At 40.6% G+C, this 226610-nt stretch overlaps 2 protein-coding genes across 6 annotated transcripts; one reads left to right on the forward strand and one right to left on the reverse strand.

Annotated features, from left to right (window-relative positions):
* The first annotated feature begins 21876 nt into the window (after nucleotides 1-21876).
* On the forward strand, nucleotides 21877-174424 carry EML5 (EMAP like 5). Of its 4 annotated transcripts, XM_068965460.1 has the most exons (44): nucleotides 21877-22073; nucleotides 44843-45002; nucleotides 56532-56630; nucleotides 58438-58506; nucleotides 59385-59570; nucleotides 62348-62483; nucleotides 64157-64358; nucleotides 75683-75820; nucleotides 81684-81940; nucleotides 83028-83240; nucleotides 90533-90700; nucleotides 91364-91470; nucleotides 94172-94290; nucleotides 96252-96438; nucleotides 99437-99542; nucleotides 103444-103537; nucleotides 104471-104571; nucleotides 108756-108958; nucleotides 109572-109683; nucleotides 110975-111102; nucleotides 115058-115199; nucleotides 126618-126770; nucleotides 127473-127604; nucleotides 129941-130029; nucleotides 130814-130990; nucleotides 133424-133625; nucleotides 134336-134462; nucleotides 137181-137195; nucleotides 138836-138844; nucleotides 140646-140724; nucleotides 142045-142174; nucleotides 144834-144932; nucleotides 148506-148526; nucleotides 158205-158378; nucleotides 160132-160340; nucleotides 165279-165436; nucleotides 166911-167025; nucleotides 169208-169396; nucleotides 169552-169724; nucleotides 171407-171569; nucleotides 171861-171964; nucleotides 172706-172859; nucleotides 173324-173424; nucleotides 173687-174424. In XM_068965460.1, exons 1-44 carry the CDS (start codon nucleotides 21877-21879, stop codon nucleotides 173721-173723), a joined length of 5934 nt encoding a protein of 1977 aa, XP_068821561.1. In that variant the 3' UTR covers nucleotides 173724-174424. The 4 variants fall into 4 exon arrangements, with proteins under 4 accessions (XP_068821561.1, XP_068821560.1, XP_068821558.1 ...); XM_068965459.1 differs by lacking the exon at nucleotides 138836-138844; XM_068965457.1 differs by lacking the exons at nucleotides 137181-137195; nucleotides 138836-138844.
* Nucleotides 174425-177391: 2967 nt separating this feature from the next.
* ZC3H14 (zinc finger CCCH-type containing 14) lies at nucleotides 177392-216969 on the reverse strand. Of its 2 annotated transcripts, XM_068966147.1 has the most exons (17): nucleotides 216853-216969; nucleotides 216470-216512; nucleotides 211297-211411; nucleotides 208974-209014; nucleotides 208347-208542; nucleotides 207480-207909; nucleotides 206787-206947; nucleotides 206215-206315; nucleotides 204702-204857; nucleotides 190748-190822; nucleotides 184288-184447; nucleotides 183314-183546; nucleotides 180327-180447; nucleotides 179545-179681; nucleotides 179200-179288; nucleotides 178138-178244; nucleotides 177392-177641 (listed from the first exon to the last, which is right to left on the reverse strand). In XM_068966147.1, exons 1-17 carry the CDS (start codon nucleotides 216886-216888, stop codon nucleotides 177635-177637), a joined length of 2208 nt encoding a protein of 735 aa, XP_068822248.1. In that variant the 5' UTR covers nucleotides 216889-216969; the 3' UTR covers nucleotides 177392-177634. The 2 variants fall into 2 exon arrangements, with proteins under 2 accessions (XP_068822248.1, XP_068822249.1); XM_068966148.1 differs by lacking the exons at nucleotides 183314-183546; nucleotides 184288-184447.
* Nucleotides 216970-226610: the final 9641 nt, after the last annotated feature.

A 226610-nucleotide genomic window follows, 5' to 3' on the forward strand; every position in this document is an offset into this window, starting at 1 on the left:
TCCAATTAGAAAAAACAACAACATGAAAAAGTTTCCTCTTCACAGACCTGCTCAGGAAAGAAAGGGAAAAACAAAAAAGAACTCACTGAATGATGGATTCAATGAGCCTGTTTACCCTGTCGACGTCTAAAACTCCTGTGACTCTACAGCTTCTGCTGTGTGAACCCTGTTGAAATATTTGTCAACAGAAATGATCAGATATTCTTAATGGTTACTTTTTATAGCCAAATTTTTATTTACAGTCCTGCATGTTGCCTGATTTTTAAAAATTAATACAGAAGGATAAAAAAACCAACCTCTCAGCAACAAAAATGAATTTGCAAGAATGAATGTCTTTTAAGATGTGCAGGTATTCAAAATACTTCATTGTGACCTTTTAAAAAATTTTTCAACCTGTAACAGATTAGCTGATTGTCCTTTGAACAAAGTTGATTACTATGAATGAGATTTTTATTCTGAGCATTCATAGAGAATGCTCTACAGAATTTAATAAACGTCATAAACAGACTAAAGATATTGCCACAAGCATTTGTTAATCAAAGATTAAAATAACATTCTAAGGCAATAGTGTGTAATCTTTTTATTATCCCCCCAATCACCCCTCATCAAAGGCATGCCTTGAGAAATTATATGTACCAAACTATAGTTATTAATTTTCTATTTATTTGTCAATGCTTATGAATAAACATTTTATGTTAAAATTTCTTTAGTATTCCCAAGATACTAATATCTTGGGAATTAATTAATTGTAACTTTAAAGAGGAGAAACCCAGCAGGCACCACCTTAACCAAGCCATCAAAGTTAACCAGTCATGGAACACATAGCATTTTTCCTCTGCATTCTATGTACTGAGATGGATACAACATTGTTTTTTGTTTTACTCCCAAAAATGTATAACCTGAATCTAGTAAAGAGAAAACATCAGATAAAACCAACGGAGCAAAATAAATGATCTGTATTCTTCACAGTGTCAAGATGATGGAAAAATAAAGATTCAGAAATTTTTTCCAGATTTGAAGAGACTTGAAAATTTAATACAGCATGTAAATAGAATCCTGGGTCAGATGCTAAAAATTTTCCTATAAAGGCTATTAATTGGACAAGCAAAATTCAAATAAGATTCATAGTTTAAACAATAGTATTGTATCAATGTTTATTTGGTGATTTTAATAATTATCCTATAATTATGGAAGAGAATGTCATTTTGGAAAACAATACACACTAAAAAAGGGAATTATGTCTGCAAATTACTCTGAGAGAGTTTACACACACACATGTGCATGTATATATACCTGTATGTGTATACACATATTTCCTTACACACATATGGGGAGAGAGAATGGTAAGGAAAAATATAAGTGCTAATATTCAGGGCATCAGGAATATGGATAAAGATTAAAATGTACAGAAATTCTTTCATCATTTCTAACTGTCTAAAATTATGTCAAGGTTAAAATTAAAAATCAGAAGGACACAAAAACTTCAGATTGAAATTAAGTGACTATTGTATCCAAGGTGAGGTTTAGTTCAAAATGAGTTGATATTTTAGCTTGTGCTGGAAAGTATACAATTGCCTTTCTATAATTGAAATTGTATTAGTTTCACAGGCTTCTCATGATCCAAAGGCCCCAGAATGAGAAATACTGCTTTAAATCATTATTATTGTCATCCAGATTTCAAGTTGGTTTTAGAAAAGGCAGAGGAACCAGAGATCAAATTGCCAACATCCACTGGATCATGGAAAAAGCAAGAGAGTTCCAGAAAAACATCTATTTCTGCTTTATTAACTATGCCAAAGCCTTTGACTGTGTGGATCACAAGAAACTGTGGAAAATTCTGAAAGAGATGGGAATACCAGACCACCTGACCTGCCTCTTGAGAAATCTGTATGCAGGTCAGGAAGCAACAGTTGGAACTGGACATGGAACAACAGACTGGTTCCAAATAGGAAAAGGAGTACGTCAAGGCTGTATATTGTCACCCTGCTAATTTAACTTCTTGCAGAGTACATCATGAGAAACGCTGGACTGGAAGAAACAAAAGCTGGAATCAAGATTGCCGGGAGAAATATCAATCACCTCAGATATGTAGATGACACCACCCTTATGGCAGAAAGTGAAGAGGAATTAAAAAGCCTCTTGATGAAAGTGAAAGAAGAGAGTGAAACAGTTGGCTTAAAGCTCAACATTCAGAAAATGAATATCATGGCATCCGGTCCCATCACTTCATGGGAAATAGATGGGGAAACAGTGGAAACAGTGTCAGACTTTATTTTTGGGGGCTCCAAAATCACTGCAGATGGTGACTGCAGCCATGAAATTAAAAGACGCTTACTCCTTGGAAGAAAAGTTATGACCAACCTAGATAGTATATTCAAAAGCAGAGATATTACTTTGCCGACTAAGTTCCATCTAGTCAAGGCTATAGGTTTTTCCAGTGTTCATGTATGGATGTGAGAGTTGGACTGTGAAGAAGGCTGAGCACCGAAGAATTGATGCTTTTGAACTGTGGTATTGGAGAAGACTCTTGAGAGTCCCTTGGACTGCAAGGAGATCCAACCAGTCCATTCTGAAGGAGATCAACCCTGGGATTTCTTTGGAAGGAATGATGCTAAAGCTGAAACTCCAGTACTTTGGTCACCTCATGCGAAGAGTTGACTCATTGGCAAAGACTCTGATGCTGGGAGGGATTGGGGGCAGGAGGAGAAGGGGACGACCGAGGATGAGATGGCTGGATGGCATCACGGACTCGATGGACGTGAGTCTGAGTGAACTCCGGGAGTTGATAACGGACAGGGAGGCCTGGCGTGCTGCGATTCATGGAGTTGCAGAGTCGGACACGACTGAGCGACTGAACTGAACTGAACTGAACTGAACTGAAAACTTTTATAGTGTCTTAGAGGAATTATGCCTCTGCAAAGTTGACTATTTGCTTGCACATTGCTTTTAATGTTTCATCAAAGAAGTTTAACAAACCCTTTTTGCATTGCAATGCTGCTGCTGCTGCTAAGCCACTTCAGTCGAGTCCGACTCTGTGCGATCCCATAGACAGTAGCCCACCAGACTCCCCCGTCCCTGGGATTCTCCAGGCAAGAACACTGGAGTGGGTTGCCATTTCCTTCTCCAATGCATGAAAGCGAAAGGTGAAAGGGAAGTCACTCAGTCGTGTCCGACTCTTAGCCACCCCATGGACTGCAGCCCACCAGGGATCCTACTATTCGAAAGCTATTCTACTATTCTACTATTCTACTATTTGAATAGTAGAATCTTCCGTCCATGGGATTTTCCAGGCAAGAGTACTGGAGTGGGGTGCCATCGCCTTCTCCCTTTTCCCTTATGAGACTCCAATTTCATGTGTGCCGACAATTCGATATTGCCTCACAGCCCTTGCATGCTCCATTCTCTTTTCTCTACTGTTCTCTCTCTTCATGCTTCATTTCGGACACTTTCTAATGCTTCAATTTCAAGATCACTAATCCTTGAAGTGGAGGTGCAGTGTTGAGGTTTTACTCATACACGGTGTCGCATTTGTTGACCAACATATTTTTCCCAGTAAAGTTTCTAACTTTAAAATATATATGGCATTTTATTACTGTCCTGTCCGTTATACGTCCTAGTTTTATCTTCTCTTAGCTTCCATGATCATATCTACTGTTTCTAAAACTGATGTATCTATAACTGGCTGTATTTACCTAAGAAATGTCCTCCTATATTAAAATTAGCTGAAGACTGAATACTTTGCACCTAAGTTTGCTTTTTTGAACAACCTATGATAAATCTGCTTTTCTTTATCTTCCCTACATCCATCTGTTAAATGTAGTCGTTGTTAATGAAGGGTAGAATTTAAGAAAGTCTCATTTGATGAGTATGTTTATCCTATAATTCTTTTGTAATTTTTTAGATATGGCACTTAATTATATTAAAATATGCATCTATAATTCACTTGTTTTTATTTTTTAAAATATTTCTTTTAAAAATTATTTTGTTATTCTTATCGCTATTTTATATTTTATTTTGGAGCTGTGTTGTGTGGCATGGTAGCTCCCCAAGCAGGAATCAAACCCTCTTGTATTAAAAGCAGAAAATCCTAACCACTGGACTACCGAGGAAGTTCCTCTTTTTACTTGTTGTTAAAGGTCCTTATGGCTTTATCTTGTTTTCTTCTCTTGAACGTAAATTCTCCAAAGCACAGACTGTGAGTTCATTTTCGTTGATTACTCCTTCAGATAACCAAGCCCAGTATTCACACGTGGGTGCTCTATTTATGTTTGAGATGATTGTGGTGGTGGTTCTTAAGCTTTTTCTTTCTTTGGCATGCTTTCGAATAGTAGAATTTTTGGTGATGTATTAGAAGGCATTAGGAACATGAAGCAACTTGAGACAAGTCAACAGTAATTACAGAGTAATTGCTACTACGGTATCTACGAAGGTCTTCAGTATCTGTGCAAGCATTTACAATTACCTCTCCGAATAGAAGTATTTATCGTCCTGAAAGTGTTTTGTTAAAAGTTCATCAAACAAAAAATTCTCGTGTTTTCTTTTGTTAGACTGATGTCGAGATATGCTTCGTACTTCTTACTGGTAGCTAGCTATACAACTGCTGTACTGAAAACTGCAGAATCCTCGGCTTTTAGTAATTCCATCCAAACCCACGCATTCACAGACCTGACAAACTCTAGGAGGATTTCCCTGGTGGTCCAGCACAGTTTTGATCCCTGATCAGAGAACTAAGGTCCTGCCTACCTCGAGGTGCCGCCAACAAAGCAGGACAAACTAGCTTGTCTCTAGCAGCTGAGGCCATATGAATAAAGGGGCCCCGGAATGTGCGTTCATGGTCACCTGTGTCTCTGTGGCCCCATGGACTATAGCCCATCAGACTCCTCTGATGAGTTTCCAGGCAAGTGTATTGGAGTGGGATGCCACTCCCTGCTCCAGGGGATCTTCTGGACCCAGGGATCAAACCCATGCCTCTGCGTCCCCTGCATTGGCAGGCAGATTCTTTACCACTAGCACCACCTGACCCAGGAGAAGAGAGCAGTGCCCCCACCAGAGACTGACCCTGACTTGCCCGGGAGTGTCCAGCATTCTCCGGCAGAGGCAGGGGTCGGGGGTGGCTGCTGCAGGGCTGGGGGTACTGAGTGTGCCAGGGCGTGCAAGTGACCTGTTAAAGGAGGTCGCCGTCATCCTCATCGCCTCCACCACAGTTTGGTCTCAGTTCAAACAACGGGGAGGGAACACAGCCCCACCCATCAACAGAAAGTTGGATTAAAGATTTACTGAGCATGGCCCCACCCTTCAGAACAAGACCCCGTTTTTCCCACAGTGGTCTCTCCCATCAGGAAGCTTCCAGTAGCCTCTTATCCTTATCTGTCAGAGGGCAGAAAGAATGAAAACCACAATCACAGAAAACTAATCAAACTGATCACATGGACCACAGCCTTGTCTAACTCACTGAAACTATAAGCCATGCCATGTAGGAACACCCAAGATGGACGGATCATGGTGGAGAGTTCTGACAAAATGTGGTCCACTGGAGAAAAGAAAGTGAAAGTGAAGTTGCTCAGTCATGTCTGACTCTTTGTGACCCCATGGACTGTAGCCCACCAGGCTCCTCCGTTCTTGAGATTCTCCAAGCAAGAGTACTGGAGTGGGTTGCCATTTCCTTCTCCAGGGGATCTTCCTGACCCAGGGATCAAACTCAGGTCTCCTGTACTGCAGGCAGATGCTTTACCCTCTGAACCATAAGTTCCACTGGGGAAGGGAATGGCAAACACTTCAGTATTATTGCCCTGAGAACCCCATGAACAGTATGAAAAGACAAAAAGATAGGACACTGGAAGATGAACTCCCCAGGTCGGTAGGTGCCCAATATGCTACTGGAGAAGAGCGGAGAAATAGCTCCAGAAAGAATGAAGCCAAAGCGAAAACAGTGCCCAGCGGTGGACGTGACTGGTGACGGAATTAAAGTCCGGTGCTGTAAAGAACAATATTGCATAGGAACCTGGAATGTTAGGTCCATGAATCAAGGCAAATTGGAAGTGGTCAAACAGGAGATGACAAGACTAAACGTTGACATTTTAGAAATGTGAACTAAAATGGACTGAAATGGATGAATTTAAGTCAGATGACCATTACATCTACTACTGTGGGCAAGAATCCCTTAGAAGAAGTGGAGTAGTCCTCATAGTCAACAAAAGAGTCCGAAATGCAGTACTTGGATGCAGTCTCAAAAACGACAGAATGATCTCTGTTCAATTCCAAGGCAAACCATTCAATATCACAGTAATCCACGTCTATGCCCCAACCAATAACGCTGAAGAAGCTGAAGTTGAAGGGTTCTATGAAGACCTTGTAGAACTAACACCCCCAAAAGATGTCCTTTTCATTATAGGGGAAGGGAATGCAAAAGTAGGAAGTCAGGAAACACCTTGAATAACAGGTAAATTTGGCCTTGGAGTACAGAATGAAGCAGGGCAAAGGCTAATAGAGTCTGGTTAAAAGAATGCACTGGTCACAGCAAACACCCTCTTCTAACAACACAAGAGAAGACTCTACACATGGATATATCACCAGATGGTCAACACCGAAATCAAATTGATTATATTCTTTGCAGCCAAAGATGGAGAAGCTCTATACAGTTAGCAAAAACAAGACCAGGAGCTGACTGTGGCTCAGATCATGAACTCCTTATTGCCAAATTCAGACTGAAATTAAAGAAAGTAGGGAATACCACCCGACCATTCCGGTATGATCTAAATTAAATCCCTTACCATTATATAATGGAAGTGACAAATTCAAGGGATTAGATCTGACAGAGTACCTGAAGAACTAGGGACAAGGCTCGTGACATTCTACAGGAGACAGGAATCTAGGCCATCCCCAAGAAAAAAAATGCAAAAAGGCTTAATGGCTGTCTGAGGAGGCCTTACAAATAGCTGAGGAAAGAAGAGAAGCTAAAGGCAAAGGAGAAAAGGAAAGATATATCCATCTGAATGCAGAGTTCTAAATAGCAAGGAGACATAAGAAAGCCTTCCTCAGTGATCAATGCAAAGAAATAGAGGCAAACAATAGAATGGGACAGACTAGAGATCTCTTCAAGAAAATTAGAGATACCAAGGGAATATTTCATACAAAGACAGGCTCAATAAAGGACAGAAATGGTATGGATCTAAGCAGAAGATATTAAGAAGACATGGCAAGAATACACAGAAGAACTGTACAAAAAAGATCTTCATGACTCAAGTAATCATGATGGTCTGATCACTCATCTAGAGCCAGACATCCTGGAATGTGAAGTCAAGTGGGCCTTAGAAACCATCACTACAAACAAAGCTAGTGGAGGTGATGGAATCCCAGTGGAGCTGTTTCAAATCCTGAAAGATGATGCTGTGAAAGTGCTGCACTCAATATGCCAGTAAATTTGGAAAACTCAGCAGTGGCCACAGGACTGGAAAAGGTCAGTTTTCATTCCAATCCCAAAGAAAGGCAATGCCAAAGAATGTTCAAAGTACCGAACAATTACACTCATCTCACACGCTAGCAAAGTAATGCTCAACATTCTCCAAGCCAGGCTTCAGCAATACATGAACCATGAACTTCCAGATGTTCAAGCTGGTTTTAGAAAAGGCAGAAGAACCAGAGATCAAATTGCCAACATCCGTTGGATCATAGAGAAAGCAAGAGAGTTTCAGAAAAACATCTATTTCCACTTTACTGACTATGCGAAAGCCTTTGACTGTGTGGATCACAATAAACTCTGTCTGAAAGAGATGGGAATACCAGACCACCTGACCGGCCTCCTGAGAAGTCTATATGCAGGTCAGGAAGCAGCAGTTAGAACTGGACGTGGAACAACAGACTGGTTCCGAATAGGGACAGGAGTACATCAAGGCTGTATATTGTCATCCTGCTTATTTAACTTATATGCAGAGTACATCATGAGAAACGCTGGGCTGGATGAAGTACAAGCTGGAATCAAGATTGATGGGAGAAATATCAATAACCTCAGATATGCAGATGACACCACCCTTATGGCAGAAAATGAACTAAAGAGCCTCTTGATGAAAGTGAAAGAGGAGTGTGAAAAAGCTGACTTGAAACTCAACACTCAAAAAACTAAGATCATGGCATCTGCTCCCATCACTTCACGGCAAATAGATCGGGAAATTGTGAAAATAGTGAGAGACTTTATTTTTGGGAGGTCCAAAATCACTGCAGATGGTGACTGCAGCCATGAAATTCAAAGACACTTGCTCCTTGGAAGAAAACTTATGACCAACCTAGACAGCATATTAAAAAGCAGAGACATTACTTTGCCCACAAAGGTCCATCTAGTCAAAGCTATGGCTTTTCCAGTGGTCATGTATGGATGTGAGAGTGGACCATAAAGAAAGCCTTGTGCCAAAGAATTGATGGTTTTGAACTGAGGTGCTGGAGAAGACTCTTGAGAGTCCCTTGGACTGCAAGGAGGTCAAACCAGTCCATCCTAAAGCAAATTAGTTCTGAATATTCATCCAAAGGACTGATGCTGATGCTGAAACTCCAATACTTTGGCCACCTGATGCGAAGAACTGACTCACTAGTAAAGACCCTGATGCTGGGAAAGATCGAAGGTGGGAGGAGAAGGGGACGACAGAGGATGAGATGGCTGGATGGCATCACTGATTCGATGGACATGAGTTTGAGCAAGCTTCAGGAGTTGGTGATGGACAGGGAGGCCTGGCATGCTGCAGCCCATGGGGTCGCAAAGATTAGGACACGTCTGAGTGACTGAACTAAACTGAACTGAGCACCACCTGGGAAGGACCCCAGCCCCTCTTAAAACGCTTGCCTGAGAAAGTTCCATGCGTCCAGGAGAATTTACTGTTTGTTCTAGCCCAAAACTGGTGATAGACTCCTGAAACTCCCTTCTAGAGTTTACTAGAGAATGCCTGTGGTGATAAATCCTTTCTTTGCCCTTTGAGATGTAAATCTACCATCCGAAACTGTTTCAGCAAGAACTTGAGAGCTGTCTCTTTGAATTTCAAGCGTCCAGGGAGATAAGTCTCTCACGCTCAGTCCTTGCATATGCATGAGCAAACCATTTCCTAAAATCCAACACAATAGGAGCTAAGTGGGCAAAGACCTAACTTGCCTCAATTTGCACCGCTGCCTCCTGTCAGGAGGATAGGAGAGTTTATTTGTCCTCCAGACACACTCCCATGAGCAACTCCAGGTGTCTAAGTCGCAGAAAGGCCCCTTAATCCTCCTGCAGTGCCTTTCCCTAAACACACCCAGACGTTTGAAAGTCTCCAGCCCTTTGTTTCAGGGAAGTTGAGTTCAGCTCACAGCAGACCCTCAGCCTATTGCAATAGTATTGCTAGATAAACACTGTCCTCACAGCTCTGACTACTGAACAGCTTTGTCTTTGACAATATTGTTTTGTATCGTGATATTGCATAACTTGCAGTCGCTGCGGGAATGTATTTTACATGCTTATCCCAGTTTGGTAGCATTTCCACTCAGGAAATAAGCATCGGGCAGCTGCCTATTTGATCTGTGTTCGGAAACAATGCTCCAGGGTCTCCTGTGTTTCCAACGCATCTTGTCTACAGAGGCACTGACTTGCCTTTGTTCCAGACTGTCTTCTCAAGGATGTTAGTGTAGCGAACAACCTTGGAAGATAAAGTTAGTGTCTCCCTTTGGAGCAAAAGTCTATTTATTGTCCAGTATAATAAACATGATATCTCCCTTCAGGGCAAAAGTCAAACGGGCTTCAGTTGAGTTCAGTCGCTCAGTCGTGTCCTACTCTTTGCAACCCCATGAATCGCAGCATGCCAGGCCTCCCTGTCCATCACCAACTCCCAGAGTTCACTCAGACTCACATCCATCGAGTCAGTGATGCCATCCAGCCATCTCATCCTCTGTCGTCCCCTTCTCCTCCTGCCCCCAATCCCTCCCAGCATCAGAGTCTTTTCCAATGAGTCAACTCTTCACATGAGGTGGCCAAAGTACTGGAGTTTCAGCTTTAGCATCATTCCTTGCAAAGAAATCCCAGGGTTGATCTCCTTCAGAATGGACTGGTTGGATCTCCTTGCAGTCCAAGGGACTCTCAAGAGTCTTCCCCAACACCATAGTTCAAAAGCATCAATTCTTCGGTGCTCAGCCTTCTTCACAGTCCAACTCTCACATCCATACATGACTACTGGAAAAAGGGCTTACTGCCCCGTTATAAAAGATGTAGGTTCCCTGACTTTTGTGGAGGTTCTTCTCCTGTGATGCAGCTTACTAGGTATGCGTGTGTGAGTGTGTGTGTGGTTACTACGTGGCCCTCTGTATGAGCCTGTGGGAATCGGGGCTCCGGGAGCCAGTGGCTCAGAGATCACGGAGAAACGGGATGGTGCGCCCTGGAAGTGTGGGCATAAACTCCACCTCGCCGTAGGTTGCCTTGCACCAGTGCCAAAGAGGAGACAGGAGGGGGCCTGGACCCCTAAATTCCCCCCTCCCTTTCGCCTTCCCAGAGGTCACTCCGGGCCACGTTTTGCCCTTGCAGCCCATTAAGGGGAACTCTGTGCGCCGGGTGGGCACCTCTGCAGTGTAGCTGTAGCCAGGCACTCGTGCACCACACACCGTCTCACAGCTTTCTTACCTCACTTTCTTGTCCTCTCCCTCGCTGCCCTGGGTTTGCCTTCCCAGCTCAGACAGCCACGCCGTAGTCTTCGCCTCAGTATTTTTTGAAAATCCAGGCTAAGGGTCTGGCTAAGTAAAGAGTAAGGACTACAGACTGTAAAAGATTAAACAGGCAAAAAAATATGCTCTCGGGGACACATATTCCAGAAGCATTAATAAACGATTCCCCCAAATTCAACATGATAAGTGCTGCTATAGAAATATGTATGATTTTACAAAATGTACTAGGGACATAAACGAAAGCTGATTACTTCTGAAGAGTGGGTGGGGATGTCACAGCAAACCATAGAGAAGTGGTGTGTATTCGTTTGTCTGGTTCGCTGAAACAAAGTTACGCAAACCGAGTGGCTTAAACAATAGCAACTTATTGTCTCATAGTTCTGAAGGCAAGAAGTTCAAGATCAAAGTGTTGCTAGCCCTGGTTCTCTCTGAGGGCCATGAGGGAGGGGTGCGTTCTGCACCTTTCTCCAGGCTTCTAGTGGTTGTGGTGATCCTTCCTCGGCATGTGAATCTCTGCTTTCATCTTTACATGACATTTTCCCTGTGTGAGCGCCTGGGTCCGGGTCCCCCTGTCTAATTTTTGTTGGACTATAGTTGACTCACAAAGTTGTGTTAGTTTCTGGTGCACAGCAAAGTGAATCTGATACATACATTGGCCAAAAAAGTTCATTTGGGTTTTCTGTAAGATGTTACAGAAAAACCCGAACAAACTTTTTTTTTAGCCTATTTACCTTGTACTGACCAACACACTTTTTGGCCGATCCGCTATATCTACTATAGCTATATATCTCTCTTCTTTCTCAGATTCTTTCCCCTTATAAGTCATTACTGAACGCGGAGTAGGGTTCCCTGTGCTGTACAGTAGATCTTTATTTTATTTACAGCAGTGTGTATGTGCTAATCTGGAGAAGGCACTGGCACCCCACTCCAGCACTCTTGCCTGGAAAATCCCATGGACGGAGGAGCCTGGTAGGCTGCAGTCCATGGGGTCGCTAGGAGTCAGACACGACTGAGGCAAGTTAGCAGCAGCAGCAGCAGTGTATGTGTTGATCTCAACCTCCTCACTTATCACTTTCTCCCACATTTCCTCTTTGGTAACCATAAGTTTGATTTTCAGGCCTGCGAACCAGTTTCTATTTTACAAATAAGTTCATTTGCATCATTTCTATTAGATTCCACATTGAAGTGAGACCATGTGGTATTTGTCTTTTTTTAAACATCCTTTTTTAAACAAAGACACCAGTCATACTGGACTAGCATCCCACCCTATTCCAATATGACTTCATCTTAACTAATTACATCTGCAATGATTCTATTTCCAAATGAGGTCACATTCTTAGGTACTGGGGATTAGGACTTCAACGTATAATTTGGGGGGGGACACAGTTCAACCCATAAGAAGATGGTATATTTGAGCTGGACCTCAAACGTTCAGGAGTTTGCCAGGCCAACGAGAGCTGATATTACATACACCGTGAATGACACATGGGTGTGTGGAGTTTTGGAACTGTCTGGTTAATTTTGGGGAAGACTGGAGTCTAGTATGGCTGGATGGTAGAGCTAGGTCAAGGCAGGAAGGAAGTGACTGAAGATGGCTGTGGCAAGCAGGCTAGAGGCTTCGTGTGTCCCAGGGAGGAGGTGGTCCTTTATCCTGGAGCCCACTGGAAACTCCCAGTGTTTGTTGAACTGACTTTCGTTACTTCTTCCTAATTACAGTAGCAATTGGTGTGTGTAACTGTCATATCAGCTGGGACTTCGCTACCACTTGGAGGCTTTTAGAGGGCTGAAACCCCACGTCCACCATTTGTTGGTATCCTGGGCTCCCCTGGCTCCTGCCAGAAACTTATAATTCTCTTCATGGAGTGCTGCTTCCAACGACATCAACCTAGATAAGAAGCCCTGTTTCTCTAGCTTCCATTAAGAAGACAAACGAACACTTTCTGTATTTGGAAACTTTTAAGATCTGAGAGCCTTTGGAGAGGGTGGCACGGCAAAACCTGCAGCTTCCAGCCTCTCTGACTCCACTCCTTCGTCGTCTTCCTGGAGCAAGAAATCGTTTCTCACTCCTCACGCAGAAGAGCTCTGCAACATTCAGCTCCTCTGGGGTCTCATTTTCTGTGCCAAGCACCCATTTGAGTATCTTCTCCCAGACAAATAGCATTCTCTTCCCATGAGGAACTGAGGGGTAAAATTCTCTATTTTAAAAAAGAACTTAGAATATTGGAGTTGTATCACCAATAAATACACCAATAAATGTATACATATGAATACACCAATGAAAGTGTACAAATCACCCATCGTATCATAAACTGTTAATATTTGGTATCTTTTGTTCCAGTCTTTAATATATTTCATAACTGGGCTCATTCTATATACACACTTTTTTGTAACTAGCTTAAAAATTTTTTGATATTATATTAAGGGAAATTTCCAATGTTGCCAAAATCAATTTTGAAACCTAATTTCAATGGTTTTATATTTTCACATGAACCAAATCAATTTACTTAAAGTTTCCCTGAGGTGGAACAGTTAGGTTTCCGGATTTTTATTGTTCTAAATTAGGCCATAGTAAATGTTTCGGTGCATGAATCTTGATCTACCTTTTAAATTATTACAGTATGACAGATAACTGAAGGAGAAGTTATTGAGTCAAATGATAAGAATATATTAAGACTCAAGAGGCCTCCATTGCTTCTGGAAAATTTCTTGACACAGGAAAGTAGCATGCTCAGACATGCTCTTTACAGATTACTCGTGTTGCAGAATCTAGGGGAAAGACAAGTAGAAGCTAAACTGAACTATGGCGCAAATGGAGTTCGGGAGGGTGTGGCTACAGAGATGGGGAGGCAGTTCAGGGATATTTCTAAAAATAGTCAAAAGGACTTGCTAACTGCTTATGGGAGAAGAGAAACAGTTGAAGAACCAAAGAAAACCACCTAGCTTTCCAACTTAGCGTGGAATACTGCCAGGGAGTATATTGATGTTTCTAATAGAGAAAAAGACTCAATAGCAAGGTGTATAGATATGTAGAAGAGGATAGTTTGGCTTGCAGCTTTTTTTGTTTGAATAACATACTCATTTTTAATGGCTTTCAGTGCCCTCTAACAGACATTTGGGATGATGTTTATTGGTAGGGGGAAAAATCTGTAATTTTTCTTGCCCAAAATATGCAGCTAGCTTTAGAATTCTCATAAAGAAGGGCACTGGGGTGGCAACCTGGTTAGGAGGAGTCTTGTCTTAAAGCTGCATGTTTTTTTTAAAGCAAACATCTGTTTTGTTTTTGCTTTAATTTAGATTGCATGCAGACTTAGTTACGTAAACGGAGGTTGGAGAATATTAAAGCTTCCAAGTCAGCCCTGGATAGCTACTGCTGGCATCCACTCCTTCTCATTCTAGCGCTAGAACTCCAGTTTTCCTTGGAAGAATCACCCCTCTTCCACTCTCCCTTCCTGTGGTTTTAGCGCACCTGGCCCTGTTCTGTGGTGCCAAGGGTGGGCAGCCAATCAGTGCCAATGGTGTTGAAGTCAAGGAGTTTCCAGGAGAACTGCTGAAAAACTCTTTCCACAGGGGTGTCTTTTTTCAAAAAATGAAATTTGTCTTAATTGGAGTATAATTAGTTTACAATATTGCGATGGTTTTTGCCATACACCAACAGGAATCAGCCATGGGTGCACACATGTCCCCCATCCTGAACCCCCTCCCACCTGCCTCCCCACCCCATCCCTCTGGCTTGTCCCCAAACACAGGCTTTGAGTGCCCTGCTTCATGCATTGAACTTGCACTGGTCATCTATTTTACATATGGTAATACACAGGTTTCCACGCTGTGCTCTCAAATCTGTCCACCCTCACCTTCTCCCACAGAGTCCAAAAGTCTGTTCTTTACATCTGTGTCTCTTTTGTTGCCTTGCATAAAGGATCATTGTTACTGTCTTTCTAAATTCCATATATATGCGTTAGTATACTGTATTAGTGTTTTTCTTTCTGGCTTACTTCACTCTGTATAATAGGCTCCAGTTTCATCCACCTCATTAGAATGGATTCAAATGTATTCTTTTTTAATGGCTGAGTAATACTCCATTGTGTATATGTACCACAGCTTTCTTATCCATTCATCTGCTGATGGACATCTAGGTTGCTTCCATGTCCTGGCCATTATAAACAGTGCTGCGATGAACATTGGGGTACACGTGTCTCCTTCAATTCTGGTTTCCTCGGTGTGTATGCCCAGCAGTGGAATTGCTGTGTCGTATGGCAGTTCTATTTCCAGTTTTTTAAGGAATCTCCACACTGTTCTCCATAGTGGCTGTACAGTTTGCATTCCCACCAACAGCATAAGAGGGTTCCCTTTTCTCCACACCCTCTCCAGCATTTATAGTGCGTAGACTTTTTGATGACTGCCATTCTGACCAGTGTGAGATGATAACCTTCTTGTGGTTTTGATTTGCATTTCTCTAATAATGAGTGATCTTGAGCATTTTTCATGAGTGTATTAGCCATCTGCATGTCTTCTCTGGAGAAATGTCCGTTTGGTTCTTTGGTCCACTTTTTGACTGGGTCGTTTTTCTGGTATTGAGCTGTATGAACTCCCACAGGGATTTCTGAGAGAAGATGGTAGAACTGAACCTGCTGGCCCCTCTCTTGCCTTCTGGCAATGGCGTCAACTCAAAAGACATTTGAACTGGGTTTATTCTGATGACCTGGTTCTGATGGCATCTTGAGCCCCTAAGATCCAAGTGCTTTGATGCCAGTTCTAGTCTCAGTCCTTTTTGACATTAAAATTCCATTTTTATCTAAAGCCATTTTGAGTAGGTTTCAGTCACATCTAACCGAAAAAGTTCTTACTAATACAGTATTGGAGATCAGAAGAAGGTTCGAGTTTTCAAAAGCTTCAGCTATTTGAGATAAAACTAAAAGGAATTCTATTGTGACTACACAAATATTCTTTTTAATATTTAATGGTTGACAAATATGTATGAAACACCTATTGTAGTGCCAGACACTATGTTAGGCTCTGTACATAAAACAGGTTAAAGCTATGGTTAGAGAAACACTTTATGCACAGCATATTAAAAATCAAATCATCATAATCCATAAGTTGGCTGAATGAGCTAGCTAGAATTAGTAGTATAAATTTTGCCTTCCAAGCTTTATATACTTTGTCTTCTATTTCTTTTTGTAAAGACCTGAGGGTAACTAAAATTGGTAGGGAGCAAAAAAAAAAAAAATTTATTTGCTTGCATTTTAATATTTCAAATGTCTGGAATATACCACACTAGGAACTCAAGTTTCAAGATATAGATTACCAAAAGGTGTTGTAGCTTCTATTTAAAATGCCTAACAAACGTGCAGCTGTTGACGTGTAGAATTTAGGGGTCTTTCTCCTGCATCCTTATTTGCATTCTTTCGAAACGTACAGATATGAAAGCATACCTAGCAATAAAAGGTTGATTAAGCTTTCTGATGTGGCACTGGTAAAAACATTATATAAAAAGTAAGGGTAAGAACTAATCGGGGTTTTTCTCTCTGTCATTCAGGAATGTTTACTCTTTAGCCACCCTTCTGCCTCAGCTGTCTCTTTCAGTCTTGAGTTGTCAGTTGAGGATTGTTTAATCAAGAATGTTTTCGCTTCACACTCCACCCTTGGGTCATTAAAGATTGCAATGGAAAATATAATAATGGAAAGATTATTTAGCTCTGTTATTAATATGATGCTTAAATATATATCATGGGATCCATAAGAGAGTGTACTGAAAAAATCTGAAACATGGAAAAAAATACTTCTTATTCCTCACCATCCTACATCTCATAAAAACTACATGTAACCAGCAATGAATGTGCCACAATTATACCGTAACAAAATATTTCATCTTTTCTAAGTTCACTGCCTAAATTTAAATAGCCAACGACATTTCCTTTTTCCCACCAGGGATTTTCAAGGAACTCGGTAGTGAGTTAGCAAACATATTATTTAAAAAAAAACACACACACACACAAATACTTATGACAAAAAGAAATTGGGTATGCCCTTGTCCAGGGAACCCCACACAGGTTGTTTTATGTCTTCAGAGTGACTTCTCAAGCCTGAGTTCCTTCTTCGCAGGTGTCAGAAGCCTACTCTGCAGTCCCCTCCTCTTCATTCTTGTCATCCCAAGCCAAAGACAAGCTGTTGAGTGCGGCACATTTCCCCCAGGCTTCCTCATCTTCCCCTTCTAATTTTTGGCTACCCTCATTACAAGAGTTTTGATGGAAGATATTTTTAATATACTGAAGTATGGCAAAATTATTCTGGCTTATATATGATTAAACTTAAACCTTATGCTAACTAGAGCAGTCTGTTTTGTGCATCACTGACTCGGTGGACATGAGTTTGGGTAGGCTCCAAGAATTGGTGACGGACAGGGAAGCCTGATGTACTGCAGTCCATGGGGTCATAAAAAGTCAGACGTGACTGAACTGAAGTGAAACATGCATTGTACATCTGCTTTAACCATTAAAGGAAAGAATTTTTTATGGAGAATAAAGCGGAGGTTCTTTAAAAGGCTAAAAGTAGAACGACCATGCGTGCTTGCATGCTAAGTTGCCTACGTCATGTCTGACTCTTTGCGACCCCATGGACTGTGGCTCACCAGGCTCCTCTGTCCATGGGATTCTCCAGGCAAGAATACTGGAATGGATTGTCGTGCCCTCCTCCAGATCTTCCTGACCCAAGGGTAGAACCCATGTCTCTTATGTCTCCTGTATTTGCAAGTATGTTCTTTACCATTAGCACAACCTGGAAAGCCCAGAATGATCATATGACCCAGTAACCCTGCTCCTAGGCACGTATCTGGAGAAAACCATAATTCAAAAAGATACATGCACCCCAGTGTTCACTGCAGCACTATTTACAATAGCCAGGACATGGAAGTCACCTAATGCCGATCAACGAAGGAATGGATAAAGATGTGGCATACGTATACAACAAGTTTGATGGCAGGAGAAGAAGGGGACGACAGAGGATGAGATGGTTGGGTGGCACCACCGAATCAATGGACATGAGTTTGGGCAAACTCCTGGACATGGTGAAGAACAGGGAAGCCTGGCATGCTGCAGCCCATGGAGTCACAAAGAGTCAGACATGATTGAACAACAATACATATGCAACGGAATATTGCTGCTGCCGCTGCTGCTGCTAAGTCGCTTCAGTCGTGTCCGACTCTGTGCGACCCCATAGAAGGCAGTCCACCAGGCTCCCCCATCCCTGGGATTCTCTAGGCAAGAGAGTAGGTTGCCATTTCCTTACTTAGCCATACAAAGGAACAAAACTGTGCCATTTGCAGGGATGTGGATGGACACAGAGACTGTCCTATAAAGTATGCCAGAAAGAAAAAAAAGCAAATATTGTACATAATGCATGTGTGGAATCTAGAAAAATAGTACAGCCGAACCCATTTGCAAAACAGAAACAGACCGAGGTGTAGAGAACAAACTTATGGATACCAAGAGAAAAGCCGGGGGGATGACTGGGAGACTGGGATTGCCGGATATACACCACTCTGTATAAGATGGGTGACTAATGAATGGCACAGGGGGAAAAAAGGCACAGTCTGTTTTTAGGGCATATATTAAGTTAACCTTACGAACACATTTCAATATATGGTGGTGGTGGTTCAGTCATCTCTAAGTCTTGGCCAACTCTCTTGAAACCATGAACTGTAGCCCGAAAGGCTCCTCTGTCCATGGGATTTCCCAGGCAAGAATACTGGAGTGGGTTGCCGTTTCCTCTCTAAGGGTTCTTCCTGACCCAGGGATTGAATCTGTGTCTCCTGCATTGCAGGCGGTCTTCTGCACTGCAGGCAGATTCTTTACCACTGAGCCACCAGGGGAGCCCCTTCAGTATACAGTAGGTGCATACAAACACCATTTGACTCCACTTATATGAGGTAACTGGGATAGTCATATTCATAGAGTCAGAGGGTACAGCGATAGATGCCAGAGGCAGGGCTGGGGAGGGGGGATGGGGACTTAGTTTTAAATGGGAAAAGTTTCAGTTCAGGAGAGTAAAAAACCCCAGAGATGGATGATGGTGGGAGTCGCACAATGTGAGAGTACTTGGTGCCCCTGAACCGGACAGTTAACTGTGGTTAAAATTGTTTACGTTATGTGACTTCTATCACAATTAAAATGTTTAAAAATAAAAAGGAATAATTGTGGTTCAAGCATCCAAAGTGGAGCTGGGTGGCCATTGTGGATGTGGTTTCAGATATGTTCCTCCATCCCTGAGAACTTGAATTTTCTGAACTGTATCAGTTTCAAGGACACCGCCAATCAGTCTCAAAACAATACCTGCTAGCAACTGCCAGCTAGAACCCTACGTTCCCAAGGTCTCCCCTGGTAACCAAGCAACCATTTTGAACCCAACCAATCCATGCTTGCCAAGAACCCTTACTCCTTTCCAGCGCCAATCCTAGTCCTTGACAATTTATGTAATTTTAGTTTTTGCCCGTATAAGCCTCCTCCATTTTGTAGTAGCCCGCTTAGCTCCTCTGTCCATGGGATTATCCTGGCAAAACTATTGGAGTGGGTAGCCATCTTCTTCTCCAGGGGATCTTCCCAACCCAGGGGCGGAAGCTGCATCTTCAGCACTCCAAGCGGATTCCTTACCGCTGAGCCACCAGGGAAGCCCTCTTCTGTAGTCCAGGGAAGTACAATTCAAGTGCTTCTTGGATCTGTGTATCCCAGGCTATCGTCCTCAGTTTGGCTGAAAACTTCTCTATTTCTATTATAGATTGGTTTAGTGGCTAAGTTGTGTCTGACCCCTGAGACCCCATAGACTGTAGCCCATCAGGCTCCTCCGGCCGTGGGATTCTCCAGGCAAGAACACTGGAGTGGGTTGCCATTTCCTTCTCCAGGTATAGATTGGCATATGATTATTTCCATTGACAGTTTTATAGCTAATCACCTGGGAATAGTAAAAATAATAAGAATTTAAAATGTCTAAAAGCTGGGAAACTTTATGAAGCGCTGACAGTTTTTCCTGCATTGTAGTTCCTCACTGTTTTGTTAGATGATTATTGTGAACTAATTGGATTCCATTCCTACTTTCAGCCTTCCTGGTGGAGTCCACTAAATCTACTCACACCTTCATAGTTTACACTGACAGAAATTATTTCCTCTGAAATAGCCCTTTTTCCCTGTATGTTGACTAGAAGTCATAGCCAAAACTGAAAAGGTATCCTCTTGTCTTAAATTGGTAATTTGCATCTTTGAGGAAGCAGAAATAGGGTAACATTCAGTTCAAGGTATGGATGCCATCTAGGAATCATCACCTCTTTCTTAAAAAGATGCTAGTTTATTCTAGCCTTTTTTTTTTTTTTTAAGATTTCCAAGTTTTGGTATTTCCCAAGGAAATAAACATTGATTTTTTTTTTTTCCAGACACAGAAGATTCATACTTGTGTTTTATAAATTATTTTTTCTTGTTGTAAACCTTGGGGTTATCATTCTGGATTTAAAATCTTTTAAAACACTGACTTCAAATTATTTTTATAGGTACTGGTAAATTCCATGAGAGAGGAGGCATTCAGAAAACTGAGTAGGAGAGGAACTGACCTAGAACTCATTGCTTCTAGTATTTGTGCTTACAGGCTCATTCTCCAGCATCAGTAAGACTGAAGACATCCTCATCATCACCACCATGCGAGAAGTATCAAAACAGTCCTCTAAAAACACAAAATCATTGCTGCTGCTGCTGCTGCTAAGTCGCTTCAGTCGTGTCCGACTCTTGTGAGACCCCATGGACGGCAGCCCAGCAGGCTCCCCTGTTCACGGGATTCTCCAGGCAAGAACACTGGAGTGGGGTGCCATTTCCCTCTCCCGTACCATTGCTATTTATCAAGAAATAGGATCTGGCATGTGATTTTACGGTTTAAATTCTACTTTTAGCTTTGAAAGTACCATTGCTGTTTATCATGAAATAGGATCTGGCGTGTGATTTTACGAGTTAAACTCTACTTTTAGCTTTGAGGTCACGTATACAAATAAGAAAACGTGTATTTAGAAAGTCAGGTTTTAGTCCCACGCAATGTTTGCTACAGTGAGCACCATGAAGCTGCCAGAAAAGCATACACACGCACAAGGTAAAAGGAACAATTAAACAAGGAGGTTAACATCCTGGTGTTGATTCTTCCACGCATAAGCGTAGTCCTGGCCGAGGACGGGGGGCCTGGTGAGACCGACAGGCGCTCTGCAGCAGCAGGGGACAAGGGCGGCCGAGAGTCCGCCCGGAGCCGGAGCGGGATGCGATCAGGGCAGCCGAGGTCATCGGTCCTGGCCGAAGATAGCCGAGCTAGAACCGTGCAGCTAGAGGGGGAGCAGGAGAACCGGGCCCAGCGAAGGTCCCGGGAGCGCCCCCGCTGGGAGGGGCGGGGCGAGGCGCGCGCGGGCGGCGGGGGCCGGGGCCCGGGATCTGGGCTCCGGGGCGCGCGCACGCCGCGGGTCTGGGCTCAGGGGTCGGGGGCCGCGCGGCGCGTGTCTGGGCTCGGGGGCGCGCACGCCGCGGGTCTGGGCTCGGGGGCGCGCGCACGCCGCGGGTCTGGGCTCAGGGGTCGGGGGCCGTGCGGCGCGTGTCTGGGCTCGGGGGCGCGCACGCCGCGGGTCTGGGCTCAGGGGTCGGGGGCCGTGCGGCGCGTGTCTGGGCTCGGGGGCGCGCACGCCGCGGGTCTGGGCTCGGGGCTGGGGGGCGCGCCGCGCGGGTCTGGGCTCGGGGGCGCGCGCGGCGCGGGCCCGCCGAGCTGTGGGACGAGGCCGCGGCGGGACGCGGAGGGACGCGAACGCCGCAGGGGGACCGGGGCGGCGGCGGCTGAGGAGTGGAGACGGGAGGCGGGTCCTCGCTCGCTCGGCTCACGGCTTGGGCGCTGCGGGCTGAGGAGACCAGGCGGCCGAGGCGGCGAAGGCGGGGCGCGCGGCAGTCCCCCACCTCACCTGACGGCCGGCGGCGCCCGCGGCCCTCAGCATGCGCCGCGAGGCGAGGGCTCCCCTCCCGCCCGTGGGCTGAGGCGGCGCCGGCGGCGGCAGGGAGAGGCGGCATGCGGCTGCCGGGCGCGGCGTAGAGGACGCGGCAGGCGGCGAGTGCCGGCCGCCCGGGGAGGGCTCGCTTCGCCCGGCCGCCGCCGCCTCCCGCCGCCGGGCGCCCGAGCGGAGCGGCGCGGCGGGCTGGGCGCCCCGACATGGCGGCCAGGAGCGCCCCGAGCTGCCACCTGCGGCTCGAGTGGGTGTACGGCTACCGGGGCCACCAGTGCCGCAACAACCTCTACTACACGGCGGCCAAGGAGATCGTGTACTTCGTGGCGGGCGTCGGCGTGGTGTACAGCCCGCGCGAGCACCGGCAGAAGTTCTACCGGGGCCACAGCGACGACATCATCAGGTACGGGGCCCGGGGCGGCCGGCGTCCCCCCGCGGCCCGCTCGCGCAGGGCGTCGCTAGTCCCGACCCTGCCCTCTGGGCACCGGGAAACCAGTGCCCTTTCCCGTCTTCGAATCCCGAGTCTGCCCCTCGGGTCGCTGCGATGGCCCCAAGTCCGCGGGTCCTCCCTTCTCCCTTCCTCAGATGGGTGCAGTGTACCGAAAGCTGCTGTGGGTTGCATTTTTACCCCTTGAAATCTCGTCGGAGACTGCTTATTAAACGAATTCTTAGAGCGCCAGAGGAAAGTCCTTTACCTAGCAGAGAACGCAGAAGAGTCCCATAAGCGCTAGGCTGGTCCGGGGGAGCGCGGCCGGGCTGGCATCCTAGAGGGCACTCGGCTCTTGGCCATAATAACTCGTTGAGGTTTCACCGCCTGCTGTTATCAGCAGATAGAAATCCCGGCAACCTTCAGGCAGTTCATCGGACTTTAAAATTTGCACACCTGAAGGCACTTTGAGGGTAAGGATTGATTAGACCCATCCACACACACCCCTCCCCCACCCAGTCATTTTAGGTGCTAAAATTATTCTGATTTCCATTTCTCTTGTTTCCTTTTTGGTAAAGCACTCCTAAATAAGTTTACTTTTTTTTTTTTCACTTAAATCACAATTTTGTCTACATTTTAATTCTTCTTTGATCGTCCTCTTAAAATTGGTCCCAGTGCTTGCTTCCATTTCTTTAGTGAGCGGTGTATTTGAAATAGCATTTTCCATCAGTGTCTCAGCAGAACTTTTGTGGCAAATGAAGTTAAGAGCAGCAGAGATTATTTTAAACTTGATTATTGTCTCAAGCACAGCATATTTGTCGTTGATAAAGAGAGATGTGTTTTAAAACATTTTGAGACTCTGTGTATGTGTGTGTTTAAGAGATTCTGTGATTGGGTTTGATTACTCAGTTTTATCCCCCTATCTGTGTTCCACAGGACTTAAACTGTGCAATTAAAACCCATTTGGTATCATGTTTTGTAGGCAAAACACTCTGGTACTTAAATACCATAAATAAAGATCTGTTTTGCATGTCTGCACAGTTATGCTCTGTAAGAGAGGGAGGCCTAGGACAAACAAAAGGTAGGGCAAGATAGAATAAAGATAAAGAGAGCAGAAACAGATTGTGGAATAGGAAATGAGGCAGTGTTTGGGGTTCGGTGTGTGTGTGTGTGCTTACTCACGTCAGACTCTTTGAGACCCCATGGACTGTAGCCTGCCAGGCTCCACTGTCCATGGAATTCTCCAGGCAAGAATACCAGGTGGGTTGCCATTTCCTTCTCCAGGGGATCTTCCCCCATGCAGGGATCGAACCCTGGTCTCCTACACTGCAGGCAGATTCTTTACCATCTTGTGTGTTATTCACCCCAAGAGTAGAATTTACCCCAGTTTTTTGTCTTTTTCCCTGATCCTTTCCCGTTTCTCTCTTCTTTTCCACGTGTTAATCTCCGACAGTTCAGGGGATAGTTAAGTTTATCTAGTGGAAACAGCCTTGACTGAAGTCCTCCTCCAGATACTCAGTCTGTTAGGCTCCTTTCAGTAGGTGGGGTCGGTAGGTGCAAAGGATGCTGAGGTGCACTTCTGTTGTTTTTACTCCTTGGTAGTTGAGAGTAATATGGTATGAAGATCTTCTGAAACTGGATACAATTTTTTTTGATGGGGTAAATGATGCTTTGTTTATTCTTCCAGCAGTAATTTGAACCTGTATGTCACATGGCTTGAATTTTTAAAATTGTGTTTCAGTAAACTGCAAGGAAGAGATGCTTATGCTTTCCTTTGGTGTACATAGTTGCATAACCATAGATGTAGTGTCTCAAAATGTTTGAAAATGACAGATTAGTCTAATTTTTGTCTTAATTAGATACTTGCTTGTGACTTTATGCAAATGATTCACCCTCAAAATAATTTATAACAGTAAAAAGTTTGCTTGAAAATTGCCATGGCAATTGCATCCTGAAATCGTGACACAAATTTAATACAGTACTAAGACTAAGCAATCAAAGAGTTTGATTTCCACTCAAAAACTGGAAATTTTGTTTCAAGCAATAATGGTAGAAATCATTCTTGTTTGTGAAAGTTCAACGTTTTCAAATTTGTTTCAATTCAGTGTTTGAAATACAGGTATAGTTACTACTGTAATTTTTCAATTATGTCACAGCAGAAAATGAAATTTTTATAAATGGTAGCATGGTGGAAAACAATGTTGCTGTAATGTTAGTCTTATTAATAAAACATCATTGCTGTATTTATCATGTTTTATTTTCATATTTCTTGAAACTTAGGTAAACTTATTAAATATAACTTAGTCTGAATGTAAGACTGTACCAGAATGAGCAAGTCATTGTCTTTAGGTTTTAAAAATGCAAGTGCCATATTGGTTGGAAAGACAAAAGTAAGGATCATTTGCTTTCCAGTTCTGTCGTCTTACTACATCTAGCATTGCCAGCGGTGGTGCCACATGACTTTATCATTTTGTCTGTTACGTGTAATTATCTTACTTCTTTTTACTAGATATGTATGTATATTGTGTTCTTTCCTTTAGTTATATTTATTTCAGTATTACTGATTTATATAGAAATTTGTTTCACTGTCAGAATTTTAGTCACTTTTTTTTCTCATTTTCTATGTCCCAAGTTATATTGATAAAATTCTCTAGTTATTAAATGTCTGTTACAGGTTTAAGAGTAAGTTAGAGACTACTGGCAGTTTTACTATAAAATGCACTTCTGTAGCGTGGTCTATATTTTGAAACTTTTGCCAGCTGTCTTCCCAAAGGATACAGTAGCTTTTTAAATTAGTTTTTCTAGATACCACCCATCAACACATTTTTGACAAGTTTGTATTTGAAGTGGATGTTACTGATAGTTCTCAAAACATGTATCACCAGTGAAGAGGGTTAATGGAATGTAGTTAACTTGGTGCATTTTGTCACTACTTTTTTTTTTTTTCTTTAGACAAAATGAAAGGTAGAGTAGCTCGTCAATTGTGGCAGGTGGTGCTCTTGAGAAAAAGTACTGATCAGGCTTCACCATAGTCTAGTAAAAGTGCTTTCTAACGACTCTGTACTTACAGTATGAAAATTTCATTTATTCAACACAAGTCAGAATTGTTGTTGGAAAAGCGTTTTGGAATGTATGATGTTTCCGTGGTGGATCAGTGTGTTTTGTGTTTATGGGTTGAGGGCAGCAACTTTCTAAGGTCTGGTGGGAATCACCACAAGCCTACTGGTTGTCTACTTAATGTTTCCAGATATATGGTCAATATTTCCCAAACCTGACTGATCATCAGAATCATTTAAGGAGCTTTTTGCCATTTTTTTTAGCCTTTTCATGAGATGTACTAAGCTAGAATCCTCTAGAGCTGGATCCCAGAAATTTGTTTTTCACACAGTGCCCCCGGATGATTCTGTTTAGGAAACACATTGCCAATCTGTATCCCAAAACATGCATGTGTAGAATTATTAAATAAGCAGTTTGAGAAGTGGGTAGAACTCCTTCCTTCAAACTTGATTCCAGAATTTTCTTAAGCATTGTGTAATATTCAGAAGCTGTACTTCAGAAAGTATTAAGCAACATACAGATTTAGTAAAATGTCCCCATGTTCAAGTAACTAGAATTGGTGGTCTTAACTTTTACAGACTATATAATAATTTTTTTCTGTAAGATTTCATTTTGTGTGTTTGGATATCAAAATATTTATGGTTGTTTTTCAAATGCTACATAGTTTAAGAGGTAAAATTAACATGTTTTCAGGCAAAGGTTGGAATTATATAGAATAATAGTTCAAACTATCATAAATGTACCTTAAGTGTATATTATTAGGGTAAAAGAGAAATTTTAGATTTGTATTATAATTGTTTCCTTTTTTATTTTATGATGTCTAATATACAGATAACTAATAAAATATATTTTATATAAATTAAGGAAAACATATGGTAAATAAATTCTTAGAAACTATTAAGAAATAAGAATAGTTCCTTAGAAACGATCAACTTACTGTTCCTTCAAGGCTTTTCACTCATCCAAGAAATATTTATTGAACTCCTTTGTGCACGGGTCTAGCCTGAAGGTATTAGGAGTTAAACCCTGCCAGTCAAGTGTAAGATTCCTGTGTGTACCAGGGATAGCATTAGTGTACCTGGGGTATGGTGTGTGCAGTGTATAACAGTTACAGGGATGTGTCCCAGTGAGTGGAACACCTGAGCAGGCTGGGTCTTGAAGGACAACGGAGAGGCAGAGTCATCGGGGAAGTGAGCGAAGGCATAGCATTCTGAAGAGAGGCAGTGCCATATGCAGTGGTTTCATGTTAAGAGAAAATAACTGAAAAAGTCATCTGTACTCGCTGTCTTCAGCTCTTTTTCTCCCATTCAGTCCTGGCTTTGTTTTATTTCACCATTGCAGCTCTTGTCAAGGTCACCAGTGACCTCCACAGTGCTCTATCCAGAGGTCAGTTCTCTGTTCTCATCTTTTTTGATTTATCATCATCATTTGCCACAGTTGGTTACACCCACATTCTTAAGACACTTTCTTAAGTGGTGTCTGGGATACATATTAGTGTAAAAATAGGTATTTCTTGTTTTACTTAGTCTTTCAGCAGATATTTATTGAGCACCTATTTGTATTTGCCAGTGGCTGTTTTTAGCACTAGAATTACAGCAGTGAACCAAACAAGTGAAATTCCCAACCTTCACTGACACTTTATGTACTGGGGGGAGGTAATAAACAAGGTAAATTTCACATTTATGCACATATATTGAATTATGTATTTGGTATGTACATATATATTATTTTGTGTATATAGTGGTGTATCTGTCTGTCTGTGTGTGTAGATATATATAATATGTAAGGACTAGGGGAAAAAAGCAGGAAAGTGAGACACAGACTATTGGAAAGAGTTTAGATAGAAGTTTGGGTAGGGGAGCCAGGAAGGCCTGCTTAAAATATAAATGTAACGCTTGAGTGAAGCCGTGGAGGTGAGGGACTGTGCCGGGTGGCTGTCTGGAGGGAATGACGTTGCAGGCAAAGGGATGTCACGTTCAGAGGCCTGAAGTGGAATGCCTCATGTGTTTGAGGGGCAGTAGGAAAATTAGAGTGGCTGGAGCGCAGTGAATTCCCGTAAAAGCACAGAGACGAGGTCTGATGAAGAACGGTGGTGGCACAGATTGTTCAGGACTTCGTGGGCTATTGAGAAGATTTTTTTGCCTTCCCATCTGAGGGAGATTAGAAGCCATTGGAACAATTTAATCAAATTAGTGACCCAATTTGAGTTAATGGTTTGACAAGGTCACTCTGGATCCTGTATTGATGACGGAGGGAGAGGTGAAAGACGGAAGCAGACAGACCACTTAGGAGACTTAGAAGAGATGTTGGTGGCTTGGGCCAAAGCGGTAACAATGGGAGCAGTGAGAAACCACTCGACATACTTTGAAGGCAGAGGCAGCGTGATTTACTAGTGGACCAGGTGTAAATTGTGACAGGAAAGAAAGGTCAGTGATGATCACAGTTTGGGGCCAGAACACCTGAGAATGGGGTTGCCTGTTAGTGAATTAGCAAAGGCTGTGGGGAGGGCAGATTTTCTGCTTCGGGAGAAAGGGACAGTCATGAGCTGTTTTAGACACTAATAGACAACCAGCCCAGAGAAGGCAATGGCACCCCACTCCAGTACTCTTGCCTGGAAAATCCCATGGACGGAGGAGCCTAGTGGGCTGCAGTCCATGGGGTCACTGAGGGTTGGACATGACTGAGCGACTTCACTTTCACTTTTCATTTTCATGCATTGGAGAAGGAAATGGCAACCCACTCCAGTGTTCCTGCCTGGAGAATCCCAGGGATGGGGGAGCCTAGCGGGCTGCCGTCTATGGGGTCGCACAGTCGGACACGACTGAAGTGACTTAGCAGCAGCAGCAGACAACCAACCAAGTGGGCTTGTACATTAGGCCAGTTGAACATAAACATGTCTATAATCCAGGGAAGCAGTCTGCGCTGGGATTAATTTGAGTGTTACCAGCATGTGGGTAGTATTTAAAGTCATAACCCTGGATGAGGTCACTGAGGGAGTGAATGTAAAGAGTCTGAACAGTGGATTCCCGTGGCCCTCCAACGTTTAAATATTCAGAAGATGAAAAAGAGCGGACAAAACAGTGCCCAGAGAGACGGGAGAAAAACCGAGATATGTAGAGTCATGGAAATCAAGTTAAAAATAGTGTTTCAGGGAGAAGAAAGTGACCAGCTGTATCAAGTCAGGTGAGCAGTACTTCACCTTAGTGGAGATGTTAGCTGTTTTGCAATAATCACATTGTGATCATGACTGTTGAGGAGACCATGTATGGATGTTTATATGATCAAGGAAACAGAGGGAGCAGAAAGAAGTCATCAGGATGAGTCATGTCATCACAGGTGTACAGAACTGGCCTCCTTCAGGGTCTGCTCCTGCAGCTGCTAGTTTGGTTGATTATTTTTTAAATGGCACATGGCTGGTAGCTCTAGATAGTTGCTGTTCAAAGATACAGTCCTTAGACCATCACTTTCAGCATTACCTCGGAGCTCATTAGGAGAGCAGTTCTCAAACCTCACCCCAGGCCTGCTGAATTAGAATTTTAACAGCATTCTCAGGTAGTGTTATGGGTTTGAAATATTAAAATTGTGGGTTTTGATATTAAAGTTTGAAAAGCACACTCTAGACCAGTGGTTTTCAGTGCTGTCCTTTAACCAACACATTAGCATCACCTGGAAGACTGTTAGAAATGCAGATTGTCAAACTTCATCCCAGACCTAATCAGAAACTCTGGATGTGGGGCGCAACAATCCACTTTAATTACCTCCATGTGATATTGATGTATTCTGAAGTTTGAAAAACATTGCTTTAGATTCTTGATTTTCAATCCTGGCTGCATACTAGAATCACTTGGAGAGTTAAAGCAAAGTAAAACCACCAGTGCCTGAGTCTCATCCCTAGAAATTCCAATTTAATTTATTTAGGATGGGTCTCAGGTGTAATTTATTTGTTGCTGTTTGTGTCTGTCTTTAAGCTTCCTAGATGATTCCAGTAAGCAGCCAGGGTTGAAAACCACTGCTCTAGATATAGAAGTAATCCATGGTGGTGGGTGGGGAAGTCAAACTCAAAAAACTCTAGGCCCACCCAGATTTATTCATTTACTGTTATTACAAGATCCTTTGGATGAGGAAATGGCAGCCCACTCCAGTATTCTTGTCTGGGAAATCCCATGGACAGAGGAGCCAGCCCAAGGGTTTGCAAAGTGTTGGACACGACTTAGCAACTAAACAATGACAACAAATTATATCACAGTATTGATCATTTGCCAAGTATTAAGACCCCTTTAAAAAGTCTGGGCCTATTGCCCAAGGCATTTTTGGAGATTTTTTTTTTTTTTCTATCAAGAAAAGCAGTGATTAGTAGGGTTTTCCATTAATGGATCTGCCCAGTGTCATCAGTGGCTGAAAACATTTCATGTCTTTTCAAGACAGATATCTTGCATTGTCAGTCCAGAAAAAGGCTAACAAACTGGGGACCCGGCAGGTTCACTTAATGGGCAAATCGTGTGCATCCTGGACAGCACCAAGTGAGGCGTGACCCAGTAGTTGACTTCAACAGACTGGCGGATCAGCCGCAGTCGGTTTGGCTCAGTGGTTTGGACCATGAAAAGCCCAGGAGCGTCTGTAAATAAATTTCCAATGTGGAGCCAGAGTCTGCAGTCAGAAATAGAGCAAATATCCAATATGCTAGTACTGAAGAGGCATATAAATGATCTCACCCTCCCCCTGTGAGGTTCTGAAGTGGGCAGTTGCTGCCACACCCTGGATGCACTCCGGGAGAGGGCCCAGCAGCTAGGACGCTGTGTTCTGCAAAGCTTGAGACTGCATATTGCCACAAGCCAAGCATGGAGCAGCCACTAACAGCTGACTGACTTCTCTTCAGGCTGAGTGTCCTCCTTTGTGGATCAGTGTTCTTTGACAGCAAAGGGCTGGAAGGGGCTATACCGGGCCAGTGTAAACAAGCTGCCTTGCTACAGTGGCATCTGTTCTAATTATAAGGTGGCGCATGGTTTCACCATATTGGCCAAAGACTGCAAGAACTTATATGAAAGCCTTAACAGGTCTTGGATTTCCTGTCTGCAGTATCACCCTCTGTTGGCTAATGTAATGTAAAAATGGATTGGATTGTTAAAAGATCAAGTGAAATATAGTGCCCACCTTAAAACACTGGTATGCTTATATCCATCTAAATCAGTAAGCTTGACAGGAAAATGCTAAAAAGGTCTTGGAATGAGAGGAGAGGCAGTGGGACTGAAGCTAGACATCGCACCCAGGACCTAGCTGTGCTTGAGGCCACAGACGGGCTGAGTCCATCGTAACACCGCTTAACGCTGTATGTTTTTCCTTTTGGGATGAGTGGCTCATAAAGCTGGATTGGCAAATAAGTAGTTGTGATTGTGGGAGATGTTAACTCAGATTTCACTCTAAAAGTATCTTGTTCTTCACAATCAAGGAGAGATAACTGAGTTTACTTTAATACCGAGCTTGGGGAGCATACCGATAAAGCAAAGAGGTTGGATGTAAGGTGAGAATTCTGGATTATATCATTGCCAAATTATGGATGGTATTCAGCCTCTTATTGGAGCCCAAACAAGGGGTCTACACTTTTAGATAAAGTTGACAGTGACTAACTGAGAGCCATCATCGAAGCTGATCCTCTTACAACTGCTCCAGAAGTTGCCCCAAGAACTCAGCATTGACCATTCGACAGTCCTTCAGCATTTGAAGCAAATTGGAAAGGTGATAAAGCTTGATAAGCCTCATGAGTTGACCGAAATCAAAAAAATCAGCATTTTGAAGTGTTGTCTTCTCTTATTCTACGCAACAACAGTGAACTATTTCTCAATCAGATTGTGACATGCGATGAAAAGTGGATTTTTATATGACAACCAGTGATAACCAGCTCAGTGGTTGGACCAAGAGGAGGCTCCAAAGCGGTTCCCAAAGCTAGACTTGGCCAAAAAAGTCATGGTCACTGTTTGGTGGTCTGTTGCCCAACTGACCCACTAAAGTTTTCTGAATCCCGGTGAAACTGTAACATCTGAGAAGTATGCTCAGCAAATCACTGAGATGCACTGAAAACCACAGTGCCTGAAGCTGGCATTGGTCAATAGAAGAGGCCCAGTTCTTCTCCACAATAGCACCTTACCACACATTGCCCAACCAGCGCTTCAAAAATTGAATGAATTGGGCTACGAAATTTTGCCTTATCCACTATATTCACCTGACCTCTTGCCAACCAACTACCACTTCTTCAAGCATCTGTACAACTTTTTGCAGGGAAAACACCTCCACCACCAGCAGGAGGCAGAAAATGCTTTCCAAGAGTTCGTTGAATCCCGAAGCACCGTAGGAATAAATAAACTTATTTCTCATTGGCAAAAAAATGTTGATTTTAATTAAGAAGTGTTTGAGCCTAATTATAATGATTATAATTCCGAAACCGCAATTATGTTTGCACCAACCTAATAGTATGATATTGCTTGTGGTATTGTTTAAATTAGCCACAAGATGATGATGTAACCATATCTGATCACCTCAGTGGCCCTATCTTTACAGATACTAAGATTGATCGGGGGCAGGGCACAATTCCCAACGGGGGGTGGAAAGTGGAAGGGTATTTTAAGTGTTAAAACATAGGTGATAACTAATTACAGAATCCATAGACTGGTCATCATTACTTGGTTGCAGTGTGACTTTTCTAATAATAATTATTAGTCAACTAATATTTAATAATTAATGAATTGATTATCAATTAGCTAATAATTAGTTCACTTAGTCATGTCCGACTCTTTGCAACCCCTTGGACTGTAGCCTGCCAGGCTCCTCTGTCCATGGGATTTTCCAGGCAAGAGTACTGGAGTGGGTTGCCATTTCCTTCTCCAGGGCATCTTCCCAACCCAGGGATTGAACCTGGGTCTCCTGCATTGCAGGCAGATGCTTCATTGTCTGAGCCACCAGGGAAGCTCAATAATCAGTTAGCCCATGGACAGTGTAATAGCACGTGAAGCGCTGTAGAGGGTGGTGCTGCTAACATGGTAGGAAGTTTTACCTGGAACCTGGATGTTAGATTTAGATTCCAAGTTCACATGCTCTTACAAAGGAATTTGTGCAGGGTACAAGGAGACTATGTAGGAGTCTGAAGTTGACATAATAAAGGAGTAGGAGGGGTTTGGTAGGCCCCCTCTTAGAAGGTGGCTATTATGTTTTAAAAATTGTTAATACCTACTTATAATAGAACATTGGAAAGTGTGGAAAAAGAAAAATATTCACCCGCAATCTTATACCTAGAGATATTACCATTCTGTTTTATTTGTTTTTATTGTCTTTAATTTGCGGTTGTGCTGAGCTGCCATTGCCGTGTGGCTTTTCCTCTAGTCACGTCAAGCAGGGGCTGCCCTCTGCCTGCAGTGCGCAAGCCCCTCTCTGCAGTGGCTGCACAGCGCAGGCTCCAGGGCACGCGGGCTTCAGCAGTTGCAGCTCCTGGGCGCTAGAGCGCAGGCTCGATAGTTGTGGCACACGGCTATTAGTTGCTCGGCAGCGTGTGAGATTTTCCCAGATGAGGGATCGAACTCATGTCTCCTGCATTGGCAGGAGGCTCCTTTACCACTGAGTCACCAGGGAAGGCCCTACTGTTGTGTTTTAGATTATTTCCTTTGAAGTCTTTATTTTCTAAAGTAATTTTATTTATTTGGGGGCTTCCTTGGTGGCTCAGATGGTAAAGAATCTGCCTGCAATGCAGGAGACCTGAGTTCGATCCCTGGGCCAGGAAGATCTCCTGGAGAAGGGAATGACTACCCACTCCAGGATTCTTGCCTGGAGAATCCCATGGACAGAGGAGCCTGGTGGGCTCCTCCCGAGTCCACAGGGTCACAAAGAGTTGGACACTGAGTGACTGATCAGTGACAAATATTGTATTATCTGGTTGTGCCAAATATATTTACCCATTTGCCTGTTGAAGGACTTCTCGGTTACGTCCATGTTTTGGCGATAATGAGTGAAGCTATAAACATCCGTGTGCAGGTTTCTGTGTGGACATAGGTTTCACTCCTTTGGATAAATACCAAGGAGCACAGTTGCTGCATTGTTTGGGAAGGTTGTCGTTTTCTAAGAAACTGCCAAACTCTCTTCCAAGTGACTGTTCTGTTTTTGCTCTCTCACCGGCAGTGTGTGAGAGCCCCTGTCACTTGTCACCCTTGTCAGCCTTTGGAGATGTCGGTGTTCCTGATTTGGCCATTCTGATAGGCATGTAGTGGAGTCTTAGAGTTTTGATTTGCATTTTCCTGGTGACGTATGATATGGAGCATGTTTTTATATGCTTATTTTCCATCTGTGTATCTTCTTTGATGAGGAGTGTGTTAAGGTTTTTGGCCTACTTTTTAGTTGGTTTTTCTTATGGCTGAGTTTTTAGCTCCTTGTATATTTTGAATGTTGTTGTCCAGCCGCTCAGTCGTGTCTGACTCTTTCCGACCTAATAGACTGCAGCACGCCAGGCCTCTCTGTCCATCACCAACTCCGGAGCCTGCTCAAACTCATGTCCGTCAAGTCAGTGATGCCATCGATCGTCTCATCCTCTGTCGCACTCTTCTGCCCTCACTCTCTCCCAGCATCAGGGTCTTCTCCAGTGAATCAACTTTCACATCAGCTGGCCAAAGTAGTGGAGCTTCAGCATCTGTCCTTCCAATGAATATTCACGGTTGATTTCCTTTAGGATTGACTGGTTTGATATCCTTGCAGTCCAAGAGACTCTCCAGTCTTCTCCAGCTCCACAGTTCAAAAACATTGATCCTTCGGTGCTCAGCCTTCTTTATGGTCCAACTCCCACATCCGTATATGACTACTGGAAAAACCATAGCTTTGACTAGATGGACCTTTGTTGGCAAAGTCATGTCTCTGCTTTTTAATATACTGTCTAGGTTTGTCATAGCTTTTCTTCCAAGGAGCAAGCGTCTTTGAATTTCACAGCTGCAGTCCCCATATGCAGTGATTTTCAATTCAGTTCAGTCATTCAGTCATGTCTGACTCTGCGACCCCGTGGACTGCAGTACGCCAGGCCTCCCTGTCCATCACCAACTCCTGAAGCATGCTCAAACTCATGTCCATTGAGTCGGTGATGCCATCCAACTATCTCATCCTCTGTCATCCCCTTCTCCTGCCTTCAGTCTGTCCCAGCATCAGGGTCTTTTCCAGTGAGTTCGTTCTTCACATCAGGTGGCCAAAGTATTGGAGTTTCAGCTTCAGCGTCCGTCCTTCCAATGAATATTCAGGACTGATTTCCTTTAGGATGGACTGGTTGGATCTCCTTGCAGTACAAGGGACTCTCAAGAGTCTTCTCTAACACCACAGTTCAGAAGCATCAGTTCTTCAGCAGTGATTTTGGAGACCCCCAAAATAAAGTCTGTCATTGTTTCCCCATCTATTTCCCATGAAGTGATGGGACCAGATGCCATGATCTTCGTTTTTTGAATGTTGAATTTTAAGCCAGCTTTTTCACTCTCCTCTTTAATCAAGACGCTCTTTAGTTCCTCTTCGCTTTCTGCCGTAGGGTGGTATCATCTGTGTATCTGAGGTTATTGATATTTCTCTTGGCAATCTTGATTCCAGCTTGTGCTTCATCCAGCCTGGCATTTTGCATGAGGTACTCTGCCTGTTAGTTAAATAAGCATGGTGACAATACACAGCCTTGACATACGTACTTCTTTCCCAATTTGGAATCAGTCTGTTGCTCCATGTCCAGTTCTAACTGTTGCTTCTTGACCTGCATACAGATTTCTCAGGAGGCAGGTAAGGTAGTCTGATGTTCCCATCTCTTTAAGAGTTTTCCAGTTTGTTGGGATCCACGCAGTCAAAAAGGCTTTAGCATAGTCAGTGAAGCAGAAATAGACGTTTTTCTGGAACTCTGTTAGGAATATTTTCTCCCAGTCTGTGGCCTGTCTCCTAGTGCTCTTGCTTTTGTCTTCCACGGGGCAGAATTTTTTTTTTTTATTTTAGTGAAGTCCAGCTTGCTTGCTTTCTTTCATGGATCCTGTGCTTAATGTTGTATCTAAAAAGGCATCATCATGCCCAAGGTCATCTAGATTTTCTCCTATGCTGTCTTCCAGGAATTTTGTAGTTTTACATTTAGGTCTGTGATTCATTCTGAGTTGGTTTCTGTGAAAGGTGTAAGGTCTGTGTCTAGATTCATTTTTTACGTGTAGATGTCTGGTTGTTCCCGCACTGCTTGTTCAAGGAGCCTATCTTGGCCCCATCGTAGCGCCTTTACTCCTTCGTCAGAAATCAGTTGATTATATTTATAAGGGTCTGTTTCTGGGTCTCTGTTCTCTTCCACTGGTATTTTGTCTACTCTTTTGCAAATACCATATTGTTTTTTCTCTCTTCCAATTTTATTGAGTTTTTATCTCGTAAGTGTAAGTTTGTACCTTTTGATCATCTTAATCCGATTCCCCATTCCATCCCTTGCCTCTGATATCTGACCTCTTTTTCTGTGAGTTTGTTTTCGAAGTATAATTGACCTACAACACTATGTTAGTTCTTGTTACACAACATAGTGATTCAGTATTTCTAAACATTTGAAAACGATCGCCATGGTAAGTCTAATTAAGATATATCACCATACAAGATACTATGTAGTATGGACTGCATTCTCCACACTGTACATTGCCTTCTGTGTGTGTGTGCGTGTGTGTACGTGTGTACTTAAGTTACTGATCTCTTAAGTTCAAACCCTTTTTAACAATCCTGCATCACCCCCCACCAAGTTTACTGTTTTTAGCATATTTTACATCTTTTTGTTACTGTGGATATAGATGACTTCATGACTTTTGTCTTTTAACCTCCTTACTGTGGCTCATTTACTAATTTTACTGTATGTTTGTCGTCACTAGTGAGATTTTCCCCTTTCATAATTTTCATGTTTCTATTTCTGGCCTTTTCTTTTTCACTTAGAAATGTCCCTTTAGCGTTTCTTGTAAAGTTGGTTTAGTGGTGCTAAACTCTTTTAGTTTTTGCTTGTCTTTAAAACTTTTGATCTCTGCATAAACTCTGAACACAAACTTGACTGGGTCATAAAGCTCTACCTGCTTGGTTGTGAGTTTATCCCTTTCGTCACTTGAAGTGTATCATGCCACTCCCTCCTGGCCTGCGGAGTTTCTACTGAAAGGTCCTTTGTGGGCGTTCCCTTGTACATAACTTGCTACTTTTCCCTTGCTGCATTTGACATTCTTTCTCTAATTTTTATGTCTTGGTGTGGTCCTCTTTGGGTTGATCCTGTTCGGGACTTCCTGTGCTTCCTGGACCTGGATGTCTTTGTCCTTCCTCAGGTTAGGGAGGTTTCCAGTTGTTGTGTCTTCAAATATGTTCTCTGCTCTCTCTCTCTCTTCTCCTGGGACCCCTGTAATTCGAATGTTAATATGCTTGATGTTGTATCACAGGTCTCTTGAGCTGTCCTCATTTTTTTTATTCTTCCTTTTGTTCAGCTTGAGTGATTTCCATTACTTGTCTTCCAGCTCACTAATCTGTTCCTCTGTACCATTTAATAATACTGTTGAACCCTCTAGTGTATTTTCCATTTCAGTTCCTGTGTTCTTCATCTCTGTGTGGTTTTTGTTTATCTTTCTAAACTTTCTGTGAGAAACTTCTGTTCATCCAGTCTTCTCCCAAATTCTCTGAACACTTTTACAGTCGTTACCTAGAACTCTCTATAGCATAGCTTGCCTATTTCCCTTCACTCAGTTCTTCTTTGTCCCAACAGCATAGCCCCACTCGGTCACCAGAACTCTAGGGGTGCCTGCTACGTGGGCTGTGTGGGTCCTACTGTTATGAGCCTCTGATAGGTATGGCTGGTCCACGTTCCAATCAGTTGCCAGGCACTGACTTGTGTGGAGGATGCTGGCTACTGGTGGGCAGGGCTGAGCAGCAGCTGCTGACTGTCCTGGAGCTAGCGCTGGCCCACTGGTGGTTTGCGCTGGTTTCTGGAGTGGGTGGTTGCAGTGCTGGGGTGTCCCAGATATACTGGCCTGCAGGTGGGTGGGGCCAGTTCCAGTATAGCTAGAGTCTGGGGTGTCCCAAAAGTGGTGTTGGCTAACTAGTGAGACTGGCTAGACCCTGGGGCATTTGGCTAAGGGGCCCAGGGTGTCTTGGAGTTGTTATCAGCCAGGTGGCAGGCAGGGTTGGGTCCTGGGGTCTCTAGCTGCAAGGCCAGTGGGTCCCAGAGCTGGTGTTTGCCTGCTGGTGGGTGAGGCAGAGGCCTAAGGGATTCTAGGGCTAATGCTTGTTCCCTGGTGGGAAGTGTTAGGGGCCAAACCCCAGCTATGATAGGCTCAGCGAGATACACTAAGCCCAGGACCTGAGTCATGTTTCCTTAACAGGACATTCCTTGACCAAATTAGGAAGACTTCCCGCACACACCAACCAGAAAGAGACAGGACACGTGCTCATCCTGCCTAGCCAATTATGAAACGCCAGCTACTCCTGTAACTGAGACAAAGAGCTGCCTGTGTATAAGCCGCCATACTCCTTTGTTCGGGGCTCTTGTCGGATTCCACTGTGCTGGATGAGACTTGGGCCCTAGCGTGCTAAAAATAAACTCCCTTCTTGCTTTTGCATTACTGTGGTGGACTTGTTCCCTCGGTCTATTCGGAGATACGGGCTCGGTGTATAACAGGAAGAGCTGGGGGGTCCCAGAGTTGGTGTTTCTCCTCACTGGTAGTGGGGAGGGAAATTTACATACAAGGCATGTCTTGGGCAGCTGAGTGACAAGGAGATCTCCGTACACCTGCCTGCTAGAATCTTAAGCATTTATATAGCAACCTTAACAGGGTACAGAGTCTCTAGTTGCCTGGGTTCAGTTCTTAGGTCAGTTGGTGGTCATGTCTTCTCAATAAACTTCTCCAACATTCAGATAAGTTGGGAAGAACTGACATCTTTTTTTTTACCCTAATTACTATCATCTTGATAGTACTGAGCCTTCCTATCCATGAATATAGAATATCTATTTTTTATAGTTCTTGATTTCATTCATCAGAGTTTTGTGGTTTTCCTCATATAGATTTTGTATCTATTTTGTTAGATATATGCCTAAATATTTCAGTTTGGGATGTTAATATAATGGTATTGCATTCTCAATTTCAGATCCCACTTGCTTACTGTCAGCATGCAGGGAACCAATTAATTTTTGTTTGTTAGCTTTGTATCCTGCAGCCTTACTATAGTCACATATTAGTTCCAGGATTTTTTTTTTTTTTTTTTTGCTGATTTTTTTGGATTTTCTACACAGATGATTGTGTCATCTATGCACAAAGACAGTTCTATGTCTTCCTTCCCAATCTGTATACCGTTTATTTCCTTTTCTTGTATTATTGCATTAGCAAGGCCTTCCAGTATATTATTGAAAAGGAGTGGTGAAGGGGGACATTGACGACTCGGACCTCATCTTTGTGGGAAAGCTTAGAATTTCTCACCATGAAACATGCTGTTAGCTGTGAGTTTCTGTAGATATGCTTTATAAGGTTGACAGAGAGTTCTTCTGTATTCCTAGTTTCCTGAGAGTTTTTATCGTAACTATTAGCATTTGTCTTATGCCTTTTTTGCATCTATTGATATGATCATGTGATTTTTCTTTTTTAGTCCATTGCCACGATGGACCCTCAGTTGATTTTTTAATGATATTAATACCTCAGATAGTATTCCACATAGTTGTGGTGTATAATTCTTTTTATACTCCTTTAGATTTGATTTGCTAAGCAAGTTACATTTGACCTGAAGCGTCAATTATTTGAATGAAGCAAGATTTGGAAGATCATTCTAGAGACAAAGACCTTTGAGAACATAATAAGTTTGGCCTTTTCAAGAGACAGAAAGGCCAGTATGTCTGAAATGTGGTGAACAAAAGGGAGAATTGTGGAAGTTGAGGTTTGAGAAGTAGATGAAGGTATGTATTGTAGAGCCTTATAAGTGCCGTGTTAAATACTTTGGACTTTATTCTGGTTGTAATAGGAAGCTGTTGGGGGATTTTAACTAGGTGAGCTGTGTATTGTTTTAGGAGATCACTCTGGTTATGTGGCTTCCCTTGTGGCTCAGAGGTTAAAGCATCTGCCTACAATGCAGGAGACCCGGGTTCTATCCCTGGGTCGGGAAGATCCCCTGGAGAAGGCAATGGCAACCCACTCCAGTACTCTTGCCTGGAAAATCCCATGGACTGAGAAGCCTGGTAGGCTACAGTCCATGGGGTCGCAAAGAGTCGGACACGACTGAGTGACTTTCCCTTTCTTCCTTCCTGGTTATGTTAAGAAAACCCTGAGGGATGCACTGGAGGAGGAAGGGCAGGGGGCTCAGATTCGGGCTGAGGCGGGGAAGATGGGGGTGATGATGGGGTCAGCAGGACAGGCTAATAGAATGTATGTAATAAATTTGAAAGGGAAAGAGGGGAGGGTTAAATTTAGCTTCTTGGTCTGAGCAACTGAGTGGCTAGTGACGTCATATACTAGGGTGGGGAATTGAGGAGGGAACGTTCTGGATGTGTTAAATGTGAGTTGCCCACAACACATCTTTTCCTCCTGGCTGGAAATACAATTTGGGTATCAGTCACAGTATATGTGATTTTAAAACTTGGTTGGAAAAATTTAATGTTATGTATTCTCATGCTCACAAAATTGATATATACATTTAATGCAACTCCACTAAACATCATAGCAGATTTTCTATGAGGTATGAGGATTAGATATAAAGTTATTTAAAAATTTATATGGAAGAATAAATCTGCAAGAACAGACAAGCCGAGTTAAAAACTAAAAAAGATATAATAAAAGAATAGTGAGGGGGAGGAGTGTTAATAGATACTAGAACATACTAAAAGAATCACTCTAATAAATAGAATATGATTTTTCATGGGAATAGGCAAAAAGTTCTGTGGGACATAATTGAGAATACAGATACAGGTATGACATAGAAATTTAATATATATTTAATATCTAAAAGAAATCATGTATTTAACAAATGATGCTAGTTCAACTAGAATAAAATTGGGATAAAACTGAATTGAATTCTTTCTTATGCCACATATAAAAGTAAATTCCTGATGGATTAAAGACATGAGTGAAAACAGTATTCCCTCTCAGTATCTCTTCAGTCAACAACTTAACTGTGATGGCCCTTCAAGTGTTATACCACTTTTGGCATAAATGGACTAACAGAGATAATACTTCTCATTATGGCATCAGGCAGAACACCATTTACTTGACACACTAGTTTTCAGTCAGAGAGGACATGATGTATAATAGATTTGAATCGTGCATCTTATTTGGATGAACCCAAAATATTTTGCCTTGCATACACCCATCACAGAAGGATGGAGTATTTTCTACATATTTTCATTCTGTGATACACATATATTACTTCCACATTTTGGAATGTTCTAATTTCTTTCTATGTTTATCTAAAGGTGCTTTCTGGGCTATTTGTGGGTTTCTAACTTTTTTTTGGAGATGGTTGATTAACAGTGCTATGTTAAGTTTCAGGTGTACAGCAAAGTGACTCAGTTGTTGGGTTGCCCAAAAGTTCAATGCGTGGGAAGCCCCAGACAGCTTTTTGGCCAACCCAATATATACATATATGTGTATCCATTCTTTTTCAAATTCTTTTCCCATTTAGGTTGTTACAAAATATTGAGCAGAGTTCCCTGTGTAGGTCCATTTAAAATACGTTTACAATTCCAAACTCCCTCCCTGTCCTTCCCTTCCACCCTTCCCCCCGGTTATCCTGAGTTCATTCTCTAAGCCTCTGACTCTGTGTCTTTTCTGTAAATGAGGTCATTTGTGTAATTTCTTTTTAGATTCTGCATTAGAGGTGATATTGTATGATCTTCCTCTGTTGGGCTTACTTCACTTAGTATCTCTAGGTCCATCCAGTGTGTGCTTGTGGGCTAAGTCACTTCAGTTGTGTCCAACTCTTTGTGACCCCATGGACTATACAGTCCATGAAATTCTCCAGGCCAGAATAGTGGAATGGGTGGCTGACTCAGTATATATAAATATAGATAGATACCATATCTTCTTTTGGAGAAGGCAATGGCACCCCACTCCAGTACTCTTGCCTGGAAAATCCTGTGGGCGGAGGAGCCTGCAGGTGGGCTGCCGTCTATGGGGTCACAGAGTCAGACAGGACTGAAGCAACTTAGCACAGCATTAGCATATCTTCTTTTTAAAAATTTTTTTAAATATAAGTTTATTTATTTTAATTGGAGGCTAATTACTTTACAATATTGTATTGGTTTTGCCATACATCAACATGAATCTACCACGGGTGTACACGTTCCCCATCCTGAAGCCCCCACCCTCCTCCCTCCCTGTACCATCCCTCTGGGTTGTCCCAGTGCACCAGCCCCAAGCATCCTGTATCATGCATTGAACCTGGACTGGCGAGTTGTTTCATATATGATACTATACATGTTTCAATGCCATTCTCCCAAATCATCCCACACTTTCCCTCTCCCACAGAGTCCAAAAGACTGTTCTATACATCTGTGTCTCTTTTGCTGTCTCGCATACAGGGTTATTGTTACCGTCTTTCTAAATTCCATATATATGTGTTAGTATACTGTATTGGTGTTTTTCTTTCTGGCTTACTTCACTCTGTATAATAGGCTCCAGCTTCATCCACCTCATTAGAATGGATTCAAATGTATTCTTTTTAATGGCTGAGTAATACTCCATTGTGTATATGTACCACAGCTTTCTTATCCATTCATCTGCTGATGGACATCTAGGTTGCTTCCATGTCCTGGCTATTTTAAACAGTGCTGCGATGAACATTGGGGTACACGTGTCTCTTTCAGTTCTGGTTTCCTCTGTGTGTATGCCCAGCAGTGAGATTGCTGGGTCATAAGGCAGTTCTGTTTCCAGTTTTTTAAGGAATCTCCACACTGTTCTCCATAGTGGCTGTACTAGTTTGCATTCCCATCAACAGTGTAAGAGGGTTCCCTTTTCTCCACACCCTCTCCAGCATTTATTGCTTATAGACTTTTGGATCGCAGCCATTCTGACTGGCATGAGACGGTACCTCATTGTGGTTTTGATTTGCATCTCTCTGATAATGAGTGATGCATATCTTCTTTATCCATTTCTCTGTCAGTGGACGTCTAGGTTGCTTGCATGACTTGGCTATTGTAAACAGTGCTGCAGTGAACATTTGGGTGCGTGTATCCTCTCAGACCATGCTTTCTCTGGACATATACCTGTGAGTGGGATTGCAGGATTGCTTGGTGGCTCTGGTTTTTAGTTTTTTTCAACAGTAGTGCTGTCCTCCGCAGTGGCTGTGCCAGTTAGCATTCTCACTAACAGTGGACGAGGACTCCCTTCTCCCCACACCCTCTCTAGTGTTTATTGTTTGTAGATTTTGAATGATGGCCATTTTGCCTAGTGTTAGGTGATATCTCATTGTATAAAATTTTTTATTTTCATTTCTCTAATAATTAGAGATGTTGAACGTCTTTTCATGTGCCTCTTGGCCATCTGTATGTCTGCTTGGAGAAATGTCTATTTCTAAAGGTCTTCAGCCCTTTATTTTTGATTGGGTTGTTTGTTTTGATGATATTAAGCCCCATGAGCTGTTCGTAAATTTTGGAGACTAGTCCCTTGTTGGTCACATCATTTGCAAATATTTTCTCCTATTTTGTGGGCTGTCTTTTTGTTTTCTTTATGGTTTACTTTGCTGTACAAAAGCTTTTGAGTTTAATTAGGTCCCGTTTGTTTGTTTTTATTTCCATTACTCTAGGAGATGGATTGACAAAGATAGTTCTGTGATTTATGGCAGAGAGCCTGTGTTTTCCCTCTATAAGTGTTACAACGTCCAGTCTTACATTTAGGTTGTTAATCCATTTTGAACTTATTTTTGTGATGATGTTAAAGAATGTTCCAATTTCATTTTTTTTAAATGTAGCTGTCCAGTTTTGCCAGCACCACTTATTGAAGAGACTCTCCATCATTGTACAGTCTTGCCTCCTTTGTTGATTAATTTACCATAGATGTGTAGGTTTATTTCTGGGCTTTCAATCCTGTTCCGTTCACCTGTATTCCTGTTTTTGTGCCAGTACCATACTGTTGATGACTGTAACTTTGTAGTAAAGTCTTAAGTCAGGGAGCTTGGTTCCTCCAGCTCTGTTTCTCTTTCTCAAGATTGTTTTGGCTCTTTGGGGTCTTTCATGTCTCCATATAAAGTTTAATTTTTTAAGTTCTAGTTCTGTGAAAAATACCATTGGTAATTTGATAGGGATTGCATTGAATCTATACATTGCCTTGTGTAGTACAGTCATTTTTGACATTTAGTATTTGAATCTAAGAACATGCTATCTATCTGTGTCATCTCCATTTTTTTTCCTCTACCAGAGTCTTACAGTTTTTGGAGCACAGGTCTGTTGTCTCTTTATATACATTTATTCCTGGGTACTTTATTCTTTTTCAAAAACATTTATTTATTTATTTATGGTTGTGTCGGGTCTTAGCTGTGGCATGTGAGACCTTTCATTGCAGTGTGCAGGCTTCTCTCTGATTGTGCTGCGCAGGCTCCACAGCTCCCTGGCTCCATGGTTTGTGGCGTGCAGGCTCTTGTTGACGCGCCCGGGTTTAACAGTTGTGATGCTAGCTTGTGGGATCTTAGTCCCCCACCAGAGGTCAAGCCCATGTCCTCTGCACTGGCAGGCGGATTCTTAACCACTGGGCCACCAGGGAAGTCCCAGAAGAGGTTGGATTTTTGTCAAATGTTTCTTCTGCATCTAATGAGATGAATGTGTATGGGAGTTTGGGTGTCCTTTATTTATTGATTTATTGATTTTTATTTATTGATGTACTATATTGGTTTTAATATGAATAAAACGTCCATTCCCGCTTATCTTCCCTCTCAGTAGTTTCCCACTTAGTGCTCCTTGACTCGATGCTGCTGTCCCTGACCATCCAGCTGCCCAACCAGAAACCACGCGTTCTCTTAGACTGTTCCCTTTCCCTTACTCGGTTCATCAAATCTGTTGGTTCTGTTTTTGGCCTCCTAACTTTTCTCTCTCTCAGTTCATCTTCCACCCTGATGCCGGGAGTGATTTTGTTTCTCCCAAAGGGGATGCTAATCATCTAAATACACTTGTAGAAAAATTTATGAAGTAGAAATTTATATTCATTCTCTGTCTTCTGCTGATGTATGTAAAGCACTATCAACTGTTTGGCCCTTGTCTTCTCTTTAAAGACTTATAGACTACTTTCTGTGAATTATCAGTGACTTTTCTGTTTTTTTTAAATGGGATTTGTAATTTAATGTTATCATAGGAGTTGCTTGAAGACAAAGAATTGGTCTAACTTTTATACAGTAAAAGAGTAAATGGGAGAGAGAGCTTAAAAGAAGGTTAATACCAAATGAGAAAATGGCGAGTGGTAGGGTTGATACTAATTCATTTCTGTGGTTCAGTTGGGTACTTGTGAGAATTCTTTTTTGAGGGGGGGAGGAGTTTACACACTGCATCATATAACAGAATTATAAAGCCTGTCCTAACTGCTTATCACATGTACCATTGAAGGAGTAATTCTTAGCATGCGTTTTTATGGAAGGTATTTTAAATCCAAATTATTTTAAGTAGATAAATACTGAAAGTCTTAATTTTCACGTTGATATAACAGCTCCATAAGCAGTTTTAAATCTGTTCATGATTTATTTTGCAGCCTTGCGTTGCATCCTGAACGAGCACTGGTAGCAACAGGACAAGTTGGGAAAGAGCCTTATATCTGTGTCTGGGATTCGTATACTGTGCAGACCGTATCAGTTCTGAAGGACGTTCATACACATGGTATAGCTTGCTTAGCATTCGACTTAGATGGACAGGTATGTTAAAATTTTTTCTCTTTTTCTAAGCTGTGTTTTTAAAATGTGTATTATAAATTATTGTAAACCTGTAGATATTAAATAGGAAAGCAATTGACAAAAAGCATTTGTTCAAGGTAGATGTGGGTAGATAGGGTGGGTGGTAGATATATATATATAAGAAAAATAAGAATAATGAGTTTTTATTTCATTGTATGAAGAACTTTTCAGCTGAATTAATTTGTACTATAAAGGCCTAAGTGATTCTGAGTCAGTGGAACATTACCTGGTTGTTCTAGAAAATTTTACATATGACTCTTTTCCAGGTATTATAAGATAAGAAGATATCTTAGGAAAATTAAAGTTTCTCTAAGTAGAGCTATAACCATTTTAATTTTTAGTTATTTATATATTTCTATTAAAATTAGTTGAAAACAGTGAGGTAGTTCTTATATGAGCTATTTTATATAAAGTCGATGTTCATAGCAAAAGACTAATCAGTTCCCAAATTACTGTTTACTTCTAGTCAGTGATTTTTAAAACACTAAGCCAATAGCTGTTTTGTGGTACTCATGGAACTTGTTATACCTAACACTTATTTAAGAAGTGGTAAGAAGTTATTTTTTGCAGATTTAGTTAATTTATAATCTTTAAAAGTTTTATAGTGAAATTAAACTTTAGAAATCATTTTAACTTTTGGAAGAATTTTAGTTGTCTGCTTTTTAATTCTTAAAATTAAGTTTTTAGGTTTGTATTTCACAGAAACACATTACATTTTGCTCTAGTCACTTGATAGCCAGTAGATATTTTAATATATAACTCTGAGGAATAGCTTCTTTGAGTACCATAGGTTAATATGACTTTCTGATAAGAGTCTGGTAAGAGATCTGTAAAATCTATAAAGATGTAACTTCTCATTTGCAGAAAAATGTGCTTCTAGGTTTAGAATCACTGGGTAGCGGTGACTGGCAATTCCAGAACCTTAATTCATATCCTGTTCTGCTATTATTGTCAGTTCCCTTAATGTCCTCATATGAGAATTTCATTTTCCTTCTTGAAAGGAAGAAAATAATATTCTTTCCTTACTTTTTGCAAGAGATTGTTTTATGAAACAAACCAACAAAAGTTGTTTTTAAATTATTTTCCAGAAGTATTATATCTAAGATGATTTAACTATACTTGTATACTTTAAATATAGATTTTTTTTCTTAATTTTAAAATTACCCTTTGTAAATGTATTGCAGTGCTGAGGAATTTCTCTTATATGAAATGAGAAATGATGCCAGGAGCTTTTACTAGCTGAAAGCTTTATTTAATTTTGCTTGTTTTAAGTAATTTATAAGAAACATCTTGGGTACATGAATTTTATTATCACAGATCTTCATAAGAACATGTTACTTAAAAATGTAAGCTTATAAAATCATAATAGCTAAAAGTTATTGAGCACATACTAATTGCCAGGCATTGTGCTAAGCTTACATTATCTCATTTAATCCTCACGACAACCCTATGAAATAGATATTATTATTATCTCTATTTTACAGATAAAGAAACTGAGACTTAGAGAGGGTAAATAACTTGCCCCAGGTTACACAGCTAGTAAATGGAGCCAGAGCGGGAACCCAGGTCAGTCATACTCCAGAGCTCATGTTTCTAACCCCAATACCCTACTGCCTCCCAAACATGGAATAAGGAGGTGATTATTTATTTCAGGAGGAATTCATTCATCTTAAGTACAGTTGAAACTCGTAAGGAACTGTGATCAATTCAAAATTAAGAGTATTTCTGAAATTATGCTAATGAGAAAATGCTTTAGTTAAGAAATTTGAGAACATATTATTCACTAATATCTATAACTATTTGTGAAATACCAATTAGGAAATATTATCTAATTTTTTCATTTTTTACTAGATTTGAAACTGTAAGTGATCAATTAAGATTTTTCCAGTGAATGAGTCTTCCTGTTGGTAGCATGCTGAATTTTCTTTTCCTAGTTGGTTTTTCTAAATGGATGGACTATCCACGCTAATACTGGAAGTCTGTCTTATTGGGAATAATCAGGGCATGCAAAGGCTATATAAATTCACATCAAACAGGGATAAAAATTTCATAGTAAATGAGAGAGAGGAGGTGTGAGGAAGGCATTAATGCTTTTATCTTGAAAATACAACCATAATCTATAAAAGCACATTCACACATTTAACAAAATCTAAGTTATAGTTAAAACTGTGCCAATTTATAGTATGAACTAAGAATAAAATGTTAATTTTTAACCTGATTTTGTCAGTTTTATGCTGATATAAAGTAAAATGCTTTACTGTGCCTTTTACCTTTGATTTTTAACATGTGACTGTGAAGAGAGTCATTTTTACAAAAATATTAAAGGAATTCACTGATTTTATTCCTAGGGCCTTTTAGTAATCTCTTAACATCTTAACGTATCTCAAGTGCCTATTGTATTATTTTTGAATTTTCATCTCTTTTGTTACTTTCCAGATCCTGATTTCTTGTAGCGTTTTATATGATTTGACCAATGTTTACTCTGTTGAGTCCTAGATATTTTGCATAATTTGTGATTTTTACTTTGTGACATCTGTAGCAACTAGTCCTCACTCAGTAAATATTGAAATCACAAGGACCCCCCACCCAATACTAGACTCTCAAGTTTAATTGTCTACTATTTGAATGTGTTTCACACTTGCAGAAACTCGTGGAATGCATCTAGTTGTGCCTATTGAGATGTTTTTCTCATTTGAGTATTTAGTGTGCCAGAACTTTTTAATAAATACAGCTGACCACTGAACAATGCAGGGGTTAACATACATATAACTTACAGTTGACCCTCTGTATTCACTGTTCCTCTACCTCTGTGGATTCAACCAACCATAGACGTGCAGTACTGTAGCGTTTGCTGTTGAAAAACATCCGAGTTTAAGTGCAGCCAGGAACTTCAAAGCTTTACTTCTAGTTTAACTAAAGACACAACTGAGACTTTCTTTGGAAATAGGATCAGGAAGGAATTTGGGAAGCTGGAGAGAGGCTTCTTTATCTGTTTTTTTCCCCTCCCTGTTACTTCTTTGTTGTTGTTCAGTCACTCAGTTGTGTCCGACTCTCTTGAGACCCCATGGACTGCAGTACGCCAGGCCTCGCTGTCCTTCACCATCTACCGGAACTTGCTCAAACTCATATCTGTTGAGTCGATTATGCCATCCAACCATCTCATCCTCTGTCATCCCCTTCTCCGTTTGCCTTCAGTCTTTCCTAGCATCAGGGTCTTTACCAGTGAGTCAGCTTTTCACATCACATGGCCAAAGTATTGGAGCTTTAGCTTCAGCATCAGTCCTCCCAGTGAACACTCAGGACTGATCCCCTTTAGGATGCACTGGTTGGATCTCCTTGCAGTCCAAGGGACTCTCAGGAGTCTTCTCCAACATCACAGTTCAAAGCATCCATTCTTTGGTGCTCAGCCTTCTTTTATGGTCCAACTCTCACATCCATAAATGACTAACGGAAAAACCATAGCCTTGACTAGACAGACCTTTGTTGGCAAAGTTATGTCTCTGCTTTTTAACATGCTGTCTAGGTTTGTCGTGGCTTTTCTTCCAAGTTGCAAGTGTCTTTGAATTTCATGGCTGCAGTCACCATCTGAGATAATTTTGGAGCCCATGAAAATAAAGTCTGTCGCTGTTTCCATTGGTTCCCCGTCTATTTTCCATGAAGTGATGGGACCAGATGTTATGATCTTAGCTTTTTGAATGTTGAGTTTTAAGCCAACTTTTTCACTCTCCTCTTTCATCAAGAGGCTATTTAGTTCCTCTTCGCTTTCTGCCATAAGGGTGGTGTCATCTGCATATCTGAGGTTATTGATATTTCTCCCAGCAATCTTGATTCCAGCTTGTTCCTCATCCAGCCCGGCATTTCGCATGATGTACTCTACATAGAAGTTTAATAAGCAGGGTGACAGTATACAGCCTTGACGTATTCCTTTCCCAATTTGAGACCAGTCCATTGTTCCCTCTCTGCTTCTTGACCTGCATACAGATTTCTCAGGAGATGGGAACGTTGGTCTGGTATTCCCATCTCTAAGAATTTTCCAGCTTGTTGTGATCCACATAGTTAAAGGCTTTAGTGTAGTCAGTAAAGCAGAAGTAGATGTTTTTCTGGAATTCTCTTGCTTTTTCTATGATCCAACAGATGTTGGCAGTTTGATATCTGATTCCTCTGCCTTTTCTTGAACATCTGGAAGCTCTCAGTTCACATACTGTTGAAGCCTAACTTGGAGAATATTGAGCATTACTTTGCTAGCATGTGAAATGATTGCAGTTGTGTTTGAATATTCTTTGGCTCTGCCTTTGAAATTGGAATGAAAACTGACCTTTTCCTGTCCTGTGACCACTGCTGGGTTTTCCAAATTTGCTGGCATATTGAGTGCAGCACTTTCACAGCATCATCTTTTAGGATTTGAAATAGCTCATCTGGAATTCCATCACCTCCACTAGTTTTGTTTGTAGTGATGCTTTCTAAGTCCCACTTGACTTCACATTCCAGGATGTTTGGCTCTAGGTGAGTGATCATACCATCATGATTATCTGAGTCATGAAGATCTTTTTTGTACAGTTCTGTGTATTCTTGCCACCTCTTCTTAATATCTTCTACTTCTGTTAGGTCCATACCATTTCTGTCCTTTATCGAGCCCATCTTTGCATGAAATATTCCCTTGGTATCTCTAATTTTCTTGAAGAGATCTCTAGTCTTTCCCATTCTATTGTTTTCCTCTATTTCTTGCCTTGATCACTTTGGAAGGCTTTTTTATCTCTCCTTGCTATTCTTTGGAACTCTGCATTCAGGCAAGTATATCTTTCCTTTTCTTCTTTGCCTTTCACTTCTCTTCTCTTCTCAGCTATTTGTAAGACCTCCTCAGACGACCATTTTGCCTTTTCTGCATTGCTTTTTCTTGGGGATGGTTTTGATCCCCGCCTTCTATACAGTGTTATGAACCTCTGTCCATAGTTCTTCAGGTACTCTATCAGATCTGATTCCTTGAATCTATTTGTCACTTCCACTGTATAATCATAAGGGATTTGATTTATGAATGGCCTAGTGGTTTTCCCTACTTTCTTCAATTTAAGTCTGAATTTGGCAATAAGGAATTCATGATCTGAGCCACAGTCAGCTCCTGGTCTTGTTTTGCTGACTGTATAGAGCTTCTCCATCTTTGACTGCAAAGAATATAATCAGTATGATTTTGGTGTTGACCATCTGGTGATGTCCATGTGTAGAGTCATCTCTTGTGTTGTTGGAAAAGGGTATTTGCTATGACCAGCACGTTCTCTTGGCAAAACGCTGTTAGCCTTTGCCCTGCTTCATGTTGCACTCCAAGGCCAACCTTGCCTGTTACTCCAGGTATCTTTTGACTATCTACTTTTGCATTCCAGTCCCCTACGATAAAAAGGACATCTTTTTTTGGTGTTAGTTCTGGAAGGTCTTGTAGGTCTTCATAGAACCGTTTAACTTCAGCCTCTTTGGCATTAGGGGTTGGGGCATAGACTTGGATGACTGTGATGCTGAATGGTTTGCCTTGTCATTTTTGAGATTTCACCCAAGTACTGCATTTTGAACTCTTGTTGACTATGAGGGCTATTCCATTTCTTCTAAGGGATTCTTGTCTGCAGTAGTAGATATAATGCTAAATCACTTCAGTCGTGTCTGATTCTATGCGACCCCATAGATGGTTGCCTGCCTGGCTCCCCTGTCCATGGGATTCTCCAGGCAAGAATACTGAAGTGGGTTGCCATTTCCTTCTATAAGTAGATATAATGGTCATCTGAATTAAATTTGCCCATTCCAGTCCATTTAGTTCACTGATTCCTAAAATGTCGATGTTCACCCTTGTTCTTGAGTGAGTGAAGTCGCTCAGTCGTGTCCCACTCTTTGCGACCCCATGGACTGTATAGCCTACCAGGCTCCTCCGGCAGGAGCTGTTCCTTCTGTCTGCTTCTTAAACATCAGCATTCCTATTAATACAGCTTTCTTTCCCTTCACCACCTTACTTTATTCTCTTTTGGGATTACTGCATCGTGACTTTAACTCCTGTACCAGTTAACAGTGGCCCCAGCTTCTCTCCGCAACTCCATATGATGCGGTGATTTAGTCACTAAGTCATGTCCGATTCTTGTGACCCCATGGACTGTAGCCTCCCAGGCACCTCTGTCTATGGGATTTTCCTGGCAAGAGTACTGGAGTGGGTTGCCATTTCCTTCTCCAACTCCATATAGCCTCCTTGAATGTCATATAGATAAACCATTTATTACATGTTTAAAACTGAATTCTCTTTATTCTAACTCTTTAAAAAACAAAACTTATTCTTTCTCCTGGCTCTGGCTACTTCTCTAGTCTTGTCTTCTGCCACTTCCCAGCAGGCAGCTCTTCCCCTCAGCCACATCAAAGTACTAGCTCTTTCCTGAAAGCACCATTATCTCATCTTGGTATGCTTTGGTCTGAAATACATTTTGTTTTACTTTTCTGCCCAGCTGTCTCTTACTCTGTCTTCTAAGATATGGTTCAAGCTTTACTTTCACTGGAAAACTTTATGCACACCTGTGAGAAAGGACAATAAGGTACAAAATAATAGAAATCTAAGAGGGCAGTATTTGCTTGGTTGTTTCTACCTTTTCCTCTCTGCTGTTGCTTAATCTGTGGTTGCTGCTGCTGCTGCTAAGTCTCTGCAGTCGTGTCCGACTCTGTGCGACCACAGACGGCAGCCCACCAGGCTCCCCCATCCCTGGGATTCTCCAGGCAAGAGCACTGGAGTGGGTTGCCATTCCTTCTCCAATGCATGAGAGTGAAACGTGAAAGTGAAGTCGCTCAGTCATGTCCAATTCTTCGCGACCCCATGGCTTGCGGCCCACCAGGCTCCTCCGTCCATGGGATTTTCCAGGCAAGAGTACTGGAGTGGGGTGCCCTCTGTGGTTAGGGAGGTTGATTTGGGCCATGCAGTGTTTATCAGAGCCACAGAGGAAGTGCTCCCAGGTCTACTTTGTCACTGCCTGTACAGAGCTAGATGCTCTGGGGCCCTGCTGAGGGTATGGGCGGGCTACAGTCCACGGGGTTGAAAAGAGTCAGACACGACTGGTGACTGAGCGCAAATCCCATCCATGGGATTTTCCAGGCAAGAGTAGTGGGGTGGGCTGCCACTTCCTTTCTTCTCCAGGGCATCATCCCAACCCAGAGATCGAACCCAAATCTCTGGCGTCTCCTGAGTTGGCAGGTGGATTCTTTACCGCTTAGCCACTTGGGAAGCCTGGAGTTTTAAAGTTTACGGTTGTGGTTCACTGTGTGTAGTCAGCTTAGCCAGAGGGAAGAGGCACTGATAAGATGCCCACTGCCTTGCTGACTGTTCCTTACTTTATACTTGTCTTATAAAATTTTAATCTTTACACAGTGTGCCATACAAGAGGTAGAGATTTTTGTTTTAGCTCAACATATGCAGGTACTCTCTAGTTCCCAAATACTAAGGACTCTTAAGAGAAGCAAGTTGTCTCTTCTAGTTCACTTGAAATTTCTGCTTCTGTGACTTGATGGAGAGCCAGATACAAACTGTATTCTGTATCTTTTTATGTAAGTCATTCATTCTTTCCATTTGGGGAGTTAAATAATAATTCTGCTTTGCAGAAACTTTCTAACTAGGTACTTAATTGCATTTTTCATTCAGATGGGTAGAAGGCATGGGTTCTTAAAGTTAATTATGGTTATGGTAAAAATAACGATGATGATAGCAAACATTTATATAACATTAAGCATAACTTACTTGGAGAAGGAAATGGCAACCCACTCCAGTGTTCTTGCCTGGGGAATCCCAGGGATGGGGGAGCCTGGTGGGCTGCCGTCTATGGGTTCGCACAGAGTTGGGCACGACTGAAGCAACTTAGCAGCTTAGCAGCAGCAAGCATATCCCAAGCACTCTTCTAACTTATCTATATGTGTTAATTCTCATATTAACCCTAAGGTTTTATTCTATTCTCCTCACTTAAGAGGAACCTAAGGTATAGAGAGGCTAAGTAATTGCTCAGATTACTTGCTATAGGGAATCCAGTCAGGGACAGAGATGGAACTGGCGTTTAAACCTGGGCAGACTCTGTGCTCTAAACCTGAGACCGGCAAAGCTGTCTATAACAAGTCAGTAAATATTTTAAGCTGGTGAGCATACGGTCTCTATCACAGCTACTCCAGCTCCACGTTAGAATGAAAGCTGTCATAGACAGCTTATAAAGGAATAGGTGTGGCTGTGTTCCAGTAAAACTTTGTTTATTAAAACAGGGTGCAAGTCCGAGGGTTGTAATTTTACTACCCCTGCTTTTAAACCAATGTTTTTCAAAGTATGTGTTGTGAGTTTGTCCCTGTGATTTTTTTCTTTAACCCTTCAGTTACTTAGAATTGTATTGATAGTTGCCAGATATTTGGAGAATTTTCTGTGTAACTTTCTGTTATTCTGATTGAATTTTGTCTTTGAATTATGTCAGAGAACATACTGTGTATTTTAATTATTTTAAATTTATTTAGGCTTATTTTGTAATTCAAACTTTTGCTGTCTTCCTGTGGGCTCCTGTGCACTTTAAAAGTATGTATTCTGCTGTTTCTTTTTTTCCTTCTGTGTATTATGCTATTGTTGTCATTTATTTTACAGCTTTCATTTTCATTCATTTTACATGCTCTGTAAACTCTGTAATAACTGTTATTATGTTTGCCTTAAACAGTTTTCAAAGAAAATTTAAAAAGTTTTTTATTTACCATTTGGGTACTCTTCATTCATATATGTAAATTAAGTCTCTCCTTGATATCATTTTCTTTCTGCCTGAAGAAATTTCCATTATCATATCTTATAGTGCAGCTTTGTTGATGATGGATTTTCTCAAAATAAAGTAAAAAAATATTTTGACCCAAGTTTTGAATATTTTTGGTAGGTATATAATTCTATGTTGATGTTTTTTTCCCCTTTAGCACTTTAGAGAGGCTATTAATTGTGATTTGATGTGCATAACATCAGATGAGAAGCCTAGGGTAGTTTTTAAATCTTTGTTTCTGCACACCAAAATTGTCTCTTTTTTGGCCACGGGTTCAACAGTTTGATGACCGTGTGTGTTAATGTGTTTTTTCTGTGTGTGAGATTATTCTGCTTGAATCTTGAGTATCTCAGATTTGTGGATTTGTATTTTTTTTTTAATCAAATGTAGGATGTTTTGCAGAGAAGGCAATGGCACCCCACTCCAGTACTCTTGCCTGGAAAATCCCATGGATGGAGGAGCCTGGTGGGCTGCAGTCCATGGTGTTGCAGTGAGTCGGACACGACTGAGCGACTTCCCTTTCACTTTTCATTTTCCTGCATTGGAGAAGGAAATGGCAACCCACTCCAGTGTTCTTGCCTGGAGAATCCCAGGGACGGGAGCCTGGTGGGCTGCCATCTGTGGGGTCGCACAGAGTCAGACACGACTGAAGCGACTTAGCAGCAGCAGTAGAGCAGCTTTTCTCTAGGACTCCTAGTTAAACTTCAGCACTCTGATGTGATGCTCCTGGAATCTCTGCTGAATACACACTGAATTCGAAGATGTATCTCCATTCTTGCTGTTCGGAGTCTGGAAAATCCTGACTCTTTGTAATCTCTGATAATTGTTTGGCTTTAGCTCCCCAGCAGTTGTTCTTTTTTCAGAAGTGTTCTTTGCATGGCCTCGTGAATTTCACCCTATGCACACAAAGATTGGTGTTCTCCGGGCACCTGTAAACAGATTTTCTAGAGTTCTTTCTCTGCCCGCAAACTATAGCAATCTTGGCCTCTCTGAACTCCAGGCTCCATATTCTCAAATCAGCAAATCTTCTGGGCTCTATTTGGATTCCACCTTTCTGTGCTATAGTCTGTAAATCGCCTCCTAGATGAAGGCTAGGGCAACTGCAGAATAGACCTTGTTTGCTTCGCCCTCATTCAGGGTTTATACTGCTTCACTTCCTATTAAAAATGTCCAAAAACACTTGTTTTATGTATTTTGTATGGTTTTCTAGTCGTTTATGGCGGGGGGCAAGTTCAGACCCTGATACTCTGCCATGACTGAAACGTCATCTCTCATGTTTCTTAACCTCTGTCACACTCCCATCTCACCATCCCCTTTTCAACTCTTCGTCTCTTCATCTCCCTCTCATCGCCTATGTAACTTCTACTGAGTTTAACATCTTATTTATTTTTCATTTCTAGAAATTCTGTTTGTTTCCTTAAATTTGCTGGGATGCTTTTTGTAATCTTCCATTCTTTCCCCATATGAAGATATTTGGAAGGCTTAAATTTTTATTTCTCTGCTCACATAAGTAGAGATACTCTCTAAGTTCCCAAATACCTACTCTGCACACATGAGTAGAAAAATAAAATCTAACGCTTCCAAATATCTTCATATGGGGAAAGAATGGAAGATTACAAAGAGCATCCCAGCAAATTTAAGGAAGCAAACAATTTCTAGAAATGAAAAATAAACATAATTAAAAACTTCAATGTCTGATGCTTTTCAAGGTTGATTTTGCTGTTTTTAGTAGCTTGCTGATTCTCACTTATGGTCCCTTATTTCCTCTGGTTGTCGGGTATGAGGTTGTGTGTTTTATTTTTATTGAATTACTAATTGTAGGAATTCTTTGAGGGATGGATTACAGGAACAGTCCTCCACATAGAATTTGTATTTACCTGTGCGCCATTGTTGAAAATGCTTAAGAACTCTGCAGTCTTTAGGACCACTCTGAATGAAAGTTTTCACTTGAAGGATTCACGATCAGTGTGGATTTAGACCCTCCAACCATGTGAAGGTCACTGTGGCCACACACTTTAAAGGAGGTTTTCTCCTCCATTGTGCATTGCTGCTCCGCTCTTTGAAAAGGGATGGTTTCTTGTTCTCCCTTACTCTGAAGAGTTCACTGCTTTAGCCAAAGGTCTGCGATTCAATTCCCTGCCTTGGGCAGGCCCTAAAGTTTATCTTCTATTCGTCTTCAGCCTGCAGAACAAAAATCAGGCTTCCCAGAGTTAGCTGATAACTTTAGAACTGAGTGGGCATAGGAGCTCTCCTACTTCTAGGATTCCCACAGAAAATCACTTTGGTTTTGTTCTCTCTTAATTCCTTGGCAACTCAAAAGTGCATGTAAAGAAGATGTGTTTACATTTTATCTAGCAATTTTAGCTTTTAGCAGGAGGTGTATAATAGGGTGTTTTGTCAGTCCTGCTGGCAGGCTACAGTCCATGGGGTTGCAAGAGTCAGACATGACTTAGTGACTCTACCACCACCACCACCGTTAGAAATGGAAGTCTTTCTTCTGTTTCTTAATGGGAAAAGCTACACATATATGAAAATATTAAAAAGATGAAACACATCCAGCCTTTCTGTGAGGTCTGTAAAATATGTGTATAAGTTTTGATGTTTGTAATAGCCACGAGTAGTATTTGTTTGCCGTTTATAATTTGGTTCATTTTGTATTTGTTTGCTTTTTTATTTCCCTTGCCCTCCGGACTTCTTAACCATAACTCAGCGCTTGGTTTCAGTTGGACTTGATTCAAAGAATGCAGTTTGCGTTTGGGACTGGAAAAGAGGGAAAATGTTATCTATGGCTCCAGGTCACACAGATAGAGTAAGTATTCTGCCTTGGAGTTTCTAAAGGGTACTGGGTGGGAAGAAGCCAGAGGAGGGTTAGGGGATTTTATGTTTCTGTGTTTTGTTATTGTTATTGTCGGTTGTTTGTATGTAATTAAAAATTTAAAGTATAGTTGAAAGTACTTATACAATTTTAGAATGCATATATGTGTTGTAATACTCAAAAACATAACTTGATATGTAGTTTTAGCACAAAACCTTTAATCCAGTGTTTGCTTCGGCAAAAATGATTAGTTTTAAGTTGTCCAGACCTAAATTAAAAAATTGAATGGGTCATGCCTAGGCTCTATTTATTATTTAGTTTGGTTTATCATTGATTTATTATAAAAGTATTATAGTTAGGGTAAATAATATTGTGTGTGTAAATTTGAAATTATGTTAGAGACCTAATGTTTTTCACTTTGGAAACTTGTTAAAAATGTATTCCTTATTCCATGTTGTATGAAATTAACATAATGAATATATTATAGTCAGCTTTTTAATTAAATATTATAGTACTTTTATTAAAATACATCAAAAATTTTGTCATAAACTCTTAAAAATGTCTGATTTTTTTTGGTGTGTAGTAAAATCCTAACCTGAACTAGCATAGGAGCTATAGTCATTGATTCTATTTGGGGCTAATCTATGAATCAGTAAAAGTTGTATACAAATTTTTGTATGCATTTATATTTTGGAAGATAAACTTGGTTTTGGCATATTCTCAGAGAGGTCTGTTATATGCAAACAATTCAGATAATTACTAGAGTGTTAGGTGCATTTTATTATACAGTTATGTATTCTGACTTACTTAGATCAAAGCATTTCACACATTAGTACTTTGGACTTAATAAATAGACTGATTAAAAGTATTTTTAAAGGTTCTTTAAAGGTACTTTAAAAAGTATTTTAAAGTATGTTTTTCATTTAATCTGTATTATGGTGAGTTGCTAAATGTTTATTTTTAAGATGTGTCCTTTCTTCATTGTCACTAAAAACTATCACTTTGGAAATTTTTGGAGGTGGTAGCATATTAGGTGATTATGCAGGCAGTTGTCAAAGAAACATGGTGAAGACTACCATAGAGCAGTATTGTCTTTTCTGCTATAAAATTTTTTTTCAAATATTGTTTTCTTTTATTTATTGTTAAAGTTCATATTTCTAATGCATATTTTATTTCATCTGGGTTTTTTCTTGTTTGATTTTGTAACAAAGATTTGTTTGTTTATAACTTATGGAGTCTTAGAAATTAAGTCTGGGGATTTCCAAAATTTATACAATAATGAAAATTTAAACAACATAAAAAACTGGAAACAGAATTTTTACTGTGAAATAAATATTTGGATCCTTTATATAAGTAGTTCTCTGTGATAGAAAGCTGCAAAAATGTTCTCTTATTTTTATTTCTAGCTGCAAAAGTGTTAAGTGTATGTTCTGTTCATTATCTTTCCTCTGTAGAATTTATGCAGGTACCTGCCTCATGCCCTAGTTCTGTTGAATCATTCTTGTTATTTATAGACCAAAATTTTTTTTTAATTAAAAATAGAGGTGTTAATTCTCACTCCAGTAGTTGTTTCATATGGTTCATAGAAACTAAGAAATAGTTTTGTTTTGTTTTGCTACTTTATTTCTGATAGGATTTTTTAAATTTCTGATAGAAATGTAAAATTCTGATTTTTATTTATTGAGGAATATTGTTTTCTGATATGTAGACTTTTGGGATATTTGGGCTTTTGGACAGGACTCTTAAATGATTCTCAAAATAAGTGTCTTAACAGTGAATCTGATATATATATTTTTTACAGATATTTGATATTTCTTGGGATTTATACCAGCCAAATAAACTTGTCAGCTGTGGTGTAAAACATATCAAGGTACTGGAAGAGTCTTACTTATAATTGTCATGATTACTTATTCTCTGCTACCAAGCACACATCACACTGCAATTTACACATACACACACACACACACACGCGCGTGTAAAATTAGAAGCCTCAAAGGACAAAAGATTGTGACTTATCCATTCAAATAGCTAATGAATGCTCTCATCAATGAAACTTAATGATATTTAAATTTAAAAGCTTCATGATCTCTGTGCATAAGTATAGCTTGTTCTCTTCCTTTCAGTAAGTCCCAATTTCAGTCTGTTATTTTCTTCTAAATCAGTGATTATCAACTTCAGCTGCATATTAAAATCATCTGGGGGAAATTAAAGCATAGTATACCCTAACTCCCACTGAGATGTACTGAGGGAGAATCTCTGGAGAGTGAAGCCCAGGTATTCAAATGATTCTGATGCTCAGCAGGAGTTAAGAACTGTTGTTCTAGAATCCACCTCAGTGCTCTGCTATAGAGTGACCACTGGACAGATGTGGCTCTTGAGCATTTGAAATACCAAGGTGACTAAAGAAATTAATATTAGCTTCGCTTTCATTGGTAACTTATTCTCAACTTTTTAATCTAAGTTTATGTAGTTTTTTTCTCCCAGAAAACTAAGGGAAATAGCATATTTTAAAAAATATTCCAGTTCAGCCCCCTTTATTCTTACAGTAAGGATCGAAACCAGTGGTTTATCTGCTGTGATGTAGCTAGTGATGGCACTAGGTTAAGGAAGTGAACACTGAATGCTATTGAATCATAAGGGAATTTCATTGGTGGTTTCTCGTCTCCCGTGCTGATATAGCATCAAAGTACTGGAAATATTTATATTATGAGCCTTCTGTGATAATTTGATTATACTATGTACTTTTAGTTCTGGAGTTTATGTGGAAATGCTCTAACCCCAAAACGAGGGGTCTTTGGGAAGACTGGTGACCTTCAGACCATCTTGTGCCTGGCCTGTGCAAGGGATGAATTAACATATTCTGGCGCACTCAATGGGGATATATATGTTTGGAAAGGAATCAATCTTATACGAACAATACAAGGAGCTCATACTGTAAGTATATTTAAATATTTTGAATACTTTTAGGTATTAATTACATACTTCCTTGTCTTAGAATGAAAAGTTCCATAATAGCAGACATTCTAATCAATTCAGTTACTTGAAAACTGCTATTACAATTGAATTAATTTGTCTGTTTGTTTTCAATATTTCAATGAAGAAACATTATGCAATTAAACTAGTATAATTAGTATTTTGTTCAAACCATTGTTTTATTATGGTGTCCTTTTCATTATTGGAAAAAGCTTGTTAAATTTAACCTAGAAGTATTCTAGATTAATCACATTAGAATAAAACTAGTGCTTTTGTGGCTAATTTACCAGTGGGAAATTTGGGGATAGTTCTAGAATAATATTAACTTTTCAATTTTAATATCATTGATTAAGTGGGTGACAAAAATTTTTGTACTTCATGAGATTTTCATATAATATATTACCAAACCAGGAAAAAAGATCTCTTGTTAAAACCTTTTAGTGATTTTTCAGAAAGAATCTCACAGACATAGAGAATGAACTTACAGGGGGAAGAATGAGAGAGGAGATAGTTAGGGAGTTTGGGAAGGACATGTACACACTGCTGCGTTTAAAATGGATAACCAAAAAAATAAAAAAAAATGGGTAACCACCAGGACCTGCTGTGGCACATAGAACTCTGCTTAATGCTATGTGGCAACCTGAATGGGAGGGGAGTTTGGGGGAGAATGGATGCATGTCCTTTTGCTCGTCACCTGAAACTATCACAGCATTGTTAATCAGCTATACCCCAATACAAGATAAAATTTTTTAAAAAGAAAACCTTTTAGTGTTTTTTGATTTGGTCCTTTTAGCAGTTGGGTCCCTCACATAGTGAAGGGAACTAGGGGGCATAGAGCCACCATATTGTTATCAGGAGCATCTCAAGTAGAAAAGCTATTAAACATATAAACATGAGAGCTTCCCAGGTGGCATAGTGGTAAAGAATCCACCTGCCAGTGCAGGATATACTAGAGACGTGGGTTCAGTCGCAGGGTCAGGAAGATCCCCTGGAGAAAGAAATGGCAACCTGCTCCAGTATTCTTGCCTGGGAAATCCCATGGACAGAAGAGTCTGGTGGACTACAGTCCATAGGGTTGCAAAGAGTCAGACATGACTGAGCACACACACACATATTAATATGAATCACTATTAAATATATAATACATTTCGTGTTAAGTATACTTAAGAACTGCTTAGAGCAGGTATTGCTTTCAGCAAAATGTCTGAAGACCAGAAATAGCAGATTCTAGCGAAAAGTTGTGGCATTTCACATTTTGTACCATCAGTATAAAAATACCAGTTTGTTTCTCATAGTCATTAGCCCAGGACGTGATCACTATTGTAAATTTTTGCTTATCTTCTGGGTGAAAAATATTAACTATTTAATTTTCTTTCCCAGTTTGTTCCTCATAGTCATTAGCCCAGGACATGATCACTATTACAAATTTTTGCGTATCTTCTAAGTGAAAAATATTAACTATTTGTTTTAATTTTCTTTCCCATCGATTTGTGAAATTTCTTATATTTACTGACTACAGTTGACCCTTAAACAACATAGGTTTGAACCTCAAGGGTCCACTTGTATGGGGATGATTTTCAGTGGTAAATACTGCATGTGTGCGCGTGTGCGTGCACGCTTACGCTCAGTTGTGTGTTATCTTCCAGAGTTTGCCCAAGCCTATGTCCATTGAGTTGACGGTGCCATCCAACTATCTCCTCCTCTGTCCCCCTCTTCTCCTGCCTTCAGTCTCTCCCAGCATCAGGGTCTCTTCCAGTGACTCGGCTCTTCACATATGTGACCCAAGTATTGGAGTTTCAGCTTCAGCATCAGTCCTTCCATTGAATATTCAGGATTGATTTCCTTTAGGGTTGACTGGTTTGATCTCCTTGTAGTCCAAAGGACTGTGAAGAGTCTTCTCCAACACTACAGTTCGAAAGCACCAGCTCTTTGGCTCTTAGCTTTCTTTATGGGCCAACTCTCACATCCACGCATGACTACTGGAGAAACCGTAGCTCTGTAGTACTACACAGTTTGTGGTTGGTTAGATTCACAGATACTGTGGAACTGCAGATATGGAGAAATCTTGGATGTGGAGGTTCACTTCTAAGTTATACTAGAATTTTTGACTCCACAAAACTCCTGCATTGTTCAAGGGTCAACTGTACTTGAATTTCCTTTTCTATTAATCGACTTTACTTATCCTTTGCTCTTTTTTTTTTGGTTATTGTTGTTGGATTTTATTTTGTTTATTTGTGTGTTAGTCATACACATTGACATATACATACACATTTTGACAGTCATACACAGTGCAGATATTTCCCCAGTCTGTTTGTTTTTACTTCTGATATCTTTTCTCATATGAAAAATTTAAAAATTTTCCTTTATGGCTTGTGGACAACTGCCATAAAGGTCTTTCACAGCCCAAAGTTACGTAAGTGTTCTTTTGACTCTTTTCTAACATATTTGTTTTATTTTTTAAAGTTAGAATTTTGTCTGCTTGTTTTGGTTTTGTCTGATTCATTTTTGTATATGTTATAGGTTTAACTTCATTTTCTCTTATATCATTAAATACCGCTTTGGTCATATATGAGTTCCTATATATACTTAGATCTATTTCTGGATTATCATCTGTATTTTCTGATGCATTCGACTGTTCTTTTGCCATGTCGAGAAGTTTTATGTGGATTTCTACTGTCACATGTAGTGTATTTTCTTAAAAAGCATATATTGTTAAATTATTTTATTCCCTCTTCTAGGCAGGAATTTTTAGCATGAATGCTTGTGAAGAAGGCTTTGCTACTGGTGGCAGAGATGGCTGTATTCGTCTTTGGGATTTAACTTTTAAACCAATTACTGTGATTGATCTCAGGGAAACAGACCAGGGGTACAAAGGTAATAGCAAAGCAGTTATCTCATTATTGGCAGATTCCAGCTACACCAAGGGCTGCCTCTTTCTTTTAGTAAACTTAAAGCATGTTTATAAATATAAATGAGGCTTACATTTGTTCCTTCATACTGGATACATTTAATTAAAATCCTTCTGCTAATGAGAAATTTTGCCTGAAGACTGTGTAAGTTTACTGTTATGACAAAGATTCCAGCTATAGTGGGACCCACAGAGAGATGTGATAAGTACTTACTTTGGTAACCTTAAATTTTGGAAATATTTTGCTATTTGAATGCTAAATGTAACTTTAGCAAATAAACTGTTGAAAATAGTGTGTTGAGAGTTAGAGGGACTTTTGTTTAAGATTGTTTAAGTGCATGTATGTGTGTTTTTCCTCCATCCAAATTTGTCAGCAACCAGGATATAATTTTTTCTTTGGAGGATTTTAAAAAATTGATGTAATAAAACAGTCTTTCACTACAAAAGTAAACATATTACCCACTAGTGTTGTATTATAAGAGTAGGATTGGAAGTACACAGGTATATATTTATGCCATATTTTAGTCAGTTATTAGACATGTGACCTTGGGCTGCATACCATCATCTGTAAAACGAGAAAAATAGCTCAGAGGATTAAATGAGCTAATATATGTAAAAATTTTAGAAGAGTGTCTGGTACATAATGATCATCCAGTAAATGTTAGCTGTTATATTGTTTTCATGAGTTTTGCTGAGCACTTTTGTACTGTAAAGTTTATAAAATAATTTGACACTTTTTCTTATTTGATTCTCATAACATTGTAAGTTACACAGTAGCTCATTGTTGACCATACTATCTAGATAAGGAAACTGAGGGAAATACCAGCTTTCCTGAGGTTGCAAAAAGGATTATATACAGAAAAAGTATAAATCTTTCTTCTTAAGGATTTTATGAGCACATTGAAGAAGTAAAATATAGACACATAAAAATCAGATTATTCTAAGAGAAAAATAAAACAATTCTATGGTAGTAGTTGGAGAAAGCAATGGCACCCCACTCACTGTTCTTGCCTGGCAAATCCCAGGGTCAGGGGAGCCTGGTGGGCTACCGTCTATGGGGTTGCACAGAGTCGGACATGACTGCAGCGACTTAGCAGCAGCAGCAGCAGCATGGTGGTAGTTATAGGCTTCCCTAGTGGCTCAGATGGTAAAGAATCCACCTGCAATGTGGGAGACATGGGTTCAATTCCTGGGTTGGGAAGATCCCCTGGAGGAGGGCATGGCAACCTTGTGCAATATTCTTACCTGGAGAATCCCCATGGACAAAGGAGCCTGACGCATTACAGCCCATGGGGCTGCAGAGTCGAACACGACTGAGCGACTAAGCACATGAGGGTAGCCCCATGTGGATGGCATGCACTGTGTTAGAAGACTCTGACTGAGGAAGTAGTCGGGCTATGACTGATGTTGTCTAATGAGGAAGAAGAGTGTATGTCCTGAAGGATGGGTAGAAACTGGGTATATAAAAAGAAATGTTTCACATAGAAAACAATATGGATAAATTAAGAAAATGTGTGGGTCCAAGATTCCTTCTATCTTACACCTCAGGTATAAAAGATACAAAAATTAATAGGGGTTTAGGCAGATTAGCATTCTGTTATTACAGTACTAATCTTAAGTACAATTCCATTTTGACTAGGTTTGTCTGTGAGGAGTGTGTGTTGGCGAGGAGACCACATTCTAGTTGGAACACAGGATGGCGAAATTTTTGAAATTGTGGTTCATGAAAGAAACAAGCCTTTCCTAATTATGCAAGGGCATTGTGAAGGCGAGCTGTGGGCACTTGCTGTCCATCCTACTAAACCTCTGGCCGTGACTGGAAGCGATGATCGTTCAGTCAGGTGAGCAAATCACAGGGTAATTGCATAGGCTGTACTTTGTCCTTAGAGCGGCAGAAGAAAAACTTAAAAAAAAAAACCCTTAGTTTTAAATTTTATCAGCAACAAATGAACATAACGGGTGCCAACAGGGTATAGAATTAACAACTATTTGTAAGATTTGGGTTTTTCTCTTAAAAGCCTAAGTTGGAGTTTGTTTCATATAAAAATATACAGAACTACCTCCTCTTTTAACAGCTGTATACTTTCCCCTGTGTACTGTGGTTTATTCAGCTAAACTATCGTTTGGTGGGAGTTTAGGTTCTTCCAGTTTTGCACTTCTAAATGCAGTGCTTGCAGTGAATATCATTGTACGTTTGCCATTTAGTCCATGTGTAAATAAGAATATTTCTGTGATAAATTCTTATTAGTGCCAGAGTCCAGCTCCAGCAGCCAGGGATTCAACCTGAAGGGATGGGCGGTGTCAGCGAGAAACTGAGGCAGCCTCTCAGTTTTTTTGACCTGACTGTTTATTTCAAGCTTATGATTCTCTTTTATACTTTTACAAAAGCATTAGATCAGAGGTTTGATATTTTTAGTTCCCATTCACCCAGATTTATTTTTCTCCAGAAATCATTGTTGCCCCTCAAAATGAATTCCTTCCTCAGCAATTCTCTTATCTACTTTTTCTCATGTGTCCTTGTGAATACACTGTAACTCATACTAATGTCTGGGCTGCATACCACATTCCTCAGTTTATTTGCCCCTAGTAGCCTAAGCTCACTATTTCTTAGAAAGGGCTTCTAGCTAATAATATCTCTAAAGTCCCTAATTTCTATAAGCTATAGTAGAATATTGTAACATTACAGCAATCCTTAAATCTTTAGCTTCTAACTATTTTAATTATTCCTAAGCCCTAAATTCAGCAAACTCCATTGCCATAAATACTTTTCTCACAAATGGGCTTCAGATAGCAATCCTTCCCATGGCCTCAAGCTGTGGCCTGTGTGCTCACCCTGGAACACTTTTTTTTAAAAGTTCTTGAACAAATGTCAGTGATTAACTTTATGAATTATTCTTTGAGCACAGCTGCAGAAGGCTTTATGCCTTCTCATGCTCCTCTCAAAAGCAATAAGCACCTTAATATTCTCTTCAGTCTCTTCCTTTCCTCTTCCTGAGGAAAGGAAAAAACAAGTCCGAATCACAAAACCTAACTCCTTCATTCCGGGTCCATGCCTACGGAACAAAGGGAGGGGGTTTAGGGCCGTGCCTCTATTTTGTCAGTAATGCCTAACACGGCTCCTGACATATTAGTGTTCAAAAGATACATTCATTTTAAATTTTAATGAATAGTGCCTTACACAGAGGCAATAACAGTTTACACACCTATCAGCAATGTGTGACAGAGCCTTTTCTCTCACACTCTTGCCAGCACTAATCACCCCGAACTGTGACAAATGATACCTTGTTATGTTTTAAAAATACACTTTTCTCTCATATTGAGGGATCTTGAGTATGTTTTCGTATGTTTAGAGGACGTTTATATTTCCTTTTCTTTGACTTGTTTGTTTAAGCTCTTTGCATATTTTCTCTTAGTTCATTGGTCTTTTTCTAATTATTTTAATATAGGGTCTAATACCTGTCTATATATGAAAGCAGCAATTAGCCTTTTGTCTATGACAGTAGTTTTTAAAGCGTGATTCCTAGACCAGCAGCATCAACATTACAAGGGAACTAGTAAGCAGTGCAAATTTATCATGCCTTATACAGGACCTTGTATAAGGAATCCACCAATTTAGGGTTTTCTAGACACTAAAGTTTGAGAAGCACTGATCAGCGATATCAGTTGAGATACTTTTCCTACTTTGATTTTGTCTTTTGTCCCCATTTCATCTGTATTAATATTTCCATTTGTATCTGTGAAAGATAACTCTAAACACCACCACAATACAGTTATCACTGTATTCCTTTTGCTTCTTAGAATTAGACTTATAATAAGGTCCATTTATTGCAATTGTTAATATGTCCTTTAAATCTCTTTTATTCTATAGCTTCCCTTCTTCCCTTTTTGATTTTTCTCTTTATGTTTATTTGTTGAAGAAACTTAATATTTGCCCTCTAGAGTTCTCCAGATTCTGGATTTGAATACCTATAGTATATTTTAATGCATTCCCTCTTCCCTGTATTCTGCAAACTGATAGTTAGATCTAGAGTTTGATGAGATGCAGCTAGGAATTTTCACTCAGAATATTTCCTAGGTAGTAATGTGTGTCCTTGTTTAATGGTAATATGTAGTCTCCTTTTTGCCATATTTGCAGCCATTGATGGTTGTTATCTAGATCAGTACTTCTCAAACTTTTAAAAAAATGTTGCTCTCCTAATGAGACTTTTAGGACATTGCTCCCCCTAATTGCACTCCTTCCCTATAAAATTTTAGTACCACAAAAAATTATATGTATGAATGTATTAATATGAATGTGTGTATGTATATATACATATATGTATTTGTACTGTAGCACTTAAGAGAGCCACAAACTACTGTAATATTTAAGATTTTCACCCTTAAGAACTAATTTTTAGCTTTTGAGGGGCAATATTACCCCTGTCGAGAATGTGACCTAAATCTGTTATGTTATTGAGTTTCAAGTAGTGATATTCTAACTCTGTCATTCATTATTCATTTTTTAGCTACCATGTTTGTATAAAAAGAATTTCTCCTCATTAACTGTTTGATTATCCTAGATAAAATTTGCACAGGATAAGCAGAAAAGCACATAATTCTTTAATATTTACAAGTAAAAAATACTTGGTTCCACAGAATTCTTTCTATGGCCTATGCACATTTCTTGCCTTTTTTTTTGTGCGTTGTAGATATCTTTCTCCTTTATTTTTAGCAGCTCTTTACATATTATGGATATTAAACCTTTGGAATGTAAGTTGCAAATACTTTTCACCACCTTGTTACTTGCTTCTTTATTATGCTTAGATCTTTTGTCATGAAAAAGTTTTTGTTGTTATTTTGTTTTATGCATCTGGATTTATCAACATTTTCTTTTATGACTTCTGAGTTTTCTAGCATAGAGAAATCCTCCCTAAGGTTAAAAAGTTTTCTAGTATATTCTTCTAGTGTATTAGTGGGTTTATTTTTTATGTTTAACTCCTAATCTTTGTAAAATTTACTGTAGTGTAAGAAGTGAGATGGAGATGCAACCTGATTCTTTCCAGGTAACTACTGGTATTTTAAGTGGTATGTTGATCAATCATGCCACTTACTGTCTTTGTGCTGCTTGGTTTTATATAGATAGAAGATGCCGTAGCCCTGGAAATTTGGTGTGGGGTTACACTTTACCCACACGATTTGCTAGGAGTTCCTTCCAGTTTAGGAGGACAGCTGGTACTGGCTGCTTTCATAAAAAGGGAAGGTGATCCTTTAAAAAGTAATTGTGTTACCTGAAAACTGGGTTCACCTCTTGGTGGGCGCCAAACCAAAAGACACAGTCAAGCCAAAGATCGAGAGAAGAAAGGCTGTATTACTACCTGCAACAAGTAAGAACACCAGGATCTTTCCCAAACTAGTGTCTCCCTGAATAGCAAAATTTTTAATTGGAAAGTGTTATAGGGCAAGTCAGGATTTTTAGCTTCTGTTCCTGACAGAAACTCAGAACCAACAATGGTTAAATCCACTGGAGAAAATGAAGTTCACTGTTAACATTATTGGTTCTAAAAGACACGATTCAAGATTGTGTGTGTGTGCAAAATTGTGAAAAGATAGTACAGTGAGTAATCGTAAGGCTTTAAACAGCTTGACTTTTTATAGGCTTTATAATTTGTCTATAAGCCATTCCCCCCTACATATTTTTTACCCCAGTGTGATTCCACTTGACGTTGTGCTGGATGACTGCTTTCTCACTAGTGTCTTTGAAAATATTCTAGCCTGTAGTTATTCCATGCAAACTATTCATAAAAGCTAATTCTTTATCACTTCAAACTTGGTATTGACTCCTCGAATAAACCACTTAGTAGTAACAGTAACATTTGTTGACTTATCAAAACTCTAGGAAAACCACTCAAAAGTACTTGCCTTGTTTTTAATTAACTGTTAGTGTTATTCCCAAACCCTCAGCTCTGTAAGCAACTGTTCTCACCCAAAGGCTAATTGTCTTAAACAAATTTATTTTTTCTGGACAGATTTCTTTAGCTGCAACAATCCAAAATGATTTAGTTAATCCATTACCAATAAGCAACTTTCTTTGCTTGTCTAAAAAATGAGCCACTCGTTGTTTTTTTTTTACTTTCTTAGTAGGTTTTTTTAAGCAAAACCTCATTTTAATTTTTGAATGTGTAAAGAAATTCTGTTACAGTGAGATTTTAAATTTTCTAATTTTTCTGACCATTGCTTTCATGTGAGTTGAAAATATCATGATAAGTGCTTAGTCTGGTAATGTTAATGTACCTTTGTACTCTTTTAGGATAGCTATAATATCATTGAATAATAAACATAATGCTCTACCATCTAATTCAGTAGTTGTGTAATCCACACTCCACTGTGCCTTAAAACACAACATTCAGAGTTTTCTCTTTTTTCTTTCTTGTTACAACATGATGGGTATGTATTGGAAATAAAAATAATAAAATGCCATGATGTCACAATACACATAGTTGAGATTCTGTCAGGTTTTAATAGTGTCAGTGTAATTTGTAATGCATCAAAGGAGCAGAACGAGGTGATGCGTGCCACCGTCTACCGTCTGTTCTGTAAGCATTCAACTCTGCCTCTGCCGTATGAGAGCAGCCACAGGCAGTATGAACACAGAGCAGGGTAGCTGTGTTCCCAGAAAACTTGATCTGTAGACACTGAAGTCTGAGTCTGAATTTCATATAATTTTCTCATGACTCAAAATGTGATCCTTCGATAATTTTTTTCAAACATTAAAAACAAGGGGGATCAAGATGGCACAGTAGGAAAATGTGGAGCTCACTTCCCCTCCACAAATACATCAAAAATACATCTACATATGGAAGCATTCTCACAGAAAACTAATTGGAAACTGGCAGAACTCCTGTACAACCAGAGCTGCAAGAAAGATCTTCATGTGACTTGGTAGGATGGAAATGAAAGTATCAGGTTGGAACCTGCACCCCTGGAAGGGATTTGAAAGGAGTCAGTCTGCATGGGAGGACCTAGCCCTGGAGAGCGAGCAGGCTGAGCCACAAGCTGGCCGTACCAGGTCTAGGGTCCAGTGCAGAGAAGATAAGCCCCCTTGCTTTCTGGAAGAGCCATTGGGACAGACAGAGACCTCAAGTCTAGACTTCACTTTGAAGGAGTGTGCACACGCTGACTTGCCAGTAGCCAAGATGGAGAGAGCCTTGCGCTGGTGGCTGCTACCACACCCACACTCTCCAGTCGGAGTGGAGCACACTGGCCCCGCTCACTCCACCACAGCCTGGCACAAGACCTAGGCCAGCCAGGCCCTGGGAAACGACACAGAGTCAGACCACGGGGCTTAGGGTGGTGGCGACTATTGTCTTCACACGCAGGAGCATGCAGCCGTTGGCCTCCCAGCAGCGTTCCCTGGTGCCACCCACTGCACACTGCAGATTCGTGCTCGACCTGGGGCAGACAGATCCTGGGCAAAGACTGCCACTGAGGCAGCCCAGATCTCTGGCAGCAGTGTAGCCCCTCAGTTCCTGCAGCCACAACACCCTGACACCCAGCCTCAGCCTGTTCGGCCCCACAGCCTTATACCAGATCTGGGCCGAAGGTAAGAGGCAGGGATATAATCTCAGCCTGCTTCTAAACAGAGCCATGGACTCCTGCACAGGGTGCGTGTAGGTCCTCTGAGTGCACAAGCATCGCTTGCTTCCCACTCGCTTCCTTGGGGCAGGGCACATGCTCAAGGGCAGCAGAGCCTTGTCACACCCAATCATCAGGGCTTCTACTCCAGCAGCGGAGAAGGCCGTCTTGTCCCTGACAGAGTGGCAGTAGCCGCGGAGCAGAGAGGAAGTCCTGCTATACTCCTTGAACAGGCTCTAGATCCTCCAGCACCTCTGCCTCCCTGTCAAGGGGATAATGGCTAGCATACCCTGGGAAGAGATGTGACTGGCATTCATACCAAAACCAACCCTCGCACCAAAGGCATTGGACACACATAGTCTACACAGGGACACTCACACATAAAAACAGCTCTATAAGATTATAGTAGAAAACAATTTCTTCTAAACTTATAGAGACAGAGTGGGAGGGAGGCTCTAGGGGGAGGAGAGATATATATGTATAATTATGACTGATTCACATTGTACAGCAGAAACCAGCACAGTATTATAAAGCAATTACCCTCCAATTAAAAAATAAATTTAAAAAAGAAAGTTAAGTAAAATGAAAAGGCAGAGGAACTACTCCCAATTAAAAGAACAAGAGAAATTCCCTGAAAGATTACAAATAATGAAACAGAGCTCACCAGTCTACCAGACCCCAAGTAGAAAAAGGTAAAATAAAAATGCTAAATTAATTAGAAAAGATTATTGATAGGAATGCAGATCACTGTAACAAGGAATTAAAAACCGTAAAGATGAACCAGTCAAAAATAGACAACACAAAAAATAGATAAGTCAGTTACTGAGATAAAAAGCAATCTGCTGCTGCTACTGCTACTAAGTCACGTCAGTCGTGTCCGACTCTGTGCCGTCCCATAGACGGCCACCCACCAGGCTCCCCCGTCCCTGGGATTCTACAGGCAAGAACACTGGAGTGGGTTGCCATTTTCTTCTCCAATGCATGAAAGTGAAAGTGAAGTCACTCAGTCGTGTCTGACTCTTAGCGACCCCATGGACTGTAGCTTACCAGGCTCCTGCGTCCGTGGGAGTTTCCAGGCAAGAGTACTGGAGTGGGTCGCCAGTGCCTTCTCAAAAAGCAATCTAGAAGCAACAAATAGCTGACTAAACGACACAAAAGGATGAAGAAGTGATCTGAAAGATAGAATAATGGACATCATCCAATCAGAACAGCAGACAGAAAGACAAAATGAAAAAAAGAGCAATCTATGAGACCTATAGGATAAAGAGAAATGTGCCAGCCGATGCATAATAGGAGTTCCAGAAGGAGAAATGAGAGGGAAGGAGATAAAAAATGTATTTGAAGATATTAGAGCTAAAAACTTCTCAAACCTAAAGAAAAAAACAGGTATACAGATACAGGAAGAACAGAGGGTCCCAAGTGAAATGAATTCAAACAAACCCACACCTAGACATATCATAATTAAAATGACAAAAGTTAAAGAGAGGATTCTAAATAGAGCAAGAGAAAAAAGAGTCCATTACAAGGAAAGCTCCATAAAGCTAACAGCTGATTTCTTTGTGAACACTTTTCAGGCCAGAATGGAATGACATGGATTCAAAATCCTGAAAGGGAAAAAAACCCTGCAACCTAGGATACTCTGTCCAGCAAGATTATCATTTAGAATAGGAGAGAGAAAGAATTTTAAGACAAAGAAGACTTGGGCAATACTGCACCTATCATGAAAGAAATATTGAAGGATATTCTGTAAACAGAAAAGAATCAAAAATCTGTATGAAAGGGAAAAATCACAATAAGAAAGGCAAATGTATAGTAAGGATTGAAGGTCACTTAAATAAACCACATGTAAATTTTAAAACAGTTTAAAAATTGTAGAAGTGATTATGATTATAATAAACAGTAAAAGGATAAGTATGAAGATGTAAAATAAGACATCAGATATCAAAATCTCAAAATGTCAGAGGGGAGTTATAAAAATGTAAATCTTATAGAATGTATTTGAACTTGAATGATGCTGATATAGTTATGGGTTAATATACTTGAACTCTATGGTAATGAAAAGTCAAAAATATATAATAGGTTCATAAAAACCAAAGAGAAAGGAACTCAAGGGTACTACAAAAGAAAATCATAAAGCCACAAAAGGAAAAACAAAAAGGGAAGAAATAAAGAACTACATAAATCACTGGAAAATTGATTAAAATGGCAATAAGTACATACTTACCAATAATTACTTTTAATGTCAGTTCAGTTTAGTCGTGTCTGACTCTTTGTGACTCCATGGACTGCAGCGCACCAGGCTTCCCTGTCCATCACCAACTCCCAGAGCTTGCTCAAACTCACAACCATTGAGTCGGTGATGCCATCCAACCATCTCATCATCTGTCACCCCCTTCTCCAGCCTTCACTCTTTCCCAGCATCAGGGTCTTTTCTAAGGAGTTAGTTCTTTACATCAGGTGGCCAAAATATTGGAGCTTCAGCCTCAGTCCTTACAGTGAATATTCAGGACTGATTTCCTTTAGGATGGACTGGTTGGATCTCCTTGCAGTCCAAGGGACTCTCAAGAGTCTTCTCCAACACCACAGTTCAAAAGCATCAATTCTTCGGCACTCAGCTTTCTTCACAGTCCAACTCTCACATCCATACATGACCACTGGAAAAACCATAGCTTTGACTAGATGGATCTTTGTTGGCAAAGTGATGTCTGTTTTTTAACATGCTGTCTGGGTTGGTCATAAGTTTTCTTCCAAGGAGCAAACTTCTTTTAATTTCATGGCTGCAGTCACCGTCTGTAGTGATTTTGGAGCCCCCAAAATAAAGTCTCTCACTGTTTCCGCTGTTTCCCCATCTATTTGCGATGAAGTTTTGGGACCAGATGCCATGATCTTTGTTTTTTGACTGTTGAGTTTTAAGCCAACTTTTTCACTCTCCTCTTTCACTTTCATCAAGAGGCTGTTTAGTTCTTCTTCACTTTCTGCCACAAGGGTGGTATCATCTGCGTATCTGAGGTTATTGATATTTCTCCCGGCCATCTTGATTCCTGCTTGTGCTTCATCTAGCCAGCATTCCGTATTTTTGCATAATGGCAGTGGACTAAATACTCTGATTGAAAGACAGAGTGGCAGATTGGGTTTTTAAAAAATAATCTCCAATATACTGCCTACAGAAGACTCACTTCAGGGCAAAAAACACAGAGAATGAAAAATGTGAAGGGAAGGGAAAAGATATTTCATGCAAATTGGAAACAGCCAGAAAGTGGGGATAGCAATACTCATATCAGACAAAATAAACTTTAAAACAAAGGCCATAAAGAAAGACAAAGAAGGGCACCATATAGTAATAAAGAAATCAATGTCAGAGGAGAATATTACACTTGTTAGCATATATGTGCCCAACATGTGCATGTGTGGGAAGCTCCCGACGTGTCTGACCCTTTGCGACCCTATGGACTGTAACCTGCCAGGCTCCTCTGTCCGTGGGATTTCTCCACACAAGAATACTGGAGTGGGTTGCCATGCCCTCCTCCAGGGGATTCTCCCAACCCAGAAATAGAACCCACGTCCCTTACGTCTCCTGCATCGATAGGTGGGTTCTTTACCACTAGTACCCAATATAGGAACATCTAAATATATAAAACAAATACAGGCATGAAGGGAGACATTTACAGTAATTTAGTAATAGTAGGCTTTAACACTCCACTGACATCAGTGGACAGATCATCCAGACAAAAAACTAATAAGGCAATAGAAGTTTTAAATTACACAGTAGATCAGTTGGACTTAATTGATATCCAATTAAGAAAAAAAAAAAAGGCTGGAATACCCTTCTATTTCAATTGTGCTTGAAACATTGTCTGGGATGGATCACATACTAGGTCAAAAAACAAGCCTTAGCAATTTTAAGATAATAGAAATTATTTCAAGCATCTTTTCTGACCACAACAGTATAAAACTGGGAGTCAGCCATAGAACAAAAAACTGGAAAAGAACAACCACTTGGAAACTAGTGTGAGTGAGTAAAAGTCGCTCAGTCTTGTCCGACTCTTTGTGACCCCATGGACTCTACAGCCCATGGAGTTCTTCGGGCCAGAATCCTGGGATCCTGGGATAGGATCCCTTCTCCAGGAGATCTTCCCAACCCAGGGATCGAACCCAGGTCTCCCACACTGCAGGTGGATTATATGAGCTGAGCGAGCCACCAGGGCGGCCCCAGGCTGGTAGATCCCAAGACCAAATAGCATGCTATTAAAAAATAGATGTGTTGATGGTGAAATCAAAGAAGAAATCATAGAGTGAGTTAGACACATGCAAAGGCAGAAACACTGGAGTGGGTTGCCATTTCCTTCTCCAGTGCTTAAAAGTGAAAGGGAAGTCACTCAGTCGTGTCCGACTCTTCGCGACCCCATGGATCGCAGCTTACCAGGTTCCTCCATCCATGGGATTTTCCAGGCAAGAGTGCTGGAGTGGGGTGCCATTGCTTTCTCCGAAAAGTGAAAATACAACTTAACAAATCGATGGATGCAGCAAAAACAGCTTTGGAAGGGAGATTTATAGTGAGAGAGGCCTTCCTCAAGAAACAAGAAAATGTCAAGCAACCTAACCTACTACCTAAAAGAATTAGAAAGAGAAGAACAAGCAAAACCCAGAGTAAGCAGAAGGAAGGAAACAGTAAAGACCAAATAGGAAATAGAGAATATTTTTTAAAAGAGAAAAAAATCAATAAAACCAAGAGCTGATATTTTGAAAAGATGAACAGATTGACAAACCTCTGGTCAGACTCACCAAGAAGAAAAGAGAAAGGACCCAACCAAACAAAATAAGAAATGAAAAAGAGGAAAAAATAACTGATACCACAGAAATACAAAAAAAAGTTGTTACCGCATACTATGAACAGTTATATGCCAACAAACTGGACAACCTAGAAGAAATGGATAGATTTCTAGTGGCATAACTGTGATAATTGAGTCAAGAAGAAACATAACTTGAACAGACCAATCTCTAGAAGTGATATATAATCTGTAAAAGTTTGTTATAATTTAATTCAAAATGTTACTAATTTTCATTGGTAATTTTGGTCTTTGTTCAGGTTATTTGGCAGTGTAATTCTTAACTTTCAGACAATGGGTACCTTTTACTACTTGTTACAGTTTTTTAACATTAGAGTCTGGAAAAGACTGAATTTGCATAATCTGAAGTGTCACTCTTAAGTTAAAGGACTATAAATATGGTGTATACATATATCAGTATACTATATATATATGTCCCCTTTGATCAGGGTAGAAATCATCTCTCTAAAATAACTGATTAGAAAAAATTAATGTCATTACATTGTCTTAATAATAAAGGATTCTATTAACACTTGTCATTTTAAGCATTAACAGTATTTCTAGTTTTGTAGATAAGAATTCTCTGCCACAAAGCATGCAGTTAAAAACCTAGATTTACCTTTCTTCCTTAAAGTGAAATTATTATTTTCACCAATATTTTTCATATATTCTAACATTTTAAAGCATACATCAGCTAACTACTCTTTTATTTTAATTAAATGTTACAGAATATGGAGCCTGGTTGATCATGCACTAATAGCGAGGTGTAATATGGAAGAACCGATTCGTTGTGCAGCTGTAAATGTAGATGGGATCCATCTTGCCCTTGGAATGAAGGATGGCTCGTTCACTGTACTGAGAGTAAGGTATGTGTTAGGGTAGAAACGGAAACAGCAAGTTTCTGTGAAGTGAGATAGAGTCTGTAATACTTACATTTACCCACTTTTCCCTCTCCCTTATTAACATATTTTTCAGATGTTAGTTTCATGAAATATAAAAAAAAACATGTTTATAAAAATGGCTTTGTCAGAAAATTAACTCAAACTTTAGTTTTGGAGATTAAGACTGCTTAGTAAATTAATGAATAAAGTTTTGAGACAAGTTTGGGTCTTGATTTCTATTTCTTAGTAGTATTGATTTTTAGTAATGATCTTTCGCCATGGAATAGGGAGAAGGAGACCTTGAAATGGTTAAAAATGAGTGAGTAGTTTTGTTTCTGTTTGCAGCTTTATGCTTTGGTAAAAAGTGCCTGCATCTCCTCCTTCATTTGGATAGTTAGAAAGTTTAAAGAAATTGTTAAAGCAGTTAACATCTTGTGTTGAATATCTATAGATATGGTGCAGGCAGTTGACTTCTGTACAGTCATTTAAAAATTTGCTGTAGAGCCACACGTGTTCATGAGAATAAGTATTTATGATATTTCTCATATCTAGTTTACTGAATAATGGGACCGTCCACCCAGCTGCCCAGTCCAGAAACCATTTTCTTTTGTCTCTCGTGTCTAATTAATCACAGAATTCTGACTAACCTACCTCCTTAAGTGGCTCTCAAATTAATCTGCTTACTTTCACTTTCACCATTGTACTCTTGTACAGACCTCTGCTGTCTCCTAACTTCTTTCTGGTGGATTGGTGAAATAGCATCTCATCTGATACTCCCTATCTCCTATTTCGCTTCCTCAAGTTCTTTTTCCACTTTCCATTTATAGTGATGCCTTTTAAAACATGTTTGTTTGCATTCCTCCTCTTTCTAAAGTATGATAAAAGCATTGCATTATCCCTAAGATGAGATTTATAATTCTTGACAAAGCCTATTGTACCCATCTCTCCAGCCTGTTTATTTCTACCTCAGTTTCTTTCTTTTAACATGTATAAAATATCTTTCACTTCCTCAGATATTAATTCATCAAGCTTTTATACTTCTGAGCTTCTATAGATATGACTCTTTATTCTGGGGTGGGTTTCTATAATGAGATATGCTGAGATTTTTCTCTTAATTTTTTTTATTATGATAAAATATACATAATGTATAATTTGCCATTTTAAACATTTTTATGAGTAAAATTTATTTTTTAAAAAACATTTTTATGAGTAAAATTTAGTTTCATTAAGTACGTTTGCATCGTTTCACAACCAGGAATTTACAATGCATGTAAAACACCTAAGACTTTTTATCAAAAAGATGCTGCTAAGCTGCTGCTGAGAAGTCACTTCAGTCGTGTCCGACCCTGTGCGACCCCATAGACGGCAGCCCACCAGGCCCCCCCGTCCCTGGGATTCTTCAGGCAAGAACACTGGAGTGGGTGCCATCGCCTTCTCCGCAAAAAGCTGCTACACATTGAAAATAGTGATGGTTATTTTTCCATTTATACATTTACTTACCCTTTCATTATTGTCTGGAAGAAACTAGGTGAATAATTTCTTATCTCTAATAAGTATTTTAGCAACTCAAAAATATTCTCTTTTTTTGGCCATGCCGCATGGCTTGTGCACTTTCAGTTCCCCAACCAGGGATGGAACTCCAGGCCATGGCAGTGAAAGCCTAGAATCCTAACCACTGGGCCACCAGGGAACTATTCTAGCAAAAGCCTCTCTAGTCCATGTTCTTGAATAAGTCAAAAAACTAGGCATTATCATTGATACCTCTCTCTCTAACTATCATTTCTAATTCAGTCACCATATCTTGTTGATTTTTCTTACCTTATGAGTTTTCTAGGAGCATTTTGATTAAGGTTTGTGAATAAGATTAGAATTACAATATCTTTAACATATACTATATATTATATACTATAACAGTAAGGATTAATATTATATATTTCAAATCATTTCACTTCTTTCTGAACTCTGAGCAACCACCATCTATAGTAGACTTCTAATTGGTCTTAATCCTGCTGTTTGCTACTGTTCAGTCTCTAAATTGTGTCCCAACTCTTTGTGACCCCATGGACTGCAGTGTGTTAAGGCTCCTCTGTCCTCCACTGTCTCCTGGAGTTTGCTGAGATTCATATCAATTAAGTTGGTGGTGCTATCTAACCATCTCATTCTCTTCTGCACTTTTCCTTTTGTCTTCAGTCTTTTCCATCATCAAGATCTTTTCCAGTGAGTCAGCTCTTCACATCAGGTGGCCAAAGTATTAGAGCTTCAGCTTCAGTGTCAGTCCTTCCAATGAATATTCAGGGTTGATCTCCTTTAGGATGGACTGGTTTGATCTCCTTGCAGTCCAAGAGACTCTTCAAGAATCTTCTCCAGCACCACAGTTAAAAAGCATCAATTCTTTGGTGCTCAGCCTTCTTTACAGTCTAATTTCCATCCATACATGACTATTGGAGAAACCTTAGCTTTGACTTTATGGGCCTATGTTGGCAAAATGATGTCTCTGCTTTTTAATGTGCCGTCAGGGTTTTTCATAGCTTTCTTCCAAGGAGCAATCGTCTTTTAATTTTGTTGCTGCGGTCAACATCTGTGATTTATGTAATCACGTTAACTAGTGGTAAAGGACCCACTTGCCAATGCGGGACACACAAGAAATGAGGGTTCAGTCCCTGAGTTGGGAAGATCTGCTGGAGAAGGGCTTGGCTACCCACTCCTTTATTCTTGTGTAGAGAATCCCATGGACAGAGGAGCCTGGCAGGTTCCAATCCATGGGTCACAGAGAGTCAGACATGACTGAAGTGACTTAGCACGGTCACATAATACATACTATAAAACCAGTCAGAATCTCTCTTTCCATCACTGTTGTGTGTGTGTGTGTGTCTGTGTGTGTGTCTGTGTGTGTGTGTGTCTGTGTGTGTGTGTGCTTGAGTGTTGGTGGGCAGGGGCATAGTGGTGGAAAGCAGGAGACATCCTGAGATATCCACACTTATTTCTCTCCTTAACTGGGCAAGGTAAATCTCTCGAACAAACAAAAGCTTAAAAAAAAAGACAAAATAACTCTGAAGAACTTTCCATGAGCAATTTAACTAATGTTTGTGGTTGATACTGGAATGATCTTATCTTTAATAAATAATGTACAAAAAATAGAAGCTATGAAATTGTGCTTTAGATATTTTCTTAAAAATCTTACTCCATACAGATTTAGATGAATGGATTAGTGGATGGATGGGTGGATGGAAAGTGAAAGTCACTCAGTCGTGTCTAACTCTTCGTGACCCCATGGTCTATACAGTCCATGGAATTCTCCAGGCCAGAATACTGGAGTGGGTAGCCCTTCCCTCCTCCAGGGGATCTTCCCAACCCAGGAATCAAACCTAGGTCTCCCGCATTGCAGGTGGATTCTTTACCAGCTGAGCCACAAACTGTGGTGTTGGAGAAGACTCTTGAGATTCCCTTGGACTGCAAGGATATCCAACCAGTCTGTCCTAAAGGAAATCAGTCCTGAATGTTCATTGGAAGGACTGATGCTGAAGCTGAAACTCCAATACTTTGGCCACCTGATGCGAAGAACTGACTCATTTGAAAAGATCCTGATGCTGGGAAACCCTGAAGGCAGGAGGAGAGGGGGATGACAGAGGGTGAGATGGTTGGATGGCATCACCAACTGAATGGGAATGAGTCTGAGTAGATCTGGGAGTTGGTGATGGACAGGGAGGCCTGGCATGCTGCAGTCCATGGGGTCGCAATGGATCAGACATGACTAACCAATTGAACTGAACTGGGTGGCTAGATGGATGAATGGGTATGGAGAAAGGGAGATAAGGTGCATGAATTTAATTAGAACTTAAAGGAAGAAGTCACTGGAAAGGTACAGGTAGCTAAAAACACATTAGTTTATGCTTAGGAAGAGGGCCTTGCAAGTTGCAGAGTGTAAGGCAAGACTGATGTTGACAAGGAAAGCTTCTTTAAAAAAGTTTTTTTTTCACTTCATTTGTTTTGTTTTGTTCTTATTCCCTTTTATACTTAAGAAGATGATTTAAATCTCTTTTTTTATATGATTAACACCAGGGTAAAGCCCAGGTTCCTTGGTAACATATCAGACCCGTTACACACTGTCTTCAGTGTGTCTCTAACCCATCAGGTCATTACTTCCCCACTTTCTGGTTTCCACCTTGTATTATCTGTGTGCTGTGCTAAGCTGCTTCCCGTTTGTCCTGCTCTCTGCAACCCTGTGGACTGTAGTCTGCCAGGCTCCTCTCTCCATGCAATTCTGCAGGCAGGACTGCTCAAATAGGTTGCCATGCCCTCCTCCAGGGGATCTTCCCGACCCAGGGATCAAACCTGCGTCTCTCACAGCTCCTGCATTGGCAGGGGGTTCTTTGCCACTGGCGCCACGTGGGAAGCTCTGTTCCTCATATGTGCCATGTGCTTGGCATTGCTTGTGCTGTGTGTTCTTTCTGGAAAACCTCCACTCCTCTTTTATAATTAGCCAGCCCCTCAGGGTTTAGGTTCAGATAGGAATCACTCTTCCTTACTCCCTTCCTGCCTGTAGTCTTAACCCTTTTTCAGTGTTTCTTATAGAACTTCATACATAACCTTTTGAGCACTCACTGCATTTTCTTAGTTATGAAGTTTAATTACTTTATCTCCATCTCTCACAGAAGATGAGTTCATATTCATATCCCATGAGTCTAAAACAAAGTTAAATACTTAGTGTTTCTGGAAGAAATATGAATTTTATTACTTTGAACAGTCTATTTGGAAACTGTAAAAATTGGGAAATAGCCATTTAAACTTCTATTCTTGAAATTATCTGTTGGGAGCGTTTCAGATGGATAATGCAAAATTTATTTGGAAAAACGTCTGTGGCAACAGTTGGAAATAAGACCCTCGCCTCTCCCTGCCCCTCCCTTGCCGCCCCCTCTTCTCTGCCTCTCCACCACCTCCATGTGCTTTCACACTCAGCAGTATTTAGCTGCTGATCCGTTTCTATGGCCGCTACCAGTACCTGTATCATTCTGGAAAGTCAGTTATAAGGCATCATTAAAAAATGTTTAACCCTTGTATACTATCATGTAAGAATCGAATCACCAGGCTACGTCCGATGCAGGATACAGCATGCTTGGGGCTGGTGCACGGGGATGACCCAGAGGGATGTTGTGGGGAGGGAGGTGAGAGGGGGGTTCATGTTTGGAATCGCATGTCCACCCATGGTGGACTCATGTCAATGTATGGCAAAACCAATACAGTATTGTAAAGTAAAGTAAAAATAAAAATTAAAAAAAAAATGTTTAACCTTGCTGACTGAAATGATCGCTAATTGGGAAGAATTGTGTTCTATTCAAAGAGGTCACAGAGGTTGAACTAAAAATAACGTGGTAGCTATATACAGATATATATTCAAATATATTACTGAAATAATGCAAATCAATGTCTCCTTTATTTCCTGGGTATAATTTTGTATATTTGGTTCATTATAAAAATTTAATTTGAATATCATGGTGTTTATAATTAAGCATTTTTTTAATAAGCTCAGTCTTATAAGAAGCTTCATCATAAAAATCCCATGGCTTGATATCTGTTATTGTATTACTTTGGAAATTTAATATGAATCTCTGAACTACTTAAAACTAGGTAATTTAGGAACTGAACTTTAGCATTTTCCCCTACTTCTAGCATGTATTGTCCTCATATATTTCTGTTCAGCAAAATTATTCCTGAATTGATACTACTTGTATCATTTATATTTATTTTATGATTTATAAATACTTGATATAGTCATTTTAGACACATTGGAAAACTGAAGTAATTCTGTAGTGACTTTTTCCCCCATGGTCTCTCTTCTTTTTTTTTATAGAGATATGACGGAAGTTGTGCATATTAAAGATCGGAAGGAGGCGATCCATGAGTTAAAATATTCACCAGACGGAACTTACCTTGCTGTCGGTTGCAATGACAGCTCAGTTGATATTTATGGAGTTGCTCAGCGCTATAAGAAATTTGGAGAGTGTGTTGGATCACTTAGTTTCATCACTCACCTAGACTGGTCCTCAGACAGTAGATATTTACAAACAAATGATGGGAACGGTAAAAGACTGTTCTACAGGATGCCGGGTAAGAACTTCCTATAAATTATATATAATTTGTAGATTTTTAGTTCCTTTAAAATATCCTAGATTTCGCTGGAGGCAGAGTGTCCGTTACATTTGCATGTAGGACATCAAAGAAAATATGATGGTGATCTTTGCTACAAGTTTGCCTTATCGTTTGAAATCCTTTGCTTCTCAGTTAAAACTTCTTTGTTTGGAGGATCTAAGACAGACTTATTTTATGTTGAATTCCATGCCATAGGAGTAGCATATGGTGAAGTCCTAGCATGTATTAGAAAGTCAAAATGTCGCTTTTAATGGGTGCAGCTAATTAGCTAAATATAACGGGTGTCAATATCTGACTATAAATTGTCTTCTGTTGTCATCTCAAACTTTGCAAATATTAATAATGTAGCTAACAAACTAATTTTGAAAAACAGAATTTTCATCAAAGCTTTAAAAAGAGAAGAATAAAGACAGAATCATCAAAATATCTCTCAGTACTTTAGTATGATGCTTAATGAATTAGTAACTATATTGCAGTACTTGATTTAAATTAATAAATTAAATTAATAAATAAATAATAATTTAATTATTAATTAAATTAATAAATCACTCAAACAGTTTTCGTTAACAGTCTGTAACTTACGAAGATTGACCAATCCTGAAGTCATGTTGCCTAATGTAATTGTATTACTTGTCACTCACCCTTCTTTTATGAGCCTTTCAATTATCTTTTTTTCCTCACCCATGTATCTTCTTAGGTTTCTTTTTTAATACATGATTTGCTACTTTCTTATAGTTTTTACTTTTCCTTCGAAGTTACCCCATTGTGACTAATCTATAGCCTGACTTTGATATAGTTCAGTTTCATTGTCCACATGGTGACCCTGCTAAGCTACATCATCATCAGATCTATATTTCTTTGAATCAGTATAATTTTCGTAGTGCCTTTTTAACAACTCCTTGCACTTAATTTTCTCCTTTCCTTACTATAGTCACTTACCTATTCATGTATTCTCCTTTAACTGGATTAGAAAAATACTTAAATTTTGGAATTTACCATGTTATCAGTATAACTTTCTTAAATTAATACTCTAATTTATTTTTAGGAGGAAAAGAAGTGGCAAGTAAAGAAGAAATAAAAGGTGTTCATTGGGCTTCATGGACATGCGTTTCAGGCCTTGAAGTAAATGGAATTTGGCCCAAGTATTCAGATATTAATGATATAAACTCAGTAGATGGGAATTATATTGGCCAAGTTTTAGTTACAGCTGATGACTATGGAATTGTAAAATTATTTCGATATCCTTGCCTAAGAAAAGGTATCTTTTCTTTCAAAATAGTATTAATTCACCTCTCTCTTACAAAAGACCTTTAGGTTCTTCCAGAAAATTAGTCTTAAGATAAATAAGAGGGTTTATACTTTTTAAAATATGTGTGATGACTCTTTGGTGAAAGATATCATGAAAGTGAACAGAAATAGCTACAATATTTTGGCAATTAAGAATTATTGTCATGTGTTACTTTTATCTTTGGATATGAAGTTTTTATTAGAAAGTTATTTTTTAATTCATATATTATAAATGGGCTAATACTTTACCTCTTTCTTTTTAAAGAGTTATTTTTCTCTCTACTTCCAGAATTATTTCATATAGTCAGAATATACAATGATAGTTATCTTATGACTTGTTATCTTCACTCATTTAACTTGCTGAACATGTATCTCTTATGAGACATCTTTCTTGCGTCATTTGCTTAGGTACTCTGATGGAGTAGCCAGCTGTCTAAGCTTAAGTCACAGTTTGGAGTCTATCGGTTTGTTTGTTGGTTTTTGAGAAAGTGTTTTTTGCTTAAACCCTTAACATATATTGTTTGGATATTTATTTATTTTTCATAACTGGCGGTGGAAGAAAATTAAGAGGTCTTATCACTGGTTATTTTCTATATATTTTATGTATGACCTCTTTTTCTTGGGTGTCTTTTAAAATGATGTTGTCGATCTGTTAATAGACATGAGGATAATTACATGAAATGCTCTATTAGTCATTCATTTGTTCCATGCCTTGTTCTAGAAAGTATTTGAGTCAGCTGATGGAAAGTCTGTCAGCACTAAAATAATTACGTCAGTAAAGAATTCCTACCAAGGGAAATATAAATAGATACCATGTTAAAGTCAGATAAAGAAATTAACAGTAGTCAAACATCAAAACTGAATGTGAGCTTCCTGAAACCAAAAATAAAATAAAGCACAGAATAATTTTCACTGTAGCTATTTAAGAAAAATAAAACCATGCTACTCAGAGAAGGCCAAGTTTTTTCTCAGATTTAATTTTCTAAGAGCTCTCTCCTATAGTATGGGGCCTTATATTAGGTACAGTTGAATATATTCTTAAGAGTATCAACATCTATAGCAGATGCAGTCATAATTTTCACCTGGTTGTTAATGAAAGCGGTTGGACAAATGTTAAAATGGAATTTAGAAAAAGGCAGTTTTGGAAACAGCAGAAATAGTTTTATTCAGATAGTTTAGGTAGTCCATTGATGTTAAGGTTAAGGGCCCACACTTCCCAGAAGTCTCGACTGGCATTTGTTATGCCTCTACAGTCAGGTGGTGAGTTCCAGATTCTGCCAGCTGTTTCATCTTGTCCATTCCTGCCTGCAAGGTGTCAGCTTCCTAGATGCATGTGAAAGTGCCTCCATGAATAGTGCTAAGGATGTTAAAGGCTAGCTAAATCTCTAGCAATTGAAGTAACCTATTTCTAGATTCTACCACATAGCCAGGACATGAGAGTCACCAGGCACAAGTTTTATTGTGATTCAGATGATACTTGCCTGTTTAGAAGATGTGAGATTTAGTAAGATTAATCATGATAATATTAACCTTAGAAATTGCTTCAACTCATTGTTTCTTATAGTGACCTCTATGCAGGAAAAAACAGTACTTTAATTTTCTGAATTTTCCTAATCAAACAGATGGGATTTACTCTCAAGTTTTCTTTTGCAACAGAGAAGACAGTATTTTTATTGCTTGATAATTTTGTTTCATTTATAAAATATGTAGTAGTCTTCTGAAGCTGTAGGAATATTTTACCAAAGTCTTTAAGAAAAGTTAGTCTTGTTCAGTTACTGCTTCAAGAATATAAGTATAAATTGTTTTTCTTATTTTCTCTTTTTTTAGATTTTTGTTAGACATTTGTTTTATGATAAGAGTTTTTATTTCTAAGCATTTGTGAGTCAGCTTGAGACTGTGGGTAGGCAATTGGGAGACAAGACAAAACCACTGCATATTTAAAAGATTAGTAGAAGTATTTTAAGATTGTGTATTTATTGAATTTACAAACTAGCATAAAGGAAGTGGTATCACTATAGAAAAGGTCTCTTTCTTTTAGATTAGTTATACAGTTGTACATTATTTCATTACGGTAAGTTGTACTATTGATCCAACTTAAGTTTGGGAAAAGATTGTGTCTGATGTATTAATGTATTTTAGCTAACCACTTAGGTAATATCCATTATAATCTAAGGAGTAAAGCTTTTATAAAATATGGAAAGAAGTTAAGTAATAGAAGTTGCTTATGTTATAGAACCATTGTAATTGAAACATAAAATGGAGTTAACCCAGAATTTGGTGGTGGTTTAGTCACTAAGTTGTGTCTGACTCTTGCGATCCCATGTACTATAACCTGCCAAGCTCCTCTGTCCATGGGATTTTCCAGGCAAGAATACTGGAGTGGTTTTCCATTTCCTTCTCCAGTGGATCTTCCTGATCCAGGGATCAAACCCAGGCCTCCCACACTGCAGGCGGATTCTCTACTGTCTGAGCTGATGGGAAGCCCAGCCCCCTCAAATCCCAGTCCAAAGCATTACTCTTCTCTTTTTCTTTCTTTCTTTCTGTCTGTTATTATCCTCTTCTCTCTGGATTCTCCTGCTCCTGACCATAACCCCTTTCAAATTATCAGGCGTTTTCCAGGCAGCAGCGCTGAGGCTATGGTAGAGGGTGAGGAGGCCAGGGTGGCGAAGGGTGGAGAGGTGTGGGCAGGGTGATTTAATCTGACACCTTCATCGCTGTTAATACTTGCCAAGACTCTTTTGGTACTTATTGACAAATGAAAATTTATATTGGGCAAAAACATTTTTTAGATTCCAGGAGAAACTTCTTTGGAAAAACAATATCGAACAACAAAACAGCTTTGTGATAGAGACTTACTCGACACCACTTTTCTAAGATTCTAAGATATTGTTGCCTATACTGCTATGTATTTGTTTTTCATTGCTGTAAAAACTGTTGTGAAATGTGCTACAGTTCATGTGTTTATTCTCCTGTCTGTGGACATTTGGGTTCTTTGCAGCCTTTTGTTATAATTACAAGTTTTTCAAAGATGTATGCTTAGGAGTGAAATTGCTGAGTCATAGAGAGTTTATAAGAAGATGCCAAATTGTTTTCCAAAATAGTTATACCATTTTACACAACCCTGTTGAATATATCTTCTTCCACACTTGGCATCACCACAGTTTTTATTTGTAAATCTAGTTAGTGTAAATGATGTCACATTGTCTTAATTTACATTTCTCTACTATTTATAATAAGGTTGACCATCTTTCCCAATATTTTTTAATTTTCTGCACCTCCTTGTCTATCAAACACAAGTTCATATCTTATGCCTATTTTTAGAGTTTGTTTTATTGTTTAATGGAAATACTTTTATATACTCTAGATACAAATGATCTGTAATTTTTATGGATTACAAATGTCTTTTCTGAGTTTGTGACTTGTCTTTTTATTTTCTTAATGATGTCTTATGTAGACTAGTTTTCATTTCAGTATAGTCAAGGCAGTTTCTCCTTTATTTCTGAACAGTCCTGTTTTGTGTACAAGGAATTCTATTTTTTCAGTTCAGTTCAGTCGCTCAGTCATGTCTGATTCTTTGCAACCCCATGGATTGCAGCACGCCAGGCCTCCTGTCCATCACCAACTCCCAGAGTTTACCCAGACTCATGTCCATTGAGTCGGTGATGCCATCCAGCCATCTCATTCTCTATCGTCCCCTTCTCCTTCTGCCCTCAATCTTTCCCAGCATCAGGGTCTTTTCAAATGAGTCAGCTCTTCGCATGAGGTGGCCAAAGTATTGGAGTTTCAGCTTCGACATCAGTGTTTCCAGTGAACACCCAGGGCTGATCTCCTTCAGAATGGACTGGTTGGATCTCCTTGCAGTCCAAGGGACTCTCAAGAGTCTTCTCCAACACCACAGTTCAAAGGGATCAATTCTTTGGCGCTCAGCCTTCTTCACAGCCCAACTCTCACATCCATACATGACCACAGGAAAAACCATAGCCTTGACTAGACGGACCTTTGTTGCCAAAGTAATGTCTCTGCTTTTCAATATGCTATCTAGGTTGGTCTTAAGTTTCCTTCCAAGGAGTAAACGTCTTTTAATTTCGTGGTTGCAGTCACCATCTGCGGTGATTTTGGAGCCCCCCAAAATAAAGTCTGCCACTGTTTCCCCATCTATCTGCCATGAAGTGATGGGACCTGATGCCATGATCTTAGTTTTCTGAATGGTGAGCTTTAAGCCAACTGTTTCACTCTCCTCTTTCACTTTCATCAAGAGGCTTTTTAGTTCCTCTTCACTTTCTGCCCTAAGGGTGGTGTCATCTACATCTCTGAGGTGATTGATATTTCTCTTGGCAATCTCGATTCCAGCTTGTGCTTCTTCCAGTCCAGCGTTTCTCATGATGGACTCTGCATATAAGTTAAATAAGCAGGGTGACAATATACAGCCTTGATGCACTCCTTTTCCTATTTGGAACCAGTCTGTTGTTCCATGTCCAGTTCTAAGTGTTGCTTCCTGACCTGCATATAGGTTTCTCAAGAGGCAGGTCAGGTGGTCTGGTATTCCCATCTCTTTCAGAATTTTCCACAGTTTATTGTGAACCACACAGTCAAAGGCTTTGACATAGTTAATAAAGCAGAAATAGATGTTTTTCTGGAACTCTCTTGCTTTTTCCATGATCCAGCGGATGTTGGCAATTTGATCTCTGGTTCCTCTGCCTTTTTACTAGAGCTGAAAAAGATATTCTCCTATATTTTACATCTAGAAGTTTTAAGGTCATCAAAACACTGTTAAATGGGAAAAATCTTTTGCCACATTACTGCAATTTAATGAAGAGATTTAGCTTGTGTTAACTTTGTGTTGAAATACACCCCAAAATAAATGAGACAAGAAATGAGACCACTGAAGCATAGATATTGCAGCATATTGCTTTATCCTCACCAGGAATTGTTATGCTCGCCTCATTTTGATTATGAAAGCTTCTATAGCCATTCTAGCTTTTCTTGGTAAATCTTTTCTCTGAGATGTTAGTCCTATTTGAGGACATACTGTTTAGGTCTTACCTGTTCTTTTATCATTTCTTATCATAGGTCGGTATTAATAATGAAGGGCCTTTGAGAGCTTATAATCGAATTTATACTAAAATAGAAATGTAGTCTAAGAGAGGTTAAGTGATGTATTCAAACTCCTGTCGTTTTAAGTTGTCAAGGTAATGCTCAAACTCTAGACTTTTGATTTCAACTGTAATATTCTTTACATCAGACTTTTTGTCCCCTTTAATGACTCATCATAAGGGTTGGAGTTCATGCCCTCTCAGTACTCTTTTTGCCTCCTCTAAATCTAGAGTTTCAGTTCAAGTGTATAGGAAAAGTGAGGGAAAATAGGATCTTTTTTTCCTTTTCCTTTCTTTCTCTTTTCTCAAATACCTAATGAACATTTGCTATGGGTCAGGCATTAGAGATATATGATAAATTAGATACCATCCTGTCCTCGAAGAGCTTATAGTTTATTAGAAATAAATAGACTATTGTATTTCAGTGTCATAAATGTAATCACTGGAAATTCTGGAAGCATATAAGAGGATGTGATTGGTCTTGGTGAGTCAGGGTCACTTCTTAAAAGATAGAATATCTAGGGTTTGCTTTTAAGATAAACTGTTTATCATAGTTAAACAGTATTGGTTATTGAATAGTCATTAATACAGTCACTTTGATTAGAAATAGCTGGCTTTCTTGTTGAATTGCCTTGGTTCTTCCAGAGGAATTGATCTTAGAAAAGTCACAGAGAAAACAACTTGGAAAGCCTTACAGGATTAACTGTACCTTTCTTTGAGCTGTTTACCCAATACAGTTAAATAGAATAGGTGCTCAAATAACTCTTCTTCATTTGCTCTAAACATAACAAAATTAGTACATTTTAAAAACTTGGAATTTATTTGCTAAAATTTCTGGCTTTACTGTTTAGAAAACTCTGGTGCCCGAGTACGTGAAGGGCCCTATCAAAGGAAGTAATAACCAAAGTCCTCTTGACAGGCAAATAATGTATTCTCATATAAGAAGGATGGGACTCAGTCTTAACTTACTGGACTTTGTGGAGTGAATTTTGGCAAGTTATCCATCTAGAAGGTTACTGACTTCTATTAAGCTACATAAAAAATTGATTCCTGAAATAATAGCATTTCTGTTGGGTAGAAGTAAATTGTAATTTATATAGTTTTGGGTAAAATTTTGTTCTTTGATTAAGACGGCTATCCCTAATTTCATGGCCAAGGTGAAAGTTTTTCTGAAGTTTATAATTGATGGATCTTTGTCATAGTGAAATACAGACCTTATATAACTTCATGTAAAGCTTTTAAAACATTGTCAAAATGAAGTCAAACATTACTCTGTTTACTGTACTCTCACAGGGACATAGGCATGTTGCCAAATATCCGGTTTATCTAAGCAGAATATAGAAAATATATTCCGAACTTTAGAATCACAAAAATGGTTCCCATCATCACATGGATTTTTAAAAAATTAGCCAGAAAGTTAAACAACTCCTTTACAATTGGAGAAATCTGTTTCCAAATGCTGCTACTTAATATCACTAATTATAGAACTGTGCCCCTTGAAATCATGTATCCAAAAGGACACATCATTGTCTGTGCAAATGGACAAACCCACATTGAACGACATTATACAACATATATAGGTTTAAAAAATGACTATAAAAGACAGTTGTTAGGACAACTGGACATTTTTTATTTTGGTTAGTATGGTATATTGCATTGATTTTTGTATACTAAACCAACCTTGCATTCCTGGCATAAATCCCATTTGGTTTTGTTGTATAGTCCTTTTTATGTGTATTTTGTTGATGACTTAAGCTTTAACAGGATATTCCTCAGCTAGGGCTGAGGATAGTGGGGCAAGATTAGATTGGTCAATGTCACGTAAGACTGAAGGCCTCAGGCCAAAACATTCAAATATCCTAATATGAAAACATTGTGAAATGAAAACTCTTGTTGCTACAGGCATTTCTTAAAGCAGTGAGATAATGCCTCACAACCCCTGTGATTCTTACCAAATTATATTCTGAATCAGTAGAGCAAGCATTTCTACCCCTTCATGTACACTCATTCATTTGTTCACTGAATTTTTCAATTAATATTTTTCCCCTTTGATCATAACTAAGGTAATAGAAGTAGGATGCATTGGTTCAGGTGTAGAAATTGTTGTTTATATTGGCTTTTGTGTGTATTGGCATTTGTTTATCAATTTAAAGGTATATTTTTGTTATAGGGGCCAAGTTTAAAAAATATATTGGCCATTCAGCTCATGTAACTAATGTCAGATGGTCACATGATTATCAGTGGGTTATTTCTATTGGTGGAGCAGATCACTCGGTCTTTCAGTGGAAATTTATTCCTGAAAGAAAACTAAAGGATGCTCTTCACATAGCACCTCAAGGTGAGTGGTACATACTGCCTAAACAATTTTCCTGCCAAATAACTCTTCATGTAACTCCCAAATAATAATTTTACTATTGAAATGTACACTAGCCTTAACAGTATAGATTATTATTAGTGGAAATTTTAAAATATTAAGTCTATATGTTTAAAGTCAAATGTTGCAGAGCATAGACAACAAAGTACTTTGGTTACACTTTAATCTGTCTGATGAGTGAAAAACATACATTAATAAAGCAAACATTTAATATAGTCTCTGTGAGATGGGTATCTAGGATTCATATTTGTGGGGTTTTTTTTGACAAGAAAAATGACCTAATGTCAGTTCCTCTCTTACATATAGTTTTTTCTAGCTGTTTTTCATGTTAATTATAGGTTATATTTACTTATATTTGCACAGACATTTAAATTTGATGTAGCGGTCATTGGGGACCCAGTGAAGGGATTTAAAGGAACTATTGAGTTTGCAGTGAGTGGAGAGGAAGATAATATGTAGTACAGTTTACTGACATCTGTGTCACTTGAATAGGTAATTTCATTTGATTGTTTTATGGCTTGTCTCCATGTCAGTTGGCACAGTCAGCTCGCAATCCTTAATTTTATTGTGCTGTTTTGAAAGTGAATCTTACTTAAACAAGTAATGATGCATTTTTATAAATTACAGAAAGTCTTGCAGACTCTAACAGTGATGAATCAGATTCAGACCTGTCTGATGTTCCAGAACTGGATTCTGAAATTGAGCAAGAGACCCAGCTCACTTACCGTCGGCAGGTAATTTTTATTACCACATGAGCTTTTCCTGAAAAAATTTCTTCTTTATCTTGCTCCTTGTTTACTTATCTATTGTTATCTTTCATGGTTTGTAGGTTTCCAAGAAATGTATGACTGTTTCCCTCTTTAAGAGTTAAAGTATAGTTGTATAAAATGTTATTTATATTAAGTGCTTGATATATCAACTGTGCCTGTATTGTGTTTTATTATATAATATAGGTGCTTTTTGTCACAGTACACTTACATTGATTTCCTTTAAAATGTTCTCTTACAAGTATAAAAAGAAATTAAGGAAACAATTCCATTCACCATTGCAACGAAAAGAATAAAATACTTAGGAATATATCTACCTAAAGAAACTAAAGACCTATATATAGAAAACTATAAAACACTGATGAAAGAAATCAAAGAGGACACTAATAGATGGAGATATATACCATGTTCATGGATCGGAAGAATCAATATAGTGAAAATGAGTATACTACCCAAAGCAATTTACAAATTCAGTGCAATCCCTGTCAAGCTACCAGCGATATTTTTCACAGAACTGGAACAAATAATTTCAGGATTTGTATGGAAATACAAAAAACCTCGAATAGCCAAAGCAATCTTGAGAAAGAAGAATGGAACTGGAGGAATCAACTTGCCTGACTTCAGGCTCTACTACAAAGCCACAGTCATCAAGACAGTATGGTACTGGCACAAAGACAGACATATAGATCAATGGAACAAAATAGAAAGCCCAGAGATAAATCCACACACATATGGACACCTTATCTTTGACAAAGGAGGCAAGAATATACAATGGAGTAAAGACAATCTCTTTAACAAGTGGTGCTGGGAAAACTGGTCAACCACTTGTAAAAGAATGAAACTAGATCACTTTCTAACACCGCACACAAAAATAAACTCAAAATGGATTAAAGATCTAAATGTAAGACCAGAAACTATAAAACTCCTAGAGGAGAACATAGGCAAAACACTCTCCGACATAAATCACAGCAGGATCCTCTATGATCCACCTCCCAGAATACTGGAAATAAAAGCAAAAATAAACAAATGGGATCTAATTAAAATTAAAAGCTTCTGCACAACAAAGGAAAATATAAGCAAGGTGAAAAGACAGCCTTCTGAATGGGAGAAAATAATAGCAAATGAAGCAACTGACAAACAACTAATCTCAAAAATATACAAGCAACTTACGCAGCTCAATTCCAGAAAAATAAATGACCCAATCAAAAAATGGGCCAAAGAACTAAATAGACATTTCTCCAAAGAAGACATACGGATGGCTAACAAACACATGAAAAGATGCTCAACATCACTCATTATTAGAGAAATGCAAATCAAAACCACAATGAGGTACCACTTCACACCAGTCAGAATGGCTGCGATCCAAAAATCTGCAAGCAATAAATGCTGGAGAGGGTGTGGAGAAAAGGGAACCCTCCTACACTGTTGGTGGGAATGCAAACTAGTACAGCCACTATGGAGAACAGTGTGGAGATTCCTTAAAAAATTGCAAATAGAACTACCTTATGACCCAGCAATCCCACTGCTGGGCATACACACCGAGGAAACCAGACTTGAAAGAGACACATGTACCCCAGTGTTCATCGCAGCACTGTTTATAATAGCCAGGACATGGAAACAACCTAGATGTCCATCAGCAGATGAATGGATAAGCAAGCTGTGGTACATATACACAATGGAGTATTACTCAGCCATTAAAAAGAATACATTTGAATCAGTTCTGATGAGATGGATGAAACTGGGGCCGATTATACAGAGTGAAGTAAGCCAGAAAGAAGAACACCAGTACAGTATACTAACACATATATATGGAATTTAGAAAGATGACAATGACGACCCTGTATGCAAGACAGCAAAAAAGACACAGATGTGTATAACGGACTTTTGGACTCAGAGGGAGAGGGAGGGGATGGGATGATTTGGGAGAATGGCATTGTAACATGTATACTATCATGTAAGAATAGAATCGCCAGTCTATGTCCGACGCAGGATACAGCATGCCTGGGGCTGGTGCATGGTGATGACCCAGAGAGATGTTATGGGGAGGGAGGTGGGAGGGGGGGTTCATGTTTGGAAACGCATGTACACCCGTGGTGGATTCATGTCAATGTATGGCAAAACCAATACAGTATTGTAAAGTAAAATAAAGTAAAAATAAAAATTAAAAAATAATAAATATAATGAAACAAATCACCAGTCCAGGTTCAATGCATGATACTGGATGCTTGGGGCTGGTGCACTGGGATGACCCAGAGGGATGGTACAGGAGGGAGGAGGGAAGGGGGGTTCAGGATGGGTCACACATGTATACCTGTAGTGGATTCATGTTGATGTATGGCAAAACCAATACAATATTGTAAAGTAATTAACCTCCAATTAAAATAAATAAATTTATATTAAAAAATCTAAAATAAAAATAAAATGTTCTCGTACGAAGTATAAAAACTACACAGAAACTGAATATGTATCTGTCAGTGTGATGCTTAGACAATGTAAATTAGTTTGTCTTTCCAAGGAGTATATTTCAAAAAGAACCTTCCTATTTAAGACAGTTATTAAAAGTTTAGTGATCATAGTTACCACAATGTCTGAAGTTACATTAGGAATCTACAACACCTTTATTAATTTATATTCTAAGAATATTTCTACTTATGTACATTATTTGAAGGTTTACAAAGAAGATCTACCTCAGCTTAAAGAACAATACAAAGAGAAACAAAGAAGTGGTACTTCTAAAAGAAGAGAGCGGGCTCCAGGAAATAGTGTCCGATTACACTTCGTTCACGGGTACAAACCAACTACTTTTCATTTATGTGTTTGAATTTTGGTTCACATTTACTAGCTGTGTGACTTTGAGCAAGTCACCTAACCTCTCTTTCTGTTTCACCATCTGTAAAATGGAAATAACAGTGCTTTACTTCATAGGGTTCTTGTGAGGAGTAAATAAGTCAATACTTGTAGTGACTTAGAGTATTATCTGGCACATAATAAGCACTATATAAGTGTTTGTTAAATAAAAAATTGTCTTGTGAAAATGTAGTATTTATAAGAAATTGATCTACCTTAAAACAAGAAAAAATAAGTAAAACAGATTATCATCTCCCCTGCTGCTGCTCCTGCTGCTGCTGCTGCTAAGTCGCTTCAGTCGTGTCCGACTCTGTGCGACCCCATAGTTGGCTGCTCACCAGACTCCCCCGTCCCTGGGATTCTCCAGGCAAGAACACTGGAGTGGGTTGCCATTTCCTTCTCCAATGCATGAAAGTGAAGAGTGAAAGTGAAGTCGCTCAGTCGTGTCTGACTCTTAGCGACCCCATGGAGTGCAGCCTACCAGGCTCCTCAGTCCATGGGATTTTCCAGGCAAGAGTACTGGAGTGGGGTGCCATTGCCTTCTCCGCTCCCCTAAATATGTCTAATTTGGAATGATATTGTGGCTTGTTTTAGCCTAAGCAATTTGGCTTTCATGTCTTAATTTCAATACTGTTTCTGAATTCTCTTAGAACATCTGGCAATCCAGGGTTCACATTTCATCCTGGGACACCAGAATCTTCAATCCAACTCTTTCCTTCCCTTCACCTAGTAATCATTTTACCTGGCTTATAATGTTTTTAAGAATTTGAAAACAGATTTATTTAGTAAAAGCTTCTTTACCTCCAGTAGAAGCATTTGGGGGTTTTTGTTTATTTTCTTTGGAGTGTGGTTGATTCACAATGTGGTAGTTTCAGGTGTGCAGAAAACTGACTCAGTTGTACGTATACATGTATCTACTCTTTTTTTTAGACTCCTTTCCCCTATACCATGATAGAGTATTGGCTAGTGCCCCCTGTGTTATGTGGTGTGTCCTTATTAGTTTTCTGTTTTACGTAAAGTATTGTGTGTATGTCACTCCCCATCTCTCAATTTATCCCTCCCCTCAATTCCCCCTGTCCCGTAGCATAAGTTTGTTTTCTACATCTGTGACTCTATTCTGTTTTGTAAGTAAGTTCATTTGTACCATGTTTTAAGAGTCCTCATATAAGTGATAGTGTGTGATATTTGTCTCTCTCTCTGACTTGCTTCACTCAGTGTGGCAGTCTCTAGGTGCATCCATGCTACTGCAAATGACTAAAATGGGCAGTATTTCTCTGCACTTAGGTTTTATGAATTGGGTTTCTTGAAGTTCCTATAAATGGAATTATATTGGTCATTTTTAGAGGACCTGGCTACTTTCTTCTGGACATATATATTATTTTTAAATTGTAGTTTAAACTTATTTTTGTTTATATATATATATATATATATATATAATATTTTCATGGTTCAACAATGTGTATAAAAGGATACACTCTGAAGATCTTCTCCCTACATCTGCCCTCCTAGCTATCATTCTGCCTTACCCAAAGGGAATTACTTTTACTTAATTTCAGAAATATTTATATATAATACAAGTGACTACAAATGTACATTCTTTTCTATACCCTTTCACTTGTAAAAACAACTTTTTGCTTTATAATATTTAAATTAATATTTATATTTATGCAAATAGTAATGTACAATATACACTTTTCTGTACTTTATTTCACTGAGAATTGTAGCTTGGATTTAGCTGTCTGTAATCAGAGCAGTTGACAAAAGTTTTGGGATCTGAAATATTTGTGTTTTTTTAATTATTCAGTATCTTGTAAAACTGGAAATTGAACATCCTCTGTATAGTCTGTATTTACCAGTGAAAGACCAAAGTTAATGTTATATGATATATTTTCTATATTTAGTTACAGAGGTTATGACTGTCGAAGTAATCTGTTTTATACTCAAATCGGTGAAATTGTGTACCATGTGGCAGCAGTGGGCGTCATTTATAATCGACAGCAGAACACCCAGCGCTTTTACCTGGGTCACGATGATGACATTCTCTGCCTGGCTGTTCATCCTTTGAAAGGCTACGTGGCAACAGGCCAGGTGGGTCCTTTGAAAGACTATGTGATAACAGGCTAGACAGGTTAGACCTTTGTTTGGGTTTAAAGTTAGATTAGTCCATTTTTTTCCTTTGGTATTCTTGGAAATGAATTCTTTGGAATGGGATTTTATTTTCATATAACAAATGAAAATGCTTTATTATAGTTTTCCTTAGAGTTTTATTGTTTTACTTATTATTCTAATTTGAATTTTGAACTGTGAGCTCTGGCTTCACTTCTTTCTGTCAGAATAATATTTTTTTTTAATCTGTGAGTAAACATTATAAAAAACATTAAGTTAAGAAGTCTGGTTTTTTAATTATCTAAAATAAATTATCTAAGAAATGTTCTGTAGCAAATAGGATGACTGTGTTTTTATTTTTCTATCATGATAGTAACATGTTCAGGTTGACCAAGGTAGGAAACACAGAAGAGTCATAGCTGATACACCTCTTTATATGTTTATTCTTAGAGAAGGAAAGGAAGGGGTATACCTATAAATTCTCACTGTGTTTAAGCACTTTACTCTGCGTAAGCACGTTACTAATTTCTTAATGTATATTTGCTTTATTCTCACCTCACCTATATGAGAGTGAAACCATTTTCCCCCAGCTTATAAATGAGGAATTTAGGTTTAAGGAAAATACGTGATTTTCTCAAAGATCTCTCAGCTGCTGCTGCTGCTGCTAAGTCACTTCAGCCGTGTCTGACTCTGTGCGACCCCATAGACGGCAGCCCACCAGGCTCCCCTGTCCCTGAGATTCTCCAGGCAAGAACACTGGAGTGGGTTGCCATTTCCTTCTCACATGTCTCAGCTAATACGTGGTAAAAACCCAACGTCCTTAGTCTGTCTGGCCTTGAACGCTGGGTTAGGGACACCTTCGGGGATATATTGAGGGTAGGGGCAGGCAGCTTGCACCATCCCAGGCAGCTCCTTGAAAAGTGAGAAAACGCCCTCCCTCTCCCATCTCCCCTCCCTGGGTTTGCATCTCCCCTCAGTGTTTATTTCTCCCCTTCCCTTCCCGACCTCCTTTTCTTCCCCTTTTCTTCCATTCATTCCAAAACACTCATAGAGCACGTGCTGCGTGCCAGGAAAATCTCTGGGAATATAAATAGAACATCTTCTTGCCATGGTAAGACATTCGTACTCTGTGAGGGAAGGCAAACGTGCAAGAAAATTGTGATGCGAGGTCAGAAGTATAGGTCGGGGCTTCTTACCTTGGCACTGTTGACATTTGGGGCCGGATACTTTTTTGTTGTAAACATAACTGGATTTTTGTGCACAGTGGAATCCTGTGCATTGCACAGTGTTAGCAGCATCTCTGGCCTCTGCACAGTAGATGCCAATTATACTGCCCCTCACTTGTGACAAACAAAAACATCTTCAGACAGCGTTTGGAAGGCAAAAGCCACCCCCTGCTGAGAACCACTAGGGTAGAGGTGTGTATAAAGCCCTTTCGAAATATAATAAAGGACTGATTAATCATGCCTAATGGAATGGGAACCCCTCACAGAGATGATGCCATTTGAACTTAATAGCTTACCTGACAGAAGGCAGGTTGGGGAAGGTTTTCTGTTATGTTGTAGAACGGTGGAGCAAAAAGAAAAAAAAACTGAAATAAAAGAGTTCTTGGTGGACTTTAGTGGAAGAACTAATTAAATGGGTTAGCGGGGGCCTCGGGGGCACCTTTTATCTTCACTGTTAGTTTATATCAAGGTTCCTCTTACACACAGTTATGTGCCTGTTGTGTGTAGCAAGGATCACCTGCAGTGCTGTAGGAAGGAGTTTGGACATTATTCTGATACTCCTGGAATAAGACTGTAAAAACTGGTCATTTACTTCATGATTCTGGCATTTTAGGGAATCTGGGCCAAATTAAATTAAAAGTCAGGATGCCCACAGGAGATCTCTGGATAACCAGGGTAGCGAAGGAATACCTTACCTCTTCCTATCCTAGACTTTCAGCCGGGACTCTGACAAAAAGACCAGGTTTCCCTGGTGGTTCAGATGGTAAAGAACCTGCCTGCAGTGCAGGAGACCTGGGTTTGATCCCTGGGTTGGGAAGACTCCCCTGAGAAGGGAATGGCAACCTACGCCATTAACAGTAGCAATTCATATCACCTGGGAGAAACCTAAACCAGAAGTAACTCAAAATGGTGATTTAGAATTCCAGCTTATATAGAAAATAGTAGATCTGTATAGAAATGTCAGACCAGAGGAAAGCATTTAATAGCTTAGTGAAATGTTGACTGATCACAGTGTTGGTTTTTGTTATATATTTATAGAAAACGAACCTCAAAATCCATGATAATTGATAGCCCTATTATTTCAGGAGTTGCCTTTATAGACAAAGTTATTATGTAAAATATCTTAATCTGTATAGAGAAAGTGATTACTTCAGTCCAAAGGAATAATTAAAATTTAAGTCCTGTTAACCTGCTTGGTGCTTTAACCTCTCTGCATCTTTGTTGGTACCATTATCTTAACCTGGAATGTGCTTGCTTGCTTCTCTTTTTGTCCAAGACCTACACTTTTTGAAGGCCCAGGACAAGTAACATAATTTCCATGAAGATTTTCTCTACAGCCTTTCATCCTCATTAAGCACATATTACCAGATGGTTTTATTTTAGCAGAAAAGATCTCATTTTCCCAATGAGTTTGCAAAATTTATCTAATTGTCTTAGTGCACACTAGCATACACTAGGTTGCTAACACTGCCAATAGTAGGTGCTCAGGAAGCATTATCTCTACTGATGAAGTAGAGGATACAGTTTAGGAGCTATATAGTTCTAGAACGTTCCTATAAACACTGAGCCTAGTCTTATTAGCTTTTCAGCAAACATATGGGAAAAATGTTGATCACAAAGTCTTTATTTTTTTACTTGATATCTATAGTAAATATGACAAAAGTTACAAAATATCTTGTTTTATTTCCTTTTGTAGGTATGAAAATAAATGGGTTACTTGCATAAAATGACTTTTATCATTCTTTCTATTTTAGGTGGGTAGGGATCCCTCAATTCACATATGGGACACGGAAACCATTAAACCATTGTCAATATTAAAGGGCTACCACCAGTATGGTGTCTGTGCTGTTGATTTCTCAGGTAAGGGAATTTCTGTCTCAATCAGAATGATCAAAATTCAAAGGCAGTATACAGTATTTTTGTCTTAATCAGTGTTGCCTAAACTTGTCATTTAAAAATGACTTTCATGAGAGACTGTCAAGAAGGCAGATGGATCACATTGTAAAGGACCTAGGATGTGAATTTCATTCTAAATGTATGAGAGGTCACTGGAGCTTTAAATAAGGGAATAAAGTTATCTGATTGGCATTTTTTAAAAAAAGACCGATTATCAAGTGTGTATACTGTGGTCCTAGCCTATCAAGACTATGAAAGTGTGGGTTTGCCATCTGGTTTATAATTATGATTTAATGAGTGTAATTTTAATACCCATTATTATAAAGATGTTTTTATTTAAATAAAAGATGTTTGTCTAACCTCTGGAGACATCTCAGATACCGCTAGTGGTGTATGTGTCCCACTTGGGCAAACCCTGATCTGCCTTACTGTTTTGCAGTCACAGAGTAAACTTTGAAGATGTTTAGGGGGTAAACAGGGCTTCCCTCATAGCTCAGTCAGTTAAGAGTCTGCCTGCAATGCAGGAGACCCAGGTTTGATTCCTGGGTCGGGAAGATCCCCTGGAGAAGGGAATGGCAACCCACTCCAGTATTGTTGCCTGGAGAATCCCATGGACAGAGGAGCCTGGTAGGCTACAGTCCATGGCGTTGCAAGAGTCAGACAGGACTTAGTGACTAAACCACCACTACCACCAGGGTGAAAGCTAAGAAAGAAAGAGATGAAAACTAAAATACTTGTTTTATAACATTTCTTTGAAGTGACAGTTCTAATCTGTCTTACGAGAATAAGTTTAGATCTCAAAGTTAAGTCTTTGCTACACGTATAAAAGTTTAACAACTACACCTAGATCCACAGTGAAGGCTAGGGTGTTGATTGGAAAGAGGGGCCAGTTCAGTCCCTGAGTCGTGTCCAACCTTTTGCAACTGCATGGACTGCAGCACGCCAGTAGGGAAAGAGGGGTGAAATACCTTTAATAGAGAATTTTACATGAAGAAACAGTAAATTTGTGCTTTCTGCTGCTCTGTCTGGAGAGATGGTGAATTATTCATGTAGAGTTTGGGAGGGGATGTATTTACATGTACACATATCTGCCAAAAGTTAGGAAACGGAATGATAGCTGAGTCAGTGAGAAAAATAACAGCTGTTAGTGATAACAAACCAAGTAAGGTTTGCAGAAAGTATGGCAGAGTGGCAAACATTTTGTTACAGATTGAATCTTTCCAACTTCTAAACACATGTACACCTGCCAGTGTGGCTGACTTAGCTCAATCACTTGTCTAATATCCATTACTTGTTACTTGACAGTTCAGTTCAGTTCAGTCACTCAGTGGTGTCAAACTCTTTGCAACCCCATGAATCGCAGCACGCCAGGCCTCCCTGTTCATCACCAACTCCCGGAGTTCACTCAGATTCACGTCCATCAAGTCAGTGATGCCATCCAGCCATCTTACCCTCTGTCGTCCCCTTCTCCTCCTGCCCCCAATCCCTCCCAGCATCAAAGTCTTTTCCAATGAGTCAACTCTTTGCATGAGGTGGCCAAAGTACTGGAGTTTCAGCTTTAGCATCATTCCTTCCAAAGAACACCCAGGGTTGATCTCCTTCAATATGGACTGGCTGGATCTCCTTGCAGTGCAAGGGACTCTCAAGAGTCTTCTCCAACACCACAGTTCAAAAGCATCAATTCTTCGGCACTCAGCCTCCTTCACAGTCCAACTCTCACATCCATACATGACTACTGGAAAAGCCATTGCCTTGACTAGACGGACCTTAGTCGGCAAAGTAATATCTCTGCTTTTGAATATGCTATCTAGGTTGGTCATAACTTTTCTTCCAAGGAGTAAGCGTCTTTTAATTTCATGGCTGCAGTCACCATCTGCAGTGATTTTGGAGCCCCCAAAAATAAAGTCTGACACTGTTTCCACTGTTTCCCCATCTATTTCCCATGAAGTGATGGGACCAGATGCCATGATCTTCGTTTTCTGAATGTTGAGCTTTAAGCCACCTTTTTCATTCTCCAGTTTCACTTTCATCAAGAGGCTTTTTAGTTCCTCTTCACTTTCTGCCATAAGGGTGGTGTCATCTGCATTTCTGAGGTTATTGATATTCCTCCTGGCAATCTTGATTCCAGCTTGTGTTTCTTCCAGTCCAGCGTTTCTCATGATGAACTCTGCATATAAGTTAAATAAGCAGGCTTCCCTGGTGGCTCAGAGGGTAAAGCATCTGCCTGCAGTGCCGGAGACCTGGGTTCAATCCCTGTGTTGGGAAGATCCCCTGGAGAAGGAAATGGCAACCCACTCCAGTACTCTTGCCTGAAAAATTCCATGGACAGAGGAGCCTGGTAGGATATAGTCCATGGGGTCACGAAGAGTCAGACACGACTGAGCGACTTCACTTTCACTTTCAAGCAGGGTGACAATTTACAGCCTTGACGTACTCCTTTTCCTATTTGGAACCAGTCTGTTGTTCCATGTCTGGTTCTAACGGTTGCTTCCTGACCTGCATACAGGTTTCTCAAGAGGCAGGTCAGGTGGTCTGGTATTCCCATCTCTTTCAGACTTTGCCACAGTTTATTGTGATCCACACAGTCAAAGGCTTTGGCATAGTCAATAAAGCAGAAATAGATGTTTTTCTGGAACTCTCTTGCTTTTTCCATGATCTAGCGGATGTTGGCAGTTTGATCTCTGGTTCCTCTGCCTTTTGTAAAACCAGCTTGAACATCAGGAAGTTCACAGTTCACGTATTGATGAAGCCTGGCTTGGAGAATTTTGAGCATTACTTTACTAGCATGTGAGATGAGTATAATTGTGTGGTAGTTTGAACATTCTTTGGCATTGCCTTTCTTCGGGATTGGAATGAAAACTGACCTTTTCCAGTCCTGTGGCCACTGCTGAGTTTCCCAAATTTGCCGGCATATTGAGTGCAGCACGTTCACAGTGACATCTAAAATAACTGATCTTCACTACAGCCTTTTTTTTTTTTTTTTTCCACAACAATCATATTAGTGGCATTATGTAGTTGTGGTGATGGTCTAGTCACTTAGTCGTGTCCGACTCTTGCAACCCCGTGGACTGCAGCCTGCCAGGCTCCTCCGTCCATGGGATTCGCCTGGCAAGAATACTTGAGTGGGTTGCCATTTATTTCTCCGGGGGATCTTCCCAACCCAGGGATCAAACCCGGGTCTCCTGCATCACAGGCAGATTCTTAACTGACTGAGCTATGTGAGAAGTTGTAACCTATATCTTTTTTACTTGACTAACTTTTTATAATCCCTATGACTTCTTTTATCGCAGAAGCGGTCCTCTGGTGAATTTCAATGGTGTGTATCGCTTCTTCCTTCCTTCTTAGTTTTCTCTTCCCTTCTCATCTCTAAAATATCTTTCTTCCGCTTTGCTTATCTTCCTCCTTTCCTCTATCCCAGGCTGATAGATAGATGAGGTAAATGAGGTCAGAGAAAAAGCAGATAAGTGCAGTGAGAACCTATCCTCCCCCTTATGAATTCTGCTTTTTTCAGAGCTGTGTGCATTGTTGTTGTTTAGTCGCTAAGTCATGACCAACTCTTGTGACCCCGTGGACTGCAGCCCACCAGTCTCCTCTGTCCACGGGATTTCCCAGGCAAGAATGTTGGAGGAGGTTGCCATTTCTTTCTCCAGGGGCTCTTCCCAACCTAGGGATTAAACCCAAGTCTCCTGCATTGACAGGTGGATTCTTCACTACTGAACCACCAGGAAAGCCCAGCAATATGCATGCCTACTATTTAACATTATTTTGTAAAATTTTAAATATGGCACTGTGGTGACAGAATACGTACTGTTTTTTATCTTCTGAATGTTAATGGTCAGTTTGTTTCTCTGATTAATTTTCAAAGCTGATGGGAAACGTTTGGCTTCAGTTGGAATAGATGATAGCCACACTGTTGTGCTGTGGGACTGGAAGAAAGGAGAGAAACTTTCAATAGCAAGGTAGGGAAGGAAACTTGATTATCACATTGGCAAAAGACTGAAATTCCTTTGGACTTAAATTTTTTTGAATTATAACAGTTTTGAAATCAAGTAAACATGTAACATTTTAATTGCTGCTGCCTTTATTACCATTGAATAAATAGTGTAATTGTGGTAAAAAGATGATTTCAGAATTCATTTGTAGGTTTATCCTTTGTGAACACACTTATTAATGTAACTATAATATGATATTGGAAGTAGCTATTATCTGAATTCTTACAGTGAATTTCACTGTAAGATAAGCTATTCTGTAGTCATTTGAAAACATGATAAAATGCTCATGTATTTGAGTGAAAGGAGATACATATACACGTATTACAAAGAAGCTATAGATTATTTTCTGTTGTAGTTTTCATTTCCTAAATTTCTATAGTGAGCATTATTATTTCTGTAATAGTAAAAATATTGACAATTGCTTTAAAGGAGGAAACAGTCAGCAGGGTCAGAGACTATTTTTTAACTTTGAGTTCCCTAAAAAGATACATAAAGCATTTTTAAAATATAGATAAATGCTTTTCTCATAGTATATAAACAGTACCCAGATAGAAGATAGTTTAAGAGGACTTTGTAAAGATTATATTAAGCAATAACTGAGTACTATTAAAAATTTTTTCTTTAACTCATTTATGCCACAAATGACATTGTCTTTGCACAGTACTATAGTAGATGCTATCCAAAATAAGTTCAGTTCTTACTGATCCTTTTAAGATTCTGTTGAGAAGAGTTAATAAATTACAGTAATGACAGAATGACAAATGTACAAAAGCATGATTACCTAGCCCAATGGACCAAGCATCTAGTAATGGAGTAATCAAGATAGGGTATGGACTAGGCAAAAGGTTATTACAGGAGAAATCTATCTTTAGCATTAAAGCATTTCTGTATTTATTTCAGAGGAAGTAAAGATAAGATTTTTGTTGTAAAAATGAACCCGTACGTGCCTGATAAATTAATTACAGCTGGAATTAAACACATGAAATTTTGGCGTAGAGCAGGTAAGGAAGTGCTTCTATTTTGTTCCTTTGAAATTTTAAGTAAGTGTTACTTTTGAGGCTTCCCTGGTGGCTCAGACAGTAAAGCGTCTTAAGTGCAATGTGGTATTGAAGTCTGGAATTCAGTCAGTAGTAACATATCAGACATGTTGGGTTTTCAGTTTTGACAAGTAGTCTACAGTATATTAAGATGTTAATGTTATGGGAAACTGGGTGGGTGAGAAGTATATGAGGACACTTTGTGTTATCTTTGCATCTTCTTTGAAAATCTAAAATTATCCAAAATGAAAAGTTTATTTTAAAAAACAATCCACAGTTTTCTTGATACATTTTAAACAAATATTTTATCATCATTTATTGACTGCACTGATAGTGTTCATATTTACAAAAAAAAATAAAGGAATTTATGAAATTAATCAAGTGATGTCCGGACTTCCTTCTTCTGTTAAAGACATGTTTTGTAGTCGTAACTGAAAATGAAAAATTTTCTCAAAATTGTTTATGTGCTATAAAATGATATAGAAATAGAATGTTTTATTACCTTAATAATTTAGTAAATTACTGACAGTAGAAGTTCCCATTTTAAAATTAGAAAGTCTCTTTTCCAAATCATATAGTGTACTTATAAGTTCCAGCAGTTTGACAAAGTCTCAGTACACTTAAACTTTTCGGATAAAATGTGAAGTTATAGAGAGGAGTGAAGCGTAGGTTAGGAAAGAATAGGCTTGGTGAAGATATTTCCCAGGTTGAATTAGCTTTCAATTGTTAACTACTTTGAACATGAGTCGATTTTCAGATTTGAAGTTAAGACTTTATCACAAATTCACTGTATCATTGTGTTCTATTAATACATTTGCAACGTGAAAAGTATTTTCACGTTTGTAATTTTCATTCCCATATGTTTAGACAAAACTTCTGAGTGTCTTAGTAAGTTGGAATTGCAAATACCCAGCAAAGCAAGTAATGCTTATTATTGCAGTATTGAAAAAAATTAAACTATGAATTTGTTGGACATGAGAGACTTAAAGAAAGCATATATTTAAAATGAAAAGGCTTGCAATCGATTGTGTCCTTAATTTTGGTTAGACGTGAAGTAGACCTGAGACTGAACCAGGAGAGGCCGATGTGAAGGCTCGGCGCATCTCAGCGCTTCCCACTCTCGCGGCTCTGATTCAGAGTTGGGAAATAAGTAGCCACTCTATTAATCTAATAAGTGCCGTCTGACTATCTTCTTCCCGGAGAAGGCAATGGCAGCCCACTTCAGTACTCTTGCCTGGAAAATCCCATGGACGGAGGAGCCTGGTGGGCTGCAGTCCACGGGATCGCTAAGAGTCGGACACGACTGAGCGACTTCCCTTTCACTTTTCACTTTCATGCATTGGAGAAGGAAATGGCAACCCACTCCAGTGTTCTTGCCTGGAGAATCCCAGGGACGGGGGAGCCTGGTGGGCCGCCGTCCATGGGGTCACACAGAGTCGGACACGACTGCAGCGACTTAGCAGCAGCAGCAGCCTATCTTCTACATGCATAGCTTTATGTACACGAAGCTAAAGATGACTTAGGACTGAGACTGAAAGGGCCTCTTACCTCCTGTCCCAGACCCAGTCTTAGAGAAGTTTACTCTAAGCAGCTTGAACTGTCTTCCATGGCTGGTGGGGCCGGGAGCCACTGGAAGCTTTTAAACACAGCAATGGCCTGAGCTTGTGCAGCGCAGACATTCTGTGCTGTGTGTGTCAGGAAGCTCAATAACGATCATCTAAAGCAGAGGTGGAAAACACCGTGACTGCCCAAATTAGTAAATATTTTAGGCTTTTCAGACCCAGAGACAAAAATCAAGAATACGATGTAGGAACTTACAGGACAAGAGAGAAAACTCCTACCCTACCAAGCCTATTCTTTCCTTCAAAAGCAGGTGGTGGCAGGATTTGCCCTACAGCCCATAGTTTGCTGGCCCTGCCCTGAATGGACAAGTGTGCTCTAGTGAAAGCCTTTCCCTTCCGCTTGCATGCTGGAACCTGTCTCTCACCCGTTCCGGGACATCGCTGCAGCTCTCCTTCACTCTCTCCCCCGTGCCTTCAGGTTCCCTCTCTGCTCTTTACACATGTGGTGCGACTGCTCCATCTTAGATAAGTAAAGCAGGAACCCTCTTTCAGCTCTACCCTCCAGTTGCTAAACAATTTCCTCTTCTAATCTACCTGCTAGAACATGTCCAAATAGTTACTTACACTTCATACCCTGTTTTTGTTTGTTTGTTTTTTAATTTGTGTGACTGCACCAGATCTTAGTTGCAGCTTGCGGGCTCTAGCTCCCTGACCAGGGATCGTACCCTGGCCGCCTGCGTTGGGAGCGCAGAGTCTTAACCACTGGACCACCGGGGAAGCCCCTATTTACACTTCAAATTTGCTCTTTATCTTCTCCTTCTTTTGAGAGAAGTGTAATCTGTTTTCTCCCCCTCACCACTTGACTTTAACTGCCCTTGCAAGTGCGCTCGAAATTCTGGCTGCTATGTTAAGAAAAGACAGTCTTTCAAATACATTTGAAATGATTGCTTTTCGTCATTTTCTGTGCTACCACAGGCCCATACCACCGTTATCATTTGCCCAGATGATCATATAGCCTAACTCTTCATCCTTGCCACTATTCAAATTACCCTTAACACAGAAATCTGAACAAGCCTGGTAATAAGTGATACACAGCGTCTTGTCATTCCGCTACCCAAATGTTTTTCATCTCATTTAGAGTAAAAGTTAAATCCTTACAGTGCTCACCGTGCTACTGTTGCCAAACTGTCCTCTGCAGTTGAGACAACGTAGAATCCAATAATGGTGAAAAGAGTTCCTGGGCTTTCTCCTGTGCAAGACTGGGGGATGTAAAATATCACTTAAATTTTATGGTGGTTTTAATTCGTATTTCTCTAATTATTAATGAGCTTCTATTGGTCATTTATTACCTATTGATATGTTCTGCCCATTTTTCCACATGAATTCATTATATATATATATATAGTGGTGGTGGATTAGTTGTGAAGTCACATCCAGTTCTTGTGATCTCATGGATTGTAGCCCACCAGGCTCCTTTGTCCATAGGCTTTTCCAGGCAAAAGTACTGGAGTGAGTTGCTATTTCCTTCTCCAGGGGATCCTCCTGACCCAGGGATCGAACCTAGGTCTCCTGCACTGCAGGCAGATTCTTTACTGACTGACCTACTAGGGAAGCCCATATATATTTCTTGAATAAATGATTGAATAATGAGTTCATTTGGAAAAATGGGCAAAACATATCAATAGGCAATGAATGACCAATAAGGACCAAGTGTTCTTGAAAGGTGAGAGGGCACAGGAACTCTTTTCACCATCAGTGAGACTATACATTGTTTTATCAACTTTAGAGGACAGTTTGGCGACAGAGATGATAGCTCTCATCTCTGTGCTATTTTTTTGCAGATATTCTGTGACCATTCCTAAGCAATCCTAGACAATCCCTTACACTTTTATAGAAAAGGCCCTTGCAAGAATGTTTAGAGCAGCATTGTTTTCAGTGGCCAAGTCTTGGGAACAGCTTTATTCGCCCTCATTGGTAGGAAAATGTTATCTGGGATATAAAATGCTGTGATAGAATGCTATGCAGTTATGAAAACGAGGTTTCTGGGGGTAAAACTCCATCGCAAATCATTGGTGAAAAGAGTAGGCTTCAAAAGAAGACATATAGGATGATATTTATGGGAAGTTTTAAACATGAAAAAAGATCTATTACCTAAGGATGCATAAATAAGTAGTAAAATATGTTGTAGCAGTTTTGTCTAAGTTGATGATGGACATAGAAGAGTTTGTTGTACTTTTTATGACTTTTTGTATCAACTCTGTGATATATAATTTTCTTAAAAATTAATCGAAAGATGGATTTGAACTGACTTTTAGTATATATATTTGTTTATCCAAAAGCTATGACTTCAAGCACCCGTGGGTATGGCTGCCTCAGCCAAGCAAGGTGTTGTCCAGGTCAGCGATTGAGAGACCTGTATTTTTTTTTTTTAACTCCCCTCACTGTTACGTGTCTTTCTCTCTCTCTCTCTTTTTTTTTTTTTTTGTCTTTCTCTTTAAATAAGAAAAACAGCAGAGAAGAAATTTTATGGCTTTGTATTTTACACGTTTTGAAAGTGGCGCTTTCATAATATTTTTTATGAACCAGGGGGAGGATTGATTGGAAGAAAAGGCTACGTGGGCACCCTGGGGAAAAGTGACACCATGATGTGTGCAGTATATGGATGGACTGAGGAGATGGCTTTTTCTGGAACGTCCACAGGAGATGTGTGTATCTGGCGAGACATCTTTCTTGTAAAGACAGTTAAAGCACATGATGGACCAGTGTTCAGTATGCATGCATTGGAAAAAGTAAGTCACTTAAATAAATTCTGAATTAAACATAGTTTGACCATGGAATGTAAAACACTTTCACAAGTACAAGAGCACTACCTTTCTACTTAGCTGAGCTACCCAATAATGATATGTGAGCTGGAGTCTTCCTGACCTAAAATAAGGTCTGGGTTCAAACTCCTGAACCCAGAATAGAATATGTCCGCTGTTAAAAAATTTTTTAACTTATTAATAGTATTTGTTAATCATTTACTATGTGTCGAAAACTGTTTACGTGTTTTACATGTTGTCACCATATCCTGTGAGGTAGCTATTATTACTGTCCCTTCTTTTTAAAGGATGGAATTATGAAGCCTCCAGGTGAAGGTGGTAGAGCTACGTTATGGCTCCAGATTGGAAACTGCTTTCAAAGTCCTAGTCTAAAAGTAAAATGTTTTGTGTCACTGTAAATATTTCTGCAGGTTCCATGTTGATGTTTAAAAAATGTAATGGATTCTATGTTTGTTTTTTACATGCTATAATTTTTGGCTGTAAATTTAGTTTTCTCTAGAGTTTTTCATTATAAAGAAAGATGATTATTCTAAAAATACTTAGACTTTTATTAATGTAATTAAACCTTTCACTTTCATAGGGGTTTGTAACTGGAGGGAAAGATGGGGTAGTCGCTCTTTGGGATGACTCCTTTGAAAGATGTCTCAAGACCTACGCTATAAAAAGAGCTGCTTTGGCCCCAGGATCTAAAGGTGATTTGAGATTTGCAGATTTGTAGGAAAAAAGATCAATTGCTCATTAGCATGGTGATCACTGAGGTGGAGCACATGGGGTGCAGTTTTCCTTCTTTACTAAACATGTGTCAGCATTCAGTATTAAAAAGAGAAGCTACTTATCTGGATCCCAGAATCATGGCTGTCCTTTCAAAATCTATTCTCAATGATACACATAGTAAAATGTAAACAAATACAAGACGGTTGTTTTTAACATTTGTAATTTTTCAAAGAAAGTCGCCATGTGAATGTCACATTTACCGCCAGTCAGGGATTTGTTTTCAGACTTGGCCTTTTGTTTACCGTGGAGTTTTGTTGACCCTCCTGTCTCACCCTTCCTGCATCAAGGCACTGCGGTGTTCTGTCTCTGCCCTCCAGGCCTGTCTACCTGCTATCATTTATCCTAGAATTTCCCCTTTCCCCACCCTCCCACTTCCTCCAGTTACCTGACCATATACCATTTTGGGGGCTTCCCAGGTGACACAGTGGCAAAGAATGTGCCTGCCAGTGCAGGAGACACAAGAGACACGGGTTCAATCCCTGGGTCGGGAAGATCCCCTGGAGAAGGAAATGGCCACCCACTCCAGTGTTCTTGCCTGGGGAATCCCATGGACAGAGGAGCCTGTGGTCCACAGGAGCCCGTGGGGTCGCGAAGAGTCGGAGATGACAGCACACGTGTGCACACACTCGTCATTCAAATCGCAAACACTGTTTCTTCTAGGAGGATTCCCTACACCGCCACCCCCTCCCACCTCAGGAAAGGTTCAGTTCCTGTTTTTTCCCTTTTCAGTGTGTTCTTCACACAGGGTCTGTCCTCCTCATTGAATGCTCTGTGAGGGCAGGCGCTCGGCTCTGTCTCGTCTACCAGTACATCTCTGAAGCCTGCCTGGGGCCCAGTAAACATAAATGAATTAATCTCAAGTCGAATTGAGTTAAAATTACGAACCAGAATATTGTACGTGCTCTAAGAGGGGCCGGAGGTGGGTGAGGAGCAAATATAGGAGGGAAAGAAACACTTGTCGGACTGGTAGTAGGGGGTCTGGGATAATACAGAATAATGGGATTGTAGTATGTAAGTGGTTCTCACTTTTGAGATTAGTAATTTGAATGATTGAGAAAAATATGATACACTTATTAGAATATTTAAGATATAGGAGAAAGCAACTTTGTAAGATGATTTGCATTGTCAAAATAGCATCATTGGCAGGATATACATCCTTGTATTATATTAACTTCATACCTAGAAGAACATCTCCATTTAACATTTTAGGTCTTCTCTTGGAAGATAACCCATCTATACGTGCCATATCATTAGGACATGGTCATATTTTAGTTGGCACAAAGAATGGTGAAATACTAGAAGTGGATAAAAGTGGCCCAATAACACTTCTGGTCCAGGTAATTTTAAATCATTAATGTGTTTTTTTCCCCTTTGTATACAGTCAGTTCAATACATAAAAGCCAGAAGCTGACAGTGGTGAAAAATACTGTTAAATTATTTAGGGAAATACTTGTTAATATTTGCAAAAAAATTAAATTTAATTATAGCTAAATAATGGGCTTCCCTGATGGCTCAGAGGTTAAAGCATCTGCCTGCAATGCAGGAGATCTGGGTTCAATCCCTGGGTCAGGAAGATCCCCTGGAGAAGGAAATGGCAACCCTCTCCAGTATTCTTGCCTGGAGAATCCCATGGACAGAGGAGCCTGGTGGGCTACAGTCCACGGGGTCGCAAAGAGTCGGACGCAACTGAGCGACTTCACTCACTCACTCACTCACTCATAGCTAAATGAGTAGTATCAATAAATAATATGCACATTATCATGTGGAATAATTACCAATATTTTCAGTAATTTATTACAAAACAAACCAGTAGAAAGAAAAGCTAGTTGTAGTTAATTTAACCCAGTCCATTTATTTTATATTTTATTTCTTTGAAATATATTTGTTGAACCTAAGGCAGTTATTTTTCTGTGAAACTCTTTAGTTCATTCTTTCTCAAGTTTCTAACTTAGAAAATCAAAAACTGAATGTGTGCCAAAATTTTACTCCTGAAAACATTTATGAGTGAAAATAAGTTAATAATTTTGAAAATCCAGAGGTACAAACTTTGTGTGGTAGAAATATAAAATGAAATAGCAGAATTAGCTAATCCTTAACATTTCTATCAGGAATGCTATATTAATTTTTCAGGTTACATTTCCTATATATGTTATGGGTTTTGATCCTATAAGGCATAGCAGGTGAGGTAGGATCTACACTAATGGAAAATTGCCCTCATGCAACTGTGTATAGTAACACCCTTTGAGTTTTGTTTTCTACCCTGAAAAAGAATTGTTTTCTTTCTTAATGCAGACTGATTTCTTCCAACCCCTACTTCATTCCTGTTAAGTCACCAAAGAGCACGTGTAGATGAAAGCGCTGTGCTTTAGGGTTAGCAGACTATCCTAATGTAACAAGGAGAATCTGTAAGCAAAGAGCAAAACGCTGTATGTTAGATTACCTGTGAAACCTTCATGTCTTACTCTTTAATTTCAGTCACATGATATTCCTTTAAAGTAAAAAGGTGTTGGAGTCATGGTGTTTAAATATTTATGATCTCCTGGAAAATATTTACACAGATACACTTTTACAGATGAATCCATATATGGGCTTGTTCAAAAATATAGACGGTTTCATAATTATAAGAAAAGATTTTTAGAAGTAATAAATGACATCTTATTGTTTTCTAATATTTATTATAGAGTTAAAGATTTCAAATATCTACTGTCTCCTAAATGTCAAACAAGACAAGGATACCGGGTCTCACCATTATTTTCCAACATTGTGTGTGAGGTCTGGGCCAATCCAGTAAAACAAAACATAAAAGGTATATGTATTAGAAACAAATGGATGACCCTGGATGGATACCAGTATTGTAAGATGTTATAATTTACGCCTTGAACAAGAGAATAAACTGAAAAATTATTATAACTAAGTCCTTAGGCATTTATGCAAAATCAGTATGTGAAAGTCAATAGTATTTCTACATGGTCTAGCTGATCTAGCCATGACCAGCTAAAACAAATGACACGAAAATGGTACTCACAAAGAAAACTGCATAGTAACCAGAAATAAAGATGGTTGAAAAAATGCAAGACCTGTACTAAGAAAGCTATACAGTTTTACTAACGGTATAAGAGACTTATAAGTCAATAATTCAGTATGAGCCTGATCCAAATCCTAATGACGCTTTTCACAAATGCTGGGAAGATTTTTTTTAATCATCTAGAAGAGAAACTATTTAAAAGTAGTCAAAAAGTCTTTTTGGGAAACTTTCCATGCTAGAAATAAATATAATATAAAACTATAGTAATTTAAGGTGTGGGAATATACGTACAGCACAGAAGTGCATTCCTATATGTACCGAAAACCCACATTCAACTGTGTGTGTAGCAGCAGTGTGCTGTGAATCAGTTTGTGGACTGCTGCTGCTGCTGCTAAGTCGCTTCAGTCGTGTCCAACACTGCAACCCCATAGACGGAGCCCACCAGCCTCCTCCGTCCCTGGGATTCTCCAGGCAAGAACACTGGAGTGGGTTGCCATTTCCTTCTCCAATGCATGAAAGTGAAAAGTGAAAGTGAAGTCGCTCAGTTGTGTCTGACTCTTAGTGACCCCATGGACTGCAGCCCACCAGGCTCCTCCATCCATGGGATTTTCCAGGCAAGAGTACTGGAGTGGGTTGCTAGCACCTCTTAACAGTATTAAATCTTCTGATCCGTGAACATGGATTTCTCCATTTATTTAGATCTTTTTAAACTTTTTTCAACAATGTTTTTTAGTTTTCAGTGTACATACATGTATTTTGTTTAAGTAACTTCACATATTCTTAGAGTTTTTTTGGTAACTTTTTTAGGATTTTTTGCATACTGTATAAGATTATGTCATCTGCAAATAGAGAGAGTTTTACTTCTCCCTCTCCAATCTAGATGCCTGTTATTTATTTTTCCTACCTAATTATCCTGCCTGGAACTGCCAGTACTATGTCGAACAAAAGTAATGAGAGTAAACATCATTGTCTTGTTTCTGATTTTGGGAAGAAGCATCCAGATTTGTTCTGAATTTAATCAGTCTCTTCCCATCTATCTCTGAGATTTTCCTGTTTCTCCTCGACTTCGGTTTAGCTATGTCCAGGGAGTCTTGGTTGTTTCCCAGGTTCCTTTCATCACAACCTCCATTGTTTTTAGAGCACCCTCAGTCTTCAACTTTTCCACACTGTAGTAAATGAAGTCAGTTCCTTTGAGAAGAAGCTGGATGCTGTGTTATGACTTGCTTCTCCCTTCAGGAAAAATTTCTGATCCAGGGCTCTGGAGTTGAGGGTGAAAACAATGGAATGCTTCTGTTTTTCTGAGTGTCCTTTGCTTTAGATGTGAGTGCCCACTCGTGTGGAAGAAGCAGTCGCCTCAGCCCTTCTTGGGTTGCCTTTGAGGCCCCAGTGTTCTCACCGGCCACTGCACCTGAGGTACAGCCTCCATCTCAGAACCGGGAGTGAGCGGGGAGCTCGTACCTCTCAGCGGTGATCACCGGGAGTTTAGCCTGAGTAACAGGGAGCCGGGAGCAGGTGGAGGACGTGATGCCTGCCCTGTGTGGGAGGAGGCGCCCAGCTCGAGGCTGGGGAGAGAGCGCGCCCTTGCTCTTGGTTCCATCAGTCTGGTATGGGGTGTCCGTGTCACTGAGTAGGAGGACAAGCGTGCGTCTCAGTTCAGATACAGCAGACTCTCACTGTTCTTACTGAATTTTAGCAGACTTTCTTAGGTAAATGTTTCTTCCTTTATTTTACCTCCTTGAAACCATTTCCAGAGACTTAATTTTTAAAAAACAATTTCTGTCAGTCTCACTGGTGCAGCAGTCTACAGTACTATTTACTCTGTCATGCTGGAAGCCCCTTCCCTACGGCAGCCACCAGCATTCCTGGGCAGCCAGCTCCTATTTTCTCTACCCTATGCATGTTACGTGAAACAGGAAATGGCAGCCCTCTCCAGTATTCTTGCCTGGAGAATCCCATGGACAGAGGAGCCTGGCAGGCTACCGTGCATGGGGTTGCAAGAGTCGGACATGCCTTAGCAACTAAACCACCATCATACACATTATAAGACTTTGAAGCTAGTTTCCATAGAAACTTGATATGTATTGTAACTTTGAGGATAAAGTTGTTACAAAGATATTTTAAGGTATATTCCAAAGAGAGAGAAGTTTTACTAGAGTTATCTATTAGTCATTATCCTATCATTATCATATATTATTGACTGTTTTTATTTTTCTTCTAAATACAAGTATCTTTAGGTTGAAATGGTCTTAACTGTGTTTTCTTTACAGGGACACATGGAAGGAGAGGTGTGGGGCTTGGCTACACATCCTTATCTGCCCATCTGTGCTACTGTAAGTGATGATAAGACCTTGAGGATATGGGATCTTTCTCCTAGTCATTGTATGTTGGCCGTCCGGAAACTTAAAAAAGGTAAGTGCCTCGCAGACTTGAGCATAGATTAAATTGTCAGAATTTTATAACCTCACAAATGTAAGAAAGCTATACTAAATATATAAAAAATACTATAAGTATTTATTCTGTATCTGCTTGCTCATAATGGTATATAAAGAAAATTAGTTACACCTAGTCTTTGCTTTTTGGGACCTTCTCTGCTCATGCCTATCCTGAGTCAGTTTTCCATATCATTTTGGAAACAAGAATATAGGAAGGAAACATAAACTAAGCTTTCTACCCTTTATGACTATAGATTATATGTAATTTAGAATCAGAAACTAAGCCTTAGCTTAAAAGGGGGTAGCAGAGTTGAGAGGAGGATATTTAATTTCATTTTGTTGTATTGCTATTTCTTGGCTATGTTGCACAGCATGTGGGATCTTAGGGAGCAGGGACTCCCTGACCAGGGGTCAAGCCTGGAGCCTCTGCTCTAGAAACGTGGACTCTGACCACTGGACTGCCAGGGAAGTCCTCAGAGAAGGGTATTGTAGAATGAAACAGAGTTGAGCACATTGTAGAAGACCCTGTCAATATAGAAAAACAAAGAGTTCAACTGTTGGAGCAAGATTTTTACTATTAGGCTAGATGAGCTTCACATTTCTCGGGAAAGTGGTAGAGAATATTATTTGTAGCATGGGGATATTTTAGGAGGAGCTCTAGCTGAAAAAGTTGGGAATTGTGACTAAGAAATATGATAGAGTACACAGATAAAGGAGAGAATTACTTAGCAATATAAGAACCAAGTTGAAATTAGGCAGCTTGTTATAATTCATTCAGCTGATTTATTTTCCCCTCCTTCTGTTGACTTAAAAGAGCCAGCTCTCTTTTTGTAGTGCTCCTGTCCTCTATGCCTAACTGAACATCTGAAGTTAATCACAGTCTGTGGAGCCCTAGAGCTCCAGTCACTGTCCTTCCCCTACCCCTTTTTCTGTTAATTAGTGATCTCTCGCATTTTCATTCTCTGGTGTGTGTGTGTGTGTATATGCATGTGCCTGCACATACTGTATTTCTTTATTTTTTTCTCAGAAACTAGTGAAAATTGCCAGTGGTTTTATACATGAACTTTCAATGTGAACAGTTACAGTTAGAGTCTAAAACCACAATCACATCTTTGTGCATAGAAAACCAGTGTCAAAAAATTCTTTCCTTCCCAAGTCCATTGGATGTCCTGACCAGTCAAATTCAGAACACACTTACCTATCAGATTTTCTTTCTTTTTTTAAGTTGAGATATAATTGACACAGAACTTTACCTTGGTTTCAGGTGTACAACATATTGATCCAATATTTGTAAATATTGTGAAATAATCACCATAATATCACTACACATACTTGAAATTTTTTTTATTATGATGAGCACTTTTAAGACCTGTTTTCTCAGAAAATTCCAGATATGCAATACAGTATTACTAACTATAGTTACCATGCTGTCCATGACACCTCCATGACTTATTTTCTTTATAGCTGGAAGTTTACACTGTTTGACTCCCTTTACCCGTTTTACCCAGTCCCCCAACCCCCACCACTGGCAACCTAGTCTGTTCTCTGTATCTTTGAGCTTTTTTCCTTGATTGCATGTATGAGTGGGATATAGTTTTTGTCTTTCTGTGTCTGATTTATCTCATCTAGCATAATGCCCTCCGGGTCCATCCATGTTGTTGCAGATGGCAAGAGTTTATTCTTTTTACTGGCTGAATAGTGTTAGTGTATATGTATATGTACACATGTGCATGTATATACGTGCAGACATATCTATACCACATTTCCACATTTTCTTTATCCTTTCATCCATTTATCCTTTAATCACTGGTGGCTCAGATGGTAAAGCGTCTGCCTGCAATGCGGGAGACCCAGGTTCAATCCCTGGGTTGGGAAGACCTCCTGGAGAAGGAAATGGCAACCCACTCCAGTATTCTTGCCTGGAAGATTCCATGGACGGAGGAGCCTGGTAGGCTGTACAGTCCATGGGGTTGCAAAGAGTCGGACATGACTGAGCAGCCTCACTTCTTTCACTTTAGTGTGTTCCTGGGCACCTGAGCCATTTCTGTGTCTCAGTTATTGTAAACAATGCTGCAGTGAACATAGGGGTTTAGTATCTTTTGAGTTCATGTCTTTGTTTTCTTAGATAGATACCCACGAATATAATTACTGGGTCATATGATGTTCTACTTTTAATTTTTTTGAGGATCTCTGTTTTTTTTAAACCTCCCTTCAAGTGGACATTGTTACCATTTCACGCAGTCAGTGTTACTTAGATGCATCTATGCGTGTGCATTTCTTTGTTCACCTTTTTTTCTTGTATCTCAAACATTTTCTTCTGTCATTTTCTTCTAAAATACAGTTTCAGAATTTCCATAATGAAGATTTGTTGGAAATTCTCTCATCGTCCTCTGAATGAACCAGTAGTGTATAAAAATAGGGTGGTGGGAATGGCCTATTCTAACAGAAATATTCTGTCACTGATGCTGCAGTTCTTTAAAAGCAGATCAGTTTTATTCAGCTTTTCATTGTTGTTTTTAAATTTTTGATTGGCATTATAGTACCACTCGGGGTGAACTGTTACCACTGCCCTGCCCTTGGCATACTACTAGTCTGAACATGTTTTGATTTTTTTACTCTCATTCTTGGATGCTAATTTAACTGCTTCTAGAGTTCTTAGCTCAGAATTATTATTTCAGTGGTTTTCATTGTTCTCTTTTACATTTTTCTATAGTTTTGAGGTTTAATAACATTGTGCATGTATGTGGTCTATTATTTAGGATTTGTTGTGTCTTCTGAATCTTTGGATGTATGTCATGTATTAGGCCAGAAAAATTGTCTACCAGTATTACTGGCTCCTTCTAGAAGTAGATCTTTGTATTAGGTTGTTGAGAAGAATCATAATACTGTATTTTTGTTCTTAAATATTACTATAATAACTTTTATTTTTACTTCATCATTAATTCAAGAGAAAAACAAGTGGATTTTCATAACTTTAAAGAGACATGTTGTTTTATGCTGATTGACTTAATTATAACAAAATATTGACATCATAATGGTTTAAATATTGTAAAACACAGTTATATCTTTTAAACATTCAGTAAGCAAATACTGTTTTCTTCAGAAAATGAATATGCAAATATTATGATCCTGAGGCTTAACATTATAGTTAATATAAACTAGAATTTTGCCAAATAATTCAGTTTTATGGTAACTAGTTTTAAAAATAACCAGAAGTATAAATATGCAACATGAATTAATATCTGTATTCTTAATATCTATAAAATAAATATTTGCCAGCCTTTGCAATTTTCTGTATAGGGATATATTGGGAATGTCCTATGTAAAACTTGTATCTGTGACTTTAGCTTTTAATTAGAATCAAACCTGAATGTTTTTCCACTACCCCAGCCCATCCCCCCACCCCTTTGTAGCTGCTGTCTGTTCTCTGTATCATTTCATGTACCTTTTGGCCATTTGTATATCTTCTTCAGAAAAATATCAGTCCAGTACTTGTTCATTTTTAAACCAATGTGGATTTTTTGCTATTGAGTTTTATGAGTTCTTTATTCATTTTGGATGTATAACCCCTTATCTGATATATGATTTGCAGTTATTTTTCCCATTCAGTATGTTGCTTTTTCATTTCATTGCTGACTTTCTTTCCTGTGCAGAAGCTTTATAGTTTGACGTCATCTCACTTGTTTATTTTGTTGTTGTTTTTTTTGCTTTTGTTGTCAGGATCAAAATGTTATTTCCAAGATCTATGTCAAGGAGCTTACCACCTAAGTTTTCCTCTAAGAATTCTTTGGTTTCACATCTTATATTTCGAGTCTTCAGTCCTTTTAGAGTTAACTTTTGTTTGTGTGTAAGATAGTGATCCGGTTTCATTCTTTTCCATGTGGCCATTCTAGTTTCCCAGCACAGTTTATTGAAGAGGCTCTCCTTTCTCCACTGTACATTCTTGACTTTCTTGGTAAATTAACTGACCATATGTACATGGGTTTATTTCTGGGCTCTATTCTTTTCCATTATTGTGTGTGTCTGTTTTTATGCAAACATCATGCTGTTTTGATTACTGTAGCTTTGGTCTTCAGTTTTGTTGTTCTTTCTCAAGATTGCTTAGGCTTTGGAATATTTTGTAGTACCATCCAAATTTTAAGATGATTAGTTCTATATCTGACAAACGCCAGTGGAATTTTTATAGGGAGCATATTGACTCTTTAGATTGCTTTGGGTGGTGTGGACATTTTTACTAATGAGCACGGATTGTCCCTTGTCTGTTGATAAACATTCTAAAGTTCCATGGGATCTGTGGGTTCAATTCTGTGCCCTGTAGGCCCTCAGCCTCTTTCTCATCCAGTGTAGTTTGTTTCAAAATAAGAATTCATCAGCATACATATTTTTGTTCTGCATCTGTCAAACCAGACTTCAGCTAGTCATTTTATCTCTTATAGCAAAATTGCCTCATAATCAGTTAGTTATGTGGTGAATATGTTTGTGGCAAAATGTCTATGACAAAGTAGCTTACAGCAAAAATACTTGCTACAATTAGATATAATAGTGAGAAGTGTGACTCCCACCTCCACTCCTTGATTTCTAGACCCGTGGATTCTGACTTTGAGGTGGACAGCACCGTGTAATGATCAGTGCTTTAAAGCACATACTGCATCCTGCGACAAAGAACCCTGGTCTTCCAGGGTATTGCTTGCAAAAGACTCTATAAATCAGTTTTCAGTAAGCCATTCCATCATTTTTTAGTAGCCCTCTGTGAAAGATGAGGGTATGTGATAAAACTAGCTGATTCCGTAGGTATGAGCCTAACGCTGCACCTCCTTCACTATGCAAGAGTGAAGGGCTTGGAATTTGGTGATGGTGAATTAGGCGTCCTGGCCATGGATAGTGGTGCTAGCAGAAGCTCTGTGGATAGGGAAGGTAAATCCGAAAGTCCTGTCTGTTCCACTGAGGATGACTCTGTCCTCTCCGTAATGGAAGAGGCTCAGTGTAATTGGCTTGCCATCAGATGCTGGGCTAGTTTCCCTGAGGAGTGGTGCCTTATCAGAGGTTCAGGAGGTCTCTACTGTTAGCAGATTGGGCAGCACCAAGACCAGCCTTGGTAAAGAAAAGTCTGTGTTTTGAACTCAAGCATGGACTTTGCCCTTGCCACCTTTGACCCACCAAGCAGGTGCTAGCTGGCTAGGAAAAGAGCCTGCCTGATGTCCATAAAACATATTATTTTGTCCATCTAATTTTTGAGAGCTTCCTCTGCAATAGGCACATGTATTGGACTTTATTTTGGACACAAAAATCTTCACAGCCTATGTATGCCCTTTCTGAGAGTTTTACCCACATGTTTATCTTCTAGATTTCCTTTCCTCTCATTGTCCAATCCTGTTTCTTCCAGTTCCTATTTATTCAAATAGTGAACAGTTCCTAATGAATCAGTGTACATCTGTCTATGTAGTCATCTCTTACCACAAAAGTGATAAGTCAGGTACACTGCTTGAAGAGCTGCCTACTGGGGAGTTTCACTACAGTCCTTCCAGGTCACCCCTAGTGTGGCTGTGATGCTTCAGTTCAGTTCAGTCGCTCAGTCGTGTCCGACTCTTTGTGACCCCATGAACTGCAGCACGCCAAGCCTTCCTGTCCATCACCAACTCCCGGAGTTCACCCAAACTCACGTCCATCGAGTCAGTGATGCCATCCAGCCATCTCATCCTCTGTCATCCCCTTCTCCTCCTGCCCCCAATCTCTCCCAGCATCAAAGTCTTTTCCAGTGAGTCAAATCTTCGCATGAGGTGGCCGAAGTACTGGAGTTTCAGCTTTAGCATCAGTCCTTCCAATGAACACCCAGGACCGATTTCCTTTAGAATGGACTGGTTGGATCTCCTTGCAGTCCAAGGGACTCTAAAGAGTTTTCTCCAACACCACAGTTGAAAAGCATCAATTCTTCGGCGCTCAGCCTCCTTCACAGTCCAACTCTCACATCCATACATGACCACTGGAAAAACCATAGCCTTGACTAGATGGACCTTTGTTGCCAAAGTAATGTCTCTGCTTTTGAATTTGCTATCCAGGTTGGTCATAACTTTCCTTCCAAGGAGTAAGGGTCTTTTAATTTTATGGCTGCAGTCACCATCTGCAGTGATGTTGGAGCCCCCCAAAACAAAGTCAGACACTGTTTCCACTGTTTCCCCATCTATTTCCCATGAAGTGATGGGACCAGATGCCATGATCTTCGTTTTCTGAATGTTGAGCTTTAAGGCAACTTTTTCACTCTCCTCTTTCAGTTTCATCAAGACTAACGTACCATGTAGGAACATCTGAAAATCTGGCTCAGTGTTTTTCTTCTTCGCTCAGTTGGTCATAAGGAACCCCTGTTGAGGCCATAAGTACAGACTGAGAGAGAGGAGAGACACTGCAGTAGGCTTTATTGCTGAAGGATTCTGAGCCCCTTGATCATACAAATTACTTCTAACTTCCAGATCTTGCCAAGCCTGGTCTTTTCTATTCTGTGTCTAGTTGATGAAAGATCGCTATTCTGCACACCCAGTCAGTAACTTGCCTGGTCATGTCATTTTCAGTTCATGAAAGGAAGCTCAGGACACAGTTACCTGATATCCCATAGTTAGGCATTTACTTGCTGTCTAGTGAGACCTGGTAGCAATCCAGAAGCTGTGTCTCAAAAAGAAAATAGTTACCTGCAAAGGAGGACATGGAATTTCTCCCATCTGAAGTTGGTTCCTTTGGGACCTTTCCAGAGGCGCTGCAGACACTTTGAAGGTCATTAAATCTGCTTAAGATCAGCTTGCCTTTTCTAATCCTGGCCCCCACTGGAAGCTTATAGGCGACCTGATACACAGGTGGCGCAGCTCACTCAAATGTGCTGTGTGCTGCCTCCCGAAAGGCCTCCCAAGCGTTTTGCTCCTTGTGTTTGGGGTAGGCGATGGGAGGTGTAGCAGTTTGTCTTCCACGGTGGAGGGAATGGCTTGACACGCTCCAAGATCATTGGATCCCCAGAAACATCACTGAGGTGACAGGGTTCCTATATCTTTGTGGAAATTATCTGCCACTCTCCTAATTCACTTGTGTCCTGCTAAGACATCTAAAGTACTTGTTGCTTCCTGCTCCCCAGATCCGTTCAGCATAATGTCATCAATGTAGTGGACCACTGAGATGTTTTATGGAGTGTCAAGATGATAAGGATCTCTGTGGACTCTATTATGGCAAAGAACAGGAGAGTTGAAATAGCCCTGAGGCAAAGATTTGAAGGTGTCCACAGATGCAAGCCAGGTAAAAGCAAACTGCTTCTAGTGGGCTTTACAATTGGTATGGAGATAAAAGGGCATATTGGCCAGGGCAGTAGCTGCTTGTAAAATGCTAGGGACTGTGTTCATTTGTTCTAGTAAAGATCTGGAAGAGTAGCTTCAGTTGAAATCATCTCCTGATTAAATTTATTATCCAGAGTTATTAGCTAAATCCATCTTACTTCAGCACAGGCCAAACAAGCAATGACAGTATGATAGGAATTATTATTCCGGCACATTTCATGTTCTAGGTAATATCACTGATTGCGGTTCTCAGGCTTGCGGTTTTGTTTCCGTTTATTGTCTTAGTAGACAGAGGAATTTCCACGGGTTTTCATTTAGTTCTTCCTTACCCCTTGGGTCCGCAGAGCCAGCGTAGAGCATTCTACAAGTGGCCAAGTGTATCTGTTCCCCTTCAGGAATTGGATGGGGTCCACTGTGATTTGGAATTGGACTTGGAATCCATCTATCGCGTGATCACCTTGAGGCCCCACTTTTACTGCTTGTACACCAGCAGCCTTTTCTGCTCTTGAGAAGTAGTGTCACTGTGGAGCCCATGTCTAGTAATTCCTAGAAGCTTGGGTCTTTCCTTCTCTTCAGTTCACAGTCACTCTACTAAGTGGCCACAGAACCTTGGAGGAAGGTTTATGTTACACACCTACATACCTGTGACCGTGCCTCATAGTTCTTCCTCACTGGGACTTGGCCTTCCCTTCAGTGAAGGGGCTCTGAGTATATGAATTTGCCTAGGTCTGAAAAGTTGCTGGGAGTCTGACTCTCCACTGTGATGGTTTAAGTCGGGGGTTTCGGCCACCAGGTCTGGAGTTTTTCCTATTATGTAGATCAAACACTAATCTAGTAACTTATTTATTTCATTCCTGGAGACCCTGTGATTAATTAACCACCAACAGAAATCTCCGCAAGCCAAAATATTGTGATTAGTAGTACATCCCTCCTGCCCTTTTTGGTGAAAGAACATACCTTGTTTTTGTTGATTAAGCACTGCTGCTTGGCGTCTGCTTCTCCCGGAGTATCTTTTTCATCAGGGAGCCTGTGGTGACATTTCCACTTCCTGACCTCTAGGCGGGGGACATAGAGCTTTCCAGTGATGCAGATGCTGCCCTTAATGACTGTATCTCTCAGTGCTTTCGTGAAGGGACTAGTTTCTGGACTTCTTCAGCGGACCTGTGACTGGTGGGAGGGTATGCAGGTTGCCTGTGAGATCTTCCCCAGTATCCTTCCCTCCCTGGGGTTCTGGACTCCTTCCTCTGTGTCAGAGGTGAGCCCATGCATCCGGTCCAGCCCACTTCCTGAGCTTGTAAATCAGGCGTTATCAGAACACAGCCATGCCCGTTTCTTCATGTGTTGTCTCGGGGTGCGCCGTTGCACTGCAGTAGCAGAGTTCAGTAGTTGTGACGGAGCTGATGTGGTCTGCAGAGCTGAAAATATTTATTCTCTGGTCCTTTAAGAAGTTTGCCAACCTTTGCCTTAGAGCATGCTGAGATTTGATCCAAGTTAGGGGTCTAGTGACAGCAAAGGAATGATGGTGATGGTTTTTCAGGAGGTTAAACGTCCTCTGCAAGCACCTATTTCAAAAGGTGAGTCTTCCAGGAGAGGAAGCTCTCTGCACCAGCCAGTGAAACTCCAAACAGCTTAGAAGATCAAGACTCAGTTTTGTCGAAGTCCAGCCAGGAGCTCCCAGTCCACGGTGAAGAGTTCTTTTCCCAATCAGTGCTCTCATTTCACGCAAGAAAACTTGGCAAGTCTGTGAATTCAATTAACATTGTAAATTTCTTTTTGTATCAGCCCCGTCAGAAATTCATTTAGGTTTGTCATGGAAGCTTTCTCTACTCAGACCATGACTCACGCTGAGAGTTTAAAGGACCTGGGCTTGTTATTCCATTCTGTTAACTCTGCGCGCATTCAGTGTAATCTTCTGTACAGTGCAGAGCTCGTGGCCATCATCATTGTTGTCATGGTGAAGGGCAGCAGCTTCTTGGACTCCCCAGGCACTTAACTGCAGTGGATACTTCAGTCAGCCACAGGGCACAGCTTAGTTCGTTGCTATGCCAGTGCACACCCTGGATGGCTCGCATCCCATTTCCCATTGGCAGGGACCCAGCACTACGCTGAAGCCCAAAGCCATGACTGAACCAATTCCACAAATCTTATCTTTAACAATATGCCTCCTTTGACCACTTTAGTACTGTTCTGTATCAATCACAGACAGAAACCACCCCAGTAATTTGAACAGGGAAGTTTTAATATGGAGTGTTAGCTAATGAAAGGTGATTTAACTACTGAAAGTTGTAAAAGAGGATTCTAAGAGGAAGTGGCAGCTGCTTTCTGCAGCTAGTGGACGGTGATCAAGGAATAAACTTAAAGGGTGGACCCTCCCCTCTTCCCCTGGGGCGGAGATTCAGATCTCTTTGGAAAAGGTACAGGTGCCTCAGGAACATACTGCCTGCCAATAGAAAGAAACTTGCCCGTGGGCTGATCAAGGTCTTCTGCTATGAAGGCAGAGAAACCCCACTACCCCCAGCTCCTGTCCCCTCCTTAATCCTCTGGTTACAGCATGTCAGAAGGAAGAAAAGGGTCTCCCTTCTTCTTCGGCCTTCCCTCCAGCACCCTCTGCCAGCAAAGGAAAGACATCTGTAGGCTCCAGCCCCAGCCATCAGTGTGTGCAAGCCCAGTCGCTTCAGCTGTCTCCGTGACCCCATGGGCCGTAGGCCACCAACCTACTCTTGTCCACGGGGTTCTCCAGGGAAGAATGATGGCGGGGAGCGGGGGGGGAGGGGGGTTGCCGTGCTTTCTCCTCCAGGGGAGCTTCCCAACCCAGGGATCGAACCCATATCTCCTCTGTTTCCTACATTGCAGGCAGATTGTTTACCCACTGAGCGACCTGGGAAGCCCCCAGTAGTCAGAGAGCAGGAAGAATAAGGGCAGATTTGGAGTTGAGAGGCAGTAAATGAGTAACAGCCCTTCTCCAGTCTCACGGCTGTAACTGCCACCTCCTTTACGTATGATACATCTCTGCCCTATATTCTCCCTTGAGCTCCAGAGAGGTATTAATATAACAAAATGCCTCCTTGTCTTCATTTGAATTTTTCACAGGCATTCTTAAGGGCACAAAACCAAACATTCACACCTCCCCTAGTGTTTCCTGTCTCAGCAAATAACATCATCATTCAAACAAAAGACATAGCCTCTACTTTTTTCTCTTTTTTTCCTGCTTTACTCCCAGTTGGTCAAGGTCCTGCCATCTCTTTCTTCAAAAGGTATACAAATCCTACCATTTTCCACTTCTTCCACTGCTGCTGCTCTGCTTCAGGTCACCATCATCTCTGGACTCTTAAATATCAGAAATCACATCCTAGATTTCTAATGTATGCTTGATAAAAGTGACTGCTTATTCTCAATTCATTCTATAACTTTTAATTCTGTAACAGCTGTTCCTTATCTGTCCCATTCCAGAGTTTATGCAAGACTTCAAAAGCCTTAGGGATATGAGTATGCCTGCTACATCCTTCGCTGTTGGGTTAAGCCCATTTTTTGTGTTTGCCAGTTCAGCATTAACCCTTATTTTTTTAATTAATAATATTCATATTATGATTTCTTCATATATAGTTTTGAAATGTGTATAAATCTTCCTGGCTTAAACTAATAATTGCCTATTGTCAGGTTTTTAAAATTTGAAATAATTTTTATAAAGATGACCTTATTTCTTAAATGTCTTATTTGTTGGATAGAAACTGCAAAGGTAGCAAACTCCCCTAACAGAAACAACAAAATTTCTACATATATTATATCATTGGCTTTTTATGTTAGTTAAAATCGCTCACCCTTTTCATCAGCTTAGTTTCTTTCAAGGTCACTATCAGTACTCACTTTTCCTACATTCAGAAAAGGAATGGTTTGTCTTAATTAATGCTTGGAATTCTGTACCATTGTTCTCAATAAAAAAACTTCATTATCTGCGTCTTTATTTCTAATATTGATTTGAAGCTATAATAAACATAGGACTCCTCCTCTGTGAAATCAAAGTTTTCTTAAGCATATACTTTTTTTAATAGAGGAAAATCCCGATACATACTTTCTTTGTTTTTTAGGTGGGAGGTGTTGCTGTTTTTCTCCTGATGGTAAAGCTTTAGCTGTAGGTCTCAATGATGGAAGTTTCTTAATGGCGAATGCAGATACTCTAGAAGATCTTGTATCTTTTCACCACAGAAAAGATGTTATTTCAGATATTCGATTTTCGCCAGGTAAGATCTCATTGAAATCATATTTGATTATTAATTTGAGTATGACAATGAATATATCACTGTGTGAATTTTTATTTACTGTTATTTTATCTCAGACTTTTAGTTTTTACTAGAAGAGGCAGTATAGTGAGAGGGGAAAGCCCTGTATTTAGATCAGTGGCAAAATACCTGGCTTAGGGCCAGCTCTGTCACTGAAGTTGCTGTGTGACTTGGGCCAAGGCATTTCTTTGAGCTTCCTTTTCCTCATTTGTAACATAAGAGGGATTAGATAACTGTTTTCATTATATTCCTAATGCTTTTGAAATTACATTAATTTTGCTTTATCAGTTTCCATGTATTCATTACTAATGACAAAACCTACTATAGAATTGCTAATGTTAAGGCAAAATTTATTTATGTTAGCTTATGTATATTTTTTCCTAAATTTAAAGTTTTGTTCAATGCAAAGAATATCAAAATTACTTTGTGTATAATTTTTGACATTTTCTTTCCATCACACTACCTCACTACATTAAAATTTTATTTCATTGTTTAATTATACATGAAAAATATTACCATTAATTGCTTGGCTCATCTGTCTTTTTATAACATGCAAAACACCTAAAGTTCCTCCAAAAAAATTAAGAAAATTAACTCTAGTTGTACAGTATAAAAAATATTTCTAACTGCAGAAAATTTCAAGCAAATATGTTTCTATTATAGGTTCTGGGAAATATCTTGCTGTAGCATCGCATGATAGCTTTATAGATATATACAATGTCACGAGCAGTAAACGAGTGGGAATATGCAAAGGCGCTACCAGTTACATAACCCATGTTGATTGGGATATTAGAGGTAAGAATCTCAGTACCTTACTATTTGATACAGTTTCATTTGATTTAGTACAGCTGCTTTAAAGAGACAAATAATCAGACAGATGAATTCAAAAGCACTGTGAAAAACAAACATTATTCTCAAAATGATTTTCACTACTTTATTTCATATCTAAAGATGAATGCTGGGAGTTTAGACTTTTCAATGCCTTGTCTAATATAATTCACATGATAGTACAGTAAGTGATAGATTCTTTTTTTTTTTTTTAAATCTTTAATTCTTACATGTGTTCCCAAACATGAACCCCCCCTCCCACCTCCCTCCCCATAACATCTCTGTGGGTCATCCCCATGCACCAGCCCCAAGCATGCTGTATCCTGCGTCAGACATAGACTGGCGATTCAATTCTTACATGATAGTATACATGATAGAATGCATTTGTAAAGTAATTTAAATATTATTCTTTTTTAGTCATTTGTCCTAGTTTTTGCCAGATAAGTTTGATATAAACGGTCACTGAAATTTTAGAAAATAGTTCTGTTAATTAGGGTTTTCTTGAGAGCAGTGTTTGACCTTTTTCTTTGTGTTTTGGCTGTGCTCTGCAGCTTGTGGGCTCTCAGTTCCCTGATCAGGGACTCAACCCAGGCCACAGCCATGAAAGCCCGGAGTCCCAGCCCCTAGAGCACTAGGGAATTCCTAATGTTAATGTAATTTTCCCAGCATTCAATAAAATACATTCCCTAACATTGTCATATTTGTTTAACATACAGGATTTAATTAATATCTTTGTTTTTTAGCAGAATGTGTGGCATATGTCAGTGTTAATAATTTGGATAAAGGTTAATTTTTTTTTTTTTATAAAGGTTACTATTTTAAATGCTCCATTTTGAGGGGTTGTTGTTTCAGATAGTCACCTCTGTAAATATGGTATTGTAAATTAGTTTTTCCAAATACCGTTAAAATATATATTTTAAAAGTTCAGTTCAGTCACTCAGTCGTGTCCGACTCTGCGACCCCATGAACCACAGCACACCAGGCCTCCCTGTCCATCATCAACTCCTGGAGTCCACTCGAACCCATGTCCATTGAGTCAGTGATGCCATCCAACCATCTCATCCTCTGTTGTCCCCTTCTCCTCCTGCCCTCAATCTTTCCCAGCATCAGGGTCTTTTCAAATGAGTCAGCTCTTCGCATCAGGTGGCCAAAGTATTGGAATTTCAGCTTCAGCATCAGTCCTTCCAATGAATATTCAGGACTGATTTCCTTAAGGATGGATAGGTTGGATCTCCTTGCAGTCCAAGGGACTCTCAAGAGTCTTCTCTAACACCACAATTCAAAAGCATCAATTCTTCGATGCTCAGCTTTCTTTATAGTCCAGCTCTCAACAGCCTTGACTAGATGGACCTTTGTTGACAAAGTAATGTCTCTGCTTTTCAATATGCTATCTAGGTTGATCATAACTTTCCTTCCAAGGAGTAAGCATCTTTTAATTTCATGGCTGCAATCACCATCTGCAGTCATTTTGGAGCCCAAAAAAATGTCAGCCACTGTTTCCACTGTTTCCCCATCTATTTGTCATGAAGTGATGGGACCGGATGCGATGATCTTCGTTTTCTGAACGTTGAGCTTTAAGCCAACTTTTTCACTCTCCTCTTTTACTTTCATCAAGAGGCTCTTTAGTTCTTCTTCACTTTCTGCCATAAGGGTGGTGTCATCTGCATATCTGAGGTTATTGATATTTTTCCTGGCAATCTTGATTCCAGCTTGTGCTTCCTCCAGCCCAGTGTTTCTCATAATGTACTCTACATATAAGTTAAATAAGCAGGATGACAATATACAGCCTTGACGTACTCCTTTTCCTGTTTTAAAAGATACTTCAAATTTTATTTGTAGGATTTTTATATGCATAATGACAGAAATAGCTTATTCACACACACGTGCATGCTCACGCTGTTGTGTCAGACTTTTTGCAACCCCATGGACTGCAGCCTACCAGGCGCCACTGTCTGTGGGATTTTCCAGGCAAGAATACTGGAGTGGGTTGCCACTTCCTCCTCCAGGGGATCTTCCCCACCCAGGGACTGAACCCATATCTCTTTACGTCTCCTGCATTGGCAGGCAGATTGTTTACTGCTGAGCCACCTGGGAAGCACACACACACACACACACACACACACACACACAAATTAAGCCATTTAGGAATTTAATTACTTTATTATATATTTATTACTTTATTATGGTTGACTGCAAAGGAAAATGGTTTTATGTTAAGGCTAAATTTTTCCCAAAAAAGTTAAACATCATACTGTGTATGTATTTATATTTTATATATGTGTATATTTTTTAATTTTTTTAAGGAAAGCTTTTACAGGTCAACACTGGTGCTAAAGAACAATTATTCTTTGAAGCTCCCAGAGGGAAAAAACAAACCATTCCCAGTGGAGAGGTAGGAAGATAGTAGTGCTTGTAATGTTGATATGACTAATAGTGGTTAGAAGGCAGAGGCCTGTCTGGGTGCAGGAATATATGCTCTGTTAAGAAAAGGAATAAATTGCTTACTTGTATGGCTAGCTCTTCTCTAATTGCTTTCCTTAAAAGACAAGAAGCATGCAGCATGTGAAAGACATGCCATCTAAGATTGGATTCCTGCATCTCTGTCAGATCTTTTGGAACCCATGTACCTAAGATTCTTATTGGCAAATTTCTATTTAAGGAAAAAAAGAAAAAAAATGTGTGTGGTTTTGTGACTGACATTATTAGCAAAACTTTTTGACATGGCCAAGGAAGAGAAACTAAATTTAATTTGAAAGTGGCTTAGTAAGGAGAGGGATTGTAAGTCAAATTCTTAATTTCCAATAATGATTAATTAGAAAACATGCTTATAAAGTACTAGTAGAAATTTAGACATGAAATGAAAGACTCCGTTTCTGATATGCTAAGAGCAGAAAAAGTCCTATTTATTAATATTGTCACTGTATGCTCAGCATCTAGAACACATAGTGAATAAATAATCTTGAATGATGTTACGTTAAAATTTTTCTGCAGGAACTAGTGGACTTGGCAAGCTACTAAACCAGAGCAACTAATAATTTGTTTCACTGTTTTTATGAAACTTTTAATTTTACTTGTGAGATCTATAATTAATTACAAAGAAGAATATTCAGTTGTTTGTTGTTAATGTTGTAGAGTGAGAGATTATAAACTTAGAGCAGTCTTTTTCTATATTTTAGGCAGAAAAAATTGGCTGGGCATCATGGACAAGTGTGCTTGGTTTATGCTGCGAGGGGATTTGGCCAGTAACTGGAGAAGTCACGGACGTAACTGCCTCTTCCCTCACCAGTGACAGAACACTCCTAGCTACTGGGGATGATTTGGGATTTGTGAAGTTATTTAGATATCCTGCTAAAGTATGTGTTTTTCTTTAATTCTCCTAATGACCATAACTATAAAAATGGTTAAGGTAATGCCCTTTCATAGCATTTCACTGTTGTAATATGAATATCACATATGGAATACATGATGTTGTAATATGAAAGGTTCATAATTTACTTCCTGTTCTTGACATCATGTATATAGCTTTTATCTAGAAGTAGTATTATAATTTATGATCCCATATCTTAAGTTATATATTATATTGTATGGTTTCTGAGTATTAAGTAGTATAAATATTCCTTTTAGAAGAATCATTCTTTTAGTCCTAATATTAAATAATTTTAGTATTCTTTTGATAAAATATATATCATTAACACTAAATACAAACTCTTGATATTTACAACTTTAACATTTAAAATGTTCCGTTTAAATATACTGCTACTGCTACTGCTAAGTCACTTCAGTTGTGTCCAACTCTGTGCAACCCCATAGACGGCAGCCCACCAGGCTCCCCGGTCCCTGGGATTCTCCAGGCAAGAACACTGGAGTGGGTTGCCATTTCCTTCTCCAACGCATGAAAGTGAAAAGTGAAAGTGAAGTCAGTCGCTCAGTCATGTCCGACTCTTCGCGACCCCATGGACTGCAGCCCACCAGGCTCCTCTGCCCTCAGGAGAGACAAGAGCACTAGAGTGGGTGCCACTGGCTTCGCCACTGATTAAATATAAAGCACTATAAATTATAATACCTCTAAAATCAAAGTAAACAACGTTGGTTTAATGTGATGAATAATGCTATTTTTATAAAACCAAACTGTAGAGATTCTTTCAAATGTACATGGCCACATTAACTGTGTGCTGTGTGATGACTAAATCCTTTTACTGCTTTCTTCTGTTCAAACTCCTAGAGAAGGAAATGGCAACCCACTCCAGTATTCTTGCCTGGAGAATCCCATGGACGGAGGAGCTTGGTGGGCTACAGTCCACAGGTTGCAAAGAGTCGGACACAACTGAGCGACTTCACTTTCTGTTCAAACTACTGGGAAACATTAGGCTTTCACTTAGCACAAAAATAAAATTCATGAAATCAAGTATAGATACATATTTACTTGTCACAAATTCAGATGAATGTTATAATCTAGCACCAACATGAACATAAATATAAGTATGAAATATGGCACTGAAATCATGATATTCAGTGCATGATGGTCTTAATTAATTTATTTCAACATTGAAATGAAACCAGAAGTTTTAAGAATTCCCGTAGAGAACTCAGGTACCCAAGAAAATATTTCACGAGTCCTTGTTTTAGATATACTGAAGTTGTAGTACCTTATTTAATAAGAATGTGCTCCCATAAAACATTTGTTAGTAAAAATCTTCACTCTCCGTATACTAGATGGTACAGAAGCCCTAAGAATATGTTCTAGAATGTTGGTCCACAGATTTCTTCTTCTCCTTACTGTAGCAAGAACCACAAAATCGTAGGAAACTATCTTCTTCTGGTGTTTTCATGACAGATTTCTCTTCGATTTCAGCTGATTTTATTGATTCCTCGTTTCCAGAGAATCCACTGATTTAACTATTATTTACTATGTTTTGTTTCCCTGGAGAAGGAAATTGCAACCCACTCCAGTATACTTGCCTGGCAGGCCACGGTCCATGGGGTTGCAAAGTCGGACACAACTGAGCAATTGAACGTGTTTATTTAAGACATTTCTTATTTTAACACCCTTGAAAAGATATCCCTATAAAACCTGCTTATGACATGTTGATCTGAAATTTACCTATGTAATCCAGTAATGCTAGTGTTCTAGATTTAAAAGTTACCAGTATCTTGGATTTTTCCTTATATTTAAAAGAAAAATACATTACTGTGTGTAACATCTGCTTATAATCAAAAACACTAATGAATTACAATGAAAGATATTTACATGGATATATACTGAAATGTTTGCTAATTACTTTTTTTTAATATGCCAGTGCTGTATGTACATAGGCATTCGTATCCTGATTTTCCCAGTTATTGTTTCTTTCCAACAATAATATGTGTGCATAGCCATTGTTTTTTTAAAAGATATCCACCATAATTAACTATTACTATATTGAATATTTATGGTATTTAAAATGTTTCACTGCTGTAAGTCAGTACTATGGCAAATGTTTTTTGTGTAGATAAGGTCTCCTTAGCATATACTCTTAAAAAGGGATGGTGAGACAAAGGTCAGCATTTTCATACTTTTCAAAGTAAAATACCAAGTTGATTTCCAAAAGAGTTACGCCCACAGTACTGGCAGTGCGCAAAGCTACTAGTCTATCCTGTCCTCACTAAGTTATTTTCTCTCTTTTTTTAAAACAAAGTGCCTTTGCAATGATTAATTTCCAATCAGAGATTAAGAAAGAAGTTCAAAATTATAGAAACTTTTCAAGTAATAAAATTTCTCAGAAATTTGAATTTTTTTCAATTTTTAGGGAAAATTTGGAAAGTTTAAGAAGTACGTGGCCCATAGTACACATGTCACAAATGTTCGCTGGACTTACGATGACAGCATGTTGGTCACCTTAGGAGGCGCAGATATGTCTTTAATGGTTTGGACAAATGAAACAGAGGGCTATCGAGAAAAAAGACCTTGTGATAGCGAAGAATCTGATATAGATTCTGAAGAAGATGGGGGTATGTCATTTTAAGATATTTTAACAAAAACATAGAAAAAATTTAGCACAACTGATTTAAACTGTGGAAGTTTAATAAGTAATAATAATGCTTGAATAATTATCATTTCAGTCTTTTTGGTCTGTTTACCACCAGAATTTTTTTTGTGACTCTAAAAATAACAGGTTGGCATATACTGATGACTTATTTTTCATTTAGCAATGTGTGATAATCATACTTTAAAGAAGTACTATTAAAATAAAATTATAGTATTGAACCTCATACTTTAAAATAATTTTGTTTTTTTCCTATTATACTAGTAATACCCACTCATTGTAGAAAAGTTAGAAAGTACATTTTGCAATAAAAAAATGAACACAGCATCTATAATTTGAATACTCAGAGAGGTAACTTCTGTTAACATTTGGGATGTTACCCATAGGGGTATGTGTATTTATATACATTATCTTTTTTTTTTTTTAAACAAAAATGGCATCATATTGAGGTGGGGTTTTTTTTTGAAGCTTGCTATTATCACTTAATCAGAATTCTTTATCACTGAATATTCTTCTACATCATTTTTACTGGCTGTTTGTTATTTCATAATTTGACTATAACACGATGTATTTAACTTATTTCATATTGTTTAACATCCTTGTATCCTATTTTTAAGATCATAATTGAGATCCTCAGCTGTAACATAGAGAATAATTCTTATATTTTGATGTTAGGCTATGACAGTGATGTCACAAGGGAGAATGAAATCAGTTACACCATCAGAGCCTTATCAACAAATATTCGCCCAATGTTTGGAATCAAGCCTCATTTGCAACAAAAAGAACCCTCAACTGATGAGAGGTAACAGTCAAATTTAAAACTAGATGAAGAAAAAGATACCAGTATTAGAAATTGAATTGATTGTTTAACTGAATTAATTTTTTGCAGAAAGTAAGTAGCGGTGGTACTCTTCCATTTTACAGTCCCCACCTTCACTTAGAAACCATGTTTGTCCTTAAATACTTTTTGGTAATGACGCTGTCCTTTGCAAGTAGCTTAGGGAATGATGCTATATATAAAATCTGTATGATTAAAGGAATCTTACTTGTTAACTTTTATAAATATATGTGATAGGGTTTCAAGAAATAATACAAACTGAACCTAGTATGTTTTAGGAAGCACATGAACCAAAGAGATGCTTAAGTTTTGAAAAGGCCCTTTTATCCATGTGCATTTGATCAAGGATAGAAAGTCATTATTTTAATTTTTTTCCAAAAAGGCAAGTTGAAGTATAGCTTGTCTCTGGGAATTATTGGTCTTTGTCAAGAATCAGCAAATCAAAATAAGGCTATGTGCACTGCAGTCTATGAGGAAAGAGAACTTCATTTAACAAATATCTTAGTGTAATGACAGATCAAGAGAAAAATTGTGAGCCTGATGTTTTTAAAATCATTAGAGAAGATAGAAAACAGTGAAGAGGCTTGTGGATCAGTGAACCACATAGAGTCACTTAAAAGGTGGGAGACGCGATGGTCTGTTTGGTGGTGTGAGTTGTATCTGACTCTCTGTGACCCCATGGACTGTAGCCCACCAGGCTCCTCTGTCCGTGGGATTCTCCAGGCAAGATTACTGCAGTGAGTTGCCATTTCCTTCTCCAAGGGATCTTCCCGACCAGGGACTGAACCCTGGTCTCCTGCACTGCAGGTGGACTCTACCCACTGAGCTATGAGCGAAGCCATAAGGGCATGAGAAGGGGCAGAGTATTAAAGCAGAGGCTTGTTTCTTCTAATGCCGAACATACCATGATCTAAATACTTGCACGGTATTCAAGGTTGAGGTGACTTGACTCTGACTTTGAAGACAGTTCAAAGGGCATGGTTTTTGGAATAAGATCCCAGGTGATGCCAATGGTAAAGAACCCACCTGCCAATGCAGGCAGACACAGGTTCGGTCCCCGGGTCAGGAAGATTGCCTGGAGGAAGGCATGGCAACCCACTCCGGTATTCTGGCCTGGAGAATCACATGGACAGAGGAGCCTGGCAGGCTGCAGTCCGTGGGGTCGCACGGAGTTGGACACAACTGAAGCAACTTAGCATGCAAATGGGTTAAAATACTCATTTTATTGTTTGCCAGTTGTATGACCTTGAGAAACTTTTCATTCTCTCTGAGCCTCAGTTTCCTCGGAGGTAAAAAAAAAAAACAAAAAAAAAACATTATAATCCACAATTTATGGAGTATTTCATGAAATGAAATAATGTATATAAAGAATTTAGGTAGTAATTCTTCACCACCCCTTTCTTGGACTAAAATACAAAGTAACCTAAGGAGATATCTGGTTAATACTGACACACTTCCTTTAAAAAAAATTTTTTTTTACTGTAATTTAGGCCACGTCACACTACTTGCGAGACCTTTGTTCCCCAACCAGGAATTGAACCCAGGACCACAGCAGTAAAAGCGCTGAGTCCTAACAACTGGACTCCAGGGAACTCCCTAAGAGCTTTTTCTTTTAGTACTGAAATTAAATATCCACAGAGTAATAAATACTACCTGTATATTTATTAATTAGAGCTGTATCAGTATGTAAATGTGGATGTTTATAATTAGAATATTTTCAGTATAGTACTTAATATTCCCTAAAAGAAATTGTATCTCACAGGTAATGAAAAATATAATATAGGGAAGAAGAAACTCTAGATATTCTCATTAATCTTTTTTCATTTATTATATTGATTTTTAAAGAAAATATTATCATTTATCAGATAAATGGAGTATGTCAGAAAATGTGACCTAATTTTAATCTGTAGACCGTCGCTCATGGTAAAACACTTAAATTTCCTCCTTGATTGTGGAAGTGACAAGTTCTGACAGAAATATTTTACTGCTCACAAAGAATGGTTGACACTGTCATAATTGTAATCTTTGCGGTTAACTTGCATTCTCAAAATTATTTATTTATTTTGCATTTTGTTCTCAAATTATTTTATAATTCAGCTCTACTAAATTCTCCTGAAAATGCCAAGGCAGAAAAGTCATTATTGTGATTGATAGTTAGGAGGCCTCATTTTCATCAAATGCAAGAATCAAAGGAGATAAAAATGAAGGTTTTTTTCCATCAACTTTCACTTTTGTGAAGAGGTTAAATGGTCTGTATACATAATTGTCTTCAGTTTTAAATAAAATATATCATCATCAAATACAAAACATTTTTTAAACAAATAAAATGTTTGTCAAATGTCTACTTAAAAGGAAAATATTTCTGATGACAATTTGACTTTATTTAGTTGATTTTTTTGTGGATTCTTTTTTCCTAAATGACATTAATAATTTTATGTTTTTCTTTTTCTGTTTAAGTATTTTTATGACAAGTCTTAATGTATTTAAAGTAGTTACTTGTCAATCAAATTTCCAATATTTTTTAATAAATCAGAACAATGTGACATAAAATTTAGGCACTATTGTATTTCCTTAGAATTTTATTGACATGTTACCTTTATTCTGTCTACTAAACTGATGTATTTTATTCACCATCAATTTTCATATCTGTTTATCTCCTTTTTTCTCTTGCTTCTTTTGAAGGCAGGGAGTAGTAAGGTAAGTTATGTTATTTAAGAAAATATTTTACTCAAAAATTTATTCTTCTGTTTTGGTCTTTGTGGTATTTTAAGGTATTGATTTTTTTCCTTATAAAACACTGAACTAGTTTTGCTGAGAAAGAATTAGAAAATGAAAGAGAACAAATCCTACAAAAGAGTTGCATTTGAAGATACAATATGTAAGCGTTGTTGTAAGGGTCTTCCTTATAATCAGTGTTTTTACAGATGACTTTTCATAAACGCCTGTACTCTAATAGTTTCAGTTTTTCCTTAAATTTCAAAGACTTGTAAAAACAGTAATCACACATATTTCTCAGTGAAAACTTTTCCAGTTGATAGCAAACCTGTTAGTTTCATGTCATAGTTAATATATTCATTAATATAGGGCAGTAATGATATTTACATGTTTAATAAAATTATATGTGCAAGAAAGGACTGTTTGGGGTCGTTTGATAGCTGCCTTTAGTAAATAAAAGTGTCTTCAGACAGTTTCTGAAACAGGACAGGATGGAAAAGCCTCGTCTGTTTTGGAAGTTAAAAAAGGCACCAGCAGGGAAATGCTGACAGATAAGATGAACAAGTAAATTTGAGAAAGATTGTTCAGAGCTTCAAATGTTAGGTACTCCTTAGTTATTTTGGCAGATAGCAGGAATTCACTCTGTTTTAAGCAGGAGGTGATGTGTGCAAAGATATGAGTCTGGAGTGTGATGTGACTTCTTTAAAAGGCCCTCATAATCTTACACTATTTTAGCAGAAGTAAAACATTCAGACCTAGCATCAGACCTGGAATAGCTTCTTCGGGACTGAGCTCTGCATTTTAAAGGAACATTGACAATTTACAGTGAACTAGAAAGAAACACAGGATAAAGGAAAGTTGGGTGGCCACTTCACATAAAGAATAATTCATCATTTTTGGAATCACTAGTTTCCAAAAAAAAAAAAGAAAACTAAGTGGAGATATAATTGCCATCTTGCAAGCAGTTGTTCATGTAGGATTTAGTAAATGCCCACTTGTCATCAGGGTTGTGAAGGGATGTTCTAGACATGTAAGAGAATTCTGGTTTCATTGGGAGGGGGGATGAGATTAACAGCTATGATCCTTCCAGTTCTGTTCAGCCATTATGTTGCTTTGGGGAATTTTTTATAGTTACCTCTTTGTTGGAACAGCCTCAAATACCACATGGTCTCAAGACTCCCTCTGCATGCTTGGTTACGTTGGCTGACTGGGAATCCCTCTGGGGTCAGAGGAGGGGGAGCTTCGGTTCCTTAGACAGTCCTTAATAGCAGTGCAGTGCTACCAACCTTTTAAGTTAATAAACATTAAATAAGCTTAAATATTTTGTTTGAAATTCAGTTTGCACTGTGGAAAATAAGAGTGGCAAGCTATACACAGCATGGAACATGTTGAATTCTTTTCCGTTTCATCTTTTTTCTTCTGATTTCCCTGCCATTAATGGAATAATTTAAGCCTTTTTTATTTACAGCAATAAATAAAAACAGTAGGCCTTTACAATATATACCATATAGTTTATCTGCATTAAATGTGTATAAGTATTTTATTACAGGACATATTTTACTACTGTTTTCAATTCAGATTTGTGTTGTAATCTTTTCCCTTTTTTATCTGCTGCTGGAAAGAGGCTCCAGGTAACCTTCTCTCTTTGCTCTAGTCCATGAGGCCTGATTTCGTCTTTTTATTATCTTTGATATTTACCATTAATGAGCTGTGTTACTTGGTGTTCTTTACCTCTGTTCACAGCTTTCCATGTTTTTCTCCTTTGAAATCAGTATCCCTGAAATGACTATATCTTAATAATTAGATTCATACCTGATGGGTTACAGTTCATGGAGTCACAAAAGTCAGACATGACTTTTTCACTTTAATAATTGGATGCATGACCTATAAGTAACTGCCTTACTAAAACTTAATCCATTTGCTTTGTATAATTTTCCAAGTTGTATAATTTTAAGCAATAATATATCCTATATAAATTATCTTTATAAAAATTAAAATATGCTTAATTGTTATACAGGATTTAGAGATAAAAATTATACACTTACTAAAGCTGTCAGACAATAACACTGAATAAAGGTCAAGAACTTGGAGGAGAAGGCAAGGCTGCTCCCATTCTTTAAAATGATTTTAGCAGAAATATTTTAAAATACTAAATAATATAAAGTTATTGATTACTTATAGACATTTTAAAAGTATGTGGAAAAGGTTTGGAATCAAAAATTTTTGTGATAATTTGAAAAGTCCTTCATATAGTGTTGCAAGTGCAAAGCTTTTATGTCACCCATCATGGTTCTGTACTTCTGCATACTGCCTCACATACATACGAAAACACACATGTATGTTACATCTTCAAGACATGACACTTTACTTTTTATGGGTGTGTACCTTGAAAATCACTTTGAAAATGCAAATATATTGTTATGCCTTTAATTTTGTGAATTTATTCAGAAATGTTAGAGTTTTCTTGACTGGAAAGTTAACTTGTATCATTTTCAGATTTAGTTGTTACTCAATATTAAAATTTGAAGGGTGAGGTGATATATGATTGATTTAGATTCACTGTTCAGCTTATTAAACATTTGAATAATGACTATCTGAGTTTAAACTAAATGATGTGAGTTTAAAAAACAACAATAAACAGGTTTTTTTTAGGGAAGAGTTGCCACATTTAAATAGCTGAAAATGGGAGCTCCATATACCTAATGACACATTATAAATAGATTCTGAGCTTAGTGGTGGAAACAGAGGGAGAGGAATAGATTTGAGAGCTACTGTGTAAGTTTGCAAAATATGAGGTAAACAGTGAAAAGGAGGGCAGAGGAGTTGGAGGCAATAGTAACAGCCTTTTACAGAGTCGCCGTAAGAGGTCTTGTGCACCTAACTGACAGTGTTGCCATAGACACACTAGGAACTTCAGAGGAGAAGATAAAGCACAGAGGCCCTGGTGATGAGCGCACGTTTGAACTCAGATGTGATTTACATCGCCAACAGTATGGGAGGTGTATAGAAATATTTTCAAAATTCAGGAAGTATATATTGAGTACTTGCCATGTGCAAGATACTGAGATAGCTACGTTAGAGCAGTAATCTAGGCTGTTGTTGATAACGCACCCCATCAAGAAGCTTTTGAGTTTGTAAAACTAACATTTGTATATTTTTATCACCAATCTGTTCTTGTGCTGTTGTATTAGTTGCATTTATGGAACATACATCAAAGAAATTAAAAGGAAAGTGAACAGAAGTTCTGACATTTTCTTTCTACCTTGCTGCCTTAGAAGATACCAAGATATAGAGGGTGGAGTCTAGTGAGAAACACAGATTGGGTTCACTCTTGGGGTGGAGTGTCGGACATTGCTCTCTGGAGGGCTGAGAGGAGCTGGGTGAGGGCGCCGGGTGACGCTTCCCCTCCTCTCTCCCGCTTCTCTGCTTCAGGCCTCCGGTGAGCAGGGCCCCACCGCAGCCAGAAAAACTCCAGACCAACAACGTCGGCAAGAAAAAGAGGCCCATAGAGGTGAGGACAATCCACCCCGCTAACTTGTACCTTAGAATGTGTCCAGGGTTTATTCTGTTTCCTTTCTGTAGAACACCCAAATCTTACCATTATTCTTTATGAAAATAAGTGTATCGAGTATTCTTTTTTGTTCAGTTGTAAACATTGATTGCTTAACTGTCGAGTCTGAGCTTGGATTGACATCCTCTGTTCCCTTTTTTTTTTTTGTCTTTTAGTTTTCTATGAATAATGCCCTGAATTGAACCATATCTCAGAGAACTTCTAAATGCAAGTGTATGGAATGATCTATGGTTTATAGAAGCATAGTGACCTTAGAGTGTCCTGTACTTAGTGGTTCGAACTTATAAGTTAAAGATTTAATATTTATACTAAATCAGGGACTTTCACCCCATGAGATATTCACTGCAAAGTCTAATAACGGCCTCGCTTCCAAGCAAAGAAACTTTCCACAATAATTGAGCAAAAGAGGAAAGTTCTCCCATATTTCATAATTTCATAATCCCGGTGTCAGCAATAACAAACAGACTGCCGGGTGTGTGTTAGTCGCTCAGTCATGTTTGACTCTTTGCAACCCCACGAACTGTAGCCCGCCAGACTTCTCTGTTCTTGGAATTCTCCAGGCAAGAATACTGAAGTGGATTCCCTTCTCCAGAGGATCTTCCCGACCCAGGGATCAAACCCTGGTCTCCTGTATCGCAGGCAGATTCTTTACTATTTGAGCTACAGGGAAGTCCTTAAGCAGACTGCTCAGTGAGGTCAAAAGCAAGGTGTAAAGCTGTGGGAGGTGATTGTTGTACTTTCTGCCCCACTCAGCCTTGCACGGTCAGTGAGAATGGGCACGTGGAGTAGCAGGATTACCGTGAGCACGAGTTATCAGGGACGGTGTGCTCAGTGTATGGAGCTGATAGACTCTTTAGATGCTTGGAAGCACACCACTTGGACCTAATTTATCCTCAGTCATATGTACAGATCAAATATTTTTGACTAACAGTTAACACAAATTGAAATATTTTTCTTTTGGACACAAAGTATCTCAGTGTTTAACACAAGAAATCTTAAGAACTAAAATTCTTGGAGTCAGATGACAGTGTGCTTCCCTTTTCATTTTTATAGATTTACATAGAAAAGTATGGAATGTGTGTTTCAGCTGCTCAAAAAAGCTTAAATAGAGAGGTGCATCTAGCTTAGTTTTGTGCTTGAAATTTATAAATCAAAAATGCATCCTCCATTTTGACTAAAGACCACCAGTACTGTTTACAACAAAGTAATGGTGAACATTTAGACATGAGCAAATGTATAATGATTTTATCGTTGTTTTAGGACCTTGTGTTGGAGCTTGTTTTTGGCTATCGAGGCCGAGACTGCAGGAATAATGTTCATTATTTAAATGATGGTGATGATATAATTTATCACACTGCATCTGTTGGAATTCTTCACAATGTTGCTACAGGTAGGAAACCCTAATTCTCCATTCCCCTCTTTTTAAAATTGAGAATTTTTTATTTAGCATCTTAAAACTCTGTTAAACATATGAATAATTAAAATACGTGAATCTGGAATATGAATATTTCATACTGTAGAACTTCCTAGTAATATTTTAAGGGATTGACAGTCTTGAGGAGAGTATAGCACAGCATAAAAGGACTTCATGATGCAGAGTGCTTATGGATCTTGGTTAAAAGTGAAGGATGACTGGGTGCTGAAAGCATGTTTCACAGCAGAAACATTGGTAACTTTATTCTGTTTCCTCGCAAGTGGTTGTCTGATAGTTAGTGACTGAAAGGAACATGTTGGGTGAGTGAGTGCTAGGGACTGGCGGTGGAGTGGCAGTGTTCATGCTGAGCGCTTGGAAAGCCAAAAAGGTTAACTAAGAAGGCTGCTTGCTTGTGACTTGACTGATAATACCTATTAGATCCAAGAGATGGGAAAATATTTCTTGACGTCTATTTAACTGATTGTATTGTTGAAAAAGTTCTCTAAGCATCATTTGATGACCAAGGATGTGATAATCCTACTGTAATACTCTTTATTAATTTTGAATTGCTTTATTACATAAAGTTATAAACTTTGTAAAGTCAGAATGTTGTTCAGTTGCTCAGTTGTGTCCGACTCTTTGTGACCCCCCCATGGACTACACAGCACGCCAGTCTTCCCCATCTTTCACCATCTCCTGGGACTTGCTCAAACTCATGTCCATTGGGTCAGTGATACCATCCAACAAATTTATCCTCTGTCATCCCCTTCTACTCCCACCTTCGATCTTTCCCAGCATCAGGGTCTTTTCAAATGAGTCAGCTCTTTGCATCAGGTGGCCAAAGTATTAGAGTTTCAGACTCAGCATCGGTCCTTCCAGTGAATTTTCAGGACTGATCTCCTTTAGGATGGACTGGTTTGACCTCCTTGCAGTCCAAGGGACTCTCAAGAGTCTTCTGCGACATCACAGTTGTTCGGCACTCAGCTTTCTTTATGGTCCAACTCTCACATCCATACATGACTACTGGAAAAACCATAGCCTTGACTAGACGGACCTTTGTCAGCAAAGTGATGTCTCTGCTTTTTAACATGCTTTCTAGGTTGGTCATAACTTTCCTTCCAAGAAGCAAGCATCTTTAATTTCATGGCTGTAGTTACCATCTGCAGTGATTTTGAGCCCAACAAAATAGTCTGTCTGTTTGTATTGAAGATGCAGTTTATTTAGTACAAACATTTCTGGCTTTTTTTCCCTCTGGTAGCTTCACTCTAATTAGGTAGAATGGATTATGTGAGTCATAATCCCCTACCCCTGGTCAGTATTAATCATTAATATGGTATATCTGTTTTAGTTTCCTTAAGAAAAAGATTCATCAAGATTACACAAATCAATGGTAATTTTCTATTCAATACTTTAGGTCATTACAAAATACCTCTTATTAATAGAAAATCCTCTTTGAGGCTTCACTTATCCTTCACAGAGAATATAGAAGATAAGAAAAGACACACTACATAAGGATGGAAGTGTAAACACATTTCCATGTTTATACGTGTCATTTGCCTTAGTTTCCTGGATTTTAGTTACTCGGCTCCCTAATGATGGAATGTAGAGAGCCGGGGTAGAGGGGCGCCTAGGCCTTTGCCCCAGTGGCCTCTCTCCGTTCTGCGGGTTCATTGCTGTGCGTATAGTCCAAGAAGTCCTCATCTGATAGCTGATCTACTGATTCAGTCAGTAGCGCATATAATTATTTGTTTATTCCTTTAGCTGAACTCAGCCCTGGGAAACACGAAGCACATTTTACTTTGAGAAGTTCAAAAGTAATGCTAGCTATATTAAATGTTATTCAAACATGGTTTTCTTTGGTTTTGTTTTGCTCTTTGGAGGACCTAGTGTCGATGGCGCCCTGTAGCCTGGGCCCAGTCTGCCAGCCTGGCCTCGTCCCCCGCCTCTCCGTTTGGCTTGCAGGAGCCTCCCTTCCCTGCCTCCTGCACAGTCACAGTCTGCCAGGGCCTCTCCACTGTTGTTGCTACAAGATGAATCAGATTACTTCTTTGATCAGAATTCTTTCGGTACCTCCCCACTGACTACAGAATAAATATAAAATTTAATAATAGGCTTGTTTTCAAAATCCTCTGTAATTCTAGTTCAAACTTGCCTGTCCAATGATATTTCTCACTTGTCTTTTTTGTTACCCTGTATTTCAGCCAAACGAGCCATCTGTATGCATACCCACGGCTTCCCTGCCTGTGTATCTTTGCTTCAAGTATTCCTCTTCCTGAAATGCCTGCCCCAGCTGCATTCACATTTCCAGAACCTGTTGTGTCCGTTCAGGAGTGCCATCTGTTCATAAGAAGAACAGATCGCTGCATATTTCCATAGCGCTTTGATCTTTAACTCTCTTGTGGCGCTTGATGTCTCCAGCCTGGTTTTACATGGGTTATGCCTTTCAGGGTTCACTACGTTAAGGATTTGTCAGTCACGTTTACGTCCTTAGGATGAAGTATATATACTGTGCTCAAAAAATAAATGTTAAATAAGCAAGGAAGTTAAACACAGCAGTTTATTACTCTGAGTAAAGTGCATTTGACTATTTCACATTAAAGTTTTCAAATTTAATTTTCAAATTCTTTTTTTATAGGGACTCAGAGTTTTTATCAGGAACATAATGATGATATTCTGTGCCTCACTGTAAATCAGCACCCCAAATTTATCAACATAGTGGCAACTGGCCAAGTAGGTATGTTTCTGTATTTTAAAAAGAAGTAGTATTAAGTAGTTGTCTTCTTTAAATTAACTCAGTATCCTAGGGGAAAAAGACTGAAACACTTTTGTGTATTGTTTGAAATGCATTTGTGCGTGAAGCACACATCCAGTTTTACCATATTATTTGCTTCCAGGCACTTTTTTTTTCACTTTGCTTATCTGTATTGGTTCAGACAGTTCAGAATGAAGAGCATTGTATTTTATGATGGTTGAAATAGTTGGATTTAATTGTTTAGCAGAAATTTCTGAGCAGCAGAAAGTTTTAATTTAATAGCATGTAAAGCAGGAAGGAAGAGTCTGAGGCGGGAGAGGTAAGAAAGAGGAGCTGAGAAGTGACTGACGAGCGGGCAGAGCCTCCGCCTCCGGGGACACCCTGGAGAGCTGAGAAGCCGAGCCCATGCTGTCGGTGAGCCCTTCGCCCTCTCCTTTGGCGGTGATCAGATTTGCCAACTGGTTTTGAAATCCCCTATCTTGCTATTTTCTTTCAACTCTAGAAAATTTTGACAAAAGTCATAACTCCACAAGCAAAATGGTGAGCGGGTGGCAGGTCTCTTTAGGACAGACCTACCAGTGACTGACCACGGTGACTGCGGAGCAGCAGACTGATCAGCGCGGCCGTCACAGCCTGTGTATAGTGTGGAAGGATGGTCGAAGCCATTGGGTTATTGGGCTTCGGTGAGCCTCAGTGGCTAAGGCAACTTTCCAGGCATTTTTTCCTTCTTGAATAAGATAATTTAGGCTTTAACACGATCGGTTAGAAGGTTGTGCTCTGTTATCTATTCATTCTACAGTTATGCCACAAAGACCCTTTAATCTTCGTTTCTGTAAAAATTTTCTCCTTTTAAAAAGAAAGGTCAGTTCTTAACCTGTTACATACACAATATTCTAAGCTTTGAATTTATTAGGTATTTACACTTTATTGATGTATAGTTGATACATGATGTGTTAGACTCTGACGTACAGCAGGGTAGTTCTTTTCTGTTATGGGTTATCACAGGATATTGAATATAGTTCCCTGCGGTATATAGTAAGGCCTTGTTGTTTATCTGTTTTATATATAGTAGTTTGTATCTGCTAATCCCAGACTTCCAGTTTCTCCCTCCCCCGTATCCTTTCTCCTTTGGTAACCGTGAATTTGTTTTCTATGTCTGTGAGTCTCTTCCTGTTTTATTAGTGAGCTAATTTGAGTCGTGTTGTGGATCCCACATATGTGTGATGTCATATGGAATCTGTCTTTTCTCCTTTTGACTTGCTCGCTTAGTATGGTAATCTCTGGGTCCATCCGTGCCGTTGCAGATGGCGTTGTTGCGTTCTGTTTTAAGGCTGAGTATTATTCCGTTGTGTGTATATGTACCACGTTTTCTTTAACCATTTGTCTGCTGATGGACGTTTAGGTTGCTTCCATGTCTTGGCTCTTGTAAATAGTGCTGCTATGAACATTAGGATGCATGTATCTTTTCAAAGTAGAGTTTTCTCTGGATATATGCCCAGGAGTGGGATTGCCAGGTCATATGGCAACTCTGTTCTTAGTTTCTTGAGGAATTGCATGCTGTTTTCCATAGTGGCTACACCAATTTACATTCCTAGCAACAGTGTCCTCTGGAGGAGGAAATGGCAGCCCACTCCAGTATTCTTGCCTGGAGCATCCCATGGACAGAGGAGTCTTGTGGGCTCCAGTCCATGGGGTCGCAGAGTCAGACACGACTGAGGGACTAACACATGCATACATCTAACAGTGCAGAAAGGTTCTCTTCTCTCCACACCCTCGAAAAAATTGTAGACTTTCTGAGGATAGCCATTCTGACCTGTATCAAGTGATTGGTTTGCATTTCTCTAATAATTTGTGATGTTGAACAGTATGTCTTCTTTGGAGAACTGTCTGTTTAGGTCTACTTCCGATTTTTGATTGGGTTGTTTGTTTTCTGTCATTCAGTTCTGTGAGCTGTTTGCATATTTTGGAAATTAAGCCCTGTTGGTCAAATTATTTGCAGATATTTTCTTCCAATCTGTAGGTTGTCTTTTCATTTTATTTATGGTTTCCTGTGCTATGCAAAAGCTTCTAAATTTCCTTAGGTCCCATTTGTTTATTTTTGCTTTTAATTCTATTGCCTTTGTAAGTTGACCTAAGAAACCATTGGAGAATGGTTCCTTTGCGTCGTTTTACTTGTTTCAATCAATGTTTCTCTGACTTTATGAATTTAGGAGAAACAATTATCTATTGTGGGCCTGAAGGAATGTTTTTATATGTAAGTGTTCTAACCTCTCCTTAGGAAGCTCTGTTGTAAAATGCTTCCTCATATAGAACAGAAATCTGTCTCTCTTTCATTGTGATTCACCAGTCCTCATTTTGGGGCACCTAGAATATTTAGACCTGTGATGGTTAGGTCTTTATCTGTACTCTTTATTTGCCCCAGGCCCACAGATATTCCAGGATAAGCCTGTTTTCCAAAACCAAAACCCTCAGCTTTAAACGGTTCTTTATGTGACATAGTTTCAAGTACTGTCATCATTTAGGTGTCATCAGAGCATGTTCAAATTTAAAAGTGGTCTATCCTGACCGGTCTTCTCAGCACAGTCAAGTACTTTATTGCCTTTTCTCTCTTATTCCAGGTCAGGACACAATACATCTACATTATCAATATGTCCTTGAAACAATAATTTCATAGGCTTCCCAGGTGGCGCTAGTGGTAAAGAACCCGCCTGCCAATGCAGGAGACATAAGAGACCTGGGTTCAGTCCCTGGGTCGGGGAGACCCCCTGGAGAGGGAAATGGCAGCCCACTCCAGTATCCTTGCTTGGAAAATCCCATGGACAGAGGAGCCTGGCGGGCTGCAGTCCATGGGGTCACACAGAGCTGGACACAGCTGAAGCACACAGGGACATAAAGTTCTAATAAAGCAGAGAACAATCGTCTCTCTAAAAAAGGTTTCTATAAAGTTTTCTGCTTTCTTTCTTGCTAAAGATTATTGACTCTAAAATTTTTATTAATAAGTATTTCTACTGTAAATTACAATGAATTTCGTATTTTCTTTTTTGGCAATCTTTTACTCAGACAGAAAATGTTTAGTTAAAAAAAATAAGAAAGGGGTTAGTTTGTGGCCTGAATTAAGAGCCTTCCTTTCCTTGAGTTACATGCCAACTTGTACCATCATTTCTTTCAGATGATTTAGATCCGATTCTTCCCTTCAAGTAGAGCTACATAAAAGCCCAAAGGATCTATTAGCAGGGCGTCTGTAAACCGAAATAAAGTCATATCACTTTTAAACCATATCAGGACTATTTTAAATGTTTTTCTAGTTTCATGTAAGTCACTAAAGAAAATACTGATCTAAAGATGAAAAGGTCATATGCATATAATACTAATATGCATATATAATTGGAATTAGTGGCTTCACTTACAGTATACTCAATTTTACATAATTTTATATATGACACAGTTATTTAAATTATTTAAAATTATCTTATGGCAGTTGAGTCTTTATAAATTTTGCATATAGTGTTTATGCTGTTTCTGGATCATTGTTTTTCTGCTACTTTTCCATTATAGGTGATTCAGCAGACATGTCAGGTAAGGAAATCTATCACTTTCTATTTTACTCATATTGTTAAGTAGTGATAGCCTACATTTTTATAGAGTAATAAGATAGCTGAACTATTTTGCGTTCTTTAAAAGTCAAGAATACATCATTTTAATGTCATGATACTGAGCCCAATCTACAGTAATTTTTTTAAACTGATATATTTTGACTTTTTTAGCATGCTCAGAATTGTTATAAGCACTTTACTTGTAATACCTATTTCGTCATCACGAGAACTCTCCATAGTAGGTATTAACCTGCCAATATCATATAGCTGGTAGGAATAAAGGTAAAATTTGATCTTAAGTATGAATCAGTAAATTTTATTGCCTAGAAATAAAAACTTTTCAATTACTGTTTTTATATAATCATCAAAATTATTGCATATGTTAGATCAACAGAACATTTAAAGATTTGAAAATAACTTTTTATTATTGAATTTGACCATGACTTTGTGAAGTTACAAACCTCTTAGATGAACAAATGCATGTCAGTTGTTTTTAGATATTATAATAGCTTAGGCTTTTTCAACTCAGTTTCAGTTCATTTACGATAGTAGGAATCACCAGTCTGATAAGAAAATACTGCCCAGTGGTTTGCACACATTTCCTTCTCCTCTAGGATAAGCCATGGTTTCGTGATTTGACTGTTTAGCCACAAATGTATTTGGCACAGCAGACAGTGGCCTTGCTCTCTTGGGCTACACTCAGGAGCAGAGGTTCGCAGACTTAGCACCCTTGGGCCACATCTGCCCACCACCTGTTTTTGTACAGCCCATGACTAAGTATAGGTTTTAGTCATTTAAATAGTTGGAAAATATCAAAGGAAGAATAAAATTTCACAAAACATGAGCAGTGAGGAATTCAGATTCCAGTATCCACAGATGAGGCTTCTGGACATGGCCCTGCCCGTTGAGTCACGTACTGTCCACGGCAGCTTTGGTGCTCTCATGGCAGGGTTGAGGCAGAGACTGTTCTGAGCACTCACCGCTTTCCAGTGCAGCTTGGCACACTACAGGTCGCAGTGGTTCTGTTTTAAAGCTTGACAGGTTTTGAGTGCTGCAGGTACTGCTATATTCCACAACATTTTGTTGTTGTTGAATTATAGTTGATATACAGCATTATATAACTTTCAGGTATACAACACTGTTATTCATTTTTTATAGCTTATATACCACTAAAAGTTATTAAGATAATGGCTATACTTCCCCTGTGCTATACAATATATCCTTACCTATTTTGTACAAAGCATTTTTTCTCTCTCATCTCCTGCCCCTCGTCTGCCCCACCGCTTCCCGCTCTCCTTAGGTCGCCTCTAGTTTGCTCTCTGTATCTGTGAGTCTGTTTCTGGGTTGCGTATATGTCCACGTGTATTGGTTTTTAGGTTCTACATATGAGAGGTGTCGCATGGCATCTGTCTTTCTCTGACTTATCTCACTGAATACAACATTCTCTAGGGGTACCCACTTTGCTGCCATTTGGTTTTTAACCATGGCATATCTATCCTGGCAAAACAAGAGAGGGGAAAGGAAAAATAGGCTGGATGTCAAACTATAAAGGCACAGTGAAGTGTGGATTTTGTTGTCAAATGAGATGGTAAAACGTGCTTTTTATGCGGTGATACTGTAGCTGTGCTGAAAGAATACAGTATATGTCAACATTTTCACACTGACTTTATTGCAGTATCTCCAGGTCACAGGAAAGCAAAAATCAGAAAAATCAGGAACTTTAAAACAGTACCTTGAGACTTCCCTGGCGGTCCAGTGCCTGGGACCCCAGGCTCCCACTGCAGGCGGCTCAGGCTCAATCCCTGGTCAGTGAGCTAGGATCCTGCATGCAGTGTGGTGCCGCCAAAAATAGGCAAAATAGAATTTAAAAATTATCTAAACAACACAATATTTCATCACAACAGAATTTCTTCAAAAAAGAAAAAGAAAATTTGGCTAAAACCTCAGTAAGGTTCTGAATGACTCATTTGTTAGCTAATCAGGACAAGCTGTTTATTGCTGGCTTAATTAAGTCATGTCTGGCTGCAGTGAATGAGTGTCCAGACAAAATAAACTTGTTGAAGATCTTTTGCCAAGAACCATCGCTAAAACAGTTGAGGGCGCTGCGAACAACATCAGTCGTCACTAAAAACAGGCAGCAAAGGGGCAGATGATTCTGACTGGTTCTTGATAGGTTGACAGATGTTGCCAGTTGTTTATTGGAGGAATCAGTGCTGACTTTTCAGTGACAATTTGCCTCTATAAATGGTCTCCATGTAACAACTTGAAAAGATAATATTTTCAAATAACTTAAGAAAACAGTAATTCAGTACAACCTGAAGTGGAATCTGTTAAGATGTACTACAACTGAGGGTGGTAAAAATATGTGTGGAGCAAGAGCAGAAAAGAGGACATAGTTTGTAAAATTTACAGGCTTATGGACTTTAAAGGCACCTGAAGCCTATGGTTTATTCTCTGTGTTATTCCTCAGCAGCTGCTTTGTGAAAAATATTTCAATCTATCGTGTATAATTGAACCTCAGTATTTTGTTTTTGAGAGTCAGCAGTTAACTTTATTTGCCCTCATAGCCTTAACCATCATCAGTTCCATTAGTTTCTGTCAGAAATAGAAGGTGAGTGTCCGGACTTGCCCTGCCACAGCAGTGCAGTGGTTTAGCAGTAGTAACATTTTGTTGTTGTTCTTTGCAATTTCTGTCACTCAGAGCCAGGACAGAAATTTTTCTGAGACAAACTGCCCTCAGTCTCTATTATGGAAAACTGAATGGCTTTGGAAATGAGTTTTTGCTGCAGATTTGATAGTGTTTCTTAATGATTCAACCTGAAGTTACAAGGAAACTACAATTGCAGTTACACACGTTGAAATTACAGTGCTTGTATGTGAAACTCATACTGCAGGAGAGCCATTTGGCGACAGCTAATCCTTGAATCTCAAGCCATGCCGAACTGTACTGTGCGCGTCTCATCCCATCAGAAATTAAGACGCCAGCTTCCCTTTCCCACACAAATTTGCAGCAAGTATATTTTCTGGGCTCAAATTTCAGTTCCAGCAGCATTTTTTTAGATCTTGTTACAAGTGTAAAGAAAATTGCCATATTTTAAAAATCTGTTTAACTGTACGGTTGAAGAACTTCCCCCTAATGTTCAATTTATAGTTATTATTCTGCAATATAATACATGCTAAAAAGACAAACATCAGGCCAGAACGCTAATACAGTTTTCTGAATGCCTTCCAAGTGGTTAACATATTCAGTTAAAATCATTTGCTTTCAGACTGATATTCATATTTGACAGTACCTATCTGTGAGACATTGTCAGAATTGAAAATCATTATAGGTCATCATTAACAGATGAACATCTGTAATTTTTTTAAAAAATAAAGAACATTGACTTTGAACCCTACTTAAGTGAATTAATATTCCCCCTCAAAAAAATTAATTCTCATTAGTAGATCAATATTATAAAAATTTTCACTCGGTGAATTTTATCAATAAAACTTTTGTGGAAATTTGTTTTCTACAAAAGAAAATTGTTTCCTTGTATTACATAAGAACCTGCATAATATCTTCAATTTTGTCTCTTTTACAGTAGAAGTTTGCTGAGTCCTACTCTAGAGGGAGACAGGCAGTAAATAAGTACATTTTTTAAAATAGCGTGATCTAAGATGGTGATAAACATGATAAAAAACGGCAGGGTGGCAGCGACAAAGCAGCGGTTTGCAGGAGTGTTAGGACTTAGCCAGGCCAAAAATGACACTAAACAGCGACGGCCAGAGGGCGGTCTGGGGGCTCCAGACTCAGGCCTGGTTTCAGACTCCTAGACCAGCCACACCCCCAGTGGTCCTAGAGGGTCAAGGCATGGCGCTCCTAGATCTCTGTCTCTTTCAAAGCACTGCTCTGGGGGCCACACAGAACCTGCTTCTACCAGCTTCTGCCCAGGGTGGCCGCTGAAGACTCAGAGACCAGGATTTGTTATTGGAGGCTGATCGCGTAGACATGGAGCGACAGCAACTGAAACAGCATACTCCCGGGAGAAGGCAGGTATTCGGTGCCCAGATGGACAAATAGCCTTATCGACACAGGAAACATTTCAGAAGTCAGGTTCTTACACCCTGGCAAGCAGGCCATTCTAGTGATGGTGAATTCAGTCCTGCTGTGTTAACTCTTTGCTGTGGGGGCCCTAACACTGAATCAAGAAACAGGAAGGTTAGTGTGACTGGAGTAAAGCCTCTGAGATGAACTTTGAAAGAGGTTGGGTCAGTCACGTGGGGCTTCGCAGGTCATGGAGAGGAGTTTGCATTCCTACGAAGTACAGAGTCCATCACCGGAGAGTTGTAGGCAACGGAGTTTATGTGGTCTAATTTATACTCTGAGTACATCACTTTCTGCACTACTAAGAGCAGAGAGGAAAGAGCCTCCAGAAAATTGGGAGGCTCTTGCCGTAGTCCAGCCAAAAGACATTTTAAACTAGGGTGCTAGGAGTGAAAATAGAACTAGGCAAAGATGGCTTAGATTTTCGAGATAGGGCCAGCAGTCTTTCTGATGGAGTGGATGGGGGCATGATGGAGAGGAAGGAACAGAGACTAAGTTAGTTTCTTGCTTGAGCAGCTGGCTAAATGAGACAGTGGAATACTTTGGGGGAGAGAGTTGGGCAGGCAGAAATTATCTGCAGTCATTAGGAATGAAGGGAGTGTAGGATCAAATGCAGGAAAACTGGCAGGTGTGGAGGTGGGAAAATAAGGAGGATCCTCTCTGACGGCTTTTGCTGCTATTTCATCATCTGAGGGTGAGGAGGAGGTGCTGGGGTAGTGGGAGAAGCTTCAAGACTCCCGCTTTGGGATGCGGGAGAGTAAATAAGTGCGTGTGTTAGGGAAGGGGCGGTCTAGTTGCCATCTGAGTACAGCAGCTGTGCTCTGAGTAGACCCTAAGGGGACATCTTTTCTCTCTGGCAGAGTGTGTTCAGCCCACCTAAGACTGTGAGGAAGTAAGAATCTGACACTTCTGATCCTTAAGGCAAGTCAAGGAGAGAGAGCTCTGTCTGGAATAGGTCCCTATAGGCAGTTCACTACATGACTTAGTGGTCTTCCACAGGCCCTCTCATGACTGAGAAGAAGGAAGTTGATCATTGCCCAGGGGTGCAGAGGGAGGGTGCCCGCCTGCCTTTGCCGATTCAGGAGCCCCAGTGTGCTTCCCGTCCCTTCCCCTCTGCCATCCACAGCACCAGCTTCACCCACGAGGCTGCTGTATTTGTGCTATAGAAGGGTTGGAGTTATATGCTTCCTTGCCTTTTCATCAAGTGGGAAAGAGAATAAAATCCTCTTTCAAAACCACAACCTAAAATCAGTGCTTCCTGGGTCTTCCCTGGGTGGTCCATGGGCTAAGACCTCTCACTCCCAATGCAGGGAGTCCAGGATTGAGCCCTGGTTAGGGAACTAGATCCCGCACGTTGCAACTAAGACCCACTGCAGCCAAATACATGAATATTTTAAAAATAATAATAAATTAGTACTGCCTTTTAGCCTGAGTGAGTCATTTTAAGATGTGAGCAAAGCCTTGAACTGAATCACTGATGTTGGGGCTGAGGGGGAGGGATGAGAAGGACTGTGGGATGTGTGGAGGTCTTATCACAATGGGCATAGACTATGACTATGCAGTGTCTTTCCCCTGAATCGCTTGTATTGCATGAGGGAGGCATGGATTCCTGAATAAAATCAGAGCTTTATTAAGAAAGAAGGAAGGAAGGGATGCTGGGTCCAACAGTAGTAGTAATGTCCAGTATAGAGGAAGTGAAGTGAAGTTGCTCAGTCGTGTCCAGCTCTTTGCAACCCCATGAACTGTAGCCTACCAGGCTCCTCCGTCCATGGAATTTTCCAGGCAAGAATACTAGAGTGGGTTGCCATTTCCTTCTCTTGGGGATCTTCCCAACCCAGGGATCGAACCCAGGTCTCCTGCATTGTAGGCAGATGCTTTTTACCGTCTCAGCCATTGGTACACTTAATGGTCCATATTAAAATATTGTTTTTAAAATGAACTGTTTACTATGCTCCATCAAGGCAAACTGCTACTGCTAAGTCGCTTCAGTCGTGTCTGACTCTGTGTGACCCCATAGACCGCAGCCCACCAGGTTCCCGCATCCCTGGGATTCTCCAGGCAAGAGCACTGGAGTGGGTTGCCATTTCCTTCTCCAGTGCATGAAAGTGAAAAGTGAAAGGGAAGTCGCTCAGTCGTGTCTGACTCTTCGCGACCCCATGGGCTGCAGCCCACCAGGCTCCTCAGTCCATGGGATTTTCCAGGCGAGAGTACTGGAGTGGGGTGGGGATGAAAAAAAATCCTTTAAAACTTTGATTCTTATGAAATCCACTTGCAATTTTAAGAGACCCTAATGGGCTTCCCTGGTGGCTCCATAGTAAAGAATCCGCCTGCTGATGCAGGAGACACAGGTTCAACCCCTGGTCCGGGAAGATCCCACAGGCTGCGGAGCAAGTAAAGCCAGGCGCCACAACTCCTGAGCCTGTGCCCTGGAGCCCGGGAGCCGCAACTCCTGAGCCCACATGCCTCCACTGCTGAAGGGCCTGGCGCTCTGCTCAGCCTAGAGCCCACACTCCGCAGCTCAAGAGGCGCTGTGCAGCTGCAAGGACCCGGCACAGCCGTAAATAAACTAATAAAGTTATTTGAGAGAGAGAGAGGGGTCCTATGTGTCCTGGAGATGGAGAGTGAAGCATGGTTATGGATCGTTGGTAGGGTTGATTTTCCGGAGAAAGTCAGTGTGGCAGCTAGGTGCTGATAGCACGCGCCTCTAGAGGCTGGCTCTGCACCGCGGCTTGCGACCCCGGGCAAGGCACTTCACTTCTCTGAGCCTGAGTTCATAGGAACACAGGACTGCCCAGAAGCAAGAATCGGAAAGGACGGGATGTCCCTGGGCACACGCCAAGTCCGTGAAACGTGCCTCTCTGGCGACCTCAGGAAGGGCAGCAGCAGGAGGAGTATCTCAGCTACTCAGCTTCAGGCATGACCACTTTCAGATTACAGGAGAGAGCCAGACAACATGATTCAACCTTGTGTCACAGCATTCGGCCCCATCACTTCATGGGAAATAGATGGGGAAACAGTGGAAACAGTGGCTGACTTTATTCTGGGGGGCTCCAAAATCACTGCAGATGGTGACTGCAGCCATGAAATTAAAAGACGCTTACTCCTTGGAAGAAAAGTTATGACCAACCTAGATAGCATATTCAAAAGCAGAGACATTACTTTGCCGACTAAGGTCTGTCTAGTCAAGGCTGTGGTTTTTCCTGTAGTCATGTGTGGATGTGAGAGTTGGACTGTGAAGAAAGCTGAGCGCCGAAGAATTGATGCTTTTGAACTGTGGTGTTGGAGAAGACTCTTGAGAGTCCCTTGGATGGCAGGGAGATCCAACCAGTCCATTCTGAAGGAGATCAACCCTGGGATTTCTTTGGAAGGAATGATGCTGAAGCTGAAACTCCAGTACTCGGGCCACCTCATGTGAAGAGTTGACTCATTGGAAAAGACTCTGATGCCGGGAGGGATTGGAGGCAGGAGGAGACGGGGACGACCAAGGATGAGATAGCTGGATGGCATCACTGACTCGATGGATGTGAATCTGAGTGAACTCCGGGAGTTGGTGATGGACAGGGAGGCTTGGTGTGCTGCGATTCATGGGGTCGCAAAGAGTGGGATACAACTGAGCGACTGGACTGAACTGAACTGAACTGAACTGAACTGAACTGAACTGAACTGAAGGCAGGCCTTGTGGAGAAGGCAATGGCACCCCACTCCAGTACTCCAGCCTGGAAAATCCCATGGACGGAGGAGCCTGGTGGGCTGCAGTCCATGAGGTGACTAAGAGTCAGACACGACTGAGCGACTTGACTTTCACTTTTCACTTTCACGCACTGGAGAAGGAAATGGCACCCCACTCCAGTGTTCTTGCCTGGAGAATCTATGGGGTTGTGCAGAGTCGGACACAACTGAAGCGACTTAGCAGCAAGGCAGGCCTTGAGAGTGTCCAGTAATTTAAATCTTAAATATTGCTACTGATGTAAGTTTAGAGCACTCTAAATGTGTAACAGTCTCATAACATAGTCCTACCTATATGTTTTAAGAGGTAAATTCTTGGTATAAGTTCTTACCATCTCATTTGATTTTTTAAGGAAAACTTTGAAAAGTTCAGTAATTCAGTTTACTGAAAGTTACTTGCTTTGTAATTTATGAAATATTAAATTTGGAGAATATTGAGTGTTCTTTCTTAAAAATTCATTAGCTACATCATCACATTTAGACAAATACCATATATGGATTGCCGAGTTTTTTTATAGATATAAAAGCATTTCTGTATCATAGAAGACCTGTTTAATATTTGTCACTGGCAAAAAATTATAGAATGATCTCCATTGTGTGTGTGTGTGTAAATCACCAGCATTTCCTACTGAATTAAGTTGACCAGTTCCTCATATCCTTTCACCTTTATTGAATGAGGAACGTTCTAATTTTAGTCCAGTGCTTAAATTATTGCGGTCAGTTTTTCACACATAAATGCTCTGTTATGTGGTAAAATTTTATGTCTATTTCCATGTTGGTTTTATTTTTTTGCAGTTGCATAAATCTTTGAACAATTTTCAAATTTAACTCCCAGGGTTAATATATTGAAGCCTTGTGTGAAGAACTGTCAGCTTTCTCATTGTGCACTATGGATTGTAGATGGCGTGAAATATAGTCTAGACTTATCAGACTGTTTTCTTGAGAGACTGAAATTTCTTTCTGCATCAAGTGATTTTAAGACAGCTTGTCACTATGTAATATTTCTCTATTTTTGCAATATTTGTAGCAGATTTATAATTTGAAGCAAATGCACTTTCATGTATTATTTTACTAAAAGTACTTGTGTTCTGAGACTGCACATAAGTCTGTTTCTTTTTATAGGGTGCAATTCATGAAAAAAGAACAGTTCAAAACTATGGTTTTTTAACTTAAAAATTCCAGAGAACTGGGAAATCTTTTTAAGCAGTAAAAATGGCTACAAAGAAAAAAAAAAGTATAAATTTTAAAAGGATAAGCTGTTGTATTTCTCCCATAAAATCCTGTTTTTTTAAAAAAATACTGTCTTATAGAGTGATATGCACTTAGCTTTTACTAGATGTATGTCTATTCGGTTGAAAATTTCCTTTGTGACCTACTCATGTGATTTCCTACCTGTTGCCTTTCACAATTTGTATTCTCTTTCAGTCTCTCCTTCATATAACATAAGTACTAAATATATCTTGGTATTTGATTATTGTGTAATGTTTGCATATTTCTCCATAATATACATAATTATATAAAGACTCAACATGTATCTAGAACATGCATTTTTTTTCAAAAGTTGTTTAGGGTTGTGATTGCCTAATTTGTTTGTCTAAAATCTATTTTCTCAAAAGTGCCGTTGGACTACAGCCTGAGGAAGTAGTCTGTATTTTTTTTCCCTGTTTCTCCTTTCTCTTTCCTTTCCTTTTTTTAAAATTTAGTCTTAGTTTTGAGTTATTTTTTATGAAGTATACAGTCCTTTGGTATGTATTTTTTCCATGTTTCAGACATAAGTATGCGTCAGCCTTAGCAATGGAAACATCTGTAACAGGCGTATTACAGCTGTTGGATGCTATCTTTGTTTAGCCACAGCTCCGTCTATTCACATCTGGGATGCCGTGAACAAGCAGACTTTGTCCATTCTAAGATGCTACCATTCAAAGGGGGTGTGTTCAGTCAGTTTCAGTGCTACTGGGAAACTCCTGCTCTCTGTGGGGCTAGACCCAGAGCATACAGTTACCATTTGGAGATGGCAAGAAGGTAGGATTTTTCTCTTTGTAATTTAAATAAATAAATAAGTATAGGGTGAAACGAATTACCTATTTCATATTTGTATTAACTTGTTGATTGAAACCGTTTTTCATTACAGCCCTACTCAGTACACATACAAAGCTGTTGTAGGTGGGTTCCACTTTAAAAACCCAGTGAAATTGGAAACAAAGCATAAATTACTGAGTTACTAATATTAAAAATGATTCACTCCTCTCTCCTTTCAGTAAGAAATTGTGCATGAAAGGGTCTTGTAATTATTATTTGGTTGGTTATAAAGGATCATTGGAAAAGACTCTGATCCTGGGAGGGTTTGGGGGCAGGAGGAGAAGGGGACGACCGAGGGTGAGATGGCTGGATGGCATCACTGACTCAATGGACGTGAGTCTGAGTGAACTCCAGGAGTTTCTGATGGACATGGAGGCCTGGCGTGCTGCGATTCATGGGGTCGCAAAGAGTCGGACACGACGGAGCGACTAAACTGAACTGAACTGAAAGGATCTTACTGAAGAATGGAAATGAATTATGTTGTAAGTGATAATGGAAGAGCAATAAGGTAATACTACCTGAATACACTTCAGACAAAACTTTGTTATAAAAAGTGAAATTCACCTTTCGGCCAGAACTGCCATCTTCCAGTAATTCGCCAGCATGACCAGCACGAAGGGCGAGAGGAGAGGCCCCTGCTGCTTGTTCTCTGGCTCTCAGAAAGCGGGGCCCTGTGCCAGTCCTTTGGCCACATGCTTGCAAGTCCAGGATAAAGGTGACAGTGTAGATATCAAGGGAACAGATACTGTTCAAAATGGAATGCCCCACAAATGACACCATGGCAGAATGGGAGAGGCTGCAGTGTAACTCAGCATGCTGTCTGACTTTATTGTAAAGAAACAAGGGCAAGATTCTTGCCAAGGGAATTAATGTGTGCACTGAGCCTTTTAAACACACTGAGAGCCAGGATAGCTTCCCGAAATGCCTGAAGGAAAATGATGAGAAAAAGAAGGACGCCGGAGAGAAAGGGACTTGGGTTCAGCCGAAGTTCCAGCTGGCCCACCCAGAGAAGCACCCTTCCTGAGAACGAGTGGAAAGGAGCCTGAACTGTGGGAGCCCTTTCCCTGTGAATTCATGACCTGATGGACGCAGAGAGAACAACGACCTGAACTGTGGAAAAATAAAAAGTGAAATTCATAGAGCTGCAAAGAAAAGAAGAGAGATGATGGTTCCCACAGTCTGAAATGCCCCTTAAATTATACTGAAGCTCTCCTCGAGTCATACGTCACTTGCAAAATGTGTAAAAAGGACCCTGGGCACTAGTAATCATCTGTCACATGATTGCTAGGTAGCAGTGCAAGGGACAGGCCGTGTGTGTGTGTGTCTGTGTGTGTGTGTGTGTGTGTGTGTGTGTGTAGGGGGCGGGGAGTGGATGCTGCACCATGAGGCTTGTGGAATCTTAGCTTGTGTGTGTGTGTGTGTGTGTGTGTGTGTGTGTGTGTGTAGGGGGCGGGGAGTGGATGCTGCACCATGAGGCTTGTGGAATCTTAGCTCCCCCACTAGAGACTGAACCTGGCCCTTTGGCAGTGAACGTGCCGAGTCCCAACTACGGGACTGCTAGGTAATTCCCTGGGCTTTCTTTCCATAAGCATTTGTTTTTTGAGCTATATGTTTTCAGTAACTGCTTAATCCTATTTAAAAAATCAGCTTAGTTCTTATACTCACCTGGAAAATTCTGTTGTGTCTTTTTTCTTAGGTGCCAAAATTGCCAGCAGAGCTGGTCACAACCAGCGTATTTTTGTGGCTGAATTCCGGCCAGATTCAGACTCCCAGTTTGTCTCTGTGGGAGTAAAGCACGTCAAGTTCTGGACCCTGGCAGGAAGAGCTCTTCTTAGCAAGAAGGGGCTCCTGAGCACTCTGGAGGACGCGCAGATGCAGACCATGCTTGCTGTTGCGTTTGGTGCAGTATGTCTCTTCAGTTGCCTGTGGTCGTGTAGCTGTGAATTGCCCAGACTGGACTGCTCGGGCTTTTCTCGCCTTAGATAGATGAGCCACGTGGGTGTGGTGTGTATGGCACTGTAGTCCACTAATTCTAGCCTGTGTCCCGGTCCTGCCTGTATTTCATCTTTCCAGTTCTGATACTCTGAGAAGTCAGGGAGTGGGAAAGAAAGTGAATGAGGGAGAAAGGTTACCATGGAGACTTGAGTCCTTGGGCTGTGGCCATTTCCAAAAGCTGTCCTTAACCTTCTGCCACCCTCCGTCTCCGAGGCCCTAATAATCTGTCAGAATAAAAGACAAACTGTGACGTATGGCTTGCCAGTGTTGAAGAGGGCGCTTGGTTTAGGATTTCCCGTGCCTCCTCTTGTCTTAACTCACTGCTTATCCTGAGGCTGGAAGTGCTCGGGGCCCGCGTCTCATCAGGGGAAGAACGCGAGCACAGCCCTGCCCTGGCTTCCTAGGAAGGGTGCTCCAAGGCCGTCTCTTCCCCAGCCCCGTGCCACTTGGACTTCTGGTTTACAAGACACTTCTCTTTCCTTTAATATCTTGTCCTGGCCAGGGTTTTTCAATCCTTTGGTGCATCAAAAACCTAAGTTGGTTTTCTTTAAGTATTTATGTTGGGTGTGTAACACTTGAAGGAAGAAAAGTATAATTCTGGAATTTTAAAACTTACATTTTTGAGGAAAAACACCACTGAAAATGCTCATTATGCCATGTCAAACTTCAGCTAAATATCATGGAGTTTCTTAATACAAGACCAGTAATTTTCTTTCCGGATGAAAAATGTACACGCTCAAATGCTTGACATTATTATATCATACACATTAACTTTCTTCACATATAAAATTCCTTATTTAATCAATTGCCCATTCCCAGTGGAAAATAAACTTGAAGATAAGCATTTTAGTCCTAATTGACTTTATTATGTTTGAAGCAACAGTGCAAATCAGTGCAAATGTTTTGTTACAAAATGGGCGGTGTTCATCGCATCTGCTGCTGCGGGCAGGAGTCCCTTAGAAGAAATGGAGGTGCCCTCATAGTCAACAGAAGAGTCTGAAATGCGGTACTTGGGTGCAGTCTCAAAAACAACAGAATGACCTCTGTTCGATTCCAAGGCAAACCATTCAGTATCACAGTGATCCAACTCTATGCCCCAACTATTAACACTGAACAATCTGAAGTTGAACGGTTCTATGAAGACCCACAAGACCTTTTAGAACTAACACCCAAGAAAGATGTCCTTTTCATCATATGGTACTGGAATGCAAAAGTAGGAAGTCAAGAGATACCTGGAGTAACACGCAAGTTTGGCCTTGGAATACAGAATGAAGCAGGACAAAGGCTAACAGAGTTTTACCAAGAGAACGCACTGGTCATAGCAAACACCCTCTTCCAACAACACAAGAGACGACTCTATATGTGGACATCATCACACCATATACTGAAATCAGTTTGATTATATCCTTTGCAGCCAAAGATGGAGAAGCTGTATACAGTCAGCAAAAAAAAAAAAAAAGAAGGACCAGGAGCTGACTGTGGCTCAGACCATGAGTTCCTTATTGCCAAATTCAAACTTAAATTGAAGACAGTAGGGAAAACCACGAGACCATTCAAGTATGACAGTGGAAGTGACAAACAGATTAAAGGCATTAGAGCTGAGAGAGTGCCTGAAGAACTGTGGATGGAGATTCGTGATATTGTACAGGAGGCGATGATGAAAACCGTCCCGAGATGAAGAAATGCAAAAAGGCAAAAGAGTTGTCTGAGGAAGCCTTACAGATAGCTGAGAAAAGAAGAGAAAAGACAAAGGAGAAAAGGAAAGACATACCCATCTGGATGCAGAGCTCCAAAGAAGAGCAGGGAGAGACAAGAAAGCCTTCCTCAGTGACCAGTGCAAAGAAACAGAGGAGAGCAACAGAATGGGGAAGACTAGTGATCTGTTCAAGAAAGTTAGAGACACCAAGGGAACATTTCATGCAAAGATGGGCTCAGTAAAGGACAGAAATGGTCTGGACCTAACAGAAGCAGAAGATACTAAGAAGAGGTGGAAAGAATACACAGAAGAAGTGTACAAAAAAATCTTCATGACCCAGATAACCACCATGGTGTGATCACTCACCTAGAGCCAGACATCCTGGAATGTGAAGTCAAGTGGGCCTTAGGAAGCATCACTACGAACAAAGCTAGTGGAGGTGATGGAATTCCAGTTGAGCTGTTTCAAATCCTGGAAGATGATGCTGTGAAAGTGCTGCACTCAATATGCCAGCAAATTTGGAAAACTCAGCAGTGGCCACAGGACTGGAAGAGGTCGGTTTTCATTCCAATCCCAAAGAAAGGCAATGCCAAAGAATGCTCAAACTGCCGAACAATTGCACTCATCTCACAGGCTAGCAAAGTAATGCTCAAAATTCTCCAAGCTAGGCTTCAACAGTATGTGAACCAAGAACTTCCAGATGTTCAAGCTGAATTTAGATCTCAGAGGAACCAGAGATCAAATTGCCAACATCTGTTGGATCACAGAAAAAGCAAGAGAATTCCAGAAAAACATCTACTTCTGCTTCATTGACTATGCTGTAGCCTTTGTGTGGATCACAGCAAACTGTGGGAAATCCTTAAAGAGATGGGAATACCAGACCACCCAGCCTGCCTCCTGAGAAATCTGTATGCAGGTCAAGAAGCAACAGTTAGAACCAGACGTGGAACAACGGATTGGTTCTAAATTGGGAAAGGAGTACCTCAAGGCTGTATGTTGTCACCTTGCTTGTTTAATATGCAGAGTGCATTGTGTGAAATGCTGGACTGGATGAAGCACAAGCTGAAATCAAGGTTGCTGGAAGAAATATCAATAACCTCAGATATGCAGATGACACCAGCCTTAGGGCAGAAAACAAAGCAGAACTAAAGAGCCTCTTGAGGAAAGTGAAAGAGGAGAGTGAAAAAGCTGGCTTAAACTCAACATTCAAAAAACCAAGATCATGGCATGCGGTCCCATCACTTCATGGGAAATAGATGGGGAAACAATGGAAACAGTGACAGACTTTATTGGGCTCCAAAATCATTGCAGATGGTGACTGAAGCCATGAAATTCAAAGATGCTTACTTCTTGGAAGGAAAGCTATGACCAACCTAGATAGTATATTGAAAAGCAGAGATATTTCTTTGCCAACAAAGGTCCGTCTAGTCAAGGCTATGGTTTTTCCAGCAGTCATGTATGGATGTGACAGTTGGACTATAAAGAAAGCTGAGCACTGAAGAATTGATGCTTTTGAACTGTGGTGTTGGAGAAGGCTCTTGAGAGTCCCTTGGACTGCAAGGAGATCCAACCAGTCCATTCTAAAGGAGATCAGTCCCGAATATTCATTGGAAGGACTGATGTTGAAGCTGAAACTCTAGTACTTTGGCCACCTGATGCAAAGAGCTGACTCCTTGGAAAAGACCCTGATGTTGGGAAAGACTGAAGGCAGGAGGAGAAGGGGACAACAGAGGATGAGATGGTTGGATGGCATCATTGGCTCGATGGACATGAGTTTGAGCAAGCTCTGGGAGTTGGTGATGGACAGGGAGGCCTGGCGTGCTGCAGTCCATGGGGTCGTAAAGAGTCGGACATGACTGAGTGACTGAACTGAACTGACTCAGTTTAAGCCTTTTTGAATATCCTCTAATCTTCCCTCGTGGCCCAGTCGGTATAGAATCCACCTACAATGCAGGAGACCCAGGTTTTGATCCCTGGGTCAGGAAGATCCCCTGGAAAAGGAAATGGCAACCCACTCCAGTGTTCTTACCTGGAAAACCCTTTGGACAGAGAAGCCTGGCGGGCTACAGTTCACAGGATCACAGGAGTTGGAAACCACCTAACCACTAAGCCACCGCCATGCTAGGGGCTAGGTGAAGAGCAGGGCAGGTAAAATGCTAGTGTTTACATCCCAGTCGCAGATGAGGCATAAATTAAGATGCTCTCGTATGACAAGTATTATCATTGTTTTCCAAATGTGAGTTACAGAGATTAAGCATAAATATGAGGAATTTGAAATAATATTAAATTGTTGCAGGGGAATTAAACATACAAACTAGTATTCTCAGAAAGATGAAAGAAAGTCTGTTTTTGGTATAATTCAAATCTTACTTTCTGATTGGTTCTTTCCATATTGTTTTCGGTGCAGGATCTTACACAAGCTGCTCTAAAAGGGAAGTTAAATTGAGACAAAATAGCAATAATGCAGGATTTGATTTCTCTTGTTTTTGCATAAATGAACTATATCAAGATTGAAATTTTTGAAATCATCTAAAGCATTCTTAAACTTTTGGTACCTTAACAGATTTATCTTATTTTTGGATTCATGCAGAAATGCATTGACTTTAGTATTTTAAGAAATCATGGGAAATGTTAATTTTCATATACAACTGCAAAACTACTATTTTGCTACAGATAAGTTTCACCTTCCATGACAAAATATTTTATCAAAGCTATCAAAACTATTATGAAAGTTATTTTCACTTCCTGTTCTTTTTTCCACTCTGGGTTACTAGTGACTTTGAAGTTAACTCCTTGGGGAACTAGAGGGAAGCGATTCAAAGGGGTGAAATAAACCAGGATCACAGCATTGTTAATTCAAAGGGAACTCAGAGAGTGTGAATGCTCTCAGTTCACACGTGAAAAGTTGACACTGGCAGGGGTTAGAAGTCTCGACCAAGGTTACTGCAGCTAATAGGCAGCAGGCGTGGAAAAGAAGGCGGCCCTAACAGCCTTGAGTTCAGGGTCTCTGACCCTTGACCCCACTGTTTCTCCTGCCATCCGTGCTCCTCATATCAAAAGGGTGACTGCAGCTCATGCTTACGTAGAGAATTGCTGTTTGACTCTGCCTGAACCTTTGATGAGTTTATCTCCCCTTCCCCACTCCTTTTCAGAATAACTTGACGTTTACAGGTACCATCAGTGGAGATGTGTGTGTGTGGAAAGACCACATATTGTGTAGAATCGTGGCCAGAGCTCACAACGGGCCTGTGTTTGCCATGTACACCACCCTTCGAGACGGGCTGATCGTCACCGGGGGCAAGGAGAGACCGTGAGTCCCCTTTCTTTTCGCAGCCTCACTGGACACCCCTGCGTCCTGACGCTGTGGTCCGCAGTTGCGCCAGGGTCACGGGGATCAGCCGCGCTGGCCTTCCTCCTCAAGTGCTTCTCCTTTAGTGCCTTCTGTGACAGTGCCTTCGTGGTGATTCTTATTTCTGGCCTTAAATCGCTCCGTTTTTTTGACATTGTAGGTAAATGTAGGCTCCAGCAACTGGGGTGATCATTTTTTTGGAATATTCATGGGTAGCTATCCTGCAGGTTAGGAATTGATTTTCATGTCTCTCTGCCTGTGTAAATACTTGCTGAGTAGCATTCTGCTGGTGACCTTTGCGGGGATCCTTGTCGTTGGGTTTGGGATGTATCCTGACTGCTTTCTGTTCTGTTCAGACTGGATACTAAGGGCTGAGGCGCACACCGCCGGACTAGAGAAGGATGAGGGGTGCCAGAAATAGACTTAGCCTGGTTTGCTTGTGCTCGAGGCAGACTTGTTAGATAAAGTTAAGACAAGACCTCAAAATGTAAGTCTGAAGAAAGGCCTTTTTCTGAGTAACTTAAATCTCCCAGTGGAAACGAGATACTTACCATTGATTTTCTACTAATACCTTCATAGCCTTGTTAAAGTGGAATGTATATGAGACCAGGAAATAAGTGCATTCCTATACAGCATTGAAAGAACCCACAAACACGCAGCAGCGTTGGCCTTTCACGTAAAGGAAGACTGTAGCAGCGCTGCGGGAGTATGGTTCTGTCCTAAGACAGTTCGTCTAGCAGAAAAGAAAGGAATACATTTTCTACCTCTTCCAAAAGCAAAACCGTAAATAGGCTACATCTGACCTTTTACACATGTTACTGCGACATGTGTGTTTCCAAACCTCAGCTAGCCTTGCACACTCCTACTCACTAGTAACTGATTAAACTGTGGCATATTTAATAATAATAGGTGGAAAGAAATGTGCCCTTTGGGCCATGAAAATATATTCTGTAGCATACCATTGCTAATTCTATTATCTAACCTTAAATTTCCATTTTCCTTGTACCATTGAGTCATTTTGGGGACTTCCCTGGAGACCCAGTGGTTAGGACTTCATGCTTTCACTTCTGTGGCCTGGGTTCAATCCCTAGTTGGGGAACTAAGATCCCGCAAGCCACATGGCATGGCCAGAAAAAAAAGAAAAGAATCATTTCACACATTTCCTTACTAAAAAGTATTATGAGAGTAAAAGGTATATATGGCGAGGACAGACTAAGGAGACTGATGCTTACATCTCAAACATTTATTTCCATAGAATTTGCTTGAACTGAATGCTTGAGACCCAGTGTGTGTTTAAATTGCCATAGAAACTTTAATGCAAAGACTGGAGCATCTTTTAGCGTTCTGCTTGTAGTTTAGTCTTCGTTTATAATAAAAAGTATCTGTAAGCGCCAACAGTAAGTGCGTCTTCTGGTCTGGGCGGTTCTTTTCTCAGGTCAAAGGAGGGAGGAGCCGTCAAGCTGTGGGACCAGGAGCTGAGGCGGTGCCGCGCCTTCCGGCTGGAGACGGGCCAAGCCAGCGACTGCGTGCGCTCCGTGTGCAGAGGCAAGGTGCGCGCCGGCGGGGAGCCGGGCACTCGGCGCCTCTCGCGCCTGCAGCTCGATGGACAGCACTGAAAAGATGCACAGTCCAGTATCCCTGCCTCTTCTCTGCTACTTTCTTTGCAGAAAGACAAGAAGCTGCTCCCTGAGCTCTGTATCTATATAGCCCCTCGTTTTCTTGGATCCACTCCAGTAGACAGTTGAATTTCTTTGCCAGTTGACTCGTTTTGATTAAGGCAGCTGTCTTCATTTGATGAAAAACCACACATTGCTCTAAAAACCATAAACACGCATGCACTCACAATAAGTGTGTTTACAAAACGCACACATGCATTATCCTTAGTCTAGTAAATAGTAGGTATGCGTACTTTTATTTACAGTTACTTTTAACTAAAATCCAATACTTTCTTCCCATATCCCAATGCACTTACTCCTCTTTGGAGGTTTTCAGACTGAGATATCTCAGTCAGCGTCAAAACTTGGATGCTGGAGAAGCGAGGCACGCGGTGGTCAGCGTGGCCTAACGCCTGGCCAAGTGCTTCTGGGTGCGCCTCTGGCCATAGAAAGCTTTGCGTGAACTAATGCCTGGCTTGCTTAGATTAGTCCAGGCAAAAAGTTCTCTGAGAGTAGGTGGTTTTGGTTTTGGATGCAGATCCAGTGTGTGGACGCTGAGCTCAGGAGTGCTTCCCACACAGCACCAAGGAATTCTCCAGCGTGTCCATAAATTCAGCCATATCCTGAAAGTATCTACCAGAGAAAGCGTCAGGTTCCACAGGAGGTTGGAGGCTCAGTCCTGCCAGACTGGCCCGCCCCACACCCCTTCAGATGCCAGGCTGTTACTGCCTGGACCTCTGGTCAGCTGTCGTTGGGAGGTTCCACAGCTCTTCTTGGATTAAAGACACCAGTCCGTCACCTGTGCCCTGATCCACGGGCTCTAAGTGAGAGAGTTGTACAGCGCCTCCTCGGGCTCAGTTAACTCACTTGAGCGGCTCACTGACTCAAGAGACGTGTTCCTTACTGGATCAGCAATTCACTGTGAAGAATGTAGCTCGGGGACAGCCAGACGCAGAGCTGCCCAGGGTGGCGTACGTGGGGCAGGGCGGAGCTTCAGGCCACCCAGCCTGCCTCTCCCCTTGCTCAGCAGCCTGAGAGCTCTCCAAACCCTGGCCATTGGGGAGGCTTCTTGTGCAGTCTTGGCTGATTAACTCGTTCACTATTGGTCGTCTAGCCCCTCTCCCATCCCCGAGGTGTGGGAAATAGAGAGGGAAACTGCCAGGCTACCTCCTAAGCACATGGTTGGGTCCGCCGGCAACCACCCCCCTTACGTGAGGTCCAGATGTCACCTTATTAACATAAAAGGTACCCATTTTGTTCACCACCCAGGGAACTCCAAGGGTTTTAGAAGCTTCCCCGGTGGCTCAGCTGATAAAGAATCCACCTGCAATGCAGGAGACCTGGGTTTGATCCCTGGGTCAGGAAGGTCTCCTGGAAGAGGGCATGGCAACCCACTCCAGTGTCCTTGCCTGGAGAATCCCATGGGCAGAGGAGCCAGGCGGGCTACAGTCCACGGGGTCGCAGAGTCAGACTTTCACTTTTAGGAGCTTTATGTGAGTAACTGGGAACAAGACCAGACATACTGAGTGTCTGCAAGTTAAGGTTTTTCGATTCTAAGAGAGTGCAAGAGTGATACACATCCGGTGGAAAGCATACTTCGAATGTTTAGTTTGCTCGTCCCCAGCCAGCGACCTCTGGTCCGGCCCTCCTGTGATGCGGAGCAGCACAGCTCGCCCTAGCTCCCGGGCAGCCACGCGCTCACGGGGATCAGCAGTCGGTGCACCTACAGCGACTGTCTGTACCAAGGCAGCCACACTGTGCTTCACTTTCAGGACGGTACTCGATAAACAACACGAGCCGTCCAGCACGTTGCTGTGGATAGGCTTAGCTAAGCGTCCCGCACGCGTGTAAGGCAGGCCAGGCTGCCGTGTCTGGTAGGTTAGCTGTGTGAAGTGCACTCCTGACACTTTCACCTTATGATGGGCTTATCAGAGGCAGCCCCGCTGCAGGCCGAGGAGGGTGTGTGTATTCCCTGCTGTGAGTCGAAGCATCACACGGGTCAGCAGGTCATCCTTAGGTTGCGAAGAGCAGCAGCTGTGGTGGTCCAGTAACTGTTTTGGCCCCACTTGTGTTTCAGGGCAAGATACTGGTAGGGACAAGGAACGCTGAAATCATGGAAGTTGGAGAGAAGAACGCTGCGTGTAACGTCCTGGTGAGCGGGCACGTGGACGGCCCTGTGTGGGGACTCGCGACCCACCCCTCCAGGGACTTCTTCCTGTCCGCTGCGGAAGACGGGACAGTGAGGCTCTGGGACATTGCTGACAGAGTGCGTGCAGCTTTTAAACGATGTTACGGTTTCTAAGCAGCAGAGTCCTAAGTTGCGCTTAGCAAGTTCACAACTATGTGGAGGATTTGGGGGACTTTACTTCGTAAGTTCTCTACTTAATGTCATTCTCTCTGACCCCCCTGGTTCTGATGCAGAAGATGCTGAACAAAGTGAATCTGGGACACGCTGCTCGTACCGTCTGCTACAGCCCGGAAGGGGACATGGTGGCCATTGGGATGAAAAACGGAGAATTTATCATTTTACTTGTGAGCTCCCTGAAGATATGGGGAAAGAAGAGAGACAGACGGTGTGCGATCCATGACATCAGGTCAGTCAACCAGCGGAACAGGATACCTAGGGTATTCTCTAAGTGATCCCGCTTGAATTTGGAGAAAAGGTCCTTGGTGCCTGTAGCATCTCACCCCACCATAAACTGCGCGCTGAGACGTGGCTGCTCGTGTGCATGCCTGCTTCTCCTTACTGAGTCATGAGTTTGCTGGGCACCAGCCACAGCACCTTGTGACAGCAAGTCCTCGGGGATGCTTGATGAACACATGTCCAGCAAGCTCATCTCACCAAGAGTTATCTTTCACCTGCCCTTTGAAAGCCTGGGAAGTTAGGGAATTCCCTGGGTTCAGTCCCTGGTCGGGGAACTAGGGTACCACAAGCAGACGGCACAGTAAAAAAAAAACCTGGAAAATTAAAACCCCTAACATCTCTTACAAAGCCTAGAAAATTAAAACTTTCAACCTCAAACACCTTCTCTTAATCTCTACTGAATATACAGTTCATTCCTTTAATCCACTGTCAGTGAACATCTGTGCTCCAGAATCTGAATTAAAATTCTTCTGGAGCCTTTTTCAGTGCTTGAGTTTTTGTTAACAGTGGTTACCATTTACTGAACCCGGGACTTCCCAGGGGGCACTAGTGGCAAGGAACCCACCTGCCAGCCCCCGAAATGTAGACAACCTGCGTTCCATCCCTGGGTCGGAAGATCCCCCTGGAGGAGGGCACAGCCACCCGCTCCGGTCTTCTTGCCTGGAGACCCCCGTGGACAGAGGAGCTGGGGGGGCTATAGCCCATGGGGTCGCAGAGTCAGACATGACTGAAGCAGCCTTAGCACACGTGCACACTATTTACTGAGCACTTGTGTGATCAGCAGAGATTACTGAATCGGATCTGTCAAAACTTGCTCTCTTTTAGCAGTAAGACCGTTTTTACATTTGACACCTTCCTCAGGATTTCAGTATATAGAACAGTAACTATGGCTTCCCTACGCCCTCCAGTGTTCGGAAGGTATGTCAGCAAGACCGCAGAGCCTTTTCAAAACACCGAACTGCATGGCTTCACGTGATCACTAGGCAAACAGTACTTAGTCTATTTATGTGGCAGATAGTATTTTACTTAAAAATAACTTCTTCCAAGCTCCAAGTCGTATCCCTTCATCTAACAGCCTGACATGAGTTAAGCTGGTCTGTGTCCCTTGCTGTTAAGATACAACCTTCGCAGATAAAAGAACCCTATCTTACTGAATTATGTAACCAAGTAGTATATGTAAATTGTTAGTGGTTTTTTAAAAGCTGAGATATTTTTAAAGATGAAATGAGGAATCAGTTAACACTGACGTAAAATATAAACCTGTTTCATGTAAAACAAATATGGTATCAGTCTACAAAATCTGTCTTGCCTATCAGGTAAATCTGTCTTGCCTATCAGGTAAATCTGTTTGAGGCCGTATTACACACACTCATCTTGAATACTTACTAAGGACTAAACAGGAAGAGTCACTGGTCTGAGGTTGTTTTAGTTGATGTGGCTTCAAGGGGCCTTAGCTGTGGCGCCCGGGCTGAGGGATTCCAGTTCCTGGACCAGGGATCTGAACTGCGTCCCCTGCACTGGGAGGTGGGTTCTCAGCCCCTGAGCTACTAGGGAGGTCCCTTGAATGTGCACACTGCTGTATTTCATGTGGTCTGATGCATCTTTGCATGTCATCTCTTGTTGTATGTTCAGATTTAGTCCAGATTCCCGGTTTCTAGCCGTGGGTTCCAGTGAGAATTCAGTGGATTTTTATGACCTAACACTGGGCCCCACCCTTAACAGAATCAGCTACTGCAAAGACATTCCCAGCTTCGTCATTCAGATGGACTTCTCTGCAGACAGCAGGCATCTCCAGGTACAGCGCCCCCTGCACTTCAGTTCTGCATGTTGGTGCTTTTGAAGCTCCCGTTCCAGCTCAGCTCTCGCCTTTCGTTCACTACCACTGTTCGCGGTTTCTGTTTGAGTCCTTACTAATCTGTTCTTCTGAGTCCTTTTTTTTTTTTGCTCAGACTTTTATTCTCATCTTTTAGTCTTAATTATTTTAGAAGTGTAAATCAAACAGCATTTTGCCAGTATACTATAAACTGTTTCTGGATTTTTAGTTCTCACATGATGGGATTCTTGTTCCATTTTAATATTATGAAAGGTCTCCACTGGTTGCTATAAACGGCTTGTCTATGAAGTGCCTTCAGGAAAACATCTTATGGATCAGGCTGCCATTGACAGAATTACTTGGGCTACATGGACTAGGTAAATATTTCTTCTATTCAGAAGGGAAGAACTAACTAACTGAAAGTCAGGAAAATTAGAAAATTTCTGAACAGCTAGAGCCATTCCCAAGGGAAAGTAATTGAGTTTTAAGTTTTTGTTACCATCTTGAATTCTTCCTAAGAAAATGATATACTCAGGGTGGGACCCCTCTTGATCAAAGATATTTCTATATCAGTTCTTTTAATTAAAGGAAATCAAAGTTGTGACTTTAAAGATATCGTGATATTTCCTTAAGTAGGTTTAATAACCAACAAAAACATGTATTGAGTATTGTTAGGCAATAGTATTATTTCTCTTTCTGTAGGAATGTTATTGATAGCAGCTGTTAGAAATGAAACCTTATGAGTGGGTTCAAAGTTGCTGGCTGTGGAACAGTTACCCATGAGTAATCAGCAATGAAAATGAAAGATACCATCAAATTCCTATAACATAAACACTTAATTTTTAAAATAGTTCTGTCAGCTATTGTAAAGTATTAATTGAATTTTTGAAAGATTTAGTCTAGAAACCCTTAAAACTGTAAATTTTCAAAAAGAAAAGGTATATGTGTTGGGGACTCACATCCCAGGAGAAACTCAGGCTTCCAGGTAATGCCTTTCATAGTTTATTCTTGTATCTAAATAACATAAGTAGGCACTTAGAGATCAATTACCATAAAACTTCTTCAGGATGGTAAACCTGTGTTTGCTATGGTGGGTTTTTTTTATTCCTTCTCTGTAGTATTCTAGGAGATGAAGTTATGGGAATCTGGTCCAGACATGCTGAGAAAGCGGATGTCAACTGTGCCTGTGTGTCTCATTCAGGAATCAGCCTGGTAACTGGAGATGACTTTGGCATGGTGAAGTTATTTGACTTCCCATGTCCTGAAAAATTTGTAAGTTTATCTTGGGTTTAGTAGTTTATGTAACTTTACCCCCAATGTACTTTTAATCATTAGTACATTTTCCCACATAATATGTGCTAAAATATATTGTCATCTCATGATTTGAAAACATTTTGAAATTTGATTCTAAACTTTTTTCCAAACTTCCTAAATCCATTACTCTGAAATAGAAGTGGTTAGAAATTATCTCCCCTTGCCCTCAAGTCATGCCATCTTCTCAAACTATCCTAACGAAGCTGCACTCAGCCTTTTACCAGACCTTTAATCCATCTGTTACCACACTGCAAATGCTTTTCAACGCAGACCCATCACTCTGAAAAAGCATTTAATCAATAGCTGTGGTCCAAACTGCTGACTCTCTCCAGTCTTTGTGATGGAGACAGTGGTTCCTGACAGAAACCTTTGACTTCAGAGTTTATCACACACGCTGAGCCTTGTTCTTTATTGTTTTTTAGGCAAAACACAAAAGGTTCTTGGGTCATTCACCCCACGTGACAAACATTCGATTTACCAGCGGTGATCGACATGTTATTAGTGCTGGCGGTGATGACTGCAGGTTGGTGACTTTCTCAGCCCAAGATATGCCAACTTACTAGTTAAGAGATTTAATCACTTCTTCTGACAGGTTCTTGTATGGACTCAGCTAGTCAACATCATTAAGGTAGCAAAACCAGGTGGCTCTTTGAAGTTTGTATACTGTGTACTAAAAGGACTTAAAAAGGAAAAACTTTATGCATGTATGATTTGAAAGCTTAATTGAAAAACTGTTCTGAGAATCTAGAAAGATCATGAACTCACTGCTGTTTTTCTGATTGCAGTTTATTCGTCTGGAAATGTGTACATATGCCTCACTGAAAGATACGGATGCTGAGAAGATTCTGTAAATTAACAGCCTTGAGAAAAGCAGGACTACACAAGCGGAAAAAATAATCAGAACCAAGCCCTGCACAGTCAGGTGGTGCTAACTTAAGATTGAAACAGGGATAAAATGCCCAAACTTGTCAAAATGAAGATTGATCGGTTCAAAATATTTGTAATATGCACGAGGTAACTGTCCATAATCCACACACTGCCAGGTAATCCCATGTCAAGAAAGGATTAAATGACCTGATGGTGACAGCCAGACCCCACTCTGGGGCGTGTGCAGATCTGGCAGGCCTGCTGGGGAGGTTTGGGAGACAGAGCTCCTCAAAAAAATGAACCAAAACTTCAAAAACCCAACTTGGATAATTTTCATCCTTTTTTTTTTTTTAGCAAAACTTTTTTTTTTTTTTTTAATTTTTATTTTCCAAGATTCAACTGTTTGGTATGTTATCTTTGTGTTTACATAAGGAAATATACCATCACCCTAAAGGATCACAGTTTTTAAAAGGCAAACATTATTTTCCCTAAAAAAATATACACGAGGTCTACTGGAGAATATAATGCTTCCTAAGCGTTAATAAGCTCCCACTTATAAAGGACATTTTTCTCCTGAAAGTTTTAAATTCAAGAGCAAATCCCAAGTCAGCAGTTTACGATCACTACTTTTTCATTTTTGAGCTGCCACTCTTAGGTCCAGATTTCATCCCTGTAACTCAAACAGTAAAACATGATTATAGCCTCATTAATGGAAAAGTACGATAAACAATCATTTCCAGTGATGTACAGTTTAAGGTTTTAGACAGTAGTACTATTTTAACTGGGAGAGAATGCTGAGTATTTAAAGATGCAGGCTAATAGAAACATTTACCATGTAAACTAAAGCATTAAATTCACATTTACAAAGTTACACAATTTAGTAACTCTTGAAATAAAATTTTTATAGCCTTTTTTTCTATGGAAAAACTTGTTTACCGTACGCCACCCCATAGGCTGACTTCCAAAAGGAATGAGTATCGGTCCACTTATGAAACTTGTCTGTGACAACCCTTTCTTGGTGGACTGGGGCTGAACTCTGAGATCTTCACTCCTGTTCACTTTAAATGCTGCCAAAGACCAGTACTTGCCATTCAGGAACTTCCTGTTTAGCTCACTTGTAGTTTCCTGATGACTGGAAATTATGCAGACTGCTATTTAAAAATATATTTTTCTAAGTATGAAGAAGTTTAAGATGCTGTATTGGTCCTATGACTTTTTATTTTCATGTGTTAATTATCTTTGTAGTGTAATAGAGCCTTTCAGGTTTCTGGTTATCTGTTTTCTATGTGCAATACCCTGTAAATATGAAAACCAGAAAAGGCCGAGTTACATCATGAAAGCCCAACCAGTGACTGAACCTGGTCCATTTTAGAGCTCTGAACAGCTGCGTCTGAAGGACTGACTGGGGTTTTCCTTTAAGAAGCTTGAAACATTAAGATCATTTTCTTTCATTTTCGTGACAATGGATTCTCCTAAATTAAGCCCAATTTGATGAAACACTAATATTTAAAGCTTCTGTTCATGTATACTATAAAAGAGCAATTGATAAAAGCTAAAAATTCCCCTGAACCCCACTTCCCCTCTATTTGAGGCGTTTGCAGCTTCAGATGTTCCTTGGGTCAAGTTTACCTGCTTCTGGCTAAAGAGAAATTCCAGTCTCATTACACGCCGGGTAGAAACTCCGGCCGTAATCACGGAACCACATAGGGTGACCTGCTTCCCCCGCGTTGTCCTTCCCGCGGTCGGCGTGCGGCGGCCTCAGTCCCCGCTGTCCGTGTCCCGACGCGGTCCCGCTGAGTTCAGTCGTCAGCCCACAACCGCCGTCCTCACACCAGCCATCGACTGAGGCCAGGTGAACAGCCGTGACAGGCCGTGTAGATTTATTTTTTAACCCAGAGGGTTGTTCCCATGGGTAGTACCTGACTGAGCTCCCCTATTTGTAAGCTGAGCTCTCCCCTGGTACCGCTGGCCTCCTCTCTGTAGGCAAACGCGTGCCCGGACACCCTGGTGCCACTCACAGCCACCTCTGCTCCCTTCCTTTTCTGTGCACTTTTTTGATGGTGGTTCATTTTGGACCAAGTTATAGTGAACTTCTGCCTGCCCATAAACCATAGCAACTGAAAGATGAAACTCTTAATGCATCTCCTTAAATAGAAAAAAATCTGATTTCAGCATATTATTTCCTCACAAAATGGCTGAACTAAATCACTTGAGCCCTTGTCTCCCGTTTACCTTCTTTACAGTGAAAGTATGAGAATACAAATATACTCCATTTATGAGCATTGACACTAAAAGTCTGTTTAAATTTCTGTAAATACAATTTAAAACAAATTTCTTCTGTAGAAATAAAGCATCTCAAGTAAGTCAACACTCGAATGAACAAGTACCTTAGATTTGGTGGAATAAAACTTTTCAGAATGAAGTGGAATTGCCATTTCACCCGAGGCTAACCACACGGTGGCTTAATGTATGCTCTGTGTGCCATCTTGCTTCTTCTGATGTTTCAAGTCTTATAAGCACAGCAAAGTGCAACTTAAAAGATGGTTTAATAACTGGTTAATTCTTCTTCCAACAGCAAAGAGATGGCCACAAGGCTGCAGGTTTTAGCATCTCAAACATGGACTTTTACACATATGTAGTTTTATTATCCCTTGGATGTGTGACTAATAAGCATGTCAAACAACGTTTTTTTAGTTTAATTTGGTCCTTAGAATATTTTGAACTTACTATCCTTTTTGCATTAACTCTTTCTTTCTAACCAACTTTTAGCTTTACTTTTTAAAAAGCTACATTGTCTTTTAAAAATCAGTGATCTGTTATTTAATTCTAAAGAATTTGACACTTCTTGCCTTAACAATTTTAAAACCACACACAAAACTCTATATTTTCATTCAGTACCCCAAAAGTTAAGTCCTATTTTGCAGTTTACCCATCTGATCTCTGTAATTATATAGTCTGTCATTTAAAATATACTATTTAAATCTAGTTTTTACATTTAAAAAATTATCTTCAATAATAACTATATTTTCTGTGGAGTTATTTCTGAGAATGTTATTTTTCAGAACGTGAGAATATGTATGTATAGCTATAATCTTGAGTTAAAGTTTGTTCTGATATCTTATGTATATACTTGTAAAAAATTTTTGTATAATTTTGTGATAATGTAGATCCCCCAGATACTTATTTAAAAAGTGTATGTTAACAGTAAATGAAAGCATTTTAACGAACTGTTGCTACTTTTTGCCTTTTGCATTCCAACTATGTTCCCCTGCACGCCCCACCTCACTCACCCTTTCTCAGAAAGCAAGGGAGCAGACATTTGAGAGCCATTCACCAAAGCAGCACTCAACTCAAAAAGCCTTGGTAGTCAGTCACTTTGAAGAGCAGGACTGAATAACTGTGTCATGCCACCTCAGCACTCTGGGCCACTCCCTGTTTTCTGGGGAGTCACAAAGTGAAAGCAGCCATCCAGCTTCCGGAGTAAGGGCCCCCCCCTCACTCAGTGCTGGACACGCGGCACTGCTGCACCTCAGCTGGACCGTCGGCACCAGCAGTGCTAGCACCACGCTGTCAATTCTGATACCTGAACACAGCAGTGTACAAACATGCCTCAAGTGTTTTAATAGAGTTCAGCTTTTCCTTAAACTGTCTTTCCACAGTCAAAACAACAAAAAAAAACCCAATGTTAAAACCACTTAATAAACTTACAAACTTGAAAAATTAGACACTTCAGATAGGCAATAAACTTCATATCATGAAAGCAATATATTCCAAGTTTCAAAGACCTGACAAATTCTGCAGAGCGTCTTTCATCAGTAGACGGAAACTCTCAAACGCCACCGTCTTCTGTCAGGTAGGACTGGGTGTCACTCACTGAATAAACAAAACCAAAAGTTTTCCAATTAACTGCTTTAATTAACATCAGTTAATAGAAGTTCAGTATTTTCAGACAACATTTGCTCTACAGATTACAATGTAAAGATAAAGTTGGTAAAAGAATAAATTATATAAGGTGCATAAAAGATACAAACATATGCATTTAAATGTAAGGGTCACAGTAAAAATATTTTGAAACTTAATTTCAATGTTTAATAATGTCCAAGAAAACTGATGTGAAAATTTGTAATCTGAAGGCCTTAAGTTCACATAGTGTGTTCAGAAGTTAAAGGAAGTCTGAGGCAAACAAACAATTGCTGAATGAAACAAAATTTGGTTTATGTAGTGAATTATCTTGCCAAAGACCTTTAATTGAACAGCAGACAAAAAGTGATGCTTCCCCCAAATTTGTATGCTTACAAATTTAAGAAAGTATTACATATACTAGAAAACCATTTGAAATGACATTAGAAAAACTACTTCTAACCTTTACCTGGTCTGAGGTCGAATCCATTTCAAGGCATGTCGTGGTGGTACCGCAATGGTGGGATGGTAGAACGTGCAGTCAGGCCGTGTACACTGAGTGTTAAACCTACAGTGCTACAGAGAGAGAACAGCTTCAACACGTCTGCAGAGCTGATGCAGAAACCCACAGCGACCTGGGGGGCAGCAACCAGCCCATGAGGGCAACGGGGCAGCAGATACAGACTGTTCACGGCGACTTTGATACTACTGAAGCCCTCAAACAGGAACCCCCACCAAGACAAAATCCTAATCAAAGAGTAACAAGGTAAACTTCAAAAGGAGCCTGAGCATATAATACAGAGTTCCTCTCGTTCGTGCAATAGCCACGTGCCCATCCTGCCCAGCACCCCCCATTTTCACCCTCAACTGCGTCCTACCGCAGCTGGGGAACTGAAGACCTTTCACATGGTCACTAGGCTGCCCTTTCAGAGAGGTGATTCATTCCAGCAGCCAGACAGCTGGAGACACATGGACCAGTCTCTAGCGCAGACAATTATAACCGCGGACACACATGTGGACTGCAGGTGGCGTCAGTAAGTACTGCTGGACCTCAGCGCCTCTGGTCTGGCATGAGGGGGGGCCAGGCAGACACACATTTGGGGCAAAGAAGAACGCCGCTCAGTCGTGTCTGAGTCTCTGCGACCCCACAGACTGCAGCCCACCAGGCTCCTCTGTCCGTGGATTCTCTGGGCAAGAACACTGCAGTGGGTTGCCATGCCCTCCTCCAGGGTGTCTTCCTGACCCAGGGATGGAACCTGGGTCTCCTGCTTGGCAAGTGGATTCTTTACCACCTGAGCCACCAGGGACACCCACAGGAGATTAGTCTACTAACATTAAACCAGTTCAGACAACTTGGCCTAACGGGCCACACACAGGCTCAGGGACAACTAGGGAATAACTTAAAGGTCTTAAAAACCATGAAGTTAACTCTTAACAAAAAAGTTAAACTGGGAAAGAAAAAAGACAATATATAGTTTGCTAGTGAACAGGCTGCCACTGAATTCCTTTTTGGGAAGGTGAAAGCTCTTACTTTCGGATGATAGAAGGGACACTCCATCTTCTTACAAGCTGGAAAGTAGCGGCACAGCTGGCTACTGGAAGGCGGTGCTGCTGCTGCGGCTGCAGAGATGAGATTTGGCAAAGTCATGTTTAGTGCAGTTTGTGGATGTTTTTATGGGAACCACTTTAAAAAAGGGACATCTGTAATATTCACTACTCAAGATACAGTACTTTAGAATGCTACAGAATGGACACACCTGTTCTGTTAAACTAGTTAACTGATTCTGACACAATGATCTCAAACTATTTCTTTTTAATTCAGTTTAGTCACAAAACTTTCCCCTCTTCACTCAAATGCAGAAGTGCAGTCACTGACCTGGTTTTGGAGGCGGTCCTGGGGCTCTTCGGCTCGTGTGAGTGAAGGGACAGTCTGGTTTAGCACATTTTGCATCGTATTTACAATTTGGATGAACAAACAGACACTTCTCAGCAAATTTACAATTGGGAAAGGCTCTGTAAAACAAAGCATATCATTCACATTTAATCTCCCAAACACATGGTTTTTTGTAGAGATGGTCCATTGTACTCTTAATTCCATCACTACTTGTATTGAGAAACACTGAAGTTAACAACAAAAAAAAAATAAAAAGCAAACTCCCATTTCTAAATGATGCCAGATATCAACACAGGACACAAATGCCTATTTCAAAGCCTGGGGGGGTAACAGACTTTCATCTCAGGCCAAGTCACCATGAGAAGCAGAAGTGTTTCTTGGGACAGGAAGAGACACCGTCTACTCTGTAACTGAGGTCTCTCTAACATTTTATGCAACAGGGCGTTTGCTACCACCAGTGTGTTCTGGCGAAACTCTTGTTAGCCTTTGCCCTGCTTCATCTTATACTCCCAAGGCCAGACCTGTCTGTTACTCCTTCAATGTACAGAATCCTCAAAGAAACCCAGAAGTTTCAGTATCTCAAGAGGCACAGAGGCGACCCCTGCCACCTCACCCTCAGACACCAGTGTGTGCTGTCCTGGAGGGCACACAAGTGCTGCTGCGGCACACAGTTACAAAGCTCATGCCTGGTCACAGGAAAGAGCCAGAAGGAAGCTCTCCCGAGGAAGTGACCTGAAAGCCAGGAGCGAGCTGCTGCGACTCACTTGCAAGGCGACACGGGGTGATGGTAAGCGCACTCGTCCCCGTTCTTGCAGGCAGGCCAGTACTTGCAGCGCTCCAGCAGCTTCTCCGGCTTCTGCGCCACGCTCAGCTCGCTCAGCTCAGCTACAGAGGGGAACGAAGTAAAAGTCTTTCACTCAATATAACCAATTCAGGACATGACACCTTTAGTAAACTTCCCTCGATACCCAGTCTTAGAACCTTATGTTCTTCTAACAAATGAGTCCAAATAATACAACTGGAATCTTACAAAAGATTACTAGGGTGCAGACTAGTGTTCTCACTGGGAAGAGGAAAGTGGACAGGGACGCTCAACAAGAGTCAGTTCTCCCTGAAAACTCCAATCCTCATAATTATTTCAGCTGAATGAAGATTATAAGGGAAAAGAGTGTCAACTAGGGAAGCAATAAAATGAAACGGGAACTGGAAACTCGAGGTGATAAAAAACGGGGAGATGATTAGCGTCTAAAACCAGGTGTTCCCACTCGCCGAGGTATGCGCAGCTTTCTAGGCACAGGTGAGAAATTCACATCAATGGACAAAGGGAGGAAAAGATTTTGCCTAAAGCATCACCAATGTCCTATGACCCAGAGGGGCCCAGAGGATCACTTATCAGATCAGAGTGAGGCTGTCCAGATGTAAGGTGGTCCAACGGAAGAAAGCCTCACAGAGGAGACCTGCTCAGACAAGCGGCCTGGAGAGTACACGCATGGCCCCGAGGTGCTGCTCAGCACCTCCCCTCCCGGGGCGGGCCAAATGGCACCATCAACGACGCCGACGCCAGAAAACAGCACTCGTGCCACCAGACTGCCGCCCGACTCGGGAAGCAAACACCTTTTCATCTGGGATCTAAACTATTTTTGGGCTGAGCTGTGCGGCACGTGGGATCTCCACTCCCTGACCAGGGAGGGAACCCAGGCCTCTGCAGTGGGAGCTGGGAGTCCTAACGACTGGACGAAGTCCCCCATGACATCTAATTTTTAAATGACAGCAACTAACGGAAACTTAAAACACAGAATAAACCAAGCAGCGCCTGAAGACCACAATGAGACGCTAGCTACTGACCCAAGACACCCGAGAAATGGGTATTCTGGAAAACGGAGTAGGGGAGCTACTGAGAGACCTCAGGAGCAAAATACGAAAGAAGTTAGAACACCTGTGCAAGGAAACTCTCTTTCTGATGAAAAAATGTCATATATACACAAAGTTCACAACTGGTTTTCTCTAACGTTTACTTCATAAGCTATCAACACTCTTCCTGTTTAAGAGGCAAATTCACTTTTTATTGCAAAGTATAAAATCTGGGCTGCTGTGAAAGGCCAGCCAGAGTGGCTTAAAACAGCCGCTGCAATTGGTGGCATCCTTGAAACACCAGACAGGAAAGCAACTAACGAGTGTCAAAGCCTCACCTGGGCAGGCAGAGCAGGCCGGACAAGAGCCTCCTGATGGAGCCTTCTCGGCCTCCCGTGTCCTCTGCTGCAGAGCTCCGTCTGAGCAGCAGCAAGAAACTGAGAGGCCCGGGTCAAAGCCGTGATGCAGGTGGCTCCTCATCACCACGGCACCGCGCAGCCTGAAGGCAGCTTCCGCGACCCAGGGGTCACGGCTATGCTGCATACACCAATAAAGCTGCGCACGCACGTCTACGTCTAAGCAAAGTCAGACCTCAAACTGCGCTTCTCATGTGGCTCAGGGGCAAAGAATCTGCGTGCCAGTCAGGAGACGCCAGTTCCATCCCTGGGGTGGGAAGACTCCCTGGAGGAGGGCATGGCAACCCACTCCAGGATTCTTGCCTAGAGAATCCCATGGACAGAGGAGCCCAGTGGGCTACAGTTCATGGGGTCGCAAAGAGTCAGACGCGACTTGGCAACTAAACACGACCCCGAGGTACCAAAAATTAAACTACCAAACTGAAATCCAAAGTACTAAAAACACTGGAATCTTCTCATATTTTAAACAAAATATACGGGTTCAAGAAATCTGAACTGCCTGACTACCGCAGTTCTTATCACCTCAGTTATTTACACAATTTTTCTTCCTTTGAAAGAAAAGTCAAGATTTTACAACTCGCTCCACCTATCAGAACTGATTCACAGTAGTCCACTCTGCTCAAGATAACAGCAATTTGTCCTTTGCTCACTGACGATCTCCCCCTAAAGGCTACTGTATTTTTAGTGACTAACAAAGGTATTTAATACATTTTCGTATCTCTAACAAGAGGATTACTGTGGGAAATTTTCAGAACCCATTATTGCCTTTTCTTTGATGCTCTTGATATTTAATATTCAGTAATTGTCTCCCTTACCAATGAAAGTGTTCCTAAAATCTTTATAAGTTGTGAGGAATATGACTGGTATTCATATAAAGAATGAAAATGCTCGAGGCACTGCACTGGCCACTGATTTCCAGCGAGAGAAGCATTGCTCAGAAGCGTTCATCTGCCTAAAACCACGTCACTATTTGAACTGAGTTCATCTCTACTACTATGCTTCTATATCAATGTAAACAAAAGGTTTTTTCCTAAACCTCCAAGAAGTACTTTGAAGTATCAGGTAAGAAACTCCTTTCAAGGGAATTTCACTGAAGTAGAAATAACATCAAAATCCAAATAGAGTTTTCTGTCCAGTTAATTACTAATTACAAGTGTAACCAACTACTGCTGCTTCCAGGGGAATATAACATAGTTTCTAAAAGGGAAAAAAAAGGGTAAACAAGGCACCAAGCAAGAATTCATCCTTTAACAAGCATCACGGAGAGGTATTTGTTGCCCTCCATGGTGGCACTCCATTTTAGCACACACAAAGGACAAACAGTTTCAAATTCAATTGGTCATTTTGTCTGAAGAAGTATAAAGGCCACTACCAAATTATAAATAGAAGACCTCCAACCAATATTCATTCGAGGTAGAGACACACAGCAAGGACGTCCTTCACGACGCCAGCACCCTGAGAGGGCGGGCTGAGCCCCCACACACCGTTTGCAAAGCTACCATCTGGGTCCTCAAGCTGCCTGCTCAGCACGTGCAACTGCTGCGGGTGGAGGAGGCCCGCGAGTCCCCCGTGTGAGGCTGCAGGGTGCTGTGCGGGTCTCATTCCTTCAGAGCACATGTCCTCCTCTTGATCTGACATGTATCCTGGGGGGCTGGGGACACCGTCCAGCGTCACTATAAACTTGGGACTCGCAGGTTTATCTGGTTGTACAAGATCTCTGCCAGACAGATAGAAAATACCACAGAATTAGGGAAACGCACAGAAAGCCAAGCCTCCTACAGCGCTCTTCAAAAAGCTACCACTGCCCTGACTGGTCTGCGGTTTCTTCCCTAACAAACAAGCCTTGACAGGACTCCCAGGGACAGCTAGTGGGTTCCTGCTCACGCACGACGACTAGGGCCAACCACTGTGGCGGCGACACCAGCCCTTCAGGCTGCCCTCAGGGTGCCCTCCCTCAGCCCTGACCCCGGCACCCACTGGGCCCTCGCAGGGTCATGTGGAAACAAATGGAGAAGTCGGCACCTATGCTCAGAACACAAGAGCCAGCCGTTCTCTACTCACACCGAGTTTATCAGCCTGCGTCTGTTTCCTTACAGAACAGTCAGTCCATTACCTACAGCGATGATCACCCCAACCCAGTCTGCTAACTCTCTGATTGAGAGGTCCTAGCTCTTAGCATCGGGCTTTTAAAATTTCATTTCCTGGACGTGCATAAAAAAAATAATCTTATTAAGAGAGCTAAATCATACACTGACTTATCTGTATAACAGATTTCTGAATAAGAAAGAGGAACTGAACTTTCTGAAAGCTGGGTGAGCCAGATGATGCACGGCCTGACTTCTCAGTCAATACAGCGTCTACACTAGGGGCTGGGACGGGCAGGAAGGAGCTGGGCACTGGCAGCTAACCTCCACTATTTATCAACACACGAGCTACGCGAGAAAAAGAAGCCATCTACCGTGTCTGCACAAGGTGTCCTGAAAGGGCCCGAAGGGCATCTGCCGTCTTCATCCCCGCCTCCTGGTTTGCTGCCACTACTAGCTCCTCAGACAGCTTTGGCTTCTTCAGAATAAATGATCTCGTGTCTGCATGGACCATGGATTCCATGTCATAGTAATCTGAGCCAAAAAAATTGGCCACAAATGTTTACTTTTGAATATAACTTGCATTCCCAACATCACACACGTGAGAAGAATGTCAATCCTTTATATATTTGTAATTATTTTAAAGGAAAGTTACAATGGTTCTACTTAGGAATAAGGCTGCAATTCTATGCCAAACATCTTTTCAAAGAAGTCAAACATTCCTTTGCTCATACAGCGTATTACCAAGGCATTCTAATGAACTTCCTGCCTACAGCAGAGAAGAAAGGTTCTTCCATGAGGCACCTATGGGATGTTATTAACAATATAAAGTACAACAATACTTTCTATAAACAAAGAATACAGACTCCTAATGTACCCTAGAATCATGATACGAAGGCTGTTTTTAAAAAACTCTTTCTAAACTCTGTTTTGTTCATTTTGCACACTTATAGAACAGCACACACCCTGATGAAAACAATAAGAGTGGCGTAGTTTCTGCCTGGTTGAAGACAGACTACTTTGAAAAAGAATTTTAAGATGAATAGACATTGATAAAAATATAGCAAGGATAACACTGAACTTAATGCAAGCAGCCACAGATCACATCACCTACAACATAACTTTCAAGCTCAACTACTTTATAAAATACACCAAGACCTGGAGCCCAGGACACGGACCGGCGACGCAGCAGCAGGCGTCAGTGACCAACGTTAGGAGCAGCTCTGCTCCTCAACAGGCAACGGAGACCACAGCTCAGAGCACACTGCCTCAGGGCCGCTCACTAAGTAAAATGGATCCTGAGAGCCCTGCGCTGGCTACACAAAGGGAAAACAGAAGAGCGCAGGGACCCCAGGGCAGGCTGAACAGATTAAGCAGCAAGAAGGCTGGAGGCCTAAAGGGTCTTGTATGCGCCGGTGCCGATGGGCTTGGATGCTGGTCGAGAAGTAATAAGTAAACCAGGCTTTCTAAGCAGTGGAGTGATATGAGCAGGGTTTTTTTAGAAAGACAGACAGTGGCAGGAATGGACTGGAGCCCCACGGGGCTGCTGCCCACGCTGTCACCCTCTCGCACACCTAGAGGAGAGGAAACACAGTCCACACTCACGTGGGCACCACCAGTGACAACACGCGCATTCTAAACTACCAACCAGGAAGGAGGCAACCTGCTCCCCCTGCAAGGGCAGGAGAGACGCAGACGGAACAGGAGGAGAGGGAGGAGCACGCATTAGGACAGGGCAGAGCGCAGACTTAGCAGCGGGCAAAGACACATTTCAACTGTGGACTTCTTTAGCTTGAGGTCTTTGCAGGACTCTCAGCTGTTCACAAAGAAGCTGAAAACTCAGATTTAATTATTACGAGCAGGAAAGAAGAAAGAAACAGAGTCTCTGCTGATGGTGAACTCAGAACATGCGGTCAACTGTCCATATTCAGCATGGCTATCTTCTCCCTCAGCCCTCACAGGGAGCCCAGGAAGCAGGTCCCTGCCGGGCTGCACTCAGAGCTCTCCTCTGGCTCACCGCGGCCGCACAGCTAGCATGGGGTCCAGCATGAGGTCCGCGGGCTGTGGCTCCTCACCACCCGCTTTGAGGGACACAGCAGTTCTACTAGTCTGCATCTCGGGAGAATATGGACGAGACAGAAATAACGCTCAGGACAGGACACAGGATAAAGGTAACATTTTAAGGGGCAGGAGAGGAAAGGAACTGAATAGGAAAAGGAACTACTGGAAAAACAGAGAATGAAGTCCCAGAAGACAAAAGATAGAAGATGGAAGACAACATGGGAACGTCAGGGCTACACATCACAGAGTACAGAGAGGTGTGCACAGAAAACAGCTTTATTCTCGACACGAGCCTCTCGTCACCCCGAGCGTGGTCTGGGACAGGCAGAGCAGACAGATGGCAGAGTTAGAGACACCTCCTGGGTGAGGACCACGGGCTGAATCCACACATTTGCATCCTCCTGAAACTCTTAAGGCCTTACAAATAGCTGTAAAGAGAAGAGAAGCAAAAAGCAAAGGAGAAAAGGAAAGATATAAGCATCTGAATGCACAGTGCCAAAGAACAGCAAGGAGAGGTAAGAAAGCCTTCTTCAGGGATCAGTGCAAAGAAATAGAGGAAAACAACAGAATGAGAAATACTAGAGATCTCATCAAGAAAATCAGAGATACCAAGGGAACATTTCATGCAAAGATGGGCTCGATAAAAGATAGAAATGGTATGGACCTACAGAAGCAGAAGATATTAAGAGGTGGCAAGAATACACAGAAGAACTGTACAAAAAAGATCTTCATGGCCAAGATAATCACAATGGTGTGATCACTCAACTAGAGCCAGACATCCTAGAATGGGAAGTCAAGTGGGCCTTAGAAAGTATCACTATGAACAAAGCTAGTGGAGGTGATGGAATTCCAGTTGAGCTGTTTCAAATCCTGGAAGATGATGCTGTGAAAGTGCTGCACTCAATATGCCAGCAAATTTGGAAAACCCAACAGTGGCCACAGGACTGGAAAAGGTCAGTTTTCATTCCAATCCCAAAGAAAGGCAATGCCAAAGAATGCTCAAACTACCACACAATTGCACTCATCTCACACGCTAGTAAAGTAATGCTCAAAATTCTCCAAGCCAGGCTTCAGCAACACGTGAACTGTGAACTTCCAGATGTTCAAGCTGGTTTTAGAAAAGGCAGAGGAACCAGAAATCAAATTGCCAACATCCGCTGGATCATGGAAAAAGCAAGAGAGTTCCAGAAAAGCATCTACTTCTGCTTTATTGACTATGCTAAAGCCTTTGACTGTGTAGATCACAATAAACTGTGGAAAATTCTGAAAGAGATGGAAATACCAGACCACCTGACCTGCCTCTTGAGAAATCTATATGCAGGTCAGGAAGCAACAGTTAGAACTGGATATGGAACAACAGACTGCTTCTACACAGGAAAAGGATTACGTCAAGGCTGTATATTGTCACCCTGCTTATTTAACTTCTATGCAGAGTACATCATGAGAAATGCTGGGCTGGAAGAAGTACAAGCTGGAATCAAGATTGCCAGGAGAGTCAATAACCTCAGATATGCAAATGACACCACCCTTATGGCAGAAAGTGACGAGGAACTAAAAAGCCTCTTGATAAAGTGAAAGAGAGTGAAAAAGTTGGCTTAAAGCTCAACATTCAGAAAACGAAGATCATGGCATCTGGTCCCATCACTTCATGGGAAATAGATGGGGAAACAGTGGAAACAGTGTCAGACTTTATTTTGGGGGGCTCCAAAATGACTGCAGATGGTGACTGCAGCCATGAAATTAAAAGACGCTTACTCCTTGGAAGGAAAGTTATGACCAACCTAGATAGCATATTCAAAAGCAGAGACATTACTCTGCCAACAAAGGTCCATCTAGTCAAGGCTATGGTTTTCCCAGTGGTCATGTATGGATGTGAGAGTTGGACTGTGAAGAAGGCTGAGCACCGAAGAATTGATGCTTTTGAACTGTGGTGTTGGAGAAGACTCTTGAGAGTCCCTTGGACTGCAAAGAGATCCAACCAGTCCATCCTAAAGGAGATCAGCCCTGGGTGTTCATTGGAAGGACTGATGCTGAGGCTGAAAACTCCAATACTTTGGCCACCTCATACGAAGAGCTGACTCACTGGAAAATACTCTGATGCTGGGAGGGATTGGGGGCAGGAGGAGAAGGGGACAACAGAGGATGAGATGGCTGTATGGCATCACCGACTCGATGGACATGAGTTTGAGTGAACTCCAGGAGTTGGTGATGGACAGGGAGTTGGTGATGGACAGGGAGGCCTGGTGTGCTTCGATACATGGGGTCGCAAAGAGTCGGACACGACTGAGTGACTAAACTGAACTGAAACTCTAATAAAATGTCAGTAAACGGTTAAATTAAGAAACAAAAAACACCTCACAAAAAAGATAATTGTAAAAGAAGAGATAACCAGGAACTGTCCTGATGCTCCAGTGGTTAAGAGTCTACACATCCACTGCAGGGGGTACATGGTACGTCGGGGGCAATAACCACATTTTAAAGGAGAAAACTAACTTAGTAGATCTCTAAAAGCTGAGTCTTCAACTAACAGTGAAGAAATATGGATCCCAAGCTTCTTCCCAGGCCAACAAGGGGGCCTGGGAGGGGCTGGGAGAAGGCAGAGCACAGCAGAAGCGGGTTCAGGTGTCCATCCGGAAGCAGGCTGCTCTTCCTAAACTCTGTGTTCTCTGTTTTCTTTTCTGTTATTCTTACCACAGCTATTCCCCTACTGCGACCCTTGAAGACACTTGGAATAACTGGAGATACGCTTTCCTGTCGATCACTGCTCAAGAGGCTTACGGATGAAGCATCACGGTCTGACAGAAAAGGTGCAAAATTAACTGAATGCACACTATTAAACCTGTGAAAAGCAACTAGACTTTCTGATAATCTTTGACCACTTCTCCCCTGGAGCAAAGTGGAGCTTTAGACTCCTGAAAAGGTAAAAACAGAGGGTTTCTAGACTAATGAATGCCAGCCATGTTGAAAGAAGTACCATTCTGAAAACTGTGTTTGTGTGTGTGTGTGTGTGTTTGTGTCTGCGTGTAGTGAACATCACACAGTAGTCACTGCTGAGGTGCCTCCCTCAGAGTGTGTGTGTGTCTGTGTCTCTGTGTGTGTATAGTAAACATCACACACTAGTTAATGTTGAGGTGCCTCCCTCAGTCCCGTCCCCACTGAGCTCCCAGAACCCTGGCACCCAATCTACTTCTTGAACGATCTTTCTCTGGAAAAGCTGACCAACCTAAAAGACTCAAGAGACACAGGCATCACAGCACCGCCAAAGCAGACAGGCCAGACAAGCCACTCTTCTACTGCAGGACCCACATTCAAAAGTCAAAAGTCCCTTACCTCATCCTCTAATTAATGAACCCAGAAGGCCAATCAGCTTAAGCGCCCCGCTCTTAAATACAACTCAAGCAAGGATCCTCAGACATCTGAGAACCTCTATCGTGAAAAACAGGGATCAAAACCAACCACCTGGGGAAAACAAGACCAAGAAGGGAGGGGAGAAAATGTCCAAAACCACCTTTAATATCTTCAAAGAAAAAAGAAAGTACACAGGACATGAAATCAAGCCAGGGTATTAAAAAAATAAAAGGGATACGCAGAAACAAAAGGGCTCTCAGAAATAACAGAAAGTGGGAGGTAGGCAAAGTGCTCACTCATAAGCCTGGATGTGGCTTGATGCGGACAGTATGTGCACTGAGGGTGAAAATAAGTGAAGGAAACAAAAAACGTGCAAGCACTGATGATGCGAACGCAACGTGACTGACCTCAGCTACTGAACACCGTGAATGAAAGCACTCTTATGCAGACACACAATGGAATGCTGGGAAATGAGGGCAAAATCCAGGATGCAGTGCATCTCAGCACTTTTACAGACAGAGGGAGAAACCAGAGAGGGAGAGAGGAAAGCCACAGAAGGGTGTCAACACCAAAGTATTTGCCAACTGGGTACGATGTGGCATCTGGGCAGAAGGTAATCCTTGGAGAGAATAAGCACGCCTTTCTGAGCTGAAGGCCAGGAAGGGTAAGGGAATATCGTCGTTGACTGTGGAGTCCTGAACACAGGTGAGGAAAATTCAGTTAGGAGTCGATACGGAGCAGACGAGGAACCAGAGCTTCCAACAACGGGCAGGTTTAGACGAAACAGAAAAAAAAAAAGGATCTGAATTTAAGACTCCAGGGATCCAATGGCCCCTCATTTATTCAGCAGTTATTAGCACTTCACACGCATCTGGCGGGGCCAGGCACTGAGAACAGGGACGTAAATAAGGCGCTCACCACGGCCCTGAGGTGGCCAGTGGTATGTGCCTGTGTGTGCTGGGGGTCAGGGAGACAGGTAAGCAAGTTACAGCAGCTCTGAGAATGATACGTTCTGGGTAAACACCTAGCCACGATATTCTAACATGAAGTCAAAGTGAGAATAAGGTTTTACAGGCCAGAGGACACTAAAGCAGCTCAGAGCAATGGAGAAAGTTCGATGGAAAGCAGGGTAAGGATTCAAGAGGTCCCTAAAGCAGCAGCATGAGCAGCCAACAGTTTCTAGGGACCAGGGTGAAATGGTGTCAGAGGAAGCAAATTTCCATGTGAGGTGAACAATGTAAACACCACTCAGCATGAAGAAAATGCAGATCCTGACTCCTGGCCCTAAAATATTTTCACAGATGTTAATGTAGCATCTTAGGGCACAATCTAAGAGATACAGGATACATTAAATGAGGTGTAAGGAATGGAAATAGCAACTGAAAAATGCTAGATTACAAATGAAAATTTAATATTAGTACCAACCTTGACTGATCTGCAGAGTTTCTGCCATTACGGGATCAATTTGCAATCGGGATAACAACTGCCTCTGTTGAGTTCCTAGAACATAAATTTTAAAAATTTCACTATGCTTAAAAAAAAAACAATAGCAGCTCATATGCTTCCCAGAAATGAAGACCAAAATAATCTTTCTGGGTTCCTAATTGAAAGTCTTTAAAATAACTTAAAGCTTCCACAATACAATTTAATAATAATCCTAGACCAAAGGTCTGTAAGACAAAAACCTGTACTCAGGTTAAACCAAAAACGACCATGGTTCTCCCTGTCTGGAAGCTGGCTTCCTTCGACTGGAGAGAAGCACAGTGATAAAGGCAAAGGGCTGCGGAAGCCAAGGGGTGGAGCTGCCTGCACCCTCAGCTGGCTCCCTGGGAGACGGGCGACAGCCGGTGGCAAGATCCCCGCGAGGAGGGTCTTCCTCTGCTGCTGGGCTCTCAGGTGAGGCAGCCCCACCGCAGAACAGAGTTCCCAAAGGACACACTGAGGCCCAGATGGGCACAGAGAGCAGCGCACAGGGAAGGGGACACTCGGAACGCTGCAGCCCAGGCCCTATACCACAGAACGCGGGACAAGCACTCAGAGATCCTGTAAGAAAAGACACACAGCTAGAGCATTCTTTTTTAAATGGATTCACACTTTTCTCAGTTACACTGCAAAACAAAAGAGAGACACAGAACTGATTTTTCTATCTTCAGGTTGAGGTTTGCAAGGCCGTCATCATTCTCCAAACGCCCCCAGCCTAGCAGATACTCGGGCCTCACTTGCTGACTTAGAAGTGATACAGTACGGTGTAGGAAGGGACGTAGTTGATAGGGTTCTGAACACTACTGATTTATCAGTAAGATCGTGCGTGCTGCTGCTGCTAAGTTGCTCCGTCATGTCCGACTCTTCGTGACCCCACGGACTGCAGCCCACCAGGCTCCCCCATCCCTGGGATTCTCCAGGCAAGAGCACTGGAGTGGGGTGCCGTCGCCTTCTCCGATCATGGACGCTAACGCTTAGTAAGCCTATGACATCAGTTTCCCAGGACAGTCTGCTCACTCAGCGCAAGCGTGTTAAGTTGGCAGCTGCTTACCGACTATCATGTTTCATCAAGAGGTTTTTTAAAAAGTTTAAAATTTGCCAAATTTTTAAATATAAGTTACACTACATTACTCCTTAATGATGTGCCCTGCTCCCCAAAATAAGTTAATTTCTTCCAAAATTACCATGGGTGATAATCCAGTAAATCCTAGGGAGCTGACCCAAAACAGATATTTAGCCAAGTTGTATTCCTGAAGGGCTGCCTGGGAAACTGACATGCAATTAGGCTACAGGGAGTATGCTCTTCCAATTCAAATACTAACAGGTCTCTTTAGCATAAACAGTGGACAATGACAGAATTACACACTTTAAAGCAATTTCACAAAATAGACAGATGCAAGAAGACCACCCTCTCACAGCTCAAGTTTTGTTTCACCTCCTAACCTTTTCAAAGCATTATGTTTAGAGCTCCATGAAGAAGGATGGGACTCTAAGGCATAGGCTTCTAAGGCAAATCACATGCAAGACTTTGTCATCAAAGGCCCACGAAAAATTCAAGCTCTCTGTGACCTGCTGCCTCCATATGAAAACTACAGTCAAGTTACCCAATGATACCACATTCTAAAAATTTACCTTTCTCAATGTTTCTAAGGAAACCAATTATTTTTACATCCGTAGTCCTTGACTGGGATTCAAAATCTACTTCCTCTTGAAGATCTTCAAACTGTCTGCTGCCTTCAGATGTTGAATACTCACTCATTTTAACCTCCAAAGATGAAATTTTTGCTTCATTCTGTGACACCCTAACATTAAGATCAAATAGATTTGCTTCCACTGTCAAAACTGCTGCTTTCATCCCTTTAATTTCATTGATATCAGTTGATATTTTCCTTAAAAGATGGGAAATATTGTCTAGCTCATCCAGTGAACAAGAGGAACTTGTTACGGAACCTAGGTCAACTGGCCCAGGTGAAAAGAAAATTGGTAAAGATGGTGATGGAAACCTTGATGACATTTCCACAAAATTCTCTCCTTCTTAATATTTGGTAATTTTTCTTTCACAGCTCACTAAGCTTTCATCAAAAGTAAAAGCAATCATTAAGGCTGTGACTTTAAGAAGTATTAAACATCAGTAACATTTTTAAACCTGTAATTGAAAAGACAGGATTGTACATTTCTGGAGTCAGAACTCAAAGTAAATCTGAAAATGCTCCACAAACCAGACCAGTTTTCTCTCTGCTTCAACTGAGAAGCTTTAACATGCAGCCCCCTGGATCCTGTAGGTCTTACAGCTCCTCTCCCAACAACAGACCCTATTATTACACAGGAAACAATTCTGGCTTGTGATTGGCTGGAAGCAGACAGGCAACACATCAAGAATTTCCTATTATTTACCTCATATGAAAAGGGCCACTGAAGATCTGAGGCGTAAATAAGCAATATAACATAAAGTACTTTACACGTGAATATGATACGAACTTAATGTACTTTTGCTCATCAATGTACCCGTAATTGTCAAGTTCACATTATTTTTAAATCGCTTTATCTAGTATCTTGAATTTCATTTCCCCTTGAAAATAGTAACAGGACACTATTTGGAAGCTAACTGGACCTTTGATCACACCCATGCGTCTCTAATGAGACACAAACCTTATTAAAAATATATGTGGTGATGATGGAATTCAACTGTACTGATATGAGACGTGGTGGAAATTTAAAGACAGAGACGATGAGGACTTGGCCTTGGTTTGCTGCTAGATCATTATTAGACAGGTGCCTTTTCACCTTTCTGTGGGCTGCCTTTTTCTTGATAGTACCTTTTGAAGCACAGACGCTTTGAACTCTGATAAAGGCCCACTTCATCTGTTTTTCCTTTAGCTGTATGTGCTTCTGGTGCCACAAGCAAGAAGCCACTGTCTAGTCCAACGTCACTTAGTTACACTGAACTCTTTCTCCTAAGAGTGTTGTCATTTTAGTTCTTACACTTAGGCATCTGATCCATTTTGAGTTAATTTTCATATATGGTGTCGGGTAAGGATCCAACTTTATTCTTTTACGTGTGGCTATCCAGTTATCGAGCATCATTTGTTGAAAAGACTTCTTTCCCCAATCAACAGCCTTTATGTCCTTGTCAAAATTCAACAGATCACAAGCACACTGGTTCATTTCTGAATTCTCACCCTGATTCAACCGATCTATACGTACTCCCTTATGCCAGTGCCAGGAGATGCCATCGCTGCAGCTGTGCATTAAGTTTTGAAACTGGAAAATATAAGTCCTCTAATTTTATTATTTTTCAATAGTTATGGCTATTCCAAGTCCTTTCCCCTTCTATATAAATTTCAGAATCAGCTTGCATCTTCTGGAAGAAAGCCAGCAGAGATCTTTAACAAAGACTGAGTTGAATCCAAGATCTATTTGGGGAGTATCACCATCTTAACAAAATTAAAGCCTTCCGATCCAAGAGAACGTCTCCTGCATTCAGAGAATGCATCAGAGTATCTCTCTCCATGGCTATGGTTTGAGAAAGGTTTTTACTTTGGTCTACTCACTAAGCCAACAAATAAGCTGTGCAAAATATGAGGATGTAAGATGGTGGACACGACTCCCCACAGCCCCTCCAAAAGAATTTGTATAAAGAACTGCATGCAGCCTTTGGCTTCCCTGTAACAGAATAAAGAAAAAGTACTGACATTTATATAAGAATCTTTATTTACTTCTTCACTCTTACCTGTAAACTAACCTAAATCTTCAAAATCTTTATACAGAAAATAGTTTTCAAAGTGAACAAGGCTTTGGAGCCACATGGCATTCCTCAGGAGTGCCAGCTAACAGAGGTGGCGTGGCACACCCTCAGCCCAGCACTCCCGCACGTCAGGGGCCACTGGGGGGCAGCAGACACCGCTGCAGTGGGAGGAGCAGGAGGCTGTCAGGGGATGGGTCACAAACAAACAGGAGCTCAGAAGGAGCCCACGGGAGGCTTCCTCCTCACCCACGTGTGCCCAGCTCAACTTCAGAATGCAGAGTAAGCAAAGATCCTTCCACAGACTCCAGTGTAAATGTTCATCAACAGAAAAAGTTCACATATTCTTGGGAAACCAGAACTCAAGAAAGGTTAAGGTCAGCAAGTGAGTGGCAGAGCCTGGTTTAAACCCTAGCAGTCTGTCTCCCTGAGCACCTACTCATAACCACTCTATTATGATACTTCTATGATACAGTAAATGGAACAAAATATGTTACAAAGAAAGCCCACATGGTATAACTCTTTTTATAGATACATATATGTGTGTACAGAAATACACTTAGAATTCTACTCTACCCAGAAACGATGGATATGTACAAACATATTTTTTAAAATACTAAGACTACAGACACACACCAGTCTGCACGTGCAGTGCTTACCTCGGAGGAAGGCAGTGGGCAGCACGAAGAGGGGACTTTCCTTGCTTTCTCTGAATATGAAAACTCCTTTTTACTAAGAGTCTTTCACAGTGATATACATTAAGTATATACATCTATAGCCTCTCCTTCTGGAGAGTTCATAAAAATGAAGTAAAGAACATGAAAATGGCACAAATTCTTACCAACATATACCAGTGTAAATGTTCATCAAGGCAATAATCCACTTCCCCCACTAAGGTGGAGAAAGGAAATCAGAAATTCTATTATATCAAAAATATTTTTTAATCTCTATACTCCTTAGAACTCTGTTTTTACATGTCCTTACCTATCAATAATAGCATTTGAGTGTGTGTATGTAAACGAAATACATACACTGAGTGTACACACTGAAAAATGACTTTAGCACTGTATGGTTAGGGAGCAGATTATAGCAGATGAGGTTTCAACCACCTCTGGAAACAGGAAACACACACATGAAAACTGGCTGAGGCCCAGCAGAAAAGCCACAAACAAGACACTGGGCGAACTGTGAGCGACTTAAGCCCCAAATCTGGATAAAAACCGAACGATTAAAGTATAAAGTATATATTAGATGGCAGTTAAGTGCTACAGAGGAAAAAAAAGTTTTAGGAAAGTGGATTAGGGAGAACAGGGCTAGGGGCCTAGGGAAGGCCTGAGATGAGCAAGCTTACAGACAACAGGAAGAAAACACTCCCAGAAGAGGGCCAAAGCAGCTCACACATGCTCTTCTCTGAATGCTCCAAAAGAGAAACACACTAAGCAGGTCTGAGGAAGAGCAAGGGGAACAGAATGGGGGGGCCTGGCAAGGTGATGAGATCGGGGAGGGCTTTTGTCCTTGAGAGTCACCAGAAGCTTCTGAGCAAGGGTGTGCTGGGATCCAACAGTTTAAAAGGAACCCTCTCTGCTGTGGGAACAGATAGCAAACAGGGAAGTTTGCGAGAGACAGACCAGGAAGGACACTGCTGCAGTCATCAAAGCCAAGTCGTGGACGACGGCTTACCAGAGGGCAACAGATGCAGAGATACCAGGGCTGGGTGAACTTGACTATGTCCTGAAGGTAGATGATGGCAGGGAGGAGAAAGGGAGGGAGGGAAGGGAAGGGAAGGGGGGAGGGGGGAGGGGGAGGGGGGAGGGGAGGGAGGGGAGGGGAGGGAGGGGAGGGAGGAGACTGAGGAAAGGAGAAGGGCAGAAAGCATGAAAGAAAGAACAGCACAGGCTTCCGGCCTGAGCAACTGGAAAGGAAGGGCTGCCATTAACTAAAACAAGGAGGGCTGGAGGGGGAACAGATTGGTCCGGAAGATGTTAGCAGTTTGGTTTTAGACAAGTTTAAAAGGGTTCACTATGTATCCAAGGAGATATATAAAACAGTTGGATAGGAATTCAGGTCCAAGGTCCAAACACAAATCTGAGAGTTGACAGTGCTGAGCCAGGTGAAATGAACAAAGGGGCACCCACAGATGAGAGGTTGGAGCAATGAGCAAAGATTTCGAAGGATATGAAACAAAAAACTAGCTTTTCTGAATGGTATAGGCACACATTTAAATGATAAAATTTTTAATTAAAAAAAAATACTCTTTTCTAAAGAAACTCAGCAAATGATCTGGGGAAAATATAGGCAGCTAGTGGGAATATAAGGCTCCCTCAGGGAAATTCCTCTGCAATTTCAAGGCAAATAAAGCAGCTCCTTGCCTGCTTTATTTAAAACAAAACCTGCCAATGATAAAGCTTCCAGCCCATGCCCAACTCTAGCTAAGTCTTTGTACTGCCTTTTCTTAAACTAGGGGCTTAGCTGGTGGCTCAGATGGTAGACAATCTGCAGATCTGGGTTAGACCCTGGCCTGGAAAGATCCTCTGGAGAAGGCAATGGCTACCCACTCCAGTATTCTTGCCTGGAGAATTCCATGGACAGAGGAGCCTGGCGGGCTACAGTCCATGGGATCGCAGTCTGACAGGACTGAGTGACTAACACTTTCTTAAATTAGGACCAGACTTGTTGAAAAGAGCCTACAAATGAAAATGGCAAAAAGAGCAAACAAAAACTGATAGGAACCTATTTTGGGGGGGACAAAAAAGAATTCTTAAAACCAACCAACAAAAACCCTTCAAACCCTCTATGTTCCTCAGACAATCTGAAATGATCCTGTCTTCACCAGATAATGTGAAAAACAAAACAAGGGAGAACTTGTGGAAATTTTAAAAAATCTGCCTGTTTTGAAAAAAAGAAAACATAGGGAAACTGAAGAGAAAGTCAAGAAAATATTTCAGAGTAGAACAAGATCAAGTCAAAACTGAGGACACAAAAGAGATAGTAACTAGCTAGTACCTAGACTCATCAGTAAATTTTAGACATCAAGAACACAGGGTAATGAGCTGTAATGGAAAAGAATCTGAAGAAAAAAAAATATATGTATGTATGTATGTCTATGTATGTGTATGTATGTGTATGTATGGATGAATCATTTTGCTGTACACCTGAAACAGAAATCAACTATTCTTCCATTAGGAAAAAGAGAAAATCTTAAATATAAACAAAGAAGCCTCAAGATAAAGAAGTCACGTCTTCCAACGTTTGAGGATTAAACTTCTGTAGCGAATCAATTAATATCAATTAAACACTAGATTTCTAAAGGCCAAGAAACTTTACTTCCCATACTTTTCCCTAAGTTTCTTCGTGATCTGGTGACAAAAACAGAAGACAAGGGGGTCCAGGAAATGCAGTGTGAGTTCAGGGAGGAGTGAACCCCGGAACAGAGCCTTGAAGCAGACCAGAGCAGCCAGCGGGGTGATAAGGACAGAGGTTCTAGGAGGAAGGCCCCTAAGGAGAAAAGGGAGGCCCAAAGACATCGACTATAATACAGGAGGGCAAGGAAAGAAGGGGGAAAAGAACCTAAAAAAAAAAAAAAACGCTGAACACAAGGAAAAGGAAATAAACAATTCCAGGGAAACCCTAAACCAAGAACTGGAGGAGACGATCTAAAGTTGGGCCTGAGAAGCATTTTGCGTCTTAAAGATTTAAATGCTGCTTATTGGTTCTCAACTTTTAGAGCCAACCTACAAAGCGTAGTAATAACAAGAAAAGCAGAACAGCAACAAAAGAACAAAACAAAAATCAGAACATACTGTACAGTTGATCTTCTTCAGCAATATAAAAGCAGAGATGACAGAATTTAAAAAGTAAGGGGATGAGAAAAGATATGTAAGAATTAAAGGACATAAATATCTTTGTCTTTCAGTAGTCAAAATACATTGATACAGTTAATTACACAAGAAATAGGTATATTACTTAAAACTATAAAAAGTAATGCATCAATGAACTAAAAACAGTTAATTTACTATATAGGCACGGAAGCAAGGAAAAGTGAGGGTTAGATTCTAATATACTAAAGCAAGAAATCAAAAATTCAACTATAGCTGAATTAGGAAACAGCAGTATAAGCATACTATTACATGAAGAAAATGAAAGAAAGTCACAAACAGGAGCATTTGTAAGAGGTGGCCTCCAGGAGAACCAGCACGGAAAATAATGAAGCAAAAAAAGTCACTTGTTATTTTAAATTGCTCTGTACTATTTATCTTCTAATCTATCAGCAAGTATTACAATTTCTTTTTCCAAATTTTCCAGGGTGAGCATGTATTTCGTAATGTATTTCACTTTAGATATAAAGTTTTATTCAACGTACACCAAATAGAAGACTAAAAGGAATCCACGCTTAGACACATCGTAGTGAAACTGCAGAACACCAAAGACAAGGAGAAGATCTTGAAAGCAGCCAGAAAAAGGACAGATCACCTACAAAGGAACGACAGACAGTCAGAACAAGAGAGTCCATCCAACAGCAACGAAGCCCAGAGACGGTGGAACAAGGTAAGCAAGGAGGTGAGAACAAATGCCTGCTGCTAACCCAGACTCCTGTGTGCAGCACAGCCACTGCCCAAGAACGAGAGCTACACGTGCTCACAGGTAAACAGACTCTCGGGAAATTTACCACTAACAGACCTGTTCTAAAGAAACTTCCAAAGAATACACATCAAAAAAATATTTCCAAATCCTGAAAAATGATGGTCCAAAATCACTGCAGATGGTGACTGCAACCATGAAATTAACAGACGCTTACTCCTTGGAGGGAAAGCTATGACCAACCTAGAGAGCATATTGAAAAGCAGAGACATTACTTTGCCAACAAAGGTCCGTCTAGTCAAGGCTATGGTTTTTCCAGTGGTCATGTATGGATGTGAGAGCTGGACTGTGAAGAAAGCTGAGTGCCTAAGAGATGATGCTTTTCAACTGTGGTGTTGGAAAAGACTCTTGAGAGTCCCTTGGACTGCAAGGAGATCCAACCAATCCATCCTAAAGGAGATAAGTCCTGGGTATTCATTGGAAGGACTAATGCTGAGGCTGAAACTCCAATACTTTGGCCACTCATGCAAAGAGTTGACTCATTGGAAAAGACCCTGATGCTGGGAGGGATTGGGGGCAGGAGAAGAAGGGGACGACAGAAGATGAGATGGTTGGATGGTATCACCAACTCAATGGTTATGCGTTGGAGTGAACTCCAGGAGCTGGTGATGGACAGGGAAGCCTGGTGTGCTGTGATTCGTGGGGTCGCGAAGAGTTGGACACAACTGAGCCACTGAACTGAACCGAAGTAACATTCAAGAGATTTGAGAAAAAAAAATAAACATAATATACGTTTGGTAAATCTGAACAAACACAGCCTGGGTTAAATAATAATGGTACCCAATTTATGCACTAAAAAAAAAAAGAAAAGGACCAAGATGAACCACTGGAAACACAATGTAAATTCTGAGAAGGTAAAGACTGCAGCTAAGATATACTAAAATCCATTTACTGTTTGCAGATGGGGTCAGAATATTAACTTTTAGAACACTAAACTTGTATGGTAAAATGTCAGTGGTAACCAGTAAAAGAGAAACTATTTAAAAAAACACAAAATAAAGTAGAGTTGGGCAATCAACAACAATTACAAAGTAATGTAATTAAAAGGTCAAAAAATAAAAGCAGGCAAATAAAAAAACCCAAGGTGACAGAAACTAGTCCAACTCCATCAATAATCTTCCTAAATGTGAATGGTTTAAACTCACATAAAAAGCAAGCTCAGATGGAATTTTAAAACAATAATGTAGCTTTACAATAGTTAAAAGACATACACCTAACAAGGACAAAGAAGACTAAAAACAAATGCATGGAACACAAAATGTTTGAGGCAAATACTAACTACCTACATTAAAATCAGACAAAACTGAGTTTTAGATAAAAGCATCATGTAATACATGGAGGGTTACAGATAAGGGTAAAAGTTTCAATTCATCAGGAAGATGTACCTTCCTGATTCAATTCATCAGGACAATTTTAAATATACATGCACCTAGTTCAACAGCCTCAAAGTAAATGAAGCAAAATCTACCAGAAGTACAGAGAAGTTAAGACAGATCTGTCATCCTGACAAGCAATTTCAAAACCCTCTCAATCACTGATAAGCAGACCAAAAACTCAGCAAGGTCAAGACCTGAACACTACTCGCTACAGAGCTTTAACTATCGAATGCAGAAATTTCAGTTCAACAGTTAGAATCCACTTTCTTTCAAAATGTACATGGAAGATGTACAAAATGAACTATGTTAAGTCTTAAACTACTTAAAAAAAAATTACACAGATCACATTATCTGATCACAATGCAATTAAGTCCATAGGATATAGTTAAAACAATTAAAAGACTAAAACCAAAACTTCCATATTCTATACATTAAATGCACTTGAATGATAACAAAAACTTTGTGACATGCAGGAAAAATGGCTTGTCAAGAGAAATTCATAGTTTAAATGCTTACATTTGCAAAACCCAGGCTAACATAAGTTAATAAACAATATAGACAGATATATTAAAAGTAAGAGCAAAAATCAGTGAAAGGGAACACACACCAAACGAGAATCAGCAAAGCAAGAACTGGTGCTGTGATAAATCATTCCAAAGACTCTGGCAAAACACACTGTGAGCGACAGGTTAACCCAAGACAAAAGCAAAGGACTGTGAGGTGGCTAGCCTCCTCACAATACGGAGGCCAGAGAGATGGCGAGCACATCTCTAGCTCAGAGACAGAGCTGCTCAACAGTGCCTAAGCTGCCGACAGTGACTGAGCACACCAACTAACTCTGCAGTGTCCCTCTGCGCTGGTAGCAGATGACACCAGCAACACCAGCACTAGTCTTCAGTAGAAGAGGGACTTCACACCTTTTCAGCTTCTTAGCCTTTTACTTTAAAATGAAACAATGATATAGAAAGCCTCACAAAAATGCCCAATGAGTTCTTGTAAGGCAAAACACCATTATAATCTTATTCAGGTCTAGAAAATAGAACTAAGTAAGCCACCCCACAGCATGCGAAATACTGGGCTGGATGAGTTACCACCAAGATCCCTGAGAGGACTATCAACAACCTCAGAGATGCAGATGACACCACTCTAAATGGCAGAAAACAAAGAGGAATGAAACGGCCTCTTGATGAAGGTGAAAGAGGAGAATGAAAACCCTGGCTTAAAACTCAGTATTAAAAAAACTAAGATCACACCATTTCATGGCAAACCGAAGGGAAAAAGGTGGAAGCAGTGACAGATCTCTCTGGTTCTAAAATCACTGCAGACGGTGACTTCAGCCACGAAATTAAAAGATGCTTGCTTCTTGGAAAGAAAGCTACTGACAAACCAGTGTACTAGAGAGCAAAGACATCATTTTGCCAACCAACGGCTATATAGTCAAAACCATGGTCTTTCCAGTAATCATATACGGATGTGAGAGTTGGACCATAAAGAAAGCTGAGCGCCAAAGAATTGATGATTTTGAACTGTGGTGCTGGAGGAGACTCTTGAGAGTCCCTTGGACTGCAAGGAGATCCAACCAGTGCATCCCAAAGAGATCAGTCCTGGGTGTTCATTGGAAGGACTGATGCTGAAGCTAAAGCTCCAATACTTTGGCCACCTGATGCAAAGAGTCAACTCATGGGAAAGACCCTGATGCTGGGAAAGATTGAAGGAAGGAGAAGAGTGAGACAGAGAATGAGACTGTTGGATCCAATGGACATGAGTCTGAGTAAACCCCGGGAGATGGTGAGGAACAGGGAGGCCTGGTGTGCTGCAGTCCATCGAGTCGTGAAGAGGCGGACACGACTTGGTGACCGAACAACAAGCCACCCCACTAGCCTCCCTCCATGTACTCCTATCCACAAGGAATCATAGATGCTTTTTAGAGTAATATCTAGTTTGTGATTTTATCATACAAGTATACATACCCAGACATGACACCTTACCCTTGTCCCTTGCATTTTATAAGTCTACTGACGTATGTAATGGCCCCAAAGCTACATTCTGCCTGCTGCACACTCACGGCCTCAGCCATTTCCTGCCAGCTGACTGCTGCGCCAGAGGCTTGATCACTCAGGTTCACCTTCTCCAGCAAGACTAGGGTCGTCTTTTATTCTTTCATCAGGAGGCACAAAATAGTGGATTTTCACTTTTAAAAGTTTTAGTAGCCATTATCAGTGCCTAGATTCACTAATTCACTGTTAGTTGGGGGGGGGGGGGACTACTATAATTCTGTCATTTTGTTTTCACTTCTAAGCTGAAATAATTTTAAAAGATGCTCCCTTAATCTACTATATCAAAAAGGATAGCAAATACTTTCGATTTTAAGTTGTGTGGATTTCATCATCTGTTGCAACTGTTCAACTCTGTGGCTGTAGTAAGAGAGCCACAGACCATACATAAATAAATGGACATGGCTCAGTTTGATAAAATGTCACTTACAGAAACAAGTACTAACTCCTGTACGACTTTGTCACCCTGTGGTACCACCCTTAAAGGAAAGAAAGCATAAATGCTCAATTTTACTTCTCTGGTTCTCACGACAGTCAATTAGTATCTATTATTCTCCAAAAGGACCATTTAAGGGTTTACTTGGAGAAGGAAACGGCAACCCACTCCAGTATGCTTGCCTGGTGAATCCCAAGAAGAAGGGAGCCTGGCAGGCTATAGTCCATGGGGTCCAAAGAGTTGGACACAACTTAGCAACTACACCACCACCACCACCACCACCAAGGGTTTACTTAAAAATACCACCATGGGGGGAAAAAAAACATCATGAAATCACATATTCAAACCTGTTTGAAAGTGAAAGTGAAGTCACTCAGTCGTGTCCGACTCTTTGCGACCCCATGGACTGTAGCCTACCAGGCACCTCCCTCCATGGGATTCTCCAGGCAAGAGTACTGGAGTGGGTTGCCATTTCCCTCTCCAGGGGATCTTCCCAACCCAGGGATCGAACCCAGTTCTCCCCATTCCAGGCTGACGCTTTAACCTCTGAACGGACTCCAATTCACCGCAAATCCTTAACTAAAGCTCAAATCCCAGCTTCCACTGCTTTAAACAAATTGGCACATTTATAATTTGAATGAGTACCTACTGGCTTTTCTGAGGGTTTTCCCATTTTCAGGACCATGATTTATTGGAACCGCACATATGGACACGGCAAACTGCACACCCTAGGTTAAGGACTTTTGAAAAAAAAAAAGGAAAGAGAAGGGACAAATATAAGATGGAAACGTAAGGTTTCATGAAACAAGTAAATCTGGGAGGACCCTGGAACAATTTAAAGGACCCAACTGAGGAGGAATGAAAAAATATACTCCAGCATTATGGAAGTATTAAGTCACAATTAGCACGCAGCTTTGGCGGAGTTTTTCATACAAGAGGGAAAGAACTAGAGTCTTTCCTAATGGGAACAGAAGAAACAGGGTAAAAAAGCAGTGGAGAAGGGCTGCACAGGCCCGGGGGCAGATAATGAACGAAGCTGCCGAAAGGCCAAGCTGCTGGCATCAGTCCTGGACGACGCAGAGTGGGAGGAGGAGCCAGAAATGCTCTCACAAAGGAGTTACAGGATCAGAGTCACACTTAGGAGAGTCTGTGCCAAGAGTTGGGGGTGCGGGGCTGAGAGAAAGAAAGCAAAAAGATTAGCTGGAAGTATGTCAGACCCAAGGGGATAAACTAGTACAACCGGGACAATGAGGCAGCTCTGACAGGTCAGAGACATGATGCTCAGAAAGGGGAGATTTAAAGACAAGACTTCAAGTTCAAGGGAACAGGGGTGGGATTACCAAAAAGGAAGGAAGAGCACAGGTGTCCACGTAACTAAAGACTGGCAAAATACTAAAGAAGCTGGGCAACTGGATTCACGGGAATTCGCTAGACTATTCTTTCCACTTTTGAGAACACTAAAAATTTCCCCAATAATATGCTTTTTTAAATTCTGAAAAGTGTACAGACTTCCCCCATGGTCCCTTTTTCTATTCATGGGCCTACTGAGCCCTTTTCTCACAGCATAACCAAGATTTCATAAATACTCACTGGAAAATATGTGATATCTTGTGAAAAATAGTAGAAAATGAAACACCATTTAAACTATTACCTTGACTTTTGTCTATATTATCTCCTTTTGCTTCCTCTTCTTTAATAGGAGAACTTATCCTGGGGACTCTGCCTTGTCCCTGGACCATTTCTGCTAGCAATTCTTCCTGAGAAGTTCGAGTTCTGGGAGCAACTGGAAGTGTCTGTTTCTGTGAGACTTTTACATAAAAAGCAAAAAAAAGAAGGAAAAGCAAATGAAGTGATATATCAAAACTCAACAGTGAGTATCACATTAAACGTAAACACCTCCTTGGGTTTAGAATATATGAGTTGTTAGAAACAGTTCATAGATACCTCATGTTCCCTTTCAATACTCTTAGTTACCCATGCTTATATGACAAAACATCTATACATCTTAAACTAGATGCAATAAATACACTGCAGCTCACATGTGTTGTTAACCATAAGCAGTTTGGGTTCTGCTTCATGGTTGTACAATAATTTCAAATTATAATCTAGACAGCGTGAATAAAAATTTCAATGCTACATCTCAAAAATCTTTGAGACTCTCTCCAATTACAAAAGTAGGAAATTTCAAGTTCACAGTGATGTCTAAATTTCTTACCATTCTAAATACTCAATATTGCTGACAGACCAAAAAAGAAAATGTAAACAGAGCAATTGTTATGTCAAGTTGGCCTTTACCTAATAATTCAAATGCTATTTATGTTCAGGGTTAAATTAGGGATGAAAAGAAGTAAGGGTACAAATGACTACCAGGCTTGAAAGTTGCTAGCTTACAGTTTACTTCATTTTAAGAAAGGGTCATACAAAGAGACGCAAAAGAGAACAGAAAAGCAGAAAAATGCTAAAACGACAGTCATCAAATCCGTAGCAAAAGTAAAAATTAAAAAATGTAGAGTGCATAACCATTACAGCTTATTAGCAGAAAGTTCTGCACACTAGATACAGCACGCAGGGCACAGAGCACCAAGCCTGATGGCAATACGACGCCCGTCATTCGGTTACATTTTAGGACGAGTTTCCTATAACATATTATAGCTCATTCTTCTCCTCTGTTTTAAAAACGTGTTAATACTTTATAATCTTTCATAAAACCATTTAGTACTTCCACTAGGACTGGGGCAAAAACATGAGTCAATTCTCTGCCTCATATTCCATGAACAGGTTTTATTGAAAGGAAAGAAACCAACTTGTTCATATGCTACACAAATCTTTCTAATTCCAACCGATTTTGGATCCTGCTCCCTTTCATACAACATAAATTTATATCTAATGTTGGCTATAATGCTATAAACATGAAAATCTCTTATTTACCAAAATTCCTTTTAAGATTTCTATTATATATTTTACCCTTATTAGAAAAAGGGAATAAAAGGCGTTACAGTTGCTCAAAGAACCAAGTTCTACTGACGGCTGAGAAAGCTTCTCACAGTGGTCACATCCCCTGTTAGTCATTCTCGCCTTGCCCCTAACATTTACCAGGCATCTTTATCACCACTTGTGGAGCAATCATCTACAGCTTACTTGGGAATTATAAGCATTCAAATTACCTGTAGAATAGTTAGTTGTTTTTGTTACAGATTCTTGAGCTTCAGATATAGCCTTTAAAATTAGATTCTTGTTAGCTTGTTTAGAAGGTGGAAGTGAAGGTCTGAAAAAGAAAGGCATTTTAACTGAACTATAGATTGGAATTCTTTACATGCTAGCCATCCATGGTATCTTTACTACAGCCTTCTCTCGTCTGAAACAAGACTAGCTGTAGTCTTTAGGAAATACCAACTGGATTGGAACCTTATAACTTTTCAAACAACAGATTTGGATTAGCTTTCCTCCCACCCATGTCACAGGCTTTAATGGAAAAGATTATCAGTGGAAAAGTCACGTGTGTGTGCTGGTCACTCAGCCATGTCCGACCCTGCAACCCCAGGCTCCTCCATCCACGGGATGCTCCGGGCAAGAACACTGGAGTGGGTCGCCATGCCCTTCTCCAGGGGATCTTCCCGACCCAGGGATGGAAAAGTCTTACATGGGATTAAATCTGTATTTTCATGATATCCTCTTCAAGAAACCCAGAAGACTCTGTCAGGCAATGAAAGGTTAGTTTACAGACGTGCCCAGATACCTCCGCTCAGGCTTCGCAGGCACTGACACACTGCTGGAGATGCTTCCTGTGCGGGACCCACAATCGTCGTCTTCCTCCTCCTCTTCTCCGTCGTGACTGAACTTTTTCACTTTAACAACTGAACTTACCACAGGCAACTTTCTCTTCCGAAAGTTTTCTTCCTGCAATCATATAAATTCCCACTTATCTAGTCTCAGAAGACAAAAGTTCTGCTACAGAGTACTTAATAAAGAAGAAGCCAAGCAATATTAAGGATTAAGTTCATGGGCTATTTCCCTGCTTTCTTATAGAAATAAAAGTAATATCTCTAATAATCTTAAGCTAAAGCAAAAAGTGCTTTACTGCCCTTCATAAATGGCAGCATACAGTACTGCTGAGGAAGCCAGTAAAGTGGAGTTCCTCAATTGCTTACTATAGCCATGAAGGATCTAAAATTGACCTAAAATCCTCCCAAAATTATACCGTAAGGTTAAAGCTATCTCGAATGTTAGCATCCTAGGAAAATAAACAAGATGCAAGGTATCTGTAGAAGCCAGTTGTGGAGAGGAAAATGCGACTGGTGTACTATGCTGAGCAGCTCAGAGATCAGTTTAGAACAAACTTCCAATATATGATGTTATTTCATATACAACTTACTATTAAGAACTGACCATTTTCAGCACAACAGTTCAGAACTCAAAAGTATATACAAACCTCAATACTCATCTTTTCTGCGTTGCTTCTGAAGAAGGGACTGTAAGTCTCTTCTAAGCTGTTAAGCACTTCTGGCTCACACAAGCGTCCTGTTTCATACACCCGGCTGCTCTGAACATCAAGCTGCTTGGCAGCATGAACACTGTTTTGCTGCTGCTGAAACTGCAGCCTGTTTAGATGAGCACCACCGTCTGTGTTTCGAGTTGCAGGTGGTCGATAGATTTCAATAGAAGGGCGAGAAGAACCGTATGTAAGTGTCACTGTAGTTTTTTTCTGAGATAAGGGATTCTCCTGCACAAAATTGAGGTCTTCATCAATGAGATCATCTGGTTCTGGCTTAATATCAATCACATCTTCAGAGGGTGCTAGCTCCCTCAAAGGTTTCACTGTGGACATTAGTCGGGTTGCAGCTCCATCATCGTAAGTCTGTCTGTTAAAAAATGAAAACAAAACCAAAAAGGGTGTGTTACTAGTTTAAAGCAGCATCTTCCACTATTCAAAGACTAGTCAGATACACATCTCAATGAAAAAGTATAGAAAAGAACTTTATTCTATTAGTGGATTCATGTCAATGTATGGCAAAACCAATACAGTACTGTAAAGTAAAAAAATAAAAATAAAAAAAAAGAACTTTATGTATTCTATTAAAAACTACTATTAAATTGCATTCTTTTTTAACTTTGACTGACTACGTTTTATGCAAAATATAATCATTCTTTGGTCTTATCCTTATTTTATTCCAAAAAACTGCTCCCAACCACTTGTTTTCAAAAATATCTGAAAACAGCAACTTAAAAGACATATTAACTAATATAAATAAAATGTCACACACACCCATCTGCCCATAGGTCTACACAACACTCTTACCTGACATTAGTGGCTTTCTGCTCCTGAGAACTTGTAGAAACTCTGGACTCTCTTTTTTCAGGTCTACTACTAGAAACTGCAAGAGGCGGCACTGCAGCTTCGTGCCTTCTCTCATCTCCTCGACTGAAACTGCTCTTGTTTGAAGGTACAGTACCATCAAAGAGGTTGGTATCAGAAGACTTCAGACTAGAGGGGTCTAGAAAGAAAAATACATGGTCCCTTTAAGCTATAGTGATTACTTAAAGGCAATAAATATGTGTGTTTGACAACATATTTAATGGCTGAACATTATTCCATAGTGATATAAATTTACCCATTTATTATTACTGCACTTTTAAGTAATTTTCAGCACTGAAACATCCATGAAGCTAAATCATTGTGCACATCTATAATTATTTCCTTAGGATAAACTGCCAAGTTTCCCTTTCTTTACTTAAACTGTCTTCAAATTATATTAAATTTATTGCTCTTAATTCATAAAAACGTGTGCTTCCTTAAAAAGTTCAAATAAACTACTTTTTTCAAATTCATGGGTTTTTTCACCAAAGCAGTATAAATAACTTCTGAAAAACAATCACATTACAGCAAATTCCAGAAAAACCCAAACATGATTTTTATAAACCTTACCGGTTGTTACAGAACGAAGTTTATCTAATACACCGTGAAGCCTAAAAGAAAAAAACAAACCCAAAATGTTAAAGCTTCCTTTTATCACGAAAGACTGGGTTTCAACTGTCACTCTAAATCTGACATTACAGGTCAATTCTTCAGTTAAATACTGATAAATGGTATTAAAAGAAAGTTTTACATTTTTAAAAAAAGCCTTTATATAAACACTGTAGGATAATAAAAAAATCTTATTTTTTTATCACTATTTTTGTCATCTGCTGCTGCTGCTGCTACTGCTAAGTCGCCTCAGTCATGTCCGACTCTGTGCGACCCCAGAGACGGCAGCCCACCAGGCTCCCCCGTCCCTGGGATTCTCCAGGCAATAACACTGGAGTGGATTGCCATTTCCTTCTCCAATTTTTGTCATCTAGTCTCTGCAAAAATAAAGGTAAATATATCATCTGACCACACAGTCTTGGTCCACAGGAATAGTATTTTGTTTCAAAAGGACGAAAGATTCAAGGTAGTTTATGACAAAATAAGACAAAATACCATAAATATGTAATAGAACATTGCTAAAATTGTTGAAAGCACTGTTTATTTTTTATCTACTTAGATGGTGTCTAGAAGAACCTAATTCTGTGAGGTGAAAAACTTAAATTCAAAATTACTACATCATCATTTTACTGTATTATTTTCAAAACTAATGCTGTAAACCACCATCTTACTTATAATCTATTTTAGTAGTTAGGTACAAGGCAAATTTGCCTAACAATCCTTCTAGGAGGCCGTGCCTTCTGAAAATATTATAACAATGTTTCACCCAGATCCCAGTCAAATGCCACTGTCCCCTAAGACACAGCTATTGCAGGGCTCCAAAGAATAAGAATAGTCTGTTTGTGGCTGGTGTTGATGGACGCTTAAGAAAGCAAAGTGTCAAAATAGAGACACCATTACTTTTATCAGAACATGTTAAAGAATTAAATTTATGGTAAAATGAAAGAGTTGAACTGATTTTAAATTCAAATTTAGTTCACAGTTTATGTAAGAAATTTGTCTCACTCCCTCAAGTTATCTGAGCAAGGATCTACTAGCTCAATCTCCCATATCAGTGGGACTCAAAGTGATCCAAATGTTAAACCAAAAGTCCAGTCATAAAAAACGTGCATGAAACAAAACAAGGACCTGACCTGCTGAAGACTTTAATCAAAAAAAAAAAAAAAGCAATACTCATTAATTTCCCCAGTCAAAAGCACCACAACCTCCCTTAGGCTTTTGGTAAACTCTTGAGGACAAACTGTGCTAAGTGGGTTAAGTCACCCACACTGCAGGAGTGCATGGACCAAAACGTTCCTTGAATGTACACTGCACTCAGTGTTCTTCAAAAATGTGTAATATAAACCCAGAGAATTCTGTGTGGAATTTCAAGAAAGCTTCATGATAGCTTTAAAGGATACAGCTGCCTGCTGGGGCAGAAACACCTTTAAGAGGAGCTCTGGTTTAATTGCAAGTCAATCAGTTTCACGCCCCTCCTCATTGCCTCTCTCATCTCCCAGTCTCTTGCTATTCCAATTAAGCCACCCAACTGTGCTCAGGCAACTCTGCTCCATCGCCACTCACTCCTGCTGAACGGGTGGCTCCCAGTTTACCTGAGTCCTTCCTGCTTTGCTCTCAGCCACATCGTTACCCTCCCCAGCTCTCACTCTACCTCAAGCCTGACACAAGAACCTGGTCTCCCTTCTTAAGCTGGCCCTCATGCTTTCAATCAGCACGCTCAACTAAAGGAACATGTGGCTGGAGAAAGAACACTGAAAAATTAGAGTGTTCATTTACATTTGAACACGAAGCCTATTTCAGAATTTCAAACTTAAAAAAAAATGACTTGCAACTTTGTAAAAAAACTTTGCCCCCTAGATTATTAGCTCATTGGAGAAAGCAATTTAGGAAGTCAACCGAGTCCAAAAAACAACTATAACTGGTTTTGGTGGAGGAAAAGGAATGATAAAACGCTGAAGTTTAAAAAGAAACAGTAACTACAGTCAACACATACTGAGGACTTGCTATGGGCCAGGCACAGCTATAAGCACATGCATTAGCTCATTTAATTTTCACAACCACCCCATAAAGGTGATTTACTATTCCCATTTCGTGGATGGAAAAACCAAGGAAACGGGCAGATTCAACCTTGGCAGTCTGGCTCCAGAGGCTGTGCTCTCAACGCTCACAACCTACCTCACGAGGCTAAATCTGACTTTCCTGTCAAGAACCACGCTGCAGACAGAATACCTGCTCTTGGCTCAAGCCAAACTTTGTTCTGAGGGGTAAATATTCAGAAACATACCATACGGTGAATCGAACTGTGTTGTTCCCTAGAAACAGGGACAGGTCCTCTGTCATTTGGTCCTGACTTTTCTTGTTGGCCACCATCACCATAATGTAATCAGGAAGTTCTTCATCTATTTAAAAGGAAAAGTATATAAAGACTTTTTATGCTGTCCTTAGTATTTTCTCCTACTTGAAGTTGACGTCCTTGAAGATATAGACGTAGCTCTAAGAATACCTCAGCTCTACTGGAATTACGCTAGTTTAAATGTATAGCTTTCTCTTTATTCCACACGTATTTATTTGAATTACTAGAAGAACAGAATTAGGAATAACTAATGAACACTTATACAACTAGACATTCTGAATCACAGTATCAAGCTTGAGAGAGCATTCGCTTCTTTTCATCTTTTTAGTAATGCTCATTAATTTCAGAAACGCTTCCAGAAAGCATAGTGGACATTTCTCAAGAATAATACTGAGTTCTGTTTAGTTCTATATTTCAAAATGACACTCATTTTTCAAGGAACACCTTTATCCTTGGTAAAGGCATATTTCAGTTAGGGTAACAAACTGGCAGAAACATCAAGTAAACTAACATGATCCCAAAATTCTACATCATTTAAAAAATTATATCTTAAAAAGATTAAATAATTTCTACTCAATTCATTGTTTCATTCTTACATCCTCCTAAGAGACCAAAAACAAAACAAAAAACCACCACAGTAAAAACAAAGCAAAAGCCATTTATCAGGAACTCTGATCCCTACCAAAACCAATTATTTTAGATTCTTTAACACCTTAAATATTCATAACATTTCTATGTAGGCAGGAAGGTTCATTTCAGAAGTACTATCAGACATTTGTTTCAAGAATATCAAAAAATCTAGTTCAAGAAAAGCACAAATATAATGTGAAAATCGATCTACAAATGGAAACAGGAATCAGAATACCTGCTGCAAGCATGCAAGTCAACCTGAGGATAAAAGCCAGAACAAGCAGCCATTCATTACTTTCTTTGTAAAGTACTGAAAGGCTCGACTGCTTTCTGGCAACTTTAGTCAAGAAGCCTCCTCCCTTATTTACGCAGTGTCCCTACCACAGGCTGCCATTGGTAACCCAAAAAAGGAAAACAAGCTGGAGTGCTGCGGCAGTCTTGACACTTTTTCTCCCTCATAAAGTCACTAATGAAAACAAATAGGCTGTTTTCTGACACTACAGTTTGCATTTAACAAAATTTTATATAAATAAGATCAGTGATTGCTCTGGCACATGGTGGGACATGGAAAGATGGGAGGGATGGATACAAAGGAGCTCCAAGAAAATCCAAAAGGAAACTTTGGGAGTGATGGATATGTTCATTTGTTTGATTATGATGTATATATATCAAGACACAGCAAACTATACTTTAAACGGCTGGTTATGGTATACAGCTATATTTTAACAAAAATGTTAGAAATTCATAATACTGTTCTCTTAGATTCAAAATGAGAAATAAGATAATGAAAAGTAAATGTGTTCATGATACATTCCTACAAAATTCTACTAGCATTTGCAACATCATCTGAAATTTATGTACTGAAAAACTGCAAAATGCTGAAGGTTTCTGCAAGGTTATACGTCTAAAATGTAAACTGAAAGTTGCTCTGAGTTATAACTGCCACCTCCCTGAAGCATTCCATTTTGGACAAACACATGAATGAAACCTTATCAACTCTTAACAAAAAGTTGTTCACTTTTGTATCCCACTCAATGGTTTGAAAACAGATACTCAAATATTTACTAAAGGATCATTTCCATAACCTTAAAGGTTTTAGGATTCTAACACAAAGAAAGGGATTAGAAAGTTACTCTTTTCAGGAAAATTATGCATATACATACAAATAATTAAGCAGCTAATTGTAAATGAATAACGTTATCAGTTCAGTTCAGTCGCTCAGTTGTGTCCGACTCTTTGCGACCCATGAACTGCAGCACACTAGGCCTCCCTGTCCGTCACCAACTCCTGGAGTTTACCCAAACCCATGTTCATTGAGTCGGTGATGCTATCCGACCATCTCAGCCTCTGTCATCCCCTTTTCCTCCTGCCCTCAATCTTTCCCACGTCAGGGTCTTTTTATTTAAAATTTTTATTTAAATATCTTTTTATTTAAAATATCTAATGATGATCCCTGCTCACCCACTTAATCAACATTTATGAAAAAAATTAGGCACTCTGCTAGGCCACTGGGCCACAACCAATATGTCTCTGCCCTCAGGAAACATCCAGTTAAGCAGCAGAGGCAAACAAGCTGAGAAGCTGTGCTGACCTGTTAACAGCTGGCACAGATCAGCTCTACAGAAGCATACAGCAGTGACTCCTGTTCTTCTGTCAGCTCATCAAGTTTCTACTATAAGTAATAACAGAAACATCAAGGACCAGGAAGACTTGAGTTCTTAGGTCTTGTATCTGCTGCTGACCAAGCTTATTTAGCTCTCCCAAGATATTTCATTTCATTATTTATAAAAAGAAGTAAATTACTTGCCATCCACACTTCAGCATTGTGTTCAGGTAACAGAAATGTATGAAAATACTTTCAAAACTATAAAATATATGGTCTCTTTACTACATTTCACATTGGACTATGGCAAGTTTGTAATCAGCTTTTTAAGAGGCTTAAAATTCTTGTTGAGATTTTTTATAAATGATCAGAATCGTCACTATGATTGAATGTCAACCCAATTAACATGTCTTTATGCTTTCATGTGCTACAATTAAGAAGGTTCTCACTGCAGGTTTTCTGTGGATTTCTTTTTGACTTAAATCAAGTTCCTGGCACAAAGCTGGCATCCATTAAATGTTGAATTAATAAAAGAATAAATCAATGCTGGTTCAGCTTCATCTTTAACCTCTAAGTCTCAATTTTCTTATCTGTTAAATTCTAATAACAATCTTGACAACAAATAATTAGTATGTGGCCAACCATCTGGTCTCAGGGCCCACTTTATACCACTGAAAATTATTGATGATCCCTAACAGTTTTTATTCATGTGCGTGTATCTACTGATATTTACCATACTAGAAACTAAAACTGAGAATTTTTTATCAATTCATTTAAAATAACATACCTATCCCATTAACAATAAAACCATTTATATGAATAGTATATTTATCAGTAACTAAATTTTCCAAAAGAAAATGCAAAAAATACATTATTTTTATAAATTTCTTAAACATCTGGTTTAATTCTAATTTCTACTTTTGCTTTTAATCTGTTGTACGTTCTACATGAAGAATGTGAAGAAAATCTGATCTCATAAGATATGCAATTGAAAAATGAATATCTTAGTAGCCTTTTCAGAAAATGTGGATATTTTTCTGTGACACTACACCAAAAGTCAACAAGCAGTAGTTTCTTCAAGGTTAGCAGCAATACAAAAACAAAACTTTATCACTGACTTTTTGTACTTTGTTACACGAAAATCCATTGATCCATTCTGTACTTTGAATTTTTTTATCCCTGTGCAATTTTAAAACATCTTGCATTGGTCATTTGAAAACATAATGGTCTGTGAGCTACACAAACCACTGCTGTGGTGGATACCTTTCATTATTCAGCATAAAAGAATCACTTGCTGATATTATCACACTGTCAAATTTACAGAGGAAGACACAAATTTTCTGAAATTCTGATTTTCACCTGAAACCCCAACCCTTGTCACTAGCAACAAAGTCTATTAATTCTTTATCTTTGCTCACTTTCAAGAAAATGTCTGCCAAATACCCCAATGTATGGAACTAGCATGTCAGTCCTTCTTGGAAGTTAAAAATGATGTTCTAAAGGGTAAAGTGGGGGGAGGAGATAGATAAATTTTAAGTATGTGATTAACACAAACCAACTACAATATATAAAATAAATAAGCAACAAGGATTTGCTGTAGAGCCCAGGGATCTATGAAGTTTTGTAAAAGTGTGCAATGGGAAATAATCTGAAAAAAGTACATAATTGAATCACTGTGCTATATGCTTAAAGTTAACACAATCACAATGTTGTACATCAACTGAACTTAAAAGAAAAAAAAAATCCATGAAGAAAAATGGCTAGTTCAGTTCTCAACCCAATCATACAAATTTGTTTCAAGACAATCCATCATGCTTCTGTATGGCAGAAACACTTTTGAGTACTCCCTATTTCCTAACACTGCATATTAAAAAGATGTAATCAAAGAGAAGGTTTAAAAGAATATTTTACTTTATCACTTATCTTCTTAAGTGAAACTAGCCTTTTTTTTTTCTTTGCAATTGCAAGTGGAAGGGTGGTGAAGAATATGATGATTTCTTGTGAAGTTTAGTGTGAGATGCTGACTCGGGCTAAGGTACCTGTAATTTCACTCACCGCTTTTACACAATCCAAATGCCAGCACAGTGAAAATGGCCAATACCTTCCTTGTCAGTACTAATATGAAAATAATTTTGACTTCAGAGACTCTTGGGGTCTCCCACACCTCGACAATCACTATCATGAGTGTAAGCTATTATTTCTATAGGAGGCACCGGCTTTGGAGCCAAACAGACCCAGGTCTCAATGTATAAAACCCTGCTCAAATCAAGCACTCAAAGCCTCAGTTTCCTTGCTTGTGTAATTCAGGATGTTACCACTTACCTTTCACCTTTCTCCTGGGGATTACGGTGACCTAATGCATATAAAACAATTTTAAGCACAGTGCCTGGCCCAGACTCAACACTCCAATTACCAAACATTAAAAAAATAAAAATAAAAAGAGCTTACTGTGGGGAGCTAAAAAAAAAAACCGACAGGAAAAAATATAAAGAGACCCGAAAGTTAACCTCAACGAACCATGACAGAGGCAAATGCCGAAAAGCAGTCACATGCAAAATAGTAACCCAGAAAAATAAAAATCAAATAAACATGAAGGAAAACATGACATAGCCTCAACAGAAGATAAACAATTTCAAAAAACGCCGTGTTAGAAAGGATTTGGGGTACGGCACAAAAAAACAGACACAAAACACGCTGCCCGGAGAGCCTTCAATGACGAGACTTAGGTAAGCAAAAGCAACCGGGGGGGGGATGAGATTTGAAGGTAAAAAGGGCGTCTGTCCAAAATCAAAGGTCTGACAGGAAAAATGCGGTCACTCGAAATTAAACTCGCCGAACGCGCCACAGTCTCTTAGGCTAGTAACAACTTACCGACGTACGCTCCTAATTCTTGCAATTTCCCCTTAATGGCACTCTGAGGGCGAAAAGACAGACAAGCGTGTGAGAGACCGGCGGCCCCGGGGACGCAGCCCGGCCGCGGCTCGCAGGCGCCCGGCCGCCCCGCGCAGGCCCCCCGCCCCGGCTCCGGCCGCGCCCCCGCGCCCCCCGTCGCTCCCTCCTCTCGGCGGCCGCGCTCCCCGAGGCCGTGGCTGCGCCCAGGCCCGCGGCGGCCCGGCAGGAGCGCTCCAGCGACGACCAGGCCGCGGCGCCCGCGCCGGGCCCACCGCCCCCGTTACTCCTGACGACCGCGAAGCGCCGGCCCGCCGCCGCCCGGCCTCCCGCCCCGGCCCCTCCCGCGCCGACGCGGGTCTCACCCGGATCTTACGGCTGATCTCCGTGCCGATCTCCATGGCTCCGCGGCGGGAAGCGGCGGGCACTGCGCGGCGTCCCGCGGACCAGGGGCCCGGCGCCGGCTTCCTCGCCCGCAGCCAGACTGCCACCGCCGCTCCCGGCCGCGCGCCCTGCGTGACCCGCCCCCACAGGCTCGAGCCCCGCCGCGCGCGCCTGCGCCTGCGCCTGCGCCTGCGCAATGGGGGCCCGCGGGGCATGCGCCCTGGCGCCCTCTGCTGGGGCGCGGGGAGCGACGGCCCGCCCTTTCCCCCGCCTCTGCAGGCACGTGGGTGACTTTCCGACCTTCCCTCTCCTCGCCCACACTCGCTGTTGGAATTTAAGTACGTTTAGCATATTCAATTCTGAAAGAGATGGGAATACCAGACCACCTAACCTTCCTCTTGAGAAATCTGTATGCAGGTCAGGAAGCAACAGTTAGAACTGGGCATGGAACAACAGACTGGTTCCAAATAGGAAAAGGAGTACCTCAAGGCTGTATATTGTCACCCTGCTTATTTAACTTCTATGCAGAGGACATCATGAGAAACGCTGGACTGGAAGAAACACAAGCTGGAATCAAGATTGCAGGGAGAAATATCAATAACCTCAAATATGCAAATGGAACCACCCTTATGGCAGAAAGTGAAGAGGAGCTAAAAAAAACCTCTAAATGAAAGTGAAAGAGGAGAGCGAAATAGTTGGCTTAAAGCTCAACATTCAGAAAAGGAAGATCATGGCATCCGGCCCCATCACTTCATGGGAAATAGATGGGGAAACAGTGGAAACAGTGTCAGACTTTATTTTGGGGGGCTCCAAAATCACTGCAGATGGTGACTGCAGCCATGAAATTAAAAAACGCTTACTTTTTGGAAGAAAAGTTATGACCAACCTAGATAGCATATTCAAAAGCAGAGACGTTACTTTGCCGACTAAGGTCTGTCTAGTCAAGGCTGTGGTTTTTCCTGTGGTCATGTATGGATGTGAGAGTTGGACTGTGAAGAAGGCTGAGCGCTGAAGAATTGATGCTTTTGAACTGTGGTGTTGGAGAAGACTCTTGAGAGTCCCTTGGACTGCAAGGAGATCCAGCCAGTCCATTCTAAAGGAAATCAGTCCTGGGTGTTCTTTGGAAGGAATGATGCTGAAGCTGAAACTCCAATACTTTGGCCACCTCATGCGAAGAGTTGACTCATTGGAAAAGACTCTGATGCTGGGAGGGATTGGGGGCAGGAAGAGAAGGGGACGACAGAGGATGAGATGGCTGGATGGCATCACCGACTCGATGGACGTGAGTCTGAGTGAACTCCAGGAGATGGTGATGAACAGGGAGGCCTGGTGTGCTGAGATTCATGGGGTCGCGAAGAGTCGGACACGACTGAGCGACTGAAGTGAATTGAACTGAAGCGTGCCAGGGAAGGATCCCTGGTTTTGGTGTGAGATCTGAATTTGAATCCAACCTTCACTTGCGGTTTAGAGTGATACTCATCTGGATACTCAGTCTCGAGTCAATTTTCCTACCTGTGATATAGAGGCTGCCTCCCAGCAGTTGCATTATAATCACACTTGGAGGGAAAAATGGAATACCCAGTGCCTCACAGCCAATTCATCACAGTCGTTTCTTTGACGCCACAACTACCCTGGTTCTGTGTCTGGTTCTGCCTCTCTGTTCCCATATCCCTCCGTGGCCTTTTCCCCAAATTAAATCTTAATCTTGCTGCTCTGCTCTGAAATCCCTTTCTTTGGAGAAATCTTTAATTTTCAGGACTTCTACTCTCAGCTTTGTAATGATCATAGTTGAATATTCCATCAGCCTTGTTGTTCACTTGCTCAGTCGAGACTGACTCCTTGAGACCCCATGGACTGCGGCATGCCAGGCTTCTCTGTCCTTTACTAGCTCCTGGAGTTTACTCAAACTCATGTCCATTGACTCAGTGATCTCATCCAATCATCTCATCTGTTGCCTCCTTCCCTTCTTGTCCTCAATCTTTCCCAGCAAGAGGGTCTTTTCCAATGACTCAGCTCTTTGCATCCCGTGGTGAAAGTATTGGAGCTTCAGCTTCAGCATCAGTCCTTCCAATGAATATTCAGGATTAAGTTCCTTTGAGATTGACTGGTTTGATCTCCTTGCAGTCCAACGGAGTCTCAAGGAAGTCTTCTCCAGCAACACAGTTCGAAAACATGAATTCTTCAGCACTCAGCCTTCTCTATGGTCCGACTCTCATATCCATCAGCCTCGAGTTCTCACCTAAACCCTAGTCCCAAATTCCAGATAAATACAAGCATTTGTGTTTGCTCCAAAGCTAGCACATCAAAACTGAAATCTTCCTCATCTTCCCCTTCCTCCACTCAGATTGGTTTCTGCTCCTGACATTACTGTTTCTATTAATAGCAGTTTAATTTTCCCTGTCCTTGATCATAAAACCTTAGAATCAGATTAAGCATAGAAAGCAGTCTCCCTCCTGCCCATATGCTGTTATCTGGACGTTCGACTAAGGAAGAAGCCCCTTTCAAGCTTGATTAGATTGTAAGCAGAATTACTGAAGCTTAATGAGTGAGGGTCTCAGCTTTTTCCCAGCGGTCAGGTCACAGATGTTCCCAAACTTCCTTACCATGGCCTTCTCCAGCATCGCTGCTCACTAAATCAAGCTTGGAGAGAGAGACTCCGAGCTCAGGGAAGGCTCAGTCCTTCTTTTAAGGGCTTTTATTTTATTAAATCAGGGTTTCCCAGGTGGCTCAGTGGTAAAGAATTTGCCCACCAGTGGAGGAGAGAACGAGAGACATGAGTTGAATCCCTGTGTCAGGAAGATCGCCTGGAGGAGGGCGTGGCAGACACTCAAGGATTCTTGCCTGAAAAATCCCGTGGACAGAGGAGCCTGGTGGGCTACAGTCCATGGAGTCGCAAAGAGTCAGTCAGTCAGGTCACACACACAGTATTCAATATCCAAGGGCCTGACACCCAAATTGTGACGGAGAGTCTTAATTCCATTTGCAAAATTCATCATCCAGAGGACTTCCCTGGTGGCACAATGGTTAAGAATCCTTTCAAAACAGGGCATGCAGATTCTATTTCTGGTCGGGGAACTAAGATCTCACTTACCGTGGAGCAACTAGAGAAGCTGAAAGGAAGACCAAGCACTTTCAAAAAAGAAAGAAAGAAAGAAAATCCTTCATCTGTTCCTATTCATTCAGTTCAGTAGAGTTCGGTCGCTCAGTCGTGTCCGACTCTTTGCGACCCCATGAATCGCAGCACACCAGGCCTCCCTGTCCATTACCAACTCCCAGAGTTCACCCAAACTCATGTCCATCAAGTCGGTGATGCCATCCAGCCATCTCATCCTCTGTCGTCCCCTTCTCCTCCTGCCCCCAATCCCTCCCAGCATCAGAGTCTTTTCCAATGAGTCAACTCTTCGCATGAGGTGGCCAAAGTATTGGAGTTTCAGCTTCAGCATCATTCCTTCCAAAGAACAGCCAGGACTGATCTCCTTTAGAATGGACTGGTTGGATCTCCTTGCAGTCCAAGGGACTCTCAAGAGTCTTCTCCAACACCACAGTTCAAAACGATCAATTCTTCGGCACTCAGCCTTCTTCACAGTCCAACTCTCACAGCCATACATGACCACTGGAAAAACCATAGCCTTAACTAGATGGACCTTTGTTGGCAAAGTAACGTCTCTGCTTTTGAATATGCTATCTAGGTTGCTCATAACTTTCCTTCCAAGGAGTAAGCGTCTTTTAATTTCATGGCTGCAATCACCATCTGCAGTCATTTTGGAGCCCCCCAAAATAAAGTCTGACACTGTTTCCACTGTTTCCCCATCTATTTCCCATGAAGTGATGGGACCAGAGGCCATGATCTTCGTTTTCTGAATGTTGAGCTTTAAGCCAACTTTTTCACTCTCCTCTTTGCTTTTTCACTCTCCTCTTTCACTTTCATCAAGAGGCTTTTTAGTTCCTCTTCACTTTCTGCCATAAGGGTGGTGTCATCTGCATATCTGAGGTTATTGATATTTCTCCCTGCAATCTTGATTCCAGCTTGTGCTTCTTCCAGCCCAGCATTTCTCATGATGTACTCTGCACAGAAGTTAAATAAGCAGGGTGACAATATACAGCCTTGACATACTCCTTTTCCTATGTGGAAGCAGTCTGTTGTTCCATGTCCAGTTCTAACTGTTGCTTCCTGACCTGCATATAGGTTTCTCAAGAGGCAGGTCAGGTGGTCTGGTATTCCCATCTCTTTCCGAATTTTCCACAGTTTATTGTGATCCACACAGTCAAAGGCTTTGGAATAGTCAATAAAGCAGAAATAGATGTTTCTCTGGAACTCTTTTGCTTTTTCCATGATCCAGTGGATGTTGGCAATTTGATCTCTGGTTCCTCTGCCTTTTCTAAAACCAGCTTGAACATCAGGGAGTTCATGGTTCACGTATTGCTGAAGCCTGGCTTGGAGAATTTTGAGCATTACTTTACTAGCATGTGAGATGAGTGCAATTGTGCAGCAGTTTGAGCATTCTTTGGCATTGCCTTTCTTTGGGATTGGAATGAAAACTGACCTTTTCCAGTCCTGTGGCCACTGCTGAGTTTTCCAAATTTGCTGGTATATTGAGTGCAGCACTTTCACAGCATCATCTTCCAGGATTTGAAACAGCTCAACTGGAATTCCATCACCTCCACTAGCTTTGTTCGTAGTGATGCTTTCTAAGGCCCACTTGACTTCACATTCCAGGATGTCTGGCTCTAGGTGAGTGATCACACTATTGTGATTATCTGGGTCATGAAGATCTTTTTTGTACAGTTCCTCTGTGTATTCTTGCCACCTCTTCTTAATATCTCCTGTTTCTGTAGGTCCATACCATTTCTGTCCTTTATCGAGCCCATCTTTGCATGAAATTTTCCCTTGGTATCTCTAATTTTCCTGAAGAGATCTCTAGTCTTTCCCATTCTGTTGTTTACCTCTATTTCTTTACATTGATCACTGAGGAAGGCTTTCTTATCTCTCCTTGCTATTCTTTGGAACTCTGCATTCAGATGCTTATATCTTTCCTTTTCTCCTTTGCTTTTCGCTTCATCTGTTCCTATTCATTCCTTCATCTGTTCCTATTCATTCAGTTCAGTAGAGTTCGGTCGCTCAGTCGTGTCCGACTCTTTGCGACCCCATGAATCGCAGCACGCCAGGCCTCCCTGTCCATTACCAACTCCCAGAGTTCACCCAAACTCATGTCCATCAAGTCGGTGATGCCATCCAGCCATCTCATCCTCTGTCGTCCCCTTCTCCTCCTGCCCCCAATCCCTCCCAGCATCAGAGTCTTTTCCAATGAGTCTTCTTTTCACAGCTATTTGTAAGGCCTCCCCAGACAGCCATTTTGCTTTTTTGCATTTCTTTTCCATGGGGATGGTCTTGATTCCTGTCTCCTGTACAATGTCGCAAACTTCTGTCCATAGTTCATCAGGCACTCTATCTATCAGATCTAGGCCCTTAAATCTATTTCTTACTTCCACTGTATAATCATAAGGGATTTGATTTAGGTCATACCTGAATGGTCTAGCGGTTTTCCCTACTTTCTTCAGTTTGAGTCTGAATTTGGCAATACGGAGTTCATGATCTGAGCCACAGTCAGCTCCCAGTCTTGTTTTTGTTGACTGTATAGAGCTTCTGCATCTTTGGCTGCAAAGAATATAATCAGTCTGATTTCGGTGTTAACCATCTGGTGATGTCCACGTGTAGAGTCTTCTCTTGTGCTGTTAGAAGAGGGTATTTGCTATGACCAGTGTGTTCTCTCTCTCTCTCTCTCTACTAGCCTTTGCCCTGCTTCATTCCATATTCCAAAGCCAAGTTTGCCTGTGACCCCAGGTGTTTCTTGACTTCCTACTTTTGCATTCCAGTCCCCTATAATGAAAAGGACATCTTTTTTTGAGTATTAGTTCTAAAAGGTCTTATAGGTCTTCATAGAACCGTTCGACTTCAGCTTCTTCAGCATTACTGTCAGGGCATAGACTTAGATTACTGTGATATTGAATGGTTTGCCTTGGAAATGAACAGAGATCATTCTGTCGTTTTTGAGACTGCCACCAAGTACTGCATTTCAGATTCTTTTGTTGACCATGATGGCTACTCCTATTTATTAGCTGCAGGCAAGTCACAGGTGCTGTCTTACCCTCAAGAGTGTAAACAGCAGGGGCAGGAGCCTTGAGGCCACCTCAGGTCTGTTGACCACATGGTCCTTCACCTCACAGAATCCTTTTCTTCTTCTGAATTACTGTAACATAGGTGGGGACTGCTAATATGACACAAGATCTTTTCTGTGATGCCCATTTGTGGGTGTATGTGTGTACATAAGAGCATCTGTCCTCTCTAACAAAAGTATAAACTCCTGATAGATCTGGACTTCTCCCAAATTTCTTTCAGGATGCTGGACATATAGGAAGCACTTACGAAGTGTTTGTAGGATAAAATAATGACCTGAATTACAAAAGCATTCTTCATGGGTAAATCCAATGATCATGCACTCATTCAAAATGCGTGAGAGGCACAGAGCGGAGTGTCTAAGAACAGAAATGCTGGAGCCAGACCGTCTGGGCTTGAATCCCAGGTCTGTTACTCCCTCTGAGGCCTTAGGCAAGTTGCTTATCCCCTCTCTGCCTTAGTTTCCTCATCTGTGACTGAAGCGTGATACCAGTTTCTTTTTCACAGAGTCATTATCAGAATGAAATTAATAATCGTGAAGTATTTTGAACTGTGCCTGGTTCATTGGCAGTACTATGGTTGTTGATTAAAAACTAAGCGCCTCCCCTGAGTCAGATGCTGTGCTAAGCAGCAGAGCACAAAGATGAGCGAGCCCGAATCCCTGCACCCGAGACACACACAATCCGAAAGACGGGTACGTTGCTTCTCTCTCTTTACCTGCCATTGCAGTACTAAGAATGGAAACACGTGTTTTGCCATTACTGGGCATAAAATCCTTCGTCGATATGTAGATAATATTGAAAGATCATTTTTGAAGTGTTCTTTTTGAAAAACAGAGAATGTTTTCATTAAAACGTATTCAGGATAGGGAAAACTTGTATTAAAATGTGTTCAAGAAAGAGTTAACTTTCAAGACAGTCTATTTAAAATGGCAGAAAGAAACTTGCAAGCTGCTTAAGAACTTGCATATTTAGACCTCAGGAGTCTGTCTGGATTACAGCAGGGACAACACCACCGAACCGTTGGGGTTCAGTGGTCTGACACTGTTACGGTGCCTAAGACACGTTTTCATAAACCACACTGCATCCAGAGGAAGACGATCGTAACAATGCTCGAGAAAAACCATTGGAGAAGCTAGGAGTAGGTGTTCAGCTTGAGAAAGACTAAGCAGGACAATGAGAATTGTTTTCCAGCATGGAAGAGCTCTCTGGTTCAAGAGGAAAAACCTATATTTGCTCTAGGAGATTGGATGAGGACTAGATTTCAATCAATCACAGTTGAGGGCTGTCTGAGGGAAGATGACTAACAAGAGCATTGGTTTTGAAGTCAAAGAGGCCTGAGTACCAACCTCAGCTGCATGGAATACCTCGTTCTTTCACAACTGTCCCCTAGCATCTCCAGCCTCTGATCAGGGCAGAATTCCAACTGGGTACCGCCTGCCTTTCTGCACATGAGGGGAGAGGAGGTCAGAAGAGGGGTGTTTTTCAGCCTGAAATACTTTTCTATGTTTTTCTTGGAATGCCTGAAAGATTAGTCACTCAGTTGTGACCGACTCTTTGCAGCCCCATGGAGTGTAGCCCACCAGGCTCCTCTGTCCATGGAATTCTCCAGGCAAGAATACTGGAGTGGGTGGCCATTCCCTTCTCCAGGGGATCTTCCCCAACCCAGGGATTGAACCTGAGTCTCCTGCATTGCAGGCAGATTCTTTATCATGTGAACCACCGGGGAAGCCTAGTGAACTTACATTTGTCCTTCCAGACTCAGCCGGAAGCTGATCATAGCGATAAACCAGATATTCCCACTCCACTTAGAACAGTGGTCCCCAAACTTTTTGGCACCAGGGACCGCTTTCATGGAAGACAATTTTCCCACAGTCTGGGGCGGTGGAGGGATGGAAGGGGCGGGGATAGTACTGAGATGATTCAAGCACAGTACATTTACTGTGCACTTTATTTCAATTAGTATTCCTTCAGCTGCACCTCAGATCATCAGGCATTAGATTCCAGAGGTTGGGGACCCCTGACTTTAAATATCTACCTATTAAGTATACCTGCCTACTAGAATTATTCCCCTGTTCCTCACTTTGGCCACTTGATGCAAAGAACTGAGTCATTGGAAAAGACCCTGATTCTGGGAAAGATGGAAGGCAGGAGAAGGGGATGACAGAGGATGAGATGGCTGGATGGCATCACCAACTCTATGGACATGAGTTTGAATAAACTCCAGGAGTTGGTGATGGACAGGAAGGCCTGGCGTGCTGCAGGCCATGGGGTCGCAAAGAGTCAAACACGACTGAGGGACTGAACTGAGTGCTCCTCATGCCACGAGTCTTTGGGAACAGAGCCATGCATCTCATTTGTCTTTCTCTTGCAGCATCTGGGTTCTAAGAAAAGCGGTTTGAATGAACAAGTGTTTTCATTAGTAAATATTATGTGGCATGTCCACCCTTGGATCAAAAGTCCTTAAGTGTAGGGAACTCCAGTCACAACACTTGTTTTTGCTATTGATATTGACATATTTGTCTTCAATGTCTTGTCCAGTTGAACAGATATATTGCCAGCATCATCATTTCTCTGATTCCAGGGGTATCTAGCGCCTAGATTTTCATTTTAAAAAATATTTATTTATTTGGCTGCACTGGGTCTTAGTTGCAGCATGTGGGATCTAGTTCCCTGACCAGGGGAACTTTGGTCAAACCCAGGGCCCCTGGATTGGGAGAACAGAGTCTTAGCTATTTAACCAGAGAAGTCCCTAAATTCTCATTCTTTTGCAGTGGAAAAGGTGTTGCCCCTGGGGTGGTGTTCAGTGTGGTGCAGAGAGCACACAGTCAAGATCTGGAGACTGAAGATTTCACCTTCGTAGCTCTGACTTCCACTCCTCCTCCCAGGCACCATCATCTCTATGGGAATGGAGCATTCTTTCAAGTTAGATTCTTGCAAAGGATGGTAATTTTTTTCCTTTTAAATTGTTTTCTGAGGATGGTAATTCATATAGCGAGGGATAGTCAGTACCCACTAAGCTATCAAGGCAGATTTTAATTAAACATTTAATTCCCTATTTTTTAATATTTTTGTATTTTGGTACCCATCAGTTCAGTTCAGTTCAATTCAGTCGCGTCCGACTCTTTTCGACCCAGGGACTGCACCACGCCAGGCCTCCCTGTCCATTACCAACTCCCGGAGTTTACCCAAACTCATGTCCATCGAGTCAGTGATGCCATCCAACCATCTCATCTTCTGTCGTCCCCTTCTCCTCCTGCCCTCAATCTTTCCCAGCATCAGGGTCTTTTCCAATGAGTCAGTTCTCCCTATCAGGTGGCCAAAGTACTGGAGTTTCAGCTTCAGCATCAGTCCTTCCAATGAATATTCAGGACTGATTTCCTTTAGGATGGACTGGTTGGATCTCCTTGCTGTCCAACATCTATTTATTTAAAATTTACTTTTATTTTATCTTAGCTGTGCTCCGTGGCATGGGGGATTTTAGTTCTCCGAGCAGAGATTGAACCTGTGCTCGCTGCAGTGGAAGCATGGAATTCTAACCACTGGAAGGCCAGGAAAGTCCCAA

Source organism: Capricornis sumatraensis, chromosome 2 (assembly GCF_032405125.1).
Source record: "Capricornis sumatraensis isolate serow.1 chromosome 2, serow.2, whole genome shotgun sequence".
Taxonomy (NCBI): Eukaryota; Metazoa; Chordata; class Mammalia; order Artiodactyla; family Bovidae; genus Capricornis; species Capricornis sumatraensis.

Coding starts and splice junctions, on each gene's coding strand:
- ZC3H14 (XM_068966147.1), bottom strand. CDS start 216,888: ATGGAGATCGGCACGGAGATCAGCCGTAAGATCCGG. Junction 211,412..216,469: donor AGAATTAGGAGCGTACGTCG/GTAAGTTGTTAC, acceptor CCTTTTAAATAG/ATGAAGAACTTCCTGATTAC. Junction 204,858..206,214: donor AACAACTAACTATTCTACAG/GTAATTTGAATG, acceptor TTTATGTAAAAG/TCTCACAGAAACAGACACTT.
- EML5 (XM_068965460.1), top strand. CDS start 21,877: ATGGCGGCCAGGAGCGCCCCGAGCTGCCACCTGCGGCTCGAGTGGGTG. Junction 91,471..94,171: donor AGCTCACTTACCGTCGGCAG/GTAATTTTTATT, acceptor CATTATTTGAAG/GTTTACAAAGAAGATCTACC. Junction 130,030..130,813: donor AAACCATTCCCAGTGGAGAG/GTAGGAAGATAG, acceptor TCTATATTTTAG/GCAGAAAAAATTGGCTGGGC.